This window comes from Henningerozyma blattae, chromosome 5, assembly GCF_000315915.1.
Source record: "Henningerozyma blattae CBS 6284 chromosome 5, complete genome".
NCBI lineage: Eukaryota > Fungi > Ascomycota > Saccharomycetes > Saccharomycetales > Saccharomycetaceae > Henningerozyma > Henningerozyma blattae.
The window spans coordinates 1-274,210 of record NC_020189.1 but is presented as its reverse complement, the minus strand read 5'-3'; the positions used below and the strand labels follow the sequence as shown (position 1 = coordinate 274,210).

Genomic DNA, 274,210 nt, shown 5'->3' with positions numbered 1-274,210 from the left:
TTTTTTTTTTAAATTTTCATTTTCTTTTTGCCATTTTTACCTATTCTTTCTTTGACTTATTCACAATTTTTTTTTCTTTTTTTTTCTTTTTTTAAATTCTTCTATTTATTTGTATTATGTAATTCTATGTACAATAACTCAGTTAATTCTCTAGTATTTTAAAAATCTTATTAAAATTTAGAATTTCATGATACTTTTATGAAATGTGAATATTTTTTCATGATTTACTGTCCGATGCTCAAAGCGATAGATAAATATGGTTAAAAATTTAGAAATCTATTAGGAATCTTATCAAAGTATATGCCAAAATCTATATACATATATATAAGTAGATAAACAAAAAAGCTAATAATGTCAGACTCCATTCATAAATGGAGAGATGCGTCACTTCTCATAACATCCCTAATAACCACTTCTTACACGGCCTACACAGTTTATGAAAAATATTATAAAAATTCTTCAAAATATAATGATATATTAGAAGATCCTCCAAAAATTAAATTAGGAGTAGACAAATTGATTGGTAACACGCCAATGGTTAGGATAAATTCATTATCAAAATCTACAAGTTGTCAAATATATGCAAAATTAGAATTAAATAATCCTGCGGGAAGTGCAAAAGATAGAGTAGCTTTAAACATTATTTTAACAGCTGAAAAAAATGGTCAATTAACCCGTGGTAATCCAGATTGGGTCTTTGAAGGTACTAGTGGTTCAACAGGAATTTCAATTGCTATGATTTGTAATGCATTGGGTTATAGATCACATATATCGTTGCCAGATGATACGTCCATTGAAAAATTATCTCTTTTAGAAAGTCTTGGTGCTGTTGTTAATAAGGTTAAACCTGCCAGCATTGTAGATCCTGATCAATATGTTAATGCTGCAAAGAAAGCTTGTGAAAAATTAAATAATGATACAACTACTAATTCAAAAGGTATTTTTGCAGACCAATTCGAAAATGAAGCTAATTGGAAAGTTCATTTTAATTCTACTGGACCTGAAATTTATAAGCAAATGAATGGTAAAATTGATGCATTTATTGCTGGTTGTGGGACTGGTGGTACAATTACAGGTGTGGCAAAATATCTTAAAGAAGTAAAAGGCCTTAATAATTGTCATGTTGTTTTGGCTGATCCACAAGGCTCTGGCTTCTTTAATAGGATTAATTATGGTGTTATGTATGATTCTCTTGAAAAGGAAGGTACTAGAAGAAGACACCAAGTAGATACTATTATTGAAGGTATTGGTTTAAATAGAATTACAAGGAATTTCAATCATGGAGAAGAAAATATTGATGAATCAATTCGAGTTACTGATGATCAAGCTATTAAAATGGCAAAATTCTTATCTGTAAATGATGGACTTTTTGTTGGTAGTAGTACAGCAATTAATGCTGTCGCAGCAATCAAATTAGCTAAGAAACTACCTAAAGATTCCAGAATTGTTATTATTGCCTGTGACAGTGGTAGTCGTCACTTAAGTAAATTTTGGAAAGAAGCAAGAGCTATAGATCGCAACATCACTTTAAAAGATATTTTAGGTAATTGATTTTACCTTGATAAAAGGTACTCGTCTACAAATATAATTGACTTATTTAATAAATAAAATAGAAATGCTATTTTTTTTTTAGTTAATTTTTTTTTATTTTATATTTTTTTTATTTTTATATTCTTTTTTTTTTAGTTAGTCAAAATCTCGATATTGTTTACTTTTTTTTACTTTCACTAAGTGAAACTTTTGCTTAGAGTTAAAGAACGGAAAAGATAAAATATACGAATCCTTTAAAGATTTGAAAAATTCTCATGAGGTTGACACTTTTTAATATTATTGCCTTTGGAACTATATGGTATGAGTGAAAATATCACATTTGTTTCTCCAAGGCTTTTCTTATCAAGAAACTATGATTGGAAAAGTTCAGTATGGAAGCCAGGCTTCATTCCTTTATTGACATCAGATGTGAACAAATTACAACATAATTTAGAATTAGTATTGCAGCGTAAGAGAAAACAATTAGATGCTCAAGAAGAATTAAAATTACGATTACAACTCACTGAAGAAATTAGCATAGGTGCAAATATTGAGAATATAAAAGGTAAGGTATTTGAGAAACCAGTAGAACATGATCTAGATAGATACCAGCCCCTAAAGCAATTCTTACCAATATCTGTTCAACAACAAATTTATACAGTTTGTGTAAAAAATGTACCAAATAGATTTGATAACAATAAAATTGAAAAATTATTGGATTTGATTTCTAAAACTGCAGCAGATATAATAAATGAAGTATATCAGACATCTCTTGAATCTAAAGGTATCATAGAATGTTGGACAACTGTTTCATCATCAAACTTAGAATTTCAAAATGTTATGCTCAGATTTAAACTTCAAGACATACACTCCAACTTCTGTGCCATCTGTATTATCTTACAAAACTTCCTAAAGTTATTTGAGAAAAGTAAGATACTAAATTTAGAATTGCATTATGGTGCTAATACTACAGCATTCATCAAAGACCATTCTATTGCCTTGGAATCAAGCGTAGAACTTGCTAAAAGAGATGAACTTTTTAAAACAAAGGCTAATGAATTTAGAAGTTCTTTTGAAAACCTTCTAGCTAGTCCGTCCAGCAAATTGGATAAGTTAAATGATCATTCCTCATTTGAATACCATATTGATATGAATACGTTAAGTGATCTTCCTCCAGACTCATTAGAGCAATTATCTAAAGATATAGTTGATTTTAGAACTCGTGTTTTTACCCTTGAAAAAGAAAAAAGAAGTAAAGAAGTTCTTGAGGAGAGCAGACGTAGAAGGCAACATGTAACTAGCGTATTGGATCAAATAAAGAAGACAAGGGAAACAGAAACAAATGAATTTGTCACATCCCATAATGATTATAGTGATTCAGATAGTGAAGATGGTAATGATAATGGTCTTGTAGATACTCCAGAAAACGATTTAGCTATTTGGAATCATAATTTACAAATGAAAAAAGAAGAATCAGACAGAAGATATGAAGACTTATTGAAATTATTACGAAACAAAATTGTACCAGATTTACAGTATTATCAAACTGAGATCGATAAAGCTAGAGATTACGAAAAAGCACTCGAACAAAACAGGGATTTAAATTTAAAAGATCTATTATATTCATCCACAGATATATATTATAATTATCATAGGGACTTTAAGGAAACGGAAATTGAACAAGATCGCATTGATAGAGAACTATACAAGGGTCGTTATCCAGAAAACAAATTAAACGATAACCAATTATCAGATGAAGATATTGACAATCACAATAAGAATACAAAAGAAGGAGAAATTACAAATGAGAACTTTAAAATTAAACTTACTTTTGGTAAAGAAAAACAACATCAGAAGAAAGCAGTAGAATCTAAGCCTACAGAAGAAGACAAACTTGGATCTTCAAAGGAAACTGAAACTCTTATTGAACCAGAATCAACTAATAACGCTAACAACAATATGCTATTCATTAATACAAATAATATATTGCCATTTGATGAAGATGATTTGGACGAACGTTTACAAAAATTAAGAAAATCTAATATTGTTGACGAGCTTGTTAAAGAATATCTAGGCGTATATGAATCCGAATTAGTTGACTATATTATCGATAATATTAAAGAGAATAAAGACAAAAATATCCTGTTAGATGAATTAAAACAAACATTTGATGAAGATGCGGTTATCATTGTAGATAAAATATGGAACAGAAAAGAATTTGAATGAACTATTAAAAATTCGAAGCAAATTTAGTTTAACATTTATTTTGCTACATCCTTTTCGGAAGGCGTATTTTCTAGCAGGATATCAAATCTGATTTTATCAGTCTTCTTTCTTTTGAATTTCCCAATTATTTGATATGATGTAAGAGATGTTTTATCTTTTATGATACATTGAATAATATTAGGAAATAAGGCTGAACTTTCTGTCAGGGAATATGAAATAGGTCCTATTTGACTTTCTACCATTTGAAATCTCTTTCTCGCTACTGTTGAAAAGACTAATGGATAACGAAATTCTAATTGAGATATAAATAAAGATGCCAAATATTCATTAATTTGATTAACAAAACTATGCAGCTCTAATTCTAATATTGATTCATGGATAAAGTTAACTGTAATTTCTACTTGAGGAACAAAATCAATTTTTGATGTAAGAGAGTTATTATTATACACTAATAATTCAGAAGGCTGCTCTATTAACGTTGCAATTTTTTCGGCAGTCCATATCTTACAGCCCAGTTTTAAGGTTATCTCATTACTATCAATTGCAATATTGAAAGTGTAAGATAATTGCTCTTCCCAAAATAATTTTCCGTTTTCAAAACAGCATTTGATGTTATATAGGAAATCATAGGATGACGGTAAATCATTTATATAGAATTTGAATTTTATCTAGCTTGGATTACAATTGACAGCCAAATACAATTGTTAATAAAAGTTTGAATATAATTTGCTTAGAAACATAAAGAAAAAGAAAAATGTATACTTACAATTAAAAATTTTGGATAAACTGGCGGTAAAATGAATATTTCACTATTTGTTATCTCTCCTTTACATCTAGTTCTCCATATAGATAAAAGAATTGATCCATTTTCTTTCGATTTTAAACACACAGGGTCAAACTCAATCATAAGGTATTATTTAATCGAATTATTTAGAAATTTTGTAGATATATTTAGCAATATCACAAACGAAGTTCCTCCCAAATTAGTGACTTATCGACTTTTTTTACACTATGAAAAGGAATTTTAATGATCGGCGCTTATATATATGAAAAACGGGAAGTGTAAAATACTTAATCTATGAAAATTACACCAAAAAAGATGCAAGAAAATTCCAATATATATATATTAGTTAGATCCAAATAGTTCTATAGCGTTATAAATCCTTTAGTAAATAATTTCTACATACCAAGATTTGCATGCTCTTTGTCATTTTCCAAACTCACATGATCTGCTGGGTTTGGTGCAGATTCATAAACCAGTGTTCCTGGAACTGTACTTCTAGCCTTCGAAATTCCTAAGAATTCACCTCTTATTTCCAAATAGTATAAGCGTAATAGTAAATCTTCGTCATCAGACCAGTTATTTTCCCAAAATATTGTCAATGAATTAGTATTTTGGAACTGATTCCGTGGTAGATAGTGCTCAACAAATGTATTCTCATCAGTATTTATTTCCAGATCATTCGCAGAAGTAGTGATTCCAATATTTTTGGGGCATTCGATTGAATAATCCTCTTTTGAATCAGTTATGGTATCAAAATGTAAAGTTTTATTAAAGTTTTTGAAGAGTCTGACCTTTTTTGGAGTACTTAAATCATTTGAAAGATTATCTGAATTATTTCTGATAATAATGGAATAAATTTTACAATTACCAATGAATGGTAAATGTATGATCAATTGACAATCTGAATCGGTTTCCAAATAAGTATTACAAACAAATTTATGGTCTTGATTTTTTAAAAATGTTGAAACAGATGGTGTAGCATTAGTTGGAATTGGTTTACCATTTAATATGCATATTTTAGCTGTGTCGATATATTGATATAAGGATTGCTGAGGGTTTGTCGGAATTGGGGGCTGATGAGAATGTGAATGGCCATGGCCATGGCTATTAGAATGGGAATGATGCTCATCTTCACAATGGTGCGACATTTTTGCAGATTGGATTTATTGTGTTTTGACTATATAATGGATAAATAGTAACTGATTTTATGTCTTTTAAAACATATCAGATAAATATGGCATTGTACCCCATCTTTAATTGATAACTATTTCGATAAAATTCTTTAGAATCTTTATAGAATTAAGCCAGTTGAGATTCGAACACGCACATATCATCCGATTTTTTAAAAATATTTTTTCTGGCAAATTACCTTTTTTTTGAAACTTTAATTTAATTTTTTTAGGGGAGAGTTATACTAAATACATTGTTATAAATGGTATATATTGCATTACTTATCATTTTGTATTTTTTTTTTTTTTGATGTTTTGCAATTTTCTTTTTATTTAGAACTGTTTGATTTTAATACGTGAAATTTAAGATTTCGTAGTTTTTGCTTTAATAAATTGTCGCTACTTAGCATTACAAACCGCTATTTAACAACTTAAAAACAAGATTTTATGGGTTCGTCGGTAAAAATATGGTACCGTTTATCTGATATTACTATTTATTGTATGCTACATAAGGCAATATAGTTTTATCTTTGAAATATCTTTCAAATACTCAGAAGAAAACAATACTTATAAATCTTATTTGTACAAACTATTGAAACTAATATTTTGAAATACTCTTGATAAAATATTTCTAGCTCGTCACTTTTAGTGTCTAATAGAGTAAAAAAAATAAACTCTACCGCATAATTGTAAATCTGGATATATTCTATTTAAAAATGTGAGGAAGTTTGCCTAAAAATTGTTTCAAGTTTAGTGGGATAAAAACAGTTTTGTAAATCAAGTCTTGAAATTTTTATAATAGCAGATATTAGTTTCTTCTTCATTTAAGTAAAAATATTGAGTTTTGTTTAAGCTAGCAAATGGCAAGTAATTCACTTTCAATTAGTTTTAATTCGGCCGAATAATTGCTTTCTTTATTAAATTTTTTGGAATAATCAGATGTCGGAGCCGAACAGTATTCGGCCGAGAAACTTGAATCTTTCTTCTATGTTACAAACTCATGACAGATTCTTCTTAAGCAAAGTAATCATGAATAAATATATATCAAATAATTTAAAAGAAATAAAAGTCATTTTTGGAGTATATACGCTGTATATTACACGTAAATTCACTTCAAATTATTTATATCAATTTGAAAGAGAAAATATACACGGTTATTATTAATGAATTATAAAGGGAAACTTAGATTAAAGTATATAGTCATTTATCCTTGACATTATCCAGAGTGTGGGAAGTCAAAGTAATAGTAACTATCAATATTAGAATTTCAGAAAGTTAATTCAAAGATTCTATAATAGTCTTTCTGTCTTATTTAAGATATCTTCCAGATCATTACTTTCATAGGTAATATAATACGATATAACGAATACTATTAACCTGTAGCTTAGATGATCCGATATTCTCGAAAGCAGTATACTATTCGGCCATCTAAAGCTTGTCGTTGAAGTACAACACATACAATTAAATATTGTATATTTAAGTATTCCTTTGCTACATGAGGAAACACAAATTGATCAAAATTATTGTAATAAAATTGATTTGAACATTTAAGTTTATTGTTAAATAAGTATAGTGTTAAAACCCTAGAGCAAACTATCTACTGCTTTTATTTCTAATAAGATAATAAAAGAACAATGTGGAATAATCATTACAATATATACTAACTCTTTTGATACACTCAACAGTATTCATCTCTTTCTTAATAAAAATATTCTATTGAAAATAATTGGATGAAATACATGACATAATTTGTAAGAATTATACCAGTAAGGCACGTCTCTTAAGCCCTGTCACGTGCCTGCATTGCATTAGGTCGGGTAACGGGCGTAGTCCCCTTTGAAAGCTCAGCACAAGTTGAACTTTCAAGTTTCGGAAAACGGGGAAATGAAGAGTTGTAATTCCAGTGGCGGCCGGAAAAGCTGGAAGTAAGCAAGGAAGCAAAGGTAATGAATGAAAATCTTTTCTCTTAAATAAAGGAAAAGAAATTGGCCATTGAGTATAATTGGTCGTTTATAATTGTTTGAATTAGAGTCTCTTATCATATATATGTATATATATATATATATTATTTTTTTTTGGTATAAGATTACAGAAAATCAAATAGTACTCAAATTGATATATATTCACTTATAATTGTAAAACAGCCATTCAGTAAAGAACGGAAAGAAAACAAGTTAAAGGGGGGATATTTAAGATTAAACTGAAATAAGATAAAATCAAATTAAAAGTAACTTTAAAGTTAGCAAATAAAATCAAATAAAATTAGAATTACGATAAAATAATGTCTACAGAAGCTCCAGTTGAAACTCATGTTGCTCCAGCTACAAAGAAATATATCCCAGATCCAGAAACCACAGTTTTTATTGGTAATCTGGATGCCAATGCAACTGTCGAAGAATTAAAAGCAGTTTTCGGTAAGGATGTTGAAGTCGAAATCCCAATTATCAATAAAAGAGATGGCAGATATATTCAAACAAGACATGCATTTGTAAAATATCCAAATAAGATTGATCCTTTAGAAATTAAAAAAAGATATGATGATGAAGTTATTAATGATAGACCTATTGTTATCAGAAGAGTTCTAACCCAAACCCAACTAGAAAACCGTCAACAATACAATTATAATAGCAATGGCTTCAGAGGCGGTAGAGGTGGCTTCAGAGGCGGCCGTGGTGGCTTCAGAGGCGGTCGTGGCGGTTCTTCATTTAGAGGCGGTAGAGGTTCGTTCAGAGGTGGTAGAGGTGGCAGATATATTCATGGACCTGCAATTCCAGCTCCACCAAAAAAGGATAAGATTCCATTAGATGAAATGGAGAGATCTACTGATACCATTTATGTTAATAATGTTGATTATAACACCACCAAAGAAGAACTAGCAGAATTTTTTGGTACAACACCAGAATTAGTTGTATTACCAATGAGAAGAATGAGAGACGTCAAAACCAAGAGATTCTTCTTTTCAAAGAGAATGAATAGAGGTATCGCTTTTGTTACCTTTGTTGAAGGTGTCGACATTAATGCCAAGGTAGAAGAATTCCAAGGTAAATCTTTCAAAGAAAGAGACTTAGCGTTAGATGTTGCTGCTAAGAAGCCAGTTTATGAAGAAAATGAACATGACGATGAAAATGAAGACTCTGATTCTGATTCCGATTCTGATTCCGATTCTGATGCTGAAGCTGAAGAATAAGTATATTTCACCTCCTCTTCCTCCATACTACATACTTATTCAACTTCCCATAACTCATTTACTTACCTAACTACAAATAACATAAAGAATTAAAATTTACTTACCTACGACTAATAATAAAATTTAGAAATAATTAGGATTAAAAATAAATTTAATTGATTTTTTATTTAAAAGAATAATTATTTACATTTGCAAATTAATACTTTTTTTCAAGTTTTACATTTTTAACGTTGTTAATATAGGAATTATATATATATATTTTTGTTTAACTAACCACTCACCGTCTATTTGTTTGTTTTTTGTTTGTTTCTATTAGAACACCATTATATCAGCACCATTCATTCGTCTTTTCTTTTCCAATGCAATAGTTCTCAAATACGATTATTTATTTTAGCTTTGATGTCCCTCTTTCTATATATATTTATAAGATACTAAGTTTGTTTGTTTTTTTACTGTGTAATTTTGTATACACTCATTTTACTTTGGTTCATCGTTGAACCTATAAAAGAACGTATTATAGAAATGGTTATACTTAGCACAATTTCTTCACATTTATTTTGCTATAAGTCCTTCATTTTAATAGTGTACATAATGTGACGTGGTCTTATTATATTATCATTGAAGTTTTTATTATTATACTTTGATATCATACAAATATTTTCGCGTAATATAAGTCCGGGTTACTAATATAGCCATTCGTTAAAGTAACTGGAAATTTCGATTCTGAATATAAGGCTATTTTTATTACAAGAGATGCCCACCCTTATTAGCAATGCAACCTTTAACTAGATAAAGAAGCCCGTTAACTGAGGCCATTAAAATTCCAAGTAGTTGTTCCCTGTTTGTAAAATGACGTTAGGTGCATCTAATTATTGGACAGCCTTGTTCTTCTCTGTATTGAGAAGAAAACCCAGAGATCTTGCCCTAACATTTCAAAACAATATGCCATATGTTAGATCAAATACATTAAGGGAATTAGATAAGAGGAAAGGTATTTATACCCGAAAACAGATTCCTCAAGATACCCTAACCTTATATAATAATATTGATAGACTTCATTTATCATCTCTCAGAGAATTACTGTATCTCGACATGAAGAAAGAACAGACAATTTGGAATTTTAGAGTATTAATGGGCATTAATGGTTATTTTAAAAAACCTAAGAAAAGGAACAAGCATTCAAGACCAGGATATGTTGCTCATTACAGACACTTTAAAGAATTATTCATGAATCCAATCGTTCGAAGTTATACATTGTTGGACATTGCAAAAGATTTCCCTGCAACTTCTCAAAATTCTCCTGTACCATTTGACGTTCCATTCAATTACAATAATACTGTAAAAGTAAAATTTACTAATCATGAGAAAAGAACAATACCAAATGTTTTATGGCCAAATAGAGTCTTTTCTAATGCATGCCGAGGTATTGGCGTTACTCCAGCTTTGTTTAAGTCATTAGAATTAAATGAACTCAAGAATGAAGACCTGCAATATGTTATGAATCCAATTATTGATGCAAAAATAAAAGTATACCAAGTTCCATTTGTACCGACTGGATATGATGCCATTGGCTTATTCCCCCAATATGATAATACTCACTATGACTTCTTTGCAAATGTGTTAAAATCACCATCTTCGTTACTTCCAACAAATATTATGAAATTCGATAATAATCCATATCAATTGATCTCAAAATCTATTGTTCCAATAAAACCGATGAAAGGTCAAGATTTTAGAGATTACGACACTTTCTTTCGAGTATTTGATAACTTTAAAAACCTCTGGAGTATTAGAAAATTATTTTATGAAACAAGAAATTTGGGCCAAAGCCCACTTCCAAACCTAGCGTATGTTGATAGAACCTGTCCTGGTGATATTGCTCGTAACGTTATTCTTTCTGGCAATTATCTTACTTCTCAAATTGTTCGTGAATTCTCAAAATATTATTTGTATTATAATGCTTTTGTTAGAATGGGGTTATTTATTTCAGATTATTATTCAATAATTTGTAGACATTTTAATCAAAATGAATCTCACGAACCCAGATTTCTTCAGGATACACTAACAAAAAAAATACAAGTTGTAAATCCAAAGAAAGCATACAAAGAATCCGATATTGACGCTTATGGTAGTTATATTAAAAAGGGTGCAAATGTTAATCAAAAAAATGTAGAGTACACTAGCGTCCCTCGAAATTCAAAAAAACAACATATCAAGGTAGATATGAAACCTATACCTTATTCACCAATTGATCTATACATGTTGGATCAATTAAATAAATTGGAAAGTATTCCAATGCCAGATACTAGTGAAGAAATTGGTGATATTAAAGTTCAATTTGATAAGCTTATATCAGATTTACAATTGTATGCTTCCTTAATAGTGTGTACTGCAAAAAAAAACTCATCACTTGGGCTAAACGATATTGAAAGAGCACCATTTTTATCGAACCAAATTCGAGTACTTAATTCAGTTTTTAAAGAATCTAAGTGGACCAAAATATTTTATCCAAATGTATTTAAATATATTGATCTAGCTTTACCTAAAGATCTTCAATCAATATATATCTTAGATGAGCCCAAAAACTTGAAAGATAGCCCTGAGAAACATCAACAATTACTTGATGAAGGTAAAATGTACTTCCAAATAATGGAGCATATTTTACTATTAGAACATGGTATATATAAAGACAAATTCGTAAGATGCAAGCCGATCACTATAAAACATAAAGAGATCTTCACAAATTGGAAAATTATTCTTGAACTAAAAGAAATAATAAACCCAGAAAATATATTCTTCATCAAATTCTGTACAAAATTTCCATTCACCATTACTCCAGATATATCTAATACTAAGGATACCGAAAAGTTCATATGTGTAGATAGAACAGTAATAAATGAAAAAATGACTGTCTATCTATACAAGAAATCCAATGAATATGTCCCTAGAAAAAGTACTGAAGTTATTAATGACGTTATCGAAAGGTTTCATAGAAGAAGTCCTCCAAATAAGAACCAATTCTATTAAAATTTTATCACAACTGTAAATAAATAAATAGCAGCATCTCGTTAAAAGGTATGTAGATCTATATATACAATTATGGTTATATTTATATAGTTTTGAAAGGAAATTGCTAACTAATGCTTTTGATTTTTCTGTAAGTTGTGTAGTATCTCCTTATATTTGGACTCTATACCTGCAAATCGGTCTGATACTGCTAATGATTTTACCAATAGGAGATTGCATTCCCTAATTAAATTAGGGAATTTTGTTAAATTCTGTGTGCATATATTTTCTTCAACGCTTCTAATATTTGTAGGAGTTTGACTACAATTCAAGAGCTCTAATTCTAAGAGTTCATTGTGACTGTTAGTTAGCTTGGTTAAATCACTTAGCATTAGATTTAGATCATTAATGCAATCATCCAAGATAAATTCATTAGGAATTTCGAGCTCTTTTGGTGTAGAGTGTGATAAACTACAATAATCATCATCTTGGATAACAGACCAATCATATTTTTCTGATGATGGTAATAACTCTGTTAGAACAGTTTGGATTTCATCAATTTTATTTTGAAATGAATAATTATTTTCGGAGTCATCTATTTTTCCCAAACTATTTTCAATACATTCCAATCGTTCTTCAAGAGAATCCAAGAAGATGGAAGTTGTTATCATTTAACATTCAACAGTATAATTGGTAATTAGTATGTGTGATAATTGGTTTAAAAAGCAATATTTGACTACAATTTTCGTGTCAAAATATATATATTTGTATTGCTAGATCCCAGCCATTAATAGTACAATGGAAAAGCAATGTACTGCATCGGTACACCACACACCTAACTGAATCACCGTTCTATAAGGAGGGTAACAGTAATATTGTTATAATTTAAGGCTAAACTTTGAATGTAAATTATAGTCAGTTTTATTTTTATACGATTGCATCATTTTATTCCATACTGGTTTTTAAAGTAAATCTATGTTGCAGTAATGTTTGGGGAAGCCTTTTTGAAAAAAAAAAAAATAAATAAATAAAGAGCTTATCTATTTTTCACCTTTTACCTTAGATATTGATATTTGATTATTTGAGGAATATTCTCTATACAATAATCAAATATATATATATTAATTTTGGAAGTTTATTTTTTTTTTAAAAGCACCCTTGCCAATTAAAGGTTTAAACCTCTTTTTATACCTTTTGAGAAAAAAATTAAATGTTAATATTATCTTCCAATATATTATCCTAGTACTACAAAAAAATTAGTAAATGTAATTTTACTTGGTAATTATGCAATAGATACATTTATTTTAAGTTTTGAATTACAATATTAAAAAATTAATATGTATCTATTATTGCTCTAATGGTATTATATTGACTTTATACATAACTTTTCTCCAGTATATTATAATTATCAGAGTTTTAAGAAAAACACCTTAAACTTTCCTAAATATCCCCACGGTAGTTAAATTGGGTTCTAAATGCTTGGCGTTTACCCATTATATCCTGGTTTTTTTAATGTGTTTTTTTATTTCATTTTTTATTGCTAAGATGCTATTCCTTCGAAATAATTAGCAATATTTATAATTAATTTTTATTGAAAGTTTTTTTTATCTTCTTCTGAAGAATTATTTTTGGAGATCAGATATTTACTCAATAAAAACCCTTTTAATAAACTCTACGATAATTAAAACACCTGAAGAAGATGATATTAAGGAGGAAATAAGAAAATTGAGCCTATATAAGAGTGTACTAGAAGATATTTTGGAAAAAATTAACTTTAATATTGCGGAGGTAGAACAAGAAATACCAAATTCCAGGATTATTAATCATGTTACACCAACTAAGATTGAATCTTATTTAAATAATTCTCCAAGCCATACATTGAATGGCTTTAAAACAAATAAAGAATTTGGAACTACAAGAAAATAACTTTTTTGTTGTATTGTAATACTTGCTATCTTAAAATTGATATTTTAGTGATAGAATAATTATTGTACTTTTCCAAGGAAATTTTAAGAATTGGGCTTAAGTAGATGGTATTCCTTATTGTATATTTCAATGAATATTTCAATAATTTTTTGTTAATAGGATTTTGTTAAATAAATTAGATACTTTATTCAACGAAGGAATAAAACCTATTCTTCCTTTGTTGTTGTTGTTTTTTGATTTTCTCAACTCATATAAAGGCATATCTTTTTGTTTGTTCATAGAAAAGACAGCTGATCTCAATACAATATTGACAAGTATACTCCTTTCAAAAAAATAAAAGCGCAAAACAATATTTTAAAAATTTGTTTCTTTCTTGTAAGGAAATATATTCGAAGACAAACTTGCTCATTATTATTTAATGTGGTTTATTTGAAAAATATTTTATAAAATTGGACACAATCAACAATCGATTGCATTAAGATAGAACCCATAATAATTTATGCAAAAGTTATACTTTAATGTAGTTCTTGTATATTCATTATGGGAAATATTACAAGTTTTATGCCCATAATTTAATCTATAAATAATTAAAGACATTTAGTGGTAGATATAAGGAAGTTTTGACTATTACCCTTTATATAAGCTCGAGCTTTTCAATTTATTTAATTTAACACCAAATTTATCACTTTCCTCCCCACAGTTACCCGCCCTTTTCCCTCATGCGAATTTGGGAAGTTCCCGAACTCAGTTTAGTTTGTTTGCCCCTTTCGAGGTTTCTTAGTGTTGCACAATTAATTATTAAAATTTGTTCAACTTTGGATAAATAACATTGAAAAACTATTAATAACTTGTTATTTAATATTTTTATTTCTCGTTTTTAAGGTCAATTATAATCTTTTTCGCTTTGTTTTTAATTTGTTTTAGTTTTCTTTTAAATTTTTTGCTCTAAAATAGAGAACTTAACAAGTTTAATAAACTTTATTGAAATAATATCTCACTTAAATAATAATTAAAAAATGTCTAGATCTGGGTATGTTTTAAGAATTCCAACTGCGAGTCAATTGTTGAAAGTATAATTGAAATGTTAATAATTCAATTGAGTTTTATTTAGCAATGTAAATGAATTTTTTTTTTTAAAACTTTATTTATACTAACAATAACTTTTTTGAATTGAATAAAAATAGGAAATCAGGGAGTATATACATATACTTTCCATTTCAATTTAAATGTTTCCTACAATTTATCAATTTCTAAATAACGTATTCTTTTTGTTTTCGATTAGTATTGCTGTTGCAGATGAATCTTTAAAAGCCTTCAACGATTTGAAATTAGGTAAGAAGTACAAGTTTGTTTTATACGCTTTAAATGATGCTAAGACTGAAATTATTGTTAAAGAAACTTCCAAGGATGAATCTTATGATACCTTTTTGGAAAAATTACCAGAAAATGATTGTTTATATGCTGTCTATGATTTCGAATACGAAATCAGTGGTACTGAAGGTAAGAGATCCAAGATCATCTTTTTCACCTGGGCACCAGACACTGCTCCAGTTAGATCCAAGATGGTTTACGCTTCCTCTAAGGATGCTTTGAGAAGAGCTTTAAACGGTGTTTCTTCTGATATTCAAGGTACTGATTTCTCTGAAGTTGCTTATGAAACTGTTTTAGAAAAGGTCAGCAGAGGTGCTGGTTCTCATTAATTTGATTCAAAAATAAAACCAAAATAAAAAAATAACATAATATAAAAAATTTAGAAAAAAAAAAAAAATTGATTTAATCTTGATTATATCTGTTTTGTTTTTTTTTGTTTTTTCTTTAACCACATTTATTCCTTTCTATAACTTATTTAAATAAATACATACTAATAATAATGATATGTTTTTAATGATTTTTAAAAATTAAAAAAAAATAAAAAAAAAAAAATACCTTTCATATGTAGAAGAAGCTTTGGTAATTAATTAAAAGATAATGTTGTTTTTAGTTACAGTTTTATCCTCAATGAAATAGGCTTCGTTATTAACTTTTCTTTGCCAAACTAAAGAATCTATAACAGCATCTGCCACAACGAATTGTCTAATACCCCACTCACCAATTCCATAAAGTTCAGGGATAGAATTTTTCAATTGTGGGAAATATTTGTTATAAAATGTCATTAATTCCATTACATCATCTTTTTCAATGATAATATTTTTTGAAATTGTTTCAAAAGTTTGAGGAATAAAATCAGGTAATTCAAAGGGTAATTTTTTCTTGTAATTATTTCTATTTGATATTCTAACTAACCATAACATTATAATGTCATTTAAACAATCCTTTTTAATGATATCATCATAATTTCTAACCCCTAGAGTTAATAAGATCGAATTTGCAAATAGTTGATCCAATTTTAAAATAGTTTTAAAAGACAATACGTTGAATAAAGTTGGATCTTTAGAACTGATTAATTTTTTTTGATATCTTTGAATGGATTCTGATTTCCCAATGAATAATTTTTTTTGAATATTAATATAATTCTTAATAATTTGGAAATGACATTGATCCGAATTTTTAGTCATGGGCAATTTAGAAAGTTTTGTAGTGATTTCAATCTTTTGTTGTAAAATATCAGTCAATTGATCAAGACCTTGCAATACAGATCTAAAATTCAAATTTTTTTCAGTGGTTAATTTATTCAAATAACCAAAAAGATTAATTAGTTGATCTCTTTCCAATTTATTTTTGTTATTGATTGTTTTAAATAATTTAAATTGAACTGTATCTTTATCATCACCTACTATAAAATTATCATTTAAACCCAATCCAAAATTTTTCAAATTTTGAATAATCGATTTATCTAATCGTAACGTTAGAGAAGCATAATCGAATGGGGTTTCCTCTTTTAAGATGAATCCGTATGACAATAGGAAATCCTCGGTAGATTTATTACCATAATTATTAAACAATTCTTGAGATTTCTCTATTGGATCAATTGTATTGAAACAAATGGAATTTTTATCATTAGGATTTAAGTTCCAAATAACATTTGAATTATTACTATGATTTAACAGATCCACAATGGGGAAAAGAAAGACTGAGTTTAAATCAACTTGGTTCAAAGAATCGTCTTCTTGTTCTTGTTCTTGTTCATGTAAGATTAATTCTGGGAATGCTCTTGAAAGGAAAATGCAATACGACCAAAGATATGCCAAAAAACTATTCCAAGGTGGTAAATTGGAATCCTTTTTATTTTTAAATTTCAAAAAAAATTCATTAATATAATCATTCAAATGATTATCAGCATGGATGGTCAAGATATCAGGATCGTATAGTGGGATATTTAATTGAGTTAACATTGTCTTCCATTCATTGATTAAGTTTCTTAGAGTATAATTAATTCTAATTAAAAGATCGGTACCTTTTAAATGTTGTAAATCATTATAATTCCAAAAAAATGGGAATTGGTAACTATCAGCAAAGGATAATAAATTTAAATATGGTTTAAAAAATTCTGATTCTTTAGGTGGATTTTTATTATTGAATTTCAAATTTGCCAAATATAATTGAGTCCAAGATGTATTACTTATATCATTGGAAGATGGGTTATTGAAATGAGTCAAAGCTAAATCTTTTGTAATTAATAATTGTTTGGGGATTTGAATCAAAGGGGATGATGAATCTGGGACGATCTTTTCAGTAGTGAACGCTGAAAACCCTGAAGATTCTGTGAGTTTGAATTCTATTTTGTCATCTATGATGGCACCATTGGATTTAGCCCAATTCAAACAATCTTCCAATAAAGATTGTTTTGCTGATGAAGTAGATGTCATTGCGTGGGGGTTGTGGGGGTGTAATGTGTTTGTTAGAAAAATGTATTGAATTATTCTTTTTTTAAAAAATATATATGTATGTATTATTTATAACAATATATAACTATATTATTTCCATCGAATAAATGAAAGAATGTTAAAGAAAGATGCGGGCTTAACCCTGAATCGCGCCAAGTGAAACCCTGGGGCAAAATATTTCGCGATCGCGTAAATGCTTTATTAATATGAATATGAATATGAATATCAAGATGAATACAAAAAAATATATATAAATGTACAAATAAATATTAGCCCAAGTTTAAGGATAGAAATGGGATACCCAAATCATCTACATCGGCTATTATACTATTATCGGATGTATGATGAGTGCTGGTATGGTATAAATAATGGTTATTATGCTTGATGATATTTCTTTCTGTAGGGTTATAGTCATAGGCATTATAGAAATAATCAAAAGTATCGGTATTGGAAGGTTTTATCTTGGAAAATTGTAAATCAGTATCGGAAAAATATTCAGAAATGAATGAAAGTCTTGGAGATAATTGATACTTGGTATGATGAGGCGTGTACTTATATTTTCTCAATTTCTTCTTGGGCAATTGTTTTTCTTCATGTTTGTCTTGCTTAGATTTTGAATCGAAACTAAGTCTTCTTGGAAGAAATTGGTTTGGTATTATTTTAAATAGCGTACTCATCTTGTGTGTGTGTGATTTGTGAATTATATTTTGTGTTTGGTTTTCCTTTTCTTTTCTTTTTCCTTTTTTTTCCCAATGTATTGTATAAATCTGCAATGCCTTATATATGTAAAACGCCCCCAGTGCACGTGTAATATAAACGAGAGGCTGAGTAAGCTGGGCATTGTGTAATAACCCCGGATCTACGGCCCCTGGTGATGCTCGTTCCACGGCTCGTTTGGGGGACATGGATGATGAGAAACTCCGTGGCTTGTTCGGAATCGTTCCGGGGTTATTGCCATAGCATTCCGCGGAACAAGACACGAGAAACGACCAGCAGGCAACGAAAGAAAAAATGGGTTGTGCATGTGAACGAACCCTTAAGGTGAACGAGTTCCTGAAGGTGAACGAGAATGCTAGGGTCTCGGGAAAATGGGTGTCGTACAAAGATATGAGAGGCTGTAATGATTCGATGTTATTCGATTCTATCCGATGTTATTAGATGTTATTAGATATTATGTATGTATGAAATTATGTATGAAATTATGAAAATGTTTATGTGGGTGTTTTTATGTAGGTCCGTATATGGCACATGGTCTATAGAACAGAGCTAGTAGAAGAACCAACAGACTTGTTCGTTTGGTCACGGCACTGTCTGTCGATCAAATCTTGTTTGGTAATAACCGTATGGTTATTCTCGTGGATACGAACCACGGTTTTCTTGAGTTTGTCAAACTTATTGAAAGGATTGATTATATGTAGGATCTTCATCATTAGAACATTAATAGGCAGTTTCATATATCGTTCATTGGCGATCTAAGGTAGACCCCTATTCCTGAGAAAGTAAGGTAAGGGCATCTAAATATATATATATATATGTGGAACCATATACAAATATCTGTACATACTTTCGAGCACATGCATTATTGGATCCGCGGAAGCGACCGGGTGTTGCACGGCTTTAACGTGTCACCGAAACTGTCCGACTAAACCCGAAAATGTTTGTTACCTCCGCGGACACAAGCATTCCGTGGAAGGGATTTACACGCTGTACCCGATATGGCAGGATGGTTTCCAACTGGTTTCAGGGCAGCACGCTTATGGAGTCACACAACAATGACGTATTGCTCGAGATCTAACTCGAGCTGTCATGCGATTCATATATATATACTCTTTGTATATACATACACCCATAAATATACGCATTATATATACACGCCATATATTTCTTGTATATTAGCTTCGAAACACGATACAAATAATCACGTCTGTTAATACCCTAATGGTGGCTTAGCCTCTAACACGTGTTATCACCCAGAATAATTGATGTTGGATATCGCCTTATCCTGATGAAGGACAAAAGTAAAACGTATATAAGCAAGAGCAATTTCTGTCGTGACAAAAGCCTGTGCCACCGCTACCGGTCTCCTGAACCGGCCAACACTCTCAAGATATGCTAAGCATTCGACCAATCAAATAGCAATTTAACGATCCCCCACAGATCGAGGAACCCCTATAGAGGAAATTCTGGCGACGGTTCCGGTTTTACCATAGATCCTCCGGAAAAAGTCGAGAATTCCGTAGGGTCCTGAAAGAGTCAAACGACTCACTATGAAGCGACTAACCAAGTCGGCGATAGCACTGCGATTATGACTTCTTCAGAAAAAAAAAACTCTCACGTGGATTTCGTCGAATATGATTCTGATTCTGGCAAAAGCCCAAAATAAAATCCCAAAGCAAAATCCCAAAGCAAAATCCTAAAGCAAAGCAAATTCTAAGACTCAATCAGTTTTGAAACAGCTCCATCATGTGGACACCGGATAAGCAGAACAAGCCTCATCACGCATCACGCATCACGCGTCACGCGTCACGCGTCACGCGTCATACTTCTCCATCTACCCGCCAATAGATTCCATTTCCTCTCCACAAGCATTGCACTGTGGCCACTCTTCGCCAATCATATCGACTCTTGGCTATCGCCAAGAAACTTCGATTCTACAAAATACAAACACCCCAGCATTCACGTGCCTTTCTAGGCGAATTTCTTATTACATATTCCAATGACTTTTACCATCCCGGCGTGCCGCTTATCTCGCAATTCCTTAATGGGGAAACCCATCAGATAGACTCTCCGTACGGGTGTTTCTCCGTGCAACCACAAGAACAGGCAATTCCTTCCCCGGTTCCTATGACGATATGCTAGCCCCACACAGACGCACCCCTAGTCCCATTGGGCCTCTGGGTTTCCCCTTTGGGTCTCGATGCCGAGCCATTCTTATCTCCAGTTTCCTCTTTGGGCCCACACACGTAGCGTTCTCGAGCCCGCATTGGTCCATGTGTTGCTACGACATCTTCATTGGCCACCACCCGGGACTCCATCTCCGTCTTGTGCGTGCTGCTCTGTGTGTGTGTGTGTGTGTGTGTGTATCTGTGTATGCACTCCTCCACGCCTGTCTGAGAAGCCACCCCTATTTGACAAGTGTCACAAATGACTGCCGCCGCGCAGAACAATTGCCGTGCCCTAAGAGATAGCCGCATACACACAGACATATCCGTACTGGCGGTCCCTGGAATTCGCCAGATTCCGCCCAGAAACGTACCTGCAACCCTATCTGATCGTGCCTCGTTCCATATCAGGTATTACTACTACAAACGGGAATTCCGTAAAACACTTAATAAAGTTGAAAAACCGTTAAGAAATCATTACTATTTTTATTATTATTAAAAAGTAAAAAAAAAGAAAAATATACACATAGTTTTCATCCACAGATCAACATCTTTTGTTAGACCTATCAATATTCGACATTCAATCATCGATTGTGGTATCAATTTGTAGGCTTTCTTTCTCTTTTTTTTTTTTTTTTTTTTTTTTTGCTTTTATCCATTATGATTAATATCGTATCGCCCTAGAGATTCACTATCATTGCTGATGTTGTTTTACCACCACTGTGTTACACTTTCACATAAACTAATTCACTCACGTCTTTTTTTTTTTCTCCTAATTTGCCATGAACTTTATTGTCTTATCTTATCTTCTTTTACCACAACTGTATAATTATTATCATAATTGGAATTCTTATTTTTGACACCGCTTTCTGATAATAACATATTAATCAATTATCTACAATATTACAATCATAGTAGCAATCACAATTTCAATTACACTTGCAATCGCATTTACAATAGCATTTGCAAGCACAGACAAAAGTGCCTAGGACACTTTCACTTGTTTTCTCCCCTTAGCTTGTTTTAAATTTATTATCTATATATATACATACATCACATAACTTCACTACTTGTCATTCTTATTGTAATCATAAATTATTATTCCTCTCTACTCATAAAAAGAGCATCACACTTCACCCTTCCCTCTCTCCTAAACATGTCTTTAGAAAAAGAATCCCCAGTTATAGATATAAACTATTCCCATTCACAACCCATGTATAGCTCACAAAACAATTTAAACGTCACCTATTCCCAAGAATACAACAATAATATCCTCATGAGTGATAATAAAGATGACAAGAATTATAATTTCATCACTGAAGATGAACCAAATTCTATTGCATCCACAATAATAGAAGGTAATTCCAATGAAGAAAATTATAATCGTTCCACTGATGATGATGATGATGAAGATTTCATCGAACCTACAGAAGAAGAAATGAGAACTTTAAAACGTGTAGGTGGTTATATCCCTGCAAGATGTTGGTTAATGGCAGTCATTGAATTATCCGAAAGATTCTCATACTATGGTCTTTCGGCTCCTTTCCAAAACTATATGCAAAATGGTCCTTACGATACTCCACCAGGTGCCCTTTCGTTAAATACTCAAGGTGCTACAGGTTTGTCATACTTCTTCCAATTTTGGTGTTATATTACACCTATTTTTGGTGGTTATATGGCCGATACTTATTGGGGTAAATATAACACCATTTGGGTTGGTGTCATAAGTTATATATGTGGTATTTTCATTCTTTTCATGACTTCATTACCTAAATTAACTTCTTACTCTGCTGCTATGGGTGGGTTTATTGTTTCAATTATTATCATTGGGTTAGGTACTGGTATGATTAAAGCAAACTTGTCTGTTATGATTGCTGAACAAGTTCCCAAACGGAAAAGAAGAATTATTACACGGAAAGATGGTACAAGAGTCATTGAAGATCCAGATATCACTTTGCAAAACGTTTTCATGGCTTTCTATTTCATGATTAATGTCGGTTCTCTATCGGTTATGGCTACTACAGAATTAGAAGCTCGTAAGGGGTTCTGGGCTGCTTATTTGTTACCATTTTGCTTCTTTTGGGTTGCCGTTGTTGTGTTGATGATTGGTAATAAAAGATTTATTAAAGTACCTATTGGTGATAAGACAATCTCTAAATCATTCAAAGTTGTTGGTATTTTAATCAAAAATAAATTCAATTATGAATCTGCCAAACCATCTATTCACCCAGAATGTAATTATCCTTGGACTGATAAATTTGTTGAAGAAATTAGAAGAGCCATTAAGGCTTGTAATGTGTTTTATTTCTATCCAATCTATTGGGTTTGTTATGGTCAGATGTTAAATAATTTCGTCACTCAAGGTGGTCAAATGGAATTACATGATTTACCAAACGATTTCTTACAAGTCATTGATTCTATTGCCTTGATTGTATTTATTCCAATTTGTGAAAGATTAATCTATCCATTTGTAAGAAGATTTACACCTTTGAGACCAATTACCAAGATCACCATTGGGTTTTTCTTTGGTTCATTCTCCATGGTTTGGGCTGCCGTCTTACAATGGTTTGTTTATCAAAAGCCACCATGTTATTATCACCCAACCAATTGTCCTAATGGACCAAATCATATCCATGTCTGCTGGCAAGTTCCTGCTTATTGTTTGATTGCTCTTTCTGAAATTTTTGCATCAATCACTGGTTTAGAATATGCTTATTCCAAAGCTCCTGCATCTATGAAATCATTTATCATGTCTATTTTCCTTTTCACAACAGCTATAGGTTCTGCCTTAGGTGCTGCATTATCACCAGTCTCCATCGACCCAAAATTCACATGGCAATACGTTGGTTTAGCCGTTTCATGTTTCATTGCAGGTATTGCATTCTGGTTGTGTTTCAGTAGATATAATGATGAAGAAGATGAATTAAATAATATTGATGATCAACCTGATGTTATTCAAATCTCATCTGAAAACGAAAATGACGATTTAGAAGCCAAGAATTCTATTAGATCAAGAGTCATTAGTACATATCCCTACGAAAGTGACTGAATACATTTTATTTCCTATTCTAGTTCCTACATATATATTTATATATATAATTATATAAATTTCCAATTAATAACCATTCAGTATAAATTAAATTAAAAAGATGTGTAGTTTAACATAAAGATAGTGTGATGATATATTAAATCCTCTCGTTATTCAATAGCATGGTAGTTTGGATTGATATAGAGAAATATTGAGTATTGCTACAAAATGTGAGAAATGATATGGATGACTAGTAGTGATGGGTCAATTGTAATTTGATATTTGATATTTGATAGGCTAGAAGGATAATCTGTCAATAGGTGTGATTATATTTTGCATTGAATTTTACGATCAACTTTTGCACATCATCTCTCGTATAAACATTAATCGCTATTACAAAAAAATATTCAATAAATGTAAATCAAAAGTGAAGAAAACTATTTAAAGTGAAGTAATTTAATATGGAAGCAACAACACCAAGTTGATTGAGTAGGTAATCTGTTATGTTAAATTATTTATATGATATAAAATAAAAAGGCAAAAAATAATGTTTTATTTAAAAAGAGAGAAAGAAAAAAAAAAAATAGAAGTAAAAGTACATAATAAAAAATAAAAATAAAAGAAGACGAAAGGAAATCAAATTGTTTCTGAATATTTACATTAAACCGCACAGCAGATAATGAAATTAAGCAATAATACAGAGAAAGGGTGAGGAAAAATAAATCTATAATACATTTGTTGTTTTAGAAAAAGAAGAAAAAAAAAAAAAAAATTTATTTTTTGGTTGTTTAAAAACAAAAAGAGGGGGAAAAAAAATAATAATAAAGGTTAAAGCATAAGCATAGCGAAGTGAAGTGGGGGGGGGGGGGGGGAGGGGGAATGCGACTTAGAGCGAAATTAAAAGCGAAAGAAATTCTCTTGTTTTAGGGCGGGGTAATAAGAATAGGAATAGTAGTAATATTATGTTGAATTTGTATTAAAATTATTGTAAATATGAATATCAATATTATCCTTTGTTAGGGGGGGGGGGACGCATATTAGCGGTTGCACTAATGCGTCATGAATTAGTTGATGTTGTTATAAAATTTTTTGTGTTGTTGCTGTTGTTGTTGTTGTTGTTGCTGTTATTGTTATAATTCTTGGAAGTATAATTCTTGTAATCATTTATAAATGCTTTATAATCGAATTTATTTGAAGGATTTGAAATGAATTTTCTAGTGTTTATTGATATAGATGTATTGTTGTTTAGGTTAGTTGGAGTTGGTAATTTTAATTTAGTAAATGAGTTTGTCTGAGGGTTGTTGTTTTGCAAAGGAGTGACAAACGGAGTAGGAGAAGGTGATAAAGTCGGGGACATGAATGGGTTTGGAGTGTTTGAAGGAGAAGGTGACAATTGAGGGAACAAGTTTGGAGAAGGAGAAGGAGAAAGAGAATGGTGATGGTTGAACGGGTTTGAAATCTGAGGGATTGGAGAAGAAGAGATTACTAAAGTATCGTTTGAATCATTTGAGTTTGAGTATGCAGAATAATTGTTATGTTTTGTGAAATTAGTAGTAGTGATTTTCTTTTTCAAATGAGGAGAAGTGGATGAGATGAATGAATCCGGTAGCAAAGGGGTATCTGTGATTATACTATGGAAATCATCATCGTCATCGTCATCACTTGACAATTGAGAAGTATCATCATTTGTTTCATTTATAATGGATTGATGGGAATGAAGATTTTTGGAAGTGAGAACGTGTAATGGATCATATCTGGGGATAAAAAGTGTGGAATGATCCTTTAAGAAGGAGGAATCTGCGGAAGAATAGGAAGAGGCACTTGAGGAGGAAGATGAGGTGCTGGAAGAAGAGGAGGAGGAGGAAGTGGAGGAAAGAGAAGAGAATGAAGGATGTTTTGCCGTTGGAGAACCATTGATAGAAGTGGAAATGTTTAGATCGGAATATCTATATTTCGAAGAGGTGCGAGGAGTAGTGGGGACCACGACGACTGGGGGAGGGGAGACAAGTTGGGGTTGGGGTTGGGGATGGGGTTGTGTTTGCACTTGCGCTTGTGTTTGCACTTGCTCTTGCTCTTGCTCTTGCTCTTGCTCTTGCTCTTGCTCTTGCTCTTGCTCTTGCTCTTGCTCTTGCTCTTGCTCTTGCTCTTGCACCACATTTTGTTGTTTCTTTTTCTTTCTAGAATCATTCTTCTTTTGAGAATCAAAATGGTACAAATGTTTCAAAGGCGAAGAATTGAAATAATCAGTATTATCATTAAACTTTCTAGCCGAAGTGTGAGCTGTTTTCACAGCAGGGAGCACGACAGGAGGTGGGGAAGGGGAAGGGACAGACGCAGATGGGTCCAGTGGTTTGGCCAATTTCTTAATTGTATGTGACGGTCTGTTGTAATGGAATTGTTTTTGAAAAGTGATTTTGATATTGTAATTGTTGTAATTATTATTATCATAAAAAGTTTCGTTCAAAACATCGTATTTCAAACAAAATTGGATATCTAGTAGATGGGTCTCTTGGCAGTTGTTGTTGTTCAATTGCAACTGGTTGTTGATGAGATATTTCAAGGAGTTCAAGTTTATTACGAATTTGAACTCGTCGATATTTTGTTGGATAGGTTTGTTGTAGAAAGCGGTGATGAAATTTATGGAATTCCAGTTGTTGAAAGTGTATTTAATTTGGACGAATTTTTCGAAATTCAAATTCTGTAGATATATAGAGCCCTCGATGGTGTTTGCATGAGGGTTGAAATCCAAGGAGTTTAATTTGATGTTGTTGTTTTTGGTTTGGTCTATAATGGAAGTAGAAGTGGGAGGGATGTTTGAGTATATAAGTTTTGTATTAATCAAATTGAAGGAGGAGGAATGAGGGTGTGGTTCGGGCAAGGAGGATTTGTCATCAGGAGCAACAAACTCACAATCATCGGAGAAGGAGGAGGAGGAATCGGAGGAATTATTTGTATCGTCATTCCAAAAGAAGATGTTTTTGTTGTGTTTGGGGGTATGTGATTGTGCAGTGGGGTGGTGGAAGAAGCGTTCCGAAGTTAACAACAACGAAGTATCGTCTAGTGCGAAGGAATCGTTGTAGAAAAAATCATCGTCGTCGTTGTCGTCGTCGTCGTCGTCGTCGTCGTTCAGAAGCAACAGCAGATTGCCCATGGAAGAGATGTGGTTGTTGAAGAGTATCGGAGATTGTTGTTCCGAGATATTGATTGGTTTATCGTTTTTATGGAAGGACTTGACCTTGCAGAGATCCGCGGCAAACCTCACCGACTTGTTGGAAGCGGTGCTCGAAGTGGTACTTGCGGAGTCGATGGAGGACGCGGAGGAAGTACGCAAGTGGGAGAGGGAGAGGGATTTGGAGTGTGTTTTGTTGGGCAAATCATGCAAATGAGAAGAGGCGTTTGGATTGGTCTTCAACTTCAACGACGATTTCAAGGAGTGCGAGGACCTGTGGGAGGGGGTGGACATGATCACGCCGTGGATATGTGTTTGATTTGTTCTGGTTTGCGATTTGCAATATTTTTATGTTTTATGTTTTATTCTTATTCTTATTTATTATTTATATCGATCTGATTGAATCAGGTTTTGTAGTTAATCACCGGGTGAGTTATTGAAATAAAAACTGTTGATAAAAGCGACCGAATCGGAAAGGAGTCGGGATGCACGGGCGGCGGGGGCAGAACGCTGGGGCAATGGGCTCGGGAAGAAACCAGGTGGTGTGGTTAGCGGAGGGGAGTGGAGTGGGGCTTGGCGTAGCGCGGAACTGAGAGAAGGGAGAGGAAAGACCGAAGAATGTATAGCAATGCCGGAATCACGCGACCTGAAACAGAGAGAAGTAGCACGAAGAAGTAGCACGGGAAAGTAGCACGAGTAAAGTAGCACGAGGAAAGTGACCAGACTAAGCGACCAGACAACACGACAGCCGAGCAAGCAAAAGCAAACAAACAAGCAAACAAGCAAACAAACAAACGACCAAGCGGCAGTCCTTTGTCTCGAAAACCCTCCAGCACCCGCTATATATACCCCGCCGACACGCCACGCTGCTTGCCACGCCACGCCCAAAGCGGCAGCGGCAGCGCCGAAACAACGGCCAAAGAACGACAAAAGCAACGGCGAATGCAAATACCAAACAAGACAGACACCAAAGCAAAAACCCAAAAGAAACGTGCGAGTCACCACGACTACCTGGAGATAAGGCCCAGATAATGCCACAGATAAGGCGCAGGCGCGCACTCCCACACAGACGGCGCACGCACGCTCGCGTCCGCGTTTCCCCATCCGCCACGCCCCGCCGCAAACGGAAAAACGCGAGATCTACCACGCCCCGCCTTTGTCGTTTGCGGCACTGTTGAGCAAATCCAGTCACCGAGTCGTTGGTCCACGTCGAGATGTTGGTGATCATGTCGGTGACGCTTTCGTGGGGCGCGTAGTGGGCAGCGTGGGGGGCTGCGCCTGTGGGGGTCTGTGCAGGGATTGCCAGTCCGAAGCCAGTCTGCACGGGCTGTCCGGATGACTGTGAGCCGGGCAGAGTCGCTGCCGCCGTGTCTCTGTGTTGCAGTTGCAATTGCAGCTGCATCTGCGCCTGCGCCTGTGCCTGAGCCTGAGCCTGCACCTGCAGATCTTTTGCCAGGCTCTCGGGCTCGAACATCTGCGTGTTGGCGGCAGCCAGTCCCGGCGTGCCCGCTGCAGGCAGTTCGCGGTTCAGCGTGCTCAGGTAGATCTGCAGGTTCTGCTGGGCCTGCTGTTGCTGGAGAAACGCCTGCTGCTGGAAAGTTTCCCAGTCGAAGAATTCCCGTGAGTTGGCGGGTTTTTTCACCACTTGCAAGGGAGCGGTGGCAGACAGGGTCGGGGTTGCTGATTCCGCGGGTGCCACGGCAGGCTGTGTGGAGCGTAGAGGGAGGTCGCCAGTGCCGGTGCTGCTGGGCGTGGAGACAGCGTGAGTCGTGGCAGGGTAGTCTTGGTCGCCGTTTGGCTGTGCTTGTGCTTGTGCTTGTGCCTCGGCCTCGGCCTCGGCCTGTGCCTCGGCCTCCTTCTTGTCTTCCTGGATCAACAGGTGTGAAAGCGACTTGGGGATCGGATTGCCCTCCAGCATGCGGTTGCGCTGTTGGCGGCCTGCATCGGTGTGGTGCTTGCCGTGGCGTTTCTTGGAGATGTATATCAACTCGCTGGAATCAGGCCCACATCTTTCGATCAGATTCCCGACCGTGGCGTTCATCAGTTGGTCAAAGGTGTCACGGAACAGTCTTGCAAACCCAGATCGTTCAGTCATCACATAGAGGCAGATGGAACATGCTCGAAGGTCGTCCAGGTTGCTGAATAGACTGCCGCTGACCAGAGGCCGGGTGTGTTTTGAAGAGTCGCCCAGCTTGCGTCTTCGCTTGTCGTCCTGGTTGCGACTCAGCCACATGCAATAGATAAGCGTGACTCCGGCTATGAAAACGGTGTGGACGGACGGGGTGGAATGTCCGTTTTTACTGCGCTGGTTCAAATTCTTGTATATCTGGCAGATCCGGCCGGCACTGCTTTGGCATTCGCGGAAGAGTTTGCTTTCTGTGTTGAGGACCTCCAAGTAAGGCTCGATGAGCAGGCGCACGCTTTGGTAGTAGTTCAACTTCAAGGCCTCGTTCTCGTACTTGTTCAACTCGTTCTTGATGGATTCTTCGTCCAGTTGCCATTGTTCAAGCTCTTTGTAGTAGCGCTCGACGATCTGCAACTCGTGCTTGGTCCTGCTCTCGTTGCTGCGGTGGATCTTGTTCTGGGGCAACAGTTTCAACTCGGTGACAAACCGACTCTCGATGCGGAACAGCCGGATGTTCTCGTTCAAAAATTTGTACCTGTGGGTATCGGTCATCAGTGCCACATTGACCTCGCGTTCTTGGATCGTGTATTCCTTCCCGACAGCAACGCAGATCATGCGTTCCAACAGATAGACACACCAAAAGACCCGTTTGTGTTCTTCGTCATACCCGCCTCGGTTCAGCCCTAGCACGTCTTTGACTATTGCCATGACATCGACGATGATCTCATACAGGACGATCGAGTCGCGGTCGGTCCGCAACAGATACAGCACGAGCAATGTCAGCAACTCGATCTTTTCCATGTTGCCCAGTTGGTCGCCGCATTTCGTGATGTGTCGTACTGCAGTGGAAAAATAGCGGACTGAGGGATACCCTTCGTGGGTTTCGCTGTTGGCAGCGCTGTTGCCATTGCCTTGCGGGCTGCACAAACAAGAACTAATACAATACACCATCCATACTCGGCCACAGTTGAAATGGAAGCTCTTTTCGGAATACCCGTATATGTCGTCTCGTATATAATTTTCATGGAACGCATATATCTCGGCCTCGTTCAAAAGCGGGTACTTGAACTGGATCTTGTTGAAGAAGATGTCCAGGAACGTCCGTGACAGCCGTTCGTTGAACTCAAACGCCGGGTCGTACATCATGAACTCCTTGAGATTGTACTTGCCAAAGATGCACTTGCTGAAATCGATGCTATCCAGCGAATCGCTCGCCAACATCGGTATGCTATATTTCACATTTTTCCGTCGTGTGTCACTGCCGCTGCCATGAGGCTCGATCGGCGGGATCGCCCCCAGGAATTGGGTGATTTTCTTGTAATTCTCCTTCTTCTTCTTGTACGTGACACCACTCGGGTTCAAATCAATCAGTTTCTCCAAATATTTCAACTTCCGCTCCAATAGCTTGGTGTAATCGTTTTTCTTGTCATCTTCATTTGGTTTCTGTACATGTCCGGGGTTTAATGGGGGCGATTTGCCAATGGGCATTCCACTAGGCATTCCACTAGGCACTCCACTAGGCATAGGCATGCCTCCCCCACTGATATCAATCGTCCCAGATCCCACCGGCGAATTGCTCAGATTCACACTCGGGGCTCGGTAGTTGGTCGGCTGGATACATTTCACAGCAGCTTTCAAACACGCAGTGCAACTCGGCAACTTGTGATCACATTTTTGTTTCCGCCTTCTGCATAGCAGGCACGACCTTGATCTCCCCCTCTTGTCCTGTATCAATTGTGAAGCATTGTTACCTGCTCGTTCCAATTCCAATTGAAACAATTCTAATTTTTTTTCACTAACATCTTTTTTTGGTCGTCCCATCGTGTTAACGTCGAGTGTGGGTTACTTTAATATGGTTTACTTTAATATGGTTTACTTTAATATGGTTTACTTTAATATGGTTTACTTTAATATGGTTCACTTAGATGTGTGTAGAAATTCCGCTCCAAGTCTTTGGTAGATATATATATATATATACCCAACCTCTCACACTCACTGGTTTATTACCCAAGATATTCCTTCTTTCTGACAAGCCCGTAATTGTTCCGGCTTTCGTCACTCCATCCACATCTCTCTCTATATATTTGATCTTCAATAAGGACGGATTAATCCCATTTTTTCTTTTTCTCTGAAAAACTTATCTTCTGGGTAAATGTCATTCCATTTTTTTTTCGTCTCTCGTTTCTTTTCCCATCGCATTCGGAGATACCTCTCTACGCACCCTTCTCAGATCCGTGCTTTGCAAAATCGCCACCCGTTGTCCAACCCTTCTACGGCATTCACTGCGCCTTGCTATGCAGGGCCAATGAATAACGAGATATTCCCAATCCGGAAACAATCTCCGGTTGCAAAGTCGCAACCGGGCATTGTCTATTTCGGGAACACCCCGTTTTACGTCCGTCCGTTTTACGTCCGTCCGTTTTACGTATCCGCTTCCGCATCCGCATCCGCATTTGCTTCCACTTCGCAGATCCCATCGAATCTCAATTGCATCTATATATAAAAATGCGGGGTCAATTCAGCCTCCCCCCCCCCCCCTTCCAGTATATATACGTTCCGCTACATATAAAAATGCTACACATCATCGTGTAGTTTTTGCCTTGCCGGTAGCATTCATCATCGTTTCAATCAACTTCTCCTCCTGTTCCAATTCCCGCTGTCTTTCCAACTCTCGATTCATCTTTGCTTGTTCATGTTTTTGACGACTCTTTTTCGCTTTACTCCTCTTGCTTTGTTGTTCCCATTCAACCAACGCATCTTGACGTCTTGTATCACCTTTCAATTCAGCCAATTTCAAAGCCAATTTCTCTCGGGCAATATCTCGATTACGTGCTCTGGAACGTGTTTCTTGACAGGTTATAATAACTCCACTAGGTAAATGTTTCAATTGCACTTTACTATTGGTCTTGTTGATTTTTTGACCTCCAGGGCCACGACCTCCATGTAAAAAAGTTTCTTCGATATCGTTTTCATCATCTGCACCCAATTTAGGTCGAGGTGGGAACTTGTTTTTTTTAATCAATACCTTGCCATTCTGTATGTTGAAGTTCCTACAGAGTGGCTTAGTTATTCGCACCACATTTAAATGACAAAACATATTTAGTTGTACTCGGTTGATTTTGATTGGTACAATTTTATATTAATAAATTAAACTTTATTGTAATTTTTCACCCTTTATCCCTTGCCCTTCGCCCTTGCCCTTCGCCTTTTTGCTCTTGGCCTCGCAATTTGTTGTTGAAAAAAGAAATATCCAATCATTGTTTCACATTCCTATTCGCAACAACACAAACGCCTCGTCATGTGGAAATTATCTCGACATCCAATCTTCAATAACCCCTTCCGTTTGGTAAGATCCAAATATATCCATCCATTACGTCTGTCACTTCCTTCACCTTTCACTTTCCCTAATTATCTTTCTACCAATGCAAATTCCACAGATGATGAAACTTCCGTAGAATTAATTGAAAAATTACCTATTGAAGTCTCCATGACAGGTCAAAACTTAAGACACACCACTGCTCAAAATCAACTCGATACTGCTAAATTCTATGATCTGTTAATTAAAGAAGGTGGCTTCACCCCTCGACAATCCCTATTAATCTTGCACCTCATAATGCAAATCTTGAACGAAAATTTCTATAACCATTACAATATCAAATTCTTGAGAAATATGGAATTGGAAAATGAAGAACATTTGTTCCATACTGCTGAAAATGAATTGAAATCCGCCGTACAAATATCAAGAGATACTCTTTTAAATGAACAACATTTACAATTGATTAAATTGATTCGTGATTTGGATTCATTACAAGATGAAATTAATGAAATGGTAATCAATTTATTACAAAATGAATCAAAAGTGGCCTTCCATAATCAAAAATCAGAAAACACTCTATTACAACAAAGAATCAAATTGGATCTATCCGATTGTAATAACAAGATCGGAACAGAAATTATGGGGAATTTAAGATCAGATATAGAAAATTTTAGATGGCAAACAACGCGAAGTGGCTTGATTGCTGTCTTGGCATTGGTTTTCTCCATAATGGCAGGGGTTAATATTTCCAAGCAAAGAGAGGCGCCGGGCAACCCCACAAGCAGCCCCCCCTCCCCACTGATAAGCAAAATGATTTAGATTTTATACCTGTATAAAATTTACATTACTTCCCTATATAGTTCTCACAAATTCACATCTTATTTGTTCTCTTTTTAGATTTCAATTCAACAAACCTTCTTGGTGGTTCTCCATCAACCCAATATTTCATAGCTTCATTCACTTCATTAGAATTCGCACTACTTAAAAGTTGTGCCGTAGTGTTTTGAATCAAATTTTTCATATTTGTTAAACTTGGTAAATATAATTTCTCAATTTTGTCTTTCAAATATTTAAGAACACACATATTAAACTCATTAACATCTTGTAAATTATAATTCTTGTTAATTATCTTTCCTTTCAAATCATCAAATGTAATTGGTTCACTAAACATTAATTTTTCAAAAGCTAAATTATTACCCAATTTTAATGGTAATGTTATACAAGTCCCACCTTCAGTGACAAGTCCTAAATTAGCAAAGGGACATAATAGAAACACTTTATCATTCATTGAATAAACAATATCACACAACGCTACCAATGCAGCAGAAAATCCAATTGCAGGCCCATTTAAACAACAGACAAGAATCTTGGAATGTTTGGCAAACTTATCTGTAACAAATGTATTTCGAGATAAAAAATTATCCAACCATAATAACAATGGTGGCTCATTTAATTCATTAGCCTTGGAGATACTACCAAAATCTGCTCCACTAGAAAAATATCTTCCAGTACTTTGTAATACTGTAAAATAAATTTCAGGGGTTTTTTCTGCTTTTTCTAATAACGTGGCCAAATATATATAATCAATTCCACCTAATGCATTTAAACTTCGAGGACAATTCAATTTGATAATGAATAAGGGACCATCAATAGAATATTGGATTTTATTTGAATTCAATTCTTTCATCATTATACGTATTCTGTTTGCTTTTTGCTTTTATTTTTAGTTAATTGTTAAATAATGGTTTATACCTTTTTTAGAATCCCCTATATATATATATGTGTATGTACGAGAATTTTTTTTACTCGGAGTTCTCTTTGATTTTATATGCGGGGTAATTATTAATTCTCTTCGGAGTTAAATTTGAATTCCCAGAGTATTGTTACAATATCAATATAAAAAATATAGTAGTAAATATATATATATATATATAAAATTTACAACAAAAAAAAAAAAAAAAAAAAAAAAAAGACTCCCTCACAATTTGTGTATTCTTTGTTTTGATATAATTTGTTCAAACCTTCTTTGAGGTTCACCAGCTACCCATTGTGGCAATGATCTATTAACACCATTAGCATTAGCTCTTGATAGTTTATCTTGTAATCCAGTTTGAGATTGAATCAATTGTTTCATTCCTAAACAACTTGGTAAATATAATGAAGCTGTTCTTTTCTTTAAATCTTTTAAAACTTGTTCATTAAATTTAATTGGATCATCCATATTATAATTCTTGGTAATTATATTATTTTTCAAAAGATCATATTTAATTGGTTCACTAAATATTAGTCTTTCCAAACTAATATTATTCCCAAGTTTTGCAGGTAATGAAACACTAGTACAGCCTTCTGTCAATAACCCCAAGTTAGAAAAGGGATATAAAAGGAAAACTTTTTCATTTATGGAATAAACAATATCGCAAAGTGCTACTAATGCTGCTGATAACCCAACTGCAGGACCATTTAAACAACAGATTAACACTTTTTTATGTTGATAAAATTGATCACAAGTATATAAATCTCTTGAAAGGTATTCTGAAACCCATGTTTTTAAAGCATCTTTGGATTTATATTGTAAAGATGTGATAGATGAAAAATCACCTCCACTGGAAAAATACCTTCCCGTTCCTTGAAGAACAGTGAAATATATTTGATCATTAGAATTCGCTTCATCTAATAAAGAACCAAGATACACGAAATCATCTCCAGTTAAGGCATTCAATTTCGATGGATTATTTAGTGTGATAATAAAGAACACCCCTTCTATTCTCTTTGTAATTCTCAAACAACTCTCTTCAAAACCTTCTTGAGTCGAGGCCATTTTTTTTTGGATTGTAAAGGTGTTTGTTGTTGTTGTTGTTGTTTTTATTTTTAAAAAAAGTTATTCTACTGTATCACCATCATTTATAAGTTATCCTTTTTATACTTTTTTTTCTTTCTCCATGATTATAGCAAGGCAAGATGAACCCTTTTTACCCCGAGAATTGTTAGTGAATCCGATCTTCCATTCTTTCATAACCGCTCATCATCGGGGTTAGTAACAAATAATTCCCGAGTTGTAATTTTCACGAATTTCCAAAATTCGATGAGCTTTCCATAACAGTGAAAAATATTGAAAGATTTAGAAATTTTAAAAACAAAAAAAAAAAAAAAAAAAAAAAAAAGGCAATAGCAAATAAAAAGAACTGAAAATAATCATAAAATTAAAACTCACACAATAATGTCTGATGTTGAATCTCTGACTGGAGGCGGACTTTTTGATGAACCTGAAAATTTCCTACCAGAAAAACCAAAAGCCCATTTTGCTAATTATAAAAGAGAAGTCATACCAAAGGAATCCACTTCCAAAAGAGAAGATATAAATTTACGTTTAATTGGTAACTCTCCTTTATGGGGCCATTTATTATGGAATGCTGGTATATATTCTGCAAAACATCTAGATAAATACCCAGAATTATGCAAAGATAAAACTGTACTGGAATTAGGAGCCGCCAGTGCTTTACCTTCTCTAGTTTGTTCATTAATTGGTGCCAAGAAAGTAGTATGTACTGATTATCCAGATATCGATTTAGTTCAGAATATTCAATATAATGTTGACCATGAATGTTATAATGGTGAACTTCTTTCTACTGATGAAACTGAAAAGACATTACAAGAACAAAAGAGAAATATTGTAGTTGAAGGTTATATTTGGGGTAATGATTATACTCCAATTACTAAACATGTTGATGGTAAATTTTCTTTGATTATATTGAGTGATTTAGTATTCAATCATACCGAACATCATAAATTATTACAAACTACAAAAGATCTATTAGCTAAAGATGGTAAAGCTTTAGTTGTATTTTCACCACATAGGCCTTGGTTATTGGATGCAGATTTGGGGTTCTTCGAAACTGCTAAAGAATATGATTTAGTACCACAACAAATTGAAATGGTTAATTGGAAACCAATGTTTGAAGAAGATCCTGGTGAAGCTGAAATCAGATCCCGTGTTTATGCATATTATTTAACTCATAAATAGTTATTCACAATTTTTTCATCTATATTTAATTTATAAAAATATTTTTTTTTGTATATTAATTATGTAATATAACAACTAAACGTTTAAACTCGGTAATTTAATTATAAAAATTTCTTTAAATTGGATAAAAGTCATCAATATATTTTTATAGATTATAAAAATAATATATATATATATATATATATATAATAATAATAATAAATAAAGCAATAAATGAATTTAAATTAGTATACAATGAAGTATATTAGTTTAATGTTAGAAAATAAAAAAGAGATGATATGAAACTAATAATGATAATGATAGCTAATGAGTGATAGCTTTTAAATTGAATTAAAGATTAAGAATAGTAGTTAGAGTAAAAAAAAAAGATTAACTTAATGAAATGTTTATATTGTTACAGCCAATGAGATATGGTAAAAAGTATTAATGAATGGACGAAAATATGCAATATTTTTCAAAGTTGTTTATAAGTATGCAATTACGAGTAGTGCTTAAAAGAAGTTATCTCTTAAACTGATAAAGTTACAACCTGTTGTGACAGTATCGTCTTGATCAAATGCATAACATGTAGTGCCAGCGGCACATTCCATTATTACCCATTCACCGTAATTACAAATGGCAAAGCTACCATCAGAAGAACATGCAATTGAACCATCAATACATGGTAATTCTTTACCATCAAATTGGCCTGCAGCATATCTAGCATTCATTTCTTGAGCAATAATATGGGCAACAGAACCTGGTTGTGTAGCACTTGGAGATGGGACTATGGTAGTAGTGGTACGTTCGGTTGGAACAGCAGTATTAGAAGCTTGAGTAGTAATAACTGGGGCTGATGTCACTTGAGAAGAGCCATCTAAAGTAGTTGTTTGATGTGGAGTGTTCGTTTGAGAAGCAGAAGTTGATGGATTAGCAGTAACAGTGGAAGTGGTTGTAGTCATTGGAGTAACTGTAGTAGTTTCAACTAAAACTGGAGCAGAAGTTGTAGCAGAGGATATAGTGGTAGAAGAAGTGGCAGTGCTGGATTCAATTGGAGAAGAAGTTATTACAATAGATTCCGCTGGAGAAGAAGTAGTAGCAGTAGATTGAACTTCAGTTGAAGTAGAAGGAGCAGCAGATGAAACAGTAGAAGAAACTAATGATCCAGAATTTGCATTATCATTTAAGATATTTTTCATTTCTTCCACGTAAGAAATACCATCAATTTTATTACTAAAAGCTTGAGAAGCATCCCATAAACTAATACCACCAAAATTTGAGGAGGTGGAAATACTTTCAACAACAGAAGCTAAACTAGACATATCAGAAACGTAACCGGAACCAGCTGCAGTTGCTGAACCTGGTAAACCTAAGTACAATTTAATATTTGGGTTTGGTGAAATATTAGCAGCAAAATCAGCCCAAGTATCCCAGTTAAATTGTTTATCAACATTACAATAATTGTTGTAGAATTGAATGAAAGCAAAATCAACATCAGAATTGGCTAACAAATCACCAACAGAGACATCAGGATATGGACATTGTGGAGCAGCAGAAATGTAGTAACGTTTAGAACCTTCTTCAAATAATGTTCTTAATTTAGAAACTAAAGCTGCGTAACCAATACCATTGTTATTTTCAATATCAAAATCGAACCCATCAACAATAGCATCATCAAATGGACGTTCAACAGAGGAATCATTACCTTCACCAAAAGTATTCCACAAAGTGGTAGCAAATTCTTCTGCTTGCGCATCACCAGAAAACCCATATGCACCAGAAGCACCACCCATGGATAATAAAACTTTCTTACCTAGGGATTGACATGTCTTAATATCTTGTGCAATTTCAGGACAATGCAACAAACCATCAGAAAAAGTATTTGTACAAGCATTTGCGAAATTTAAACCAAGGGAAGGGAATTCATAAATAAAAGATAAAAGGAATATATCAGCATCATTAGATAAACAGTAAGTTGCTAGGGATTCTTGATCACCGGCGGAGTTCTGACCCCAGTAAACAGCAACATTTTTATTAGAATCAGCATCGAAAGCAAAAACTAACGAGATTAAAAATGTAAATAAAAGAGCGAATGAGGAAATAGTTGAGTACATTTTTATTGGATGAAATAATAATCAATATTAATTAAAAGAGTGAATAATATATGTATTAGTTGGTTAAATTTTAAAGTAAATTAAAGTGAATGGAAGGATAGTATAATACTATGTTTAATTGAAAAGAGTGGAAGTGAGTGTAAGTTTTTTTTTTAAAAGAAAAATGAAGGAACGTATAATTAAGTATAATAACTCAATGTAGGTTTGCTTATTGAAATCAGTTGATTATTATTGAAGTTGATATGTCTTAGTTAATTTTTTGCTCTTTTTCAAAAAATTTATTTAAAAGAATGAGGTTGAAACAAAAAAAATAAATATTTCTATAAAGCGCTCATTTTTATATCTTTAAATTTTTAATTGTTTCAGGTTGAAATCCTGATCAATTGATCTGTTTTCTTGCTTTATCTGGAAAGCAAGCAACGTGAAAAAAAACAAACAAACAATAAAACTACTACTATACAAATGAGCTACGTAAATATCATCTATTTTAAAACAAACACAACAGATTCACAGGATTTTCACCCTGGTTTATTATTATTTTTGAATCTGAAAATAGTTTTTTTCTATAGAATACCATAATAGAATTTGATGTAAAAAAAAATAATTACATGTAAGTGTTCAATGAACCAGTTAACATGAACAATCTTCATAAATTTTGGCTCAAATGAACTCCTGTTCCAAGAATACACTTACCAAGCAAATGCTGGTCCATACCCCGGAATAAGATAAACTATAAATATCAGTAACCCAGGAGTTTGGCTTAGTTACTGTCATCGAGATTTTTTGCTGGCATTTGAAAACATGGCTGGCTTCGGCATTTTTCCGAATGTCTAAAAATTAGCGCAGCGAGAACGCACCAAATTAGGAAACGTCAACAAATGAAATTCTTGGTAAAAAATAAAGTAATAAGCCAAGACATGAGGAAAAAGATAAGCGATAAACATACTAAGCTCAGAAATTTTAGACATTTGGGCTTCCGAGGTTATATTGCCAGTGTACACATAACGTGACCTGTAGAAAGATATCTACAGTGTAAGAAAAATAGCTAACAGAGATCTGTGCCTTATAATGTGCCAGATACTATATGAAACACCAACTTTGGTTTAGCTCAGTAAATATTAGCCAGAATACAATCCTCGGTAGTTAGGCCAATATACGGTCATAACCGAGCTTCTTGTTCGAGAACGCTTGTAGTAGAACTCTTAGGATATGACCTTTGAGTAAAACGTTACAAATTAAAGCATGCTACTAACTTGCACAATAACCAATTTCTTCTTAAATGTTGCTACAAAATTTCCACCTTACAAACCAAGGCCTGTATATTTAGATGCAATTTTTCTTCTAGCTCAATTAAGTTGATGCTTTGATTTAACTTTTTTAAAAATTACAATGATTTTGCTTTAAGTTACATGAAGTATAAGACCTTTATATAATTTTTGTTCTTCAGTTCTTTGCTAGTTTATAGCAGCTCTATATCAATAAATTTAGTGTTTGTTTAAGCCTCATATGCCACTTTTCAAAACCTCATATGCCCTTCTTGTCCAAACCTCACAGGCCGGCCTTGTTTAAACCTCACAGGTTGACTATATCTAAACCTCACATACTGCTCTTTCTCAATTTTTACAAACCACCCCTGTGTAATTTCACAAGTTTCCTCTGTGCAAATTATAGGAAGTTCCTCTGTGCAAATTATAGGAAGTTCCTCTGTGCAAATTATAGGAAGTTCCTCTGTGCAAATTATAGGAAGTTCCTCTGTGCAAATTCCACAGGCTGCCTCTGCGTAAACCTCAAATTGCTCTCGCTGAAACCACACAATTAGCCATTGTCCGAACCTCACAAAATAGGCTCTTGGTATAACTCAGGATATATTTACTTCAAGATGTGCCTGCTAATACCGCTATTATATACATTACCTATTTATCCTGTCGTTATAGATATTTCTGAATAATACAGTCTCTAGGATCTAAACTCCCACAACATATATTAATTTTTTAAAAGTTGGTCTTCAATCTTGACCTTGTCAACCCAGTTATATTAACTTGCTCGGCTCGGATTGATTGAAAGGGGTGAAATTAGAAAAAGGAAACGGAAAAAACAGAATTTCAATTGCGAATATGAATTGCATGTGGTTAAATCAAATCTAGAACCATTTACCAACAATAATTCATTGAATAATAATTTAAGCTGAATTATAATACTAAATAACTGAATACATTTAGTAATAATTAGTTTTTATGGACAAGAGTAAGAAAGTTTGCTAAAAATAGGTATCAATTGTAAAGTGTTATTGAAGTGAAAACGAGAAGATTTCCGATATCCTTCTCAACAGATAAGATTTTTAGACACCATCACTGAACACAAACCAAGCCTGTGCGTAATACACTCAACTTTGATAAACCTTAAATAAAACACATAATTAATTATTGCTATTATTATTATATATGGGTTTACTAAATACAAACGACAAGGAAGTCATCAAAAGGTCATTACCTAAATCATCGAATAAAATCATCGATGTTGCTGTCGCAAGACTGTATATTGCATACCCAAATCCAAATGAATGGACTTATACTGGACTCTCCGGTGCAGTAGCACTGGTAGATGATTTAGTTGGTAATACATATTTTTTGAAACTGGTAGACATTCATAGCAATGGAGGAGTTGTGTGGGATCAAGAATTATATGTGAATTTTGAATATAATCAGGATAGAACTTTTTTCCATACTTTTGAACTTGAAGAATGTTATGCGGGTCTTTTATTTGAAGACATAAGCGAAGCCTCACACTTCTTAAAAAGAGTTCAAAAAAGAGAGAAATATGGCTCGAAAAAGACTATTAGCAATAAAAATGCAATCGCTTTAACAAATAAATTAAAGGCTGAAAATGCAAATAAAGTTGTACAAGGCCCTCGTGGGGAGTCTATGATCGATAATCAAAGAAGGCGATATGACTATAGTGCTGGTCCAACAGCTCCAATAACAAAAAACAAAGCCCCTCCCCCACCCCCACCGGGAGCTCTATCCAATGTTCCTGGTGGATTTGCCAATAATTCTTCAGAAGTTACCTCTAGTGATGAAGAGGAGACTAGTAAAAGTAATAGCCCGTCATCAAAACCTTTACGCCAACTCCCACCTTTGGATCCTAAATTCATGAATAACAACAGTGGAGCACCACCAGCACCTCCAGCACCTCCAACATCTCAAGGGTCTCCGGCAGTAACACCAACATCTCATGCACTACCACCAATCCAAGACCGCCCACCTGTAGTACATCCAACTGTAGCACGGGAATCATCAACTGCCTCCACTACACCTACTACACCTCTTCGTAGCTCGTTACCACCGACCCCTGGACAACAAGGTAATAATAAGAACGCATTACCCTTCCCAATTCCAGCTGGTGCTCAAGCTATTGCACCCCCACTGCCTGCTGGCCATCGCCCTACTCCAAAGCCACCTTCTCAACCTGGATATACTAATAATAATAATAATAATAATAATAATGATAACCGCAATAGTTACAATAACCGCAATAGCTATGATAATCGGAACAATTATGATAACCGTAATGATTACGATAACCATAACGACTATAACAACCGAAACAGCCACGATAATCGTAATGATAATTATAACAATAACAGTTATAATAGGCCAACTCCATCATTACCAGCTAGAAATAACAATGGCCCTCCTCCTCCTTCAAGAAATAACAATGCACCACTACCACCTGCTAGAAACAATGGACCTCCACCTCCCGCTAGAAATAATGGACCACCACCTCCTGCTCCGAGAAGAGGGCCTGCTCCACCCCCACCTCCAAAGAGGCATACTTCATCTTCACAACAAGATCAAATGGGTGGTTATGGTAATAATTCAAATAGACAGGGCTCACAAGGTCCTCAGAGAAGGGGTCCAGCCCCACCACCTCCACCTAGAAGTTCAAGACTTAATCAAAACTCATACCAAGAAATACCACCACCACAGCATAATTCATATCAGCCACTGCCACCTCCTCAACGTGAGGAACGTAATTCGACGCCTACTCCTCCTCCGACTACTTTTGGTCAAAGACCTTCTAATAATTATTATGCAGATAACAATTCCTCGATACCTCCCCCTCCTCCTACTTCGTTTGGTCAACGTCCCGAATCGAATGGGCCACCACCAATGCCATCCAGAAATTATGATCAGAGACAACAACCAGCACCACCAATGCCATCTAGGAATAACGATCAACACACGAATGGTTACGGATCTAATCCTCCTCCCCCAGCTCCTCCAATGGCGTCAAGACCAAATGATCTGCAAATGAATAACAATGGATCTGTGCCCCCACCTCCGCCTCCGGCGTTCTTACAACAGCCACAATCCAATGGTGGAGGCCCACCTCCGCCTCCTCCACCACCTCCTTCTATGTCTAGTGGTGATTCTGCGCCATCATTACCACCTAGCTCGGGGGATACCGGTAGAGATGCATTATTAGCATCAATCAGAAGTTCAGGTATAGGCAATTTACGTAAAGTTGACAAGAGTCAATTGGATAAGCCATCTGCATTACTACGTGAAGCTAAGGGTGAGCCATCACCAGCAAGTTCTCACACTACTGGAGGTGGTATGGCACCACCAGGTAGTGCTCCCGGCGGCTCATTAGCTGATGCATTGGCTGCTGCATTGAATAAAAGAAAAATAAGGTAGGAAATGACGATGATTATGATAACGGAGATGATTGGTAGTACTATGATAAAGTTGTATAACAGAGTAAAATTCATTCAAATAAGAGCAAGTCGCAATGTGCATTCTATCTTTATTTCTGCGTGTTAACTCTTTTTGCGTATTTATTATATATTTATAGGTAGATATGTATGTATATTTCTGTAACTATAAAACAATAAATTTTAATTTACAAACTCAATTAAAAACGAGGATCTATTAGTTTTTTTCAAAGTACTTGATTTCCCAAACATTAAGCCATTTATTTCTTTTTTCATCATTAGAATTTAAATTCTTAATTGCCTTGACCATTTTCTTTAAGTATTCATTTAGTTTTTCAATTTCCTCATTGAAATCTGTTTGGACGTCAATAAAAGTATCAGATGATAATATATCCGAAACTAAGATGTCTACCGATTCACTAATATTATCATGCAAAGCATTCAAAGAATCCAATATTTCACCTTGATTACTCGATGATTTAAATTTGGATGACTTTGTATTATTTTCCTTAATTGACTTGATAAATGATGAGAACAATAATTTAATCAATTTAATATTTTTCTGCCAATCTTTAACAAATGGGACCACAACTTTTAGGATTTCTTCATTATCATTAGAATCATCAATAGGGTTTAACTTGCTATCATCTTTATCTTCTTCATCAGAGGAATATTCATCTACAAGGAAATCTTCATTACCTAATGAAGGTTCCACTAACCAGTCATCAATTTCTTCCAATACGTCATTAAGTAATGTAGAGTTTTTCGTTATTAATTTTGATAGAACACCAGTGGGGCCAATTTCAGATAATTCTAATAAAGAATCACAAGAATTCCAAATTAAACCGATTGGAATTAATCTCTCTTCATTACGTTCTTCTTTTGCTTCGTTATCAATCGAGTCATCTGATAATAATTCAATTTCAATACATAATTTTGAAATATTCTCCATTAAATTAATAATTAATTTGTTTAAATCATTTAAAAAATATGATGGATAAACAGATGGGTTTTTATAAAATAATGGTAAAAGTGATAATAAGAAAAATATATGGTTTGAAAAGTTTTGTAATTCCTTATAGAAAATGGTATAATTCTTTTCCACAAATTTACCTGGATTTAATAATATACCTATTTTGGTAGCGATTGATCTGATTAGCTTGGTAAGTTTGGCTAACTCAAGGTTTTCATCTGAATTTTGTAATTTTGTTTTACTATTTATTGCTAGTAATGATTCATTTGTAGTGTATTTCTTTACAAATTCAACTTTCAAATTTGTAGTTAATTCTAAGATATTTTCCTTTGAGAAATCTTGTTCAACTTCTGACATGTTTCTTGCTCTAAATATTACTGGCTCTTATTTTGTTGAATTTCATCCATGTTTACAGTATTTTATAAAATTTTCAAGATGCTTATATAAATAACCGATGAGGTCAAAATGATATATACTTCTTAACAAAGTCAATACAGAAAAAGATACTTTTTTCTTCTTTGAGATCAGCCATTAGCAAATAATTGTATTGTAGGTTTTTTAAATGTTGTTTTAAGGAAATGATCAAAATTATATAAATGAAATATAGATAAAATATAAATATTAAGTATAGTTAAAATTTATAAATTAAGAGACTTAACCTTGGTTTGGAGATGGGTTCATCTTTCTCTTACCGTTAGTCAAGGTGACATTAACGAATCTTCTGTTGTACAACATTCTCTTGTAAGCTCTACCCTTTGGGTTTTTTGGCTTTTCAGTTTTTTCAACCTTTGGAGTTTGAGACTTAACTTTACCAGCACGAGCTAGAGAACCGTGAACTTTAGCCTATTAAAAAGTACATGTTAAAATCTTGAATAATCAAGATTATATTACACAATTGTTAGTAAAATCATTCAACATAATCAATTTTTCAATACATTTCAGCGCAGGATCATCCAAAGTAAATTAGTTTTATATGGTAAAACAAATTGACAGGTAAAAAGTAATGATCCTTCCTTGAAATAATCACCAATTAGAGGGCATTAACATACCATTTTTGCGTTTGTTTTATATGCTTATTTCAAATAATAATATAAACTTAAAACTAAATTGTAAGTACAATTTATATATAACTTTCTTAAAGCAATTCAGAAATATTTCTGTTCTACTGCCTCTCCTCTCAATAAGATTGATAATATTAAGAGAGGCATTGAATTAGCAAGTTGCAAAATTTCCAAGGCCAGTTTCTCTCTCTAGTCCTTAGAATATTCAAATTTCCGCACCGTATTTGGTGATAAAAATGTGAAAAATCGAAATGGTGCGAAGACGAAAAAAAACGTGGAAAAAAAACGACGCAATGCTGGTGTACGGTAGTAGCAGGAATTAAAAATATAGAACAAAATAATGCAAATTTCACATGTAAGGATGTGCGTTTAAACCAGAACAGGCTTGGCCAACTCATCGGCAGAGACAACGCCGCAGGCTTGAGGGTCGCCTAGTCGAGATACCAGCTGGGCGGCTACCTGCTGAGTAGTGAGTGGCGCTGGAATCATACCAAAGCAGTTGCCCAGCCCTACCACATTCGAGATAGCATAACGAGGGTTGTCAAGCAAGCCCTCTTCTTGGTCATACATAAACCCTGGTCTGAGAATCAAAGGACGGACATATTCAGGATCGGAGTGATGTAATATATGATGTTCAGCAGCTCTCTTGGAGTCAATGTATCCCTGTGGTATCAATGGAGAACCGTTATGTGCTGAGATATAAGAGAACGATATCGTTGATTTGGTATGCTTGGCAACCTCGCTAACTGTGTCGCATAATAGAGTAGCTGCACGAGTGTTAACGTTGTGATACGTTAATGGTTCAGTCTCAAACGGATTAGGTTGTTCAGGACCTTTACAGACCTCATCCCATATGACTCCCGGGAGGGAAGTGATAGGGGCATTTGCCAATTTCTTGTAACCAGCACCTTCAAATAGAATTCCCACGCTATGCACTACGTGGTCTGCACCCATTAGAACAGATTTGTAAGAATGAGGGTCAAACAAATCACCTTTTAACCAATTGACTTTATCTACCCATTCATTAGGCTTTGCAGGACTATTGAATGTTGGTGTTTTGCCGCTCCGAGTAATAGAATAAACTTTTAAACCACGGTTAACACTTTCTTGACAAATACGTTTACCTAAAAGTCCGTTACCACCAAATACAACTATTTTACTCATTCTTGTTTTCTTGATTAATTACCTTTCTATCTTAGCGCTGATCTTCACTTATAAAAAGGGATAACCATTCTCTTTTACCTACTTTTTAATTATTTAGTTTGAATGATCCTCTTACAAAAAAAAAAAAGTACGCTCGGAGTATGAAAACAGGAATGGGTTCAACTATTCCCAAATAGGTAATTTGTAAGAAGAATAGGCTTTTCGTATTAAATAATTGGCGTATTAAAATGTTATTACTATACAATTCAATTACTTATTATATATCATGCATTTAATGGATAATGATACTGTACCATTTACTCTTTATCTTCCAAATTAACATCGATCTGTTTATAATTATCCCATGCAACTCTATAAATAAAACTTGGTGCAAACCCACCGATATTTGTAATAAATATATCAATATTTTCAGGTGGTACATAATCACTAATAGGATTAATAGTGTCTAATCTATTCGAAGGATCCATCTTACTCATAATCTTATCACTGCCACCATATTCCATTAATTTGTTGACATCGTATGGATACAATGGTGACAATTTATATAGACCACTGACAGCAAACACCGGAGTTTTAAATTCATGAGCACACTCACAAACGGATGATACGCCACTACTTGATAAAATAGCACCACCATTAATGAATACACCTTTAGTACCAATAATAACTTTACCTACTCTTGACATCAAGGCAAATACAGCAGAGTCTGGTATAATTGTAGTGTCAATGTTGTAAGAAGCTAATTTCTTAGCAAATTCATGAGCCTTGGATGTATTATTTGGATAACCTTCTGTAACTAAAACGCTGAACTTTCTATTATTACGTTCACGAGCTTTAATTAAAAATTTCAAAACAGTTTTTGATTCTGGAGTCGGAGTTAAAAGAATTTCATGATCATGAATTAAATCAATAGCAATTTGATGAATACCATCATTGATGTTTGTAATTTCGTCAATTAGATCTTTAATCGATTGAATAGCAATTTGACGGAAATCAGTTTTACTTTTTGTATTATTTAATTTATTCAATATATTTTTAGATTCTTCTGGCTTTTGTAATAAGTTGAACATAGAAGAAATCATTGGTTCAGCAACAGTACTATTTGAAACATTAGAAGTTGTTGAAATCTCATCTCTTATTTCTTCTTCAATTTCATCTCGAAGAGATGCTAAAATTCTTCTAATTACATTACCACATGCAAAAGCAGTTGGTTGAGCTTTTTCAATCTTATTACCCAATTGTCTAATTATTGTGATTAATTCATTAATATTATTCCAACGAGCTATTGATAAAAATCTTTTTAAGAATTGTAGAGTTTCTAATGCAATAAAATATGAACCTTCAATTTCTCTTCTCTTTAATTTATCAATAAAAGAATTGACTATGGTATTTAAATCTTTATTGGAACCACCATGTATCGTAGAAACAGACGACATTTTATATGCATGAAATTTTGATGATGACAAATGGTTGTATTTTTTTAAAATTTTGAATAGATCACTTCTTAAAAACAATGATAAATTTTTGTCTTATAATATTTTTTCTATTACAAATTTTTATCGCATTCGGTATTTGAAATTTTTTAAATAAAAAATTAATAGTAATAGCAAATACTATCAAAATTAATTAAGATATATATATATTCTTATATGAAGATTACAGTTCCAATAATGAAGTACGCGAGACACGTATATTTATAGAACCATTAAAATCAAAATTATTGTGGAATGAATGAATATTTTATATTTTTTTTATTACGTTTTCCCTATTTTAGTGTGCTACATAGTGTTTATATAGCTGGTTTTCTTTTCTATTTTAGATATTTAAATGATAGGATGCTCTGAATGTTATTATATGGAATATATTATATATCACCATTATATTCTGCTAAAAGTGTAACACATTGTAACATTAGAGCATTCAACTTTGGGTTTTTTGGATCTAAAGACAATCCTCTTTCACATTCAATTCTTGCTAATTCCCATTGTTTCAATCTTAATAGAGCATCCGTTTTTCTTAAAAAGACATCAGCATGAATCATCCCAGTATTTAATAACATATCTAAATCCTGAATAGCATCCAAATATTTCAAAGTCACCAATTCCAGATCTACTTTTTGTCTTAACATGAATTGTAATTCTTGTAATTGTATAGCAAAAGCCTCCCATGGGTATCTTTTAGTTGTTGAGGTATCAATAGCCAATGAAATATTTTTCAAAGCTTCAGGTAATTTTTTCTGTTGGGCAATATTTTTCATACCAGTATCAAACAAGCCTTTAATAACTTTTGATAATTCAGCATTTGGTTCAGGAGTAAAATTTGGATTTGTTGTTTCAATTAACCCTTTGGTTAGTCTATTAATTTGATTAACGTTGATTTCTAGAGATTCGTAATCAGCAGAAGGTTCTGCTGCCAAATCTTTTGCAATTGATATAAGTTTTGAATTAGCGTTATAATCTATAGTGGCCATCTTGAGATGATTCAGGGTCTGGACGGATCTGGAAAGGAGTTATTCACTAACTTTTTTATGATTATTATTTTTTATTGTTATTTTTGTTTTTAAATAATTGAAAGTTTCAAAATATTTAAAAAGGAAAAAGTCGAATTTGTTGCTAACGTTTCGGAATTGTCAAATGGAAAATCTATGTGGGAAAATCCTATGAAATACAATACGTATGTATACTACAGGTTATACTTGAAACCATTGCATATATATAGAAATAAATGTATGAGAGAACATATGGATTCCCTTAAATGAATTTAATAAATAATATATAATTAATTATTTAATTTTATATCTTGATAATTTTTTTTTTGTTATATTTTTAAATATTCGTGGGAGAATGTAACGAGGAAGATATTTAAGATTAATAGAATTATGGAATTTTTCTTGAAAAGATAATAATAATTATAGTACTAATATAATAAAGGTCACTATACAGACCATTTGAATTTGAAAATTAAAAAATTTTTATTTTTTTTAATATGAGATAATTTATATTTCCTAATTTTTTTTCTGTTTTTATATATATAAAAAAAAACCAACTTAGAAATTTATCTATAAATCAGCATCATCTTCATCTGGTAATGGCAAAGCAGTAGCTTGTTCCATTTCTTGTTGATATTGTTGCATCAATTGTTCATCGACTTGAACTTCTGGTGGAGCCAAAGCTGGAGAAGCAACGAATTCCAATTGTGGGTTACCAGCCAATTTTCTAGCTAACCATAAGAAAGGTTTTTCAAAGTTGTAGTTAGATTTAGCAGAGATATCGTAGTATTGTAAGTTCTTCTTTCTGTGGAAAGTGATGGTCTTGGCCTTGACTTTTCTTTCTTTGACATCGACCTTGTTACCACATAAGACAATTGGAATGTTTTCACAAACTCTAACTAAATCTCTGTGCCAGTTTGGAACGTTCTTGTAAGTGATTCTGGAAGTGACATCAAACATGATAATACCACATTGAGCATTGATATAGTAACCATCTCTTAAACCACCGAATTTTTCTTGACCGGCAGTATCCCAACAATCGAATTTGATTTCACCAAAGTTGGTGTAGAAAGACAAAGGATGGACTTCAACACCGATGGTGGCAATATATTTCTTTTCGAATTCACCAGTCAAATGTCTCTTAACGAAAGTTGTCTTACCGGTACCACCATCACCGACTAAGACTAATTTGAAAGTTGGAACTTCACCACCTTGAGCTTGAGCTGGAGTAGACATTATGATATGTATGTTTGGGTTTAATCTAACTAAAAACTGAAAGAAAACTACAAAAAAAGTACAGATCAAAAAATCTTAATCTAAAATAGTTGTAATTAATAGTTAAAATGTTTTTTCTCTTCTAACAAAATAGACTAGCTAAATAGAATGAAAATATGTGAAACCAAATGATTTGAAAAAAAATAATTAAAATGTAATAGAGGGAAAAAAAAATCCAGATACAAAGTATTATGCAACCCAAACAGAACAAAACAGGAGATTGCGAATTTTGTGAGGGATGAGGTTGCTATCCTAAACAACCAGAGAAGTTACCGTATAGATAGATGTCAATGAAAATTTTCACACTTGGAAAAAGAAAAAAAAAGAAAACAAAAAGGAAAGAAAAATAAAAATTAAAAAAAATAAAAAAAAAAAAAAAATAAAAAAAATAGTTCGTCCTAAATGATAAAAGTACATCCCACGTGACTGCCGGGTAACGTTCACGTGATTTCGTAGCTTATGATTTGGTGGACGGTATGAAAATTTTCCTGATTCGATTCTGATCAATGGCTTCCTTTTAAGGAAAAACAAAAACATGGTGTTTGGCGTTTTGCTAAAAATTTGTCAACTCCAGAAGAGCCTTACGAGAGAACAATAATACAAGCATCCTTCAGTAGTGGAAATCTGCAAAGAGTTTTCTACATTCTAGCCCCAGGAACGTCGAGAAATAGTTTCAAAAGTTCAACTTACAATCTCGAAGTTCTAAACTTAGACTTAACTATGGGTAAGGAACATTTTGCAAGAACAGGGAGTCTGGGGCTCAGTGTAAACCTAACAGAACAGATCTTGCAGAGTTGATTCAACGTTACTTTCCTTGAAAGAGACTTTTGAAATACCTTGATAGTCATTTATACATATATATATTCGTATGATAAATTACTAATAGTATTGTGTTTATACAATTTCTTTCTTTAGAACTACAAAAGTATTTATAGATCTATAGCTGACGAACCATTATTGCTTCCTAAAGAATTATACGCTACATCACAACCTACACTTCACACGCTACACGATACTACATATTACACACCTAATACATAAGACGCTACGTTAAAGGCTACGTTAAAAAGCTAACATTAACCCCAAACAAAGAACTTTTTACTCCCCCCATTGTATTTTTAATTTTCGTATACCCTACATTATAGAGCATTTCCCTTTCCATTTCTAATTTTCATTTCTTTTAAATATATATCTTTATCACAGTAATATTCTAATAATCATAATACAATGACCGACATTCAAAAGCCATTACCAAAAATTCCTACCCATATAACAAATAACGTTCCCGTTACAGATAGCCCTATAACAACTAATGAGTTAGCATCAAATAACGATAATCAGCTAGATAATAGCGAAGAAGATGCTGAAGATGACGACGACGACGATGATGATGATGACGATGAAAAGATAGATGACGATGAAGAAGAAGAATTCGAGTTTTTCCATACTTTTGAAAGGGAAAAGGTGAAAGGTATAATACATTTGATCACATCTGAATTAAAGGATAAAGGTTTGAATGTAGAATATTTACTAATACCATTTCGTCCTGAACAAAATAACGAGAAGTTATTGAAATTCTTGAATATCTTATTCCCACAGGGTAATGGTCAACCCATTTCTGAATCTCATCAATTAAAACTACTAGCTAAAACAGATGTCTTCACTTTATTCCAAGCTTTGAAATATATTTGGTGTAGATTACCGAACAATCAAATTATTGGTTGGAAATCGTATTATAAATTTAAATATAAAGAAAAATCATTAAATTATCCTCAGAAATCATTTTTAGAAATTATGCCCAAATGTTTATCATCTGCAAATCATGCTTCAATAGTTTATGATTTTTTCGATTTGATTGTCACTTTAGCATCGAATTCACAAAAGAATAAAATGAGTGCAAGAAAAATATCTAAAATGTGTGCTATTTGGGCATTCAGTAATGAAGAGAAAGATGATAATGATACAATTGCAGCTCCAGATTTCGATTCAAATAACCCTTATTCACATTTACCAAGCAATTCTATTCAAGAAGGGATAGAGAAATGGTTACCTGCATCAGATGCAATGTTCCATCTATTGTTAGCATTTTTGAGATCTTTCGTTCCCAAAGATTTAGAATCTTCAAAACTTCCAAGAAATTTAAAATCATTATTGTTCAATAATGAATATCCACCAATTAATTCCAATGCATACGACTCAAAAACCATCTTGACAATCCCATTAGTTACTTTAAATACATCTACTTTCTCCAAAAAGCCTTGGCATCTATTAGAAAGATGTGGTGATCATTTAGATTTCAAAGATTATGACGCTTTCCAAGCAAGAGAAGATTATGCTCTATTAAAATCTTTATTTAGAAAAAATAAGTCTAAAAATGGTAGTAATATTAAAAGTATAAGTAAAAAAATGTCTCAAGAATCAAGAAGGTTATTAAAATTAATGACTACAAAGCATTCCACTTTTCAACCTGGTTGGAATAAAAGAAGTTGTCTGAAAAATGTTAATAAACTAGAAGATAATATTAAGGTTGATAGAATAGATATAGATGATTATTTCATTTGGACTTGGTTATCTTCATTATCAAATGAACAAACAAATGATAAGAAAAAATTATTTGGTAGATCATTAATTTTAGAATTTGAATTCGATGGGTTTAAAAAATGGGTTGTTTTCCAAGAATCCGATATAACTATTGATCATATGAAATATAGCAGGCAAAGAGAATTAGAGAATACAAAAAAAAACTTAAAGAAAATTCAACCAAAAAAGAGGAAATCTCCATCTGAAGATAAAAAAATAAAGATTACGAAACATTTAAGAATAATGCTGCTTTCGCCAAGACTGCGGATAAGAAAATTGTTAAAAATTACATCAGATAGAAAAATATCCAATGGTTCAGTATCCTCAAATGGTTCTTCTATGAGTGGGGGAGATGGCATAACGTATCATACAACAATAAGTAAAGAAGCATTAAAGGGAAATAATCATCATAGTCATCATCATCCTCATTTACATCATGGTATTAATAAATCGAATGGATTTGAAAAAATAACTAAAAAATGGAATACCCTGAAGAAAAAAAGTACAGATTCAACCAAATCTAATGAAAATGTAAACAGGAAACCCGTACCACCTCCTATACACTTACCAACGGAAGATAAACGTGCAGTATCAAGCCACAAGACATTAAATCCAGAAAACTATAAGTTACCAGAAATTGAATATGATGAAGATGAATTTAAATTAGATTTACCACAGTTGAATGATGACAACGATGATCTTCAAAATGATACGGATTATGAATATGCAAATGATGAAGATGGTGTTACAATTACAATGCAAAATAAGGACGATACTACATTAATTAAACAAAATAAATCAATTCCTAATCCCAAGCATCACGTTAGAAAATCAGCTAGTGATCAAATACAAGAATTGAATGGTATGATGGAAAAGATGATGTCGTTTGAAGATAAATTAGAAAATTCAAGTTCATCAGTTCTTTCCACTTTCGAAAAGCCGGGTAGAGTAAATTCTAATAATAATAGTCAAATATCTGAAATTTATGATTATAGTAATAACTCTAGCACTCAATCATTGAATGTTAATACTAAAAACAATCAATTTCCTTATAATTATGGTAATAATAATATATATAATAATGAAAGAAGTGAAAATACTCCTAATTCTTCAATGACTCAACCACAACAAAATTTTGAAAATGAAAACTTACCTACAAGATCGCCAGCCAGATTAAATAAACCATTACCACAATCTAATATATATAATGAAAAGCCAGTGCCATATAATCAACGAAAGAAGATGCAAGTTCAAACACAAAACCTTCAATCTTCTCCTAATAAATCTATGGATCCTCTAAATGTTTCACCTGATAGAAAAATGCAACCAATACAAGGCCTAAATTCTCCCAAGAGAAATAATTATCAACCACAATTTAACAATCAAGGTCCACCGTCACCTGGCAGAGGTAATACGAATCAAATAATGAATCAAGGACCTCCTTCACCTGGTAGAGGTAATCCAAACCAAATAATGAGCCAAGGCCCACCCTCACCGGGTAGAGGTAATCCGAACCAAATAATGAATCAGGGTCCACCTTCGCCTGGTAGAGGTAATCCAAATCAAATTATGAAACAGGGACCTTCATCACCTAGTAGAGGTCATTCAAGCCAAATAATGAACCAGGGCCCACCATCACCTGGTAGAAATCCACTAAACCAAATGATGAATCAACCTCCGATGAATCAAGGTCAAATAATGAACCAAAATCAAATGAATCAAGGTCCCTTATCACCTGGTAGAGGAAGCCCAATGATGAATCATGGACCTCAAATATCTCATCAAATGGCGCAGTACTCATCTAATGGGAATCCACAACAAGCCTATCAAGATGGATACAATAATCAAAACCAACCTAATAGACAATCACCACCATCAAATGCTAAAGATTTTACTTACAAGACTAACCAAGCTGCTACCCACGGGCCTGCTCATGATACAGTCATTCCTTCTGTAACATCTTCAAAATACAGTGATGATGATAGTGATGAAGCTGATGCAGGTACGTTACATCTTGGGCCAGATGATAATCCGTATCTACGAAACACACAAAGAAATAATAATAATCGGGTAGTGTCTAATGGCAAGAATAATAATGACAATTATAATGGCACTCCTTCAAATATGAAAAATTCGCCTAGTATGAATATGATTAATAGTTGCCCTCCATATAACGGGAATATAAATAGGGGACCAATGAATAATAACATGAATGTGAATATGAATATGAATAATAACATGAATATGAATATGAATATGAATATGAATAATAACATGAATACGAATAATATGAACAATAATATGAACAATAATATGAACAATAATATGAACATGAACAATAATATGAACATGAACAATAATATGAACATGAACAATAATATGAACATGAACAATAATATGAACAATAATATGAACAATAATATGAACATGATTAATAATAATAATAATATGAACATGAATCAACAAACAAGAATGAATATCCCACCAAAGGGGCCTAGGATGATGAAGATGAGATCCAATTCACCAATGATTCCACAACAGGAAATGATGAATCCCGGTATGCCAAATCCAATGCAAATGCAAATGCAAATGCAAATGCCTCAAGGTATTCCAAGTGGTAAAGCGAACAAGAGAGCTAGTCACCGTATGATGATGAATCCTAATATGAGTTCCGGAATGAACCCAAATATGAACTCAAATATGAACCCAAGCATGAGTCCTAAAATGAATATGAATATGAATATGAATTCGAAAATGAATATGAACATGAACATGAACACAAACCAAATTAATATTAACGGAGTACCATATAATACTGCGGGAAACAGTGCTGGTAATAAACTGCATGGTAAAGTGGGTGTAAAACAAAAAGGTCACAAGCAATTGTACAACGATATCCGTAACGGCAATTTTGGCATCTAGTTTCTACTATTTAATTTGTTTATCTTTATAACTATTTTAATTTTAATATTTTTAATTCAACACATTTTTACATTTACACAGAGCAAGAGCGTTATCACAACTGTTCTTAGCACTGTAGCGTGGTAAAAGTTGTCTCCGTAACTTAATTGCAGTAGTCTAAAGTCACGGTTCTATCTATCATTTATAGAGAAGATTGTCTCTTGGGCTAAAGGTTATACAAAAAGGCAACGTAACCACTATTTCTGTTGATTTATATTTCCTGTTTGCATCACCATCAGCTCAATGAATTCTTCAACACAACATAAAAATATAAACATTGAAAAAATATGTCATTGCCTCATCGTTTACTAACTCAACACTTTCAGAACCATTCTATTCGGAAACAAGTAAACAGACTAGCCAAACGACTAACAAACTAAACCGTAAACAAGCAATACAATCTAGAAACGATACCATTTCCTAATGACTCGAATGATTATTAAGCTCCAGCGTGTTCCTGAAACTGCAATTAGTTCTGAAACAGGTTACGCCCAAAGCAGCAACATATATAGAAGTTAGCTTACAACCAACTTAGCCATTCCCAATCAGGTCTTGACCAATTTGTTCACTATGCAAAGAATGTCTTCAAACAGCATTCGTCTTAGACTGGAACAATAAGACAATTTTCCGGTGCCTTTGTCGGAAAAACTTACCCTACATCCTATCTATCTTCGGCGCTTCGTGTCCCAAATTTCCATATACGACATTGTGTCCCAAATAGTGTTTACCAATATATTTTTATTTTCGCGTTCCCCGGAGGACGAGTTTCGTGTTATTACCCGCCACGGCTGAATACTTCCTATTTTGGATATCCGTTAAGGAATCTTCACCTAATATAGTAATTTATAGGCATTTCGCAATGCCTACCCTGGCAGAAATGACGTGGAGTCTTTCTTTCAATTTTTTTCACCGTCGTGGCCTGGGGGGTCAGCCATTGGAATTGTGGGGGGATACGTCTAATCTAAGATTCCTCAGAATCTAGGCAAGAGGCGGGTCAAGAATGGCCTACTACGAAATATTCTCAAGAGACATACGGAATTGGGAAGGCTGGAATGGCTGTGACTTCTTCTGTATACTCTACTATTTCGCAGTTGTTTATTTTTTTATCTGTATCACAGTGGGAAAAAAACATTCTAAGGTTTACTCATACACATCCTTCTACAGGCTCAATGGTAAATACCGACAGGCCCATGCTGTATCTGGAAGTGCGTGTTTATGTGTGTGTGTAAAAGCACGCCAATGATGCTGTTTCCAATATAAATGCTTGAGTGTGTGTAATCTATTTTTAACCAGCTGTGTAAAGCATTAAGTTGTAATATGTTTCGAATATGTCTCTTAAACCCTCTGCATTATTCATTCATACGTAATATTCGACGCTTGAAAAAGAGTTAATTGAGCATCGAGTAAATATTCTTGGTCGGATTGGGCATCTAGGGATCGTAAACTTCAAATAGTTTTTTGATATAAATACTAGGCATTTATTTCTATACCATATTTCTTTCTCTTGTTAATTTTTAAATGCAAGACAACTAACTAACTATCTTACAATCGCTTACGCAAATACAATCGCTTAAAGAACAATGGTTTCATTTTCTTCCATTGTCGTTTCCTTATGTTCACTAGCTTCCATGGCTATGGCTCAGCCAGTGCCAGCCAAAGGTGCTAACAACGTTCAATTGTTGACCGCCAAGAATAACAAAAGATATTACGAATATGACTCAAATACTCCAATTAGAGGTGTCAACATTGGTGGTTGGTTAGTTCTAGAACCTTACATCACTCCTTCTTTATTTGAAGCTTTTAGAACTAATGATTATAATGACGACGGTATTCCAGTCGATGAATACCATTTCTGTCAAACTTTGGGTCACACTGAAGCTCAAAACAGATTAATTGACCATTGGTCTACATTTTACACTGCACAAGATTTCCAAGATATTGCCGATATGGGTTTCAACATGGTTAGAATTCCTGTTGGTTACTGGGCTTTCAAAACTTTGGAAAATGATCCTTATGTTACTGGTTACCAAGAATTCTACTTAGATCAAGCTATCAGTTGGGCCAAAAAAGCTGGTTTGAAAGTTTGGGTTGATTTACATGGTGCTGCTGGTTCTCAAAACGGTTTCGACAATTCCGGTTTAAGAGATTCTATCAACTTTTTGGAAGATTCTAATTTGGAATTGACTACCGAAGTTTTGCAATACATTTTAAAGAAATATTCTCAATCTGTTTTCGAAGATACTGTTATTGGTATCGAATTGATTAATGAACCATTAGGTCCTGCTATTGATTTGGAAAAATTGAAGACTCAATATTACGAGCCAGCTTACAAATATTTAAGAGAAACTTTAGGTTCTAACCAAAACATTATTATCCACGATGCCTTCGAAGCTTACAATTACTGGGATTCCTTCTGGAATGAACAAGAAAATGGTAACTGGGGTATCACTGTTGATCATCATCATTATCAAGTCTTTTCTCCAGGTGAATGTCAAAGAGGTATTGATGAAAGAATCTCTGTTGCTTGTGCTTGGGGTACCGGTGTTTTAAGTGAACAGCATTGGACTGTTGCCGGTGAATTCTCTGCAGCTTTAACTGATTGTGCTAAATGGTTGAACGGTGTTGGTGTAGGTGCTCGTTTCGATGGTTCTTATGTTAAAGGCTCTGCTACTTCCTATTACATCGGTTCTTGTCAAAATAATGATGACATTGATTCTTGGTCTGAAGAAAGAAAACAAAACACCAGAAGATTTATCGAAGCTGAATTAGACGCCTTTGAAATGAAAGGTGGTTGGATCATGTGGTGCTGGAAGACCGAAAGTGCCCCAGAATGGGATGTCAAATTATTAGCTGGTGCTGGTGTTTGGCCACAACCATTGACTGATAGACAATATCCTGGTCAATGTTCCAACTAAGGGTAAGGGAAGTAAATTTTCAAATTTCAAATTCATTTATTTTAATTCAATATTGAAAAATATTCATCTGAACGATGAATTCAATAATTTCATCTTTAAGATTTTAAATTCTTAAAATTTTACGCATTTTTTGGCTGTATTATATCTTCGCTTCTCTTCGATTCCATTTTCTGTTTTATTAGAGAGGAATACCTTTCCTTATCATCGCAATTTTTTTTTATTTTTCTATCATACTTTATATAATCTGATAAATTTTGTCATGAATCTATATACCATCCACTATAAAACTTATACATTAATACTTGCCAAATTCCCTTTTATGTTGTGATAAGCATCCAATGTTCTTTTTCGTTAAGAATATTTTGGATCTTGAAATTTTCTTTAATCGGGTATGCAATTATTTATCCTCCATACGTGGTAGGAAAGAAAATATTCTCCTTTTAAATCCTATATTAATAATAGTATTTCTGAATAAGAAATAAGAGGATACTTATCACTATAAAAGTTTTGTATAGTAACTCTCACATATATAAAGCTAGCCAACATTAAAAATGCCATCAATTGCCAAAAGAGTTGCCTTCCAAGTAGGTAGTGATATTTTTGAAAGAACTTCTACTTTCAGTTCAGCCTCTAACAATGGTTACTATATTTCTTTAAGACCCCTAGTTAAACCAAGTAAAACTTCAGAAATTGAATTTCCATTAGAATGGGCTTTTTGTGGTACTCCAGATAATATTAAAATTACTCAAAAATCTGAAAATGTAACTACCCAAGATTTCAATTTCTGGTTAGATACTAATACTTATTTGAATGTTCCAAATACTCATAGAGGTGAAGTTAATACTACTTGGGAAACATGGGAATGTGGATCTTTGAAAGAATCAGGTTCTGTTTTCCCAAACGGCAAGTCTTCTCCAGGTGTGAATTTTATTGAATTGTGGCAACCAATGAGGATAGACAAATCCGAAGAAGTAGTTAATATAACCGGTGTAAACAATGGTAGATCTATTGTATTCAAGGTTGATGATTCAAACTACCAAGGTTTAGTTGTCGTTGTTGGCAAATGGGTTCAAGGCTATTTGAGTAAAAAAAATGATGGCACTATTAAAGGTTTAAACTTTATTAGATCTGTTCAACAAGCGGATGAATCATATGAAACTACTTTTAAATATGGTTCTGATATTAGTAAATTTCCAACCAACTTTACTAACTTGAAAGTTGGTGAAGATGTTACTGTTAATGGCTTGGCATGGACAGTTGTTGAATATGACGCTTAGAATATTTATCTTAAATTTCATGACGCTTATATAATACTTTCCATTAACTGTTTACATATTATTAAATACATAGGCTCTTTCCTTTACAGTTTATTTTAATAATATATATTATTTCCAAGTCTCAAAATTTTACTGCTTTTATAATTCATCCAAAGTGTGACTTTATTGCTCAAAAAGAATAATAATACAAGACATAAAGTCACACTGTTCATCTTCGTTATGTATTAGTAATAATGATTTTAATATAAATTAGTGCGGCTCTAGCCTATCATATTATAATATATAGTTCAAATAAAATACTATTCAACCCACCAAAGATGCAGTTACTATCCACATATAACAATAAACACTATAAAATTAATGAAAATAATAGTTTATTCCCTTAATAGATAACAGATGACAAAGAAGAAAATAAATTGTGTATTACCAACTATTCACCAATAAAGGTGAATGGTAATTAAGAAAATTAGCCAAACCATTGATATATGAAAGTTAGCGATGGTTGGTAAAATAATTATTGCCTTTCATTGCAAAAACTAATGAACTAAAAAAATTTCATATATCTGTAATACCAGCATTAGCAGGAATTCTTTCTTTTGCTTTTTTCTTTCTTTTTATCGTAGTTTAATCCTTAAAAAAAGGCACTGAATTGTAATGCCAGTTTTAGCATGCATTTTTTTATGATAGTTTAAACACTGGAAAAGGTACTAAAATAAAATTGCAACTTTAGTATGCATTTTTTGTCTTTAGATTCTTTTCTTTTATCTTAATTTATATCTTTAAGAAGGTATTAAAAGGTGAATAGGAGAGATATCACTTTTGTTTCACTATTGTCTTGTTATTTCAAAAGCCCATTTGCTAAAGAAGTAAGCAAGTTGGTATTCTAACTTTTCTGCCACCTGTAGCTGATATCTATTTGGTGGCTTCTGAGATAACTACCCTGTAAAATAAACTGGGTCGTTCTTCTTGAGCTTCTCAAGATTTCTCTTATCCAAAATCTTTGGAGCACATTGACACCTTTTGATGAGATAGTGACAATGTGAGTTTATTCTTGGAATACGTCTGTCGATATGATAGAACCAGTTTGTGTTGCTTTTGAATCAGGGCTGTCAATTCACATAATATAGTACCATAGTTTACAAATCTGTCATTGTTTAGCATTTATTTTCTTTTGTTTGGTTTTCAAAAACTTTTTGGCAGAAAATTCCTATAGTCAAATGAAAGTAATATTTAATTGAATTCTATTTTAGATAGTTGGTAAGCTGTCAATATGGAGTGATGGTAATAGAGTATTGTTTGGCCTGTGAATATACTCCTATCTTGCCAATATTGCATTCTGGCTGGGTAGCTATCAGTTTTTTGACTTTCAAGTTTATAAATTAGTAGATGACTTAGCAATGCCATAAAATAGAGAGTTTGTCCTAATATGAATCCTTTGAAAGAATAAAATCATTAGTATCCTAGTGGTTACGTTAAGAGAGTATACTCTTTGTGAATAAAAACACCAGGATTTTTTGGTATTACTTTGTTCTTTGCTTCTTTTTTTTTAGATTAAACTTTCCAACTGAAATACCAATCTAGATGTATATCAATATTATAGGTGGATACCATTTATTAGACCTTTGCATGTAGAATTACAATGATGATATCGAATAAATTTAATGGCATTACTATTGTTATCATGTTTGAATGGTTCAGCGATTGGACAATAATAGTGTTGAAAATGGATGTTAATAAACATAATAGGTCTTTATGCGTAAACAAGTAATAATTACTAGTTTAGGAATAATAGAAGAGTATGATGTACAAATAATAATACTAATAAATTCCCAATTAGGTAAGTCATGTGTCATAAGATTAACTATTGAAGTAAATGATGTGTCATAATATTATATATCTAATTATAATTATCCTGATACACTAAACAGGTAAGCTAAGTGAAAATATTTTCATTAGGTATAGAACATGAATTGGCTCTTCTCGTCCAAAATTGAAACGTATAAATAGCCTGCATAAATTCGTTTATAAGTTTGTATTTCCTATATTTATTTTTATATATTTTATTCCTACTCAGAAGGGTAGGAGGTTTCTTTAATATAACTTGACTATTAACAACAGAATTATTCCCTAAATAATGTCGGACTCTAATATTAATACAACTTATACTTCCGATAAAATATCTTGCCTAGTTCTGTTCTGGAATGTAACTAGAGTACTGTACTAACTATTTGAGGTAAAAAAGTAAGCTATGGTCAGTTGCTTAGAACAGGAAGAAATTTTTTGGACGAGAGCAGTGCGTTTTTTTTTAATATCTTTTGTATATCGTTCTTTCACAAAGATGTAGATATTATTTGTGTGAAGGCTATTGGTACAAAGGTGAAAAAATTAGAATATAATTCGAAGTAGGGGTATAAGTCTGAGAAACCTGAAATGAATAGGTTTTTCTACTCCATTTAGTCACCAAACTCTATATTTTAATGTTTATTAGCAGAGTGAAGCAATACAATTAAATTATCTGAAAAGATATAAAATTTAATAAACATAAAAATGTTAATAAACAAAAAAGTCTTCAACCTAGTATAGACCTAGGGTAATATCTGTTGAAAATTAATAAATATAGTGAGTCTTTAGAAGTTAAGAAGTAATAATTACTGAGTTAGGAATAAAAGAAGTGCTAGATATTTATGGTCTTTTGTACGACATTAGAATCCTTAATATTAGTATTGCGGTTAGTTATAATTAAGAGAATAATTCTTTTTTGTAGGTTATTTAAAGTATAGAAACCCCCTACCCTTTTGAGTAGGAATTAAAATTATATAAAATATAAAAAAATATAAAAAAATATAAAGATTAGATGTCGACTGAGATATTAGCAATTTATACATTATTTTTTGGACAAGAGAAATCAATTCATCATAGTCTATAAATGAAAAATTTTCACCTAATTAACCTCACAAGAATTAGGTGCCTCTCACGCTTAGTATATCCTGTAGAAGCTACATAATGTACTTTAATTAACGACAACGAATTTTCTAATTGAGGTTTTTATTAGATAATTCATAGTCACCAAATGGAGTACATCATGTGACTACTACAGGATATATTTGTTGAAGATTAATCTTATTAAATAGAACAGGTTTTTATACGTAAACAAGTAATAATTACGGGTTAAAGATAGAAGAAGAGTGTAATGTACAAACAATAATACTAATAGAATCCCATGGGTTATAAGATTACCTAATAAGATAATACGTAAGTCGTAAGATTTATTATTAAAGTAATTGATGTGCTATAATATTCGTTATCTTATTATAAATCTCATGATGCACTAAACAGGTAACTTAAGTGAAAAATTTTCCATCTTACCTTGGCTATGAATTAACTCTTCACCTCCCAAAATGAAACGTATAAATACCCTACATAAGTTTGTGTATTATTTTATTTATTTTTTACTTATTTTATTCGTGCTCAAGATGATAGGAGGTTTCTATTATATAATATGGCTATAAACAACAAGAATTATTCTCTAAAATACATCAGATTCTATCTAATATTAATACAACTTGTAAAACAGATTAAATTAGATCAAAAGTAAAACAGTTGGTATTAGCTTCTAGAGTAGTACTAAATGTGAGGAACCGGCCAAGACGTTTTGTAGGAAGAAAATTGTAATATAGACATAACAAGATACAAGAACATGGAGGGATTTACGAAGGTAAGAGTAAATTTAGTTTGCCTCTAAGTATTTACTGCTTCACAGTTCCTGTTGGATGGTTGCCGCTCATATAATATGCAATTCTGTATACCAATTACCCATTTTGCAACACAGGACTAACATATTGTACTCTGCAAATATCACTAAATAGATTCCAAAATGCCATAGTTGCTATGCATACAGATTCTTAAAGCAATATTGTGTAGAATATTTGGAACTGTGAAGCAAAGGGTGCATTTTGCCAAAATTTGCCTATTTTATACTTGTGAATCACATCATTAAGAAAACCGTTAAAATTGACTTTTTCTGAAAAATTCCGTAACAGGAAATGACATTTGTGAGACCCAGGACCAAAGCTTAACACTTGCGAGAAAAATGAAAATATTTTTTGACCCTCTTGAAATGGTTCAAATGGTGTATAAGTTGTTCAAAGGAGACCGAATTTGCAGTTAGAATCTTGATAGCTGTTGTAGATTAGTTGCAAAAACGGTTCTTATCTGGAAATACAATTTCTGGAAGCTTATTGACTTTTCACGACAACCCTGGGCGCTAGAAACAGATAAGTTACAGCAATCAATGGAGACATCTGGGAGCTACTGGGATATCACAAGTCCTGGTCAAATAAAGGTCAGATGATGGAGATAATATGTGTTATTTAAACCTGTTATTTTTCATCAGCTCAAATCAATATTGGAACTGAGTTTTTCGATTTACGTTTTTTCAATATACTACTCGGACTTTGGTAAGAATCTTCGGACTTTTGATAGAGACATCAGATATGTAAATACTAATAATATAATAGCTAAATCAGTAAGTAAATGCGACAACTATCAGAACAATACAAGCTTTTGAAAAGTATGTCTTCTCAATTGCTTATTAGTGGACTTGAATATTCGAGTTCACAAAATTCTAATTCAATAAAATTTAATGGTAATATATGTATTTTACTGCATGCAATACCTTAGTACCACAAAATCTAGAATCCTTATACTAACCCTAGGGATATCGGTAAACTAGGAATTGAATTTTCATCATGAGATCTATTGCTCGAACATTATGACTGGTCCCTCTTTAATCTAATCCATAAACAGCTATTGCTCTAGTAGGGATAATTTGCTTGGAATTGTATAAGCATAAGACTTATAAAATATTCTTATTTTTTAAAGTACCCACCAATTTTTACTCCTAAATCACCATTATTTCAATATTTAATTAGTTTCCGTACTTTAATTCCCCTTCTTGTAATTTTCTCAAGGTAGTATTTGTAGTATTGTCAAATACTTCAAAATTTCCCAGGGCCAGTACTGAATAAGAACTGCCAACTGACTGAGCCTGCTGTTGAAGTCACCTTAATGGGTATCAATTTCTCATGACTGAAAAGGCTCCTACTGATAGTTACTTACCATTAGTAGTACTCACCTCAATTGTAAAAGTGATATAATGACAATCAGTATGCTAGATGTATCAAAACAATCGAGTATTCTAACATTTAACCATGACACAATAATATATAAATTAACTTTTTTTTATCAATACAGCTTTTTTTATCGAGACATAAAAACAAAAGTTACTATAGTGTGTTGATTAGTAGAAACAATCAAAGTTTATCATGTTAATTTCTACACAGGGATACTTATAGCAATTATAATATTAATAAAGGAGTTCTGTAATTTATTTGTAAAATTATGAAAGTATTAGATTTATACTTGAGGTAATTACCGTTTTAGTGTATTGTGGTAATACCAGCTAACATTAATTTAAATCACTAATTTATTAATCGTTAAATAATGTGCATATATAAGAGTAGTAAAAATATAACCCTTTAATCAAACTAAGGCAGAAATACTTAATGAAACATAAGCAAGAGTTATCCTAATCAAAACTTGATACCATGTACGGGAAAAATTAAATTATTTATTATCTTATATTTTAAGACCTTTATTGTATAAGGCTAATAACGAATTAAGGAATTAAGAATTACTTATTATCGAGTTTATTGTGATTTTAAAAACTGTAAGATTCATAGTGAAACTAAAAGTTATGAGAGTATTTTTGTTGATAAAAGAGTATACTTCTTTAATAATTTTCTTTTTGAGAAATTTTTGAATTTTAATTGTGACACCTTGCATTATTGTCCAAAAAAATGAATTAATGGAAAAATAAGCAAATCATTAGACTATTTATTTATTAAGGGTTTAATATTTACAAGGAACTATGAATATACGTCTGGGAACTTCTATATATTATAAACCATTTCACTCATATAGCTACAGTCAGAATGCTAACAAGAATTTTGCCGTTCTATACTTGAAAACTTATAAGGTAAAAAAATTATGTAATACATAAATAACAAATAGCATATTTTTTTTGACCTGTAGAAAACGTACTAACCTTAAAAAATTATAACCTTCGGGTTAATTTAGACTAAAGATCTCAAAATGACTTGAGTCTAGTCATGCCTTATTATTTAAAAATCCACACCTTACTCCTAATAGAGAAAATCTAAAAATTAAGTTCTTCTTTCCTTTCCTCACAAAATGGATACTTCAAGTTATGGTGCTTCTGATTGTATAGATTCAAAGAGTACCAAATTACTTGTTAAATCTAACTGTTCAGATTTCTGGTATTATTAAAAATTTAGCCCTGTTAAGATATTTAGGACAAGGACAAATGAGAGACAAGTAACTACCTTACACGAGAATAAATGAATATTGCAGAAAAAATTAATCCCCCATCCTAGTCAAACAAATTTTGAAAATGGGGAAAAATTATTTATTAACAATTAAATAAATTCAGCAAAATCTATAGGGGAGAAATGAGTATTTTGCGATATTGTTTAGTCGTAACTGCTAACAGATTTAATGAAAATTCTTGTAAAATCTTGGTATATATATGCTATAATAGATCCTAGGTTTATAATTTAAAGAATTTAAAAATTTTAATAAAACAGCATATAGTATTAAAGAAGATTACAATTACCCATTCAAGACTGTATTATACAACAACATATCGTAATTGTAATTATCTCACCGAAGGAATATTAGAAGTGATGAAATATTATCCAAACCTAATTGATTAATGAAGGGTTTAAGAACAACCTTTTTACATTATGTGTTAATTTGTTAGGTAAAGAACAAAATTTGATACACTGTAAGTTTGAAAAAGCTGGTTTTTTCTCAAGCAATACTGAAAAGTTTATACGAGTGCCATTGCGACATTTTCCGGATTAGATTCTACATTCAATAACTGACAATTTTAAATAATAATTTACTGAGGTCTGTTATTTTTGTTTGCTTAGTTTGGCCAAAATCATTTCCTCAATTCTTACAAGGTATTCTATTTAATCTTTTCAAGTACTTTCGAAAAAGAAAATTGTTGAGAAAAATTTTTAACCTCAATTTATTTTTGAATATCAAAAAATATTCAGAACAATATATGATTAGTTATCAACCATTTTAAGACATCATTCTTTATAAATCTAATCAGTATTGTACGACATATAAATCTTTTGTAGAAATTTTGTTTCCTGTAGCAATTAAACAAGACATTAAATATGGTAACAAGCGAATTATTATTATGTGGGAAAAAGAATACAGCACCTTAATATAAAACGGGGCTTTAGATAATTTAGTTTTCTGAAAAATCAAACAAACTTGCAATAGCATTACTCTCTGAAGTATTTATCAACAAGAAGGGATACACAACTATACAGTATTTGAAAAATCTATTAAGATTAATCCAACCTTGAAATCTTATTTTTATATATAATTGAAACAGCTTGAATTAACAGTGAGAACTTGTAATGATATTACAAAACACTATTATTATAATACATGTAAAAAGATATATTTGTGAATAATACAATGATATTAACAGAGTAAAACTTAGTTATTTAATTAATTGTAAACTCCATATAGATTTGTACTATCCATTACCGATTGTTAATATTTTAGGTTATTCTTACTGACTCAGTAGAAGTTCATAGTCTACTCCAACTGCGAGGACTACAGGAGTTTATACAACAATAAGAAAAATACCAACTTTATCGGAGATCAATAAGGAAAAAGTTAAGTATGGAACATAGTATGATATAAAAATGAGGGTAAATTAAGAATGCTCTTGAATGCAGATTCGAGTTTTAGGAAGCAATTGAACAAAAGAATATTTGCCAAACGAATCTTCATGATATCATGAATCATCGGAAAAATTATAGTAGGAAAATATTAGAGTTCATTATTCGATAATACTTCCCAACTTATGTACATCTTTTACAACAAGCACTTTTATATAATGCATATTTAAGAAAACGAGCTCTAGAAGTTTAAAAAAATTACTGATAATTTCTTTCTATAGAGCTTTGGCTAGATGCTATTAACTTTTATATACAGTTTTAACTACAAAGTACACATCACCAGAATTCCTATCGTACTCTCTGTTATTTTATTATTTATTAGATAAAAATATTGCCCTGCATATTTCTGAGTTTAGTAAACAGAACACTTTTTTTTTCGTTTCAGCGTGATAACATGTGTGATTTCGGAATGAAAAATTTTCATCTCAGTTCGATGAAATTTTTTTTTCATTTTTTTTCCGATCGAGACGCATCGAGTCAAATTTTCATGAAAATCGAGGTGATGTGAAAAATTTTTTCTTGTTTTAATAACGTATAAATATCAAGAATATTTTAGTTGTCTAATTTATTGAAGTACTTGTTTTAACTTAGTCTCAAAACCTAAAAGAAAACCACAACACAAATTCATTGTATACAATGTCTCACAGAAAGTACGAAGCTCCACGTCACGGTCATTTAGGTTTCTTACCAAGAAAGAGAGCTGCCTCCATCAGAGGTAGAGTTAAGTCTTTCCCAAAGGATGATAAATCCAAGGCAGTCGCCTTAACTTCCTTCTTAGGTTACAAAGCTGGTATGACTACCATTGTCAGAGATTTAGACAGACCAGGTTCCAAATTCCACAAGAGAGAAGTCGTTGAAGCTGTTACAGTCGTTGATACTCCACCTGTTGTTGTCGTCGGTGTTGTTGGTTACGTTGAAACCCCAAGAGGTTTGAGATCTCTAACCACCGTCTGGGCCGAACATTTATCTGATGAAGTCAAGAGAAGATTCTACAAGAACTGGTACAAGTCTAAGAAGAAGGCTTTCACCAAGTACTCTGCTAAGTACGCTCAAGATCCAGCTTCTATTGAAAGAGAATTAGCTAGAATCACCAAGTATGCTTCTGTTGTCAGAGTTTTGGTTCACACTCAAATCAGAAAGACTCCATTATCTCAAAAGAAGGCTCACTTAGCTGAAGTTCAATTGAATGGTGGTTCCATTGCTGACAAGGTCCAATGGGCTAAGGAACACTTCGAAAAGACTGTTTCTGTTGACTCTGTCTTCGAACAAAACGAATTGATTGATGTTGTTGCTGTCACCAAGGGTCACGGTTTCGAAGGTGTTACCCACAGATGGGGTACCAAGAGATTACCAAGAAAGACTCATAGAGGTTTGAGAAAGGTTGCTTGTATTGGTCCATGGCATCCAGCCCACGTTATGTGGTCTGTTGCTAGAGCTGGTCAAAACGGTTACCACCACAGAACTTCTATTAACCACAAGGTTTACAGAGTCGGTAAGGCTGGTGATGAAGCTTCTGGTGCTACCAACTTCGACAGAACCAAGAAGACTGTTACCCCAATGGGTGGTTTCGTTCACTACGGTCACATTAACAATGATTTCATCATGTTGAAGGGTTCTATCCCAGGTAACAGAAAGAGAGTTGTTACTTTGAGAAAATCCTTATACACTCACACTTCCAGAAAGGCTTTGGAAGAAGTTACCTTGAAATGGATTGATACTGCTTCTAAATTTGGTAAGGGTAGATTCCAAACTCCTGCTGAAAAGCACGCTTTCATGGGTACTTTGAAGAAGGATTTATAAGTTATTTTAAATAATTCGGAATAATATATACTTTATTTTTATTGATTTAAATTAATCTCATACTCTTCTAATCCACTATTATACTCTTTATGTAGTACAGATATCAATTTGTATAGATGCGGCTATAAAGCAAAAATTTCCCACTAAGACTTTTGAAGACTTGGTCGGAAACGGAACTTTTTTAAACGTAATAGGAACTCCTCAATTACGTGAAAAAGATAAGCATATCCCAGTTATAGTGACTGTGTAACATTAAATATAGTAAGCTGAAGCCATTTAAATATTCATTAACTTCACTTAAAAATATAGTATCCAATTCAATATAGTGAAACCCTCTAACTAGCAATGAACTTTGATGGAGAAGACGCTTTGGCTGCTCCAGTTTGGGACGATTTGGCTCCTACAAATGACAAACCTTTAGAAGATATTACCAGGATTTCTAACTCAGTCGATCAGACAACTGATATTAATATATTTAATGATGACAATGCGATTAATAAGGAAATAGATGATATATCCTCTAATCAGCGATTAAATCACCAGGAAGAGCTAAGGGATTTCGAAAATCCCTTTGAAACCTCTGCGTTGCTTCATAATACTTCTCCGATATTTGATAATCAGACTTTTACCAATAAAGAATCAAATAATGGCAACACTATGGAGTCAGAAAATTCCATTTTAAATCAAGCAGAAATATCTGATCACCTTACCTCTCAAACTCAAAATGATTCGTTATTAGTAGGCTCTTCGCTTCTAGATTCTTTGGCCCCAGAGACTGACCTTGTAACTTCATTAAATCAGGACTCTACCAATATATTTAATCCTCAATCTTCTGATGAACCTTTATTTGCTTCTACTTTCAAGTCTCCACTGAATCTCTCTGAAGAGAATGAAGAAGAAACTACACACCAACAAAATAATATTATTACCTCAAATATTAATTCAAAACAAATACAATTATTGTTTAAAGCACCTAGAATACGCCGTCGACCTTTAAAGAGGGTCGCAAACACAACCAGCATTGATACTACTGCAACATCACAGCCAATCGAATCAGCATATGCAACTGTTAAGACACAAGAATCTATTAACAGCACTACTGTTTCCTCTACAGATAAAACTACAGATACTATGACAAATATCTCTGATCCATTATCTAAATTTGTAACAGAAAAACAGAAGATACTCCAAGGTTCCCAAACTAATAGTGCACAGGACTCTATAACTAAAGATTTCAAAAATGATATTGTTGAGCAGGCTACAAAACCGTTATTTGATTTAACTCTAGAGTCCCCTGAACTTAAAAAATCTCACGAGAATTCTAACGATGGAACGGAGCATTCTACTGATGCCATATTTTCTAAAGCTAGCGATAAATTTCAAAAGGAGAGTTCAGCAGACCCTACATCTGATACCCGTATCGATTCAGATACTCCACTCCATCCAGATGAGTTAGAAAATGTTGTACCAGTACTACTGGAAGAAGAGCCAGCAATGCCTCTAATGAAGTTTGAAATCGAAGTTATTGATCCGGTAACTGTTGGAGAAATGACATCTGCCCATGTTGAATACACTGTAATATCCAAATGTGATGGCTTAACCCCAAACTATTCACAAGTGAATAGACGTTATTCTGATTTTAGATGGCTATATCGACAATTACAGAATAATAACTGGGGTAAAATTATTCCTCCACCACCTGAAAAACAAATGATAGGGAAGTTTAAACAAGATTTTATAGAAAACAGACGATTACAAATGCAGAATATGCTGATAAGAATATCCTGTGATCCTATTTTACAAAATGACAACGATTTCCAACTGTTTTTACAAAGTTCAAATTTTACGTTTGATGCAAAAACTCGCGAATTTTATTCTGGTTCGAATGCTTCTAACGACAGTAACGATTTATCTGAAATCCAAATTAGTGAAATTAAATTATTAGGCCAAGAAGATGCCAATATTGTAATGAAAAGTGGTGGTTTAGCAGGTGACCAACGAAAAGGCTTTATGAGCATGTCTTTATCATTTTCGTCTTATCCAAAATATCAGGAACCTGACGAATTCTTTATTACTCAAGTAGAAAATTGTGAACTTATTGAAGAACAATTATCGAACCTATATAGAGCTCTAGAATCTGTTGATACTCAGCGAAATGATATGTCAAATTTAGTTCTAGAGTTTGCTGCCTCTATCGATGCCTTATCAAATCTAGAACCCACAAAAAAAACTGCTGAATTACTAACAGAATTCGCAAAAGTTCATAAAGCAATAAAGGAAACCCTTGATAGAAAATCTTTACAGGAGGCTTTGACGTTAGGATCTACCTTAGATGAATATATAAGATCAGTGGCAAGTGTAAAAGCAATATTTAATCAACGAGCTAGATTAGGTTACTATAAGGTAATCGTCGAAAATGACTACAACAAAAATAAGACCCAATTAGAAAAATTTGGACCATCTAATGGTAAAAATGCTAATAATGAAAAAAGAAAGAGGGCAGAATCAGATTTTAATGCGATCAGTATCAGGTTTAAAAAGGTAAATGATGCCTGGACCTCAGTTGGTGAAACAATTAAAAAAGAACTTTCACATTTTGAAACTGAAAAGATTCAGGAATTCCGCAACAGCATGGAAATTTTTTTAGAATCCTCAATAGAATCACAAAAGGAAACTATTGAATTATGGATGACCTTCTATCAGAATTATCTATGATGATATAGTAGCTATTGCATTGTTATAAAAGAGCAAACTTTATAAACCTCCTAAGACCCTCAGCAAAACCCATATTTCTCTGTAATGAACTATTTGAATTTGTTAAATCTATGATACATTATAATTCTATATATTAGAAGATTTTTTATTTATATAAATATAATATACTAAAGATAAAAGCTCAAATATATTAGTAGTATTATAAGTCGTTTATTCTATCGCTCGCTATTTTTTTCTTTCCCTTTTTGGCTTGTTTGTTTCCTTTCATAGCGATATCAGATAATATATCTTTAGAATCAAGACTCTTTTCAATATCTTCCATTGTTTGTTCTTCTATAAAAATTTTGTTTAGCATTGAGAAATACTTCTGTTGATCACCCAGTCTATCATATTTCACAATCAAGCCATCGAATGCAAAACAAAATTCGCTGGCTAACACTTCAATGTTGTTATCCAGGGATGGCACCTTAGGATATCTTTGAGAGAAATGGGTCAGAATCAATTTTTTAGCATTCATCTCATTAGAAACTTTAATAGCTTCATTGATGGTACAGTGCTGTTTTTTAATCGCATCCTTCAGAAGATTATTCTCTAAGGAAGCTTCATGTATTAATAGATCGGAATCTAATCCAATATGTTTTGAGAATTCTTCAACATTAGGTCTAGTATCACCAGAGTATGATATTTTGAAAGTTTGCTTATGAAACTCATCCATATGAAAGGTAATTGAATTGGAATATGCCCAATTGCAATGTATAGCTCGGCATGTTTGAAATTCTACTATATCTAATTCTTTAAACATGTCATAAATCCTCGAATAACTTATGCCTGATTTGACGTGGTCTCTTTCAACCAAACGTCGTTTGTTAGGATGATCATAATCACCATCATTGTTTGCTTTGGTATACTTCTTTGACAAGACATCTGAAGAAAAATTGTACAAAAGATCTTCACAATTAATATATACGACTCTGGAAAGCAATTCACGTCCCTCTAATGGTAAACATTCTTCAATGAATTTGTTATATTGCCAAGGAATGACAAGATATATTTTTTTGTTAGGATCTGATTTATTATATTTATACCAGTTAGTTAAAATAGAGATAATACCAAGATGATGGTCTGCATGTTGGTGACTTAAATATAATAGTTTGAGATTTTTAAAAATAACAGACAATTGTTGCTCGTCAAATAACCTTCTCATTGTACCGATTGTATTTTCTCCTGCATCTAACATGATGTATCTATCAATAATTTTACTATCAGACTGAGTATAGGGAATTTTGAGCAGTGATGACAGAACGTTTCTATACTTTGAAGGCAGAGCACTACCTGTTCCAAGAGTGACTACCTCTACATCTTTATTGGGCTTTTCATTAAAATGGTTTATATTTAATTCAGATTTTACAGTATTTTCAAATGAAGATGCTGAAATATTTAGGGGAACAACATGTTTATTATACGTAGTTTCCCAATCAAAGTGATCTAAATGTGATTTTAAACAGGTCACTTTTGGACTCGTGTTGGCAGAACAGGCATCTAGTTGAATAGAATTATTAACTTCCAAAATATGAACTTTATTTCCCGGAATAACTGATGATAACGAAGAGTTTAGCGGTGAGTTGTTAAATTTTACAAAGGAATTGTCTAAATTTTTATTAAAGCATTCATAGAATTCTTTTGCCAAATCGTCATTAATTCTTGGCAAATTATAGTTATGAACCTGTAGAGATTTTAACTTTAAAGTAGTGATTGTAGATCCCTTAAAAACCAAATGATCAGGACATAACCTTGGATGCGAAACAAAATGATCAACATTTGAACCAAATAATTCCATAAACTCTATTAAGCTAGAATTAATATGAACATTTTCTGTTAAAAAATAATATACCGCTCCAAGATCAGATGTATCATATTCCCTGAATCTTAGAAAAGCATTGTTGACAAAGTTATCATCTAGAAGATCCAATATCAATATTTTGCAAAACTTACGGTCCTCATCTAAGACTTGCTGTGGCTTAATCTCGGATCCATCCTCTAATTTGACCGTTTCACCCTTAGAGAGCCTTGCGAACAAAGGGCCCTTTGGAATACCTAATTCTAAAGCTTTTTTCAACTGAAAACGACCCCGTATAGGATTAAAGCATATTTCGTAACTTGTTGAATTCCTTTGGTCTTCCATGCACGGTAATGAAATGTTCAAGTAAGGATCAAAACCTGGAGTAAATCTTTTTTGAATAGGATTTTCAGGGAACATTTTGGATATAACATCATCCATGATTTCTTTATCTGGTACGCTACTTTTATAGCCAGACGAATTATATGGGGATATAACGAATGCTCTGACTGTTAAGTGCTTATCATGATAAATTTCATTATCTGAAAGGATGTTATATTTTAAGTTAACTTTTGGCCTATAAACAAAATATCTCCATGAAGCGATCATAAAATCCAATAATTGATTACCACTATGGAAAGTTATATCATTTCTCCCTTGATCTGCAGCAGTTAACAGCAAGCCTGGAAGGCCACCAATTCTATCCCACTGTAAAGTACCGGTTAAAAAAATATTTTTTAATTTTGATAATTTGACTTTACTTTCAATAAATGATCGTTGAGTGCCTTCTGGAATATTTCCAATTAAATATTTTTCACCATGATTTGTTTGAAGCAACAGTAAAGGATTTCTGGTGTCTGAACTAGGAACAACTACTGGCGTTATTGAAAACATTTATCTTTTCTCTGGATAAAACCAACGCTAATATGTATATTCTAAGATTAGATGTATACGCTCAAGTACCTTAAATATACAGAAAACGAAACTATTTAAAATTTTAGTCAAGATGAGTTAGTAGACGTTATTTTAATACTTCCTTTCCTTACTACATCTATTTTTTTTTTTCTATTTTTTATTTTTTTTTTCAAAACCGTGCTATAGATGTCTTTAGCGGAACCATTTAAAAATAGTTGAAACGACTAAAGGGGTTTTAAGACATCTTTTTGAAAAACTATTAATAATGAATATTTTAGCATCTTTGACTTTTAATGAGTACCAGGCTGCAGTTAAGCACTCCGTAATTTAACAACTATAATAGCATTGACATTTCAAATTTTACATATTAAGCAAATATAGAATCATTTATAATACAATAGGATAATCTGCATTCTTACGCTACCTTTTGCAATTAAAATAGAAAAAGAATTTCCATAAAATTATTTTGTAAACCTTTCTTCATCACATGTTGAAAATATTATAAGACCAAATATTGTATAATAGGTGCTATTATTTTTTTACCAGTATATAATTAACTTACTTGAGCCTGAAAGTTATCATGCTGTTAGTAACATATAGTGGCTATACTTTTCTTAGAAAATTAAGAGTTAGAATATCTAAGTTTTCAATAGAAAACCTTATAATAAAATACAAATCAATAGAATGTGTATAAAGATTGAAAAAAAAATATTTAAAAAAGATTAAAAAGAATAACAGAATAATGCATTAAGTGCTATTTATTTATTAGAAGATTAAAATATTAAAAACAAGTGTAGAGGATGCATAAACAAAAAGGAAGAGAGAAAAGGAGATTGTTAATAAATTTAGATGTCCGGTAAATGTTTTTTTCTCAATTACAACCAGTGAGAAGTTGCATCTTTATACAAAGATTGCCAGATATAAGCTTCACCAAGAAGCATTTCAATATCAGTTTCTGACCAGTCCTTAGTGGGAGGATTTTGCAAAAAAGTAATAATTGATTGGAAATCCATTCTAATTAATTTTTCACTCCATTTAATTAAAAAGGCAGCACATACAAAGACATGAAATTCGTTTAATGAGGTGTGTCTCTGTCTCTTCATATCAGTAGCTGTATTCCCAGAGGATGCTTTTCTTGCATTTGGAGAAGAGAAATCTACTGAAGGTGAACCTAGCGTTGGAGCCGATATTTGAGTAGGTGTATGTGGTGGAAAATCATTACTACCATTACCATTTAAGTTATTATTATTATTAATATTATTTGATGTGGTTAACGTTAAACTTGCTGATGTGTTTGTACTTGTATCAATTGAAGTTTCCGCGAGATAGGTATCCCACATCCGTATAACTGCTTTCATTTGAAATTCTCTCATTAATAGGCAATTCATCCATCTAAAAGCAAATTGAATAAATTCAACATGTTCGTTCTGGAAATGCTTATATAATTTTGAGTCAATTCTTTTCACTAATTGACTTAAATTTTTAACTTGTTTCAAGATACCTGGCTGGCCATGGATATAATTATCAGTAATTTGTTCTAAAACCTTTGTTAAACACCAAAATGTATCTGCTTCGAGATTATTAATCTGATCGGATGTCATATATGTTTCTGGATCTAGTTTTTCCACATCATCAATTTGTGAGACTGATAAATATTCTGTTAAAAAAGTTTGAAAAAAAGGAGTCACGATGTCATTAATCCCTTGAACATAACCACTCGCTGGGTGTCTAATCGCCCATAAATATAAAATTCTTTGTAAACTTTTCTGGACTGATTTAAATTGATATAGTGTTATATGAGGATTTGTCCTTGGAATATCGATTTCAATCTGATGCCAAGTCGGTTCATCTCTTGAATGATCATTGGAAAACGTATGCTTTAAACCATCTGAATATTCTTTACGTTTTCTATTCAATAAAGGTTGTTGTCTCCTTGTATTAACAGGCAAATAACCTACCAGTAATTTCCAAACAGTTGCTCTCTGAGGTTTAGGTACACCATTCCAACTAATCTCTCTTAGATCTTGGAGATTAATAATATGCTTATCCTTAATAATAGCATCAAATTTTGCCATTCTATTAACGATTGAATTTACTTTTTCAATATCACGCTCATTTTCAAGTTCTTTATGAGATTTTCTGTCTGCGGTAGTGGTTGTTACAAGTGAATGACTACTATTGAAATCTGGACCATTTAGCGCATGACCAAATTGGGGTAATTGTGGATATGTAAAATTTGTTACCGATCCTGATAGAGTTGGATGTATGCTGTTAGATAAAGTTCGTAAAGGAGTGCCTCCTGGCATATAATTTCCTACCGAGGAAGGCGTATTAGATAAGATCTCCTGATTGGTGACTTTTGGAGTTATAGGTATAGAGAAATCATTGTTTAAAGACGAAGTACTCGTACAGGTTCCGCTATCACCTACACCCGCGGCAATACCTCCATTTGCAATCATTGGAATTGGCATGTTATAATCGTCAATAACTGCACTCCAATCTTCGTCTAGATCCTGGAATACTTTATCTGTTCTTTTATGCGAAGAACTTCCGCCGGTGCTACCTTCAATATAATTACTATTAATAGAAGTATTATTATTAGAGCTATTATTAGGATTATAATGATGGTGATGATGTAGGTGCTTATGATGACTATGTTGATGGTGAGATCGAGAATGAAACATCGAAGGCTTTGGACTTTCAGACGTAGAGGAATATCTCAATGGACTTTGTGAAGTATGCCCCGTAGGAATTTGCTGTCTAATCATGGCATCGAAGTTCCCATTATTCTCAGTATCAGCCATGTCACTACTATTTATATGAGCGGGGGTTGACATATTTGAAGTCCTACCACCGGAGCTTCGAGCTTGAGAAGAGTGTGAAGAGGAAGAAGAAATTCTCCATGATTTCATCAATGAAGAAACTAGCCCACCAGAGCTTCCTCCACTATTTCCATTCCCACCCCCTTCGTTGCGGTCACGCTGTTGCATCTCTCTTGAACCCGATCTGACACCCATCGTCAATGATATTGTATATATTATCAGTATTGAAAGATATTAATAACGGTATCTGTAAGTAAAGATGAATTACTTTAAATGCTGGTTGTTTTTCCCTTTATAATTCAGAAATGTATTGATTTTTTGAGTAAAAATTCTTGAATAAGATTTTGAAATATTGCGGTTTACCTTCCCTTTGTCTTATTCGAAATAAAATAACCTCCCAAAAGACAATCTAATTCGTAGTTTTAAAGGAAAATGCTATCACTATTGGCCACCAAGCCCAATATTATCAAATGAAGATAGCCAGAATCTTCTTAGTGTTTTTTCAATATATAATTCTCAGGATTTCACTATTTTGTGGGGAGCTTTCTTATTTTCTGGATTTTACGATCCTCCGGAATTGATTTCGTTGAAATTGAACTGAAAAGAGATAATACTTAAATAATGCATATTCCATTCTCGAACATGAAAAAAAAGTTGACGTTATATCTGTTAGATTAAGTAATGTACATATATATTCAAATATAGAATTTTGTGAAATGGAAATGAGAATGTTATATAGAAGTGCTATGAACTTAATATTTTGGCTTCTTTGAAGCAGGCTCGTCATCAGCCCGATCTTGAATGTCATCTGCAGTGACAAAGTCTTCACCATATGTGTCGTCACCTTCTTCACTAGAGGCTAACTGATCAAAACGGGATTTCAAACCCTTCATCTTTCTTGTTTGCAAGTTGCCTAAATCTTGCTTGCCCATATGAATTCTACCAATCTTATCACCCATTAAGTCACGTTCAACATTCTTAACTGTTTTAGTTTCCAATTGTTTAGCTCTCTTATGAGCTTCTTTAACCATATCTGGAGTTGGCGTATGTATTCTACCAATTTTGAAATCTAAGCGTGGTCCAATTTCTTCTAATTCCACTCTTGGTAATTTGCTACCACCTTGATCACTACGATAAGTTTTCAATTTATAAACTCTGAATAAGACATTTGGTAAAGTTTCACCATCTTGAAAATCACCTGCAATAGTCAGTGAAATAACATGCTGTAAACCTGCAACATCTTGCAAAGTAGTAACCTCACCTCTAAAGAAGTCTAGAAAATACGATTTGATCTGTTTATAAACTGGATGATTATCAAAAGGTGCACCTTGAAAAGCAAACATGGGCTTCAAGCCGACATTAATGGTTTGCTTCTTAAAATCTTCAAATAATTTATAATTATCAGCGATCATTAATTCTACCATATCATATATTTTACTTCCAAAAGTTCTGACGAATGTCAAATTATTTTTCCGCTTTTTAGAGTTGGTTGCTAACACCAGTAAAGAAGTATCATTTTTTTCACTAAAAAATTCTAACTGAGAGGCATCTTCAAATGGTCTAATATTATTTTTACGTTCAAACCTCTTGATGTCTGGCTTTTTCAAAGCGCTTAAGTCAACCATGACATCATGTAAAGCCTTATTGGAAGTTTGACCTGGAACAAACAAGGCCTTTTTCACATTTTCAACTAATTTAGGTTCTTTCTTCTCAAGAGCCCTTTTGGCTCTATTATTTTTTGGCTTGCTGTATATTAATTAAATGACAAATTAAAAAAATGAAAAATAACATTTTTTTCTTGTTTTTGAGATATAGTTAGTAATTTAAGTTTACCTTTAAAAAAAGTTCGCATAATAAATCTATTATGATGAATGTAAAAATTTCAAACATACACTGTTCTAATCATTGCTTATTGTATTTTTAGGTTATAACTTATTAATGATAATGGAATTTATGCCATACAAATCTCATCACTTTTTTTTATTATTTTATTTTAAATTTCAATAGCGATGAGCTTCAAAAAAAATTTATCAGGCCGGGTAAACTTGTTTTTTCTATATTTCGTTAGATTTGCGATTTAGATATCTAATTAGAAAATAAAAATATTTGCAAAATTCAGATACTTAAATTTAGCAAAAAAAACGAGATCAAGAAGGGAGGAATAACAAAGGTAGCACGCACATTTTCAGTGATAAAGTCAATATAATTAAGTGTTTCTCAAACTTAACTACTCCTTCACTGGTCCCTCGCTTTATACCTCTTTTGTTATTTTATATTTACTTACTGATCTTTATTTCAATTTCACAATTTAATTCTACTTTATAACATGACAAGTACGAATTCAAAGCCTCTATTTAAGTTGAGAACAGATATAACTGGTATTGCAAAGTCACGAGCCAAGCCTTTGTCTGTTGAAGAAATACCTGAAAGAAATAACAATAATACACGCTCAGTAGTCAATGATGAGTCCCATCTATTCTTAGGATTTGATAACTCCAAGCTATTGACAGAAAACGAAAAATTTAGAATTAAGCAATTACCAACTGAATTATCATCATTTCAGAATAATACATCTCAACAGCAACTAACAGCTTACAGAGCTACAATAGACCCAACTTGTGGAAAGGCTTTTTTAAATGATAACAATGATTTATATATTTGGAACCTCAATTCTAATGAGAAAAATCCCAATTTTGCTAAAATCCCCCTAAACAATAATAATACCATTCAAGAAGTAAATGATAACTTCACACCTCCATTGTGTCTGTTTGTTTGTTCTGCTACAGCCGATGATAATTTCAATGCTAATTTTATAGATGGTTCATTAGGTACGAAACCTGCCAACTCTACAACCACAGGCATAGTATATTTTACCCAAGAGTCTCAAGTTGTATACTATGAAGATATTGAATCTGTGAACAATTTGTCTGCCGAATTATCAAGGACAAAAGCACATGTTTTAGATTTAAGATTGAAAGATAATGAAAAAATAGCGTCTGCCATTTCGGTTGAACCTGCAGGTACTATAATTTCTACAACATTAGGCCGTGTATGTTTCATTACTTTGCGCGACTCAATGGGAAAACCAAATTTAAGGATAGCTAAGCAATTAATGAATCCAACTCGTGGTCTTTTCAGTTCTTTTAATTTTTCGTTTAATACTGGTGGTAAAAAAACTAAGAATAATATCATTTCATTAAGAAGAGGTCCAATCTTGGGAAAAGGTGAAACTTTAGTCTACATCACAACATCCTCAGGTGATTTAGTTACTTGGCAAATATCATTAACTTCATCCAATTGTTTCAAAAGATCACATATAAATATTTATACAGATATCATGGATTCACTTTCAAGTTTGTATCCTTTTGCCACATCTTCTTTGCAGATCTTAGACTCACATCCGTTGTTTAAGGATGATTCATCAATACATCTAATACTATCTTCAATATCACATTACGATGATTTCGGTCATGAAATATTTTATTATATTCTGTCAACAGTTCAGATTAATGAAAAAGCCAATTCAGCTACTATATTCTCGACTTATAGATTAAATACTTATACATCTTCAGTATTGCCAACGAATCCAACGTTATACGTTTCTGCTTCACTACAGGAAGAACCTTCTTCCGTACTATCGATATTTGTTATATTTGATGATGTAATTGTGTTGTTACAAATGAATTCAAAAATAGATTCAAACTTCCACTTAAGAAGAAAATTCGAGGATATTATAAGATTTAGAAAAGATATCAGGATTATTGGGTCCGGCTTTGGCTCAGATACTTTATATTTAATTAATAATTATATGGGTGTGCTAAAAATCGAATTATTGCCATCATCCTCTCTAGGTATACAAAGTGAATCTTCAAGTAGCGATTTGGATCAAAATATTAGATTCGTTAAATCACATATCACTCAGTCCATTTATTTCTCCAAGAGGATGGACGATAATCCAGTTGACTTTAATTTACCGAATAACATTTCTCTGCTACCTGAAGAGATTGAAAATGATCTTTTTTTGGTGAGCGATGAGCTCTTTTATTCTACAGGAAAATATATTCCTCCCTTGATGAATTCATTACAACAACATTTAGCTGAAAGAATTAATTATTACGAAAATCTATTACTATTTATTAGATTTAATTTCAAATACAAGGTATCCCCTTCATCAATATTAAATTTAATTGAAAAATTTGAAATAATGAAATGCTGTCAAAGATTTATTAAAATTATTACAGAGCAGAATAACCAGTTTTTAAGTGTCTGGCAAAGAATTTTGAATTCGCACAGTATATCTGAAGAAGAACTAATTATTCATCAACTAAATAGATTTCCATCACTGTTTTCTAATTTTTTGAAGGAATTGATTATTGAGAACTTTTCAAACACTTCACTTGATCACAAGAATTCCTTGGTTGATTTAATAAATGATTGCATATTCCAGAACATCTTAGAAGACTGTGAGAAAAAATTAAGATATGATTTATTTGAGTTAGATAATAAAGAATTGGGTACATTATTACCATGGTTTATTAATGAAAATAATTGTCAGGCTATTAATAGACTATTATTTGATTATAAATTTTCACTGAATAAAACTAATACAAGCCCTGACAATGCAACAGTTGAGCATATTAATAAGCAATTTTTGTCATTAATTAAGATACTATATTATTTTTTTAATCAATCCAAATTATGGTTTGCGTTACATGATAAAGCAACTAGCAATAATGTTGATGGAAATCCTTTAAATGCGTTATATGAAGCAAACCATTTATTATGGAATGAAATTTTATGCGAACTTAATCTAAAAGATGAATCTTTACAAATTACTGAATTTTATGGTGACTTAGAATCACTGGTGCATACTTTAGACAAAATCGATAAAGAAATATCACAAGAAATTTATATTCATTATTTTGACAAATTTGGCTATCTATTTGCATCTACTTTATTCAAATATTATATTGATAATAATGGTGTGAATACTGGTAATACTGGCACAGCTAGTAATTTATCGGATCTTTTTTATAGGTTTCCTGACCAACAACAATTCAGGATTCAATTTTTTAATGACTACCCTCAATATGCCAATATTAAATGGATTCAACAAATTATGGATAATGAATATAGTGCAGCATCTAATACATTATATTCAATCACTACCAATGATATTGGTTCAAATCAAAATAAGATCACTAATGTTGAAGATCGTCAAATATATTTGAATATTAGTAAATTAAGTGCATTAGCTGACGTCAATATAGGAAATTCATCGGCCGTAACAAATAACCAAGTGATGGCATTGACAAAAATTCAAGAAAATTTAGATATAATTGATGGTCAACAATATCTATATGAAAATATTAAAATAGAGAATATTAGAATGAATGAAAAATACAAGGGAACAGAACTAAATGAATATTTCAACGATATCGTTGCAAATATCAAAACTCGAACTTCTATCACCGCTTCTAAATTGATTGAATTTTGTACAATGCTGAATGATTCTGATAGTTTCTTTTATGCATTAAAACTAATTGCATCTTGCAATTATTCTCTACCATTTGAAGTAAAATTATTTTTAGTTTCACTGGTATGGAGAAGGTGTATTCTTCTAAAATCTTTCGATGATACTATTATTAATGAGGATTCTGATGATGCAAAAATTATTAGCATGCCATTGTATAAAGTATTGCATCGTTACTTCGATGAAGAATTATATAATGCTGACGTCCAATTACCAGATTGCTATCTAATAGTTGATGAGTCACTTATGACCTCAGATTATTGTAAACACGTTTACACAACTGCAAAGACTGCTTCTGAATTATCTGGAATCCAGCATACTCTGAAATTAGAATATCAGTCTCTGAAAAATATTCCAAATCTTGAGTCTAAGATAAATGCTACATTAGGGCTTGCAAACAAAAATTCAGGTGACAAATGTGTCATTAATTATGAAAACTATATGCTTGTAACAAGACGTTAATAATTTTAGGTATTTTTTCTAAATAATGATCTATATAATAATTGTACTAATATTTATCAGGCTTGCATTAAAAATTATTCTCTTTTTAAAAGTTTAGTGCCATGAAGAAGCGAATGACTATATTTTCTGTTTGCAAATAAGGTGAAAAATAACGGTGACTTTATATCCAACCAGCATTCTTAAGCTTGTAAATATCGTTTTCCAAATGTTAAAAATATATCATCTTGTAGTTATAGACTTTCAAATAATTTTATTATTGGATCCATAAAACAACATTCCTAAATGAACAATTAAACTGATGAGATATATATATTTTTTCATTAATGCCCCAAATAATTCGGCTTGAAAATTTTTAGGTCAAGGGTAATATTTTTGTGTTTATTTTGGGCCATTATGTCAATAAAAAAAAGCGAGATTTACAATACGGAAATGTAAACAAACCCAAAACAAAAACAAGATCTGGAACTAAATTGTTTGCATATTGAAAACAACTAATATTTCGAAAATATATTTAATTGGTTAAGATACTTGAATATATATCATTCATTTAATAGGGTAGATATATGGAAATATGAGAGAGAAGAAGCAAATGTCTAGAATATACCGGAAGAATAATAGTGCTAGTAACAAAAACAAATCTCTCTCTTCTGGAACAAGCGAGCACTCTATATCTACTTCATATTCCAAGCAGCCATCGATACAGATACAGGATATACAAGACGTTATCGATCTTCAAGAACAGAAATTTAGACGATATAAAGATGAATATTCCCAACAAAATAACGAATTAGCTAAATCTAACTCGGCGCTTAAGTTAAAAATAAATAGTATGGAGAAAACCATAAACGAATTGATCCAAGAGAATGTGCTATTAAGATCGAATACCTCGCTTAAAGAGATGGCATCAAAAAAATATTTTAATGATCAACTAACTTTATTAGAGACTGGGGTAATTCAAAGATTCGAAGAAATTCAGCATATTATTAATTCTTTTAAAAAGCAATGCACTGATAGTCAATTAAAAATGGTCCACAATAATAAGCGTCCAAGAAGTCAGTCTACTTCTTCCTCCAGAGGTAGTATTCACTTTAACGAATCAGTTCAAATACGGCCAATTGAGCCACGAACTTTACAAAATGACTTACTATTAGGCGATAGGGATAATTCTAATATATCTACACCAATAGCTTCAGAGGAGGAAGACGCGACACAAATTAGGAAAAGAAAGAGGAGGAAAAGTAGTAGAAGAGATTCTATATTTATCCCCCAACCTCCATCGAATGAGAATACTGAATCTGAGCCAAACGGCATCGAAGATGAGCTTATCTCCACACCAATTAGCAATACTGAGACTAATTTAAAAACAAGTATACCAATAGTAGAAAGTATGCCTCCTACTGATGATCATGATATAATTGATAATCAAGCAAGTGAGCAGGTGTACTCAGCAGAGTCTTTAAACTTTGACAATAATATAAATAATGATAATTTTACATTTTCCAACTCTTTAATAGAAACTTCTATTCCAGAAGAAATAGACCATCTAAATAGCATTGCTACTAGTACTGAATTAAGTCCTATAACTAATATTCCAAATTCAAGTAAAAACTCTACCGGATTTAAACCAAAACTTCCCGTATTTAATGATAAGGATCCTATTGAAGAACCAAATAATAATAAGGAATTCCAGCTGGAAACACTATCTTCTCCTCCTACTTCTCTAATTCCTAATAAGATTAAACACTCAATGAAACAAAACACTTTGAGAAGAGGTAAAAACTCAAAGAGAATGGTAGATGAAGTTATGCCAACATCTGATGCTTCTATCGAGACTGATATCAGCACTTTTAATACCAGATCAAGAAGAACTAGGAGTAAGCCTGTTAATTACAAATTACCTTCATTAAGATCTAAAATGAGAAGGCCATCAATTCAGTTTGTTGATGCCACTTCAAGCGTTGACATTCATGAGCTAGAAGTATCAAAAAGGAGAGAAACAAAAAATGAATCTAAGGGCGTTTCTTCAATTAGAAAGGAAAAAAGAAAATCGATACGAAAGAAAAAAGTAGACGAACCTATTAAAATGATAGAAAGTAACGAAGAAACAACAAAACGTGAGGAGCCTTCCGGATCTCAATCAGGTACTGTAATACCTTCTGAATCAGATAACTCTCAAAAGTCACACATACCCAACTTGGTACAAAGCATGGTATATGTCGAAAATATTACTTGTAATTCGTCCTCGTCTGCTTATAATTCAAGTTCCATTATCGATGATACTATGACTGCCAGAGAGCAAATTCCCTCTTTAAAAGTTCACATTAAAACCAGCATTCTTGATTCCCAAAATAATTTAGACTTAAAAATGGCAGAAACTGAAACTCCGAAGAAAAATGTATTAACACCAAAACTTGCACTGCTTAAAAATACGGCAGTTTTAAAAGATATTACCAATATTAAGTCAAGCAGACCATCGAGTAGTAGTAGCAATATTGGTAACGGTAAAAGAAAACTGAATAAAAGACCCATTGATGGAGATATAATGGGGGATGGATCTGATGATGTATTTAATAAAAATAAGGATTATTTACAATGTCTTGATATGTTAGGAACGCCTATTAGTAAGCCAAAAACTTATAGAACACAAAAGAAAAAAAGTACTGAAAAATAATCAGACTTCCGCTTGTTAATAGCCAAATTAAGAACATAGATAGGCAATGAAGAATTTTTTTCTTTTCTATTTATTTATATCCGTTTATATATTGATCCATTAATTTATAGTTATTCACCTAAAAAAATATATCAATGATACTAACAAAAAGCATTCGTTTATAAATCCATTCATTAGTCATTTTTATACACTCATTTTCATTTGAATTTTGGCATGAGGATGATAATCTTCGATGACAAAATCTTCATATTTGAAGTCATCAAGATCTTTTACATCTCGTGTTATTCTTAACTTTGGAAATTTCTTTGGCTCTCTTGCTATTTGTTCTTCAAGAGCAGAAATGTGATCTTTATAAACATGAGCATCACCCATAGTATGTATAAATTCTCCAGCTTCCATATCACATACATGAGCCAGCATTTTGGTTAATAATGCATAAGAAGCAATATTAAATGGAACACCAAGGCCCATATCACATGAACGTTGGTATAATTGGCAAGATAAACGTGGCTTCTTTGAGTTGGTTGGAAAACTAACATAAAATTGAGCTAATACGTGACATGGCGGCAAAGCCATCTGAGGAAAATCTGGTGGATTCCATGCACTTAGAATGATACGGCGATCATAAGGTTTATTTTTAATCTTGTCGATGATTTCTGCCAATTGGTCAACACCTTTGTTGGAATAATCGTCGTCACATGTTTTATACTCAGCACCAAAATGACGCCATTGGAATCCATAAACAGGGCCTAGATCACCTTCACGACGATCAGTCAACCCTAGACTATCTAAATACTCACGAGATCCATTTCCTTCCCAAATTTTAACACCTTTATCAGATAATTTTTTACCATCCGTACAACCATTAATAAACCATAATAACTCTAATATAATACCTTTTGTAAAAACACGTTTAGTAGTCAGTAGAGGGAAAGTATCATTAGAAAGATCAAACCTGAGTTGAGGTGGGGCAAAAAGCGATAGAGTCCCAGTTCCTGTTCTATCTGGTCTTGATTCGCCTTCTTCGATAATCCTTCTACATAACTGTAGATATTGATCTTCTTCTGGGTTGGTACTAGTACTGGTCATCATTTTGTGTGGCCTATCTATATGTGATACTGATTATAAATGTATATGATATATGAACGTTTTATAGGAGTATTCCTGAATAACTCACTTCTCCTTCAAATCTTCAGATGAATTTTTCCATCTCTTATATTTATGCATTTTGTTTACGCGTTTCGCGTTTACCAATTTCAGAATAGAGTTACTGAGAGAGTCAAAATATAATTGGCTTGTCAAGACAAAGTATTTTGAAGAGAATTACCTCTCTAAGCTTGAGTAATGGCGTCGTATTCCAAGCTTACCAGAAGTTCATTAGATGCTATAGCAGTAAGTAATAGTGTTTAGGTACTTTTTTTTTGATAGTCTGTTCTTTCAATTGGTGAACCCGCCAATGAATTTTCCCACACTCAAGATAAAAAAAGTTGTAATAACAAATAATGAAGATCAATTTATTCAAAATATTTATGAATAAAGCTTATATCGTCTATTCTAGTGCCTTCGACCTGTCTAAAATATGGTGGTGTAGGTTTTCTTGGTTGCCGGGTAAATGGTATTGGCACTATTTTTTCGCTTGCTAAACAAAACAGTGAAAAAATGGAGATCTATAAAACAATTTAATAGGATACAAACTTTATCATAGCAAAACAGCATATTACTGCAGAAGTCTCTAATTGCCTCAGAAGCAGAAAGGTCTTAAACTTATAACACCAAGTTTAGTTTAGAAAATTGATCGAGGTTTACCCTGCATTTTTTTATATTCACCGTTACCAAAGAAGAACACATAAAAGAAGCATTTCGTGATCTACAAAAAATACAGAAATTATTCTTATTATAACATAATATTAGAAGAACAAAGAGTTAATCTAAGATTAATGTCAGGTATAGATTTCAAAACAGGTGACCTAGTGCTTTGTAAAGTTGCATCATATCCAAAATGGCCAGCAATTGTTTTCCCACAACGTCTGTTAGGTAAAGATGTTTATCGAGAACGAAAGCCAAATAAAATATGTGTCTGCTTCTTTAATGATCTAACTTATTCATGGGCATCTCCAAGCAGATTAGAACCATTGACAAAGAAAGATATAGAAGAGTTTTTAAATAATAATCATTTGAAAAAGACAAGTATTAATGAGACTTTAATAGAGGCTTATAGAGATGCAGATGAATTCAGAAATTTAAACAATTTCATTATTCAACGTTGCACTGAAGAAGATCGTTTAGAGGATTTAGAGAAGGAGGAAGGAAATGAGATAGAAAGTGGGGAAGATCCATTTATTGGGATAAATAGAAGAAGATTGATACAAAAAAAGGAAAAATTAACTCAAAAGAAATCTTCTACTAAAGATAAAAAAAATAAAATAAATGATAATGATTCACATAGCACCCATCCGGGTACAATAAAAGGGGTTGCAACCAAGAAAAGAAAACTTGAAAAATCTAATAAAACAGATGACGACAACAATGATGATGACGGTGCTGATGATGCCAAAAGTTCATCTACAGATGGAAATGTAGAAACGATGAATGGACTTTCTAAAAAGAAGAAATTAAAAACCCTTAGCACAAAATCTGAACGTTCTGATAGTGATCCCAATGATATGAGTCTTGCACCTCATATAATTACTGTTGACAAGCCCCAATCTGACGAGCATATAGCATCACCTTCAACTTCAATCTCAGATACAAGCTCCAAATCAAATTCAGTTTCAGTTTCAAACTCTACCGCAGCATCTAGTCCAGATACAGTATCAAGTTTAACTAATTCTAATATGGACACAACAGAAACTGAACATAATAATGGTAACATCCATTCAAAGAAAAAAGGAATGTTAGATAGCTCCAAAAAAATGGAAATAACTTTATTACTACGCAGCAAAATTCAAAAATTATTAGTTCAAAGAGAAGATAATCCAACTGATGATGACCTGAGAGAAGCACATACATTGTTTAAACGAATTAAAAAGAATTTAAACAATAATCCACCTGTTTTCGATATTGATTCCCTTAGAACGAGTAAATTGCATAAATTATTTAAAGTAATTGGAAATACAGAATCTTTGGCTGAGTTTCACCCAGACTGTAAAGAAATCCTGTTAGTATGGTCTAATATAATTAATCAATTAAAAATTGAGAAAAAGAAAAATTTAACCATTCAAAAGACATCAAAAGTAGAGCAGGCTTAAATTGGCCGTCTATCAATATTTATTAGCGTAGAATTTATTGCTGATTTTTTTAAAAAATTGGGTTAAAGTTCTACATGTTCGCATCTGCATCATTTGACTCTATTCAATTCAATATTATTTTATCATGGTATTTTTTTCGGTTTTATTCATTTCTTTAGTCCTTTATTATTACTCATTTACTTTAGCCTATTATTTTACGTCATTATTTCATTTCCTTTTAACCTTTTTTAAATTCAATTTAATTCAATTCAATTTACATCGTTACTATTGCCACCATTCTGTCATTGCCACTTTTTTACGAACGGTTGTCTTTTTGTCTTTCAGTTATTATACATTTGTGTTTCAGATTTGTTATAAATATATTCTCATTGCATATTTATAAAAATTCAATAATTCAATAATTCAAGCCAAACAAATTTTCTAAAAAATGAAAAATAATTATCATTTTATTAATTCCTTTTTGGAGTATATAATTAATTTTATAATACTTAATACCATAAAATAATTAAGACTTTCTTATTTTATATCGTTTTCTTTTAAGTAGCTATACTATGTTGTGTTGTTGTATGGCAAAAGATTTCTAGAACTAAATATTGAATAATATATTATGAATGTTCAGCTGCACATGAAGCAATGTCTTGGAGTTAAGATTACTACGCCCAAATAAGGATAAAAAATCTTTAAAAAAAAATACATATATGCAAAAATACTTATATTTATTTATAGGCAAAATATAATAATATTATCATGTCGTAAAGAGAGAAGAGAGCATGTCTTGCCCAATTAATTACCTTCCTGTCCAAAATCCTTTGTAAACTCTTCTTGTTTACGTAAGTCTTCTTCATTCACAGTGGGTCTTGATCTTTTGATTGCTTTTAAAAAGTCTTTAATCGTCAAATCTGGTTCTTGTAATTCATCTGCTTCAATTTCCGTCCAACTCATTTCAATGGCATTCTTATCACCTGGTGAACAGGGTGTTAGTCGGCGTTTATCAGAATCATCGGACAAATCTTTGAAATGTGTAGCACTCTGAATTTTTCTAACCGGTTCCATTAATGCATCTTTGACAGCAACAGCGATATCACTACCTGAATAACCTTCAGTCATTTGGCCTAACATTCTATAATCTTCTTTCGAAAGAGTGCAGGGAGTATCACTTACATTAATCTCAAACATTGTTGTCCTTGCTGACAGATCAGGTAATGGGATATAAATTCTTTTTTCAAATCTTCTTCTAATAGCACTATCTAATTGCCATGGGATATTAGTGGCACCTAGAATCAGAACACCTTGTGAATCATTACCTACCCCATTCATTTGAACTAGTAATTCTGTTTTAATTCTTCTGGATGCTTCACTTTCACCTTCACCTCTCTGGCCCGTCAATGCATCAACTTCATCAATAAATATAATTGAAGGTTTATTTTCACGAGCCATATTGAATAGATTCTTAACTAATCTTTCAGATTCACCCATCCATTTAGAGACTAAATCGGATGAACTAATACTGAAAAAGGTAGAATTTGCCTCAGTTGCAACCGCCTTTGCCAAGTAAGATTTACCTGTCCCTGGAGGCCCATATAATAGAATACCAGTTGTAGGTTTCCGATTGCCCTTAAACAAATGGGGGAATTTTACCGGCAATATTACAGCCTCTTTCAAAGCTTCCTTTGCACTATCTAGACCTGCTACATCTTCCCATCTAACATTCGGTTTTTCAGTCAAAATTGCAGCAGATAATGCTCCCTTTAACTTCTTTGTATCTTCAGTATCATCATCGTTAGAAACTTTTTTAGCATTAGCGGAATCCTTATTTGAGGCATTTTGCACTCCATTGGCTGTTTCGTTATCTAAATGCTTTTTTAATTGTTCAGCTCTGTTTAAATATTCGGTGACTTTAGCCCTTATAAGATCTTTTGATTTTGGATTTTTTTCATATTTTAAAGCTAGCATCAAATAATCTAAGCCATTGTAATAGGCCGTATACGCTTGTTCATATTCAGAAGCAGTATCAAGATCAATGGCTTTTTGAATTAATTCGATTCCCTTAGTTAAAAAATCACCCGTACTCATGAATATTAGTTTATATGTATAGCAGTTTACTTATCTATATGTTTTTTTTGAAGTTTTTTGAAAAATTTGAGTACGCGATTATTTAATTTTTATCCTAATAGTTGATATTATGATACAAATATATTACAATGCTATTAATACTAAAAAAAAAAAAATTGATCATACAATATGCAAGATATTTAATTAAAAGCTAATTTTGGAATAACTATACGGGTAAGACTAGCTTATTTTTAGATTATTAAAGGGTTCATTGGGTAACTTACTATTTTGCAAAAAAAATTCGATTTTTCACAAATTCTTGAAATCTCGAAGAATGGAAAAAGGCCTCCTCCTTTCCCGGTAGCGCTAGTAGCCGGGTAAAAAAAATTTATTAGATAGAATGCAATTAATGAGAAGAATACTTGGAAATATCAACTGCGACAGGGGACAAAGATATATCTTCACCGGAGTCATTGTCATTGGATGGTATTGTTTCTTGTATTTGTAATTTGTTTAATTGTTCAGTTTCAGGTAATTTACGGTATTTATCATAAAGATAAGGTGTTTTGGGTTCACCAATGTAATTAAAAGGGTTAGAGTCATAAGTGCCAGGTTTATTCATGGGACTAGAAGTATACTTGGGATTAGGAATCCTTACTGGTGAGTATATTAGTTCTTCTTTTGGTTTCACATTTTGCTTTTCTAAATTTTTAATCTGTCTACGCGATATTAGGTAGCCATTATCTAGTTTTGCATCGTCTAGCAAGTCTTCTCTTAATTGATTTTTTTCATTGGCAAACTTTAACTGTATTCTAATCTTTTCTAATTCAGAATCTTTATTTTCTAATTCGGATGCTAATTTTTTGATTTTCCTCTTTAATTGATTAACTTCATCAAAATATTTATTATTTAATGTTAAATTATCTTCGTTATATGGAATGGTAGTATTATGGGTTTTTTTAGAAATTGGAGGGTTTCTTAATAATCGTGCGCTATCTATATTTATTGGAAGTCTTTTACGTAGCCTTTTAGGCTGTTGTTTCGAAGAAGTACGATCCTTTTTTTTGAATTCCTGGATCTTATTTCTAAATGCTTGGCTTCTACCTATTCTATCCCTAATAAGCTTATCATTGCTTGTTGATATATCCGGTGACTCTATTAGAGGTTTGCTAGTGTTTCTTATTGATTTCAGATCATGAGCATCATTGGAAAATATCTGGAGAATAAATTCCCAAATTGAATATAAACTTGATTTTTTCAAAAAATAATTATGCAACTTCCTTGTTTTTAATTGTTTTCTTTTTAATGTTGGTATTTTATCATGGTTATGTGTTAAAAGGTTTCTATGTTTATCAGTTACATAATTTTTGGAGTTTTTGTTGGATGACCTTTTTATTGATTTTGAACGAGAATCATTTTGAAAATCTTCGAATTTAACTCTATCAATTCTGTTTGGTATTGTATTATTCCTAGTATTACTGATATTATTGGAACTTGGTCTATGGCTCGATTTGGGAAAATATCGGCTTCTTGCTTTAATATCATTTAAGTTTCCATAATCAACTTTTCTTGGATCTCTTCTATGTTTACGTTCATAATTGTCTCCTGAATTAAACAAATCAGTAACCAATTTTTGAACAGAATCAAACATATTAAGCCTTTTTTTCTTCAGTAGTAATTGTATCCTTACTGAATATGAAATACCTTGAGAAAGAAATTATCAATCTGTGGAGATTATTTATTTACTATTTAATGATTTATAGTTTTAAATTTCGAATTTCAGATGAGGTTTCAAAAATTACGCGTTTCGATTCCCGCGTTGTGCATTTTACAATGAAAAGTGATAAAGTTTATTTAAAATATATTAGAAAGTAACGATAATCAAGAGGGATAAATGTTTGTGATGCTAAAGCTTAAGTTTTCATTAGCATTTTTTTTTCAGTATGTTACCAAGTTTCAAAGTTTTATCTCATTACAACTTGAAAACTTATTCTAATCTGGTAACTATTTGAATATTATAATTTGCAAATGAACGAGATCACCTGGTTGTAGTGTATAGATTTCAATTTTAATTTGGTTAAATTAGAACAACTAAATGTCATAAGACTCTCTTAAAGGACGTGATTATTTTAATTGATGGAATAATCTAGTAGAAAAATAAACAATAAGGAAAATAAAATAAAACAAATACTGGTACGCGTCTAAGTTTCCTTTTTCTAGTGTTATTTTTGAAGTTTATTTACTGTTAAAGCTTGAATGGAAAAAGGGATATGAAAATAGGCACGGAAAATCCTTAGGAAATAAAAAAAATCTTATATAAATTAGCACTAAGATCTTGAGATAAGTTTTCTGTTCCTCAAAATAATCGAGCCATTCTAAAGTGCTTTGGTGAGCTTTACTGTAGAATTTCTAACTAAAAATTGCCAAAATTAGATAATTTTTTTCTTTAGTCAGTAACTTTTATGCTCAATTATGAAGAAACTAATAAAACTAACCAACATAAACATTGGTTTTTCTCTAAAAAATGCCATTGTCACGATTGTGAAGAAAAGAGTATCTTACTTTTTTTTGTTTCTCAATTGTTAAAGCAATACTAGAAATGCAGTATCTCTTTTTAAAAATATATTGAAAAGAAAAAAAATAAAAAAAGATAATGGCATCTTTTTGGAGATCACCAATATAATGGTTTGAAAAAGTAATGTTTTTTTATTCTCTATTGTGATTTAAAAAAAAATTATTAATGTCAGCTTATGTGCAGAGAAGATTACGAATGGTTTGAATACTTGTAAACATGCAATTGCACTTGATATTTAGTAAGATTTCTTGTAATACCTTGTGTATAAAATATGTAATAATAAAAAAAATATATAACTTGTTTCTTAAAAACGAATATGTATGATATATTTATTTTATAAATGAGTGTGAATGAGGAAAAGGGGGCGAGGTGGTGTAGAGGATGTTGGTAAATGCGAGAATTAATAGGAGACCAAGATGTAGACACCTAAACAAATTACAAATATGAGAAGTAAATAAGTCATATGGAACATCCAATGACTTAGTTTATCCCAGAATTTTAATTGATCGTCTAAATTATGAGAGAATTTTTCGAAATGAGGTTTGAATCTCCTATTGAGTTTAACAAATTCTTTCATATCATTTAATGCATAATCCATCATTGACTCTAAAAATTCATTGGAATATTTGTTTTTATTATTCAATATTGATTTTCCATGAGGGATCAATTTACTTCTTGTGAAGAATTCACTTATACCGGGGCCATAGCCATCCATTAGTCTATTATTTAAAGTGACTGAAATCAAAATCTGTTGTAAATTATAAATATTATAATTCATAATAAAAGTTTCCCAAAAATATATAAAATCATCAAAATAAAAATGATCTTTCCTTTGCGTGTTATTTTTACTTATGAAATCTTCAAAAAAAGTATGATTATCTGCAATTGTCTTATCTATCACAAAACTAATGTTTTTATCTTTATAATTACCATATAAAAAGGTTAAATCTTTTACAATTGGATTTCTTTTAAAATGTTGGTCTATACTTATCGTCATACTTTTCGTCCTGTTATATTTGAATTTATTAAAATCTATATAGTTATAAATTTCCTTCTCATTCTTCAATAAGAATACATAGAAATAATTGATTGGTAATTCACTCTTTTCATAAATCTCATTAAAATCATTAATTGGTTCTAAACTTTTAAAACTAAATTTCAACCCAGGGGCTTGCATCTTTGATATGTGGAGGTGTAGAAAAAGAGAAAAAAAAGGAATAATGTAGTACTTATAAATATGTGTGTCTATACTGCTTTTATTTTATTGTATTTTGTTTGTTGTAGTTATTTAGTAATATTTGTTTCAATTTTTGAATGGTAATCCTATAGGTTCCTTCTTGTACTACCAACTTTTTTATTTATTTTTTTTATTATTATTGATTTATTATTGATTTATTTATTATATGTCATTATTTGAAAATATATAGATAAATGCAAATAGCTTAGTTATTTATTTATTCCAGGCTCTCATAATTAATAATTTATATGTTGGGCCCTAATTCCCGTTTGCGATTCCGTTTTTAGCCGGAGCAATAATCTGTGAGCCGAAAAAATAAGTGTCGCATACCTAATTAAGAAAAAATGCTGGAAAGGTGCCAGAAAAATATAGTCAGTGACAGCTCAACATTTTCATAGGCAAAAAATAAAATAAAATAAAATAAAAAAGAATAAAATTTACTATGAGGTGCAAGGGCGATACTGAAAAAAGAAAGTGAGCGGTATTCTTGCCGAATTTGGATATTATTAGGGGGTCATTAGGGTTTTGTGAGGATCGTGAGGGTTGTAACCCTGGGCGGGAATATGAAATACTATAAAACAGAGAGAGAAAGACAAAAAAAAAGATTAAAAAAAGAAAGCATCAGTGAATAATTAGGACTAGTATGTGTAATGATAATACAAATCAACGTATGAAAAATGCATAGACAAACAGTCCTGCAACGAATAACGCTGCGAGGTATGTGGTTGGTACGAAAAACTTGTCAATTTTCTTCATGAATATTAAGGTATCGGTCATGAAATCAATATGTCTATCACATAATAGCATCAAACGTTTGGTAATGGAATCGTATTCAACCATATCTTCAGTAATGAACAGTATAGTGGATTCGAAAATGTCATCATCTTCCTTCCCAAACACAGATTTCTCATAGGGGAGTTTGTATTTCTCATAGAAGATGCTAATGCCGTTGATGTAATCCTTTAACAGATAATTGTCCCAAGAGAGTATTTTAATCATGTTTTTGAAGTTATGTATATGGTAGTTAATTATAAACGTATCCCAAAAATATACGAAATTTAGGAAATAAATATGATCTTTTCTTTGCTTGTTAATTTTCTGAAGAAATTCACGGAAGAACTTCTTATCTGTTGATAAATACTTGTCAACAATAAATCCAACATTCTTTGGGCCTTGGCGATTGATTGTACCGTATAAAAAACTAATATCTCTCACATGTAATGTATGAAGATCTTTTTCATCGATATTCATAGCTATACTCTTAATTTCTTTGAAACTGCCAGTGCCACAGGTATAACGTACCAATTCACTGATATCAGAGACAAAAAAAATATAAAAATGTTCAATTGGTAAATCACATTTTTCCTGTATTGCATTAAAGTCATTGATATATTCAAGACTTTTAAAACAGAATTTGAACCCGGGTATAGTGGTCTTGCTATTGGACATCGTATAGCTAGTCTTACTATTATAATAGATAAATATGGAAAGATTTTTATTATGTGTATTTATACTTTTGAAATGTCTAATTGTAAAGAAAAATTTTATACTTGATTATAAATTTATTTTTTTTTATTCTATTTTGTTATATTTTTATTTTAAGTCAATACAATTACCCCACTTTTTAGATACCATTTTTCGCTTGACTTCTATTTATCAAAAACCCTTGAAAATACCAAAATGCGATAGCCCGGATCTTCTATTGTAAGGCTGTCAGAAATGCCGCTAGAGCGGGGAAGGAAAAGTTACTTTTTGTGGAAGGAAATACGTGACCTGCTGTTTTCTTGTGAGGCTGAAGCACACGCTGGCATCACTGCGCACGGAACTGTAGGTAGATCATTTTGCACGGCAGCTAAAGGAGTGTATCAATTGAAAGTTCAAGAAAAATAATGCAATATAAAGTAATATTTCAATGGATACTGCTTACTGAATACATTACTAATTGGTAAAAATAAACTAAATAGTAAAATATTTATTATCAACTATTCTATTATATATATTATTACGCGAAGTTGCAAAACGCGTAAATCTCATCAAATCTAAAAAGTGAAAAAATTAAAAAATAATAAAAAAAAAAAGAGAAAGTAAGAAAGAAAAAAGATATAGAGAAGTGATAGACACACAATTAAAGAGGGTTCTTTTAACGCATGGTATTGATGCCTATTTAAAGCAATATTTAAATCTGTTAGAATTTTTTTTTTTTATTTTTCCCTTTCCTTTTGTATAAACCTCTAAATGTTTAATTCAAGTACCGTTTTGCCAGCAAAAGTACCACCAAATTTGGTTAGGCCACTAGCTTATAGAATTCTATCAAAAAAGCATGGTTTAAATATTAAATCCAATGGTCTTAATGAGTTAAGCAAAAATATTGGTATCTATTTCGGAATGGATTGGAAACGAAATCCCAAAATGTTCGAATTCTTGGAAATATTTGCTCAAGTTTGGAAAGAACAAGAAAGGGGGTTATTTGTAGACGATGTTGGTGTTAAAGGTGTCATAACAGAAATGAAAGAAAGAGAAAAAGTAGAATTGAATAGATTAGATGTTCAAAAAAATTCTAGACAAAAAAATGTGCTAAACATGTTAGATTTAGGTCCAAGAGGCAATGATATGGATATAGATCAAGATGACAATGAAATGCCCTTACAAAATACATCTTTACCTTCACTCCCAATAGATATGGATTCACAAGATACAATAAACATTACTCAAGAGCCTCAAGAATCCCAAGAATCTAGAGAGCCTATACAATCGTTGGAAGATCAAGCCACTGAGTTAGATTGGCAAGATTATTTTAAGCTAATTGGTGCTTGGGATCAACAAAAGTTCACTTATGACCCAATAAAATCTCAATTTAGATATTCACAATCACAAAAAAAGAAAATCCTACCCAATATTGAAGATAAATTAAATCTATTCAAGACAAGATATAACCTAACAAAAGATAGAGTGTTGAGAAATGAAGATTTCCAAAATGTAGATACTTTTAATCCTTTAAGTTCAATAGTGGCAATGAATAATGAATTAAATCAACAGAGTACAAATGCAATAGATAATAATGTCAGTATAACTCCAATTAAGAATTTAATTGGTCAAGATGGAAGGAATTTCTTAATCATGGGTATGATTTATAAATCACCAAGGGGTAGATGGTGTATGGAAGATGCATCTGGTAGTATAGAAATAAATATATCTCAAACAATTCCTACTGATGGGACTTATTATGTCCCTGGGTGTATTGTAATAGCTGAGGGGATTTATTTTAGTGCAGGTGATACATTCCATGTTACTTCAATGACACAACCTCCGGGAGAAAAAAGATTAAATACATTGGAAGCCATTGGTAATTTAGATTTATTAGGGGTTCATGGACAATCAAATGTAAATTATATCAGTAGATTAGATAATGAATTGAAAATCCGGTTACATTATTTAGAAAGAGAATTGACCGATAATATTTTTGTTATACTTGGTGGAGATTTGTTTCTTGATGAATTAAAGACTTTTGATGCGTTGAAAAAAATTTTTGAAAAATTAAATGAAGATCCACCAATTGTGTTAATCTTATTAGGTTCATTCTCTCAAAAACCGATTTTTGCTACTATGAATAATCATAGAATAAGTTCTAGTGAACAATATAAAAATAATTTTGATACTTTAGCCACATTATTAACTCAATTTGAAAATTTAATTGCAACTACAACCTTTATATTTATTCCAGGTGTCAATGATCCTTGGGGTTCTAGTGTTTCATTGGGATCATCTACTACTTTACCACAAAGGAATATACCAGAGGAATACCAATCAAAGATTAATAGGATTTGTAAAAAAACATATTGGGGGACTAATCCCATGCGATTAGCATATTTATCACAAGAAATCATCATAATGAGGGATGATCTTAGGGATAGATTCAAAAGACACAATATTGAATTTCCTATTGTAGTGGAGAAACAAATAAAGGAACAGGAATTGAGTATTGATAAAAGTGATGATGATATTCCGATAGATAAATTACCTTCACATTTAAAAGAATCACGTAAGATAGTGAAAACGCTACTTGATCAAGGCCATCTTTCACCATTCTTAATGAATATTAGACCTATTGTATGGGATTTGGATTTTTGTTTAAATATGTATCCAATTCCATCATTATTAATATTAAGTGACTCATCTTGTGATAAGTTTGATGTCACATATAACGGTTGTAAAGTAATTAATAGTGGCACTTTTATCAATAACAGACGAGCCAGGTATATTGAATACAGCCCTTCATTACGTCGTAGTATAGAACAAGAAATCAATTTTTAAAATGTTTAAGTATACAATAATAGCATGCAGTTTATAGATGTTGTATATAATGAGTAAAATATACGATAATATATTAATATTAGTTTGAAAATGCAAGAAAAAAGAGTGGAAGGGACAAGTGAAAAAAAATCATAATTTACATGTGACAGAAGGTGGTAAACAATACTTAGGGTCAATTGGCATCAAATCTTGTTTTCCTACTAAACTTAATCCAGCTAATGAGAAAATTGTATGGAAAACATCAGTTTCATTCCCAGGTCTATCGCTAAACCCACCTCTTTCCTCATCTTGACACTTTAATAGAAATTTTTCTAAATCATCACCATTAATCCAATCGATTTTGCCAAGTATAGCTAGAGAAGCACCTACCCACCATGAATAACAAGCATCAGGTAACTTGGAAGGTCTACCATTAAATCCACCTTCATTGACTTGTCTTTCACATAACCACCAAGCAGTTTGTTCTTGCTCGTCTTTGGTCAATATAGTATCAAGTTTACCGGTTAATGCTAAGGCGCCTAAACAAGTGAAAACTTGAGCTGAATGAGATTCTGCACCAATGCATAATCCATAACCCCCATCAAAATTTCTACAACGTTTAATATAATCTACTGCTGAATCTACGATATTATCAGTGAGACGGCCTAACAATTTCAAAGTGGCTAAACCATTATAGATAAATCTTGTATCAACTTCACCAAATTGATCACCTTGGAAAGACCCGTCCTCCAATTGGTTGGTGACAACAAACTTAACTATGCTCTCAATCTGTTCATTTGTCAAAGAGTCTATACTATCATAGATAGCTAGTATTTGTACACCACTGAGAGTGGCTAACATATGACCATCGTGTCCCGGGTATGGTGCAAAAGTACCAGAATTTTCATCAAAGCACGACAATACAAACTTTATAATTTCGTCCCTGGGAAGTGCGTCAATTCTATCTAGTAATGTCAGAGCTGTAATACCCCAATAAATCCCATTTAGTCGTAAATGTTCTGTTAGCCAATGCTCCAAGTGGTCTGGCTGAGTATTCAACTGTTGAATATATTTAACATGTAATTCTTTATGGATAATGGACATTTTGTGATATCGTAACAATTGAATTGATTGTTTATAATATTTTTTTTGTTTTGAGTTTTTTTATTATTCTTTATTTTTTCTAATAAAAAGAAAAAAAAGTTTTTAAGACTACAATTATTAAGAGTAAAGGAAACCCTATTATATTATTAGTAGATACAGTATAGACTTCCCCTATGACAGTAACAATAATAGGAAAGCTAGACAATAAACGATAGAATTCAAAGTAGTCTAACTATGAGGTGTCCTGTTTCCCAATTAAACAACAACTTTTTATGAAGAAACGTAATACTTTTCTTGTGTGTGTATCTGAATCAAACCTTTTTTCTTTTTCTATTAATAACATACTTGTCCAAAAGACGTATGCCGAGAAATCCCAGTGAATCACTCGGTACGGAAAATAGTCCGTGAAATATCAGATGGATTGTTTGAGATCTCAACATCAAATTCTTCATTACAATAACGGGAAACCTTTGTTTAACACAGATATTTTGACTAACTGTAGAACCATCTATAGTATGCCTGATACCAGTATTGACAGAGTAGCAAAGATGGCCACTATTATTGTGTACTTCCATATTGGTAAATCTGCAGGTTTATGGGGATCTAGAATTCATGTTTAGTGTGAATGCTGGAATTCACACCATCCTTTTCTTCAGACGCTTTAGGTTAAAGTAGCCAGAGTGTCGTCATTGAATTCAGGACACACTAAGTTTGAAATGTTAAAAGCGGTTGCTCCAGTGATAGAAAGTTTCAGGTTCCAAGACCCCATCCTTTTTCTACTGGGGCCTTCCACGGAGTGTCCCGATACAGATATTGTCACATTCTTTCGATACCATTGATACCAGATAAAGTTCTATCAATGAAAGTATCAAATGCAATATAGGTATACGCTAGCAGAGCTGTGACAGTCAACTAGTAAAAATTGAGCCATTAGGAGATTAAGTATTACTGAAAAGAATCAGTGATAACTGAGTCTGTAGAAGTGCCAAAAATAATTTGTTTTACTATTAATATGATTGAGTCTTTTTTGCACGTTGTTAAAGAGCTACAGCCAAATTCCAATTACAGACGCGACCTTATTGTCCGTAGGTAATGTTTCCTATTATGTGTACCTGGTGAGCCTCACACTGGATAAGTCTTTACCGCCATCTTAAAAATTCCCTTACTGAAACATTCTTATACACTTGATTCAGTAACTTCTAACTTGTAAACCTATCGGCTTGTTTTCCTAGAATATCCAAATGTGCACTCTTCGAACTTTCTTGCCAAAAGCATGTTAGAATGTGTGTAATAGATCTTGCACACCTGTCACAAAAGTCATTAGAGCCTGTAAGAAACTTGTGTTTTTATGAATTAGTCTAGTACTCGACCTAACAGTTAACAGATAGGAGTTTGTAAAATTGAATCTCAACTAAAATTAGAAATGAAGTCAAAAAAATCTAAGTATATAAATGGCTAACTAATTTCATTAATCAATAATTTCCACTTCTTTCCATTCAATCTTAAATTACAAATAACTATCCAACAAGAAAAACATTTATTTTTCTTTTACTCTCGCTTAATAAAACTTAATTAGAAATGAAGGTCTCTTCCACTGTATTTTTGGCAGCAGCTGCATCTACTGCATTCGCTGAAGTCGTTACCAACTCGACTTCTTCCGTTACAGCTTCTTCTCAGTTGAGCTCTGTTGCTCCACCTGCTGTTTGGAAGCCTTCGGATGAGTCTTCTAAATCTTCAGATGAATCATCTGCTGCTGTACCTCCTGCATCTTCGAACGGACCTTCTTCTGCATCTGCTGCTGTATCCACTCCTGCTTCCCCTGCTGTTTCGGCTCCTGCTTCTTCTGGTATACCTCCTGCATCTTCGAACGGACCTTCTTCTCCATCTGCTGCTGTATCCACTCCTGCTTCCCCTGCTGTTTCGGCTCCTGCTGCTTCTGGTGTACCTGCATCTGTTGTTTCCAATGAGCCATCTGCTTCGGATAGTAGTGCTTCTGCTACCCCTTTCCATAAGTCTTCTGCTAAGCCCACCCCTACTCCTTCTCGTAAACCTTCTCAATCAGCACCTACACCTGGTAAGCCAACTCCTACTCCTTCTCGTAAACCTTCTCAATCAGCACCTACACCTGGTAAGCCAACTCCTACTCCTTCTCGTAAACCTTCTCAATCAGCACCTACACCTGGTAAGCCAACTCCTACTCCTTCTCGTAAACCTTCTGCTGGTCCTTCCAAAAAACCTTCAGTTGGTCCAACTCATAAGCCATCTGTAGGTACTTCCCAGACTTCAGAAGCTCCTACTTGGAGTTCTTCCTATACATCATCAGAAACTCCTTCATGGAATCCTTCCTTCACATCTTCGGATGGTTCATGGAGTCCTTCCTATACCTCCTCTCCTAAAACTTCGGATGAAACTTCTTGGGATCCTTCATATAAGCCTTCAGGTGAACCTTCTTGGACACCATCTCCTTCTTCGTTGGAACCTTCTGTTGGTCCATCCCACAAGCCTTCCGTTGGTCCATCCCACAAGCCTTCTGTTGGTCCATCCCACAAGCCTTCTGTTGGTCCATCCCACAAGCCTTCTGTTGGTCCATCTCACAAGCCTTCTGTTGGTCCATCCCACAAGCCTTCTGTTGGTCCATCCCACAAGCCTTCTGTTGGTCCATCTCACAAGCCTTCTGTTGGTCCATCCCACAAGCCTTCTGTCACCCCATCCCACAAGCCTTCTGTCACTCCATCCCACAAGCCTTCTGTCACTCCATCCCACAAGCCTTCTGTTACTGACACCAATACTGTTACTACTACCAAGACTTATGAAACTACAGCAACTGCTACTGAAACCAAGGAAACTACTGTTACTGCTACTGAAACTATTTGTGACGGTAATGGTCATTGTACAACCGCTACCACCACCAAGACTTTGGAAACGACTGCCACCGAAACTGAAACATTAGAAACTACTGCTACTGAAACCTTGGAAACTACTGCTACCGAAACCTTGGAAACTACTGTTACTGCTACTGAAACTATTTGTGACGATAATGGTCATTGTACAACCGCTACCACCACCAAGACTTTGGAAACGACTGCTACTGCTACTGAAACATTAGAAACTACTGCTACTGAAACCAAGGAAACTACTGTTACTGCTACTGAAACTATTTGTGATGACAATGGTCATTGTACAACTGCCACTTCTACTCAGACCTTGGATACCACTGTTATTATCACTCAACCTACCTGTGATGGTGATTGTAATACTGTTTCAATTACTGATGTTTCAACTTCTACTCCTTTCACCAAAACTTTCGATAGTACTGAATACACAGTTATTACAGAATATACCACTTACTGTCCAGAACCAACGACTTTCACTACTGGTGGTAAGACTTACACTGTTACTGAACCAGGTGTTGTAACTATTACCGAATGTGACTCTTGTGAAGGCCCTGCTACCACCGTTACTCAAGAGAATGTTACTAAGACTACCACGCATGATCAAACTGTTTACACTACTTACTGTCCAGAACCAACTATTTTCACCACTGGTGGTAAGACTTACACTGTTACTGAAGCAACTACTTTGACTATAACCAACTGTGACTCTTGTGAAGGTCCTGCTACCACCGTTACAGGCGATAATGTTACCAAGACTACTACCCATGATCAAACTGTTTACACTACCTACTGTCCAGAACCAACTACAATTACTACTGGCGGTAAGACTTACACTGTTACTGAACCAACTACTTTGACTATAACCAACTGTGACTCTTGTGAAGGTCCTGCTACCACTGTTACAGGCGATAATGTTACCAAGACTACTACCCATGATCAAACTGTTTACACTACCTACTGTCCAGAACCAACCACATTTACTACTGGTAGTAAGACTTACACTGTTACTGAACCAGGTGTTGTTACTATTACCGAATGTGACTCTTGTGAAGAAACTGCTAAACCAGAAACTCCAAAGACTGAAACTGCTAACCCAGAATCTCCAAAGACTGAATCTTCTATGCGTGACCAAACTGTTTACACTACCTACTGTCCAGAACCAACTACATTTACCACTGGTGGTAAGACTTACACTGCTTCTGAACCAGGTGTTGTTACTATTACCCAATGTGACTCTTGTGAAGAAACTGCTAACCCAGAATCTCCAAAGACTGAAACTGCTAACCCAGAATCTCCAAAGACTCAAACTGCTAACCCAGAATCTCCAAAGACTCAAACTGCTAAACAAGAACCTCCAAAGAGTGAAGCTGCTCCAGCTACTGTTCAAACTGTTGCCACTACCCATGACTTCACTACCGTTGTTTCTCAACCAACTACTTTTACCACTGGTGGTAAGACTTTTACTGCTTCTTCTGGTACATTAGTTGGCTCCGTCACAAATGTTCAAACTAAGAATATCGAAGCTTCTCCAGTTGTTTCTGGTTCTTCTCCAGCTGAAAATCCTTCAACTCATTCTATCTTAGTTGCAACTAATGCTGCTAACTTTGTCATTCCATCTTTCTTGGGTTTGGCTGGTGCAGCTTTTATGTTGATCTAAGCTAGTTCATTTATTATGATATTCTAATTCTGTTCTTTTAAATTATTCAAGCAGTGATCACATTTATGATTGATCACAAGGAACTAACTTGTTCGTTCATCCTTTTTACTTCTTCTGTCAGTGCTTTGTTTTGACACTTATTATTCTGTTTTTATTTCTTTCTCAATTGTAACGCAAAATTTAATACCACTTATCTAGGATTTACATAATTATCGACTTTATATAATCTAATATTTTATAAAACAAATGTAATTTTTCTACCGTAGTAGTGTCTCTGCTCCTTGAGAGTAATATCAAAATGTTTTTTGTGTTGCTAGAAGTAGTTATAGGATTTACTCCAGTTGGTGACTATAAATTATCTAATTGGGGTTTTTATTAGCGACGTGTGTTCATGTTATAATCTCTTTTATCCTAAAACAATATATCTACTGTTGTTTAAAGACCATAAATAACTAACAGTTATTAGTTGTTGCACAAAGCCACAGTTATGACAATATTCAGTCTTTAGTAGCCATTAGTATAAAGCTACAGCTCTAACAGATTTCTAACAATTATGTATATTCTACCTTTCAGATATATTTGTAGTGTTTATATTTTTGTTAAGAAACTAACAATTCGTTTTGGGTCAAAAAATATAAAAAAAAATATTTCTTATAAAAGTAAATAGTGACCAAAATGGTAGGAATATTTCTATGTAAATACTGTATAACTTGCCAAGCTTGAAATATCACGTACCAAGTGATATTTTTATACAACCTGCATTTCTCGGAATATAAAGAGAGCTTGTTCTTATATACTACTGTAGTTTTATATACGTATTTAGCTGAAGGAGGACAATAATAAGTACAAAAGATACCATAAAGATTTGATATATTTTGAGCATAAAAATTTACATACTAAATAATGTTTTTTTTAATATAACCTGGGTTTCTTGGAACTTATATAGAGTTCTTTTTTATCAATTTCTATAGTTTTACATACGTTATTCGGTTAAAGAAGGGCCTGTAAAAGAGCAAATCCTACTATTAAGTTCTAACGGAATAGTCTGTGTACTTAGATATCCGATTGTGGGATTCAACTGGCCAAAATCGGAGTTTCTTAGTGAGACCTATTCCACACCTTCTTACCTATATATATTTTTAATAATCTCTAGACCTAACTCAACTGTTTAACTGCAATAAGTCGATACCGTACCATTACAATAATACTCCAACATAGTCTTACATCATATGACTCCTTCATTTTACGAGCTTCGCATAGGTGCTGCATCATCTCTATTTAACGTATATAAAAAGGACCCGACTCTCTCTGCTACTAGCTCTCCAGAGTGCCTCCTCTTACTCCAGACACTATTTTTTCCGTAGCTCTTTCTACTTCTACAATCCTTCTTCTTTATTAACAACATAATTTAACAACACTTTTGTAAACTAACTTAGGAATAAAATACAAAATAATAACGGCTGGGGAATGAGACTTTAAACTTAAACAAACCCAACTTTAACCAAGTTAAATAACCTTCGAACTTCCGAAAATATGCTTGTCTCCTTAAACTATGTAATAATTATTAAACGAAATATAATTTTATTGCTATAGGTTGAGAAGCTAGTACTTTGTAAGATAGAACAGCTACTTTCAATTACTTAATTAGTTTACTATTGTAATTGCTTCAATAAGTAGTCATATACAATAATGGAAACTAATTACTGGTTACTATGATTTATAAATTAATACTTAGCATACTGGTATGCAATTGAATTCTAGTGCCTAAATCGATATGATACCTTGTAAACCGTTATAACTTAATAACGTCTACATCAAACAGCTGTTGTAAAACCTTCTAAGCGCCATCGCTTTTCGCGTAGTACTTACAGAAACTCGGTACAAGAGAAGTATCGAGAGAGGACAGATCAGCTGACCACAACTGAGAAACAGCTATTAAGTAGGTGGAAACACCAACTGTAACTACCGAATCTGCACCCACTTTTGGTCCACCACAGACGCCTATTAGTAAGAATGACACCCAGGTTTCAGTGTGTACAATCTGAAAACACCTGATCCCTGTACCAAGTGTACACTGAGGAATTATCCTACTCTTGTCAAGCAAGTATTACAAAGGCAACAGTGTTGACCTATAAAGTCAGCAAAGAAATTATATTGGATTAAATAAAAGAAATTGAGCAATAGTAACAGCAGTAAGTGAATATACTGGAATTGTCAATAATGAGCATAAATTGAAGACGAGGTGACACAAACAAAATAAAAATGAAAACTTTAGACAGAGTAGATAATATAAACTATAGGAAGGAAGTTTTGCTGTTTGTTTGGTGATTTCTTTTTTCTTCCTAAAAGAACCCAAAGTGAAGTTTCGCAATGAGAAAGAGAAATCTTGTCCCTTTATATATAATTTATTGGTGTAAAGGCGCTTGATTTTTGTAATTGGTTATTAACAATAGATAAATTAATAATTAATTAGTTCTATTAGTCACGAGAGTAATGCTCTTAAATTGGCATTAATGGCTCATTAATTTATCTCATAGGTGGCTTTAATTACATATGTTGATATGTTTGCTATTGTTTATGATTTATAGTAACGATATCGGTGATCGATAGGGCTCAATAAGTGGGCATAAGTGCTTGTGTATTGTAATTGGATTAGTGACGTTGGATCCAAGAAGTTAATTATTGGTTTATATCAACATCATGTTGTAAACCAACTTAGAACTACGATAAACTTAAATAGTAACCAACAGAAACTTAACTTAACAACCAATTAACTTAACACCATTTAATACTTCGAACTGACGAATATAATTGTTGTTCTTTGTAAACTAAATAACTATATAAAAGAACTATAAATTTATGTCTTAAGTCTGAAAAGCTGGCCTTTAAATACTTTTCAAAGGTCAACGCCAGCTTTTCCATTTTACTTTAGTTGGACTGTTTGTAAGCTTACTTACAAGGGTAGGAGTGCACAGTTTGAGTAATGCTGGCTAACTAGTAGAGATTATGCATTGAACAAATATTCACAGGTATGCAACTAGCAGTTGCTCAGTATTATCTATACTTTCTAGTTAGAAACTTGTAGATGAGTATAAAGTCGATCTCGTCTACAACACATTGTGACATAGTGATACTGTCAGTACACTGTGTCAAGGGTTAGGAGCTTACAAGCCCTAACTAAATCAGAGACGTTCGCGTCAACATGTTGCGACGCGTAAACTCGCTTGTATATAAAGCGATGCCCATGAGGCATCTATATAGAATTACACAGAATAAGATAAGTAAGTTATAGTTATAAGAATAATCAGGGTTATAGTCATCTATAAACTACTAGTCAGATCACTATATAATACTCATCAACAGAAGTAAAGCGCAAGTGGTTTAGTGGTAAAATCCAACGTTGCCATCGTTGGGCCCCCGGTTCGATTCCGGGCTTGCGCAATTTAATAAATTTGACCTAGCAACAATTTGTAAATTTTTTTGCTTTGCTACTCCCAGTAATATATCTTTTTGGCTGCTAGTTTTATACCAACTGTTTATTAAACTATACAACTATATACCTGGGACTATGTAAGTTAAATATTATTATTATTACGTTCCGATTTGTTCACTATATACTTCCATCTTTTGTATCTCGTCCTTTTTGTTTTTTGGTCCTTACTTCTTTGTTCTATTTTAACCCTCTAGTTTATTCTTTTAGCTTTAGATTCTTAAATAGAATTTATGTTCATGATTCATTCACTTGTTAATCTACATGTTCATTTCGTTATTACGTGACCTCAACTTATACACGCGACTAGTGTAACTCACACTACGTGACAAATGTTATAAATTTTTTATTAATAAATACAAATAATGCTGGAATATGATTATATCATTTTCTATCAAGTGGTAAAAGACTTTTTATCACGTGACTTCTTATTTAAAATATGTTTTTCTGTTTATATCGAAAAACACTATTTAAGAAATATATTCATTTTAGTTATAGTATCTACTATATATTTCAAAATAGGATAATCGTCTTTACATCTTAAACACTGTATAACAATGTCTAACTCTCTTGAATCCCAGTAAATAAACCTAACTAAATTGATAGAAAATATTTCTATAGTTCTGTAGTTTACAATATGATACTTAATAATATAAATAACGGTATAAAAGAGTAACTCAATCATAATAAAATAACTTTTATTATTTCTTTCGGTACTTAGTTTGTATATCTGCTATCCTTTGCTTTTCTTATTATGTTAACTCTTTTTCTTAACATCTCTTTTCCGATTCTTTTCATTTAACATTATTCTTATTTTCTTGCTCATCGAAAAATATAACTCTATGTTAAAATTTTCACTGGCAGCAAAAGCCAGCTACACAACACTTGTTGATAGAGACCAGTTTCGGTTGAATTAGAATAGATTAACAAATGTAATATTATATCTGATGAAAGTTATCAATCTTATTAGTTATGGTCTTTACCATTTACTTTTATACAATTTTGACTAAGTACATTGCTAAAAGCTAATATCACAGACACATTAATTTAGCCAAGTATTTATAAAAAAAATAAAAGGGATAAATATGTGTATGTATACATACAAGTGTATGAAGAGACAGATGTTTAACATAGTATCACTAAATATGTCAGACCAGAGGCTATATTGATATATCATAAATCAGGCTGCCACGATATATTTGTCCGGGTGACTATTGTAAATATCTACCAATTTTTCCAATAAAGGTCCTATACTCGTAATAAAGCCTTCACATGATCTTGATGAAATCATAAGACTTGCGGAATGACTAACTACAAGATGAAGTTCCTTCTCGAGGTAACAATATGAACTCTTTTTGATGTTCAAGTGGAATAGACTTATGACGAACAACAGCAGATTATATATTTTCATACTTATATACTTGACATAAGATGTCTACTAATTGTAATATTCTAAGAAAAAACTCTTGGACTAATCAAAATTCCCCTCATAATGAGGCATATGCCTGTAGAGCACCTTATATTTCAAAGCAATTTAAAATTTCCTGTGAACAATATATTCAAAAAATTGTCAAAAATCATTAAAATATTATGTTAAATGTTAAGTTTAACAATTTAAATTCTACAGTAGTATCTCTTATTATTCTGTAATAAGAACATATCATATCCTATTTTAGATGGAATGAATCACGCAACGGTTTCCTATTTAATCATTCTCGCTTAATGGTGTCGGAGTTTACTCCCTTCGAAAATTTCATTGCTTATCAATAAAAAAGAGTGAACTAAAGGATGTAGTTTAATTTAGAGAAAATCAATTTCGAGAGAAAAATAAAAAAACTAACAAAAAATACAGGAGAGACCCTTTTATTGGTTACTATTTTCAAATAATACAGACAAACAGAGTGAAATAGAATGCAAATTTATGCCTAGTTAGACATTCTTAACATTCTCTATAACGATTTCTATTAAAGTGTTAGTGAAATCAAAATATCGTTTGTTTTCATTGTTAACCTCTTTTTTTAAAATAAAAATATCTAAAATATAAACAGTCAAGATGAATCGAATCTTATTCGCAGGATTTTCTTTTTTTTTACTATTAAATTGTATATTGGCAAAACCACAATGTGCAATGTATGGAAATTGTGGTAAAAAATCATTATTTGGGAAAGAATTACCATGCGCAATTGATCCGACTAATTCTTCATTTACTACAGAGCCAATAACAACTGAAGTCCGTGAATTAATTATCGAAGTTTGTGGTGAAGAATGGTCCGATGTAGACTCATTGTGCTGCTCAAAAGATCAGATATTAGCTCTACAAAAGAACCTAAAAAAGGCTGGATCTTTTATTTCATCATGTCCTGCGTGTGCTAAAAATTTTAATAATTTATTCTGCGATTTTACATGTTCTCCAACGCAATCTGATTACATGAATATTACAAAGACTGCTATTTCTAAATCGCAACTACCAGTTGTTGATGAGCTGGACTTTTTTATTAATTCAACATTAGCTTCAATATTTTACGACTCATGTAAAGATGTTAGACTATCTTCTACAAATGGCCATGCGATGGATTTTATTGGTGGTGGTGCAAAAAATTACACTCAATTTTTAAAATTTTTAGGAGATAAGCATCCATTAATTGGTGGTTCACCTTTTCAAATAAATTATAGATATCCCACCATTGATAATGTTCCTGAAACCTTCCGTATATTCAATAATTCAGTATATGCTTGTAATGATCCACAATATAAATGTGATTGCAATGATTGTGAAGCTTCTTGCTCAAACTTAAAAACACTAGACGAAAATGATATTACAATTGGTAGATGGCATTTAACTTCGTTCATTTTGATTGTTATCTATACGTTAGTAACCATACTTGTATTATTATCAGTGTCGGTATCTTATATTAAGAATAAAAGGAAAAATATTAGATTAAGAATTCTCTCAGAAGATCTAGATAATCATTTCACTTCATCAGATATTCATGCTAATGATAGCTTATTCCAACAATATTCAATTGTAACAAACCCTTTGAATAACAAAATTGAACAATATTCTCAAAAGGTCACTCATTATGCTGCTAAAAACCCATATTCCATAATTTACTCAACGTGCTTTATAGTGATGCTATGTGGTATTTTATTATTGCGTTTCGATAGATTAGAAACTGACCCTATAAATTTATGGGTAAATAAAAATTCACAAATGTTTAAAGAGAAACAATATTTTGAAGAGACGTTTGGTCTACTTCATAGAACTGAGCAAATCTTTGTTGTTAACGAAACAGGTCCAATATTTTCATCATATGAAACTATTAAATGGTGGTTTAATGTAGAAAAGAGAATTACTGAAGAATCATTCAAGAATCAATCGTTTACTTATCAAGATATTTGTATGAGATCAAGTCCTAACTCAAGTTGTATTATAGAATCTTTTACTCAATATTTTTCTGGTGAGATACCTGATAAATATGTTTGGAAATCCGAAATAAAATCATGTTCTTCATCACCAGAAAAATGCTCTCCAAATTCGTATCAGCCATTAGTGAAGAATATTTTGTTTAGTGATGTTGACAATGTATTAAATTCACAGGCATTTGTAGTAACATTATTATTAGATAATCATACTCAATCAGCAATTGAATGGGAACAAGAATTAGAAAATTATTTATTAAGTACGGGTGTACCTTCAGGTGTAAGGATCAGCTTTAACACGGAACTTTCATTCCAAAAGGAAACAAGCTATCCTAGTAACATAAGCTTTTTCTTTTTGTCTTATTTATCAATGTTTATTTACTCGTTATGGGCACTAAAAAGGAAATCAGGTGAAACTAGAGTTATATTAGGACTGGCAGGAGTACTTATCGTTGCTGCATCAACAACTTGTGCTTCATCGCTATTAACTATTCTTGGTATAAGGTCTAATACGATTATTACTAATGTTTTAACATGCTTAATGCTAGCCATTGGCTTCGATAATATTATTTTAATTACTCGTGAATACGATCGTTTATCCGAACAATATTCCTCTATGGACTTATACCAGCGTATAGAAAAATCAACTGAAAGAATATCCCCATCTATCATACTATCATTTCTTTGCCAATGCAGTTGTTTCTTAATTGCCTTGTTTATTCCTATACCTGCGCTTCGTAGTTTTGCACTTTATTCTGTTACTTCATTTTCAATTAATTTAATTCTCCAATTTACAACTTTCATATCTGTGCTAACATTATATGAAATTAAATGGTCTACTATTAAATTGAATGTTAGTGAACATCCAGAGCCTATTAAAATGTTTAAATTATCAAGTATATTACCTTGGAAGCATTATATCATGACATTCTTCGGTGGGTGGTTTTTGTTTTCATTGCTATTTATTCCTGAAATTCAAATAGGTCTCGACAAAGCTTCTATTTTGCCTCACAAATCTCATTTGTTAAATTATTTTGAGGACACATATAATTACTTTAAAGCTGCCCCCCCTGTTTACTTTATTGTCAAAGACTTAGACTTAACTCAGAGAAAGAATCAAAAGAAAGTATGCGCAGAATTTTCGACCTGTGATTCTGATTCTTTGGGTAATATTCTAAAGGCCGAAACCAACAAATCAATTATAATTGGTCCAGTAGCAAATTGGCTTGACGATTTCATGATGTTTTTGAATCCTGATTTAGAAGAGTGTTGCCAGGTGGAGAAAGGAACTCAAAACAAATGCCCATTGCCTAGCCAAAGTCAAGATTGCGAAGTATGCTATAAAGATAGAAAATGGAGTTATAATATGGACGGGTTCCCCGAAGGCTCAGATTTTATTAGATATTTAAATATATGGTTAAACACATCAAATATTCCCTGTAAACTCGGAGGTAAGGATTTGTATTCAAAATTTATTCATAAAGATGATAATCAAGTGATATCTTCTGTTTTTAAAACTTCACACGCTCCAGTTAGTTCCTACAAAGGATATCTCACATCATATTTTGATGTAATTAGAATTCCAGATTTTTTTAAGGATCTAGATATATTTGCGTTTTCTCCATCCTATATCTACTTTTCTCAATATAACAATATTATTAAGTCAACTCTAGCGTTATTAATTACAGAGTTATTACTATGCACAGCAATGATTGCTGTGCTTTTGAAATCACTTCGAACTTCTATATTATTATCCATTTCTATTATGATGACCTTAGTTGATCTTGGTGCATTCATGAGGTTTTTCGGTATTATGTTAAATTCTGTTAGTGCAATGAACTTAGTCATCTGCGAGGGGTTTGTAGCTGGATTTTGCATACATATCGCGAGAGCGTTCACCAATATTCCAAGAGGAATGAAAAATGATAGATTAGGCAGGACAATATTTTCACTTGACACTGTTGGTTATTCTGTTATACTAGGCATTGTTTTAACTAAAATTGTTGGTATTTGTGTTCTTGCATTCACAAATTCCAAAATGCTTGATCTATTCTTTTTCAAAATGTGGCTATTTTTTATTATCATTGCTGCCTTCCATTCTTTGATATTATTCCCCACACTTCTCTCAGTATTTGGCGGAAAAAGCTTTGTAGATGAATCTATGAATTATGATACTTATGTTCCACTTAATATTTAATACCATTATTCATATTAGTAAAACTTATTGAAATTGGCTATATGTAGTTTTTTTCGCCTTATAGTTTTCTAAATTTTTAAATCTATATTCTTTGAATCGTATCAATTTCTATAAAAAGTATATATTTTCTATTTTCTATTACATTTAACAAAATATATTTTTTTGATAGTTAACGTGGATATAAGTAGAGAGGCTTATTCTATTATAGGAAAATGTACTTTCTTCAACTAGAATAAAATAGCAACATAAAGAAATTATCTAATATTCACACCATTTCCGAATAGATCTATCCCAACCACCACTAATTATTATCTCACCGTGAGCATCAAGGGTTGACGCTTTCCCAGTGTGACCTGACATGGAATTTATGACTTTCCAGGTATCAGCATTTATAATTCCAATTTTTCCATCGTATCCTGAAGATATCAAATACCTACCATACATATTCTCCCAACGGAGGTCAGATATGACACCTTTATGCAAATATATAGACGATAATTCCTTTCCCTTAGCACGTATATCCCAAATTTTAATTACACCATCAACTCCAGCAGTAGCTATTTCAGAACCATTCGGCGACCAACAGCCATTATATAATTGACCTACATGACCTCTAATATTCAATATTCTATTACCGGATCGTAAATCCCAGAGTACACAATTCCCATCACCACCAACACTGGATAAAAGTGAGCCATCAGGATGAAAATCTAAATTAAAAATTTCAGTTGAATGACCACCTTCTTGTAGATATAATTCAGTCATCTTGGCGAGATCCCATAATTTCCAGGTTGAATCAAATGAACTCGTTGCTAGGAGTGAAGCGCAGCCATGATATTTTACCGCAGTTATTCTAGCTTCATGGGCCTCGATACTATTAGATTCCTGAATTTTTTCGTTCTCAAAAGAAAATAATTTCACAATACCATCCTCCCCTCCTGATGCAAATGACTTACCATCCACGTTCCAATCTAATCCTGTTATTTTGCCACGATGTATCGAGTTTAATTGGTCTTTCACTTGCATTTGTTCATAGTCTAGTAATTTTACATCCCCATCCCAAGTAGAGAAAATAGCGTTGTGTTGTTGTTGATCATTAGAAGAAGGACAAATTCGTATTTTGGCAATAGGTCTAGTTGATACAATTTCAGAGGTGAACAGATCTAGCTTTGACAACTTCTCCGATAAATATCTACGTGATTGAATATTTTTTTTTATTCGATCGGTTTGTGGCAATATCTCCAGACTATTCTTAAAATTTAATAAGCGTTTCTTTGATTTATTTAGTGAATATTCTAAAATAGATTTTCTAGCCAATATAGCGTCATGAGAAGCTGGCGTATAAAATTCGTCATCATCCCCTTCATCATCAATCATTGTGTGCTCTGTAGACAGCTTACTTTCAACTGACATATAATGAATATTCTTCTTTTTATATACTACTATAGTCTGTTTAGATTCAGTACCTACCTATTAATAACAGGTGACGTATTATTATTAAAATGCTTTTTGTATTTCCTTCAATTTTTTTGCAAATTATACTTCTAAAAGCATTTTTCATAGACTTTTTCAAGAAGCTCATCAACATAAAATAACCCTATACACTAAATAATAATATCAATTTATAAGAAACATGAAGAGAAAAAGAGAACAGCAGGAAATACCTTAATATAAGTTAACTTTATTACTTTTAAGGTAGTTTGTCCAATACATTTTTATTTTTGTCTCTATAAAGCTACATCTGTTACAGTATAAATATATAATTGATAAGAGAGAAAAAAAAATCTTGAAAATGAATAATGTAATGTCCAGCTTAACAAACATTACGTCAGATATAAATTTAACTTATATGGATATAATAATAAACTTCAACTGATTTATTAGTGAAGAATTAACATGTATTTTTTTTTGGGCATTTGGATGGTTATTTGTTTTAAATCAACTTTAGTCAGAATATTTGCGATATGATTAGCACGTGATATACACGTGTATTAAGTACTACCTATAATACTTCTTTAGATTAGGGACTAGCTCTTTTATCACCCATGTATCCTCATTATCATAATAATCAAACTTCAAATCATTGTTCTCCCGAATGTCTAGCACTTCTAAGCGTTCATTTGGTATTACTTCAATTATCTTTACAAACGCATCTAGCCCACAATCCCTCAACACCAGTTCCTCTAACTGTGGAAAATTTTCATTACTTAGGCATCTCTTGATTTGTCTGGGACACTTTTGCTGTAGTTCTTCCACTATAAAATGCTCAATATGTAACACCTTCAATTTATTCGGTACCAATAGTTCCATAGGGAATCGAACCCGCACATTTTCCCGGCCACACACTTTTAGTCTCTTTAAATTTGCGGGGAATATAAATTCTTTTTCCACAAGATCAAGATTGCCAATTTCTAATGATTGCAAACCTTCATATGGGAATGGATTACATCTATCGAGCTTTAGTTGATAATTATCTTTCATACTTAAATTTCGTAATGCTTCTCCAATGATTTGTTCTTCAATTTTTTTCAATCCATTATTATCAATCTCCAATATTCGAATTTTTGGTAAATAATTGATATTCTTTATTGTTTCAATCCTATTATTATTCAAATATACCTCTTCCAAATGAGGAAGTTTCCACTGTTGGAAATCAATGGTACCTTGCAATTTATTATTACTCAATTCTAATCTTTCTAAATATTTCATTCTTTCGTTTAATTTTATTTGACCTTGAAAAGTTTTACAACTCTTAATACAATTATTTTTTAATTCTATTTCTCTTAAATGAAGCATACCATTTAATACTTTGTATAAGATATCATCATCTATTTTATTATTATTTAATCCAATCATTTCTACATCATAAAATTTACATTTCATAAATTTCTCCAAATTCTCTATAATGTTACAATCATTCATTATTAATCTAAAAACTCGTCTTGGTAGCCCCTCTAGAACATCTTCTAGAGAATCTACTCCATTTAATACAATCTCATCCACATGAGGGAATAATAATCGTAAATATTTCAACTTATCACCTTGTCTCTTTACAATATCATTTGATAGAGCTAATCCATGACCATATTCCAATTCATATAAACATAATTCCTCACGGAGCGGTGCAATCTCTTTCTCAAGAATCTCCAATAAATTATCTTTGTCTTCGTTCTTTGCTTCTCTTTTCAAATTTAAATTGTTCATGCCATTTTCTTCATTAGTTAATGTAGAGCCAGTAGTTAAAGGTGTTATAGCATTATTTTTCCTTTGTGGCTGAAAATCTTCCAAAAGTACAGGTGAATCAATCATACTACTATCATGCATTTTCCAATCTATACGTTGTTCGGTGGTATTATTACTAGGCCTATTTCTTAAATTACTTGACTTACTTCGTATGCTACTCATCTTAGAATCTTTAAAGCTTGGCTTAAACTCCCCATCTGTCATTACCTGGCTATTTATGAGATTATTTGATTCGTTCATATATAAGGGATATTTGTTATTCCACTGTTGGCCAGGTGGCATACTATTCATTTTCGAATCTGGCAAATTGAGTTTATGCATCTCATCAGGTAGAATTTGACTCCCTACTGGCAGTCCATTAGACTCATCGAAATTATTTTGGTATTTGGTATTGCCAATATTTTCACTCACTTCAGTCATATCATCATCATTCGAAACAGATATAGAATTATCTTTAGTCATTCCATTTGGATTATTATTAATAATAGGCCCTAAGATTACATTTCTCTTACTATGACGGTTGAAAGTATCTTCCATTGAATTGGGTTCTTGTATGTCGCCAGAGATATCATGCAATTCATCTCGAACAGATCCTTGTGTTTGACGGTTTCGATTCGCCCAAGGTTTATCATCAGTTCGTTCATCAGGTCGATGGATAACACTGTTTTGATCCGTTACAATACTATTTTGGTTTCTAATACTGGTCTGACTAGATTTAGTGCTAGATTGCATAAAGGAACTATCCTCGAAATCATTAGTTTCCGGCTTACTGCTCTTAATAACATTACTATATTGTCGATCATCATCCATGATATTCATCTTAGGAGGTATACTATTAGACCTTAGTGATGCCATACCTAAGGGATTAATATTCTCATTGTTATTTTCATTCATTTTTTTTTTAATACTCAATTCTCTAAATTGTTCAACTAATTTATCTATATCAATACCAGTACCAGTGTTGATCCTTATCTCCGCATTATTACCCTCCATAGACACTAATTAGCTTACTTTCCTTCTTCCCTTCTTCTCATCTTGCTTAGATCATCATTAATTAATCTAAACCATTGTATCTTTAGAATGTTATACACAAAGATTTGGGAACGCAAACGCGAATTCAAACGCGAACGCGAAAATATAAACACACGAAATCCCTGAATGTGCACGTGCAAAGTTTTTACCGATTTTGGAATCCAGACATTTTTCGCGTCTTCTATCTTGAATCTTTTTTTTTATTATTAATTTTTTTGTTTATTTCTAAACACTTGTGGCTTGTTTATTCAAAAATTAATAAGTTCTAACCTCAACTCTAAATCCCACTTATTATCCTTGAATTGTTCAACTTTATTCCTTTGAATTTTGTTTATTCTAGGGTTGTGATCATATTTCGGCGGAAAATCCTTAATGAAAACAAATCGTATTCCAACCAATTCCGATGGATAGACTTGTTTGCCTTATGCACTATTGTTTTCTTATCCATTTTATATCCTGAGTTCATACTTTGTAAATAAACGTTTGAATTTGTTATACATTATTTCAAGATCAAACAAACAAAAGACACATTTCGAAAAAAAAAGAAAAATACACTTGCAAATCAAAAGCAAAACATATTCTATCAAAAATCAACTATTCTATCAAAAGCAAACATTTATATCACATTTTGAATTGGTCTAAAAGTATTCAATTCATAAGTTAAATCTTATTTAGTTTCGATTCTCGAAAATATATCGTATTGTTCTAAAATAAGACTCATACTTTAACTATTTTTATCGATCCAAGCATCTTCCTTTATCAACACTCGTTACTATCGTTCCTTATTCCATATTCATATACATATATTAATACAAATTTTCTCTCTTGTTTTTTTTTTTTTTTTTTTTTTTTATTTTATTTAAAAAAGACACATAAAGTACATTAACGAATTTCTAGATTTTATTATATTTTAACTTTTAACTTAAATTATTCTTTTTGTTTTTTTTCTTAATCCAATACAAAACACTAAAAATGGAAAAAACATCAACTATTTTAACAGAAAATGATAATACAAATCCCATTCAAAATATCGATCCACAGAATCAACTCCAAAATGTACTAGATCCAAACCAATCCCCAACCGATGCAGCCTTCTTTAAAGTTTTATCTGAGAATTTGAAATACACTTTTAATAGTCCATTACCAACGACCACTCAATTCCCCACCCCATATTCATCTAATCAAATCAATCAATTCCAACAATTTAATAATAACTCTACCACAAATAATAATACTCATAATAATCATCAAGGCAATATGAATAACAACAACCATAACAACAACAATAATAATAATAATATTCCCATGCGTACCAACAATATAGGTCAAGTATCAATGGAAAATGATTCTTCACTTGTAGAAAATAGTATGCTACCTGGCGTTTCTATGGGAGTTCCAGTGCTTCAAATAGATCAACAATTAAATGATATGGATTTACAACCTTCATCCGTTTTACAGTTCATCAATAATTCTAATATTCAAAGTCAACAAACAAATACAAATAATAATGGATTAAATTATCATAATATAAATTTCAATTCCATAAATACACATACCAATACCAATAATAATTTTTCCAATGAATTTTTTTTAGCATCTCCAGAACAATTCAAAGATTTCTTATTAGATTCACCAGCAGCAATGAATCTTTTCCATAAGACACCTGCAAAGACTCCATTGAGGTTTTACACTGATAATACTGCAACTAATTCAAATAATAATAATTCCAGTAATCTTTTAAATCTAAATAATAGTAATATTAACATAAGCACTTCGGGATTATTAGGAACCGATGGGTCTAATAATTTATTTGGTACAAATTTAAACAAAAATAATAGTAATAATAATAGTAGTAGTAGTAATAATAATAATACAACAACGACAACAAATAACAATGAAAAAAGTTTGAAAAACATGAATTTCACACCATTAAGAAATATTGATTTAAATTTAATGTTTAATTCTTCGAATCAATTGAATGGTATGATGACATCTTCACCTTCCAAACGATTGTTATCATTGACACCATACGGTAGAAAGATTTTAAATGAATTAGGTACACCATTTGCCAAGCAGAGTGGCACTACATCAAATAGTGCATTAATTGATTTTCAAAATTTAAAGAAAGAACAACAAAATAATCTTGCAAATAATTTCAAATATTCTCCAAGCATTAATACTAGTATCAAGAAATTAATAAAAACACCCAATAAGAATTTAACTGATAATAAATTATCCCTAGGAAATAAAGATGATTTACTTTCATTACCTCATCCCTCAACAATAGATAATGAACCAGACATCTACGGATCGTCTCCTACAACTATTCAATTGAATTCATCAGCTACAAAATCTACCACCAAACTAGATATTAATAAAGTTCCAAATTTGACCAATAAATTGAAAAGAAGCGGATTCCCTCACCATGACAAACCGGATGGTATCATTACTCATACTTCGATCTTAGACACATCTCATCTTTCTTTATCACCTACACCCAAACCCAATATGAATAATCACCATCACACTCATAATAACTCCAATCATAATATCACTACTACCAATAATTCCGGTCCCTTATTAAAAATACCTGAACTACCGAAGATGGGATCATTTACTAGTGAACAAACACCTGTGGTGTTAAAATCAAAACCTTTAACGATAAATAAAAACATAAGTTTAAATACAAATAAAAATACCAAAAAGATTACCAAGAAGAATGTCAAGACTAAATTCCAAATCATTGTTTCTAATACAAAGAAATTCACAAATAATACAACATCAACGTCAACATCATCATCAACAACAACATCAACTTCTACCAATACAAATCCTCAAAACACGAAGAAAAAAGACACAAGTAATGTCAATCGTCGCAGTAGTAGCGGGAACTTGGCCAACTCAAACAAGATGAAAAACAAGAAACAATTAGTCAGAACACAATCATTGATTGAAAATTACATTGGCTCTAATAATAACATGAATAATGGTAAAGAAAACAAGAACCCATCGGAAAACACTTTGATAAACAATCGAAGCAAGTCGTTCCTAGAGATGAATGATTCATAACTATAACAATCAACCACGTTGCCGGGGACATGCCCATGTCTTACCGCACATAAACATATTCACGTAAAATTAAACCCTTTTCCTATACGTACCTCAAACACATTCCATAATAAAAACCTTTTTTTACACAAACCTTTTTTTTTCCTACATATATATATATATATATACATACGTTATACGTTTATATATACAAGAATATATTCTTGTTGACTTTAAAACGGCTCGGAGCTTAGTTTCGGGCTATACCCGAAAGGCACGTGAAACTGGGAAATCTATTTCCTTATCGGATATTCATCTTTCCCAGCTAGGGAGTTACCAGATCCGGATACATCTGTCCGAGATTCGCCACGATCTCCCCAGACAACCTCACAGAAACCCTGTGCCTGACCCGGCCACAGAAAAAACGCGCAGACCCTGACTAGGACAACCGACGGCCGGAATTCTGGAGGAAGTTCCTGCCACGTGAGATCTGTTCCGATTAGATGTATTTTTCTTTTTCTTTTTCTATTTTTTTTTTAACTATTTTCTTTTTTCTTTCACAATTTTACATTGTTTCCATTATTTGTACTAATTTTATTGTCTTGGTTCCTTGACCTTGCGATTCCAATGGCCTTATTAGTAGAGGTTTTAGGGCAATGCCCGCTATAATGGATATTATATAAGATCTTGGATGGTGTGCCTTATGGAAACCCGGCGTGATTACAGTGAAGATGTTAATATCTACACACTAAAAGCATGAATGCGTATATATAAATTATCGTCGGATTTTACATAAATGTGATGCTTGAGATGTAATGTAGTTTTGAGAACCAAAGATTTCTCTAGTATGGCCTGTATGCTACTGTAAATCGCAGTACTATCTACGGAAACACATATAAGCATATGTATATATATATATATATATATTTATATATATATACATTGAGAAAGTGTTAAACTGCCGTTGGTCACACCTTCTGTGAGTTTACGTGGCCATATATCTTTAATTTTATCAGGACACGTTTTGGTTCACATTCTTCTTCTGTACAGGGCGCTATCACTGCCGGAGACAAACGGAAGTTTTACAACTACCATTTTTAGTCCTAATAAAAAATATCAGTTTCAAGTTGAATCTCATTGAGAATTTCACATAGGCGTAGCGGAAAAAAAGAAAAAGTTTAAAAATTCTTTATCTTATAATTAAATTTACTCTTTTGGCAAAAAATGATGAAAGGACTTTTTTTAAATCGATTAGCACATTCAGAAGATTATCATAAGAAGCAGAATACTAAAAATCAACCCAATCAGAATAATTATAATTATAATAATAACAGTAGTCTCGGTCGTGCTACCGATTTCTATAGATCTAAGAAAGATACACCAAACTCGAAGCTAATAAAGACTCATCTATTAAACCTAGACTTGCAGATTAGGCAGAATAGATTGGATCGTAAGCAACAGGAAGATATTGAGAAGAATAAAATGGCTTCTATAAAAACTACGGAAGATGATTCAATCATTAAAGCTGGGTTTTCACCTCCATCTTATATGACAAATTATTTTTCTGTATTCGATGACCCAAATCATTATTCCATTGCTACTAGGAAAAAATTACAATTAGAAACTGAATATTGGTTGAAAAAATATTATGATACGAAACTTGTCTCAGATCCAACCCAAACTACAACACCGCAACAACCTTTTTCAGCAGAAGATATTATAGCGTCTAGAACTTCTAATGGGAATGGGATTGATCAACAGATCCCTACCACAAAGGATTCTTCTTTATCAAGTTGTGATGCAAAGCTCCATAATGGTTTGGAATTTTCTAAATGTTCCAGTTATTTAGATGACTTTACTACGTCAAATATAGATAACTTGGGTAAAGTGGATGCCTTAACTTCAAAGGCACTAACTACATATTCTAGCTATTATGGCAATTTATTAGCTGCCACTCCATTATTAGATGATGCATCTTTGAAGAGCCATACAATGTGGTTACCTACAGTTCGTAGAAATTTTAGACAATTCTTAATCGATGCTAAGGAACCAGAATCAAATTATTATAGCGATAAGACAACTGCCATCTTTAATCAAGCTTCATCTGTAATACCACAAAGATATGATTCATTTTCAGGTGGTACTTCAATACCATCCATGTTTGGTAAAGAGAAATTACCAGCCTTATCTTATCATTGCACTGTTTCCATGGATGATAATATTTTCATTTTAGGTGGGCTAATGGCATTCCATAGATATGATGAAGAAATCCCTAATTTGGATGATTTCATTGTTAACGGATTAGAAAATCTACCACCTCCATTCTTACCAGAAATTATCAATAACCCATGCATGGTATCTAATCCTTTTCTTTTTGTCAAATCAATTACTTATTGTAGTGTGAAGAGACAAGAAGTCACAGGCACAATCCCACCTCCTTTATTAGGTTTAAAAGGTACAAGATTAACTCCTCGTTATATTTTCTTTTACGGTGGTATGGAAATTATAACTGAAACTACCATTAATTCACAGGGGAAATATATTATTAATCATTCTTCTATTTTAAATAACAATGGTTATATTTTAGATACCATGTTATTTAAATTTTCAAAAATTGAATTAGTGGCAAACCCAGCTACTCCCGTGTATTCCAATTATTCCACATTATTCCCAAGACTTGGTCATGTTTTAGTCTCTGTAGGTAATAAAAATGAAGATTCAAACAATACTATTAATTCTAATTCTAATTCTAATAATAAATCAACAGGACAAACTAGCAACAGTGCTAATAGTTTTGCACATTTCGATCAAGTGAGCACAACTACTTCTTCATTCTCCTTAACAAGTTCTAATTCAGCTTCTTCCAAAAATTCATCTACAACATCATCAACTAATAATTCTGATAGATCTAAAAAATCTTCAAACTCACAGCAACAATCTATCCCACAATTGACTCCTCAACAACTTTCACATCAACAACAAATTTTCAACTATAATTTAAACCTAAGGAATAGTATCAAACAAAATGCATCAATTTCAAATAAATCAACCATCAATTGTATTTATATATTTGGTGGTTACTGTCAATTAGATGTAGATAGATATGAAGCTATGAATGATCTTTGGAGAATAGAAATACCAATATTGAATAGAGGTAAACGTGGTTATTATGAATTCCCAACAAATGCTACTGCAACTCCTCTAGCTTTAAATTCTCAAACTATTACTGATTCTGAAAATATTCCAAATTCAACTCCAGATTCTCGTATAACTCCTACAATTATTGAAAGTGAAAATGATTGGCCATCTGCAAGAGGATTTTGTGCATTTTATGTTCCTAATGAAGGTATATCTCCCGGTAGATCTATAGAGACCGAAGTATTATCTAAATTAGAATCTGATTTTTCATTGGAATCTGCATCAGTGGCTGCCATCGGTACAACAAGACCTTTATACAACCATCATTGTCCAAATTTAAATACCACCAGTAGACGTAGTACTAGTCATCATAATCATCATCGGCATCATCATTCAAAGCATTCTAAACAGAAACGTAATAGTACTTCAAAATCTCATAAACGCTCCAGTACTCCTAATAGTGCTAATAATACTCCACCTCATAGTAGTAGCAATACACCAACAAGTTCATATCAATCAATGACAACATTAAGCACCTTATCGATGATGGAACAGAAGCAAAATTTATGTAATAATCCAAGTAAAATTAATTTAAATATGATGTTAAAATCACCCAATTTTAAATCATATAATAATTTTGATGATTTTACTAAAAAAGGTAATATTAATAGTAATAGCGGGTCACCCGTGGATGATAGATTAGCAGGAATGTTTATTATTCATGGGGGCTCGAATCATTTAGATATTAAAGGCGATATGTGGTGGTATGATGTTGATAACCATAAATGGAACAGAGTCCAGACATTTGCATCCATTAAAGATCCCAAAGAAGGGTATAAAAAGGAAATTGGTGATCTAAATGATAAACATTATGTCAACAGAATTAGAAATAAAAAAGAATCAATGATACCATTGGATGTGAAATTAGTTGGTCATTCTATGGCAAGCATTGGTCATATGGCCGTATGTGTTGGTGGCTTAATTCCTAAGGATATTGATATGCTATATAAAAATATTAATTTTGAAAATTATGAATATGAACTTCAATATGATGGAGTTATGGAAACAGATGTCTATGGTAAACAATATGGTGACGAAAAAAGATATGGTATTCCATTAGGTAGTGGCCAACTGAATATTTTCAATATTGTTACTGGTGTTTATCAAGACGGTGTATTACTTGATAGTATTGTATTTGCCAATGATCATGACAATAAAGGAGATCAAATGAAAAAGAAAAAGAAAGTTAGAAGTAATAGCATGAGTAGTGATAGCAGTAACAGTAGCAATAGTAGTGATGAAAGTGTTATAAGTAATGATGATAGTGATGATATTAGTGATGAAGATGGTGGTGATATCTATAAAAAATAAAGAATCTTCGAATTACCGATACAAGTAATATTCGAGTGGAAACTGAATGTACTACTCATAAAATGATTAATATTGCATGTTCAATGGCTCAATCAGATGGGATATTATTGATGATTGGTGGGCTAACAGCTTTACGTGAAAATCCCAAAAAATTCTATTTGAGAGGTGCAATCATGGAAAGTGTATTACCGTCAGTTAATTCAGTTTGTTAAACGAAAAAATAAAATAAAATAACAACAACTCAAGATTAGACGTTTTTTGTTTTTATGTAGATATACTTCCTTTTCTTTTGCATTGCATAACGGTTCAAATAAAAAAAAATGAATCCATATAATAATAATAATAATAATCATAATCATAATCATAAAAATAACAAATAATAATGACAAAAAATATTTTTTAAAAAAAAAAAAAAAAAATAAATATCAAGAGGAATAGATATAATACTATTCTACCATTTTTGATTATAAGTACTTTACGAACTTTTTTAATGTGTGTTTCCTCCTTTAATAATCTAATTTTTCATAAGAATTTTTCAACTTCAATAAATTTGAAGAACTTATTTTCTTTTCTATATTTTCTCGATTTTTAAATATAATAATAATAATAATAATAAAAATAAAACTATTGTAGTATATGTAAAATTTTTGTATAATAAATTATAATTTTTATTTAATCTTTACAAAAGAGATTTTGAATTGTAGTGGTTAATATTTTAAGAGAACTCCTGATTTGGTGGGGTAATAAAATTACACGAAATTATTTTTTTTGGTCTTTTGAAATTATACATGTGTTATTTATGAGAGAAATAGAAATATAAACAGTTTAAATAAGAAGAATGAATAAAAAAAAGTTGGAAAATAAAAAATTTCGAATGGTGAAACTATTAACACAACTGTTTGGAAAACTAAGAAGAATCAAGTTGAAACGATATAAAAAAATAAAATGAGATAATGCAGAGGGGGTGAAAGTGGGTAATGAAAAAAAAAAAAGTAAGCAAAGGTATTCATAATATGTGTAATGGGTCATAAAAAAACAACAGATAAACTATTTATAATTATAATTATTAATTAATTATAATTTGACAGATTCGATCAAATGCTTTACTACACCTGGGTTAGATAAAGTGGAAATATCACCTAATTGATCGGATTCACCGGCCAAAATCTTTCTTAAGATACGTCTCATAATCTTACCAGATCTTGTCTTTGGCAAATCATCTACCAAGACGATTAATTTTGGAGCAGCAAATGGACCAATATCTTTACGAACAGTTAAAATCAAATGCTTCTTAATGTCTAATAATTCTGAATCACTTGCAGAAGACCAATTTTCTTTATTTTTCAAAACAACAAATGCAGCAACAGCTTGACCAGTTAAATCATCATTAAATCCAACAACAGCACATTCAGCCACTAAGGAATCTTGAATGATGGCAGCTTCAATTTCAGCAGTAGATAATCTGTGACCTGAAACATTAACAACATCATCGACACGACCCAAGATCCAAATGTAACCATCCTTATCTCTGGCAGCACCATCACCTGTGAAGTAATAACCTTTGTAAGGATTCAAATAGGTATCTAAGTATCTATCATGGTTTTTCCAAATGGTTCTTGCAAATGAAGGCCAAGCTTGTTTTACCGCTAGAACACCTTCAGCATGGTTTTCATTGATTTCTTGACCAGTAGTTGGATCTAAAATAACAGCGTCAATACCGAAGAATGGATAAGATGCAGAACCTGGTTTCATTGGAGTGACACCACCTGCCAATGGAGTGACTAAGTGAGAACCAGATTCAGTTTGCCAATAAGTATCGACAATAGGAATTTCATTCTTACCAATATTTTCAGAATACCATTCCCAAACTTCAGCAGCAATTGGTTCACCGACAGAACCTAAACATCTCAAAGATTTCAAAGAATACCCATCGATATAAGAAGTTCCGGCTCTCTTTAATAGACGTAAAGCAGTTGGAGCTACATAAAATTGAGTGACCTTATGAGTATCAACAATATCCCAATATCTGGAGAAATTTGGATAAGCTGGAGTACCTTCGAAGACGACAGTAGTACAACCGTATAACAATGGACCATAAACGACATAAGTATGACCAGTAATCCAACCAATATCACCTGCAGTAAAGAAAACATCTTCTCTATGAGTGTCAAAAGTGTAACGCATAGTCAAAGAGGCACCTAATAAATAACCAGCGGTGGAATGTTGAACACCTTTTGGAGCACCAGTGGAACCAGAAGTATATAATAAAAACAATGGATGTTCTGAATCGACAGGTTCACATGGACAATAAGTCTTGTATTTTTTCATTTCTTCACTCCAAATCAAATCTCTACCATTTTGATAAGAAACTTTTGGATTATTGGTACGCTTATAGACTAAAACGTTTCTCACGTTTGGAGTTTCCTTCAAAGCATCGTCGACGATTTTTTTAGTTTCAATGATCTTACTACCTCTTAAGGATTCATCAGCAGTAATGACTACTTTAGAATTAGCATCGTTAATTCTATCTCTTAAAGAGTTAGAAGAAAACCCAGCAAAAACAACAGAATGGACAGCACCAATTCTTGTAATGGCCAATAAGGTAATCAAAGCTTGTGGAATCATAGGCATATAAACAGCAACAGTATCACCCTTTTGTACACCCATGGAAATTTTCAAAACTTGAGCCAATTTACAGACTTGTTCCAATAATTCTTTATAAGTTAAACTATAACCTTGACCTGGTTCATCAGCTTCGTAAATGATGGCTACTTTATCTGGTGTTTCTAATGCATGTCTATCGACACAATTATAACAAGCATTGATTTGACCGTTTAAGAACCAAGAATTATTTTCAAAAGATGGCAAATCAGTCTTTGGATCTGGCATATAAACTTCATCAAATGGTTTTGACCAATTCAAAAATTGTTTGGCTCTTGTACCAAAGAATTCTCTTGGATTGTTAATGGATTGTGCATACAATCTCTTGTATTCATTGAAATCTTGAACATGAGGATTGTAATGGTTGACCAAACTTGGTTGAAGTCTATCCAAGACAGGTTTCTGAGGAACAATACCTACATTAGTCAAATGTTCATAATCATGAGATGATTTTGGCCTTTCAGCAGAAGAAGAAGAAGCTGGTTTGTCTTGTTGCTTGTTTAACGAGGAAATCTCGTTATTCAATTGAGCTTTCAAGTCACAGACTTTGGAAGTTGGAGACGTTGGTGTGTCTTTAACAACAGCGGGCATAATTTGATCTTTCGTTTTTTGTTTAGTGATAGCGTTATTTAATGTTTCTGAATAAAAAAACTCAAAAGAGTGGTGGTGGTTTTTTTATTTTATTTTTAATTGTTATTTTTTATATATCTAAAAGAATTAGAACTTAATCCTAAATCCCAAACATCGAAACTCCAGACCCTTTTATATATAATCCAGGTCCCTATTCCATTTGCCACCAAGGGATCTCCAACAGTTGGTCTCCACGCCAATATCTGCGCCAACGAGATTTCCCCACAGGCATTTTATCTTATCTATGCATATGTAAGCTTCTCTGCGTCTGTATGTAAGAGTCAGGCCTAGAACAGCCAGGTACCCCTAATTCTGCACTTCCTGTTGGAGATTAAGTCCAGTTCCCAACATTCCGGAAATACCGTGCATGGCAAATAACAATATAAAAGTACCCCGCATTCTAGCGCGGTACGGAAAGACGGCGTGATGCCGTACTAGCCGCGGAGTGAGATGCCCAAAATGGTCTACCCACGCGAAAGTCAACTCCGGTGGTCCGAGTCCGGCCAAATGGCGTTAGTGGGAGAGTTTCTGCGGGGTCGGTCATGCATTTGCCGCGGGTGGTGTCCCAAAGGGGATACGGCCGTATGACGTGCAGCGTGACGTCTGGCCGTGCAATGTGATATTGGTCCGTGAAAGGTGGTCGGGGTAACGAAGTTTTCCACGTGCTATGGTGATTGGCTCCATGCTTTATGTTTGTATGCTTAATTTTTAACATTTAATTAGGTTTCCGTATTGGGATACTCAAGGGAAAAAGAAATGGACGGGGCAGAGGCTGTGGGGATACTGTTGGGGAAATCGGATGTGAATATGGGAGAACAATGAGAGAATTAGGGGAGAGTAAATTTTAAGGGACAATGCATGTCTCTGTGGGGAACGGAGCTTCTTGCACGTGACGTGAAACGCACAATATATGCATGATATATACATAGGCACATATATGTATATGTATATGTATATATTGTTTGGGTCATGAGGAATGATTACCAAAGTGGGCATTGTGATTGTTATGGGGGAATGATTGAGAAGGATCTGATGCCTTTTTTTGAAGGAGGTGGGAATTGCCATTTCTTAATACTTGATTGGGTATTAATGGCGGACAATGCCTTTTCAGTATTGTAGTTTAAAAAGCGTTATTATTATATTTAAAGGGCTGGACATGTGCTGAACAATAATTAAAGCACATTTGATTAAGCATAAAGAGGTGCAATTGCATATATAAAAATTAAATAATGTGGGTTCGTACTCAATTGGGCAACAATAAATTAACTCCAAAAGAAAAAATAAAATAAAACAAATAAAAAACTTGCAATAGTAGCAGTACGATGAAGTCAAAAGCATTATATTTCAATAATGGATCAAGTAGATCAAACTCAAACTCGAGTTTGAGTTTGAATACTCTAGAATTGAAAAATAAATGTCATAACCAACAAATCATCATTGACATTCAAAACAATGTCATCAATGATTGGAAAGATAAGTTTTCTAAACAAAACATTCAATTGTTTGATTTGAAAGATCATTTAACTAATATTAATAAACAATTGAATCAATTGAAAACCGATTGGGTGAATGAACATCTTACCCATAGAAATGAAGTATATCACACACAGTACAAAAAGAAACGTGACGCCTCGCTTTTAAAATTCCAAGATTATTATACTGAAGATAGTTGTGTTAGTTCTTCCGAGAATGACCCGACAAATAGTTTGATAGATTCGTTAGATGAAAGTAATGAAAATTCCATCCAACAGACAAATGAATTGTTTATAAACGATTTATTTGATGGGTTGAGTCTTGAGGAAAAAAAATATCAAACCACACCTCTTCAAGATAATAACAATTGGCTTTCTCAAGAATGGCAAAAATTTAATGATATATCTTGGTTGGGACCTCTTTACAAATTGAAAAAAAAAATAATAATCACCAAGTGAGAGACAATACCATTTCTCCTACTCAGTTTGAGTTTCAACAAGATATGATGGATTGTGGGAATAGTTCTTCTAATTCCTCCATTGAACATTACAGTTTGTAATAACATACATAATATATACACTTACAAATCCCTATATATTATCTATTTTGCCACTCCGTCGGACTTATGTCGGCAGTAACATCATTATCGCCGAAATTGAGAAATTTCTCGCTAATTTTACCCTTTCTAATCATCCCACATCTATTTTTTATTTTTCCGACTTTAATTGTTAAATTCAAAACTGGACAAAAATGCCAGTATCCCGGATATATATATATATATATATTTTTTTTTTTTCAATAATATCTTTTTATTATATTTTTTTTTGTCCTGGGGTGATGATGATCTCTTTTAAAATTTAGAATTTCTTACTAAAAAAACAACGAAATTTAAATCTTTTTTTAGCGCTTAAAATTTCTTGGTTAAAGCATTCGATTAAACACATATCGCATTTACGCATCTAAATATTGACGCATTACGCATTACGCATTACGCATTACGCATTTGATTTAAGCTTTTCTTTTTTTTGTTTTTGTTTTTCTTTAGATATTTTAAACTCTTAAATTTATATACCCTATTGTATATTATTACATTTTGTACATCAACCGCCTAAGCAAACAAAAAAATGGATTAAGAACCACACACTCTTTTACAGTTTTTTTTTACATTATCCAATCAAACCATCCTATTTTGCAATCCTCATTTTAACTATGGAACAAACAGTTTCTCTCCCCACAAATAATAATCACACTAATAATAATATTCATAAAATTATTGAACCCAATAATAATGCCTCCGTCTCGACTACTCCCCCACCAATACTCTTGGAAAATAATAAATCTTCTACGATTCAATCAAATCCCACAATCACCTCACCAATAACTTCTCCAGGACATATAACTAAAAAAAGAAATAGAATATCGTTTGTTTGTCAAAGTTGTAGAAAATCTAAAACAAAATGTAACAAAGATAAACCTTCCTGTTCAAGATGTAAAAAATTAGGTATCTTTTGTGTTTATGATGTGGAAACTCAACCTCCACCAAAAAATTTAAATAAATTACAAACGATTCAAAGATTAAATGAAGAATTGATTTATTGGAAAAATAGAGCATTATCTAATGAAAATAATAATAACAGTAATATTATCAAAAACAATAATACTACCAATTCAATGATGAATGAAAACCAAACTGATTCTTCTTTTAATTTCCCCCCAATATCTGATTATTATTTATTAACTACTCAACAATTACAATCGATTACTTATCCAATTAAACTATATAAAGATCATCCAAAATTAATATTGAATAAAATCGCTAAAAGAGATGTGAAACCATTAACAGAAAATTATATCCTATTAGAAGATAAATTCATTTCTACTTTAATCTGTTCAATCTTTATCGAATCTTCCACTTCCAACACAACAATATTACCTGCCATTACGTCAAATCTATCTGTTTCAAGAATCCAGCCAGGAATACGACGAACAGTCAACAAATTGAAATTGATTTTATTAGATCAATCTCATTCATCAACACAACGAAGAAGAATTGAAGCATTTATTGATCGTCTATTACAAGCATCTTCAAATTCAGGTTCAAATCCCAATGATGAATCTGTAACAACATCATCAACGACAACTGCAGTGACAACTGCAACAACATCAGCATCAACATCAACATCAGCATCAGCATCATCTCCAAATACCTCTCCGCCTACATCTCCAATTTCATCATCAACTAAAACCAAGAAAAAATCAGGAATTACTACTTCCATGGAAGATATTTTTTCTTTGTTTTTTTCAAACCAAAAATATCAATATTTAGAAGATCATTGTCCACCAAATGGTGATTATTCACCACTTTTAAAAAGTTATATTAAAAGTTTTGAAGAATTTTTCCCACCAATGAATATTATAAATGCTTATAAAAATCATTTTTATGAAAATATTTATAAAAATTTACCATTTTTAGATAAAGATATGTTTGAAGAAGCACTTGCATCAATCTTATATAAAGAGAGCGATGACAATATCAATACCAACAACAATAATATTAATAATCCAGTTAATGAAAAAGTTAAAATCCATTTAGGTCATGCCGGGTTAAGATCCAAGGTGGAAAATTTAGCAATCTTAGCAGTCATTTTAAAATTAGCTTACATTTCTTTAAGATTTGTTGAGGAAGGTGAAGAAGATACAGAAAATCCAATTTTTGTTAATAAAGAAATATTGGATAAATATCCAATTGAAAATGATGCAATTATATTAGCTGAGAAATGTATTGCAAGTGAAAATTTATTTGCCTGTGCAAATGAAAATATTGTTACTTGTTTATTATACATTTGGGCCTTTTTCGTATTTTCACCAGAAGAAGGTGATTTTTTTATTGAACATCCGACTGATATCATATCTGGATTGGTTGTCATGCTATCGAATTCCATTGGACTTCATCGTGATCCATCAGTTTATTCTAATTTGAGAAGTTGTGTAATAACAGATAAAAGATTATTAAATCATAGAAGGTTATTATGGTTGGCTGTAGTAACATCTGCTTGTTTTGAATCTACTTTAAAGGGAAGATACTCTTGCACTAATGTTATCTCACAAGATTTATTTATTGAAAATATACGAGATCCAGAAGCCTTAAATGAATATATGAATAGAGTCAAAGCTGACATGGGAACAGATTATAGAAATCAACAATTGCTATCACTACATGAACTATGTTTCAAGAGAATGCAATTATCAATTATGTTATGCGATTTAGATAGTATTGTAATGGATCATTCAAGCTATCATCCCTTAAGTTCCTTTGATATATTGATGAATAAAATAGATGCTTTTTTAAATCAAAATTTCGATTCATCAGATATTCATACCCCTACAAACACAAAATTTGATTCTTACTCTACAAAAAGACACCCTTTTGCTAGTGACAATACGAGTAATGATTCTTCTACTTCACCCATACCTGTAGTACAAACAAATACAATTAATGGAAATAATGAATTTTCTTCTGATGCAACAAATAACTGGTATAATCAATTAAATCATAATACCATTGATTACTCTATAGGGTTGCATTCAAGGATTATGTGCGATTTAATGCTGTTAAGAACTTCGACAGCTTTGTTTTTGCATTTTGAAAAACTATTGGCTACAAAGACATTATCTTTAGAACAAGGTTTATCAATTTATTATACTTATTTTGAAAAATGTTGTAAGATATCTTTAAAATTGGTGAACTATTTCAAAAATTTCTTTGGTGTTGGCTATGGAATATGCGCTCCATTATCAAATTATATGGTTACTAAAATGGCTCAATTATCTTTAATGACTGTCTTATTCTCTTTAATTGGAATTATTATGCGATTAGAATTGGCCTGCATTTCGTTAAATTCAATGATTACCTCACATTCACAGAATAATAATACTGAAAAAATATCCGAGTTATTAATTAAACAGAATATATTGAAAAATTTACAAAAAACTATGGAAGATGCTGTAATTAACATTCATTATTTGGCTTCCAAATATTTGAGATTTACATATTATTCTGTTTTCAAAATGCTAGCAATATGTGACATTATAATTATTCATTTGAGGAAAGGTGAATTATGGTCTACTTTAATCAAGATCAGAGATATTTCCAACACTAAACCAACTCTTGCAAAAGGTTTAGCAATCTCATTAAATGTTAATTTGTCTGATATTGGTACCATTTTTAATGATTTTAAGAGTAAAAATTTTTTGATTGAGATAGGCAATGATGAATTAAAAAATCTCTCTGATCAAGTTTCGTTTATTAATAGTCAATATAAAGTAAACATGACTGATTCAGCGACATCTAAATCTAATCAAGCTACTTCTACAGATAATAATACTACTGCCCCTGAAACTACAACATCGAATACAACCGTAACCCAATCCACAACTAATTCGACTTCTATCGTAGGGTTTAATAACACCGAATTAGAGACCATGAAGGATGGAAATGTTTCCACTAATGCAAACAATGATGTTCTTTCGGCAACTAATATCCAAAATATTATAAAAAATAATCAGGCAGTACCGATATTAAACAATGATAATTTCAATCAAATAACAGGACAAGTTACGCCAACAACACAAAGATCATCTGTTGAGTCAACGTTAACTGGGTTAGAAAAACTTTCGTCAGTAGCTAATGTTCTCTTTGCTAATAATTCAAATGAACTCAATACCGTTGAGAGTTCTACTACGCCATTTGGTGCATCAACCATTTCAAACTCAGTTTCAAACCCAGTACCTAATAATGCAATCATTAATTCGAACATAAAGCTTAATAATAGTGACAATGAATTTTACGATTCTACTACGTCGAACAATCTTATGGACTCAACTTCAAATAATAATATTCCTACTTCTCAAGAAAATAACACGATGAATGGTGATGAAAATAGTGCTGCAATCTTTAATGCAGATACATTTGAATTTACTGGTGGGTTTGGTAGATTGGATTTATTTAATTATGATTTTCTATTTGGAAATTAAACTATAATTATTGTCTTGCATATTTAGATATTTGAAAATGTTAATAATAAGTTATGTAGTTAATATTTCCGGTATTACTATCATTCGGTACGAATATACTTACCGAAGAAATATCCGAAAGGGAAAAGGTGGCAAACCAGGGAAATGTAAGTAAGTTAAGAATCTTAAATATTAAAAAAATCATTAATAGTTAAAAGAATGATAATGATTTAGAGAATATACCTAGTATATTTCAATAAAACAATAAAAGACTTCAATCGTTATAATTGACTCAAGAATTAGTTGTATAGGGGTAATATTGGATCTGTAATAATTATATTGATATTATTAATACTATTAAAAAAATTAAAGAAATATGACTTCAATTGGTACTGGTTACGATTTATCAAATAGTGTTTTTTCACCAGATGGTAGAAATTTTCAAGTTGAATATGCTGTTAAAGCAGTTGAGAATGGTGCTACTTCAGTAGGTATCAAATGTGATGATGGGGTTGTATTTGCCGTAGAAAAGATTATTAGCTCCAAACTTTTGGTACCAAAGAGAAATGTTAAGATTCAAACAATTGACCGTCATATTGGTTGTGTCTATTCTGGGTTGATTCCAGATGGTAGATACTTAGTGAATAGAGGTCGTGAAGAAGCTTCGAATTTCAAGAAATTATACACTAAGCCAATTCCAGTTTCTGCTTTAGCCGATCGTATTAGTCAATATGTTCAAGCCTATACTTTATACAATAGTGTTAGACCATTTGGTATCTCTGCTATTATTGGTGGTATTGATGAAGATGGCTCTCATTTATATATGGTAGAACCAAGTGGTACCTGTTGGGGTTATAAGGGTGCGGCCACCGGTAAAGGTAGACAAGCTGCAAAAGCTGAATTAGAAAAATTATTTGATAGAAGCACTGATGGTTTATCTGTAAAGGATGCAATTAAGGAAGCTGCTAGAGTCATTTATATTGCACACGAAGATAATAAAGAAAAAGATTTCGAATTAGAAATAAGTTGGTGCTCTGCCACTGAAACCAATGGATTACACAAGTTTGTTCCAGAAAACTTACTGGAGGAAGCTATTGAATATGCTAAGGAGCAATTAGAAGGCTACGAAGAAGGTGATAGCGATGATGAAGCTGCTTCAAGTGACGAAGAACCTGCCACTGGTGATGCTGATGGTGACGTTGCAATGGAGTAAGCTTTTGTAACATGAATTTATTTCCTTAATTAACAACATTAACTAATATTACTCATTGACGAAGATGCATTTTTTAATATCTTCTACCTCTTCATCCTTCTAGCTATAACAAGTCCATATTGATGGTATAAAAGTTCAGAATTCCCCTTTTTTTATCAGAAAGTGACGATAGAATCCTTTTTTTCTGATAAACTTTGTCAATATACGCATATATTAGTGACATAATATTTTTAAATAGGCATTTATAGCAGATATATAACATAAAAAATCTTTATTTACATTATTTTTGTTTTATTTAATTTAAAGAGAATTTTAAGACCTGAAATTTAAATTAGAATTGCAGGTCAAGTTTTTACTTAGTAGAAAAAAAACATAAGCTTAAAAATCTAATATGATTTATTAGCAGTTATTTAATTGTAACAGTTCAACTTATGCCGGAAAGTTTCGGAATATATATATGTTGGTTTCCGATTTTTCCCTGGTAGAAGTTTTAGAAAAAGGAAAAATTCTAAAGTGAAAAATTTTTGTTAAAAAAAATTATTTCGTTATAAAACAAAAAAAACAAATATTTATTAAATTTCAATATTCTTTAAACAAAATATAGAGAGAAGATAATTAAAAAACTGAAGGCATAACATCGAAATGACTAGTGCTGTTGAAGGTATTAAACTTGAAGATATCAATGTTGATGACATTGATTTTTCTGATTTAGAAAAACAATATGGTTATGAAGACAAGTTTAGTATTGATCAGTATGTTGTTGTAACTGGTATTCCAATTATTCCAGAAGCTAAAGTTCCAGTCTTAAAAAAGGCTTTAACTGGGTTATTCTCTAAAGCTGGTAAGGTTGTTGACATGGAATTTCCATTAGATGAAGAAACCAAGAAAACTAAAGGCTTTTTATTTGTCGAATGTGGCTCTCCAGTTGATGGTAACAAAATCATTAAAACTTTCCACACAAAGAGATTAGATTTAAAACATAGATTATATTTATACTCTATGAAGGATGTTGAAAAATTCAATGGTGAAGGATTTGATCCAGAATTTAAAGAACCAGAAATTCCACCATTTGTTAGTTCAAGTTTCTTAAAATCATGGTTGTTAGATGAAATGGGTAGAGATCAATATGTTGTTCAAAATGCCAACTTGACATCTGTATTTTGGAATGACAAATCTTCAAATGACATTCAACCTGTTGAATCTAGACAAAAATGGTCATCCAATTACATTAAATTCTCTTCTAAAGGTACTTTGATGTTTTCTTATCATACTCAAGGTGTTGTCGCATGGGGTGGTGAAACTTTTGAACGTTTAAGAAGATTTTATCATCCAAATGTTAGAACCTGTTCAATTTCTCCAAATGAAAAGTTTTTAGTCACATTTTCCTCTGATTTAATTGTTGTTGATGCAGATGATGAGGAATGCCCATTTACTAAGAAAAATGAAGGTCATCAGCTATGTATTTGGGATATTTCTACCGGTTTATTATTAAACACCTTCCCAGTTGTTAAGAGCCCATTTTTACAATGGCCATTAGTTAGATGGTCATATGATGATAAATATTGTGCCCGTATGGTTGGTGATACATTAGTTGTCCATGATAGTAACAAGAGTTTTGCTGCAATGGAAGGTAAAGCTTTGAGAGTCAAAGGTATTAGAGATTTTTCCTTTGCTCCAGCTGGTGTTAAGTTAGCACCATTTAGAAATGGTTCTGACCCATCAGTTTTATTAGCTTATTGGACACCTGAAACTAATAATATGTCCTGTAAGGCTACTATTGTTGAAGTTCCAAGAGGGAGAGTATTAAAGACAGTTAATTTAGTTCAAGTTTCTAATGTTTCCATTCATTGGCAAAACAATGCTGAATATTTATGTTTCAACGTTGAACGTCACACAAAATCTAAAAAGACTTCATTCAGTAACTTAGAAATCTGTAAATTAACTGAAAAAGATATTCCGGTGGATAAAATTGAATTAAAGAACAGTGTTAATTCTTTTGAATTTGAACCTAATGGAGATAGATTTGTCACCATCGAAACTGAAGATACTGGTGATGACAATCCAGCTGTTCCAAGAAACATTGCATCATTCTATGCATTCCCTAAGAGTGAAAGTAAAGGTCCTATTAAGAACAATTTGACATTAAAATGGAAAATGTTTTATCAAACAGAAAAGAAATTTTCCAACATTATTAGTTGGTCTCCAGCTGGTAGATTTGTTGTTGTTGGTACCATTGCTACTCCAAGTGCACCAAATCGTAAAGCTGAATTAATCTTTTATGATTTCGATTTTGCTGGTGACAAACCTTTAAATAAGATTGTTGAAGTCAATAGTAATTTGAAAGAATTATCTAAACCATCCATTCAAACATGTACTAATTTGTCATGGGATCCATCTGGTAGATACTTAACCGCATGGTCATCATCCTTGAAATTGAAATCTGGTAGTGGATTTAAGATATTCAACGTTGTTGGTGATACTATTAAAGAAGATCCAGTTCCACAATTGAAGAATTTCACATGGAGACCAAGACCTGAACTTTCCTTAAGTTCTTCTGAAAAGAAGAAGGTTAAGAAGAATTTGAGAGAATATTCCGCTCAATTTGAAGAACAAGATGCTATGGAAGCTGATAGTGCTATGAGAGATTTGATCTTGAGACAACGTGAATTATTGAAAGAATGGAATGAATATAGAAGTAGTATCAACGAAGAATTGGAAAGTTCTGGCATCAAGAATGACACCGTGGATGATAAAGATGAAGATGATTACACTACTATTACTGAGATTAAAGAAGAAATTATTAAAGAAAAGGAAGAAATTGTTAATGAATAGTTGAATATATAAATATACGCAGATATATGTATATAGATTGTATGTAATTTTTATTTTCTTACTCTTCAGTATGATTTTTCAAATAGTTTTCATATTGTTCTAATTCCAATAAATCCTTAGAAACTAAATCTTTTTCATCATCAATCTTTATCTTTGCAATCCAACCAGAACCCATTGGATCGATATTAATCAATTGTGGATTTTCAATTAAATTTTCATTAACTTCTACCACGGTCCCTTTAATAGGGAAATAAATCTCGGAAGCGGATTTTACAGATTCTACAGAAGAGATGGAATCCCCAGCTTCAACTTCAGTATCAATTTCGGGTAATTCGATGTAAGTGGCATCACCCAAGGCATCGGCTGCATATTTGGTGATCCCTAAGAAGGTGGTTTTATCAGAATGTGTAGCTAACCATTCGTGTTGAGTGGTATATTTGATAGAAGCAGGACCTGTTGGACTATAAGCGAATGGTAATTGAGTCTTTGTAAGAGCATTTGTAGATTGAGCTCTCAAGAATAGACGAAAACTGGATCTTGATAGAATTGTGGAAGATTTGGCAATTGAAGAAAACATTACGCTTTTTATTTATCCGCTTTTACTTTTATTCTCTTTAGTTTTTATTTTTGAACTATTTGTATTATATTTAAAATGGGGTGTGACCAAGAAATACTTTGTTTGAAAATAGTCAGCTTTCTTTATATTTGCTTTGACGAGTCGTCTTTTCGGATTTGACTCCCCAAAGGAGTCAAATTCAGTACTATTTAGATAACGAAAAATTGATAAAATTTGGGACCAAGCCAAAATTTCAAATTCGCGACCGTCACGTGCTGCACGAAACGAAAATGAAAAACTAAAATTAAAAAATAAATAAAAATTAAAAAAAATATAAAAAATTTAGAAATCAAAAATTGATCCTCGCGAGAATCGAAGGCGGGGTTAGGCGGTGTTATAATTGGAAAATAAAATTGAAAAACAAATAAAAAACAAACAAGCATTCAAGAAAATAAACATGGAGCTATAATCAGCATGGAGATATCATCTGGAATACGAGCTCTAAAGTGCGATTATCTAACCTTTGATACCCATTATGAGCAAGCCTTCCTCCAGGCAACACGGAAAAAAAGAAGAAGAAAAAAGGAAGTACCGTGCCAAGCAAACACTTCCAGTTAAAGTAAACCCCATCATCTGCAGTATGTTCGTGCATCTAATTAATTGTATCACCAGAGGCAATGCCAAGTAATTGAATAGCTAATTTCCTTATATAGTATGCAACGAGAAACTCCTGTAGAAAACACCGTCCTTTAAACTTTGACACCGCCCATAAAGTATCTCCGTATATCACTTACACGTGTTACGTAATAGTAACGGTATCCCTCGGTAAGCTTCCCGATAGGGTCAGATATGGCTAGATCTGGAGATATCCCCCTCGGCACGGCTACCCACGGTGTTATCATGCACAGAACTGCCTGTAACGTACGACAGCTGCGGCTGAAAATAAAAATAGTCGAATTCGGCTAGTAGCCTGTCAGCCGAGAATGCCGTAGCGGTCTTAGCAGCCCTGAACATAGAGGAAGTCATACCCTTTAACACGTGACTTTGGGACTAAGAAATTGACGTAGCTCTTATTGTATAAGTCCGTGTCCTCCTTGTATTTCTCTGTTTGAGCTAGTCACCCGAATCTCGCGGAAGATTAGGGTTATGCTTCCGTTGCCCAAGACCCTGATGGGCCAAGTTCCTTAGATAAGGGGATGAGGTCATTTGTATTCTGATTACCTGGTAACGTTATTAACGTTCAGTATATTGTGCTATTAATATTATTATTGCTATAATTATTTTTAGGATAATGAACGTTGACATGGTTAGAGACGGCGGTGTTATAATGTTTATACATGTTTATAGTTTCAAGAGATGAGCTGTGTTATTGCCGCTAGAGTATTCTTATGATACGATATAATATGATTGAGATTGTGAATTTGACAAGTATATAAAGTAGTTGTATGGATGAGTGTTTTGTTCTTTTTTTTGATGCAAATTGTATAATGTCTTTGTAAAAGCAAACAATCATAATCACAATAACAAACATACAATCACAAACACATACACTCATATTTACAATTACAATTTAAAATGGTCAAATTAGTTGAAAACTACGAAGCTGTTCCATTAAAAGATACTGCTATCTTTAAACCAACTAAAGTTGGTGTTACCAACTTACAACATAGAATAGTCATGCCAGCCTTGACTAGAATGAGAGCATCTGCCCCCTTCAATGTCTTGGACAGTGAATGGGCTGCTGAATATTATGATCAAAGATCCAAGACTCCAGGTTCTATGATTATCACTGAAGGTGCTTTCATTTTCCCACAAGCTGGTGGATATGATAATGCACCAGGTATTTACTGTGACGAGCATGTCCATGCTTGGTCCAAGATATTTAAGAAGATCCATAACAACAAGTCCTTTGTTTGGTTACAATTATGGGCTTTAGGTAGACAAGCTCCACCTTCCTGTATGGCTAGAGATGGATTAAGATTAGATGCTCCCTCTGGTGATCTTTATTTGAATGAAGAATTTAAAAAATCAGCTCAAGAAGTTGGTATTAAACAACATGAAATGACTGAAGCTGATATTGAACAATACGTTGAAGATTATATTACAGCAGCCAAATTATCCATTGAAGCTGGTGCAGATGGTGTAGAAATCCATTGTGCTAACGGTTATTTATTAAACCAATTCCTAGATCCAAGCTCAAACCAAAGAACAGATAGATATGGTGGATCCATTGAAAATAGAGCTAGATTCCCATTGGAAGTTGTAGATAGAGTTATTGAAGCCATTGGTGCTCATCGTGTAGGTATTAGATTTTCTCCATATGGTACTTATGGATCAATGTCAGGGGGTGAAAATCCAAACATCTTGGCTCAATACGCTTACATTATTGGTCAATTAGAAAAAAGAGCAGAATTACAGAATAATAGAATTGCATACATTCATTTAGTTGAACCTTCTACAACAGATTTCACATTAGAAGAAGGATTAGGTGAATTTAAAGATGGGAGTAACGATTTTGCTTATTCTATTTGGAAAGGTCCAATCATTAGAACTGGTAGTTTAGCTTTGAATCCAAAATTAGTCAAAGAATTATGTGAAAAAGATGATAGAACTTTGGTAGCATTTGGTAGATATTTTATTTCTAATCCGGATATTGTTCAAAGAATGGCAAAGGGTCTACCATTGACACAATACGATATAAGTACATTCTACACTCCAGGTAAAGAAGGATATATCGATTATCCAAATTATGAAGATTTATAATTATAAATTATTTAAATTTTTTTTTTTACTTATTTGTTCTTTATTTTCTATATATATTGATGTGCTTTATGTATATACATACTTTTAATTATTCCACTTAATATTTAAGCTTTATTATAAGGAAAGAACAAAAAATATTGCCAAAAAAAAAAAGATTTAGTCCAAGCAATTTGTTTTTTCTTTCTTTTGTGTGTGTTTATGAGAAAAACTTGTTTAATAAAGTATCACATTGTTCTAGCACTGTTTGATCTTCAGTTTTCAAATCTATCAAATATTGTTGGATAATTGATTTACAATTAGGTCTAAACATGATCAAGAATTTTAAAGTTTGAAACCCAAGGTTTGATCTTGCCGGGTCTAAACATATGGATTTGATTGTCTTTATATGTTCCATTTCTAACCTTGGCAATTCACTCATCAATCGAATAAAGATTCTACGATGTTTATTTTCCAAAAATGGTACCAATTGGTTTAAAATTCGAAGTGACCATTTATTATAATTAATGAAAATTTCGTTATCATTAGAAGATCTTGTCATTGATTCAAAAAACCATTCTTCATTTAACCAATCCAATACCATTGCGATTCTAGTATTAAAATCTTCAAAAAAATATGTCAATAAACTTTCTCGAATTAATTCACTCAATCGTTGGTTATGTGAAACACCACGAGTGGCTAATCTTGTTAATATGATTATCCAAGTATCATGAGAATTCCAATTGATCAGATGGATCTTGTTCAAATCATTTGTTTGAGATTTGTCATTAGTGGTATTATTTTTCAAATCTTTTTCATTCAATTCAATAGTTCTTTTAATGATTCTTTTCAAATTTGCGAATTTTTCATCCAATGTAAATTTTTCTGGTTTTGGTGGTTGGAAATTTGAATAAATATCATCGAATTCATTTTCTTCATCGATATCATCATTTTCCTTTTTCAATTGAATATCATTTGAAATTTTTTTTGGACTTTGTAATTTCAATTTTTTATTACTATTAGATTTAGTATCAACACGATTGGAAGGTCTTTTCAAATCATTTTCCCCAGAAGAAGAAGAGGGAGAAGGAGAAGATGAAGTTGAAGATGAAGAGTGAGAGGAAGATGCAGTGGGTTGTGATTGTTTCTTACTCATCAAAGCAGTATATCTGGAGGCTACGATGGAAAGACCCGAGATCAAGTTATTTGTATCAATCTTGAAAAGAGTATCTGAACATAGTTTAATCAAGATATCATTGGGGAACAAGGACATGTCTATGTTTGAGTTGTTACTATTCATCAAAGAATATAGAGAAGAATATGTAGAATTGATGGCTACTGGAGAATTATTGAAGAAATTATTTATGTTTGATTTGGTCATTGTATAAGATTGTAAATCTTTCAATAAATCTATAATTTTTGGATCTGTATTTGCGTTTGCGTTTGCGTTTGCGCTTGCGTTTGCAGTTGCGTTTGCAGTTGCAGTTGCAGTTGCGTTTGCATTGGCATTGGCATTTGCATTGGCATTTGCAGTTGGTTGAGGAGAGAGTGATGGTGTAGATGAAGAAGATTGTGGAGGAATTAAATTGGGTTGTTTCGATTTGGATCTTCTATAATTGATAATTTTCATTCTTTCTGTATCATTAATTTTCTTGTTGAATTTATTTTCATCGAAATTCAGGATCCCTTTACTTTTCGTTTCTTCACCAATGATATGAAGAGTTTGTGCGATTTTATTTAATTTGTTATAAAAGGGCAAGATGTTTTGATTGTTCTTGTTGATATATTTATTCTTAACCCCCCATTGAACGAAATTCTTGTAAGCTCTTTCGACAAATCTCTTGGATAATCTATATTCGAGGATGGATTGATCATCGAATTGGTATTTATTGTCGATGTTGAATTTCAACAGGGCAGATAGAATACGGATGGTTGTATGTGGTCTTGAGGCGATGATGAAGGAAAGAACGTTTAAGATTGCGATGAAGACGGATGAGACCATCATTGGTTCATCTATTAGATAATTCAATAGCCAATCCAATAATTTTTTCGCTTGTTGTTCCAAAGCGGGTTTGTCGTTGATTACAGGATGATTATTTGGTACTGAATTCAATGAGATTGAGTTGATTGAAGAGGGGTCTAGAGTAGAGATTGTAGCGGCGGGTGCGGCGGGTGCGGCGGCGGCGGCAGCGGCAGCGGCAGAGGAGGATGCGGAAGACGCGGAAGACGCGGAGGACGCAGAGGAGGAGGAGGAGGAAGAGGAGGAAGATAAGGAGGAAGCAGATGGATCGATGGGGGTTTGTAAGATGATTAGCATGGAAATGAATTTGACAGTGGCTAACTTGGAGTCTATCGAGACATTATCGAATCTCAATTGAAGCAAGTCTTCATTGGGGTTTGCATAAGGGTGGGTAGTATTCCAACGAGTCAAGATTAGTTTTCTAATGTTCTGTAAGATGGAATATAGGTTGGAATCGGATGTCTTTGCGACATGATCGAATACGATTGGGTATATGTGGGAAGCTAAGGAGACGGCCAATTGATAGATCCTGGGCGTTGTGGAGGATAGTGCGAGGATGTCGTTTACGAGTTTCAGATGGTTGATGATGACGAAGGGTTTTTCCAAGTTGGGGATGGTGGAGTTGCTTGGTTTTATGGTGTTGATGAAATTGGTGCAAAAGACTTCGATGTCATGGAAATGGGCTTTGTTGTTGAGATCTTTGTTGTAGAGGACGGACGCGGATTTGTCTAGCAGATCAGCCATGTCTGGTGTGTGTGTGTGTGTGTGTGTGCGGGTGTGTTTGCGTTTATGCATCTGCATATATAGTATGTATATATGTGAGTATGTATGGATGTATTTAAAATTAATTTTCAAGTAGTGGAATTACCCGGGGAAGGCGAAAGAAAGCGAAAGAAAAGCAAAGCAAGGCGAAGCAAGGCAAGGCGAAGCAAGGCAAGGCGAAGCGAAAGGCCGGCAGTGATGCTCATGTATGAATGATCATTTGGCATTGTTTTATGGTGTTCAGGTCTCTGAGACCCATGGTTGTTTGTATCTCGGCCAAGATTAAGGGTTGGATAGACAAGCAAGAGTCAGAAGCAGAGATAAGCTAGGTCGATTGTGTGTGACCTGCTGAATCCCAGGGAATTGCAATGGCAGTGGCAGTTGCAGTTGCAGTGGCAGTGGCAGTGGCAATGGCAACAGCACATCAGTTTCCACAGACCAACTTATATAAGCACGATATGGAAGCCATGCTGAACCACAAAAGGAGGACACAGCATATAGTATGTGTAGCAGGTGTAGCAGGTGTAGCAGGTATAGTATAGAACAGTATAGAATAGATAGCATAGATATGTAATGGTGGTGTCGTATAGAGACTCGCAGTGTGGCTCTCGTTCTCGGCTCGTTCTCGGCTCGTTCACGGCTCATCTCGGCTCATCCGGCTCATCCGGCTCATCCGGCTCATCTCGGCACAATGTCTATCAAGAAGTCAAACATCTCCGACTGCAGCAAAGCTGCCTGGACATCGGCCCGTTGCAGAGTGCGCCGGCCTTGTCTCGAGGCCTCGGCGGCTGCACGCAGCGCAACGTCCGACACGAAAAGTTCGCACGCGTGCGCGAAAAGTAGTGGTGCCTCGGCTGCAACCATCCGCGGCTGTTCCGCCGCCGTCTTCATGACACGCCGGATCCGTGCCAGCGGCAACGGCGGGGGCTGTTCCGCGGAACGGGCCGGGTCCTGCCATGCAGCCAGCTGGGCGGCCCAGTAGCGGGCCAGACTGGGCGGTGCATGTGGCGGCACCAACGCCTGTGGTTGCTGCTGTGGAGGTTGTGCCGTGAGCGAGGCGTGGGAGTGTGTGTGTGACAGTGCAGTCACGTGGGAGGTGGCGGCCGGGTCAGGTGACGAGGGGTGGTCCATTGGGGTGTGTGTGGGGCGTGGGTGGGGCGTGGGTGGAGGTTTGGGGCTTGGCAAGATACTCCACAATGTGCGGCATGCACAGCACATTTATATACACGCCGGCATGCCGGGCTCGAATCCCGATCGGGGCATCTTATCGCGCGGTCACGTGGTACCCGGGAGGTTATCACGTGGGTGTGTGGTGTGCGGGTGGTGCGTGGTGCACGGGCGGTGGTGGGCTGGGCGGCTAGCCTCTGGGTGGAGCAATATGGTGGCAGGGTGTTGCTGTGTCGTTGTTTACACTCGGTTGTCAAAGGAGTACTGAGTCTCATAATGCCTCTTCTGATTCTATTGCTCGGGTTGTTTACCCACCTAAAACCCGACAATGCAATGCAATGCAATGCAATGCACTTCACTACACTCTGTTAAGTTATGCGCCCCGCCCCTTGTTCGCAGCACGTGCTTGCTTCGCTCGCTTCGCTCGCTCGCTCGCACGGCTTCACTCACCAATATAAAACCGCTATCTAAAAAACACACACTGTACAAGTAGAAAAAACATGTACCCGCTCGCCATGCGAACTTTCCAAGCCTTCAGCACCACAGAAAGCACACAACTACCTCCTGCCCATAAATCCAATTCCACCACAGCATACTCCCAGCCAGAAGACTTTCTCGAAATCGAAGTATGCAGCCCAGTCACACATTTGGCCGATAATAGAGACTCCTCCATGTACACGGATTACGAAGTCGTGACAAAGACAAACCTGCCAAGTTTTTCACGCCGCATCTCTCGCATTCGAAGACGATACAGCGATTTCGAATTGTTCCGTAAACTGTTGTTGAAAGAACTAGAATTATCCGATGGCCCAATCTCCAAAGTAACCATTCCTTCACTCCCCGGCAAGATCTTGCTTAACAACCGCTTCAATGCAGACGTCATCGAAGAACGTAGACGAGGTCTGGACAAGTGGCTGAAAAATGTCGCTGGCCATCCCTTGCTACAATTGGGTTCAAGAGTACTGGTCCGTTTTATCGAAAAGGATCATTTTTCGTGAGCAAAAATATGACCCGTTTCAATTCGTTTTCCTTCACAAATAAATAAATATATATATTTATATTTATATTTATTAACCATTCTAAATACTACCAACATATAATATGCCTACGGATTACCATTCTCAGCCGCATTGCACACAGCAAGCTTTCCCCATTTTTTTTATTTCATTTCATTTCCAAAAGGCAAAGGGGCGGGGTAAACCTAATGGCACTATGTCCAGTTTGTCCTGGTGCCTGTAGAATACTTGTCATCTATTTCCGGGGTAAACATTGACACTTTACAATTGCAACTGCAACTGCAACTGCAACTGCAACTGCAACTGCAACTGCAACTGCAACTGCAACTGCAACTACAACTGCAAAAGCAACTGCAACTGCCAGACCGAAATATTACCACTTACCCTAAACTTAATTGCTACATATACATTTTCCACTACGCAACCATTTCCCGTTCCTGTACCCCGCGCGAAATTAAACAACATATCATCATACTAAAATAAAAATAAGCTATACCTCCCTGCCTATTCCAGAAATTTAAAACATTTTTCAAGGCAATCCGAACATTCCCGATTCCGGCGTATCTCGCTCAAGTTTCGCTCCGAATTGGCTCTGATAATTTCCTCTTCAGGCACGAATCCTCCTATTTTCCTGAACCAGAAGGGAAAAAGAAATTAAAAAAAAAGTTTCCATTGAAACTTATTGTTGATCATTTTTTCAAATTCTTAACGGCAACGGCTTAGAAATTCCATGGCTCGGAATTTCCCATTCATCCATTCATATACATACTCTAACCCGACCAGAAAAAAAAATTCGATTATTATAAGAAATATATTACTTCTATTATTATACTAATTTAAAATAAAACTTAATTGTCGGATTAACTCTCGAGTGCTTGTGTTTATCTTGGCTTTGTTTATTTATCCAACAAAAACAACATCCTAAACTGTTGTATATAAAATATCTTCGATATCTTTTTTTTTTATTTTTTTTTTTATCATCATTCTCTCTATCTTGGTTTGATATATCGAAAGTACTAACAAAAAAATAATTCAAACTTGAATACATTGCTATCCACTATTGCTATCCAGCATTGCTATCCAATATTGCTATCCACTATTGCTGTCCACTATTGCTGTCCACTATTGCTGTCCACTATTGCTCCCCCCTCCCCTTAGCATAATCACTTTATGTCGGATTATTTCACTCTAACTCACGATCCTCAAGTGTCTGCTCCCGTAGAAGCTTCTCAAAGAGAATCCTCCAATAATGCTACCATAATAGACCAAGTCAAAAATGAAACTGTTGTGGAAAACTCCGATAGTTTATCTACTGGCTCCTTAGAAAAAGTTCAAACCAAAAACACTACAATCACTCTGGGAACCAGCACCACAGCCACAACAAGTACCACTGCAGCTACTAACAACAACAACAACAACAACAACAAATTATCTGCCACACAAACTGAATCATTTGTGGCCAATTTCGCAAACACAAATGGGCTACAACAACTTGCATTCTCCAAAGAATCAGATTTCCATTCTCCATTATGCACAACTATTCCAATCCCCAATCAAATCCCCAATACTGCATCTGATACAAACGATTTATACGATGGGAAATACGTTGCTGAATACCCCACCATCATCTTAGCTGATAGATTCCATAAATGGAAGAAAATTTTGAAATCTTTGATCGCCTATTTAAGAGAAGTAGCTTTTGCTCAAGAACAATTTGCAAGAATTAATAACCAATTACGTTCCAGTGTGAAATTTCCCTTCTTGACTGATTTGGATGATACAACAAATCAAATTATCGATCCCTTTGGTAAAGATGATCAACATCCAACTGCCTTTGCTGCATCAGGTTTCATGAATTTCGGTGAAGGTTCCATTCAAGATATTCAAGTTGTTTTGAAAAAATATCATTGTTCCATGGCAAATCAACAATACAAGATTGCCAAAGAAATTACTACTGCTTTGATCCCCAAATTAGAAGTCGTTAAAAAGGATTTGACCAACAAGATTAAAGAAGTGAAACTGTTACATAATGATTTTAGAACAAATTTGGAATCACATTTAAAAATTACCAACAATTTATTATCCAAATATACTTCATCAGTACGTTTCATGAATAAATCACATCTAACAAATGGTAACCATTTACATTATCAAAATAATTTTAAACCAAAACATGACCCTTATTTGTTGAAATTACAATTGGATTTACAATTGAAAAGACAATTGGCAGAAGAAAATTATTTACAAGAAGCTTATATAAATTTACAATCAGCAGGGATGCAATTAGAAAAAATCATCTATTCAAGAATCCAATACATTTTACAACGTTTCTCCGGTCTAATGGATTCAGAAGCTCGTCTCATGATTAAAAACTTGTGTCATGAATTACAACATGGTATTTGTTCAAAACCTCCTGCAATTGAATGGGATCAATTCGTAAGTTATCATCCAACTTGTCTAATGAATTGGAAATCCACTGATCCAATCCCAAGAAAGAGAAATCTAGCTGATATTGTTTATCCTGAAATGAAATCAAAGATGTCTAAATGTATTAGAGCAGGTTATTTAAATGAAATGTCTTCTTTTAGAAAACAATCCAAACCACAAAAAAATTTCTTTGTTTTAACTGCAAATTATCTTCATAAATTTGAAAGTAAAAATTTCTTCTCCACAAACAATACTACCGTCACACCTAATCCTTCATCCAATCCTTCTTATTCTAATACAACTTCCACTAATACTACTACTTCTATTTCTACTGCTACTTCTACTGCTACTGCTACTGCTACTGCTACTCCTACTCCTACTCCTACTCCTACTCCTACTCCTCATCATAAATCTTCTATCGTTCCTCTATTAAGTATATCGTTAAATGATTCAACTTTAACTGATTTTACCGATACTTCCTTTGTCTTGGAGGGGAAACCTATAGTTAACCTGGATGAATCTAAAACACCTTCATCTCTCTCCCATAAGGCAAGTTCTACAAATATGGTAACTCCAAATAAATTGATTACAACTCATTCTTCCAATAGTAATTTACAACAACAAATTACTGCAACAACTAATGAAGCTCAAAAAATTATTGGTAAATCCAAGATTCATAAATTTTTGAAAAGTTCCTCCAATTCTTCAAAAAATCAAAATGTCATCTCTAAAAGTAACACCGAATTAACCAAATTCTATGCTTCACAACAACATGAATATTCAGAAGTTGTTAGATGGACTTTTTCATTACCATCAGATGCTACTGAAGAAGAACGCAAATTATTTAAAAAATGGATTCAAGATTTAAAAACATTGACCTCTTATAACTCTACAAAGGAAAGATTGAAATACATTGAAGAAAAATATTTGAAACATCATCATAATACCCACAATCAACAACAACAAACTTCTCATCATCATAATACTAATAATAACGGAGAAAGACCTACATTTATTCAAATTGCTCCAACTCAACCATTTTTGGATCCAAACGGGTCTTTCCAAAGAGCAAATATTAATACCCCAGCTATTGATGATAAAGGTAATCTGATAACCATGGCAGGTAGAATGACCTATAATCATTCCAAGACTTCTCCTCTTTATTCACTAGGCACAACAAATAATATGATGACAGGAGCTACTTCTAAAAAGGCATCACCAAGTTTAAGTCAAGTTGGATTTAGTTCTCAGAATCAAAACTTAAATATAGGAGGTTCCAAACAAAATCCAGTATATCCAACACCAGGAATTGTATCTCCAAACATAATACTAAGCTCTTCTAAAGGTGAAGAATCAGATCAAAGTAATGGTGGTTATTTTGCAATTCCAGTAGGTCATACATCCACTTCATATACCGGTGTTCCAAGTTCATCTTCATCTACTCCAAATTATCAAGACTTAATGCAACAAGTTTCACGTACTACAACTAAATCTGGAGGTAAATCTCAATCTAATGTCACTACTCCTGGTTTGATGGTAACACCTTCTGAACATCTTATTGTAGCTCCTGCATTAATTAGATCCAATTCTGATACTGCCGGTACAAACTTACAATCTTTAGCAAGAACTCAAAGTGCATCAAGCGCATCAACTTCACCACAACCACCATTGTCTCCAAAATTGAATGGTGAAGGTAAATTGGGGGATGCTATGTATAAAACTAAAAGTAATAGTGCACACAACTTGAGTTCTCCAAGAGTTCAACCAATTAGAAAACACAAGAAAAATGTCTCATTCGGTTCTTTAAATAGTTTAATGTTTTCAAAAAAAGGTGCCGCTTCATATGGTAATGGTATTTTGATGACCGATGGTATTCAAGAGACAGATGATGATAATATTAATCCACCATCTATTAAATTAAACAAATCAATTTATAAAAAACCTACTTCTACATGATATATTAATTTATAAAATAAAACTTAATTCTACATGATAAATCGAATTTTTTGAATATTTTATAAACTAATAAATGTTCGAAAGCTCCCCTTGTTAATAATAATGATAATATAAATAATAAAAAATAATAAAGTATTTACGTAAAATAAAAGACTAAATAAAAAAAAAAATAAAAATAAATATATAAATAAATATAAATATAAATATAAATATAAATATAAATATAAATATAAATATAAAAATAATAATTCTACATATTCTATCTATTCCAAAAAACTCTCTAACCAATTATTATGATTTAAATATATCCGTGTTTTAAAAATTCGTAAAATTAAGATTAATTGGCTTATATAATGATTTTTTTTCTCTTTTAGTTCAGTTAAATTTAAGCTTTTGTTTAATTAATTTTAAATCACTGTTTTAGCACACACACACACACACACACACACACACTATTTTCTTCATTTTATATAATTTTGACGCTGTACGAAACGACCAAAAAAATTAGAAATATATTTTTAGAAAGTTGATAAAGAAAAAGGGAAACAAAACAATAAATATTGTCCAAACATACCTAATTATATTAAATAATGAGGATTACGCAAAGTTTTAAGAAAAATATTTCAAATCCATTTAAATTTAAAGATTCTGTTCGTCTTTCTCCATTATTAACACATTTTGAAAGATGGTCTCGTAAGAAAAAGAAGCTCTTGTTACCTACTAAAGATTTCAATATTGATGATAACGATAAACGATTAGTGAAACCAAGCTTACCAAATTTCGACCTTCAAAATAATCCCATTGCAAATCTCCTTTCCTCTCCAATACGACGTGATAGGATATCAAAAGCTCATTTACCAAAGGAATTGTTAATGCAAGCAAAATATCTACCAGTAGATATGAGTATGAATAAGTTGCAACTAGTCTTTCCCATTTTTCAAAATAAAAAGGGGAGAAACTCTTATTTGGCTAACAGTGAGGCTGTATTATTAAAACAGATCAAGGGAAAATATCAATGGGTCCCCCCTTCAATAATTCACTCATCTGTTAGAAAATATAATTTAAGCGATATATCCATAGAAAAGGACGCTATTGAAATATATAAAAATAAATTGGTTAGCTTTATCGAACAAAAATTAGTTATTGCATCAAAAAAAGATTATAAGCGTAATATTCTTAAGCCATTTAGAGTTACATTCAAAACTGAGATTAGTCCTTCTATTATGATAAGGCGTGAGCAAGATCCTTTGACAAGTAAATTGATCCAAATAAATTTGGATCCCTTGAAATATTTATGGGTTGAAAAGCTTCAATTGGAGAATGATGAGCTTATTCTAAATATTCAAGATGATTATGAATTAATTTATTCATTATTTAAATTAATATATTTTACTGAATCCTAAGTACAACTCAATACATATATTTTCTTTTTTTTTTTTTTTTTTTTCACTTTTCTCATTAAAATTAGTTAATTTTCAAAAATCGGACTGGAATTTCAATCTCATCTCTACATTTGAAGCGAAAATTAGATACATGTAATAAGTTTAAGAAAGCTTTAATTAAGCCTTATAGATAAATCATGAATTAAAAGCATTGACACTAAACTTAAGTATTTATTATAATTAATTGGCATTTTTTTTATTATGAAAAATAAAGACAATAATACTATTAATGAAGCTATAACAACAATATTAAAAAAAGGTTCTCAGTTAAGCTTACCAGAAATTTTATCTCTCTTAAAGAATTATCTACCAGTATATCCTTCACTTCGAAATTCTACCAAATCAATCATATTAGACTTTTTCTCTTCAAATCTTATTGGATTTTCACAACTGATTAATTTTACAATTATTTTAACAAAAGATTCACCCAAGGAATCAAGAATTTACAAAAATATCATCGTGGAATTATTAAATGAAAGGTTTGATTGTCTTTTAAATTTTATTCAAAATAATACCTTTAAATTGACAATTGAATTACGAAATTTAAAGTCATTATTTTTTGGTAGTAAAATTTTTAATTTAATTCATGAAGATATTGATATTATTTCATATTTGAAACTATTATGCAAACAATGGGAAGTCGTATTTAACGTTGAAGAAATACACGATCTATCAATAATTTCAGATCTACTAGTATCAATGTTATCGCTCCATCCTGTGTATTCCCCTATACAATTATTTGAAGGATTTTTTTTAATAAATGAATCTCGATTTCAAGCTTTTATTGAAATGATTAAAAAAGCTTCATCCATCAATAAGAACAGAATTATTAACCAATATTTATTGTCGTATTTAGATAATAAGGTCTCTAAGGGAAACATGGAAGAGATATTTAAAATACTAAAGAATTTACCCATAACAAATTGTTTTGATTTAAACTGCTTCAATAAATTTAAATCATTAATATTCCAAGAATGTGTACTTAAGTCTATTTCCCAATCTATAATGCCTAGCATAATGATTTCATTATTAAACAGGTTTAAAGAAATTGATCCCATGAAGGATGAAAATATCTGCCAACTATTGGTGATCATTCTCAATGATTTAATGGATAATAAGCATCGAGAAAAGATATCATGTAATTCTATTTTCTTGGAATCTGTTACTAAAAGATTAGCAAGTGAAGATAAAGATATACGTGAACGAACCATGTTTATAGCTAAGATTGTTACTAATGGAGATTTATCATATGAAAGTGATTATACTATTACAATTCCTAGTTTGAATTTGCAAGGCATAGATACAAATATAAAAAATATTGATTTCGTTAAACTTCAAGAAGAGACTCAATCAATTGCAAATAATACTGAAAAAGAACTTATCCCAGCTATCAACATTTTATCTCTAGATGACACGGCAGATAGTGACGATGAAAATGATGACGATGGAAGAGATATAGTATTTTTGAAAGATTTAGTAAAAGAATTTCAATTGTTGAATGAGAATAGGGGTAAAAGTAAACTGAGGCTGTTAAAGCTGACTATCAAACTAATTAGACAAAAGAAAGATTTCGGAACAGAAGTGAAGTATTATAGCTCTACATTATTCGCCATGATTGCCAGCTTAAACAATGATATCGACGAGAAGAATTTTGAACAATGGAGAATGAATACGCTGGAAACCATCGTATCCTCTGTCCCTGAAGAAACGGTAAACTTTATCAAATTTTTGTTCACTACTGAGCTTTCTTTACAACAAAGATTTTCTATACTCAGTTCTTTGGGATTAGCCGCTAGAGAATTGCGTGGAATAGATGATAAAATGGTATTGAAACCAAGCTATGATTTTCCTACGAACAGGTTACCGTGGGATAAGGGAAATGAAAGTCAATTGTTGGAAACAAAGAGTAATAATAGAATTGAAGAGATTTCTGAAGGTAGGATCACTTGGAAATCGAAGAAATTACAAAATGCTCCACAGACAAAATTAAACCGTTTCAAACCATACGCTAGATTATTCTTCTACCCGTTGGCTCATGGATGGTTGAATGGTATTAACCAGGGAACGTACGATAAATTCTTCAAAACACATTATTTCTCCACTCTTCGTATGATCTACGAATGTGCAGACCCTGTACATGATTACCAGACCATGACAGACATGATGCAGCAGATTATTGCAGATGCTATTGAGCAAGACATACCTATAGATAAGTAAAATTTTCAATGTTCATATTGTATTCACATTTATTTCCCGGGAGATATCATATATTATTACATCTTGGCTATATTTAATTATAACACACATACTCCCATAATTGACTGCATCTAATTTATAAATCTCAAACTCTGTAAATCTATAAATCTATGGACTTATAAATCTATAAATTTATATTAATATATGTGACTCGATCGCTTTCAAGATCTTTTGCGACGCGAGATCTCGCGTAGATTTGCAGACGCTCGAGAAAGCCTATGTGTCAGGAAAACTGTCACAGAGAGGTAACGTATTCCGTAAACATCCAGGGTAACCAATTCCACCGTTTTTTTCATTGTGATTCTATATACAAAGGAGTGACTGTCTTTGACGGTCATTTAAGCAATCAGTTAGTTGTTCAATTAAGTCCAAAGAATTTCATATCTGTAATTGTAAATATTTATTTGTTCAGACCACGCCAGTCTGGGTTAGGTTTATTTATGGAGTGAAATTGGCTTATAGAAGGAGAAAATACTACGTGCACACATACCGATACACATTCCTACAAGAAGTATACCAGACAGATAGTTTTTCGATCAACTATATATTATATTCTACTTATAATTAATACATTTTCAAAAGACATGTCGTTTTTAGGGAACTTACAACAGAAAGTTCCATTTTTTGATAGGATTGCAGAAAGCTTCACCCCTGCATTGACTAGAGATGAACGTTTCAAATTACAATATAGACTTCCCCCTGATGAGAAAATTCTAGATGACACGAACGCAGACATATCATTCGTTGGAGCTTTTAGCAAAGCTCATGCAAGGAAAGAATCTGGTCAAACGATGGCCTATGTATATTCAGGGAAATTATATTTGACACCTCATTTTTTGGTCTTTAAAGACACGTTTGATGAGAATTCCTGTGATATGACTCTTAATATATCCACTGTGAAAAGAGTGGAGAGAGCTCCCGAAACTTCATATGTATTTGCATTAAATGTTACATTGTATAATGGTACAAAGATATTAATACAATTCTTGGGGTTGCGTTATAGATCAGAACAGTTTTGTAATCTATTGAAAGATAAATTAAAAGAAAATATCCCTGTAGCAAAGAAATTACCATCATTTTTAGATACTTGTTACTCTGAATTTCTAATTAATAAAAATGTTTTGAAATTGACAGATATTAATACTCCAAAGGCTGGATTAGGCCAGAAATATAAATATCCAGGGAATCCTCAATTGTCTCAAGAAAAGATGAAATTACGACTATGGTTTGATTATTTTAAGGAAAATGGGTTGAATTTAGCGATAGTGAAAAATCATATATTTCAAAAATTAATTAGAGTCGGTGTACCAAATAGAATGAGAGGGGAGATATGGGAGTTATGTTCAGGTGCTTTATATTTACGTTATGCTAACTCTGATGAATATCAAAATATTTTAGAGGAAAATCAGGGCAAAAAATCCAGGGCTATCGATGAGATTGAAAAAGATCTGAATAGATCTTTACCAGAGTATACAGCATATCAAAAGGAGGAAGGGATCTCAAGATTAAGAAACGTGCTAACTGCATATTCTTGGAAAAATCCAGATGTTGGTTATTGTCAAGCTATGAATATTGTGGCAGCTGGGTTATTAATATTTATGACAGAAGAGCAAGCTTTTTGGTGTTTAACTACTCTATGTGAAAATTTTGTCCCTGGTTATTATTCAAAGACAATGTATGGTACCTTATTGGATCAAAAGGTTTTTGAAACTCTTGTTTCAGAAAGATTACCTGAATTATGGGATCATATCGAAGCAAATGATATCCAGTTATCTGTAGTATCCTTACCGTGGTTTTTATCATTATTTTTCACTTCAATGCCGCTAGAATTTGCCTTTAGAATCATGGATATATTCTTCATGAATGGCTATAGAACATTATTCCAGGTATCTTTAGCTATTTTAAAAGTTAATTCAGAAGATTTATTACAAGCTGAAGAAGATGGTATGTTTATTGCTATCTTGAAAAATTATTTCAGAACTTTAGATGAGAGTGCACATCCAGATTCAGATGATCCTAAATTTAAACATATCACTAAGTTTCAAGAATTATTAGTTACTGCATTTAAGGAATTTAATATTATTACAGATGAAATGGTGTCGCAAGAAAGAAATAAGCATAGAAAGAGGGTGTTTGAAAATATTGAAATATTTGTTAAGAAAACTCAAGTTCGTCAAATGCCTAAGACTTTCCACTTAAAGGAATCAGATTTATCAAATATTTATGAAATATTTTATCAGAGTGTGGAAACATATAAAATTAGTTTAGGTACAGGATCAGCAAATATGAATTTTGAAATATTTTCTCAATTTTTAGGTAAATTTTGTGATTGGTGTAAACCAACAAGTAATGATACTGATCCAATCTTCATTCAACAAAAGAATGATTTCTTACATAAACTATTCAACGATTGGGATGTAAATGAAGCAGGTGAATTGACGTTGAATAATGTTATTTCAGGTTTAGATAAATTAGTTACTAAGGATTTGATGGAGTTATTAACTTATTTTTTTTCATTATTTGATGGAGACAAAGATGGAGAATTAAAACGTGAAGAAGTTTTACAAATGTCAGAGGCGTTATTATTCTTAACTACTCCTTGGAAATCTGGAATCTATGTTGATGATTTAACTTTGAAAACTATAGAAATGGATATTGCTGACAACATCATTAAAGAAAATGGTGATTCATTAAATTCTATGGAAGATTTAACGTTGCCAACGGGTGTAACAATCAATGAAGAAAAATATAAAAATGAGCAAATTGAACGCTACTTAAAAGCTGCAAGTAATTTCTTAAAGAGATCTTTTGAATACGCAAAAAGTTTAGAACTGCCGGAAGATTTTAATTTAATTGATTTATCTGATAATGAAGAAGATGATATTAAAAAGAAGAAATTTGAATCCATTAAGCATAATGCTGCTTTGGATCCTGCTCATCCAAAGGCAATCGATGTGGCCACTTTTAGAATGATTATCTTAGCTGATGAAACATATGAAATATTCTTTGGTCGTACTTTAAGAGAATCTATACATGTAGATGAGCCTTGCGATGCAGATCCATCTAAGAATAGAGCTTTAAGAGGCATGTTTGATGGTATAATAGCAGATGGTAGAAGAGTAGCAGCCCAAGTTCGTCGTCGTGTTGATTCAGTCGCTACTACCAAGAGTGCAGCCGCATCAATTCATACTACAGGTCATTCAGAAACTACTAGTAATTTTGCCAATACATCCAGGGATGATAGATTCGAAGACTTGGATGACTTCAGTTCTGAGCTGCAGGAAGAACATGAAGATTTACTAGATAGTCCATGGGTAGAAATGACAATGGAAAAGGAAGATAGCGAAGGTCCTGAAAGAAAGTTGTTAAATATTCCTACAAAGAAAGAGAATATTGAACAGCCAGATGAATCTCATAATCTTTTGGAGTTTGAAGCTTGAGAATATTTGATGATATTACTTCTTCCTGGAACTACCTTGGACGTTCAATTTTTAATTTTCTTATTCTACTCTTCTAACAATTATACCAAAATTCAATTAGTACTAACTAACTATATTTACCAAGAATAATCCACTTTTCGACTTTAACGTCATTATTTATTTATTTTCATATCATATACCTCACATATCACACATCAAAATATTAAAAAAAAAAAAATAATTAATCATATATCCTTATAGTAACATGAAAAAAAATAAAAAATAAAATTCAATAGAATATAAAAAAATAGGATTGTGCATCTTTTTTTTTCTATAAATATTTAAATATATTATACCTCTTGCATATTTATATATATATATAAATAAAACAGCACCAATATACCATTATCCCTTTAAATATAACATAAATTTGTTTCACATTTCTCAACATTAACAGTCTAAGTGTCCGAAATTTAGCATAACGCGATCTTAAAGAAATATCGGTATTAATAAGATTCGTGATAGGGCTGCTAAATATAAAGGGAAAAGTCTACAAAAAATAAACGTCTCTGTCTGTAAATATTAACTGATGCTCAATAGATTGCCAGGACTTGGGTTTACTCCAATTAATGCCACTCTTAGAACCCTTCATTTTATTGGAGGGAAATCTCAATCTAGAATTTTAAACTACAGAAGCAAGACATCTTTACATATTTTTCCAACGCCAAAAGATAAAAGAAGCACAAAAATTGGTAGTCAAATTTCTATTATTAATCAAGTTAATACTATTAAAATCTTATCAAAGAACAAGCTACTACAGCATATTAAATTTTGTAGAAATTTTGGTCATGGTTTTAATGATAGATACATTAGACTAAATCGTTTCCAACAATTCCAAAGAACCTCTATGAATTCTAATTCTAACTCTATTGGGAAAATTACAATATTGGGTCTAGGTCTAATGATAGGTATATATTTTGGTTCCCCCTTCTTGTTTAACAATGTGCCCCCCTTCACTTACTTCAGAACTAGGCCACGTGAATTGGTATATACATTATTGGGTATAAATTGTGCTATCTTTGGGTTATGGCACGTACCAAGGTGCTGGAAATTTTTACAAAAGTATATGTTGTTGCAAAAGACAAATATTCAAAGCAAATGGTCTATTATCGGTAGTTCATTTTCTCATCAAGAATTTTGGCATTTAGGTTTCAATATGCTAGCATTATGGTCATTTGGTATCTCATTAGCAAACATGTTGGGTGTTTCTAACTTCTTTTCGCTATATATGAATAGTGCTATTGCTGGCTCGTTATTTTCTTTATGGTACCCAAGGATAGCCCGTTTAGCTCTGATGGGACCAAGCCTTGGTGCAAGTGGTGCTCTTTTTGGTGTATTAGGTTGTTTCTCTTATCTGTTTCCGAGTGCAAAGATTCTACTGTTCGTCTTTCCAATTCCAGGTGGTGCTTGGGTCGCCTTTCTGGCATCTATGGTTTGGAATGCAGCTGGATGTGGTTTAAGATGGGGTTCTTTAGACTACGCTGCACATTTAGGTGGCTCATTGATTGGTATTGCTTATGGTTGGTCTATTAGCAAAACAATGAAAAAGCAGCGTGCAGAAAGGATCGAAAGGTATTCAAGATGGTTTTAATTATAATTAGCCTAATTATTATAACATTAATATAAGAATTTACGTAAACATATAAAAAACTGACGTAGCCTCACCATATAATATTTATTTCTATACACCAAAATACCAGAATATTCTACAATATAGTTCACTTAACATAATATCTGTATATTATATTATAAGGGTACCATGGTAATACTTAGGGATATTTGTAATTCCAGTTTATTAACAAATTTATTTGTATTATAATTTTTTTTTTTCGATTTATTTTGCGACGTCAACTATTCCGAGAAAATTTTTCGAAATCCGATGAGATGAGGTGAAAAAAAAATATTTTAAATAATATAGATGAAAAATTACAAATAAGTGCTAGAATTCTCAAATTAAAATATATTTTTTATAGTATTTAAATTATTATAGTAATAACACTGTCTATTTAGCTACTATTATACCAACAATGAGAATTAAGAAGAAGAACACAAGAGGTAACGCTAAGAATTTCATAACAAGAACGCAAGCTGTTAGAAAACTACAAGTTTCCCTTGCTGATTTTAGAAGGCTATGTATTTTCAAAGGTATTTACCCAAGGGAGCCTCGTAATAAGAAGAAGGCTAATAAAGGTTCTACAGCTCCCACCACTTTTTATTTTTCAAAAGATATCCAATATTTAATGCATGAACCAGTTTTGGCAAAATTCAGAGAACATAAAACATTTGCTAAGAAATTAACCAGGGCCTTAGGTAGGGGTGAAGTCTCTTCTGCTAAGAGATTAGAAGAAAATAGAAGTACTTATAAGTTAGATCATATTATTAAAGAAAGATATCCAAGTTTCCCGGATGCAATCAGAGATATGGATGATGCCTTAAATATGCTATTCTTGTTTGCTAATTTACCTGCTACTGATCAGGTTTCGGCTAAGCTAACCAATGAAGCCCAAGTTCTTTGTAACCAGTGGCTAGCATATGTTGCTAAAGAACGTTTAATTCGCAAAGTTTTTGTGTCTATCAAAGGTATCTATTATCAGGCTAATATTAGAGGTGAACAAGTTAGATGGGTTGTACCATTTAAATTTCCAGAGAATATTCCATCTGATGTTGATTTTAGAATTATGCTAACTTTCTTAGAATTTTATTCCACCTTTTTGCATTTCGTTTTATTCAAATTATATACCGACAATGGTCTAGTTTATCCACCAAGATTAGATGTTAAGAAAAGTAAAATAATAAGTGGGTTGTCATCTTATATCTTGGAATCCAATGAAGAACCTAATCCCTTACGTGGAACTCAAAACAATGAATCTAGTACATCTACTGAAGAGGCTACCACAATTGACTCAGACACTTTAAAATCAGCATTAAAGGCTGATAAAAAAGAAAGGGGTGATGAAAATGCTAAAGATACCGAGGAGGATGTTAATGTTGAAACTGTTAATTTAGACACTTTTGAAGACAATAATAAAAACAAAGGTGATATTTTAGAACAGCCAAGTGAGCATGAATCATCCTCACTATTTTCTGATTTTATATTTTACGTCGGTAGAGAAGTACCAATCGATATTGCTGAGTTTTTGATCTTATCATGTGGTGGTAAAGTAATTAGTGAAGCTGCATTAGATCAAATTGAAAAAAGTAATGAAATTGATTTAAGTAATGTCACTCATCATATTGTTGATAGACCAGTCTTAAAGAATAAAATTGCTGGAAGAACATATGTTCAACCACAATGGATTTTCGATTGTATTAATAAAGGTGAGCTAGTTCCAGCCAATGCTTATTTACCTGGTGAAACATTACCACCACATTTGAGTCCATGGGGTGACAAAGTCGGCTATAATCCAGAGGCTGCTGACGATGAAAACAGCGAAAGTGAAAGTGAAAGTGACTCTGAGATTGAAGATAAAGAAGATTCTGAAGATGTTGAAATTGATGCAACTAATGAAGAAGATGATGAAGCTTTGAGAGCTCAAAAAGAGTTAGAATTGGAAGCTCAAGGTATCACATACACAGAAGCTAAAGAAACTAATAAAGAACCAAGTACACCAAAGAATAAGAAGAGGAAGTCTAAATCTACTGATAAAGATGAAGAAAAGAAATTAAAGATGATTATGATGAGTAATAAGCAGCGTAAATTATATAAAAAGATGGAGTATTCAAATGATAAGAAGGAAGAGAAGATTGAAAATTTGAAAAAGAAGAAGAAGCAAATTGCCAAAACTAAGAAAAAGTTAGAAAAATTGAATAAGAAGTAAGTATAATAATTTTTTCTTTTAAATGTATTTATTTATATAAATTCTATGATTATCTCATATATCTTTGCACTTTTTGGATGTAATCTAACTTTACATTTGCCTGTATACTATAAAATAAACATTATCTAAAAAAGTAAATTTCAATTCTAATTATTGTAAAGAAAGCATATTAGTTCTATTATTGTTGTATCTTTTTGTGGGTTATATATGGTAAATATATAAGGTACTTAAAGTACTTAAAAGAAAACTATAATATTGAATAGCAAGATGTAAAAGAAAAGAAGAAAAAAATAATTAAATATGTAAAATGAAAAAAAGGTATTGTAATGCTAAATAGATTGGCGGGAAGTAGTCTTATAAATTGGAAATAGACGATCTCAATTGAACCGTAATTTTCTCTTGTAAATTAATTAGTCTTTTTCAAGTCATCAACTTTTCTTTCTAAAGCACCATAACTGATCTCTAAGCTGGAAATCCATTGAAGAGCAATGACCAAGACGAAAAGCAATAAACCAGAAACCATTAGACACATCAAAAGACCTTCCGTCCAGAATTCACTCAATATATCTTCATCAGTGTCATGTTTCTTCTTGTTATCATTTTCTGGGGAAGAATCTTCATCAACTCTGTTTTCAATAGCCTCTTTAATTGATTTAGCAATAGTGCCTTTAGAAATATGGGATGATGAATTGGCATTATGTAAAACTAAGTTGTAATTTTCGAAAGATTCCTTCACAAATAGCAAGGCAGATTCGATGAATTCATCCAATAAGGAAAAATCATAATCCACATTATTCAAATTAATTAAAATGTTTTTCTTGTTATCCAACTCATAGTTATAGAAAAGTTCAGACGCACTGCTTGAGATATCAGAAACAGAAAAGATAGCATTTGATTGTTCATTTTCATTCAGCTCAATTGATGAGTCAGTCTTGTAAACCCTACCAATGCCATGAGAGAAGAACCCTTTGAAGAAACGATGGTTGTCATTGTGAAGATTAGCGATGTTTTGCATAAAATCGTAATTATTGAATTGAAATATAACAGCTGGTTCTTCATTGGTAGAATGCTCAACCAGCTCATCTAAAGTGGCATATTTGTTATTTGTAGCTTCTGAGCCAAAGGAAGCATAAGAAATGCCTTCAGCCAAAGAAAAAGCAGATTGGTAAAGTAAAAAATAACAAGTAAAAAAAAATCCTTTCATGGTTGTCAGCACAATATTAATAATTGGTGTGACAGCAAAATGTGTATTAGAATTAGTATTGTTGTTGTTGTTTATTGAGCTTCGAGTTATTAAAAATACGAATTATATTCATTTACATATTGAAATTATAGTAATGTCTGTAATATAGCCTGAAATTGACGTATTTTCTTGCATTGTCCAAGAAACGAAAACGAAAGCGAAAAGGTCAAGGACATGCGAAATTTCAGGCACGTGAAAACTTATGTAAATATAAGACAAGAATAATGTAGTAGAAGAAAACAATTTGTAATTACGTTGTATATAAAAGTAAAATGATATTCATATTTATATAAGGGATTGGTTTTTTTTAGCCAATTAATTATGAGAAGTTAGCGACACAATAAGGAGATAATTACCAAGGAATAAATAATGCAGATTGTTGGTTAGGCATTGAATTGAAGTTAATAATACTAAAATATTAATACTCACGAAATTATCACGTACTCAATACATTTTTTGAGCCCATTATCGTTTTCTTAAGACACTCATTTTACTGAGACTTCTTTGATAATTTATTCTCCGAGTGAAAAATTTAAGAAAAATACAAAATGATCTAAAAATTTTCGATGACTAGCAAATTCTTGATTTTGTCACTTTATAATTAACGGTCTTGCATTAATTGAATAAAAGTACTGATAATAGCTCAGCAGAGTCCATTAACGATAATAAACAGAAAGAAATAGGGAAAATGAGTTTAGAGGCCATCAGATTTAACAGAATTAACCCTAAAAAAATTTCTGTGGAAGTATTAGATCAATTGCTACTACCATATGTTACGAAATACTTACCTATTTATAACATTTCAGACGGTTATGCTGTGATTAAATCTATGCAAGTTAGAGGTGCTCCCGCTATTGCAATTGTTGGTGCTTTGTCAGTTTTGTTAGAAACCCAACATTTATTAAATACACAGGATAAATTGGAAACATCAATTTATGGGTCCGATTTACAAAACTGGGGTGCTATAAAGTTTAAGTTATTTACAAGATTAGATTTCCTGCTGAGTAGTAGACCAACTGCAGTTAATTTGTCCAATGCGTTAAAGGATATTAGATTGATTGCATTAGACCCTAAAATCACTAGCTTAGAATCATTTAACCAATTTTTATTCACTTTTGTTTGCAAGTTGGTTGATGATGATTTAAGTAATAATATAAAAATGGGTAATAATGGTGCCAAGTTTTTATTGGATTCCTTAAAAGCTGAAAATTTTAATGAAGATTTTGCTGTTTTAACTATTTGTAACACTGGTTCATTGGCAACTTCAGGTTATGGGACTGCATTAGGTGTTATTCGTTCTTTATGGAATGATTCTCAATCAAAAGTAGGGTTATTGCCATCAGAACAAGCTCTTTCGGATTCTAAAGCAAAACTAACTCATGTCTATCCTCTGGAAACAAGACCTTACAATCAAGGTAGTAGATTAACAGCATATGAGTTGATTCACGATAAGATTCCTACTACTTTAATCACAGATAGTTCAATTGCATATCGTATAAAAACATCAAAAATCCCCATTAAGGCTGCATTTGTTGGTGCAGATAGAATTGTTCGAAACGGTGATACAGCTAATAAAATCGGTACATTCCAATTAGCAATAATTTGTAAACAATTTGGTATTAAATTCTTTGTGGTAGCTCCAAAGACTACCATTGATAATGTCACTGAGACCGGTGATGGTATCATTGTTGAAGAACGTAAGCCAAATGAAATGAAACTGGTCACTGGTACATCAATGCATCCTGAAACTGAAGAAGTTTTAATTGATGAAAAATCAGGCAGCATTATGACTCATAAAGTTGGTATTGCTCCACCAGATGTCGATGTTTGGAATCCATCATTTGATGTTACACCATATAATTTTATCACTGGTATTGTAACAGAAGAAGGTGTCTTCACTAGAAACCCCAAAACTGATAAGTTTGAACTAGACGAATTATTTTAATATCTTAATATACAAGCATATATATTTTAATTAGCCAACATGAAATTTTGAGTAGAAATGAAGCTATGATAACCTCTTGCGGCTTTGTTGTCTAGATTCTGATATATTTTTAAAATGGAAAATACCTACTACCTAATCTAACCTCCCTAGAGTTCTATTACTTAATGAAAGTTTTCATAACTGTGAGAAATTTTCAATAGCTTAAAGGTTAAATTAGACAACGGGGAAAAAAAACGAAGCTTAGGAAAAGATATTTCAATTCTGAACTAAACCTTCTCAACTATAAGGTGTTATCTATACTTGGCCACTTTATAAACATTTTTTATTCAATAGTTGAACTTCTGTATAAAATAATCTCTTCAAGATGAGAAATATATAAATTAAGTAATAGCATCAGTACATATATTGAGAATTCCCAATAGAATTGGTTTATACTGGGACACTTCAAATTGAATAATTACTTAAATTCAGATACTGAAAGATTAATCAATTTTCTACCAAATTGCATTAATGAAAAATTTAAAATAATGACTAATATTTTCAAAATCAAAAATTAAATAATTATTCATCTAGTTCTGTTATAAGAAGGTCAACTGCTTATTGTAATATATTATAGCCTACTTGCTTACTTTTTGATTATAAAAAAACTAATTTAATTCACAATATTTCAATATTTGAATAAGAACAATAAAAACTTTTTGTTGTCAAGCTTCTCTTTATTGACAAAGTTTATTATTTTTTTCAGTGTTTAGTTCATTTATTCTGTTGATATTATATTTTCTAATGTGTATTTGTCAAACTTTCAAATTCTGTTTCCATACATTTTGTTTTGTTTCTTATATGGTAGTACGTTGAAAAATTCAATTTTGACCTATAAAAATTTCTTATTGGGACTATATCATACCTAGATCAATAGCCGCTTATATCACGTGATAATAAAAATTTTATTGTAGGGTATTTTCCGTGGATAGCACGTGTCTCTAGGGAATTCTGAGTTACCCGGTGACACTTGTTAGAGGATGTAAAGGTCAATAACTACTTATTGATCTGATATGAAAAATATAAGTATCAATCTAAATCTAACTAACTGTTATCTGTAGATATTCTTGCTCTAATGAGTCTTGACTTCCTGTACATCAAGAAGTCCTAGCATCGACCAAAGGTCGCCTCTTTGTATATTCATCATTTCTCGTTAGTGACTTACCAACACATCCCGAACCGGTCAGCCGCCAGTCCTCACTTGTCATCACAAGTCACACCTTTACTAATCCTACATCACGTTTTCAACCGTATGGACTACTATGGCTAGTAGTCCATGTGGGTCATGACTCCCTCGTGACTATTTGAGCTAGTCACGCTTGCTAATACGTCATGGTTAGTCACGCCATTACCACGTGATCACTCCAGGATCATGTGACAATCAGATGACCACTCCAGGATCCTTACATTTATCAAAAAAGAACTCCTCATAGGGGGCTCGAACCCCTGACATTTCGGTATCCTTGCTTAAGAAATTTCTTAAAAGCCGAACGCTCTACCAACTGAGCTAACAAGGATGAGTTCTTCAAAAATTTTCGTAAACTAACTTAGAAGTACGATACATTTAAATAGTAACTACCAAAACCTAACTTAACAATCTTATTAACTTAACGCCAGTTAATCCTTCGAACTTACGAATATAATTGTTGTTCTTCTTAAACTAAATAACTATATGAAAGAACTATAAATTTATGTCTTAAGTCTGAAAAGCTGGCCTTTAAATACTTTTCAAAGGTCAACGCCAGCTTTTCCATTTTACTTTAATTGGTCTGTTTATAAACTTACTTGCAAGGGTTGGAGTACACAGTTTGAGTAATGCTGGCTAACTAATAAAGATTATGCATCGAACAGATATTCACAGGGATGCAACTAGCAGCTGCTCAGTGTTGTGTACAATTTCTAGTTAGCACCTTGTAGATGAGTATAAAGTCGATCTCGTCTACAACAGAAATTTTCCCAATCAGGGCAATACTCTTGGGCAATAGCCAATTAATCATTGTATGGTTTATTAGAGTTAATGATAGGTAATAAAAGGTTTAAAATTAGATAATGATAAATTGAGTACGAAATGTCAACTTACATTTTTTCATATATAACTGTATGTGCTGGAATATGATTATATCATTTTCTATTAAGTGGTAAAAGACTTTTATCACGTGACTTATTGTTTAAAATTTGTTTTTCTTTTTATATCGAAAAACACTGTTTAAGAAATATATTCGTTTTAGTTATAGTATTTACTATATATGTCTAAATAAAGTAATCGTGTTTACATCTTAAACACTGTATAACAATGTTTAACTATCTTGAATCCCAGTAGTATGTATTAAATTGACTAGCTTTTGTCCATATATATTGTAAACGATAGGATTAAAGAAAGTTGAAATTTGAAAATCTATCTACAATTTTTTTTACATTAGTTGGCATAACACCTCTAACACCTCCTGATAAAAACTCTTCATTTTATATCTTAATGGCTTTTTAAGATGTCAAAAATGTTCATTGGAAGGACCACAATTGAGTAAAAGTATACCTATGGTCTCTGGTAAGAGCAGTAGAAGTAAACATGAATTATTTTCATGTTTCCTTCTTTATTATTTACTTTCTTCCCTTGGTGCTTTTCTTCGTATGAGAATATATTACATTGGGGTAAATATTGACTTCTAAAGTAAGATTGGCTGTAGCTGATTAATCTTTACAAAAAGTTTTCATTCATTCAAATAAAAAAATAAAGTGGTATATCTGATCTTATATGTAGTATTGTTCGTAAAGTTAATATTTCTAACAGTTCAAAAAAACAGTATAACCTCTATTTCTACCTCCTTAGTAGCTAAACGATATATAAATGTTGTGACATCAAAAGTTAGTTAGTAGTGTATCAGACACTATCTGTAGATCTTGTTGAATAAGTAATATAGTATTTTTTGGTTTATTAGTTTTATAACTCTTCTTGGTCCATTTTAAATAATTGTTTGGAGCACAGATAACTTGGAATATCCAATTTAATAAATTATTAAGAAATCTGCTGTTGTGAGTCTTAAGAAATGATTATAGATCATTTAAAAGGTTTTTTGTGTTATAAATATATATCCTTTGGAGGTTAAAGTAGAGATGGTGTAAACATGCTGGGTAAATAGAATGAAAATTAATAATAACTTTTAGATAATATTTCTATATCATCGAGTTTTTAGATCCATTTAAGCACAAATTGATTTCATTTTCTTGATATCTTAATTTTTGTTTAAGTTTTCTTGTAAATATTAGACAATTTTTTTACATCTTCGAATTTTTGGTTTTTAGAGGCTGACCAAAATATTAACAATTAATTTCTTGAAAAAAATTACATTTCTTCCAAAACAATAAATTAAAAATTAAAAATTAAAAAATTAAATAAAATTAAATGAAATTAAATTCCAAAACTGAAACATAATATTTAATCGTTTTTATCGGTAGGTTTTATATAAGTATAAAACTCTTATATTCTGAAATTTTCAAGCATGAAGCTATTTTTAAAAAAATGCCCTAATACGGAAATTTTTACATATGAAATCAAAACAACAACAAAAGCGTAACTCCGAAAAAAAAAGAAACGCGAGAGTATCTGGCATAAAATCCGAGAACTTTCAAAATGCCTTCGTACGAAAAAGAAAAAAGACTTTGGCGGCAAAACTGAGGATTTACATTTGCTGTCATAAGAAATGAAAAAGATGTTTAAGAATATTCTTGCCTTCTTAAATCATGAAAACACATTTTTTGAAATATATCTTAAATACACAAAACTACAGAGAGTGTACTTTCATCTATACTTTAGTGCAAAATTTATTATCCAATAATATTGAAAAAAAAACTCTCTCTGTCTAGTAATTTTGAGTTTGCTTATGCGAATGTGTATCCAGAAAGTCAACAAATAATTATGTGTATTATTTGTTAAACGAGCTTCACAACGCGTTAACAAGGAGCCATGTGTGTTTTGATTACATAATTATTCGCTATGGTGAGTGAACGAACTGATAAAATATCGGATTACTTATTTTGTTTTTCGAACATTACGTTAGAGCTTTATGAATATTCTAAAAAAAAAAATCCCCGCACCTACTTCTCCAAAGTTGTTATAAACACGACAGGTTTATTCCTAATTGAATTTTAGAATTCAAGGTAACTACATTTTAAGAATAATAGTAAGACCGCGTTTACAAAATGATACAGACACAAAGCATTTATACCCCAAAATAGAAACAGTCAGAAACAAAAAAGAGAATACCAAGACTTAATATAGCCACATAAAGGAAATTAGAATGCACTAGACATGATTCTATTAATAGAAGGAAAGACCAGGAATAGCATAAGGTAGATCACCTTCCAACGAAAAAAGACAGGTGGAGATTGAAGATCCAAGCTCTTTTATCCAAAAAAAGAAGGAACCTCACGGACACCAAAGAGCTTCACTATAAACTATCTATATTGAGGTTAAATAACAAAGGATAACATCTAACAAAATAAAGAAAATAACAAGATATATGATTAACAAACGCTATGAAAAAAACAACAACAAACAAACAAAAACAAAACAAAACAGATTGAACCGCTTTATGTAATCTGGTTATGTTACGCCTCAAAATCAATCGGATATTGCCCTTACAAATATCACATACCGTAAAATACCCTGATCTTCCGTCTTCATACAAAGGCTATTCCAATCATATTTGACGCTCTTTTAGGAATCCTCTACCGCCCTGATGTTATCCTTTTACAGCGTGCAAATTCCAATATAATCCTTCACAGATCCCAACAGGTCAAATTTCGTGCTGGAAGGCGATGTAACTGTACTAATAGGGTGAGGTCATGCCCTGGAAAGGAAACATTCAGCTCTCATTCTTGCAAAACAACCCTACATGATACACAAATTAGTATAATGGTATTGTCAAAAGAAGATGTTTTCAAATTTTTCATGTGGGGTCTTTTCGCGAAACCACCGGAAAAAATTCGAGAATCGCCAGATCGGGAACCTTTCACCCTAATTAGATACATATCAGTTTTGGGACAAGGTAAACAAAAGAAAGGATTGTAAGGGAAATTAGGTAAACAAGATGCATCCCAAAAAGGAAGTTACTAGATGGAATTTCATATAAAGTACACAAAAACAGAAAGAGTTTTAATACCAAACAAGTCTTCTCCAAGAGTTGTTCGAGAGCTTTGTATGAGAGTAATATGAAGATTACGATTAAAAGTACTAAGAAGACTTCTTCGAGGAGTTTTAATAGGAATACCGTTCTTAATATTGATCCTAGGCTCAAGTCAAGAATATTTTAATTGTTATAAGGTTTTGGGTAATTTGTTGTTTGCAATTGTTTAAAAATTTACGAATTTAAACCTTTTTGTGGTAATCACAAACAAACAAACAATATCTAGTTGAGGAAAACAGGCTTTGTATTCAAACATTTCCCGCGGTGAGGTAAAAAGAAGTTTGTTATACATTATATTGTTTGGCCCTACATTAGGCTGCTAACTAATGCTATTGATACCTATTCTTTGTTATCAAATTTTCGATCAATTTATTCTTTTTAGGCTCTCCCCTGGGTTATCTTCTTTTCATTTTCATTTTGTATAGCATACTTTTGTATTACTTGTCTTATTCCAAGCATTATTTTTATTTTATTTTACGACTTGTATGTACTAACCTCTCCAGGAACAGTAGTGTTGATTTTGTCCCATTAGAGGAATTTCTTTTGTTTAGCTGTCAATTAATTGAATCCTAATTGGTTTGACATTTATTTTCAAAAAGTAAATCTAGTGTGGTTTTCATTCAAACATTCAATTTCAATAAGTTGATTTAAATATAAACCTAAAAATTCAGCTTCCGAAAATCACTGCCTTATAATTTTTTCTTTCATTTATTAAAAGCATTTTTTTTTCGTTATATTCTTATAACTTTGAACATCTGATATACTATAAGCTACTAAGATTGAGTCTAGTTCCATTCATTAGAGTGATTTCATAAATCCAGATAAAAATCATTTGATTCATTTCATCGTTATTGTAATTCTTCATCTTTATTACATTCATTCATTTTATTTTATCTCATTAATTTTCATTTTTTTTTCTAATTGATAACGATTTATATATATTTTTCAAGATCAAAACACTTACATTCACTTCCCCCTTTCTCTTAATAACAAAAATATCCATTTGATTTTCTCTCTCTCATTCATTACTTAATCTTTTCATTACTGCATTCATTATAGCATATTTGTTTCATCATTTTAATCTAATTTTTTTTATCATAAATTTACTCCATCCTACCCATTTTCCCCAAGATCAAAAAAATCAACGAATTAAACCATATTAAATTGAAATCTAGACTATAATGGAAAATATTGACCCAAACAGCGATCTTAACAACTCTACCGTACAAAGGGCAGCCTTATACAATGTTACAAACACAGTTCTGTCTCAAGATTCAAATTCCCTAGGTGATTCCCATATCAGAAACACTTTAAAACCTTCCTTATCACTAGCAAAAAAAGAAGGAAGTAGAATTCCTCAATTTGATAAATCGAGATTATTAACTACTACAAAATTTATCGATAATGAAAATACAGAATTACGCCACATCACAAGAAGATTAACTAATTCCAATAATACAAATTCCACAACCACACATGACTCCAATGATAAAGAAAATCAATCAATCAATAATTCATTCACTAATATTTCCAAAACTCAAGATATTGCAACTGGATCAAGTGCTTCGAATGGTATTCCACATATTACAAAAACCTTATCTATTATTAGAGAGGAAGATCTACCACATTCACACCAAATACAAATTCAACCTTCACAACAACATACATTGGAACAACCCAACTTAAATCCAGACTCGAACTCTAATAATACCATGCTTCAATCCACCAAATTGTTAAATAATTCTAGCTCGAACATTAAAATTCCAGGCGAAAATAACAATAATAACAATAATGATAATACAGGTGATACATGTGATGAGGATTTGAATGCAAATTCTAATGGCGAAATATCTGATCCAAATACAATATCCGATAAAGAAAATATTCCTCCAACTGATATTAACAAAAAAAGACCAATATCTGCCATTGTAGAACAACAATTACCTAAAAAGTTCAAATCGTGTGCTGCGAATGGCAAAGAAGAATATATTTGGGAAGATTTAGATGCTGAAGATGGTAATGACCCTTTTATGGTTAGTGAATATGTTCATGATATATTTGAATATTTAAGTAGATTAGAAGTGTTAACCTTACCACATAAAGAAGATCTTTATAAGCATAAAAATATCAGACAGAATAGAGATATTCTAGTTAATTGGCTAGTTAAAATTCATAATAAGTTTGGATTATTACCAGAAACACTATATTTAACAATAAATTTATTAGATCGTTTCCTAGCAAAAGAATTGGTCCAATTAGATAGATTACAACTGGTGGGAACTTCGTGCTTGTTTATTGCATCAAAATATGAAGAAGTATATTCTCCAAGTATTAAACATTTTGCTTCTGAAACTGATGGAGCTTGCACAGAAGAAGAAATTAAAGAAGGTGAAAAATTTATTTTAAAAACTTTAGAATTTAACTTAAATTACCCAAATCCAATGAATTTCCTGAGAAGAATCTCAAAAGCAGACGATTACGATATACAATCACGAACACTTGCAAAATTTCTACTGGAAATTTCATTGGTAGATTTTAGATTTATTGGTATTTTACCTTCACTATGTGCTGCTGCCTCTATGTTTTTATCAAGAAAAATGTTAGGTAAAGGTACTTGGGATGGTAATTTAATTCATTATAGTGGTGGTTATACTAAAGAACAATTAGAACCAGTTTGCAATATGATAATGGATTATTTGGTCAGCCCAATCGTTCATGATGAATTCCATAAGAAATATCAATCAAGGAGATTTATGAAAGCCTCAATAATATCTGTCCAATGGGCTTTGAAAGTAAGAAAAAATGGATATAATATTATGACATTACATGAATAAATTAGCAAAGCTCAAACATAATGACAATTCTAAATAATATATTGCGACGATATAATAGTTTCACTTCAATTGACACCCATGACAATATTTTATTTCATTTCTTTCCAGTTTTAGTTTTATTTCTTTGTCATTCTTTATTTTGTTTGATTATAAATAAAAAAGAGTATTATTTCTTCTTTAAGACACTTTTAATTTGCTGAAACTTAATGTACTATAAACAATTTTTAATTTCTATATTCAGGTTCAAATATTTTTTATTTCTCAATTCAATTCAGTATTTTTTTTTTTACTTCATTTCAATTCTTTTTTAATTAATATTGCAAAACTCATTCATTTCATTTGCTTTTTCAAACAATCTTTTTGAATTTATTACTCATTTAATTTCAATTTTAATCTCAATCCCAACATCCCTTTTTATCGCACTTTGGAAATAATTTCTCATCACGATTCCATAGCTATTTATAATACCCATATAGTTCATAAAAAATTATAAAATTATAAAAAAATTATAAATTAATAAAAATAATTATTAACTCGAATAACCATAAAAACCATATTAGGTCGTATCTATTTAATTCTCGCATTATTGGATTAGCTGGTTAAAGTAAATAATGGTCGGTTAATTTTTTGTAAATCATTTTAGCGGATAAATGTTAATTAATAATACAAAATGTAAGTAAAATACAAATCTATCTATATTTTATATATGGTATTTTATTTTTGATATCTCTTTGAATGATGATAGACCAACTGTGCAATAGTTAACAGTAAGCAAACATCAAAAATAAAATTACATGCGAATATAATAAAATAATGTAGCAAATGATGAGTGAATTGAAATATGAATGTGAAAATTGTCTTTAATTTAAAAAAGAAATTTTATTTTATTTTATTTTATTTTTTCTTTTCTTGAATATGTTTAAAGTTTCAAAAAATGTAACTTACCTAGTGAATGAAGGAATAAAAGAATAAATGAATGAATGAATGAAGTAACGAATGAACTTTTGATGAGGAGCACTACGGGGCATATGAGATAATTTGACTATAGTGTATATTTATTATTATTTTAAAGAATGAATATAACAATTTTAAGGATTTAGTAAATTTTCATAATTTGTTTCCACTTGATCTTTACACCAATGAAATATATCTGGATAAATATTTCCTAATGCCTTAGATTTAAATTTCAGAATCAAAGATTCTAATTTAGTTGATGGGAATGCGATATCTTTGATTAATAATTTACAGTTTTTAACGAAAGTTGGGTTATTCAATGGATCTATACCGCCACTATAATGCTTAAATGTATTATCCCAAACAATATTATTTCTATCAGTGATTCTTCTTGATATAAACATTGCCATTGCAGCCAAGTAAGAAGGTTTTAGACCAATAAATAGATTTGTACAAATGGAATATTCTAAAATAAATTTGGCAAAATTTCTTGTTTGATAATCATATTCATCAGCTTTTGAAATTCTTCTCAAAAAATTAATTGGATTTGGCCAAGCTAACTCAAATTTTAAAGAAGTTAGCATATACATTTCAGCGTCTTTGATATCTTTCTCAGTTGCAGCGCCATCTGTAATATATGAATATTCTTCTAATTTCGGAAGATTAATTTCTTCGAATTTAGCTGCAATAAATAATGATGTAACTGCCAATAATTGTAATTTATTTAAAGTGACCTTATTTGAAGAAAGAAATCTATCCATTAAATTAATTGCTAAGAATAAAGTTTCAGTATAACAATTGAATTTTTCATGAACTTCTACTAACCAATCCACTAATATAGCTCTCATTGTTGGCTTTATGAAAAATGATGAATTCGTATCTGTGGTATAATTATTTTTAGGTATAGTTTCTAATTCTCTTTTATATAAATACTCAAATATATCATTTGAATATTCAACAACCATACAAGTATCATTGATTTCTGGAGTATCTAAATCTTTCCAATCTTGTTGAGTTTCTGTTAAAGATGATTTTTGTGTACCTTTTTCGAAATCATTAGTATCAAATGATATATTAGCATCTGATGGAGAATGATCTAATATTTGTTTATCTATTTTTGATTTTTTATTTGAATCTTCACTTGAAATTGAATCATTATATATACGTCTTTTCCTTATAATTGGCCTATAAGTTAATTCACTAACATCTCTACGGACTGGTAATAATTTACCAATTACACCAATAGGTCTTCTTAAATCTTTTGTAGATTTTGTATCAATATTATTATCCGAAGGTAAATTTGTTTCAATATCATCATTAATGGTTAAGATATCTGGATGAGTATTTGTTGAAGTTATTGAAATAGGACTTGAAGATAAATTATCGGTTGTGGATACAGGAATATTTTCAATATCTTTTAAATCTGAATTAATAACAGTATTAGTTTCCAAATCCATATCATTATCACTTTGATTGCCATGACTATGATTATCTTTATCAACATCACTATTATCAATATCTTCATTTTTATTTTCCTTGTCACTACCACCATTTTCATCATCAGTTAATAAAACGGGGGTTTTGGCTCTTTTGATAAATGAAATGAAATCTTGAGTAGAGGTATTGTCCAATGTAGTTAGGCTGGATGAGTCTCTGCAGAGACTGAACATGGTCGAATCATTGTTATAGGATACTGAACTATTAATATTCTGATCTTTCTCCTTTTGACCCATTATAGCAGTGTTCATGAGTGGATAATTTGCCAATTTAACAGTAGTATTAGGCCCAGCTTCAAGGATAGTCCCTAATGGTTTTCTCGATAACGATTGATTTTGGTTCAGACTTTTCACTTGATCCCTAGAACCCACTTTGCTCAATGACTTGGTACCAGTATTGGTTTTAGGTTGACTTTTAGCGGTTGAAGTGTTTATGATATGATTTTCGTTTGAATGTGAAACCACGGCCATAGTTTCGATCGGTATGTATTAAGTTCTTGAATAACCAATTGATCTCTCTCTTTAACGGCCTGATTGACTATGTACGACACTCAAATCTTTATATCACAGTATTGAAACTCTGAAACTTTTCAATTTTCACTTTTCAACCTTAAAATCTTCTAATATTCTGAACTTCCCAATATTTGAATTCTTTAAATCTAACAATCTTGAATTTCTATCTTGCTCTTTTGTAGGTTGACCTCCCCACTCGACACCAACTGAGTAAAATCTGTTCAAACCTAATACAAAAATTCACAAAGCTAGTTCTTTGCTTGTTTGTCTGCTGGAAATGGTGTTTCTTACAGTATGCTTTTGTGACGTTATCCCTGCTGTTTACGCATTTCTTCAGTTTACGCGTTTTGCCCTGTACCATTTTTTTATTTAATTTTTTATTTTTCTCAGGGAACGCGCAACGCGTTGCGTCACAAAAAGTTTGTGCCGGAAAAAAACCGAAAATAAAAATTAAACATTGCTGACGTGTATTCACAGTTAAAGGTTTATTATTATTATTATACAAATAAATTCCAACTATATAGGAGTATTTATAAATTTTTTATGTAGAGACTAAGTAGGGCTTCACCGTTCTTATTCCTCATTGTCGCTTTGGCTTTCACCTTCGCTTTCGCTTTCATCTTCAGATTCTGATTGGTCTTTCTTGATTTCACCTAATTCATTAGTAACACCATCAGCATGTTGTTTCTTCCATAGTTCAACCCATGATACAATTCTATCTACATTTGAAGTCATTTCTTCAGTGTTATTGCTTTGCAACTCAATAACAATTTCTTGGGCATAGGAGTCAATGGCATCTTGTAAGACAACTCCCATTATCTCAGCATCCAAATTTTCTTGGACTTTTGCATCGTGATACTTTCTATTTTGTAATCTATCATATAAGACAGAATTATCTGCTCTAAGAATGACCACCAAGTCAATTAATCTTTCAGGAAACACATCATTGACATGCCAATCGACAATATTATGTCCTTCTCTAAGTATTGGTTCTAATTCATCCAATAACTTATCTTCATCAACAATATGCGACTTACGACCTTTATCAAACCCATCATAACAATTGAATTCCTTGGCAAAATCAGATATATTGATATATTTATAATCTTCTAATTCACGCTTTAGTAGCTCACAGGTGCTAGATTTCCCAGTACCCGGAGTACCACTAATCAACAAGTTTGGAAGGTATCTTCTTGATTTCATCTTTCAACGAGCTGTATTTATCTTATTCACTTGGGTATCTCTCATCTCATCTCTTCCATTTAATTCATTAATTTTTAACGTTTTTTGGAATTTTTTTCATTTCACATACATTTCCTGTCTATTTTCTTTTAAGATTGTACCGAAATGTTTCCCCGAATTTTATTAACTATGAAAAATAAAAATACAAAAAAAAGAAGAGGAAAATGAAAATTTAAGATCTGGTCTCTAAAAAGAAATTTAACATTTTTAAATATAATTTGTAGTTCTAATAAAACCTTTAATTTTTTTTTCACTATTTTTATACGCATAAATCCATACCTTTTATTTATTTAAATTCAATAGGGTATATTATAATTGTGCTTATTCCTCATTCACCATTTGCTTTTTTTCCATCACTCCCATAATAATTAGTGACTAAATCACAACAACTTTACTGTACATAGATATCTCATTTGAAATAACTAGTTTTATAATATAATAATGGATAGATTCGGTTTAAAAGCTTTAGTTCCCCTAATAAGGTTGGATGAATTACAAGGGACTAATAACACGAATAATAATGATACTACAGAAAAAATAAAAACAAACACAGATGAGAACATTGAGAAAGATACAGAAAATAGTGGTGAAAATAACGTAGAAGATCAGGGCAAAGGTGATAAAGATGAGACTAAGAAAGATAGTGATGGACAGGATGCATCTAAGGATAAACAAGAGGAACCAGAAAGTAAAGAAGAAGATAATTCGAAAAAAGAGACTACAACTTCAAAAGATTCAAGTTCCACTAAAAAAGATGATAAATTGGATACAAGTATAACGACTACGATCTCTTCTACAATTGACCATTCCCTAACAATAGGTGCGGATTTATCGTCCATGCTGCATTCTCTAGGTCTACCAAGAGATAATAAGAGACATAGAATTCTAGATACATTTCAAAGTCCATGGGCTGAAACTTCAAGAAGTGAAGTTCAACCAAGGTTTTTTATACCATCATCTTTTTCAAATATATCAAATGTTTTACAATGTAATACCACTCCCCCAACTTTTAATAATATTGAATTAGATCAACAAAGAGTAGCATTATTTCAAGATGAAACGTTATTTTATTTATTTTACAAACATCCAGGTACCGTAATTCAAGAATTAACTTATCTAGAATTACGTAAACGTAATTGGAGATTCCATAAAATATTAAAAACTTGGTTAACAAAAGATCCTATGATGGAACCAATTGTTGCAGCCGACGGGTTTAGCGAAAGAGGATCATATGTATTTTTTGATCCTCAACGTTGGGAAAAATGTCAAAGAGAATTCATATTATTCTATAATGCTATTATGTAAATCTAACCCTTACGAAATTAAAAAATAACAATAAAAAAAATAAAGGATCCATAGAAGCACTATTTGTGTATTATATTATACAAATCATAAATTAATCATTCAAAAATATATAATTTACATATTCAACTTTTATTATATATTTCTCTATTTCGCAATTTAATTTTTCATGAATATTTCTATTGTAACTGACGCTAATTCTATTTAAAATACATGCAACCTAATGAAAAAAAAGATAATTAGTAATAATATATGAGTATATATATATGCATATATAATAAGTTGATTAATAGTTCGAAATAGTTCTTATTTTAATCGTCTTCTTCTGAATGCAACTATATTTATATACATGTCTTTATATTTACATGGTATGCTCTGATAATAGCAATTTACTTACTTTGATTAGAATATAATGATGATAAGTAGATTTGTTAGAAGAGTAAGGTAAATTGATAAATAAAAAAATAAAGGAAAAAGAGATGAGAATAAAAAACAAATAGGTAGTAATAATTACGCACTTGCTAGAATAAAGGAAGTTAAATGGAAAAATAAAAAAACAACAGCCAAATTAAATAAAAACTTTATTTTAAGAATTCCTTTGGACGACTAATTTTTCTGTTTGTGTTTATGATTTACCAGTTTCAGTAGCATGGTAACGCTTACCACGATAACCTGCAATATACATATTAAATTGATAGACTTCTTGTGGGTTTGAATCATTTAATTCCCATTTAGTGGAACCAAAGACATTCTTCACTGGTTTCATCAAAATATCCATATCTTTACTGAAATTCTTATTCAATACACTGATATCGGCGGTAATATCTTTTTCATGGAACCCTGTCATGAAAATTGGACATTTTGAATCTAGTAAGCCTTGCATAGTTTCATTTAACCAAGTTTCCTTTGTTGCAGCTAACCCTGGATGGAACATGAAGAAAATATCAAAGTAAGGATCGTAAGGGTAAAAATCTTGAGCCTTGTGATAGACATGGAAATAATCAGTATGATAAACTAAAGACATTGAATCATCAATACGTTTAGTTATAGGGGTGGTCGAAGTAACGTAATGCGATTTATCTTTACTTAGTAAACTTTCAGGACCAATGAAATGAATTTCAAAATTACTGTTGGGGAATAAATATTGTAATTGTTTCCAAACATGAGGAGGTAATTGAGCTTCAGCACGAGCTCCTAAGATGAAAATTCTCATTGGTCTATTCTTAGAAGTGGCTGTAATTGTTGTACTATCTGAATTACCACTACTAGTGTCTGAGAGAGAATTATTATTTAAAGTATAACGTAAAGCAGCCAAGGATTTTAACCCTTCTAAAGTGACAGGACCCTTTGGAGTTAAAGAATATGGAGAAAATTGATGTAGTACTGATGCTATAGTCATTGGATAACTTAACATTTTTGTTACAGCTGCTAATTGGAATTCAGTATCCATTGAGAAGAAATTTCTTGTATAAAAATATAAATCCCAATTAATCAAATTGATTACTGTATCATATTCTTGCTCTCTGGGGAAATCGAATTCCGGGAATGGTCTACCTGATCTTAAATCATGCTCATAAATATTAACTTTTTTCAATATATCTGCGATATGATTTTTATGATAATTTGTATCCATTTCCCATTCCTTTCTCGAATGGTGAGTTGGGATACCAGATATAGGACAGGTGTAATTGATATCTAGATTTGATACTGGACATTTTGCCATTGTTTTAATTCTTGCGGCTCTTTCTCTCAAATCATCACAGGGGGAAGTTTCCCAAGGATGGAATCTATTTTCTGGAGTTGGATCGTTTGGAGAAGGGGGAGGGTCCAACCCTAATGTAGACCTCACAAATCCCATTAGATTTCTCTTGGAATAGTTTGAGCATGCTATTATATTTTTAGATAAGATTGGTTTCGTCGTATTATACAATAATGTCATTTTTTTTGTTCTATTATAATATAAAGTAAAAAAGGAACAAACGGGACAATAATCGACAATATTGGAATGGGATAATTTTTGGATACTTATACGTTGTAGGATGAATAATGATCCAAGAAATAACAACCAATGTCTATATTAGTAGACAACTGTTCAAGAATGCAGTTTCCTTATTTATTAACATCGAATTAAAGATTTAAATGTTCTTTTCGCCCTTTTTTATAATTAATGTATAAAATCACGAAATACGGATTGTAGGCGGGAAAAATTTATAACGAGGTGCACGTGAGTGGTAAAGAAAAAAAGGGTATAATTAAAGAATAGAATATTGTGCAAGATTTAAGGTTATGACTAAAACTCAAAACTGTTTTTTATTGTTACATTACAAATTCATATTTTTATTTTTAAGTTTTACCTTACGTTCTTTGTATTATACACACATATATATATATGTATATTTTAGCAAAACAAATACAGAGTCTTAAAAATAATTTTAACGGCCAAGTTTTATAATATATGCCCACACCATATCAAAAACAGCGTACTGAATATATAGTTATGTACCCATTACCAGCCATAACCCTCTATTCTAATAGTGTATTGTTAACACAACTTTAGATATCACATCGGACGAACCGGTTTCCTCTTTTAATTTCTATAAGAAGCCGTCCGATCTAAACAAATTAAAGACTCTCAACAAATATATATACAATTGTAAATCAATTAAGTCTTAATACACAGTGGATCTATTATCACCATAAGCAAATATTATTTACGGGTAGCCACGCTCACCAATGTTTAAAGCAGGTCTTCCACGCTTCCACAATCCGACCAGTCATGGTATACGATGGGTGGTACCTTTTTTCAAGCACACCCCCACTATTACCAATCGTTCATATTCCATAGTTCCATCCCATAACACAATTTCGTCTTCATCATACCAGACAACCTTATGCCAGGCACACTTATTCCAGAATACGCTTCGAACTACTTCGTTTCTAGGGGTCAACCCATCTACTAAACATGCTACCCTAACCTTCCCTGAAACCTTGACACCCAATGCGGTCCTAGCGAACCCTAACATTACATTTCAACCAGTTCCAATCACTGACTCCCAAGAACCCCTACAAAACGTTACCATGCACCTGGATAGTGTGATGCGTAAAAGACGTAAGAAGATGAAGAAACACAAGCTACGTAAGCGTCGTCGTAAGGAAAAGGCTGAGCGTAGAAAGTTGGGTCAAGGTCGTTAAGCGCCAACCCTCGATGCATCGTTTCTCATACGTACCGTGTACCTGTATATATGTGTATTAATATTATTATATTTAAGATTATTGCTATAGCTATTCTTATCACTACTATGAGATGGTCCTCGTCACGTGACTGTCCCGGGTAATTTTCTGGCTTCCTGAGTGCCCCTCGGCCCCTTCGAAATCTCGGCTCTTCATCAGATTCAGGAACACGGCTAGTGGCAAGAAATGTAGGCTGAAAAGGTGTAGGGATTAAAGACTAAAAGCTTGCTATTTATTTATACAATTCTTGTAAATCGCTTATTTGTTTATTTATTTATTTGTACAATTGTTTGTACAATTGTTTGCACAATTATTTACTCAGTTATTTGCTCAGTGATTTGCACATTTTTTCACACATTTATTTGAACATTTTTTAGCACATTTTTTGCTAATTTATCTATCTATCGAAAAATTTGGCCTTTAGATTACGGAAGGTTTTTTTTATTGTCCAAGTATTTAGGTAACAATAAAATATTCTCCATTGCTACGTTGATCTTACCAATTAATAGCAAACAATCATAAAAAAAAATTATTATACTTGTTCTTATCAAGCTATAATTAAACTACATTACCATACCTAACCTGCAGAATTATCCTCTTATTCTTTTTTTTTTTGCTTACAAATATTGAGAATTAAAACCAAGAATACAATTTAACAATGTCGAAACAATTCTTACGTTCCACCAAAAATATGGTGAAAGGTTACTCCTCCACTCAAATCTTGGTGAGGGATGCCACAGCTAATGACGAAAACACACCATCTATCGACATTCTTGATGATATTGCCGAAAAGACTTATGATTCAGTGGATTTTTTCGAAATTATGGATATGTTGGATAAAAGATTGAATGACAAGGGTAAATATTGGAAACATGTGGCTAAGTCGTTGACTGTTTTGGATTATTTGATTAGATTCGGTAGTGAGAATTGTGTGTTTTGGTGTAAAGAAAATTTATATTTGATCAAGACTTTGAAGGAATTTAGAGTAGATGATGCCATTGATTACAATACAGGCTATGACCAGGGTCAAATAGTTAGAGTTAGAGCTACAGAATTAACAAGTTTATTGATGGATGATGAAAGATTAAGAGAAGAAAGAAGCTTACATAGCCGTGGCGGTAGACGTAGTGCACCACCTCCTCGTATGGCCCCACAAAGAAGAAACACTTCAAGATCTGATTTCAATAGACAAAGAGCTGACGATCATTATGATGATGACTTACAAAAAGCTATAGAAGAAAGCAAAAGAACTGCTGAAGAAGATGAAAGAAGGAGAAGAAATAGAGAAGGTGATCAAGAAGATGATTTTGAAACAGCTTTGCAATTGAGTAAAGAAGAAGAAGAATTGAAAAAATTACAAGAATTACATGCTCAACAAATAGCTTTACAAAATCAACAAAACGCTACACCAACTACACAAAACGTGGCAAATGTTTATACAGATATCTTTGGTAACCCAATCTCCTATGAAGAATGGTTACAATATCAACAACAACAACAACAGCAACAATTACAACAACAACAAGCTCAACAGGCCCTCCTGGAACAACAACGATTGGCTGAACAACAAGCTCTTTGGGCCCAACAACAACAACAACAAGCCGCATTGGCTCACCAACAAGCCGAAGCAGCTTTCTATCAACAACAAGCTCAAGCTGCTTTGGAACAACAACAACTATTACAACAACAACAAGCTCAAGCTCAGGCTCAAGCTCAAGCTCAACAAGCTGCCTTAGCCGAGCAACAACGTTTAGCTGAACAACAACGTTTAGCTGAACAACAACGTCTAGCAGAACAACAAGCACAACAACAACAAGCCGCCCTATTGGCTCAACAACAAACAGCTTTAAACCAACAACCAATGGTTACTGGTACCAACAATCCTTTCTCCTTATCAAATATAAACAACCCTCAACAACAACAACCTCCTTTAATGTCAAGCTCAAGTACAACTCTACCCGATTTATCCTCTTTCAAACAATCTACTTCGGTTCCACCAGCAACTCAATCAAGTTATACAACAAAAACAAATGCTTCTTCATTACCACCACAACCAATCCCACAAATGCGTACTGGTAACCAAGAAATTTCAGATAAATATAATAATTTGAATACTCTTTTGGCCACGGGTACCGGTATCGATACTTTTGGTAACACAGGTGACATGCGTATTCCTGCTCAACATACCGCAACAGGCACTTTCATTAATTCACAAGGTACAGGTTATAAACAGTATATAAATGATCCAAAGAATAATCCTTTCATGTCAAATCAATATACTGGTTTACCAAGTACAAATGTAGTTCCAAGTTACACTGGTTATGGTTTTGGTAACCAACCACAACCACAAACTACTGCAAGTCAACCAAACACTCAACAATATCAACAACCAAATCAACAACATGCTCAACAACAACAAAATTCGAATGCTCAAGGGTTTAGTTTAATTGATTTATGATCCCATAATACAACTTAATGATTATTATTCAATCGTTCATTTCCTTAAAAGTTTTAGATATACTTGATACTTTAAACGTTCCTTTAATTAAAATTAAAAAAATAATCATTCATATTGTATCATCAATAACCCAACAATTTTTGTATGTGTTTTTATCTATAGCATTCAACAATCTCATCTGAACTTAACTATTTCTTTATTTCTTTATTTCTTTATTTGTTTACTTGTTTTTTAACCTCTCTCCTTACAATCAAATTCCATTTTATTTTAGTCCTTTTTTCAATTCAACCTACTAAAGACACATTATTTTATATAACTTCTTATTTTTTTTTCACTAAAATAACTTTTACCTATTACTATCACTTTCTTCCTTTCTCTTTTTTTATTTTTTCCTATCTTCCCTTTAACATTAACTTTATATTACAAATTCTCTATTTATTTTTGTTTTAGAAACCGTTGCTTACCATGTTTTAACTACAATTTCATGATATGGAAATTGTACTGACTTTTCGGATCATAATTACAAGAACTATACAATATTTACGGATCATCCTACACTTTTGCTATTATTCTCTAATCATGCACATTCAAAAGAGATTTAAAGATAACAATGCTCGAAATATTTTTTTTCCAATTTTGTTTTTGATTTCAACAGTTATTTTTATCTCCTAATTATTCATAATCCAATAATACTTAAATCTATTTAAAAATAAATCATATACTATTGAATATTTTATTCTCTTTTGAAAAATGAACAATTATAATACTTCCTTCTCACGATTACTTACACAATTTAGAGCAAATGAATTTTGATAAACTTTTTTTTTCTATTGAGTCATGTCTTTGATTTCAATCGATGTGAATAATAATTTCTACTGTTCTTCCATTTCACTTCTACCATAATTGTCTTTTTATTACTTATATATAGATTTTTATTACGCAAGTCTTCTAATATGACTGTTTATATTATATATAATCTTATGAATTTGTATCCATACTAGATCGCACATGACAGTTGTCATTAATTCATTAAAGAACAACGACCCAATTTACATATCTAGGAGTAATAGTCCTGTAATGGCTTCTAATGCTTCATGTGAAAGTTCAATATCATTATCGTTTAATTTATTGTTATCATTAAAGATCTTAGTATCTTCCAGTCCCGGTTCATTTTTCACAGCCGACTTTTCATTAGATATCTGCTCTTCTTTATTCTCCAAGGACCTTAAAGCCGCTTCTCTAATGAATAATTCCATATATTTTTGTAATTTAGTCACTGTATTTTTAGTAATCCTTGTATTCTCATCTACAAATGAACTTGTTTGAAGTATTCTGGCTATTGTATTTTCTGGTAACTTAACATCTGTTTCAGTTGTATTTTTATTTGAACTATTTGACATTGCTAGCTTATCAACTTTTCAGCTTGGTTTTTTGACTACTAAATTTTGTTTTCTTTTTTATTCAGGCTTCTAAAGCTTTAATTTCAAGATCGCGTCTTTTATTGTATTAACATTTATAATGTTTCTAGTAGTAGGAACAAATTTAGTATCAATATTAGTACTGGTAAATGCAGATAAATAATGTCATAATCTATGTACCTATGTAGATGAAATATCTAACTATCTATAAATACATATTGATAAAACAAAAAAAAAGAAAACACAAATAAAATCATATGTATGAATTTAATTTAAGATCACAATTGCTGACATACATCATATCGTTATGTTTCATTCCTTATTAGACTAATATATTAATAAAATAAGAATAAGTCAATTTTGTTTCGTTATTTTAAGCATCACTTTCTTGAATTAAAGCCATAATCATTCTGTATAAATAGAAGAAAAACAATAGCATATAGGCGCATAATTTCAATAAGGCAGCTCTTTTAAATTTTCCTAAATTTCTAAAAATTTCTGTAGCATCTAATAATTGTGTTTTCTTATGGAATTTATCACCGTTATAAATTAGAATTGGTAAGTTTAATAAAAACACAAACCAATACCCATTAAGTAAAAATAAAAGGGATAAAAAGGAATGTATAACAGCCTCTGGGACAATTAGTTTATTAATTTTAGAGCATAATTCGATTGGATTAATATAATCTGCTTCTAAATCAGCATATAAAATTGTGAAATGAACTTGTGCAAATAAGTTTAAACAATTTAATGCAACTGCAGTAATAAATAACCAAGCAGACATGTTATAATGTTATAATACAATGGAAATTAAAAGGAATAGTAATATCTGCTGCGATAATCAAGTGATTCAAATGGAGATTTTGAAAAAGGGAAATGCCTTTTTTCTTAAACTAAAAAAGGTATTATCTTTTCTCGTTAGTATCTTAAACATTCAAAATTTCGCTATCCTTACTTAATTGATCGAAATTCATTATTTGAAAAATTCCGTCATTTTTGACGACATTCTGTCAAATATTGAATAGTTTTGGGAAAACAGAAAACTTTTATAAACATATTAATTCATACAATTTATAATTTATGTTCTTCATAATTTGTATTTGTCCTAGATTTTAAACCATAATTTAGATAATTGATCCAGAATTTTATATTTCTTTGAATTTGATAAACAAGAACTTTCGAGAATGTTTTACCAGTAATTGGGATAGCATACTGTATTATCTATATATTTATGTATATTCTTTTGGGAAAGTGTTTGCATACTAACTGTTTTTCAAAGAAATACCAAACACTATGCTTTTATTTTAAATATATGCCATTTTGAATTCTATTCGTATTAATTTGGAATAAGTTCTTCAAGTGTAACATAACAACAAAATAAAATGTCTATTTTAAACGTTTTCTAATAAAATAAAAAATGTATTTAAGAAATTTTCAATACTGACCACAAATCTTTTTAAAGAGTTGGAATATACGATATTAACTTTAAAAGGATCAACAATTAAGTTGCCGCGCAAAACTCCGAAGTTACCATTCTCTCCGAATACCTGTATTATATAATCTTTAGGTATAATTGGGTATAATAGACTATAATTAAATTAACGTAGATTCAATGATATAATTTTTGTGATCTTATTTATTGACCCACAACATGATCTGTGACTGAATCTAAGAATAACCTTTTCTTTGTTGGAATTTGTGAAAAGAATAAAATATTATTATTACAATAACTTTCTATACAAGAATGTGGAAATGCCACACAACTAAGGTTACTGTACATTTCTAAAAATCAATATGAATAGATGACCTTTGATACTATTATACATAGTCAAACAATATATATTTATAACCATAACATTTCTTTGCAATATTAGGGAGCTCTTAGTAAAAAAAACACGACTAAAACGGTTAAAACTTGACTTCTATAGTAGTAGTAGATGGATCCGTACATATCAATAATTAACCTGGTATTAGATTATATTACATCTTTTGCGAGGCTTTGATATAATACACAATGTTAATTATGAATATGCTTTCAAATGCCGGGTAACCTGAATCCGGGTTTCCCTAAACATTCTTAACAGCTTTTTGATGATTATAATAATTGCTTTAATTAAATAGGGTCATTTTAGGTAATTTGGAAAATAGTTTGGAATAGAACTAGTTAAAAAAAGAAAAAAATTACCTGTCAATTGCTTAATCTCATATACCTGCTAGATAAAAACTAACAACAGGGCCATTTTTTTATTTTTTATCATACCAAGGAAAAATAATAGCTATGTCCTTCTTAGCAAGCTCAAAAAGTGTCTTAAAGACAAACTCTAGGTGTTTTTTATTAAATCCAAATTCTATTTTATTGAGTAAACATATTAAGAATAATGGAATCCGTACTTATTACTCTGTTTCAAATGACGTAAAAAAATCTGATCACTTAGAACCTTTATTATACGGCAAGGATTCCGCTCAATATAGAATATTAGAAGATGCTGTTCAAAATTCAGTACCAACTTTTGGGTTCACTGAAAGAGCTATTATTAATTCAATTAATAAATTAGGCTATAATTCATCTATGATTTCAGTTCTTGGTTCTTCAAACACTCATAACATATTACATTCTTCTCCTGCGGTATTGGAATTATTAAAGTTCAATTTGGTTTCTAAAAGGTTAAAATTATCTGAAGGAATTGATCCAGAGACAAAAGATTTACCATCCTTAGAATACTTATTATTAAAGAGATTACAAATGGATAAAGCTATCCAATCAAGACTAAATGAAATGATAACGAAATTATCGATTCCAGGCACATTTTTAGCTGAAACATCTATCCCTGAGTTATTTAGACTATCTGATGATATGATTTATTTTTCAAATGAAAAAGATCATCATGATATGGCTTGGTACTCTAAAAGATTAGCTGTTTCTACTACATATATAGCCTCTCAAATATTCATGGCTCAAGATACTTCTGTTGATTGCTATAAGACTTTAGAATTTGCCCAAGATAAATTAAATAAGGTAATGAATTTAGGTGAATATTATAACAATACAGAAGAATTTTTATGGTTCACTTTAATGACAAGTGTTAACATTGTTAAATCACAGCTTGCTAGAAGTTGATCTGATTACTACGTCATTTTCTACTAAAATTTTTTTTCTGTAAATAAAACTAAAAATAAAAAAAAAGAAAATATTTTCAAATAACTAAATATCAACCATTATATAAACATTGAAATTCATACAGTCATACATGACTATGTGTGCTCAATTCTTTTAAAGTTTATGACATTAAATTTTATATAGATATATAAAACTATAAATATATTATATGAATTAAATATTATACATGATGGAAAATCATCAATATTATATTATCTATTTTGCAGATGCAGGTGTTGGGGCTGGAGCAGTAGCCATCAATTCTGATCTTATTTTTTCCATCTCAGCTTGCTTTGCTTTAATATTTTTTTCACAACGGTCAATTTCAGTTTGAATGAATTCTAATCTTTTATCAATATTACTACGTGCTTCGTCTTGTTCAATTGGTAATAACACATTGCCAGTTAATTTGAAAACTTTTGTTTCCTCTTTAAGTTTCTCAAATTCATCATTAACAATTTTATTTTCTTGTAACTGAGTTTCTAATTTTTGTCTTGTTACTATAAATCCTTCTAATTCATTTTGGAAAGTTTGGTATTTAGTTGCTAATTCATTGGACGACATCTTAAAAATGGGATAAATTTGATAGTTATGTGCTTCCTATTCTGGTATTGTGTTTTGTTTTTTATAAATATATATTTTTCATCACAAATTTCAACTTCATATAATTTGGAATTTACAACGATCTACAAAAATCAAAGGTAACCGAAAAGGTCAATATATCAAATATTATAAAGATGAATACAAACAATACACATATTTTTTGCTAATGAAGTGATATTCTAATTTTATTTTAAAATATAATTTCTGCATTGTTATTATTGAATATACAAAAATTTTGAACTGCAACTTTATTTAGTTTCTAATTATAACCTTCAAGCACATATTGGATTTCAATAAGCATTTCAAGATTTCTTTATTTTCTTTACCTAGTGTCTTTATGAATATAGTGAGTTTCTTTTTTTTAAATTGATGAAATTCATCCTAAATTTTCTCTACATACCAGCAATTTTTGCTTATTTATTTTTTAAGTCTGGAAGTATGTAAAGCTTTTTTCACATAGATGACTATTTTCGCTAGTTCATCGATTTTTTTACACCCACAATAATAAAAATTATTACGTGAATTTCTGGAGAAGTAAAAGGTTACATAGGCATACGACCTATTTAAAACACATCCAAATAGCATTACTCGTATTTTATCTTTCTAATAATTTACCTACACAAATTTGCTAATATAATATCTCTAAATTTGTTGCCATGACTATTGATAATGATGAATACACAGCTTATACTAAACGTATTTATAAGCAACATGAAATAAATAAAGCACATCTGGAATCGTTAACTCATCCAGGCTCAAAAGTTACTTTCCCAATAAATCCAACTTATCACCCAGTTCCAGATCCTGACATGAAAGTTTTTTTTTTCGATATTGATAATTGCCTATACAAAAGATCACTAAATATCCATGATTTAATGTATGAGTTAATTCTAGATTATTTTCAGCATCATCTTGAACTAAGTAGGGAAGATGCAAGAGATTTAAATGCTAACTACTATAAAAATTATGGATTAGCTATTAGAGGCTTAGTTAAGCATCATAACATTAATGCGATTGATTATAATGATATGGTTGATGATGCATTACCATTACAAGATATTATAAAGCCTAACTTAAAATTAAGACAACTATTGATCAAGCTAAGAGAGAGTAAAAGATTTGACAAGCTCTGGCTTTTTACTAATGCTTATAAAAACCATGCACTAAGATGCGTTAGATTACTCGGTATTGCTGATATGTTTGACGGGATTACATATTGTAATTATGAGAACTACGATGCAATTATTTGCAAGCCTGATTCACAAGCTTTTGAAATCGCAAAATTACAATCTGGGCTGGGTGATTACCGTAATTGCTGGTTCATTGATGATTCAGGCAATAATATCAAGACTGGGATTTCATTAGGGATGTCAAAATGTATTCATCTAGTAGAGGATACACCAGACGAAATCTTAGGTGAAACACCTAAGGGTTCTATAGTAATTCGAGACATTCTTGATTTGGAATCTGTGTTAGATTCGAAAATTTAAACTCAAAATCCTTACCGAATATCAACCTTCTGCATCTAAAGTCTGTCAAATATATCATTGACTTTTTTCAAGCTATATCCAATTTTTTTGTAATATTATGCATTACAAACTTATCGTCATTAAATATATCTTGATATAGACTTATAAATTTATATACATCAATACATATATATACTGAGAAACATTAAAGCATCTTTATTTTTATTAGTTCTAACTAAAAATATCTATTAAATTCTATAATGATGAATAGTGTTATAAGGTTATGCACGCCACTAGTAAAAGTTCGTATCATATAGTAAATGCCAATCTAATTTGATACCGATAATTTCAACCATAATCATCTTTTATGTTATACAAAACAGCATTAATAAGATCCAATTAATTCGATTGGCTAACTATTTCTTTTAGAACTAGCCGAGCAATATTCGTGAAGAAGTACCAATGTGAATAAGCATGCTATAATCTTCTATCTAATTTATCTTATGCCATGAGGGTTCGAAACTACTTCAGCTGATGGTCATTTTACAAGAGTGTCGTTTATTTCTTTTGAAATTTAGCAGTTATATTATCATTATCATTTCTCTTCCGATAATATTAATCTTAAATGCAAAAGTTAATGATATTAGCTCAATACTTTTTCGAATAATTTTAAAATATTTCGAACTAATGTTAGTTCAACTTCATTCGAATTTTCATCACTAATATCATTAATACAACTTTGAAAATAATCAACATATTTGTTTGAACCAAAGGGAACTAAATTTGAGCCCGAAAGTACTAATATAAAATATAACAAATTTTTATAATTCTTTTCGTCAATTAAATAATTAAACATTTCGATTACTGGATTTTTCTCAACATCTTTTACTTCAACAGAAGTACTAAAAATTAAAGAGATAATTAAATTTTTTGAACTTGGTATAATCCTAATTAATCTATAATGAAGGAAAAAATCGGTTTTATTTACAACTTTAAAATAATTTTTGAAAAATATCTTTGGAGTTATTTTATTGTAAAAGGAAGTACACCAATCATCATCAATTGATAATGACTCATAAAAATTTCTATCTAACAGTAAAGATGGAAAAAATTTTTTAAAATTGATTGGATCAATAATGAAATAATGTCCAATAATAACTTTCATGGTATCAATAGGTTGTAAAATTGATAGAGTATCGTATTTATATTTTAAATCTGAAATATTATAATCTTGGTATAGATATTTAATATTCGTACCAAAGCAGACTAAGAGTTTTTTGAAATCACCGTATTTCAACATAATTTCTTTAGAAGAAAAATTTTCAATATCTTCGAGGATATCTTCATTGAATCTAGAATTTTCAGTAAAAAAGAACCAATCTTTATATTTTCCTGATAAGGTCTCATTAGCTACCATTTCTAAATAGTTATTTGAAATTTCTTTATATTTAATTTGCTTCTTCAATAGGGCTATATTATTCGAATCTGTTCGATATTCATAATCCAAGGCCCTTTTTTTCAAAGTGGTTATATCATCTGAAATATCTCGAAATCTTTTCATTTTCTTACCTAATTCTTCATCAAAATCATCTCCTAAATCTGATTGCTTAATTTCAACTTTACTATCTTTAATAGAAGGCTCATTTTTAATATTATTTCCACCATTTTTATCTAAATCTAAATTCGTGCTTTGTTTATGCTGTGTTATAAGAGAGAAGATTGCATCGCCAGCTAGTGATTCATCAAGAAATTGATTATTATCATGTTCATCATCAGTTGAATCTAATAATGATTCGTATGGGTTTTCCTTAAAATCATTCAGAATAATCAAAGAGTCATCATCATTATCGTCAGTTTGAGAGTCTCTAATAATTTCCATATCACTACCATCTCCACTATCTATCTCAATAATCTCTATCATTCTTGATATAGAACCATGTCTGTATGAAATTTAATTTGAATATTTCTGTTAATTGGGACTGTATCGAACCTGAGATATATTTTTTATTTTTATTATTTTTAACTTATTTTTTTTTTTTATATAACGGAAGCTAGAATATTAGAAATTAAGTAAATACTTGGGCGCGTAAGTAAGCATATATAGGATTTGCCATATTGATTATAATTGTAAATACAGTATTGACTAATTAAAAGTTGTAGTTTTAATTGTGAATGTTAATTATATAAAAAAATTAAATAGTTATGAAGGATAATGTAAAGCAACAACTAACTATTTTGGAGCTGTATTTTTTCTCATTTTCTTTTGCTTAGCAACGGCATAAACAATACCAGATAAGAAACCTAAGAAGATTGAAGAAATAGATAAGAAGTTTCTTGGGGCATCGAAGAAAACTAGACCAGATAATGCGATTGGTAATTTATTCAAAGCACCAACCATCGAGTAAGTGGTTGAAGAAGTAACTCTAACACACCAACCTGAACAGTAAGAGATACCAACTGAAGCTAGACCTGAAATAACCATGGCAGTTAAAGAATCACCACTCAAATTAGTGGCAACGTTAGAAGATGACCAATCTTCAACACAGAAAGAAGATAATAACAAAATTGGTAATGCCAAGACGTTGTTGTAAAACATGGTATCGAAATCTTTGAAGTTAGTTAACTTAATTCTCTTTCTCATGATTAAGACGAATAAAGCAGAAGAGATACAGTTGGTGAACATCCAAATATAACCCATGTTAAAGAAAGATCCTGATTCAGTTAAAGTTTCAGCAGCTTTGGCAGCGATAGCTTGTTGATCACCCCAGGTGGCCACAACAGAAGAGAAAACCATTAATAGGAAAGATGATAATTCCATAGTGGAAACGGAACCACCAAAGAATAAGACTTCACCATAAGCGATCAAAATGATGGTTAGATTCTTAAAGATAGTATAGATTGGGACAGCTAAGAATTGTAAAGCTTTGGAAGAGGTGTAAATCATTAAAACCAATAAGAAAGAAATTGGTAACCAATTCTTAGCATCGGTTTTATTGAAAGGTCTGAATTTAGCATAACCTAAGGATTTCAAAATGATTAATGCTACGGTACAAACCAAAGATTGGACAAATAACATGACGAAATTCATATTGAAATTTTCTAAATTGACGACGAATTTGTTTGTGACAGTCATCAAAATTGATGAGAAACAATATGACAGGATTGAGATTGGACCTGAGTTTGCAATCCCAGTCAAGGCACCAGCATGTTCAGCATGTTTTAATTCGGACATTCTTAACGAAGAGAGATATCTGGTTTGTTATAGGGTATGGGAGGATAAACTAAACAATCGTTGAATAGATCTAATCTCTGTCAAAGAAGTAGGAAAACAGAAAGAAATTCAATACAAAAATATATTAACTTATAAAAATAAAAGGAAATAAGAATTATAAAAAAATAAAGAAAAGAATAGTAATCAAATTTGAATCAAACCAATATATGTCAAAAAAATAATAGAATTAAATCAAGCGTAAAAATAAATTCAAATATAAAAATAAAAACAAAAATACTACGAAAAATACTACGAAAAATACTACGAAAAATACTACGAAAAATACTATGAAAAAAAAAGGAAAGAACAATGAAGGAAATAAAATGGAGTTGAGTAGAGGTAGAATCACCAATAATAGACCCTGCGCTAAGAATGGGAATACATTTATTATATTTATATGGCGAACAGATACCTCTGTATCGAATGAAAAAATAAATAATTGACAGAAAACGACAACGAAAACAACGGCCACCAAGACAGACTGGCTAAGAATTCTAAGCATAGAAAGAACAATTGGAAAGTTACAATCCAACCAATATTAGCCAAGCAACTAAAAGTGAAAGGTTAGGTAACTGATAGTTTTTGAGACTTAGCCAATAGGATATTGAAGATACAAAGAAGTGAAAAAAAAATGGGACGATGGTAACTTAGAGTACGAAACAAAATTGGTGGGTGTTACCCGGCATTTATCACGTGCACGAAATTATGGCGTCGGCACTATTTTGGGTGTACGGATGGCGATAATGGAGGTACGGATGTGTGTTCAGGTTTGTGGATTGTTAGAAGCAAAATAAGCAGAACAAACAATTCAGACTATGGTAGGATGGACGAGTCACTATTGTAGGACTTTGGTTGTGTAAGCAGGACATTATGGCGTGCTGAGTAGCTCAGGTATGTATGATTCATTATTCATTAACAATATACCACTATTAACTCTACACAATGAATGCTGTTTGGATGTTCTGTTGGTATAGATTACTGTGTGATATTACTATTCGATAGAATACTCTCTCATCGCAGGAATCCTTAATTTTTCAATTGAGGAAATACCTTAGTGAAACATAGAGACAGGATCTAGTAAAGAAAGATACAAAAATACATTGATCGCAAGGCGGAAGACACCACAAGAAAGTCGCTAAGTTACATATACTGTATATTCAAATTACACACCACTCCTTTAATTTTTTGACATATCGAGACACCTGCATACAGTTCCTCACTGCTTTCATAGACTTTATATTATTACAATGAGTAGTCTGCGAGATACTACTGTTGGTGATTCATGTAGTTCCAGTAGCAGCAATAGTGACAATGCAAATGATTCTTCTGCTCCTTCAAAGATTGATCTGACAAAATCGGATGAAGATTCTACAAGGAAGTCGTTGACTCATATCCCAATTTTCCAATATAATATCACCAAAGACAAAAATAAAGATGTAAAAGAAAAAGACGAAATGCTTAAACCGAAAGAAACTCAAAAACAACATTCCAAACCCAAAGATCTGTTTATGAATATGCAAACATTTGACTCAGGTTTGGAGGCATTACCTGCAGATTTCGATTTCACTTCTTTACCAGATTTCAAACAATCAGATTTAAAAGATAGGCATACTAATCCTCTAAGTTTTGATCATGAATTTAATCAGCAGAATGGTGAAATTGCCAATTTTTGGAATTTTACAATCGATGATATTCCAGATGACTTAGATCCTTCTTTATTTACACCGACGAATGATATAAATCAAAAATTTAAAGAATATACAAAAGAAACTACAATAGAAAGCTCTAACCTTGACATGATAGATCAAACACAATCAAAAGAAGTGACAAAGTCAATTAGTTCTACTTCAATTAAGAAAAGTTCAACTAGCTTATCGGAAAGAAAATCAACCACACTTTTTGAAGATAAATCTTCAAGATCAGTTACAGTTGAACCAGAAATTAAAAAATTGAAAAAATCAAGTCCTAAAGTTGATGAAGAAAAAATAGATAAAAAAAATGAAGAAGCAGAGGAAGAAGATACTGCAACTAAACCACCTATTCAATGTGAAAATTGTAAAACAGTCACTACTCCTCTTTGGAGAAGAGATCCAAGAGGGAAAACATTATGTAACGCATGTGGTTTATTTCAAAAATTGCACGGCTCAATGAGACCCATATCTTTGAGATCAGATGTCATTAAAAGGAGAAATGCCAAGAAAAGAGTTAAAAAGGACACAAACAACAACAACAACAACAACAATAATAATAATGACTTAAATAATATAACGTCATTAAGGAAACAATCAGGTATTAAATCCAACATGATTCCTAAAAATACTGGAAATAATATTCAATCTAATACTACAAATTTTTCCTTAACAACAAACCCAAACCCAAATTTAATAAATGAGGATGATTTGAATTATTTATCTAATCCAAATTTAAATTTAAATCATTCAATCATCAATCCATTGGCGTCAGAATCAGTTAACATGAATATGAATATTGGAAATTCTTCTAGCTCATTGTTTACAGGTAATAATAATTTAAGGTTAGATTTACCAAATTCAAATGGAAGTAATAATACAAACCCAAATGACTTCCATAATTATAGACAATTTTTACAAAATGATTCAACCTCAGGCTCATATTCTAGTATTCCAATGTCAACTTCCACTACAACGTCTTTAACTGGTAATATCAATCAGATTAGACCAAATATGTTCGGTTATGACATCAGGAGTAATTCTTTTAATAACCAAAATAACACAAGTAGCGATATTAATTTGACTGATTCATCATTACTAGAAACTTCAAGTCTTACAAGAAATGACACTTATACAAAAGATAATTCAAGAATTCCGCATTATTCAAGTACTTCTAATTTACAGCGAGCAAGATATCCATCTCAACATGACCTTCAAAACCAAAATCAAAATCAGCATCCATTTCCAAACCAAAATTCAAATTCAACTTCAAATCAATACAATATGAATATCCAAAATCACTTGCCACAAAGTAATTATCAAAATTCCTATCCAAATACCTTTCAAAACTCTCAGCAACAAAATTTTCAACAGAATTCATATCAGAGTTCTTATCAAAATTCTTATCCAAACTCAAACCAAAATTCATATCAACAAACAAACTATCAAAATTGTCATCAAAATACACAATATCAACAATCAAATGAAATTCAACAATCGTCTTATTACAACGGAAGTGGCCCCAAATATAACCAAATGAATAGTCCTTCTAATAATGGAATACCTCCTAATAATGGCCATTTCCAGAATAATTATGCACCAACTCCAAGTAATTACAGTTATTACAACAATAATTATAATTATAATAATAACAATTTCAATAGTAACAATAACATCATTGATCATAATAGAAATAGTCATAATCATCCCAATCATAACAATATTAACAATATTACCAATATTACCAATATTAACAATAATAATCTTAATAATAACAATAATATTACTAATAATAGTAATAATGCATATATTCCACAACCTAATTATAATTTAGTACGATCAAACAATCATCCTCACCAGAATAATAATAATATTAATAATAATAACAACAACAACAACAATAATAATAATAGTAATAATAACAGTGCCCATATTAATAACAATAATCATACACATGATATTTCAGATATTCATGGAAATAAAGCCAGTTTTGATCTTTTTGATAACGGTCAAGTGGATACACAAAATTCAACTCCTAATTTTATAAACGCTATATCGAATCAAAATCCAAACTATAATGAAATTCCAAGTAATCGACTATCTCAAAGTAATAAAGGCTCGAATAATGTCAATAATAATCTTACTGATAAAAATGGGAACGACAATATTCCCAACAATAGCAACCTTTATCAACCGATGGTGAATAATACTTCTACGACATCTCAAATAGCAGTATCTCCAAACTCTTCTGATCAACGATTTGTTCGTGATGGATCCTTTGATAATGGTAGAGCAGCCTCTACAATAAAGGATTCACCATCTGTTGACTTAGGAGCTAATGGTCTTTCAAGAACAGGGTTATCTTCTAGCACACAAAGTATGCTCTCTGAATCACATAAGGACTCATATAACAAAGAGCCACCTCAACAAACTACAGAGAATTTTGATTGGCTAAACTTTGGTCTTTAGACTGCCCACCTTATTTTTCCATATTCACATTGATATCCATGATGCCTCTCTTCCTAAGCCACCTTGATAAAATTTTTTTTCTGTATGAAAAAATCAAACAAACAAAAGGCATAGTCTTTAAAATATTCATTTCAAACTACTCTACGTCATTTACCTAATATCTAATGTCAAACCATATACATATTTCAGGTTGTAATTTCTACTTTATCAGCATAAATAATTTCTATATAACAATAACTAAACATTCAATCTTCATTTATATCACCTGTAGGTGAGAACCTGAGATTATTCTATCCAAACTTACCTATTAATAAGCATTCTAGAAGAGCTTGCTAATTTATTTCTCTAGTTTCCTATTTCTATGCTTTTACCCAAAATATAATGCCTGCTTATTATAACAATTGGCTGTAAAAATGTCTTTAATAATGGCTTAATTTCAAGAATGACACCTTAAAAATTCTCCAAAGCTGCGGATTTACTAATAAGGAAATTACCGACAGTTTAGGAAACCTGGAAAAGTTTCAAAATTTGATGAGAATACAAAATCATTTCAACACTATTGATAGGACGTCTCAAGAAGTGTCCAGGATTACTGAATCAACAAGTGTATTATTGCCCTTAGGTATTCTAGGAACTGGCTGTAAAAAAACTAAGGGAAAACTGCTGAAAGTAGTAAGGCGATGTTAGGGGCAATGCAGTTGTCAGCGAAATTTTTCACTTAGATTTGATCGGTACTTTCTGCTTATAAAAATTTTTTCAGTTTTATAAAAGATCTGGAATGTGGACAATTTCTAAACTATAAAAGCAACTTAGTTTCTCTGCCATTTAAACTTAATCTTAATAACTTATACTACAGTCTACACACTAAATCAAAACCACAACCTATTATAAACCATTGAAAAATGTCTGAAACTCAAGGTAAGCCAATTAAATGTTTAGCTGCTGTTGCATACAAGGCAGCAGAACCATTAACTGTTGAAGAAATTATCGTGGAACCTCCAGAAGCTCACGAAGTTCGTATTAAAATTACTCACACCGCTGTTTGCCATACTGATGCATACACTTTATCTGGGGTTGATCCAGAAGGTGCTTTCCCATGTGTGCTGGGTCATGAAGGTTCTGGGATTGTAGAATCAGTAGGTGAAGGCGTTTCATCGGTTAAAGTTGGTGACCATGTAATTGCCCTATACACTGCTGAATGTGGTGTTTGTAAGTTCTGTAAGTCTGGCAAAACAAATTTATGTGGCTCTGTTAGAGAAACCCAAGGTAAAGGTGTTATGCCAGATGGTACTTCAAGATTCAAGAATTTAAAAGGCGAATCTCTATTACATTTTATGGGTTGTTCAACTTTCTCTCAGTATACTGTTGTTGCAGATGTTTCTGTTGTGGCAATCAATAAAACTGCACCATTACAATCTGTTTGTTTACTAGGTTGCGGTGTTACTACAGGATATGGTGCTGCTATTAAAACGGCCAATGTTCAGAAAAATGATACTGTAGCAGTCTTTGGCGCAGGAACTGTTGGACTAAGTGTTGTCCAAGGTGCTCAAGCCCGTGGCGCTTCTAAAATCATTATGGTTGACGTTAATTCTAAGAAAGAAACATATAGTAGACAATTTGGTGCTACTGATTTTATAAATCCTATGACTGATTTAAAACCAGGTGAAACAATTGTCAGCAAACTAGTTGAAATGACCGATGGTGGTCTTGATCATACTTTCGATTGTACAGGTAACGTTAAAGTCATGCGTGATGCTCTTGAATGCTGTCATAAAGGTTGGGGCCAATCCATTATTATTGGTGTAGCTGCAGCAGGTCAAGAAATTTCAACTAGACCTTTCCAATTAGTCACTGGGAGAGTATGGAAAGGGTCTGCCTTTGGTGGTGTTAAAGGTCGTTCTGAAATGGGTGGGTTGATTGAATCTTACCAAAAAGGTGACTTAAAAGTTGATCAATTTATTACCAATAAAAGACCATTTACTGAAATCAATGCTGCCTTCGAAGATTTACATCATGGTGACTGCTTACGTACCGTTTTAGATTTAGAAAAATAAAAAGAAAAAAATTGTAAAGAATTTAAGCACCAAACACAATAAATTTGAACTAGCCTAATTTCCATTTTAATTTAAAGTAAAAGCTTCATTGTTTTGTTTTTTTTTTTTTTTTGAATTTTTTTCTTTACCTTTTTATTTTTTTTTAAATATATTTATATATTCCTTACCTTTTATTTAATTAATTTAATAGTATATTGAAATTTCAAGCCATACTATTCATAAATCTATGCGTAAAGCGTAATATTCTTTTTCCTTTACGATGATATATATTTATCCCAGAAACAGTTCATCTTAATTATATGATTTATTTAATATCGTTGTCCCTTATTTGAGAATTACGCGCTTCGGGATTTTGATACTCACTGATTTCGCTTAAACGCATTTACGAAGTAGAAAAAGAACAAGCTATTTTATAAATTGTAGTAAATTTTTCAACATTATTTACTAATAAATAATTTAATTACGGTGTGAATCATACCATTAATACACAAGTTAATATTACCATCATTATTATAAAACAATGGGTTACGAACAATTATTTGTATGTACGGTCTACAGTTCCCAATTCTATGGCTACAATTTCAAGAACTACTAAAAATTGCAGTTTTACTAACAATGTATCTCATCAATTCCAAATTGCTTTAAACATTCCTTTCTACAGAGAGAATATTCTCAATCTACACCTATTTCTCCATCATATAAATTAGAATCACAACCAACCTATGCTATAATAGCTTGTATTTTGGCAGTATTATTTATTTCATTAGGTTTAACTATTTCTAGTTCTAAATCAAACTTTGCTGTAAAACTCATCCTTTATACAACTGTTTCTGCTCTGGGCAGTTTATTTTGTGGCTTAAGTGCCGTGTTTGCTTCTAATTCATTCGGTGTATACGTGTGATAACATCCCTTTTATTTTATACCAGAATAATTTATTAAATTTAATTAGGTTTGAGAAGCTCGCATATTTCAGATATTCTCTTTATTAATGGAAGCTAATACTATTTAAGTTTTCTTTCTACATACCTACTTTTTATATGCCATTCTATTATTAATTTCCCTAGTACGTACATCCTATATAGAAATGCCTAATTCTAAAATAAAAAAAAAGATAAAATTTCGTTACTCATTAAACTTTAAGTGTATTCTTATGTAATTATTAAAATGTTTTCTATATTATTGCCCAATTCACATACTGGACAACATTTATGGGATTAACGAAATTGCATGTACTATTACTAAGTATATATAAATTTCTTTATGTGAACCCTTTACAAAAGAGTGATTCGAGTGAGATGAAAAACAAACAAACATTGAGCATATATAATTAAGGACCTTACAATAAAAAACATTTTTCGAATAAACATTTTTTAATGCGTCGTCAGCTCAATATATCTTCATCTAAATTTAATAATTTGAAATATTTGTTTTTACTTGTATTTGAATAATCAACATTTTGTAATGTCAATATCATACCACGAGTATAATCTACAAGATCCCCCAAAACACAAGAGTTCACTCTATGCAAATATTGTAAAATACTTTCGTTTATCATTCTAAATAATCTATCATGTAGATACTCTGATGACAAATATATCGTAACTTCCTCTGGAGCTTCTGTGAGAGGATTTTCGTAGGCTAATAAAGAAGATATATTAATCAGCTCCTTTTGAAATTTATTTCTATATTTTTCCTTCACAGTTTTATTATGGACAAATTCTTGTGTTAGAACTTGCCCCTCATTGATCACTTGATTGATAGTAAACTTTTTCTCTGGAATACCTTTGATCATCATAATATATTCTGCCTTTCTCAGTTCAAAATACAAATCAATATTTTTGATTAATAACTGGGGGAGATTTTTATTAATGCATTCAATACATTTCGAAATATTTTTCTCATTAATTAACCTTCTCAATTCTTGTCTGATCCTTAAATTATTCTCTTCAGCAATGATTTGTCTCTCATTATGGTTAATAGCCTCCAATTCTTTTCTATTATCTTCTAAATCTAAGGCTTCTTTCTTCAAATCCGTCAAAAACCCTTTGGCAACGTCAATTAAACCCTCATGGATTAAATAATCATTGATCATAGTATTTAGTGTCCCCAATAAAGATCCATCACCAGCTTGTAAGTTATTGATCTTATCCGTGTTAGGCTTTCTTAAAATGTTCGACTCCTCATCATATCTAAACTCCTTAACAACAAATTCATTTTCGTTTAAAGTATTTGAAATATTAACATTATTTGATAATCTATTACTTGAATAAGTAGAATCATTACCATTTGAAATTTGTCCATTAGAAGTAATATCTTCATCATCACTACTTATCATATTTTGATCAACATTCCTTTCATCATTATTATCATCATCAGCCTCATCACTAGTATCCATAAAATCATCAACACTTCTAATCGTATCATTATTATTGTCAGGATTAACTGAGTCATCCTCCTCTTCCCCCTCGTCTTCTGTGGAATGCTTTCTTCTTGTATTGGCACCTTTTTGTTTCTTTTTATTTTTTGGTAGATCATTTTTTGTAGCATACTCATTTAAAATATCAGGGGTATCGACAGTTTGAAAAATATGTTTATAGCAAATTGCTTTCCATTCATCTTGATAACCATCAATATCAAAAGCAAATTCTTCAAACATACCAAAGTTAGTTTTGACTGAGGAGCCTGACTTTAAAGCAATATACGGGATAAAATTACAGTCATGGCAATCATCGAAAGCAGTTCCTAACATAACACCATTTCTGGTAAAAAACAAGGTACCATTGACATAGTTTATACCGCAACCAATAATATCGTGACAGCCATAAGGTTTAGAATAATCTTTTGATTCAGAGCCTGCTACTAGCTTACCATCGATTCCACAATATCCCATAAAATCTTCATCCAACTCTTTAGTGGAAGTCTCATCGCTATGTTCTATATAATTGTTTGGAATTTCCATAGTAGCTTCTACTTCCAAGAAAGAGCTTCTTCTTACACTTTGTGGAGTTGAGATGATATGACCTGTACGATTTGACATTTGGTTGATATTTGTTGATTGTCCACGAATATTCGATGATCGTATAGAGCCTGCACCTATTATTCCTTCATTATTAAATGCAGTACCTTCAATAGAATAAATTTCAGAAGAATTTATTGAGCCAATTGGAGCGCCAGATAAGTCATCTGAGTTTATGCTTGTTTTATCAGACCAATATTTATATCCTACTATGATATTACTAGCAGGATTATTTGGTTTATTTGTATTTAATACCTCGATTTCATAATAATAGATACCCAATTTATTGGAAGGAATAAAGTGGTTTGCCCAAGTGACAGAGTATTCATCCTTTTTATTGGCATTATGCATTGAGGATCTTAGTCTGTTTAATGAGGAATGATTAGAATTGCTACTACTGCCATTATCATGTACTGGATCGAAATTAGAATTAGGACTAACGTTCATTCCAGACAACGAAGAAGTATTTTCTGATATCGAAGAATTTGAATATGGCTGAACATTGATATTAGATGGATCATTAGTTGAGTGATTTGAAAATTTTGATTCGACTGTCAGTTTAGAAAAACCATCATCTGACAATTTTAATCTGTCATAGAATGGAGATACCCATTTATATGGTAAGAAATATCCAATTTTTTGATAAAAATGGTGCGGATAGGGATTTTCCTTTTGTTTTTTCATAGTTTCATTAATAGTTAACTCTACATCTTCACTATTATTTGACCCGCTAAAATTTGATCGATTAGAAATAGAATTCAAAGATTTATTTACTTGTGAATTTTCGAAGTTTGTTGAAGTTGAAATTCTTCCTTTTTTAAATTGACGAGAAAGATTCGAACTTTCATCAGTTGTATGAGAGTGAGAATATGAATTAGAAGCTACAGATTCTGCAACATTATTATCATTATCTCCATTTAGAGTTATTTGAGTTTGATTTGTGCTTTCTGTTTCCATTTCTATATCATTCTCAGAATTTTCAATTTGTAATTGTTCAATATCATCATTAACGCTAGTATCAATTTCTACTTGGATATTACCTACATCATCTTCACTCATACTACTGTTCTCTGAACCTTCACTGTCCTCTTCTTCATCAACATCAATATCCTCCTCCTCCTCCTCATCATCATCATCATCATCATCATCATCCATAATTTGTTCATCATCATCTTCATCGCCTTCCGTATTATTATTATGTCTTCTTTGATATTCTGTTAATATATCTATTTCTGATTTAACCTTTTGAGACATATCAATATCATCTTTTAAATCATCAGTGATTAAATTATTTGATAGGTTAAAGCTTAAATTCATATTCCCGGGATAAAAATATTTATAAACTTCAATTAGATAATTATCATTTATCGAATCAAAAGAAAGTGTGCCAATAACATTCAATTGATTTAATCTTCTCCATAATTTTTTTTTCAATTCTGTATTCAATTTGCCATTAAAATTTTGAAAATTCTTATTATTATTATAAAGAAAGTTATTATTAGACAGATTATTAGTTTCATGAAGCTTTTTCATCGTTATTAAATCATTTTGGTTTAAATTATTGATTGATGAAGTTATGTATGATAAATCATCATTCAACAATGAAGTATCTGAAAGGTCTAAATTATTTTTAAACAATGATCTATTATCCAAATATATCATCCATAAATAATAAGATACTGGTTGGCTTAATAGATATTTAGGGAATAATAATTCCATAAATTTATGATCAATATTATCAATTGGAGCAGAAGTCATTTTAAAATGTATTTTTTAGATGTATATTTTATGTGTTTTTTATTTTTATTTTTTTGGAGTTTGAAAATATAAATAGATCGATGGATATTAGATAAGTAGTATGTGTTACTGATATTTGATATGCAACTATAAATGCTTAATAACAATTGGTAATGCAGTTAATATAAGTCAAAACCTGGAAAATGCCTTATAATTAATGTAAAAAAAGAGGGGAGACAAAAAGAGAAAACCGAAAACGAATGCAATATCAGATGTAATAAATTCTTTATCTCTGTTGTTATTTCTCTTTTCTATTCTAGTATTAGTTCTCTTAATAAGTAAAAGGATATGAAATAAGTTTCCTATACCTGTAACTTTAAAAGGTTAATTATATTTTAAAATATTTAACAAAATTTCTGCAATTATATAATAAGAGGTATTAGCAAGTCAATCAATTAATCCGGTAATTTTCTAATCTTGACTAGAAAATTCGCTCCCCTTATTTTTTAACTGTGATCAGATGGCACGTGATGTTTCGTAGTAAATGATAAGTTATGATGTAAATCATGATAATAAAAAAAATAACAATAAAATTTAGAACCGTTGAAGATTTTATTAGAACTAATATATATATATATGAGATCATTATATACAGTCATGTAAAGGAGTGGGTCGGAGTATTCTATTAAAAGTTAAAGAAGCACAACAAAACCTCCTAAAATATGCAGAGTGTAAATAAACTATTACAAAAACATGCAATTCAAAAATATGCTATCTTTAAGTCAATAGCATATGAAAAATAACATACGTTGTAATGTTGATGTTATGGATTAAGAATTTCAATATTATTGTTTATTTTTAATGCGTAATAACCGTTGAGTGTATATTACGACTTTTATTAGATTAAGAATCTTGAATTAAAGAAAAAAAGGATAAAATATAAACGAACTTTTTTTTTAAAATTCTCTAATATCTGTAGTGGTCAGCCTTGAATGGACCTTCTTCTGGGATACCTAAGTATTCAGATTGAACAGGGGTCAATTTAGTTAATTGAACACCTAATTTTTCCAAATGGAACTTGGCGACAGCTTCATCTAAGATCTTTGGTAAGACATGAACACCAACAGAGAATGGACCAGTCTTTTCGAATTCAACAAAGTTCTTTCTGAATTCTTTATCATCGGCTTTGAATAAAGCAATTTGAGCCAAGACTTGGTTGGAGAAAGAACAAGACATGACAAAAGAAGAGTGACCAGTGGCACAACCCAAGTTGACTAATCTACCGTTAGCCAACAAGATGACGTGTCTACCAGAAGACAACAAGTAACGGTCGACTTGTGGTTTGATGTTGATACATTCTTTGGCGTTAGCCTTTAACCAAGCAACATCGATTTCGATATCGAAATGACCAATGTTACAGACAATAGCATCTTCTGGCATGTTTAAGAAATGCTTACCGTTGATGATATCTCTACAACCGGTAGTGGTGACAAAGACCTGACCAACAGTGGAGGCTTCATCCATGGTGGAGACTTGGTAACCTTCCATAGCGGCTTGTAAAGCATTGATTGGATCGATTTCAGTGACGATAACACGAGCACCCATACCTCTCAAAGCAGCAGCACAACCCTTACCGACATCACCGTAACCGGCAACAACAGCAACTTTACCGGCCAACATGACATCGGTGGCTCTCTTGATACCATCGACCAAAGATTCTCTACAACCGTATAAGTTGTCGAATTTAGATTTGGTGACAGAGTCGTTAACGTTGATGGCTGGAACCTTTAATTTGTTTTCCTTCATCATTCTGTATAAGTGGTGGACACCAGTGGTGGTTTCTTCAGATAAACCGAAACAACCTTCCAACATTTCTGGGTGTTTTTCATGGACTAAAGAGGTCAAATCACCACCATCATCCAAGATCAAATTCAATTTCTTACCATCCTTGAAAGCGAATAGTTGTTGTTCAATGCACCACAAGTATTCTTCTTCAGTTTCACCTTTCCAGGCAAAGACTGGAACACCAGAGGCAGCAATGGCAGCAGCAGCGTGGTCTTGAGTAGAGTAAATGTTACAAGAAGTCCAAGTAACTTCAGCACCCAAAGCAACCAAAGTTTCGATCAAAACAGCGGTTTGAATGGTCATGTGCAAACAACCGGCAATTCTGGCACCTTTTAATGGTTGAACACCAGCATAAGCCCTTCTAATTGCCATCAACCCTGGCATTTCATGTTCGGCTAATTCAATTTCCTTTCTACCAAAGGCAGCCAAGGAGATATCAGCAATCTTATAGTTTTGAGCTGGAGCAGACATTATTGTTGGTTAATATTGATGAGGTAATGTTAAAGAACAAGACAAAGAAAATACCAAGACAAGATAGAAAGTTTTACACAAGCCGGCAGGAATGGAAGTAACATAGAAACGAGTGCTAGCTCTTTGCTTTATATAGTCCTGAGACTGGACTGGAGTACCTCAATATACGAGACATGAAGGAACCTTGGAAATACCTCAGATCTCATCGAACCAAATGGAATAGAGTGAATGAACAAATTTACCAAATTGAATAAAATTGAATAAAATTGAAACAATATGAAAATTGAACTGAAATTACTACTTGAAAAAAGTATGGTTATTGTGAACGTAATTAAGCTTGTGAAAATTTTAACAAATGTTCCTGTGTGGTGTACTGAAGTCAGCTGCTTTTCTTCTTTTACGGTGTCCGTTCAGGTAATTAGTCTTCGGCCGATTGCACGGCTCTTTTCCGAGCCACCACACGGCATCGCGCGGCACAAAAAAGAAAAGAGAAGAAAAGAAAAACCCGAAGCTGTGGTGGAAAAAAAATAGACAAAACGCGTTTGGATATTCGGACAAATCGGGAAAAGGTACAGGGTTATCGGGAATTTATAGCAGGGTTTGTGGGGTTGGTTTAGCCAAATATGGTAACTCCGGATTCATTATGTATATATTCACGTGTATATATTCAGGGTTACAAAGGGTTGTTAATAGTAAAAGGGCAAGTGCATATTAAGGTGGAATGCATATGGAAAAGGTCAAATGCAAATATATATATATATATATATATATATATATATATATATATATAATCATGATAAGTGATGGGCTCTTGTAACGATAAGAGGTATAAATAACTAAGTAGGATTCTCATACTCCTGAGGATCCTCTTCTATCTCATTTTCAATTTCGTCAATTTCAGGTTGCTCAATTGCAATGGTCTCCTTCGTTGTTTCATCTAGTTCAGGTGATTCTATTGTTAAAGTTTCCTCTAACGTTTCTTCTTGCATTTTTGGTTCTTCTTGTGTAATGGTACTTTCGATCTCGTCTACCATCTCGTTTTGTATCTTGGATTCCTCCTGTCTAATGGAATCTTCTATTTCTTGCTGTTTTCTTTCTTGAACTTCACGTTCATATCTCTCCAATTCTTGTCTTTCGCTACTTATACGATTTTCTTCCGATATGGCTTCTTCTTGTTTCTTGGCAATGCTTTCTAATCTTTCCTTTTCCAGTCTTTCGGATTCTTTAGAATTTAAACTCAATTGTTCTTGTAATTCACTTTGTTGAAATTCACTTTGCTTTTTTTCAGACTGAATTCGTTGATTCTCTATGATTTGATCTATAGTATTTTCTTGTTCTTCTAGCATTTTAGAGCGTTGAGATTCATACTCTCTTTGTTTAGATAATTCTCTTTCACGTTCGACTTTCTCTTTTTCTAATTTCAATCTCATTAATCTTTCTTCCAATTCTTTATTTTCTTTTTCAATCTTGGCCATTTCTCTCATCTTTTCTTCTCTTTCACGTAATTCAAAGGATACATTACTTCTTGCTCTTAAGATATGTAAATATTCCTTGGTTTCATAAACAATCAAATCAATTTCATTTTGATATGATTTTAAAAATTCTTCGATAATTTCTATATCTGGTTCATATCTAACTAGATCGTCACGATGCTTGATTAATTCCTTTTTAACTTTTACAAATTTACTCCAATTATTATGGAAAAAATCTTTGTCATTTTCAATTTCAATATCGTCAATAGAACTATCTTCAATATACAATTCGTCATCATCATCATTGACTTGAGCCGGATCGTGGATATTTAAGTTGGAACTAATGATATCAAAATATGCCATTCTCTTGGACCATTCAGTAATCATAATATCACCCCATTCTTCAAACATATCAACATAGTCTTCATGCATATCGAACACTTCTTTTTGAACCTCTTTAATTAAATCCAATAATGTGTCATTAATTTCATCAATTTTATTCTTTATAAGTATCTTTGTAGTATCAAATATTGAGGCAATCTTTTGTCTTGTAATATATTGAGCCAATTGAGTCTTGCCAGTTCTATCGAAATATATGATTTCACCACTAGAATTATTAACCTCACAGGTACAATTAATGTCCTGGATAGTCTTTACAATCTTAGAAAATTCTATCTGTGATAATGCTGTTAAATTTTCCATTAAATAAATCAATTCAGGATCAACTGTTTCAATTTTTAATTTCATCATTTCATCCACATCCTTATTAAATATTTTTAAAATATTCTCGGATTTTCTATTAATTGAATTATACCATAGTTCGAATTCTTGTTGAATAGATTCTTGATCAGGTAAGTTAACAGTTAACCCTACCGGTTTATCATAATTATGATTATTTAAGTTGATCACATCATTCGCGAGTAAATGGGTTTCCACATTTATATTTTTATTATTTTTATCTTCATCATTATCAAGAATAATTTCGATTTCTTTATCATTTATATTAATTGTTGATGTAACAAATGTGTCCAGAGAAGTACCTGTCGATAATAAAGATAAAGAAGCAGAAGGTTGAGTTAATAATAAAGAAGCAGTTGTGGAAGAAGACAGGTTTTCTCTTATGGAAGAATACATTTCAGTGGCAATTAAATAATCTTGTTGAATAAATTGAATTTTTTCTTTTAAAAAAAAATAAATCTTAAAACAAAGATATTTAATACTAAATATTAGTTCTTCCAAAAATTGAATTAACCATTTTTCATTTGCTTTAGAGGAATTACAATTTAATCCTGTCTTACTTAATAGGTCCTTTACAAACATTTCATGTTGTAACCAGAAATTTACGCACTTAATTTGGATTGGGATTATATTTAAATTGTAATATAATTTTAGTTTAATTTGAATTTGATAATAAATCTCATGAAGCTTATCCCAATCTATATGATTGGATATCTTTTGTAAAATTGGTTTAATTGGAAGGATAATATGTTCATAGGACCAATCCCTTATTTGGACTAGGACTACCTTATCAACTTCAGTTGACATGCCATCTTCTCCAAGAAAAGTATTGTTATTAGGGAATTGGAATGCGGGGGAGATTTCTCTTCGATAAATAGAAGAATGTCTCTCAAAATATTGATGCCAAGACGAGACTGACGAAATATCACAAAGTAAACTAGTATTATCTACTCCACCTTTGTGATCTGAAGCTGGACATTTATAATTTTGCCAATATAAGGCCCATAGTGTGAACAACAGTGTTAATTTGTAAAAAGCTCTCATTAGTAGGTATATTTTCGTTAATGTTTGTAATGCTTTATAAATAAACAGTTAATTGTCTATGCTACAATTCCTTTTTTCGTGGCTACTTATTTAATTTTTTTCCTGTTTTTTTTTATATTACTTTTCCTCTCACAAATCCTGTTTCCTTTGAGATATCTTACTTATCAAAAAATACTAAAATCTTGTTCTTAATACGTAGGGGTCTCCTTCTCCAAATGGCAATCTCTAAAAATATTTTGCGGAAAATTACAGGATCGTCACGTGCTCAATTTTATAGAATTCCATCCCGTGATAGACGTCCGAGTTATTCCGAGATTTGCAACCATTGTGTTTTTACCAGGTTCATTTTTTTTATTTTTTTAATTTTCCATGGCACTAAGAAAAGCGAAAATTGCCCATTACCTTTTGGAGATTAACGACAACGACAGAAACAGAATTGCGCAAAATTGTTAATAAGATAAACGTAATTTTAAAACAAGACAGTGTAGGTTATTTAAAACAGGTCAAGTTTACATACTGGAACTATTATAAGCGTATTTACAGAGAAACAACCGTAAAAAAATAGATTAAGGTGTGTGCGTGTGTTTTTTGTATCTGTCTTCTACGGTGTTTGTTCCAAGATAGTTATCTACTATTGTATTATTGTATTGAAGATTATTACAATTGATTTTCGTATAAGTATTTTAGTAATTGGAATTTTCCTCTGTTTTATTGTATTAAAGCATAAAATAGTCTAAAAAAAGTATAATATTAGTTTTCACACGCTTAAAACCATTATTATTCCTTTTTTTTGTAATATATTATGTCCAACTTCTGGCCATTTGGGCAACCATGGAATAATGGTAATAATACCAATATTAATAACATTAATAGATTGTTAGACGAGTATCATCAATTGGTGAATGATTTAGAGATTCAAGGTAAACTGCAAGGTTTGATGCTGAAGAACTCGAATAAGAAATATAAGGAAAATCATAACGATGAGAACGATAATAATATAAATGAAATTAGTAATGAGATTAGTAACTCATCGAGTGATAGTTTGATTATATCCAAAGAAAAAGATAATATAGCATCACAAGGTGTTACTAATGAAACTAACACAGTTATAAATAATAATAGAGAAATTATTGATAATACTAATAATAATAACAATCGTGATAATGTTGCTGATAATGGTAATATCAGCAATGACAACAGTAATAATAATAATAATAGTAATAATGCTTTTAATGAAAATAACGATACTACTACTACAACCAATGATAATAATGATAACGATAACAACGACACCAACGATACTAATGACATATCAACAATAGAGATAACTCATATAGATTCTATTGTTAATTTGCAACAGCTTGATCATTCGTTTATAGATAATGTACTTAACGAACCGGAATTATTGAATGAATTAAATAGACAAAACAATCTACTATTGGATTTCATTTGTTTGGGTTTTTTTTATGATGAAACCTCTAAAACTATGATAAATAATATAGATTATTTGCTAACAGAATTATTAGTATCAATTAAAAATATCTCAGCAGATCAAAATAATGATAGTGGTATAACTAATAATCGTAACAATAAATCTGCAAATGATGATCCATCCCTTGATGGTGATAATATAACTGATAGCAAGGAAAAGGATAGCACCCATGCTTCAGTTGACTTAACCGCCAATTCTTTGCAAGACGATGAAATAATCAATTCTTCCAAAATAAATCCTAATGATAACAATTATAGTAATTCAGATTTAAAATTATCAGATTTAGAACCAAATTCTATATCAAATTCGAATGATAATAATGCAACCTATGAGAATGATGATATTACAACTAATAATAGCAATACTATTTCACCTTCTGTTTCTTCTTCTATCTCGTCATTAATTGAAGAGCCACCATATCCTAAATATTTAAATAGAGCTACCATAATATCGGAGATTTTTTCTTTAAATATTTGGCTAATAACTGATAGTGTGGTAAAAAATAGTCAATATTTAGCAAAAGTTTGGTCAATTTTAAATTTTATTAATATTAATAATAATAAAAACAATTCTCCACTAATTTCTATCTTTTTAAAGATTAATCAAAATTTGTTGTTTACCAATCAAGAATTTTACCTCAATTTTATTAAGCTAAATTTAAACTTTACAAATATTTTGTTGAAATTTATTAAAATTTCTCCATTAATAGATTTTTTCATTAAATGTATCTCCACTGATAAAGTTGAAACCCCAACAGGTATTATTGATCTATTATATAATCAGAATTTTATACCAAAATGTTTGAAATTTTTTGATAATAAAAAGTTTTCGGCTGATATTCAAAACTCAATTGGTGATCTTCTTAAGGCACTAATTACTATATCATCAAACACTCCCTTGGATGATATGTCTATTGGTCCGAATATTTTAACAAGACAAATGGTTTTGCCAAATACTATAGATAAATTTATTAATATCATCCTATATTATAAAGGAAATTCTTTAAACGTTATTATTTCTATTGTAATTGAATTGATTAGAAAAAATAATTCGGATTATGATCAAATTAATCTTTTGAATACAACTATAAAATCATATCCTCCAACAAATAGGGATCCAATTTACTTAGGCTTTTTGTTAAAGAAATTTTCTCTTATTTTACCAGAATTAACATCATTAATCAGAAATGATAACATAGACAGTGTCACAAAATCTACTATTATTTTAAAGAATCAATTGAATGAAGATTATAAACCTCTGGGATTTGAAAAATTTAAAATTATTGAATTGATCGCTGAACTATTACATTGTTCAAATATGGGACTGATGAATTCGAAGAAAGTTGAAAAAATTATTAAAGTAAGACATATTATCCGGAAAAAGATATTAAAGCAGATACGATTGGATTATAATAAAGTTCATTGTACTAATACAGATGATTTACTTCTAGCAATTAATAACTTATCATTAGATGATATAAGGGATGGAGATGGTATGATTAAGTCAACTTCTAAGCTAAATATAACTACATTTGATGAAGGCTTACAACAAATGGTAAGCAATACTTCAAGAGATGAATACACCTGTGCATCTGACGTCGACAATACTAAACTTAATTCACTTAATGATAATGAATCTTCTAATGATATTAATGATAATATGACACCTAATACTAATGATGATGGCAGTGCACAAAACTTTAGTTTAGATGATGATGGAATAAGTGGCATTAGTGATTTAGACGAAGAGCAGCTTAAAAATATTGAAAATATCGATGAGGATTTGATAAAAGATGATGATATTGATGAAAGCTTTGAAATTCCATACATCAATGATAACCAGAATTCAAAATTAAGGAAAAATTCAACTATTGGGGATTTATTTAAAATCAGTTTATATGATTCTAGGTTTATTATCATATCTATTAAATCATTTCTAACAAATCCTTGGAATAATTTTTGGCACAATGTAATATTCGATATTATACATCAAATTTTCAATGGTAGAATGGACTTCACTTATAATTCATTCCTAGTATATTCCTTATTTGATTTGAATGGCTCATTTAAATTTATTCCTAATGTTAATGAAAATAGCAATTCTGTAAAATCTGAAGTCCCAAATAATACATTGAGTGAAGAATGTAATTTTTCGATTATTAATGATTTTATATTAAAAGGCTATAAAGACTCCTATCAATTTTTCAAAAAAACGAATATGAATTTGGGTTATATGGGACACTTAGTTTTAATTGCTGAAGAGGTTGTGAAATTTTCAAAGTTATATAAAGTGGAACTAATTTCTCCGACTATTAACGATATATTACAAGAAGAAATCTGGCAATCATACACGGACAATATTTTAAATGAAACAAGGATAATGTATTCAAAGATATTAGGTGGAGGCACCTTTATTGACGATGGAAATGGTAATATCATACCACAGATGGTCGATCCTAATACAGACTCTTCACAACCAGATGACGATGGTAATAATAACATACTTGGCAATAATTTGAATGATCAAACTCAAGAGAAGGAATTATCATTTTCAACAGAATTAAATTTACATAAAATGATTGGTAACAAACTACTGCATGAAACTCAATTGTAATCTTAATATGCATTTTTTTTTTTTGACTTTATAAATTGATCTCACTATTACTATTCTTAACTATTCACTACAAAGTTTTTTTTTATGACGGCTTTTTCTTTCATTTAAAATCTCCTCCCCCTTACACATTAAGGAAAATTTTAAAATAATATAATGACATTTTTGTTTTAAGATATAACGATTTTCAACGAACTATATTTTTTCCCCCTTATTCATCTTGTAGCCTTTTATGTGCATAGACACTAACTGCAAATAGCTTTTATTAGCAACTTTTCTATTCTTATTTCATTCATTCCAAATTTCACTCACTTTGGAAATTTTCTTAAAACAAAGATAGATTTATTTTGTACTTTTATTTTTATTACTCTTTTATTCATATAATTATAGATTTTCTTTATAATGATTATTGATTTGTAAATAATATATATATATTAATTAATTTTTTTAATCTAATGATTTACCTGCCATATATTATAATAGTATTATATATATATCCTTCAATCAATCTTTTCCTTTAAATTAAAAAAATGATAGATTATGGTAAATATATGTATATCTATATGTATCGTCTAGATTTTGCTATTAGACTAAACTTTATGGTCTTTGTTTTTTTTCGTTTTGTTTTGTATTATTTTTTTGGAATTAAGGGCGGCAAATTTAATATAATGAAGCAAAAGAAATTAGGGAAGAAAGGGGAAATAATCTTAAATAAGAAGCTTTACCCTTAAAATTTGTTAATAATTACCAGAAAATGAAAAAAAATAAAACTAGAGGTATTGAAGCAATCATGTATTAGTATAAAACGTATTGTATATTTTGTACTGAAAATGATAATAAAGTAATAATTTTAACTGTACAAAAGTGGTAAAAGGTCACATTCGTGAATTTAATTAAAATGTCTAATCAGAACCAAGAGATTCAAAGCAATGAAAATTCGAACTATATTGTTTCACATTCGCAAGTCCTAGTTAATCCTAGCATGCGTACACCGTGGCTAAACTACAGTAGCGATTTATATGATTCTGATTTTGATAAAAATCAAGTTTTAGAGAAAAATATGGTTAACGTTAAGACTAAATGTGCAATTGAGTGGAAAGAATTATTTAGAGATAATAGGTCAGATATATCTGAGTATGATTTTCCTGAACATAATACAAAATGGGAAAAGACCGCTGCAGCAATTGATCATATTATCAGAAGTACAAGTATGAAAATAATCTTAACAATTTTATTGTCAATGAATATTGCTCAGTTATTCCTTTATTTAGTATTTGGTTTTGTGGTTATTCCTCAATATACCCAGGAAACGTTGAATAGCTATACTAGAAAAAATTATTTAGATATATTACCGGATGATTGGGTCCCTTACGAGTACTTTTCAGATTTACTTTCACTATAAATTCACCGTTCATAATTGTTATATAGCACATTGGTCATAATTTTATCTTCATCTTTATTATTTCCATTTTGTTAACCTATATAGTTTGAAAGGAATCTAATGCTTAGTAAATATTTTGGTTATTACCTTAGTTATTATTATTGTCTATGTAATTTGTGACGCTTTAGTACTTTTTATCATTCCGTTTTGCCTCTTTTCGAGAACGCTTGAAAAATCAAAGTTAAATTAAATCTTAATAAAAAACCTTAATAACAATATTAATAATAGTTAAGTCATATTTCAGAAAAAATATTAGCACATGATGACTTCCAAACCTCAACAATGGGCTGTGGACCTTACAGATGAAAAATATATTTCACAATTAAAAATAAATACAAGTACGAATTTGCCTTCTCCTCCAGGCTTTAAAGAGATTCCAAGAAATAATAGGAGTTTGAAAAGTGGACAAAAGGATAATAGTAAGGCTAGTGAGGAAGATATCTCTTCTTTATTGGTATCAAAAGCTTGGCAGATTGCTCTTCAACCTGCAAAAAGTATTCCAATGAATGCTATTATGTCCTATATGTCTGGTACATCACTACAAATAATTCCAATCATGACTGCTCTAATGCTTCTCTCAGGGCCTATTAAAGCAATTTTTGGTATTAGAAATGCATTTAAACCAGTTTTAGGTGTTGACAATATTCAGAGTCAGGTAATTGCACCAATAGGGTTATATATTCTATTCCAAATTGTTCTAATGTTTATTGGTATCCACAAATTAAACTCTATGGGATTAATTCCTAATACCAAGAGTGATTGGTTATTATGGGAAGCTCCTGCGAATTTCAGTAAGATAACTGCATATGCATTTTAATTGTAATTATACCGACTTTGTTAAGTGAAAAAAAAAAAAAAAAGAAAATAATAATAATTGATACATATATATATATATATTACAGAATGTTTTATATAGCTTTAAATTGATTATTTTTTTTATTTTTTTGATATGAATAGTTTATAGAGAGTCAGTATATAATTGATTCACTGGCGTCCTGGTATTACTACTTTTATACAATGCGATAACTTCATTATAGGGATTAGTTCTCATAAATTTGATCTATTTAAAAAGAAATAATCTGGGGATCATTCTTTTGTGGCAGATCTCATGTTCTCTTTTTCATTTTCTTCAGCGTTCTTCTTAAATTTTGCTTCAAAAATTTGTTGAATGTTATATTTTTTATACTTTTTTAGATAATCACCGTCTACAACTGACACACCAATGTTACTCTTGAAACATTCCACAAGAATTAGTTTATCATAGTTTTTAAGATCAACAGTATGGTTATGATTTTCTGACTTACTAACTTGACTGACAACTTGATTAATCATATCGATCTTTTCCATTGTGTTAAAATTACGCCTAGTAACTTCAACAGCAAACTTGTAATCTTGATGAACATCTTTTGAATGAAAATGAGGTTCTAATACTATTTCAAGTAATTTAATAAATTGGTCCATAGAAGCATTGCAAGAATTTGTAATGGGTGTTAATTTTTGAATATATCTAGTACGCTTTTCCATATTTGAGGGATCAGCTAATTCTTCAATGATTCTTTTTACGAACTTTTCAGGAATAATTGGTCTTCTTGTTTTACAGAAGACAACACATTCACAATTTAAATCAATAAATTGTAAAATTTCTTTCTTTTGTCTACCATTATTATCGAAGGTTTTAGTTTTTGAGTTACTCCTCTTAATTTCAGATAACTCTTGTTTAATTTGCTCCTCAATAGATAATTCCGCAGGTTCTTCTTCATCAAGATCAGAAGCTATTTTACCTTCCTTGGCAAGATCAGTCAATTCTTTTTCATAGTATTCCTGCAATTTTTCCTCAAATAATAAGCCCAACTCTTGAACTGCAAACCGTTCTTTTTTTCTAGCACAAGTAGCATATATTCCGGAAGTCCCAGGATCTATCATACCAGTAGCAAGTCTATATTTCATCCTTTTATTTTTTCCCCCATCATTTTTGGGATTTGCTCTCTTTTCACCCATAATATTTCAATGATACAAATATATGATATCATTTTATGCTGTACAAAAATGTTGAATATGTTTTCTTTTTTGTGTTTTTTGTATAACTGAAATTTTTAAAGCTCATCGATTAACAACATTAGTGCGAACGAATTCTACAATAAAAATTATACCGGATAAAGAGAAATAAAATAGTGTCACAATATAAATTTAAGAAATCTCAATGGGTTGTATAAAATTCTATTATTCATTAAAATTCATTAAATAATATTATATAAAAATGTCAACCGATAAGACCTAAATAAGGAACTATTTCCTGTTAAAGAAATTTGCAATAGCTTTATTATTAGAGGACATGTCAAATATGCTCTGATTTTCATCAGGCGTCCTAGATGCAGAATTTATTGACTCTGAAGGAGTATTAGAGCCAGAATGTAGTATTTCACTTCTTCTCACTTTGTTAATTAAGGAGCTAGCATACTCTTGTTTTACACGAGGATATTTTCTCATTCTCATTTGTGGATCTCTATAATCCAGCGGGTTACTTGATTTTAACAATGATATACATTGGTCTAGTTCTATAAATGTTGATTCCAAAGATTTAATGTTATTAATCATACGTGATTGATCTTCTTCAGTGTTATTCACGGTATTTGCACCTGGGAATACTCTAGGAATAATTGACTTTAAAAATTGAATGTCTACTTCAAAATTTAAAACACTTTCTTCAGAAATTTGATCGGGTGTTTCATATAGAAGCATATGTAAAAATTGACTTGATAAAGAATCAAATTCTCTGAAAATTAATAAAGTTTGAACACTGTAGGGTAAATTCACTAAGGTAGATGCAAACATCATCTCTAAAAACTGAGCGACATCCACAATTGAAAAATCTGGAGAATTTCTAATCTCAGAGGTTTCCCAATCTAATGAAACAGTTTCTAAAATATCAGAAATCTTTGTGTCGATTAATTTAATTAAATTATCTTCTGCATATTCTCTAGAAGTTGTGAAATTTTTAATAGCGGATAATCTAATTTCAATATCCGGATTTTGCATTATATTATCCTTTGTCATGATATTGCTAAACTCAGTTGATGCTATTATGAAATAATCTAAATTTATTAAAATTTGTGCAAGTTCCTCTCTTGAAGTAGTATCTAATTTTGATCTGATTTGTTTATTAACTGTATCATTTAAAATAGAATCAATGGTCTTTACCAATATATTATTAACTTTATGTAATTCATGACGATATGCATTATCGACAAAAGATATCAATTTAGTATATGTTTTTCTCAATAATGTACAAGTCATTGGATATAATGGTGAAAACGGGAAATTGATCATCAACTGACCATCTTCTTGATTCCCATTTAATTGTTCATCTTCTTCTTTCATCCAACAGATTCTTTTAATTTTTTGATATAATTTTTTATCATTGATTGTAAGAGGCATAAAATCATCATCTTTCAGTAGATTTATAAATTCTTTTCCAAATGATTTTATAGTTAATACACAATAATTTTCGAATATTTTTAATAATAATGAATATAATAAATCTGTTGATAATTTAAAGTTTTCTAAAATGGCAATATACATTGAAAAAAAATCCTTAAATTCCTCTATTTCTGATTCTTTCTTTATAATATTATAACATAAATGCTTCAAATACGGTTGTAATCTGCTCACTATCCCTAGCCAGAAATCATTTGTGGTAGAATAATTATTGTTAACCAATGAAAAATTTGTTGATTGATTTAAATTGATATCATATAATAAGAAACCTAGGATCTTCCAAAGATAATCTTTTAGGAATTCCATGTTTAATTTCTGTGTAAACGAATCATTTAGTATATCGCCTGGATTAATATTTTGTGATGATGACTGTGATTTTTTCCAAATCAACGGATGAATAATTTTATCTTTTCTAAATTTATATTCATTTGAAAATTCATTCAAAAGAGTATCCATTCCATTCAAGCTTTCAAAAATTAAAATCGAATCATGAAATTCATCTAAATTAAAAAATTTATCCAATTGCAATTTTGATAATGTATCCTGATTTCTTAAAGAAATTTCTACTGGTGAATTAAACATAAAATTATGTAATTTCATAGATTCTTTTGTCGATTTCCATTCGTTAAATAATTCTTTATCATAAATATTAAAGATTGTTTTACCAACTTCCGGTAAATTTTTTCCTAAATTTGAATTGAATGAATTTCTAATTATATTGATACATTCATTTCTAATAGTTAATTTTAAAAATGGAATTGTATCATAAATTTGTTTTAAAATGTCGAAATCATAGCTTCTAAATTCTTGTAAATAAATTTTTTCTAAATTATCTAAATTTTGTAATGCTTTAAAAAATTTCCCATCTTCTATCAATTCTTGGCATTTATTGGACAATTCTAAGATTTTTAGAATCTTATTAATAAGAATAGAAGCTTCTGAAATCTTCAATGAACTTTTCTTATTATTAACAAAAATTTGTTTTTTTATGATTGTTTCTGTCGTAGATTTTGATAATTGGGATTGAATTCCTGTGATCTCTGAAGTTAGAGTATTTGTGATCATATCTTGAACGTTTGAAATTTCTCTAATAGAAGATTTTAGTTTATCATTAATATGAGATTCTTGAATGATTTGTGTTTCTAATCCTTGGAAATTCTCATCAATAGAAGTATATAGATCATCAATTAAAGTCGGTAATTGTTCATTTTCTATAGCTGTTCTTAAAAAGGGTACCCATTTATCAAATAATTGAGAATCTAAATCAAAAATTTCATCGCCAAGATATTCAGCCTTCTCTGAGATATTATGTGAATCTTTATTTTTGATCTTCTTTTCGTTCTCCACCAATGCATTCACAGTAGTTGGTGCAGATAATAATAGTACTTTTTGCAAATTTTGAGATAATTTATATTGGGTTTCTTGATCCATCTCTGTTTATATATTTTTTAATGATTCTTGTTTAAAGTAAATGTATAAATAAGAACTTAAATTTTTGTTTAACTGAAATTTCAAAATTCTTAAACCCTTTTTCCTAACAACACAATTTGTTATCCGAGGAGGTTTTTTCAGACGATCTCAGTAAGTGTTGTTATGGAGAAAACAACGTAATACATCTAAAGATAACAGTAATAACCATACTATTCTCAGGGCATCTACCAATAGAAATGAGCAATTTAAATACAGAAATTTAACGCTGGATTTTTAAATACATGAGTGTGTTTAATAGAGTATATATATATATATATATATATATATACATGTATTATTATTTTTGGAACACCTTTTCACAATATTTAGGCCTTTCAGTATCTAGGATACGAGTAAAAATGTATATATTAAAATGTAAGTAGATAATACAAGTTAATAGTCCACTGAATAAAAGAATAGTTTAGATAAAAATCTCGTCCAAAGACATTTCTGGGAAACTCTTGAAAAATATTAATGTCAAAGAAAGAATGAAGAAATTCGAATGGAGTATGGAACAATCTATTCCATTTATACTCCTTTTTAAATGAAAAAGGAGGAAAGATTTTATAATTGTCTGTACATTTAAAGAAATTAATAGAAAACTGAGTTGAATACATAAACTATGGTTATTTACTTAAGTTGATATAACACTTTTTAGTCTTGTGAAATTAATATTAATTTATAATAGTATAAAGGTTTAACTTCAAGGTAAAACGGTAATAAGCAAAAAACATAAATATATATAGGTAGAAATTCAGACAATAAACAAGGTTGTAGAAATTAAAGCATACGCTTGATTTAATATAAATTTGATATTTTCCCTATATTAGCATTCTGGGAATAAATAATTAACTATTGTAAAAATAATATAAGTATTAAGGTCATATATATCTATGGTATAGATGTGTTATGGAAATTGGGAAATTTTAAGTATGTAAATTAAGATTCAAAAGCAAGATTCATTTTTGAAACAGTTTGGCGTTTTTCATTGTATATTTCTACGGAAGCGTGTTTCTTAGAGGTAAAAATTAAACCAAGGGAGTATAACGAATATTAATAGCAAGTAGTCAAACAAACGACAATGCTCCCAACTAGCGCTACATCAAGGGTATGATATCAGTACTCCCTGAATTTAACTATGAATTTTTTTTTTGACTTTTAACTAACTAAATCTTGCAATTGATATTGCTATATATTTTATGAAATCTTCAGAACACAGATCCAGTTTCCACTCAAGTTGTTGCTGGAACTGTAGCCGCACTCGTGCAAACAACATTACTATATCCTTTTGAATTTTTTAAATCAGTATTTCAACTTCAAAGAAATGTTAAGGATTGTCCCAAATATATTCAAGGGGGTTCACATCAGTTTAAGACTTATTTTGCTGGTTGTTTATCGGTAAATGTGGGAATTCTATTGAAAACAGGAACACGATTTTATGTGTTTGATAAAGTTAATGAAATGTTGGAAGGAGAAAATATCTTGGGAAGTCGAGTTGTTGTTGCTGGTGGTATTACAGGATTTATGGAAAGTTTGTGTATAGTTCCATTTGAAAACGTTAAAATGTTGATGATGGAAAATGCATTAATTCAATCTTATAGAAGAGAGCATCCTAATGAAAAGCTTGCCCTTACAGAAATAAAATCTAAACATGCTCATAAAAAAACATTTCATAAGAAAGCAAACTTATCACAGAATGAGATTTCATTTCTACAATATGAAAAATCGCCATCGAATGGTTTATTTGGAGGGATCAGAGAGTTATATTCCACAAAAGGAATCAGAGGATTTTATCAAGGGTGTGGTTTAACGATTTTTAGACAAGTAGGGAACTCTGTGACTTTGTTTACTAGTTTTACAATATTGAGTCAATTGTTGAGCAATCAAAATACAGGCCGTATGGATAGTTATACAACTGTAGCGGTAAGTCTTTTATCGGCTAGTTCAGTGGTTGCCATTACTCAACCTATTGATGTGATGAAGACAAGAATGCAAAGTAAGTATGCATGGAAATATTACACGAATTCTTTGAATTGTGCTTACCGTTTGGCTGTAGAGGAAGGGATTGGTAAGTTTTGGAAAGGATGGGCACCTAGGTTGATGAAAATTGGATTATCTAGTACAGTTTCTATATCTATGTATACGTATGTGTCCAATGTACTTAATACTATGAGGCACGATGGTGTATTAAAATAAATAAATTAATGTATATAGTTGAATAAAGGACTTGAATATAATGAAATTACTGATATTCCACCATATAATGGTTAACAAGAGGTGTACCATATTAGCTTTCCCCTCTTATAGAAAAAAATAAAAAATAAAGACTACCAAAAGTAGCATTTATTGATATCGGTGTCTAAAAAAAATTCCACGCTCTGTAACTCTGTCTTATTCATGGTAACTTTTCATAAAAGTAATGTATTTTCTTAATCGGACTTATATTTTACTATTTGAAGAATAAACTTTCACCATCTCTTTTCGTTACATGTTGGACCTATTCTGTCCAAATAGTTCAATAATTATGAACTATGAAACTAAAATATTCCAGTTTTTCTTTTCTCTCTTGTTTCCTATTGCTTAACTATAGCCTTATCTTAAGAAAGTTAGATTAGACAAACTTTATTTTTTATCAGTAAAAAAATATTTCCAGTATTGTATTGGAAACAAAGAACAATTTTCCAAATCCAAGTGTATTACTAGAACTATTATAATTCAAGGAAATTTTTCATATATACTATATTATATGGTAAATCATTATTCTTGGGAATGTGTTTACTAAGTTATCCGTACACTAGTTCTCGGTCCTACTTGAGTAAAACCAAAAATGATTTGTTGATTCGAAATCTCATTCTATTTATAAAGTTCAGACTTTTTATTTTTCGTATATCTTTGCTGTTCCCTTTGAATTAAAGAATTATTATACAGAAAAGTATCCCGGCAAAGCTTTGTTTATTCTCTGGGTTATGAGAGGAATGATCAGAAGTGTCAATCCAGCTACCGTGAATGTTATGTACGACATTAGAATCTTTGTATTCGTATTATTTAGAGAATTGTACAACATTAGAATCTTTGTATTCGTATTATTTAGAGAATTGTACAACATTAGAATCTTTGTATTCGTATTATTTAGAGAATTGTACAACATTAGAATCTTTGTATTCGTATTATTTAGAGAATTGTACAACATTAGAATCCTTAATATTAGTATTGCTGTTAGTCATAATTTAGAGAATAATTTTTATCTTATTGATTGTTTTATAGTATAGAAACCTCCTACCGTCTTGAGTAGGAATAAAAATTATAGAAAATATTTAAAATACAAAGATTAGATGTCGAATGAAATGTTGGCAATTTATACAAGAAAAGTCAATTTATCATTGTTTATAGGTTATACTCTCTTTTATCCATATATATCTAAAAAAGAAAGAAAAAAATATTAGTTCATATCTATAAAGAATAATCAAATAAATGTGTATTTATAAAAGAGAGGTATGTAATACGAATACAAAGAAAAATAATAATAATAATAATAATAATAAAATACAATTACAAAAAGAAAATTAGTATAAATCAATAGCATTTCTAACCACACAACCTGGTTCGTTCGATGGTTTCTTTTGTAATTGACCAATCTTGTAAACGGTTTCACCCGCACTTTCCAGAAGCGATGTCACTTTGGCAACATTTTCTTGTTTTAGTATAACAACCATACCGATCCCCATATTGAAAGTCTTTAAGATATCATCTATTGGAACGTTACCAGCTTTACCGAACCATTTAAACACTTCAGGTAATTTCCAAGCGTTCATATCAACAACAGCTTGTAATTCATCTGGTAAGGCACGAGGAATGTTTTCCACAAGACCACCACCTGTGATATGTGCTAAACCTAAAACTAATTGTTGATTGATGACTGGTAATAATTGTTTCACATAAATACGTGTTGGTGTTAGGATGGCTTCACCAAAGGTGTTTTTGTTGTCCCAAGGACATGGATCAGACCAATTGACATTTGCATGTTGTACAATCTTACGTACTAAAGAAAATCCATTAGAATGGACACCATCTGAAGCAAGACCCAATAGAACATCACCTTCAGACATTTGTAATTTTTTAGGTAAGATATTTTTCTTTAAAACAGCACCTACTGCAGTACCGTTTGTATCGTAATGACCTGGTGGATACATTCCTGGCATTTCCGAAGTTTCACCCCCAACAAGAGAACAACCACTTTGAATACAACCATCAGCTACACCAGAGACGAAGTCCACTGCAATGGGGAGTTCTAAATTACCTGTTGCGAAATAATCTAGGAAAAACAAAGGTTCTGCACCTTGAACGACAAGATCGTTTACATTCATGGCGACCAAATCGACCCCAACTGTGTTATGAATCCCAGTTTCTTGAGCGATTATAAGTTTAGTACCAACACCATCAGTGGCGGCAACGAGGAGAGATTCTGATGCATTGGGGAAACCTGCAGCATGTAAATCGAAAACACCACCAAACCCACCAATATCGGCATCTGAACCTGGTCTTGTTGTGGATTTAACTTTGGCTTTGATTTGTTGCACAAGAGCATTCCCGTTATCTACAGAAACACCAGAATCAGCATAAGTAATTTGAGCTGGAGATGTGGTATCATTTTCCAAAGCATTATGAGCAATATCCTTACGGTAATAACAACGTGAAAAATTTACAAGTTTCACTGCCTTGTAAGCGTTATCTACCGATTGTTTAATAGAATCGGCCATGGAAGAGATGGCCAGAACACGACCACCTGAAGTGATTAGTTCATTATTGTCGGATAAAGAAACACCTGCATAGAATAATTGAGTGTTGGTCAATTGGTAGAATGCTGGATCCACTGTAATGACATCTCCACGTTGATAATTACTTTCTGGATAACCATGGGAAGACATGACAATAGCAGTGGAGAATTTATCTTGTAAAATTCTCAAAGGCACAGAATCCAAACAATTGGTGGCAGCAGCCAACAATAGGCGAGCAAAGTCAGTCTCGCGAGAAACAAGAGGCAATACAGCTTGAGTCTCTGGATCACCCATACGAGTGTTATATTCTAATACACGAGGCCCCTTTTCAGTCAAGATTAAACCCGTGAACAAGACACCAACAAAGGGACGAGCATCACGACGCATACCCGCAATAGTAGGAGCAATGATGGTGGAATCGATTTCAGACATCAATTGTGGAGTGGCCACTGGGGCAGGGGCATAAGCACCCATACCACCAGTATTCAACCCGGTATCACCATCACCAATTCTCTTGTGATCCTGAGCAGGAGGCAGATTGACATGGGTGAAACCATCGGTGATTGTGAGGACAGACAATTCTTGGCCGACCAAGAACTGTTCAATGACAACAGAATCACCGGCTTGACCAAACCTACGTTCCACCATTATAGTTTTAACAGCTTGTTCGGCTTCACCCAACGTCATGGCAATTAAAACGCCTTTCCCGGCGGCTACACCGTCGGCTTTTACCACTACGGGGAATTCCGAAAGCGAACGGATATATTGTAGAGCTTTTTCACAGCTAGTGAAATTTGCATAAGATGCAGTTGGAATATTCCAACGATCCATGAAGTCCTTGGCAAACGTCTTGGAAGCCTCTAATTGAGCAGCTTCACGAGATGGACCAAAAACAGCAATCCCTGAATGACGGAAGGCATCTGCTACACCATCGATCAAAGGTTGTTCTGGACCTGGAATGACAAGATCCACATTATGACTAGACGCAAACGATACCAAAGCAGGGAAATGTTCCGGAGTGGTGCCAAACTGTGGCAGCGCCACGAGTTCAGCCTGAGAGCCAGTATTGTTATCACGAGGAATCATACCTGGATTCCCCGGAGCCACATAAATCGTGGTGACAACACTGGATTGAGCTAGACGCCATAAAAGAGCATGTTCACGGCCGCCAGAGCCAAGGACGAGAAGTGTGAGGGTTTTAGCAGAAGACGACATAGGGTATGGTGATAGGGTATGGTGATAGGGTAGTGGTGAGTTAGCAATGAGCAGTGAGCAGTGAGCAGTGAGCAGTGAGCTAAGAGCGAACAGTGAAGAGCAATGAGTTAGGGTTCAGGGTAATGCAGTAGGGTTGGCTCATTAGGGCTGGCCTGGTCTTGTTAAAGTCTCATCGCGTTGGCGCGTATTTATACTGTGTGTGACCTGTGCATCGCATGCGTCATAGCCTGCAGCCTAAATTGATACCACACGCACCAAAGATTTCACACCGACTCGGCCAGACTCTGGTCCGACTCTGTCCAGGGCCGAGTCGGTGTTTTGCAGATATTAGGCAGGCTGCCGTATATATAGCGAAAGCACAGTGGGAAAAAGCTCACAGCGCCTTGGCAACCAGCCGTGCCACGCGACGGCAGAGAACAGCACTAGCTAGAGAACAGACCCACTGCACTGTGCTTTACAAGGAACCGCCACTGCCATTGTTGCTTTGCTATAGATTCTGTCGCTAGTGTTTAGTCTCTAGTGTTTAGTCTCTAGTCTCTAGTGTTTAGTCTCTAGTCTCTACTCTCTAGTCTCTACTCTCTACTCTCAAACCTCTACTCTCAAACCTCCACTCCCGACTCTCTAACCTCTAACCTCTAACCCCTAACCTCCAATGTCCCACGACGCCTTCCTGCTGGACCAGCTCAGACTGGCCGCCTTTGCCCCCCCAGCTTTCGCATACCCCCCATCCATCCCCCCTCACGTTTCGTCGCACGTGCCCTCTCACGTGCCCTCGCACATGGTGGGCCAAGCGCCACCCCCTCATGTCTCGGGGAATGCTTCCTCTATGACCCATTCTCTTTCACAAGTGTCCTCGCAATCCACTGTTCAGGCTTCACAGGCGTCGCAGCCTGCCCAAACAGCCGCTCAGCCTGGAACTGGGTCCCCTCAGGTGTCAGGCTCGACTTCTGCCCCAGCTCATCCTCTATATGTCAATGCTCGTCAATACCATCGTATTTTGAAAAGACGTCGAGCAAGATTGTTACTAGAAAATCGGTTGAGGACTCTTCGTGCGCAGGCTCGTACTGAGATTCCAATACCGGGTGATAAGAAACCTTATTTGCATGAGTCTCGTCACAAACACGCCATGCGTAGACCACGTGGTGAAGGGGGACGGTTCTTGACTCATAAGGAATTGGAATTGCTGAAGCAGAAGCAAAATGGATTGCCATAATTATGGCTATGAATACACATGGGAACAACAAATACATACATTTTAGATACATATATAGATACACATACATTATATACATTACATCTTATATCATGCTTAGTGCTTGCTGCTGGGTGTTGATGGCGGATGTTTGTGATAGGCGGTGGGTGCACGGATGCGAATGTATAGTAGGTTGCATCTAGCGCAAGTAACCCCCGGTAATATCCTCGATCTTGGTCCTCTCTCTTACTTCCACCACTCCTTCACTCACTCTGGGTGCAAAGACTTTTATACTTCTGATATGCGTATCTTTCCCATTTTCATGGTTCAATGGGAATACAATCTTTATAAATTGGCATTTAATCGGATTCCCCGCCTGTATGTCACCATTGATCATCCTTAATGATACCCATCCATTAATTTGATCCACTACAAGATTCTTGTATAATATATAATCGTTTTCATGGAAGCCAACATACACTTTGATGATCTTGGGTGTATAGGATTCATCCACTATAGTCGATAGAAATATCGAGATTTGTTTCAATTGAATAGTCTTGTTGAAAAAAATCTTAATGAAATGCGGTTGATTATCGTCACTTTGCCAATATCGATCGAACGAATCCTTGCTATTGTTTTCGTGCCAAAGATTCTCAATCCCATATCCTTCTTTAAAACTACTCACTTTCCAATATCCAAAACTATTCACATTATTGATCTGTGTATCATTTTCAAAAGTTTGATATCCTTCGTGATATCGTCTTTTAATCTCATCACTGTCAATTTCTTCATCTTCTTGTGCGAATCCATTTTCATAGATTATCCAATTCGAATCTTCTCGATCACAACTATCGTCTATATGGATTGTTTTTCGTTTTAATATTTCATTATTACTGATATTTACCTCTTTTAATAATTCAATGGGTGCTAGTTTGTTTAATATGCTATTATGATTATTATTATTTCTTCTACTAGTGCTGCTGCCACTACTATCATTCATTGTGTTTGCTCTAATACATACTATGTACATTAAATCATCCTATATATATGTAGCACCATATATATACATATGGTGCTACCACAGATTTACTATACAAAAAGGGAAAGCTAGCCGAATTGAAAGCAAAAACAAATGCAAAAAGGGAAACAAACACGAGAGCGAAATGTATTTAGATCCACACACAAGATTATGCATATACTACTATTACTGTTATATTTTTGCATTCTACATTATATATATGTATGCATATTTATAATAGATCTTGTTTTAGTTCATGAATTGCGTAATACAAAGATTCATTGTGAAACATGGTGTATCGTGAATCAACATGGTGTATCGTGAATCAACATGGCGTACTGTGAAACAATGTGGTGTATTGCAAATGAATATGGTATCACTGTGGAGTGTTTGAATAGCATAGATGATTTTTGAGTTATTAAAATCTAAAATTTTGAAACTATAATACTTAATTATTAGGCTTATTGTGGGAAGATGTTTTATGAAATATTTCAGCGTCTAACTTGGGGTAATATGGTGGGCGTATTGCGTAACGTGTACGGTACTACTATTTTTTTTTTTCATTAGGCCATTATATCGTATCTATCATGGATATGAGTCATATGTTCAAGGTAGATCAATGTTGTACTTCACGATGTATTATTTATACCAACAATAAATCTATTTGACTCAAAATATTACCTTTTCATAAATTTAATTTGTGAATATGATGTAAGATATCCTGTGCTCTACATAAAGATATGTTTCCAAGTGAGTCAATATGATATCAAGGTGGAGGAATGATAAGGTAAACACCTCAAGTACTGTCATTCCAAAGATAAAATAATAAGATGGTTTGTTACACAGTATGCCAAGGGAGAAGATTTATGGTAGAATTGTATTCTATTGGGTATTTTGTGAAAATGATGTAGATTATAGAATGTTATAATGTTAATCAATAGAACTATACCAGTAGGTGGGTCATCTATCGTAAAGATATATTGTAATATGTGGCTTAATTTGTTTCAAATAATCATATTGAAATTTTGTCAAGAAACATATCAATCTAAAATATCATGATTCCAAATAAGTCAATATGGGATGTGATATGATATAGATTCTCATTATTATCATATTTTATCAAATGATTATTATATTTGAGTGTTTTTTTTTCTAAAATGATATTTTTGGTAAAAATTAAAATGATCCTATTAATATAGATTAATTTACAAAGTTATCATGAAACGATTTGGTATTGTATTTTGGTGGATGTGAAACGATATTAAATTTTTTATCTAATTATACTATCATGATAATAAATGGACATTGATTTATCAAAATCATATTGTGTACTGTGAATTATTAGGAAGTTAAAGTCAGACAATAATTATTTTGTAAGGCAATATGGTATATTGTGAAACATTGTGATGTTTAGTAAAATAACATTATGTTTAGTAAAACAACATTATGTTTAGTAAAACAACATTATGTTTAGTAAAACAATATAGTATATTGTGAAGCATTAAGGTGCTATCATGGAGCAATACGGTATTGGAGCGGAATAATATGATGTTTGCAAAACAAATTTTGATTCTGGCATCATATTAGAATGTTTTGTGGGAACATGACGTTTATTGTACCATTGTAGTATTTGGTGAACCCTTAAGGTACAAAACGTAGAGTAATACGCTGTAATGCAACTATTGTGAAACGATGACGTACAGCGTGAAGATATAAGATCAGAATTAGTTTTTAGTGCATCATTCACATACTTGTACTGTGAAACTATATTTTTGATATTTTGGAACAATTTAGTGTTGTATGAAGCAAGATTAGTGTTGATGCATAAGGAACATCCTAAAACTATATAGTTCATTGCGACGCATTTTGTTGTTGTTGTTTTTATTTTATTTTATTTTCCAACAGAATAACCCTTCATAGAACAGTTTGAATTGAGATGTAGATGAAATGAAATTCAGGGTAGTTTTCATCGCAATATATTATAATATAATTCATTATATTATTTTGTATATTACTATGACGTGTTGAGAGAGAGGTATCTTCATTCTCTCTTAATCTATATGGTGTTTCAAGAAACACTGTGTCATGATTAGCAAGAAATAATACAATTTTATGATAATTAATATAATTTTAAATAATTTAATACGACTTATCGTCTAAAATAATATAAATTGTTGAAGTAGAGAAGCATACTGTTAAATAAAATAACTTCCATGTATATGATTAGCCAACGTTGTTAATTATTATATTGTATAACGAATAACAATATGGCGATAATATCTAGCGTGAAATAAAATACAATGTATAGTACATTACCGTCATACACTATAAAATGCGAATCATGAATCAATATGCATTAAAACCAAGGAGAATTATTGTACTAACTGAACTGAAAATATACTGCCAATGTCATTGTTATAGCTTTAGTAATATTACAAAAACCATATGCTAGAAATGTTTGATACTACCATAAAGTACTATAGTATATTATGTAGCAATATTTGAATGGCAAAACATCACACTCTGTTATCCAACAAATAATATGAATAGATTTATTGGAATAAACAGGGTGAATTATTGATATTAGATATGATTAATCGTTTTTTAATTGTTTTTTTTTTAATATAATATCAAGTGAAACTATAGATAGATATGGTTAGCAATAAATTAGCTAGTGATATCAACCAAGATATCATTTGGAGTAAAATACCCATTTAGTTTAGTTGCTCCACCCTTAGATAGTTTTGGTACCACTTCAAGTACTAATCCAAATACCATAATGACCAACCATAACGAACATGACACCGTATTGCCTCACTCTGGTGCCATATTATTTTCTCTAGTATCATTTTAATATATATCAAAGCGTATCAAACGTATAAATAATTACGTATATACAAAATATTCGCTCATAGAATAATATTAATGTATTTTAAAATGTAGTGAATATATATATATATATATATATATATATAATAAACCTCTTACAGTGTATTTATTTGAGATACATTAATAGATCAATTCATTGCCATTAGTTATACAAGACATTCACTTAAAATACGTTTCTCATCCTCTGATAATGTTGTATAAATTTTATCAAAATCACTAACATTCTTCGATGCATTCTCCTTCAAGATTCGAATTAACAACTCTTTGACGTCTATCTCAATATCCATAGTCCCCAAAATATCATCTTCATCTTCTCCAAAATGAAGCTCATCATCTTCATCATCTACATACTCTTGTAACTTCTCATAATCTAGTACATCTTCCACATCTTCCCAATCATCATCAGCAGCAGCAGCATTACCATCACCAATTGTCTCTACAGTTTCCTCAATTTTCAAATTATGTTCAGGTTGTTTCATTTGTTCGCTTAACTCTTGAATAAATAATTTAATAATCTTACTATACACAGGTATTTGTGTATATCTATCTGGCATTTCTTTGGCCATTGATCTTGTGATAATACGATCACCATCATATGGAATTAATTCATCATCTACCATTATATGTTTGATATTAGAATTATTCAAACAGTATAACTTATTTAATGCTAAGATATTTTGTTTAATTCGTCTTTCACCTCGAATAATTTCGAAATTGGATATCCATTTATTTAATACCAATTTTAAGATATCCCCTTCAGTTCCAAGTCTTGAAAGTAAATTAATAGTATCCTCAGTATTAGAACATATTAAATAACAAATTACAGATATTAGATTCTGGATAGTAGATATATTTTTAGCTTGTATTAATCTCTTTGTTGTGCCGCTTAAAATTTGTTTCATATATGGTTTAATCTCATTTTCAAAATGTGTAAAGACAGTAACAACTAATGATCCAGCATTCATAGCAGCACTATCTGTTACGTCAAGAGATAATAATCGATCCATTACTTCTAATATTCCTGGCAAAGATTCAACCATTACTATTGGGTCTGTATTGTAGATCAAATAACTAAACGCATCGGAACTTAATTGTAAAGTCTCATCTTCATTAGATACCAATAATACATCTTTTAAAGGATTGAAAATAAATTTGCATATTTCTAGTGGTAAATAACCATCATTTGGTTTTTTTTTCATAAAAATTGTAATAAATTCTAATGCCAATGAAAGTAAGGCAGAATATTTATATTGTGTTACAGAACTTCCAATTAGAACTTTAACCATAGATGGGAAACACATTTCAATATAATGTGAATATTCAAACGTATTCAATCCTTCTAATAATTTTTTCAAACATTCTTGTGATTCCACAGTCATTTGAACATTCGAGGGATCTCTTGATGTGATTGACAAGATTAGATTGAATTCTTGCTGTGGAATTTCACCCAATTTATCATTTGGCAAATTACAATCTATCAAATTATTAATCACTTCCATAATCATACCATATGTGTCATCTTCAGAGTCATCCAATATTTGTAAAATAATCTTTAATGTTATTTGTTGGACCTCTTGGCAAGTTTTGTCCCCAAGAACTGTTAATAATTCAGCAAATGAACAATAACTATTAACCATTAGCAAACATGAGGATTTAATTAAAGCATTATAATTATCCAATCCAATTGCCAAACTTTGTTTCAAAAATTCACAGGTAATCAATTTAATATTTTCAATATCATCCATAAATTTTTCTAAAATTTTTGGTATTAATAAAATTAATCTTGAAAATAATATCGTATTTGTAATGTAATGATGGAAATTTTTGGCTAATGAAGATAATAAATTTTCGATGTTTAAATTTGCAACATTCAATATATCTTCATCATTAATTAGTAATGATTGGAAAATATATAACATAGATTCTAGTTGTCTCCAGTCTTCAATAATTAAACAATTGTTCAAATTGGTAATAAATTCTTTAAATATTATATTGAAGTTATTGGATGATAAAGATATTAAGAAGTCACTAATTTGATCTCTCAATGAATATGAAGCCATTAATCCAAATTCTTTGGAAACAAATTCATTGAAATTTGAGTTCCATGTTTCTACAATCAGGTTATCCAAACAGCATAATTTATAGATCGACTCCAATATTAATATTAATTCTTCACGTTCATAATTAGCTCTTGATATGTTAGATAGATATTCGAAAATATGAATAATATATTTGTTTAACGCATTAAATGCAATATTGTCCCCTGATATCATATTTATGTATAGAGTAGATGCTGGAGTGAGATCTTGTAATGAGCATTTTCTAAAAACATTTAAAAAATTCATTGGTAAGATTTTTTTAGAAAAATTAGAATGAACAAATGCTAATCCTTCATATATTGAGCCTCTGAATTTCCATTCTAATATTGCCTCTTCAGGCGAGATTAGTAGTGCATCTTCTAATGGGAATTGTAATATCTGTTCCCATTTGGATATGATTTCTTTTAGAGAATCAATAACTAGATTCATTCGTTTTAATGATGAAGTTGGGCTAACCACCGACATTTGCATTAAGCAAGGATAGAATAATTTTGCTGCAGCAATTTTTGTTTCAACAGGAGCTGTCTTATCATCGAGTATATTGAAGATAACTCTCATTGTCTCTAAACCAATACCTTCTTCAAAAAACATTTCTTCTGAAATAATGTCATCATAAATTTCATTTAATATAGATAACGCTTCTAATGAATGGGTTTCTAATATAGATTTATAAAGTGTCACCAAAAGTTCTGGCCATAAATCTGGGAAATCGACAGCTGATACTTGTACGATACAGTAAGATCCACTCTTTCTAATTTTTGAATCTTGATTTTTATCTAATGCTAGCTGTAAAATAGTGTGTCTAACATGTGCTTTCACAGTCTCATTTAGATTAGAGGTCAGGTGATAGGATTCGAATCCAGGACTCCAATACATGGTAATTAATTTACGTAAAGCTAATAATGAATATTGGCGTGATGATAAAATTTCAGTATTATTTGCAGCAACATTTGCTAGGGCTGCAAATGCACTGCATGCATCGTGTTCACACCATTCTAATAAGCTATTTTCAGCATGTTCTCGGAGAGATGTTTCTGGAGATTGAGCTTGTTTGATCAAAGAATCAATATCAATATTCATTGGGGAATATTTGTATAAATAATAATATATGAGGTAATTCGATCAAGTGTAAATGTTTTGATATTCAACTTATTACCCTTAATCCGATATTAGTATTCAAGTGTAAATCTCATATTTCTTTTTTCGTTTATTAGAAATTCCTATCTCATCCATTTTATTTTTTTATACTCACGAATATATATTTCATAGCTAATAAAGGAAAAAAACACTAAAAAAAGTGAAAAAAAAATAAAAAAATTAAGAAATGAAGCATCTCATAGGAGAGTTGGGTGGTTTCATACTTTCTGAATGTTTTAACCTTTGATTGAGCTTCAAAGGTAATAATTACTTGTCAATATAACTGTTATTGTCCTAGTATTTATTTAAGGATTAAAAAATATTTGATACATTGAAAAGATGCAAGTAAACTCACAATAATCAGCTAAAATATGTATATATTATATAATGTCATCATTAAAAGTAGAGATCCATCCATCTTGTGAGAGACATTTCCGTATCCTATTCCTAGTTTCAATGCGGTCAGTTTGAAATCGTTTAAATGTTAAATAGGAATATTGCTCAAATTCAGGCATAATATTTTTAAATATATTCCATTGAAACGTTCTACTCACTATTGTCATTGCATTTTTAGATAATGGCTTCGATTTCTTAGTATATGCACCCATTTTTACCCCGTTTACTATTGACTGCTCTAGTCCAAATTTGTCATTACTATTAAATATTTTAACGACACTAGTGAAACTAGGCTCCTGAAGGTCATTGGTCTTTCCATCTTGAAATTGTATCGAGCTGGGAATAAAAGATAATGGATGGTACCTATATGATGATGATACTTCTAATTTAATATTTTCTATCCTATTAAAACTTTTCTTAAGTAAAATTAAGTTTTGGGGTTTAATATCTGGACATACTAAGTACTTAATATATATTGGACTTTCAAGTAATTCAGTATTTAAACTGTTCAGTAGGGATAGAACTTGTTTGATGCATATTTTGTCGGAACAAGATTTAGAAAAAGTAATTTCAGAATCAATTCTGCCAGGTTTTGTTCTCACACAACCCGATTTATTATAATTAATCCTACCTCTTAAAATTGTTCTTATAGTTGGATCTACATATTGAGTAAGATCGTTTTCTTGAAACTGTATTAATGAATTACTTTCAAGAGAGTTTTCTTCTTCCATGCTCGAGTCACCACAAGGTAGCTTTGATATGTAAAGGCCTAAATCATACTCATCGTTCCAAGAATATTTTTTGCATTTAGAATTTTCCACTTTATAAATCAAATCACAGCTATTTGTATCATCAATTTCTTTGTTTTCTATTTCCCTTAGTAATGTTGTGTTAAATCCTCTAATTGCAAGTATTTCTGCATGACAATCATGAACTATAGAGCCCTGACTTCTTTTCAATTCAGAATCTGGTGTAGCTTTCACACCGGTAGCTAATGATATGACTTTAATTATGTTTGTATCTTTATTACTAACGGCTACTATTCCAGATATAATTGTCCATTCTTTTATTCCGTTAGATTTTTTAATAGGTTTGTTCGATTTCTTTAATTTATTGTACTCTCTAAACAACAAAGCTGCAATCTTATCACCCAACTCTCTTTTGTCCATTCGTTTCTCTTGTTGCTCCATGGGTCTGAATCTAATTTTCGTTTAGTTGTTTTTGAAGTTTCCAAAAATATATATATATATTCAATACAATTATCGCATGTTGAAAGTTATAGAAAAATAAACTAATTTTAATTTGGAAATAAACTCTTAAAAACAAAATTTTTTCTCATGGCTAATTACTTGATGTCAAATAATTACAAATCTTGCAATTATGTGATAATATATACAATTTTTATTGTTATAATATCAATGCCAGGGAATTCTTTCAGTATCTTTACTTTTCATGAAATGAAATGAATGAAAAAAATAAAAAAAACTTTTTAGCTCTGTTCTATCATAATTTTTACTTAATTATTGGCTACACATTTCAAGTTATAAATATTTCTCCACAAAAAAAAGTTGAACTTTAAAGTAAAATATTTATTAAACTATTTTTTAAAATATTTAGTGAATATTTTTATAGCAAATTAATATCAGAAAACAGTTACCACTGTTGCTTATTTTTTTTAAAAAAAATCTTGTCACGGCCAACTAGCCGCTATTAGTAATTCTTCCAACTTTTCAAGTAAGAATTTTTTTTATTAATTTTAGAATTTATTAAAAATACTGTAAAGTTTTTTCAATTATAAAATTATATAATCCATACAACTATTCAGGAGATTGTGGGGAGGTCACTAAGTAAAGAATCTGTCATTCTGGGCTAGAAAAAATTTTTGTTGCAGTGCAATAGCATCTGAAAACTTTGATGTTTAAGATGGTTAATTCTGTCTTTGGTAAAAAAAATATTAATTAAAATAAATTGTTTGATGCTTTTAATTGACTAGATTTTTTGTATAAAAGAAAAAAAAAAAAAATAACAGTAGTTCTTAGTGTTACATATAATTCAGAGTTATTTCATTTTATATTTAAATCATTGCATTATATATCGAAATCAAATTTGAAATTTAAACTACCAACCATTTTTTCTAAACCTCCTAAACACTTAAACTCAGCTAATAATTGTTCTTTTTCAGATTGAGCTTTGGCTTCAGCATCCTCTTCTAATTGCTTTTTATGAGCTAGCTCTTGAGCCTTTTCATTTTCTTCTTTTTGAATCTCTTGGTAATAAATTTTAGTTCTTGTTTTTAATCTACTAAATGGATCAGCTTTAGCATCAAATCCAGCTAATTCAACCTTTTTATGTTCAACATTTCTAGCCTTATCCATATTCAGCTTTCTATTTCTAGAAGTTAACTGACCCAATTTCTTGGCACCTGTTTGATCATTTTCATGATGCTTTTCATAAAGTGATAATCTCTTTTCCAAATTTCTTAATTGAGCAGAATATTTTGTGACATCTCTTTCATTTCCAGTCTCCTTTGCAAATTGTAATTTCCCTCTTAGGACGGTCTTTTCTAAAACAGCATTAGTTCCTGATAATTTCTTATTAAAACGCATTCTATTACGTACTATTTGATCCGTCAATTTATCAGTTAAAGGTTCAGTAGTAAAAGCAGTGATTTCCTTAAATTTGTTATTAATAGCATACACTGAAGGTCTAGTGATATGGTCATGTTCCAACGTCCTTATATACCTGTCAAATTCTGCATGAGTAATAGGACTATCACTAAAATATTTCATTGAATAAACTTTACGATTATTCCCCTGAGTAACACCAAAACATTGATTTGTGAAAAATTTACCCATATCATGAGGGCGTTTGTCTAAAAATACTTTTTCAATCTTAACCATACGATATACTGGTTTATGTCTATCATCACTTACATTGACTTTGGCATAGCAATTTTTGACTATATCATTAAAATCAGGATAGAAGCAAAATTTAAAGGCAAATGAACGACCAATTTTAATTTTGTTAAAATCCTGGACATTAGATTCACGATCAATATCCTCTGCCCATTTCACATCATCATCATCGTCTTCTTCAGACCCACGATGATTGTATTTTGTCTTGGATCCGTACAAGTCATAATCATCTTCTTCTTCTTCAGCAGCTTCATTTTCATCATAATCACTACCGCTCGATTTATATTCTTGTTCTAAATCATCTTCGTATTCATCTTCGTATTCATCTTCATCACTATAGTTGCTTTGGCCCTTATTTCTTCTTTCTCTTTGTCTTTTTAATTGAGATAATTTTGAGGATTTTGCATCAGACAACCCTGTGGTATGAGTTACTCTTGTAGATGTTCTAGTCTTTTGTCCAGTGAGATTACTGTTGTTATTTAGTGACATCTGTTTCCTACTACGTTCTCTAAACATCTTACGTTCTTGGTATTTTTGCATGATCTGAGATCTTTCAAATAGCAACGTTTCACGTTCCATTTCTGGCATTGACTCAATCTTTTCACGGTCATCTTCATCTTTATATTTGCCCTCTAGAGGAAACGGATTTGGCTCTTCCCTTTCTCCATCCATGGTATTATATGTGGATTGATTATTGTCTTCATTAAAGACAGGATTATAATCATCCTCTTCTTCTTCATCTTCATTATCAACTTCTATTTTTCTTCTCTTTGAAGAGGAATCATTGTTTCTTGCTCTTTTCTTTGAAGATACCATTAAGGTATCTTCCTCTTCTTCTTCATCAGCACCAGCCAAAGCTAATAAATCTTCATCAATATCAGACATTAGTAAATGTAATTTTTTTTATACTGAGTTAATTCCAGTTCTTTACCTTCTTAAAAGTGATTTGATGTGTATCACTATTATAGATAAGTACAATGTTTCAACTACTGCTTTTGAATGAACTGTTTTTTTTACTATCAATTTTATTTCAGGCATATTAAAAATCAAACCTACAAAATAATATATGCAAGCACGTGATTTATTTAAAGTAGTAGTAGAGGAATAAGAATTAGTAGCACTGAGCATTTAAGCATTTAGTAGAAGTAATGATATCATTCGAAGCATTTTTTTTAGACTTACTATTAACGGTTGATATCCATATAATATAAATTTAATTTTAAATTTATTTTATTTTTTTTTACTGTCAATTATTTTTTTTTTAAATGTTTTTTCTTTACATTGGTTTCTACTTTTTAAAGGGATTACCTCTCTGTTTCAGACAGTTACCCTTAAAAAACTTTACTTACTAATTATTCTTATGGACATTCAAAGTACTATCTAATGTATTTAACTTGTTTTTATTCAAGCAATCATATTCTTTAAGTTCGAAATCTTCTTTCTACCTTTAACAGAAGTACTGATACACGTGATTTGGCAATGGTGGTGATCTACTAGAAACCGTGTTAAATTCCAATTACTTGATAGGACTTACACAAAAGAAATGTGTTTTAATATGAAAAAAAGAATAAGCGTAAAAGCACTTGTAACTGTTTTGTAAAATAACAAGTAATTTTAATTCAAACCATTAGCTAATTATTAATTTTTGACTTCCATATTACGTTTAATTCTTTCCTCCGTATTTAAGGAAACAATAATATATAGAGAAAAGTATAAGCCATACTGTAGTGTTTTATTTTTATTAAGTTTGTTAATTATACACATATTTTGATAACAACTTTCAATAAATGAAGGAAGAATGGATTACTTAAAGCCGTCTAAGAAGACAGAGAAGATTGAGCAAAAAAAACCCTTATCCAAGAGATCGCCATCTATTTTAGTAACTGATTATAGGTCTAATAGAACTAGGAAAAGTGCACCGTTCGCTGGCCATGCAGCTGACTCGAACTCGAATTTAGAACAAGTAAGGAAGAATCTTTCATCATATTCGGGAGGATATAAAAGTACATGGAACCGGAATCTTTCAAATAATAGTAGTGCCGCTAATGGTAATGTTTTTGGAAATAAACCTTTTAAAAAAAGCTTTGCCAGCGTTAATAATGGTCGTAAAAGTAGAAGAGGCTCTCAAGGGCGTTTTAGTGATATTTCAATCGACAATATCCTTCAAGATACCTCAGAAATTCCATCTGCTAGAAGAGAGGAAAGATCCTCGGGTTCTTCTTATGAAAGATTCTCAATGTTTGATGATCACCTGAGATCATCGTATTACAATTTTTCAAAGACAATTACTCCATTGCCCCCTAGAACATCAAAGACATCTCAAAAATTAGTATTGATACCCGAAGAGCCGGACTCAAGGTCGAATTCATTAGGAAGACCACGGTCTACTTCATCACTAAGAGCATATCCAAGAGGAGATCGAAGTAGATATGGTATTAAAGCCAAAGCAAGACTACCGAGACTTACGGCTTACCATTTATCTGAAGGTTTGAATTTAAAGTTAATGAGTAAATTCTTAAAAAAATATCATGAAGTCTCTCCGAGATTATACGATGAATGTCTCTATGTCGCTTATACTCTACCTCTATTACCTGGTAAAGATGGTTATAGAATTAAATCTAATATATCTAAAAAAGTAATTGGTGGTAAAACATTAATTGATAAAATGATCGATGCAAGTGAACAGCGTGATCATCATTATGAATATTATTCAGGTGTTGAAGTATTAGAAGATGCCAATAATAATTATGAGTTATCAACAAATCCAGTCCAGGCTGATACTGATATAAATAATATACCTGATCATCTACCGAATACTATGGCAAATACAGATAATTTTAATCCAAGTGAACCACAATATTTTGCTGAAGAGACACCCAGTGAGCAAAAACTACGTGAGCAAGAAGAACAATTGGGCTTGATTGCAAATTCTACAATAACTACTAGTTCATCCAGTGAATTGATAACTGGGAAAAGTCAGCATGCAGAGATATTTATTTTTAGATATGGGGTAATAGTATTTTGGAATTTCACTGAAGCACAAGAAAAAAATATTTTGGGAGATATAGCATTCGCCGATTATAAAGATTTAGTTATTAGGCCATTAGATGAACAGGATATAGAAACCGAAGAATTTCATTTTGAATATGATGCAGATACTGAGAGACCAAGAATTTTCAATGACGTCATAACTCTGCGCTCTGGGGATCATATCATCAAACTCACACTATCCCATTCAATAGCTCAATCATCAAAATTATCCAGATTTGAATCACGTTTAGAGCCTCTCTTGAATTCAGTAACAAAATTACCCAAGAGGCTAGCCTTATATGGTACACTAGGGCTGACTAGACAACAGCTTTTAAAAAAATCTGGTAAATTATTTAAGTTAAGAGTAGATGTTAATCTTTCCTCTAGTGTATTGGACACTCCGGAATTTTTCTGGACATTTGAACCAAGTTTACATCCTCTATATGTTGCGATGAGGGAATATTTGGAAATAGATGAAAGGGTTCAGGTTGTTAATGACCGTTGTATGGTTTTATTAGAATTTTTTAATATATGTGTCGATTCAGTAGCGGAACGTAACATTGCTCGTGTTACTTGGTGGTTTATTATTGTATTAATTTTAGGCGTTTTGTTTTCTTTGACAGAAATATTAATTAGGTATCTAATTATTCAACGACATCAATAATTCATTCTTTCATATTAACTATTTCTAAGCAGAGTTTTTGTTTTTCTTTCACAAATACAAACGCTATGTAATTTATAGAAATATTTTCTCACTAGTACACTAGGAGAAACTGCCAGATTTATCCTACATAAATATCTAAAGCACATGAGAGTAGTTTTATTTAAATTCACTATATTCTATAATGTATAAATATGTTGAAAATTGTCACATATTCATCAGAAATTTTATAGTACTATGTATTTCTAATAAATTGTCCGAAAAGCATCCTTATTCCTCTCTAGCAATCCACCTTCTCAGAATGTCTCAATATATTAATATTACTTAACAATGGCAGAACTGTTTTCTTATTAAGAAATTGCCAGACTGAACCTATTTTAAGAATGAATTATAGAGATGTTACAACTACTACTGTATTTGAAGAGGGGTTTTATAATAGCCAAATTTACTGGCAATTCTTATTGACAACTTATTCTTAAATGTCGAACTTCCTGTGACCTATAGTTTTACACAAGAAACTCTGTTATGATTAATATATGGTGATAGTTAAAAAACAGGTATATAGAGAGAATAATGTTTATAACATAAATATTCAAGAGAAGATGGTAACAATATTTTTGAACGACATTTGGATCCTTAATATTAATATTGCTGTTAGTCATAATTAAGAGAATAATTCTTTTTTTAGTAAGTATTTTATAGTATAGAAACCTCCAACCCTTTTGAGTAGGAATTAAAATTATAGAAAATATAAAAATATAAATGTTAGATGTCGACTAAAACATTGGCAATTTATACATTTTTTTTGGACAAGAGAAGTCAATTCATCGTCGTCTATAAGTGAAAAATTTTCACCTAATTAACCTCACAAGAGTTATTTATCTCTCCTGCTTAGTGTACCCTGTAGAACTTACATGATGTACTTTTATTAACGGCAACGAATTTTCTAATTGGGGTTTTGACCAGCGGTCGAACTGTTCAAAATATTGTTGCTCATAGTTTAATTCTTAGTTAAGTAATCTGTTTGAATAATTATTATATTATTATTATAAAAAATCTCCTTGCTTCTTTCAAAAGGTAATATATAATGTATACGGGATATACAATGAACAGTTGTAAACGTTTGGGATATTTTCGTGGTAATTTATACTCCAAAAAGTGGACAGATCCACCATCAACGAATTGATGGTCTGATATTAAAATAGAACCTATCACATGCTAATACCTTCTTAATATCACTACTTGGGTATTTTTAGTAGTGAGGCCACGTATGCTTAATGCATGTTGGATTATTAATTATATTAAGTTGTTATTAGTTGTTGTATAAAGCCACAATTACGACTAAATTCATACTTTATTAGCTGTTAACACAAACCCACGATTTATGACACATAATGCCACAGCTCTGACAAAGTATTATTGCTCTATTTCAGGATTAAAAAGTTAAGATGTTCTGAATTTGAAGATTCAAAAATAGGAGTATATAATGTATATTTAATCACATCTTTAACCTTCTGTGCTTATGTATCTTAGTGGTAGCTGTACACGTTTAATACAAGGCTCGTTTCTATTATCTTATTCAAGTGAGCTCTGAAATTAATACCTGATGCTTAATTCTCCGTAAATATTAGTACATTATTTTGTCATTCAAGGATGTTTTTCTGTATTTTTTTTAATTTTTTACTTATTTTTGAAATTATATAATTAGTTGTGTTTTGTTTACAATAAACCAATTATTGAGAAAAAAATTTAAAAATCAAAAATAGTCAACTCAATGAAGAAAAATTTATAAACTAACAAAAAATCTTGAACTTTAAAAATTGTAAATGCTGCTAGATATTCATGGTCTTCATACATACAACAGTAGATTTACTGGTTTAGGATAAAAGATAGTATAACGTGAATTCACGTTGCTAATGAAAATGTGACTAGTGGTCGAACTGTTACAAAATATTGTTGCTCTCATAGTTTAATTCTTAGTTAAGTAATCTGTTTGAATAATTATTATATTATTATTATAAAAAAATCTCCTTGCTTCTTTCAAAAGGTAATATATAATGTATACGGGATATACAATGAACAGTTGTAAACGTTTGGGATATTTTCGTGGTAATTTATACTCCAAAAAATGGACAGATCCACCATCAACGAATTGATGGTCTGATATTAAAATAGAACCTATCACATGCTAATACCTTCTTAATATCACTACTTGTGTATTTTTAGTAGTGATGCCACGTATGCTTAATGCATGTTGGATTATTTATTATATTAAGTTGTTATTAGTTGTTGTATAAAGCCACAATTACGACTAAATTCATACTTTATTAGCTGTTAACACAAACTCACGATTTATGACACATAATGCCACAGCTCTGACAGGTTTTTATTAGTAACGTATATTCACGTTATACTATCTTTTATCCTAAAGCAGTATATCTACTGTTGTATGTATAAAGACCATGAATATCTAGCAAGCAATACTAATATTAAGGATTCAAATGTGGTACAGTAATTATATTTTGTTTTTTATATTTATTATATAAATTTAAAAATCAACAATATTCCTAACTAAACATAAAAAAATAGAAATGTGGTCAACTGCTTCAAAGAAGAAATCAATGGGAAGCTAAATAATATTAAGTTCATTATTCATAAAGATAAAAATTAAAAATTAAAATATAAATACATAAAAACTAAAATATATTTATACTTTTACTTATCTATTTCTTAGCACCGTATTTGTTAACAGCCTTACCATCTGGAATGGTAAAGAAGACATATGGGTTACCATTTTTAGGTAAGGAATCTAATCTATAGTATCCCTTTCTTTCAAATTGGATAAAATCACCAATTTTCATGTCTTTGACGTTTAAGTCAGCAATAGCAGAAGTATGGAATTCCGTTTTTTCAGTTAAGAAATCTTCAAAGCTCTCACCTTCTTCAATTCTATCCTTGTTTAGTAAATGATCGAAATCTACTAAATCTACTGAAACAACATCCTTAGTATCAGCCAACCAAGTAATTTTGTGCTTAGTTTTTTTGAAATCACCTTCCAAATGTAGTTTAGCAGTGATAGAGTTTGCATCTTTCTTAGTAATAATAGCATTACCCCAATCCATTAAAGTAAATTCTTCACCTTCTTCTAAGACATCAGCATCTTCCTTGTCGATAATGATGTTTTTAGAGAAGACAACTTTCTTTTCACCGACATCTGGATTTTTCTTATGCTTTGGCTTCATTTCAATTTTATCAGTTTGTGGAACTTCTGAACCTTCCAAATGAACTTTAAAAGGATTAACAACAGCAGTATGTCTTGGAGCGGTTGGATCAATGACTTTTTTATTAAAAGCCCAAATTAGATTCCATTCTAAATTAATCACATTTCTGGATGGACCTTGAGATAAGACGAAATTTCTTAAACCTTCGATACTCATACCTCTTCTTCTAACACCTCTTACAGTTGGGAATCTTGGATCATCCCAATTACTAACTAATCCCTTGTCAACCATCCATTGCAATTTTCTCTTCGATAACAAAGTTCTAACAAAATTAACACGTGCAAAATCCCAAATATGAACATGTCTTAATTTTAGTGCGTCTAACATCCATTCGTATTGAGCATTACGGTCTCTGTATTCAATGGTACGTAAAGCATGAGTAACACCTTCCAAAGAGTCAACAATTGGAACACAGAAATCATAAGTTGGATAGACTTTCCATTTATCACCTGTAATATGATGTGGGGTTAAGTTACATCTGTAAATAACAGGATCTCTCAAAGTTTTATTCAAAGCTTTGTAATCAATCTTGGCACGAACACAGTTCTTTAAACCTTCTTCAGTACCATTAGTCATATCTTCGGTGAAAATTTTTAAATTTTCTTCAACTGAACGGTTTCTTCTAGCAGAAGGTTCCCCTTCCATACGTTCTTCTCTCATCTTTTCTGTTGGAGTGTCGTCACAGTAAGCCTTACCTTCTTTGATCATTTGAATACAGTAATCATACATTTCTTGAAAGTAGTCACTGGAGTGTGTAACTCTATCACCTTTAATACCTAAAAGAGCTAAATCTTCAATGATAGATTCTTCAAATTCTTCCTTTTCCTTGGAAGGGTTGGTATCATCGAATCTAATGATCAATTTACCCTTATAAGCTTGGGCAAAATATTGGTTTAAAATAGCAGCTTTAGCATGACCGATATGTAGGTATCCAGATGGTTCAGGAGGAAATCTAGTCACTACTTCTCCCATTTTAGCATCTTGTAAATCAATTTCGAAGTTTGCTTTGTGACTTTCTTTCTTCTTACCAGCATTAGCGGCTTTTTTCAATTCTTGTAAAGATTTAGTTAAAAATTCATGAGATTCACCAAAAGCAGGTTCTAATTCTAAGAAAGAATACCAACGAGAAACATTAACATAAACTTTATTTTTTATGATAGAACCGACCATACCATTAGATCTTAAAGCACCCCAGACAGCAACATCTGCAGCTGAGAAATTCAACCCGCCTAAAACAAAGGATCTTAAATTTAATTGGGCATCTAGGATCTCTAGAGTTTGAGCCAATTGTTGGAAATTCTTAACAACTAATTTTTCCTGGGCTAATTTTGTCCAATGAGCAACATCTTCCTTTGAAGCAGAAGCAAATGAAGATGGAGATAAAGCAACAATTTTAGCTAAAACATCATCAGAAGAGCCATCCAAAGTAGCTGGAGCAGCCTTTTTATCTTCTACAAAGCTAATATCAACAGCATTTGCGGAAGAATTGTTGACAATACGAGCGGCGATCAATTCACCATAAGCCACAGCTTGGGCTTTACCAGATAAAATTAATTTAGTAGACATGGTTGAATAGTACGAGCTTAATTGTAAAATCAATTGAAACTACGAAATGATTTAATATCTGTACTTGTAAATTGAAGCTCGAAATGTGTCTGTTAAATATATGGTAAAAAAAGCATCCAAAGGAAAAATTTCATATTCTAGTTGAGTTTCCGAAAATTTATGATCGAAAATAAAAAATACTTTCTTTTTGACATTTGCAATGAAAATTTTTATTAATGTTTTAACATATTATTTAGTATAAATTTCTAAAAAATATCTGAGTAAGGTCCATTGTAGGATTTCAACATGAAGCAAACTGCCAATTTATTTGTGAAACAGCGCTCACAAACAACAACTTTAAAACAACCTAAAGAAATCACATGTTATTCAAGAAATCGTGAAGAGGAGTATTTACCTAAAGACGATTGTAATCTACACTATTATTATTTCCCCGATTCTTATTTAGATAACAATGTGGATCTGAGTGGTGGTGCTGCAAAATTCAAAGATTTCCAGAAAAATTTTAAAGATAGATGTAGTTTAAAAGGCCTGCTTGCATCTTTACAACAATATGAAATGAATAAAAATACTAAAATAAAGGCTGATATCATTACATTTAGAGGTATTATAAGAAAATTAATCTCTGCAGCTTTTGATTCTGAACAATTTAATCACGTAGACTTAAGAGTTTTAGTTTTTGATGGCCAGATCTTTATTAAAGAAATTCCTCAAGACGAACCGGAACTCGTAGGTAAAGCAAAATTAAATGCATATAGTGGATACAAATTCGAGACTTTGGCAACTATCCCTCAACCTCTGCCGTTTGTAAGTAGAGAACTTTTGGAAAAGAGACCTAAAAAAATTGTTACTACTGGAGATGAGTATGTCTCTGTTGTTAAGACAGGTATTAGTAACTGCAGGTTAGTTCTTGGTGCAGAAGTTGACTGTATATTTGACTTTAAAGAATCTAGTAAAACTAATAATATATACCATTATGCTGAATTAAAATGTACACAACAGATATGCACAGCTCAGCAGGCTCGTGGTTTTGATAAAAAAATATTTAGAACTTGGCTGCAATGCTTTCTAGTTGGCATACCCAGAATTATATATGGGTTCCGAGATGATAATATGGTACTAAAATCTGTCGAAGAGTTTTCTACTGAAGAAATTCCTATATTACTTAAGGATGATCCAGCTTGGGCTAATGCCTGTTTGGATGCAATTAAATGGTATGGGGCATTAACTCAGTGGTTATTAGATACTATTCCTAGAAATGACGATAAAAAATGTTACAAACTCGTATTTGAAAATAATCATTTAAGATTGAGTGAATTCGAAGAATCAGACCAAGAATATGACGGAATAGTCAACGGAGATGTGATTATAAGTAAAGAGTTCCGTGAATGGAGAACACAGCTAAAATCCCAAAAAGACAAATGATTATTTTAAAGTTTCCCTGAATAAGTTATACGTTTATATAATATTGCAAATTTTATAAATATCATATATTACTGAACAATGATGCATTTGAACAACTTAAGGTATTTTTTCACATATAATATCTACTACTATGCTTTTGAATTGTAGTAGTATACTCTATATGAACCAAATGCCAAATTTGATACTGTGATAATGGTACCAACGGTCATCAATATGAATATTAGTGATCTTATACTAATTGGGTCCACAAATGCATTTATCATTTCAGCAACAGTTTCAGCCCAAAGTTTACTTGATAAATGACGGTGATTATAATCTGGAGAGTTAGATTTAGCTATACATCTAGCCCAGTCCATACATACTGATTGAAGGGCTGGAACAACATTATTCGAGCCGCAATCATTGAGATTATAATTTTCTTTACAATTTTCAAAATAATCCTTTTGTTGATCTAGCACTTGTAGTAGCTTATTATCAACGTCTTTTTTTATCAGAAAGACTAATTTACCCAAAAAAAATACGAGAATCACCATAAAAAATGTATTAAATGCCAAATGTATCCATTCAGAGACAAGAGAAGGCTTAATTCCCTTCTGTATGGGGCTATAATTCGAGTTCTGAGTTGCGGTTTCACTCTTCTCATCATAGTTGTCTTCTTTAAGAGTATCTCGTGTATTTTGCTTAACTATATTTTTGCCATAATTTCTCTGAATCAAAGTTGAAGGTTCCATAATATATTCAATGAATGAATCATACTAGGAGACAACTAGTTTTTATCTGAGTTATACTAGTAGTACTGATAATATTTAAAATTTTTTGTTTCAAAATTTATACAAGTCCGACCGTCTATATCACAATTCGGTAAATTCTCGATGAGCCATTATTTAATAAAAATCAAGTAAATTGTATAAAACAAACAAACAAACTATTACTAGACCTTGCTGAACTTTGTGACATTAAATAACAGCAACAGATATTATTATTAGTGGCTCTATAGAAAATTAATTACCTTATTATGCAATTTTAGATAGTTTCTATATTGGTCTGAATTCTGTTTCCAAAATTAAAACGCTAGTAGTCCGAACATATGCTTCTAATTGTTTCTAACTGTCTCAAACTATAAATCAATTAAACAAATAAAGCTATATATAAGAGAAGAAGGTTGAGAAAAAGGAATAATATACAGAGAAAAATCAACAACAGAATATTAATGTGGAAGTAAAATACAGATTTAATTAAATATGGCAACGTCAAATGAAATGAATAAATTAGTCTCTGCATTAGGATTGTCATAATTGCTATAAAATGTCTAAAAATTAAAGTGAAAAAGTAAAGCCCTTCAATGCCATCGAAAACCTTGTCTTTTTTATACCTTTTTCGGCTGCAAGTGTTTTAATCTCATCCAAAATCTTTAGTCTCGGATCTATTTCTGAGTATGACATTTTTACATGCATAATAACAACATCTAAATCCAAGTCAGGTGGTTCACTTAAATTCCATCTTTGTTTATAAAGGTTAACAAAATTTTTCAATTCATTTATCAAAAATATAGGGGACATATGGCCATATAAATGGGATTTATTAACGTCCATAGAACTTGAACATTCGATGAATATTCCCTTTAAATTTATTAAAGGGACATTTTCTACCACATATTCCCAAGCTTTTTGCAAATAATCAATAGTGACTTGTCCATTTTTTATCTTATTGGTATATGAGACATTATTGTTGTCAGCCTCTTCATGATTGGGGCCATTATTAGAATCGAGATTATCACTTTGCATATCGCCACCTATTAAGATACAATCATTAGTTGCTAAATTTTTAAATAAATAAAGTGTGCTGAAGACAATTTGATTTGGTGGGTTGACAGCTTTACCATGACAAACTGGTAGAGGGATAATTTCAAAATTTTCGAATATCTTTGAGTGCTGAGGAACATATGCATGGAGTTCGTTCAATATAATGCCTCCTTTATTACCCATTGTTAAATCAGGCCATATTTCATCATTAAATATGTTTCTCTTTAGTGACTGTATTGTTGAATTTAAACCAAATATCGATTTTCTTGATGGGAAATGTTTTTCAAATGCTGAAGGGGAGTTAGTAACCATTCCACAAATATGGTCTAAATGTGAATGTGTAATATAATATTCATTAATTCCTTGGAACACTGCAAGACCTTCTTTTTGAATTTGTCCTAAATTTTTGGATAATAATATATCTCTCATTTCCTGCGGGAAACCAAACCCAATGGGTGAATCTGGATTAAAAAATTTCCATGCAGGCTCATAGTCGTTGTTGTAAAAACTTGAGATTGATTTTAATTTAAATAATTCAGAATCTTGATATTTGTATTTCTTGCAATCTGCCAATATGTGTATTATCGAAGTTAAACCGGCCCCTGCATCTAAACATATGGAACCTAAACCCTGGTAACCATAAGGTCTAACCATTAAACACTGGGTGTCGCCTTCTTGTGGACCACCTAAGGCCCCAATAATTGTCACATCGAAACTAGGCATGGTACCAGATAAATGTAAAATTAGGGTTGCAACGATATTCACTTGCGAGAACGAACAGAATTAATGCCAATGATATACAATAGTAAGTATTGACTATTATTTAAATTATGAAATTATTTCCACTGGATATATGTGCCAGGATAGTTCGCGTAATATATTTGTTCCATTTTTTCAACCTATTACTTTCTCTATATGAAATATCTCATCGTTCAGACCATTTCTTTAACTCCCGGAAAGGCTTTAATCCCGTTTCTAATTTCTCCGAGATTGTTCTGCCCATTGTGCACACAACGCATTTAAGAGTTAAAAAAGATGAAAAATAAATAGTTTATTTTTTTGAATTAAAGTATCTTGGAATAGATTATATAAGCAGAGCTATATGCAGTATATATGAGATGATAGATTTGAGATGATAAGAGAGAAAAGAGAGTGTTTGAGAGGTAGAGATCGATATTAAAAGAAATAGGGCGTAACTCGTAGATTTTTGAGAATGATAGGTAGGAAGAAGTCCTTTATATCATGGTGCATGCTAAATTAGAAAAAAACCAAATATAAGGTTACTAATTTTCCAATGATAGCAATTACTTCATTCATTCCTACTAATTTTTAAGGGAATTTTATTTTTTATACCTTTTGAGTACCATAGCCCTTAATATCCTTGGCAAAGCCCCAAACCATATTATCCACCTCAATGCCATGTTCTAAACTAACACCAGTTTCACAATCTATTACAGCAAGAGAATAACTCTTGGCAGAGCGAGCATCTCTATAGTATAAGACTTTCATACAGTTTTTAATTGTTTCTACAGCAGCTTCTCTTGTAGTATTAGCAACATCCTCTTCACGGTCAACAACACGTCTCATTAAAGGATTGGCTAAATGAGCACCAAAACCTGTGGCTAGAGTTGGTGACGTATATGTGACACCCAATAAGTTAACGTATCTCATGAACGGAGCTCCATTTTCAACACCAGCAACAATTATAGCATTCCAAAGAGGATTCATCTTAGATCTACGGGAATACATAACAGCTGATAGATACTTGAACACATAACTTGGCTGCAACTGTTCAAAGCTTTCAGAGTATGTATTGTCATAATTATTATCTGTTTCAATTTCTTCTAGTAATCGCTCGATATGTTGCATATCAGACACATCTCCAGATACACCAACAACAGTATTTTGACCCACCTTGATTAATCTTTCGATACCATTGAATCTTAACAAGGAACCGTATGATGCCAAATTATCTGCTGCAATAACAACACCACCTTTATATTTCATTGCTAAAACAGATGTACCAGTGACAATCGGTTGGGTAGTATTTGTAGTAGGCTGATTGGATGCATACGCAATTTTTTCATTATATCTGCCATAGGTAGCATCATCTGGTCTGCCCCAAGCAAATGGATCGTGATTCATTTTGATTAATTGTTTTTAATGATGTTAAAAGTTGTATCAGTATCAATAAAGTACCTGTTTTTCTCTTCTAAAATTTTTGAGTAGAATACAAAAAAGAGAAAATATATTGGCTGATGATATTTTTCTACTTAATTACCACTTTGCTATTAACTTTACAGCTTTGTAACTATTTCTTTTGCATATAGATCTATTCTTATTTTTAGCGCATATATAGTCAATTATTCCTTAACCTTTGCAGGGTGGCAATTGTCGCTTTTCCGAGATTTCTGTGGCACCGGGTAACATAAGAAAATCTTATAGAATGGGTAGTTAACTAGACAAGAATAATCAATATATATATTTTTAATGAAAATATGGTTTATTATAATATATATCTTTATATCTAGTTACAAGGTGCTATATATACCTAGATGGTTGCTTAATACGTTAATACTAATACGGATTACACTTAGTTGAATAGTAGTGCCTAATATGTGCATGTTACATTATCTTTCCCTAAAAATTGTATCATTTCTTTTCGGTCTATTCACTCCCTTCGATAAATGTTCATGCTCTTGTAAGATATTATCTATAAAATAGAGTATTCTTCACCTCTTAAAGTTGTAATAACATCAAATGGTAAGTCTACGCCTTCTTCTTGACTATTTGACACACTTTCCACAGACACACCAGTTACTGAATCATTACCTTGAGAAGTATGTTTGAAATTAACATTGATTGGGAACAATGAATCTTCTATACCACTTTCAATAGAGAAACCAAAGACACCGGATGTTCCAGGACTTAAATCATCTACTTTAATAACAATACCTTCTTCGTCATCAATTCTTTCAATAGAAGCATTGCTATCATTATTATCAGCATTAATTGAGATATTTTCTGTATATAGAGGAATTTGGAATTTAATATCGTTCAATTCTTTATTGAAATTTTCATTAATTTCATATTCCATGGTAACTTCAAATAAACCATCCGTATCTTCTGAGGCAGAAACCCATGTAGTGACTTCCAATGGTAATATGCTTTTATCATCAGCTCCACAAACTTTACGCCATCTCAAAACACCTAAACTATGGTCATTTGATGGAAATGCTTTATCCTTATTCTTTAGGCCCAATATATTGGATGAATTAAATAAGTTTTTATCAATATTTGGATGTGTTTTGAAATGCAAATTTCTATCCTTTGGATCAATTGATTTATCTAGAATAATTTTAGAATGAGCTAGTTCAGTTTTGTTGACACGATATTCGAGAACACCTTTCAATTCTGATGCTGTAATAGTACCATCTCTTGTAATTTGTGCGCTTGCTGTTTCCTTAATACAAATCAATATACCGTTATTTTCTGGCTTTGGTTCATCATCTATTCTAGTGGTGCTAACATGGCGGGCACTTGAAGAAATATTACTGATAGAAGTATTACCAATTCTTGGTTTACCGGCAGATAATTTCATACCACCTCCATTAGAGCTGGCCATCATATCATTAATACCTGACATACTTGATGGTTGAGGTTGACTGATAGAATTATGTTGAGATTGCAAATAGGATTGTTGAGCAGCTTTGGAGGCATGACTATAATAAGAATTGTAGGCATTAGCCATGTTTGGATCATTAGCACCATGAAATCTGGCAGAATCTGCTGCATATGAATCTAAGTTTGGAACACCCATTTTTCTGTCATGCTCTCTTTTAGCAATTTCTTTAGCACGACGCTTTCTTTCAGCAGTAGCTTCTGACTCTTTATTCCGCTCGATAATTTCTTGAATTCTCTCTTCATGAGATTCCATTGTCAAATAAGTTTCAACTTGAGCCATTGTTAAATTCTCCTTATAGCCCATAACAATAATTTCGTCAAAGGAGCTTAAAATTTCAAAGGCATTTTCAAAAATATCAGTTTCGTCGAAACTAGCCAAGTATGTGTTCATAGTTTGAGAGAAAAGACTTAATGTCGACAAATCTTGAATGATATTTGATTGACGATTAGTAATGATAATTAGATAATAATCATCGAATGGCTTATATAAATAACGGACATGCTCATCTTCAACATAGGTATGCTCTGAAGAACCTTTAGCAACCAAACCTTGAAAATTTGATAGCAATTCCATAACACGATCTTTTGTAACATCAGTGAATTGTCGAGATAGTAATGGTTTACCATTACGTGTGGTAATTGAAGCAGCTAAAACAACCATTATAACTTATATTTATTTGTGAATGATATTCTTTTGTTTAGAGACTGTGTAGTAAACTTTCAATTCTTTCAAAGGGGTAAAGATTCAAAAAAAAGCTTCAAAAATTTGGTTTAATCAGGTATGAGAGATAATAAATATGGCTGAAAGTATCCGAGAAACTAATGGGGATTACTAGCGTAAAGATTCTTCCTTTTTTTCTGATTTAAAGAATTATTTATGTTTTATTGTATTTTTACATTTCATGTTATTTTCATTGATCAATTCGCCTCAGCTTCCGTTTCCGTTTGTTGGCCAAAAATCTCGTTGTAAGTGACATGAACTTAATAGGAAATTCAATTGAAAAACCTTATAATAATACAAATGTTATATAGTTTGACTGACATCAGTTTATATTTTTAAACATTAACTTGGATTATAGAATTTACTGATAAAATTTATGAAAATTATAAACCATACGAACAGAAAATTTAAGGATGAATTTCTATGGCAATGTATCATAAGAGCCCCTTCCAGAGGAGTAAAAAAATATTCTTCGCCAAATATATTTCTACTACTACCTTTCATTCATTGGATGCTTAAAAAGGAAATTATAACTTGAAATAGTAATATATACATTATAGTGTCTCTTCAATTTCAATATCTCCATCATCATCAGTTCTAGACATATTATCGTCTTCCTGGCGTTGGTCATTGTTAGATACAATTATTTCACCAGAAGGCAAGCCTGCATAACTCTGAGGCAGTAACTTATCACCGTAGTCCTTGGAGGTACTAGTTTTGTTTTCAATTTCATCTACATATACATCATCATATTGAGTCTGATCCTTTTGTTCAGTGTTTTTATTGGCTTCGATAATATCATTTTCTTCGTCGTCATCCAAATTCACATAAACAACCTCTTTTGGTTTCGAAGGATTTACTGAATTATCATTATCTTCCAATAACACTGGATGTTCCTCATCGTTAGTGAATGGCACTACGTTTGCTAAGGTTGCAGAATTCTGGGTTAACTCTACAAGTGTGTTATAACGACTAACAAATCTCTCTCTAGTTTTAACAGTTGCTTGTAAAACAGATGGAGCATTTTTATTTCCTTCTTTAATAGAGTTCTCTCGAAGAATATCAAATATCATTCCAATATCCTTAAAGGTGACGTAAGAATTATAAATATTATCTTCACACAATGTAAGATTCAAAACTTCAAAGTCTAAAAGAATTTCGCTCGTAAGAAATGCCAACTTTCCATAGAAAACTTCTAGAAACTGTCGAATGTTCTTCATTGAATCCGTACATGTTTTGAGCAAAAGTGTCACATCTTCAAATATCACCGGGAAGTCGTTTGCCTCTACTTCTTGCCCATTATTTCCTGTATATTTGTTATCATCATCATCATCATCGTCATCATCATTATATTGGTTATCATCGTAATCGAAGAGCAAAAAGGTATCATTCTTATAATTTAATTGTATCTTAGGAATTTTTGACACTGCATTGGATTCACCATCCGCATTTGTGCTACGGGTTACGAGTGTTCCACGTAATAGTTGCTCAGCGGCTTCTTTGGCAGATTCTTGAAGATCTTCTAGTTGAACTGTGTCAGTAACAGTGTCTCTTTGATAAGATGAGCTATCTTCAGAGCTGCTATTATTTAACTGTTCATCTAATACTACCTGCAGATCACCCGAATCTTCATTCATTATAGAAACAAATATATGAAACAAAAATATTAATCAGAAACCTCACTGAAAGAGGAAATATTAACATTTCTGCTCCGCTTAGATCTATATTTATGGAGATGTAAATGATGTTCATTTTCTAAATATATTTAATATCCGAAATCTAATTTTCGGATTGAAAAGGAAAGAAACTAAAATAGCGAGCTGCTTTCCTGAGATTTACCTTATTCTGACTAGTATAAGAAAGTGACAGTTATTAAAATTTGTAAAATAGATAGCACATTAAAGCGGCAGAACAAACATAATTATGTATCCAAGATCTACAAAATTTGATAAGCTTGGAATATCAGTTGAGAGAAATACTCTTCAAAAAAGAAGAAATTCTCAACCTTTCCTGAAGAGCAATTATAAGAGAAAAAGTACTTTAGCAGCATTGAGACAGGAAAAACTTTTTTCCGTCCTCAATCGACATACCCTTATATTAATTCGTTGTACTTTAACTCAAACTTATTACTAACATTTTTAATAATATTGGTTTGAACTTTTTATAATTTAATACCATATTGTCATTCTCCCTTTTTTATATTTAGCATATCGAAATACCCGCCCATTAAAATATAACTCCGGAATAAGTTATAATAAAATTTTAGATAATGAAGGAGAGGAGTTATCTGCTAGTGAATCCAGAAATGGATATTTGGATGAGGAATCATCCAGTTCGAAATTACTTTATCACAATGAAACTTCGACTTCCATGGATGATCGGCATGACCATATATTTGATGACAACTATTTAGAAAATTTTGAAGAACTGTCAGAAGGATATTCTTTGCCACGGAAAACAGTTAAAATTAGAAGAAAGCTAGACAACTCAACATTACCCAATAACAGATCACTTTTAAATACTAATATATTACCTGATTCATTTCGTAAAACATTCTCCTTTGATTATTTTAATAGAATGCAATCTGAAGCATTTGGCGATGTTTACGGCTCTGACAAAAATTGTATTATATCTGCACCTACTGGTTCTGGGAAAACAGTATTATTTGAGTTAGCTATAATGAGACTAGTAAAAAATTCAGATTACAAAATGGACAATATAAAGATATTATACATTGCACCAACAAAATCTTTATGCTATGAAAAATATAATTCCTGGGGGAAACTATTTTTAAATCTATCAGTGGGAATTCTTACAGGTGATTCTTCTGTCTCTGAATCTGAAAAGGTCAAAAAATGTAATATAATAATTACAACACCTGAAAAATGGGATGTATTAACCAGGAAATGGTGGGATTACATTAAGTTATTCGAATTAGTGAAACTAATTCTGGTGGATGAAATTCATACACTAAAGGAAAAAAGAGGGGCCACTTTGGAAGTTGTTTTAACGAGAATGAATTGTATGTGTCAAGATATAAGAATTATTGGAGTAAGTGCTACAATTCCAAATTTAAATGATATCGCACTGTGGTTAAGAAATTCTGAAACATATAACAAACAGACAGCTGCAAAAGCTCTTAATTTTGATGATTCATATAGACAAGTATCTTTAAAAAAATACGTCCAAGGTTATAATTTTTCAACAAAAAATGAATTTCAGCGGGATAATATATATAATACGAAATTACCAACAATAATTAGAGATTTCTCGAAAGGCAAACCAATACTAATATTTTGTCCGACTAGATCATCAACTGTTGTTACAGCAAAATATTTAGCTCAAAATACGTGTTTTCAAAATGACAAGAGCCATAGAAGCTCATTTACAGCGAATATTTCTGATAGAACTTTACTTGAATGTATAGGACAAAATATCGCATACCATCATGCAGGGCTATCACTGGATGAAAGAAAATTGGTTGAGGAATCATTTAAAAATGGAAATATTAAAATTTTGTGTTGTACTTCTACGCTAGCAGTTGGGGTAAATCTCCCTGCCTTTTTGGTGATTATAAAAGGCACTAAATTCTGGTCAACATCAACCTCAGAAGAGTATTCACAACTTGATATCTTACAGATGGTAGGTAGAGCTGGAAGACCTCAGTTTGAAAAAGAGGGTTGTGCAGTAATTATGACGGATATGTGTATGAAACAGTACTATGAAAATTTGATCAATGGGACTGACGAGTTAGAAAGCTCTTTACATTTAGAACTTTTAGAACATCTATCAGCTGAAATTTCGATTGGAACAATAACTAATGTAACTACAGCTCTTGAATGGTTAAAAAATACTTTTTTCTACATACGATACAAAAAAAATCCTTCCTCATATTATTCAGTGAATCATTATTCGAAAATAAATGGTTTTCAAGATTCCAAGCTACTCCAATTTATTCAGGCATTACTAGAAAGACTAGAGAAGGCTGAAATTATCGAATTAAATTTGGAAGCAGGAGACAAATATAATTCTAAAATAAACTGTACTGCCTACGGCCAGGCTATGACAAGACATTACATTTTATTTAATTCTATGACAAGTTTTATTTCTATCAAATATTCACAATCAGTTGCAAATATTCTAAATACCGTTTCAAACGCAGAAGAATATAGTACTATTAGGGTAAGACAAAATGAAAAAAAGCTATATCGAGAAATCAATATGTCACCATTAATCAAATACCCTTATCTGACGAAAAATCAACAAAGTCAAATTATTGATAATCGAAGCCAGAAAGTCTCTCTCATTATTCAATATGAATTAGGGGGATTGGAATTTCCATCATATCAAGGTGCTTCTAAACTGCATCAATCTTTCTTACAGGACAAACATTTCATTTTCAAACATTGTCTTAGAATTCTTAAATGCATGATTGACGTATTCATATTTAAAAAAGATGGGGTTTCGTTAAAAAATACATTATTTTTACTAAGATGTGCCACAGGAAATTGTTGGGAAGATACACCAATGGTTCTTAGACAACTAAAAAATATAGGTTTGGTTTCTGTAAGAAAATTTGTGAACCATAATATTCTTAACTTGGAAGAAGTATCCAAGTTATCCGAATCCCAACTTGAGTATTTCTTATGTTTAAAAATTGGAAATGGAATTAAGATAAAGAGAGACATAGAATCACTACCTAGTATTCAACTCCGAGTAAAATTAGAAAATTGTTCAATTCAAGGCAAACAATTATTGGTAAGATTTGGAGTAGAGATTAGTTCAAAGTTTAAATCTACTATGTGGCATGGAACTCATTTGTCAGTTAATATTGTAACCATGAAAAGCATTGGCGAATTAATTGATTTTAGGAGAGTTAACTTATCTCATTTACGTGCACCAAAATCATTTACCGTGGAGACTATTATTTCCTCTAAACAAATAGATATTGAATTTGAGGCTAATTTTCAAGAAATTGCAGATATTAAGGATTCTAAAATTTTTACATCAAAAGACTTACATCCACAATACTTTAATATTCTACGAGAAACTGAAAGTTTTGATGCTTTAAATAGATGTCTTTTTGTCCCAGAAGATGGTAACACTGAAAGCTTAGATAGTATGTCATCTGATGATTCTATTTTACGGTATTTTGATGTGGATACTTCCGCAAAGGATTCTCAGTCTTCAAAACAGGCCATACCTAGCAACCAATGTCCTGAGCTCAAGAAGATTACTGACAGAAAACGATATGAAAATGGGAATTATTCATGTAATCACAAATGCCATAATAAGGAAAACTGTAGACATCTTTGTTGCAAAGAAGGCATCCCTGAAACGTTTTTAAAGCTCCCCAAAAATCAAATATCAGGGAACACTATTCAAGAGTCAGAACAAAACATTAACAAAAAAAAAATACATAAAAATAAAGAAATATCAATACTCCTTTCAAATTCATTTTCAAATTCACACATTAATAAAGAGAGTAGTTTAACAGAACATTTATTCCAAAGTAAAAATATCCCCGAAAAAATCATTACCCAAAAGGATTATCATCCTGAGTGGAAATTAAGAAGTTTTGATCTGCCAGTCAATATACCAATATTAAATCTTGAAAGTTCTGAATATGAGGAAGAAGTTCCAATTGATAATATACCAGTAGATTTCACTCGACAAATCAATGAAACTTCTAATATATTAATTGATAATAAAATATCAACAGGATTGCGTAGTGGCTTAGAGAGTGATACAAAAAGTATAATACCAGATAAAAATTTTAATTTAAACAAAGATGATATTATTAAAGTTGATAATTTATCAACCAGCTCTTCGAGCTCTGAAATAGAAATATGTGACAATGAAGCTGGCAGTATTGGAACCCTGTCATTTCTTGGCTCGGATGTCATTTTACTGTAGATCGACTTTTGATTTATCAGATAATTTACATTTGCTATAGACTTAGATTTAGTAGAAATTCTATTCTGTTACGTAAATGCCTATATCAGTATATATTTTATCAGGATATAAAAAACAAATATAATAAAGTTAAATCGGAAAAAAAAAGTTAAATCATAATCATAACTCATAATTTGAGGAGGGGAGGAGGTATCGAAAGTTGAAAAAACAGGGGATAACTAAAATTTGTCTATCAACTATCAAATGACAATTGTTTAAGATCGAAAAAGATAATTTTTTATTTTCCTTAAATGGTACCAACAGTCTTACCGGCAGCCAATCTCTTTTGAGTTAATGCAGCAATAATAGCAGCACCAGCTCCTGAACCATCTTCAGCTGGAACAATTTTAATTGGATGTTCTTCCATTGGCATAGTCCAGTCATATATTGAAGCCAAACCTTCAGCAGCTCTTTGCTTGAAATCTGGGTACAAATTGTAGACAGAACCATCAGCAGCAATATGACCAGTTTCATAGCCTCTTTTTTGACAGATGGCAGCAATACCACAGACGGCCAATCTAGCAGCTCTAGTACCAATTAATTCAGAAACACGTCTAATTAACTTTCTTTCAACAGTGCTTGTTTCAATACCTAAATCAGCTTGGAATAATTCATCAGTATTTTCCAAGTTTTCGAATGGATCGTCTTCAATTCTAGATGGATAAGAAGTATCCATGATGTATGGGGTATTTAATTTGCTGACATCTTGGTTCTTAAAAATGAAACCTTGTTCATGTAATTCAACCAAAACTAAACGTAATAATTCCCCTAAATAGTAACCAGAAGACATTTTTTCGAAAGCTTGTTGGTTTGGTCTTGGTGATTGTTCATCAATAATAACATCGTATTTAGTTCTTGGTAAAATTGCATGTTCACTGTCGAAAGAACCATATTCACAGTTGATAGCCATTGGAGAAGAAGCTGGAATGTCGTCAGCCAACTTACCATCTAATTTTTCAATATCTTTAACAACTTCGTAATAAGCACCATTAACACCGGTACCGAAAATGACACCCATCTTAGTTTCTGAATCGGAATATAAGGAAGCAACTAAAGTACCAGTAGTATCATTGATTAAAGCAACAACATTAATTGGGATTTTTCTCTTTTCCAATTGTTCTTGTAATAATGGAATAACATCATGACCTTCAACATTTGGAATATCGAAACCTTTAGTCCATGTTTGTAAGACACCTTCGTTAATTTTATTTTGAGAAGCTGGGAAAGAGAAGGTGAAACCCAATGGGATTGGGGAAGAGACCCCTTCTGGGAATTGTTCATCAACAAAACTCTTTAGGGAATCAGCAATGAAAGCAAATAACTCATCTCTGTTTTTTGTGACTCTCATTGGGCCTGGTAACTTATATTTAGATTGAGTTGTATCAAAAGTACGATCACCACCCAATTTAACTAAAACAACCCTCAAATTAGTACCACCCAAATCAATAGCTAAGAAATCACCAGATTCTTTACCAGTTGGATAATCCATAACCCAACCTGGAATCATTGGAATAGTACCGCCGGTCTTTGATAAACCTTTATCTAATTCGCCAATGAAATGCTTGGTAACTGCCTTTAATTTGGCATCGGAAACGGTAAAGATGGTTTCTAAGGCATGTATTTGATCTTTCAAATTTTGAGGGACATCAGCCATGGAGCCCTTTCTGTGTTGTGGTTTCTTTGGACCTAAATGAACCATTTTAATTAACGCAATTGATTTTGTTTGGTATTACATCTTCTTAAAATTAAAAACTGAAGAGTAATTAAAATAAAAGCTTAAAAGTAACATAAAATAAAATTAAATAAAAATGCTAATTCGCTCCAAATACAAAAATTTTCAAGTGTAAATACAATTTAGCAATTGATATTTATACTTTTTAACAAATACTAATTACGAATTCTCATCTTACTGGAATTAGGATAATTGCCAATTGAGAACATTGGCAAAACAGTAAACGGTAAGACGAATGCAATATGAGCCTTATCGCCAATAGTGCTGCTTTATTATCTATGGTTTCCTTTTCGCAAATTTTCTGGAGGGATTGGGGAAAAGGATAGTGTTAAGGATGTCCAGGTAACATTAGTTGGAAATTTGAATGCTTTGAAAAATTTCGAAAAATTTGTCTTAGCATCCACTTTCTCGTGTCTGGATCTGTGTATACCGGTGCAGTCGTTTCTCTGAGGTAGCAAAATGCCTGCAGAAAGAAATGGCTGCACCAATAAGGTGATTACAAAATTCTTCTAATATTAAAACAGTTGTTGAACAGGAACAAGTTAGAAGAACCGTACTTTAAACTCTGTGATGAGCATCGCTCGTAATTTATTTTTTTCCATTGAACTGCATTTGTCTTACCGAATTAGGCGGAAAATTTCACTCATTTGTTTTTCGAACCAAAATCCAGGCATCCCGGAAAAACTAAGAAACTTCGTAGTGCCGGAGCATCGCGCGGAATATCTCTTTGGTCCTGCGGTTTTTCTTAAAGCGTCGGAACAAACCTTCCGACACCACGTAAATATTGAAGAGATATCTTGTCTGAAAGAGTAAAGATCCCACCGTTTCCTGTGAATTAATATCTTTGCAGGCTTGATAGACGTCATTGATACTGTTTTCTATCAGCTCTAAAGCATCAAGTATTCGACTTACGGGATGCAATACCTTATTGTCGAAAATTTTTGGAAGCATTTGACCCAATTTTATTTCTTTTTATCAGTTTATTATAGAAGTAAGAGTGAAACACGGTAAAAAGAGGAAAGAGTTGCTGAAAAGAAAAACGGAATTACTTGAAAGAATCTGGGGTATGAGATTTTTACTTGATAGTATCGTTGCTTTTTTTTATCATAAGAAATGATTCTAAAGAATGAGTTGTCCCCGCATTAATTATGCAGTAAAGTAATTATTATTCGGTTAGTATGCTTCTTTATTTGGCAAATATGATTATAATTTTCTTTTTATTGCATATTCCAACTTATTTATTTTATGAATTGAAGAAGTGCCCAGAGAATTAAAGAAAAACCATATGTAATTTGTTGTAAGAAAAAATAAAAAAAGAATTTTGTTTTTTTCGTGTTTGTAAGCGAATATTGCTAAGATAATAATGATTAAATCGACAATTTGGCTGAAATCGTGTGCCTATTCTATTTGAGAATTTTTTTTCCTAAATTGCCTTTGTGAAAAGTTTTTCGATTTTATTTGACACATTCTAATCTAGTTGATATCTTGAAGGTATTAGGCCCATAAATTTAGGTTACGAAATTATGCATTCAATATTTTTAGATATTTCTTGTCAAGATTTTAATATTGAATTCAACAACAATTTCTTGGCAGTGGCGTATATACAGGCAAAGAATTTGTAGTTATCCATCGATATGTTATTATTATCTGAGTGATTACTTCGAACGATTTGCATTTTGTTTTCTTAATACATGAAAATTACTCAATTATGATTTTATGAGTTGAAATTCATTTCAAATGAAAGGAAAATATTTTAGGAACATGAACTTAGATATAAAATTGGGTAAATGAATTTATTATTAATAAGCATTAATGAAAAGCTAAAACAGATATATATTTTCATTGCTTCAAATTAATATTTTCTATACTATAAGTATATTATCGTAAAACATGAATATTTGTCCAAATGAGAAGTATCTAGTGCACACTAAATGATATACCGGGCTCAGTATCAGGAAGTTGGCGGATTAATTTTCCCATAGTGCATTCAGTGAATCATTTCCAGTTTATAATGTTTCATTTTGGCCAAAATCTGTGTAGAACTGGGTTGAGAATTGAATAACAAATGGAGTAAGAAGAGTCTTACAGACGAACCTGATACTTGTGCGTATATAGGATTCAAGCTTTAATTTTTACTTCTAGTGAATTGATTTTGAAAGTGTCTTAAAAAATCATTAGCTTTTAGCAAGCCGAATCCATAACTATTAATAATATATAATACTAAATCCATGAACTAATAAGCTGGTCTAATGATCACCAAGAGGCCAAAGCAAATAAATATGATATTTTATATTTATTCTCAAAATGAAGACAACTAAAGCAGATCATCAAATATAACTAATATTAAAAATACTCTAAATAAACTTTTTAGTACTCGAAGTAAAATGGCTAAGTAAATAGTCAACTCTTATCTCATATAAATTGATTCGAGTATTTCTATAATCTAAGTTTTTTATATTCTCTGTCTTTGTTTCAAGATTTGCTATTTTCGATATTTCTGTTCTTTTGGAATTCGGAGTTTTCAAACCTTTTATTTTTTTTCGGTAATAAAACACGATATAACAAAATTCTGTGATATTTTAAAGTCTAAAAGTGTTTCACAAAATGACGCCACAAAAGAATATTTCTACTAATATTATAAATCAGTTTATAGTTGTTACGGTTTTAAATTACATAAGAAAAATTCCAGGAAGACTTTGTTTTGTGACAACTTCTTTAGAACTGACGTTATCCCTAATATTAGCGGCTAATGTAAAATATAAAAGGCTTCAAATTAACAAATAAAAGAACACATAATAAGCAATGAATTACTCAGCTGTAAAGCAGAAGAATAGAATTGATATATTTTTGTCAACTCCTTTTTTTGAAAGTGGAAATTTAAATCGTTTTTGTGGCAAGTATTATCCTTAATTCATGAGGTGGGGACTTTTAATCCCTAGTTTAACACTAGGATTTCCTAAAAAAGAAGAGTAATATGCAATAACAATGCATAAGTGGGGTTAATTAAGCTAAGAATGGTAAAATACATTCTTTAGCATGTGCTAAGGGTTTTTTGAATAGATTAACTCTTATTATTTATTCCATAACTTTTCCACTTAGAGTAATTTTAGAACAAATATAATAGATAGAACAATCCTTTAAACTAGACACTTTCTTTTTAAAAATACATTAATTCTATTTGATTGATTATAATAAAAAAGGGTATATGGAAGTGTATAAATTGAACGACTAATTCTACAATAATCCAAATTGTATCCATTCCAAAATGCTAAAGAAAATTAACTCTAGTACACTAGCTAACAAAGATCACTACTATTATAACATAAAATGGCTGGTATTGCATTTGAAGACTTGGAAGAGTGTATTACAACATACAGCTCAAGTAGAAATAATAACAGCTCCTTAACATGGGTAAATCTAATGTTAACCTCACAAATAGTCCCAAAAGATTCGTATAAATATTTAAAAGCTATCTCAACGAATGGTAAAATAAAATTTCCTACCTGTAAGGAAAATGGACATGATATTACTTATTTTGATGAATATTTTGCATGCAAGGGATATTGGGACCCTTACCGTGGTTCTTCCAAAACTGTTTCTGAGCCAACAATGAATGACTCTAAACTAGTATTCACAAGGGCAATGCAGCTTCTTTCCCAAAATCGTTACAGAAAGGGACTAACAACTGCTAAAATCAAAGATTTGCTAATTAAAAAGTATCCCAAAGATTATAGAGGAAACAAGCAATTGACTAATACTGTATCGTCATTGTTCCGTTCCTACTGCAATAAATTGATAAAAGGTGATGTAAAACTCTTGTTTGCTATTGATTGGGGAAAAAATAGGCTTAATAAAGAAGTGAATTAAAACAATGGGTACAAAATATGTCACAAGGTAATATTTGCGACGATAAACTAAAGCCAATTGAAGATAAAGAAATGCTAAAAAATCTTAAATTAACCAATAATTACAATAATAAAGGATTACTATCTTCAAAAAAAAATGTCAAGGGAAAAGTTATCAAATGTAGACCAAAGAAGAGGAATATTGCTGCTAAGGTAGTTAAAAACTTTTCAAGAATAGAAGACGATATAAGAATTACAGGTATGGATCCAACAAATAATTCAATGAAGGTGTTTGATGAAGAATTTAATAAGTTGATAGGTGATTGTGGTATTGATTGGATTCAAGAGGAGTTTTCTTGTCTTGAAGATACAATTACAGAGGAAATACCAGTAGTGGGCCCTATATCTATGTGTGATGATACTTTTGGCGAACTATTCTTCGGTAATACTGAAAGGGATCTTTGTAAAGACTCTGATGAGCTTTCAGGTAATTTGAGAGATATTAATGATATTAATGAATCATTTGAGACGATAGATAGTAGTTTGCTATTCGAAAACCATGCTGATATCATTAGAGATACTTTAGATATTACAAGCGAAGACTTGACAATACAAGAACAACAAAATGTGTTGGAATCAAAACAATCACCAGATATTACTACCGTGTCACAAAATTGTTTCATAAATGATATGATTTCAAATAATGTTTCACAGAGTGATGCATTCTTTATTTTTGATGTTTTAGTTTGATATAGTATCTTTGTACTGAATTATTTAATCTAGTTATTTTATATAGTGATTATTTACTTTGCCAGTTTATATAGTGTGCTATTTTAATATTATTCTCCTATTTAATTTATCTCCTTTTGGTTATAGTGAAACCTGTTGTGGTACTAATATTCTAATACTCCCCTTATTTGTTTCAGTTTTTGCAGATATCCAAAATATAGCGTCTCATGGATAGGTATAATGAATTGATATCCTTTGAAATATATGATACTACTAATTAAAGTTATTTAAGATAACATGTCTTTATATGTTAACTAAATAATAACTCATAGTTTAGGAATAATAGAGGAGTATAGTGTACTTGCAATATAACTAATAAGGTCCCAATTAAGCAATTTATGTACCAATTGATTTGCTAACAGAGTAATACACATTACAAAAGATTAACTAATAAGATAGTAAGATTTAATATTAAAGTAGTGATGCTTCACAGTATTTTATGCTTCAATATAAACTTCATAATATATTAATCAGCTAAACTAAATAGAAAAATTTCATCTGGCATTGGTCATGAGTTAACTCTTTATATTTGAAAATAAAACCTAAAAATAGCCTACATTACTTCTATTTATAAGTTCGTATCTTTATATTTATTTTTACATATTTTATTGTCAAATATTGATGATACTATAGATTAGTCCTTTATACGTAGAACAAGTAATATTTACCTAGTTACAACAGTATGAGAGTATATAATGCAGCCAATATAACTAATAAAAATCTCAGTTAGGTAATTTATGGGTTATAGGATATATATAATGAAGTAATCTGATGGGTAATAAGTTTCTATAATCCATCATGGACTCGCTGATATTCTAATCAGGAAACCTAGGCATTAAGTCACTAAAAGGTAAACGATCATGAATTGGCTCTTCATGTTGTGAAAATAAAAAGTATAAATAGACAGCCCAATATCGATTATATGTTAGTACTTTTGTATTCATTTATATACTTGTTATTCCTGGTGAGAAGAGTAAGAGCTCTCTATACTAAAAACATATTATTTGTACGGCATTAGAATCCTTAATATTAATATTGGTGTTAGTCAAGATTTAGAGAATAACTCTTTTTTTGTAGATTGTTTTATAGTATAGAAACCTCCTACCCTTCTGAGTAGGAATTAAAATTATAGAATATATATAAAAAGATAAATGTTAGATGTCGACTAAACTGCTGGCAATTTATACATTAATTTTTGGACAAGAGAAGTCAATTCATCGTCGTCTATACCTGAAAATTTTTTCACCTAATTAACCTCACAAGAGTTATGTGCCTCTCATGCTTAGTTTATCCTGTGGAAGCTACATGATGTACTTTAATTAACGACAACAAATTTTCTATTTGGGGTTTTTATTAGCAACGTATATCCACGTTATACTATATTTTATCCCAAACTAGTATATCTACTGTTGTATGTATAAAGACCATAAATATCTAACATGAGTAATAGGCATTTCCAATTTTTTTTTATTTTTAAACATATATAATTTGGTTCGGTTTATTCACAATTAACAGAATATTAGGTGAAGTAGATATAAAAGTTTAACAATTAGTAAACAAAAAGATCAAATAGATAAAAATGAAAACTATTTAGAATTTTACTTCAACCGCCAGAAAGTTACTCAAATATGTGAGTAAAGAATTTATAGTCTATAAAGATAATTGACGGAACTCATAGAACTTATAATTCATCATAAGTAAAACTATTCTACATTTATCAATTTTCCCCGGGCCATTGTTTTGTATAATATTTTGTGGAGAATTAATTTACAGTTAATTGCATGCTAATTGGTTAAAAATTGCCTCTGGCAGCTTTATTTTTATTAAAAAAAGAAAAAATCAATTGCGAACTTAATTTAAGTAAGCCTAAATCTTTTTCCTAAGATGATCATAATTAGGGGAATAAATATTTCCTTTAGCTACCGAATTATTAAAAAATTTCAACAGATCTAAGCTCTAGAATAGTTTTTACATGGATATCTGATATAGTAATTAAGTATTTATTTGGGAAAACTGTACTTCAGAATTCTGAAGAAATAGTACATAATTTTTCAAATTAAATTATTAAGGCTGCTCATTACAAGTTAAAAAATAAAAAACCTGCTTTTAAGCATTTTAAAAATCATAACAAGTTATTAAAAATATCATAGTGAATACTATGTTAAAAATATTTATACAAATGGCCAATACTTATTCAACTACTATTTTATATATTTTTGTTTTTTGCATCTTCAGCGTTTTTGATATCAGATGAAAAATTAATAAATACCATTACACTATCCAGTACAATACTCACCATAGTGAAGTATACAGCCACAAATTATAGAAACAATATAATTCAGGCAGACTTATTCATTGATATATCAATTCCCTCAATTCTGTTGAATAATGGATATCTCTAGTGGAATTTTACTATACAATCTTTTGAAGACTCACTGAACCTAAAGATCAACAGATAGACACGGAAATTTTATCTGAGTTTGAAAGAAGTAATGGATCGAAACAGTAGGTACATATTACTGAAGTAGCCCCTAAAAGCACAAATAAAAGACTAATTAGCTCCAAACAAGTTTTTAAATATTTACACAACCATATCACAGAAGGCTAGCTTAAACGCAGATTAGCACGATTTTTAATTATAAAAGGTCCAAACAATCAGAAGTTCCAAATAAGATTACAAAAATCGTTTAATCGACCATTCCAAAAAAAAGTTAAAGAGAAGGTGTTGCTTTTGGGATCTTGAAAGGGTTATTACATACATGCAGTATAAAGACCGTATACCGAAAACACTTATTAAATATTCTAACACGCTTTATAGTAGTAGATAAAGTGCAAAATCTTTCTTGTTTGTGTTGAATCATACTATGAACAGGGGACATAGCTAGGTTAGGGCAAATAACCGGAGTAATAGAATTAGAAGAAGTATTATTAGATTCAGTACTCATTTGACAATAAAGTGTAAATTTTAATCCGTAAGGTTTTAAATTATAAAATATAAAATAATATACAATAAAGTAAATCAAAAGTTCAGGCAAATATTTAATAAGATTTTTTTTATACGCCTTTGAGTTAATAAAAATTTTTACGAAGTTCTTTATTCTATTTGATTTGCGAAGGTACACTCTTGATAAAGTTGCGTCCTTTTACAAACACAAATAGAAGAGAAATTCATGAATTTAATAAAAAAACTCCGGAGCTTCTGATATTAGTAGGAATGAAATAGCTTGATGCTATTATCTTACTTATATTAGTCGCACAAGGCGGCTAAAATAAGTGACACGGATAATAAGATACGAACAGTAAGCAACGACATTGTAACAGTGTAAAACAATACCTTAAGTAGAAGTATAACTTAGCTTATATTTCAACAGTTTGAATTTTTTTCAATCATTTTATAAATTGTAAGACGGAAGAATCATACATATTGCTCATTATAAGTAACAATCCCACATGAGAAAGTGGTTATTTATCTGTAATTGGGAGATATTATTGCATATGCTAGATTAACATGAAATATATAATCTGTTACTATTTCTATATAGTTGATGAATGGAAAACTTAAAGAAAATATAAAATTAACCTTTTGACTCAAGAAAAATAGTTACAAGACAAAAATATTTTTTTATGTCAGATTAAGTGGAATAGAGAGTGGAAATTTAAAAGAAAAATAATATACCCATTAAATTAATAGTATAAAATTAATTAATATATTTGAATCATATGATAATTTATTTTTGATAAAAACACAAATAGTTGGCGCAATGTAACTCGAGCTCAGAAGTATAGGGATCACAATGCTAGTTAGTAAACAAAATGTAGTGTATAGTGTTACAATATAAGCTATACTCTAACTTAATACGTGCTTATACACTGTTACTATGCCGCTATTTATTGGTTTTATCTTATTATCCGTTTATCTTAATTTAAGCGCCTTGCACGATTAATATAAGCGAGGCGCTCATTAGAAATGATAGTATCAAGCAATTTTATCCCGGCTAACATCAGAAGCCTCAAAGTTTTCTTTGAATTCATGAATTCTGCTTCAATCTGTGTTTGCAAAAGGATATAAATTTTCAGGTGTGTACCCACGCTAATCAAATATAATGCAGAAGTTCGTGAAAAATTTTACTAAATCAATAGTATATAAAAGATTGTCTTTACTGTTGATTTATTTTATTGTATATTCTTTTATATTTTATATTTTAAAACATTATGGATTAAAATTTAGATTTGATTAACAAATTAATACTGATCTTATGATCCAATAGTAGTCAACTGCTTAGTTTCCGAAATGTGTTGTAAACCAACTTAGGAGTACGATACACTTAAATAGTAACTACCAAAAACTTAACTTAACAATCTTATTAACTTAACACCAGTTAATCCTTCGAACTTACGAATATAATTGTTGTTTTTCTTAAACTAAATAACTATATAAAAGAACTATAAATTTATGTCTTAAGTCTGGAAAAGCTGGCCTTTAAATACTTTTCAAAGGTCAACGCCAGCTTTTCCATTTTACTTTAATTGGTCTGTTTATAAACTTATTTACAAGGGTAGGAGTGCAAAGTTTGAGTAATGCTGGCTAACTAATAAAGATTATGCATCGAACCGATATTCACAGGGATGCAACTAGCAGCTGCTCAGTGTTGTGTACAATTGCAACTTGTAGATGAGTATAAAGTCGATCTCGTCTACAACAGAATCCAAGTTCCTCTCGGTAGCCAAGTTGGTTTAAGGCGCAAGACTGTAATTTGAAATAAAAAGGAAATCTTGAGATCGGGCGTTCGACTCGCCCCCGGGAGATTTTTGGCAATTTTTTGGTGTATCTGTCGCGTAGCTATCACTAATTTTGTGGTTCCAATTCTATGTATCTTGTAAATTCTTCCTCCTTCTTCTATTGCAGCAAGTCGGAGTTCTAACTATATTATACT

At 31.8% G+C, this 274,210-nt stretch overlaps 111 protein-coding genes and 3 non-coding genes across 114 annotated transcripts; 55 read left to right on the top strand and 59 right to left on the bottom strand.

Moving 5' to 3' along the window:
* Positions 1–351: 351 nt before the first annotated feature.
* On the top strand, positions 352–1,551 carry MCY1 (putative cysteine synthase; the record flags this gene model as incomplete). Its single annotated transcript, XM_004180654.1, has 1 exon — positions 352–1,551. The coding sequence occupies one exon, from the start codon at positions 352–354 to the stop codon at positions 1,549–1,551; it is 1,200 nt and encodes a 399-aa protein (XP_004180702.1).
* Positions 1,552–1,851: 300 nt separating this feature from the next.
* Positions 1,852–3,756, top strand: SNU71 (Snu71p; the record flags this gene model as incomplete). The annotated part of the gene is made up of 1 exon (XM_004180653.1): positions 1,852–3,756. The coding sequence occupies one exon, from the start codon at positions 1,852–1,854 to the stop codon at positions 3,754–3,756; it is 1,905 nt and encodes a 634-aa protein (XP_004180701.1).
* A 35-nt stretch (positions 3,757–3,791) lies between these two features.
* REC102 (Rec102p) lies at positions 3,792–4,663 on the bottom strand (the record flags this gene model as incomplete). The annotated part of the gene is made up of 2 exons (XM_004180652.1): positions 3,792–4,424; positions 4,523–4,663. 2 exons carry the CDS (start codon positions 4,661–4,663, stop codon positions 3,792–3,794), a joined length of 774 nt encoding a protein of 257 aa, XP_004180700.1.
* A 272-nt stretch (positions 4,664–4,935) lies between these two features.
* On the bottom strand, positions 4,936–5,688 carry TBLA0E01205 (PITH domain-containing protein; the record flags this gene model as incomplete). Its single annotated transcript, XM_004180651.1, has 1 exon — positions 4,936–5,688. The coding sequence occupies one exon, from the start codon at positions 5,686–5,688 to the stop codon at positions 4,936–4,938; it is 753 nt and encodes a 250-aa protein (XP_004180699.1).
* Positions 5,689–7,990: 2,302 nt separating this feature from the next.
* On the top strand, positions 7,991–8,896 carry TBLA0E01200 (RNA-binding family protein; the record flags this gene model as incomplete). The annotated part of the gene is made up of 1 exon (XM_004180650.1): positions 7,991–8,896. The coding sequence occupies one exon, from the start codon at positions 7,991–7,993 to the stop codon at positions 8,894–8,896; it is 906 nt and encodes a 301-aa protein (XP_004180698.1).
* Positions 8,897–9,745: 849 nt separating this feature from the next.
* On the top strand, positions 9,746–11,923 carry CBP2 (Cbp2p; the record flags this gene model as incomplete). The annotated part of the gene is made up of 1 exon (XM_004180649.1): positions 9,746–11,923. The coding sequence occupies one exon, from the start codon at positions 9,746–9,748 to the stop codon at positions 11,921–11,923; it is 2,178 nt and encodes a 725-aa protein (XP_004180697.1).
* Positions 11,924–12,033: 110 nt separating this feature from the next.
* On the bottom strand, positions 12,034–12,573 carry LDB18 (Ldb18p; the record flags this gene model as incomplete). Its single annotated transcript, XM_004180648.1, has 1 exon — positions 12,034–12,573. One exon carries the CDS (start codon positions 12,571–12,573, stop codon positions 12,034–12,036), a length of 540 nt encoding a protein of 179 aa, XP_004180696.1.
* Positions 12,574–14,844: 2,271 nt separating this feature from the next.
* COF1 (cofilin) lies at positions 14,845–15,528 on the top strand (the record flags this gene model as incomplete). Its single annotated transcript, XM_004180647.1, has 2 exons — positions 14,845–14,858; positions 15,111–15,528. The coding sequence occupies 2 exons, from the start codon at positions 14,845–14,847 to the stop codon at positions 15,526–15,528; spliced, it is 432 nt and encodes a 143-aa protein (XP_004180695.1).
* A 258-nt stretch (positions 15,529–15,786) lies between these two features.
* EFM1 (protein-lysine N-methyltransferase) lies at positions 15,787–17,634 on the bottom strand (the record flags this gene model as incomplete). The annotated part of the gene is made up of 1 exon (XM_004180646.1): positions 15,787–17,634. One exon carries the CDS (start codon positions 17,632–17,634, stop codon positions 15,787–15,789), a length of 1,848 nt encoding a protein of 615 aa, XP_004180694.1.
* Positions 17,635–17,921: 287 nt separating this feature from the next.
* TBLA0E01150 (uncharacterized protein) lies at positions 17,922–18,557 on the bottom strand (the record flags this gene model as incomplete). The annotated part of the gene is made up of 1 exon (XM_004180645.1): positions 17,922–18,557. The coding sequence occupies one exon, from the start codon at positions 18,555–18,557 to the stop codon at positions 17,922–17,924; it is 636 nt and encodes a 211-aa protein (XP_004180693.1).
* Positions 18,558–21,747: 3,190 nt separating this feature from the next.
* TBLA0E01140 (uncharacterized protein) lies at positions 21,748–23,583 on the top strand (the record flags this gene model as incomplete). Its single annotated transcript, XM_004180644.1, has 1 exon — positions 21,748–23,583. The coding sequence occupies one exon, from the start codon at positions 21,748–21,750 to the stop codon at positions 23,581–23,583; it is 1,836 nt and encodes a 611-aa protein (XP_004180692.1).
* Positions 23,584–24,619: 1,036 nt separating this feature from the next.
* Positions 24,620–27,025, bottom strand: TBLA0E01130 (uncharacterized protein; the record flags this gene model as incomplete). Its single annotated transcript, XM_004180643.1, has 1 exon — positions 24,620–27,025. The coding sequence occupies one exon, from the start codon at positions 27,023–27,025 to the stop codon at positions 24,620–24,622; it is 2,406 nt and encodes an 801-aa protein (XP_004180691.1).
* Positions 27,026–27,455: 430 nt separating this feature from the next.
* Positions 27,456–30,677, bottom strand: TBLA0E01110 (uncharacterized protein; the record flags this gene model as incomplete). The annotated part of the gene is made up of 1 exon (XM_004180642.1): positions 27,456–30,677. The coding sequence occupies one exon, from the start codon at positions 30,675–30,677 to the stop codon at positions 27,456–27,458; it is 3,222 nt and encodes a 1,073-aa protein (XP_004180690.1).
* Positions 30,678–31,437: 760 nt separating this feature from the next.
* RSO55 (Rso55p) lies at positions 31,438–31,953 on the bottom strand (the record flags this gene model as incomplete). The annotated part of the gene is made up of 1 exon (XM_004180641.1): positions 31,438–31,953. One exon carries the CDS (start codon positions 31,951–31,953, stop codon positions 31,438–31,440), a length of 516 nt encoding a protein of 171 aa, XP_004180689.1.
* A 201-nt stretch (positions 31,954–32,154) lies between these two features.
* Positions 32,155–32,991, top strand: PUT7 (Put7p; the record flags this gene model as incomplete). Its single annotated transcript, XM_004180640.1, has 1 exon — positions 32,155–32,991. One exon carries the CDS (start codon positions 32,155–32,157, stop codon positions 32,989–32,991), a length of 837 nt encoding a protein of 278 aa, XP_004180688.1.
* Positions 32,992–33,043: 52 nt separating this feature from the next.
* TBLA0E01080 (enoyl-CoA hydratase/isomerase family protein) lies at positions 33,044–33,862 on the bottom strand (the record flags this gene model as incomplete). Its single annotated transcript, XM_004180639.1, has 1 exon — positions 33,044–33,862. One exon carries the CDS (start codon positions 33,860–33,862, stop codon positions 33,044–33,046), a length of 819 nt encoding a protein of 272 aa, XP_004180687.1.
* Positions 33,863–34,150: 288 nt separating this feature from the next.
* On the bottom strand, positions 34,151–34,990 carry TBLA0E01070 (enoyl-CoA hydratase/isomerase family protein; the record flags this gene model as incomplete). The annotated part of the gene is made up of 1 exon (XM_004180638.1): positions 34,151–34,990. The coding sequence occupies one exon, from the start codon at positions 34,988–34,990 to the stop codon at positions 34,151–34,153; it is 840 nt and encodes a 279-aa protein (XP_004180686.1).
* Positions 34,991–35,389: 399 nt separating this feature from the next.
* On the top strand, positions 35,390–36,193 carry NNT1 (S-adenosylmethionine-dependent methyltransferase; the record flags this gene model as incomplete). The annotated part of the gene is made up of 1 exon (XM_004180637.1): positions 35,390–36,193. One exon carries the CDS (start codon positions 35,390–35,392, stop codon positions 36,191–36,193), a length of 804 nt encoding a protein of 267 aa, XP_004180685.1.
* Positions 36,194–36,684: 491 nt separating this feature from the next.
* Positions 36,685–38,286, bottom strand: CTS1 (chitinase; the record flags this gene model as incomplete). The annotated part of the gene is made up of 1 exon (XM_004180636.1): positions 36,685–38,286. One exon carries the CDS (start codon positions 38,284–38,286, stop codon positions 36,685–36,687), a length of 1,602 nt encoding a protein of 533 aa, XP_004180684.1.
* A 2,441-nt stretch (positions 38,287–40,727) lies between these two features.
* Positions 40,728–42,983, top strand: LAS17 (actin-binding protein LAS17; the record flags this gene model as incomplete). Its single annotated transcript, XM_004180635.1, has 1 exon — positions 40,728–42,983. The coding sequence occupies one exon, from the start codon at positions 40,728–40,730 to the stop codon at positions 42,981–42,983; it is 2,256 nt and encodes a 751-aa protein (XP_004180683.1).
* A 234-nt stretch (positions 42,984–43,217) lies between these two features.
* Positions 43,218–44,330, bottom strand: TBLA0E01030 (uncharacterized protein; the record flags this gene model as incomplete). The annotated part of the gene is made up of 1 exon (XM_004180634.1): positions 43,218–44,330. One exon carries the CDS (start codon positions 44,328–44,330, stop codon positions 43,218–43,220), a length of 1,113 nt encoding a protein of 370 aa, XP_004180682.1.
* A 297-nt stretch (positions 44,331–44,627) lies between these two features.
* RPS30A (40S ribosomal protein eS30) lies at positions 44,628–45,025 on the bottom strand (the record flags this gene model as incomplete). The annotated part of the gene is made up of 2 exons (XM_004180633.1): positions 44,628–44,816; positions 45,023–45,025. The coding sequence occupies 2 exons, from the start codon at positions 45,023–45,025 to the stop codon at positions 44,628–44,630; spliced, it is 192 nt and encodes a 63-aa protein (XP_004180681.1).
* Positions 45,026–45,403: 378 nt separating this feature from the next.
* On the bottom strand, positions 45,404–46,198 carry COQ11 (ubiquinone biosynthesis protein COQ11; the record flags this gene model as incomplete). Its single annotated transcript, XM_004180632.1, has 1 exon — positions 45,404–46,198. One exon carries the CDS (start codon positions 46,196–46,198, stop codon positions 45,404–45,406), a length of 795 nt encoding a protein of 264 aa, XP_004180680.1.
* Positions 46,199–46,494: 296 nt separating this feature from the next.
* GCD7 (translation initiation factor eIF2B subunit beta) lies at positions 46,495–47,634 on the bottom strand (the record flags this gene model as incomplete). The annotated part of the gene is made up of 1 exon (XM_004180631.1): positions 46,495–47,634. One exon carries the CDS (start codon positions 47,632–47,634, stop codon positions 46,495–46,497), a length of 1,140 nt encoding a protein of 379 aa, XP_004180679.1.
* A 428-nt stretch (positions 47,635–48,062) lies between these two features.
* SEC72 (Sec63 complex subunit SEC72) lies at positions 48,063–48,668 on the bottom strand (the record flags this gene model as incomplete). The annotated part of the gene is made up of 1 exon (XM_004180630.1): positions 48,063–48,668. The coding sequence occupies one exon, from the start codon at positions 48,666–48,668 to the stop codon at positions 48,063–48,065; it is 606 nt and encodes a 201-aa protein (XP_004180678.1).
* Positions 48,669–49,256: 588 nt separating this feature from the next.
* On the bottom strand, positions 49,257–49,922 carry GSP1 (Ran GTPase GSP1; the record flags this gene model as incomplete). Its single annotated transcript, XM_004180629.1, has 1 exon — positions 49,257–49,922. The coding sequence occupies one exon, from the start codon at positions 49,920–49,922 to the stop codon at positions 49,257–49,259; it is 666 nt and encodes a 221-aa protein (XP_004180677.1).
* Positions 49,923–51,188: 1,266 nt separating this feature from the next.
* On the top strand, positions 51,189–55,463 carry TBLA0E00970 (uncharacterized protein; the record flags this gene model as incomplete). The annotated part of the gene is made up of 1 exon (XM_004180628.1): positions 51,189–55,463. One exon carries the CDS (start codon positions 51,189–51,191, stop codon positions 55,461–55,463), a length of 4,275 nt encoding a protein of 1,424 aa, XP_004180676.1.
* Positions 55,464–57,082: 1,619 nt separating this feature from the next.
* On the top strand, positions 57,083–58,417 carry EXG1 (glucan 1,3-beta-glucosidase; the record flags this gene model as incomplete). The annotated part of the gene is made up of 1 exon (XM_004180627.1): positions 57,083–58,417. The coding sequence occupies one exon, from the start codon at positions 57,083–57,085 to the stop codon at positions 58,415–58,417; it is 1,335 nt and encodes a 444-aa protein (XP_004180675.1).
* A 551-nt stretch (positions 58,418–58,968) lies between these two features.
* On the top strand, positions 58,969–59,694 carry HRI1 (Hri1p; the record flags this gene model as incomplete). The annotated part of the gene is made up of 1 exon (XM_004180626.1): positions 58,969–59,694. One exon carries the CDS (start codon positions 58,969–58,971, stop codon positions 59,692–59,694), a length of 726 nt encoding a protein of 241 aa, XP_004180674.1.
* Positions 59,695–68,177: 8,483 nt separating this feature from the next.
* Positions 68,178–69,341, top strand: RPL3 (60S ribosomal protein uL3; the record flags this gene model as incomplete). Its single annotated transcript, XM_004180625.1, has 1 exon — positions 68,178–69,341. The coding sequence occupies one exon, from the start codon at positions 68,178–68,180 to the stop codon at positions 69,339–69,341; it is 1,164 nt and encodes a 387-aa protein (XP_004180673.1).
* Positions 69,342–69,686: 345 nt separating this feature from the next.
* TBLA0E00920 (uncharacterized protein) lies at positions 69,687–72,056 on the top strand (the record flags this gene model as incomplete). Its single annotated transcript, XM_004180624.1, has 1 exon — positions 69,687–72,056. One exon carries the CDS (start codon positions 69,687–69,689, stop codon positions 72,054–72,056), a length of 2,370 nt encoding a protein of 789 aa, XP_004180672.1.
* Positions 72,057–72,255: 199 nt separating this feature from the next.
* Positions 72,256–74,787, bottom strand: TBLA0E00910 (uncharacterized protein; the record flags this gene model as incomplete). Its single annotated transcript, XM_004180623.1, has 1 exon — positions 72,256–74,787. One exon carries the CDS (start codon positions 74,785–74,787, stop codon positions 72,256–72,258), a length of 2,532 nt encoding a protein of 843 aa, XP_004180671.1.
* Positions 74,788–75,683: 896 nt separating this feature from the next.
* GYP1 (GTPase-activating protein GYP1) lies at positions 75,684–77,825 on the bottom strand (the record flags this gene model as incomplete). Its single annotated transcript, XM_004180622.1, has 1 exon — positions 75,684–77,825. One exon carries the CDS (start codon positions 77,823–77,825, stop codon positions 75,684–75,686), a length of 2,142 nt encoding a protein of 713 aa, XP_004180670.1.
* Positions 77,826–78,382: 557 nt separating this feature from the next.
* Positions 78,383–79,536, bottom strand: RPF2 (rRNA-binding ribosome biosynthesis protein RPF2; the record flags this gene model as incomplete). Its single annotated transcript, XM_004180621.1, has 2 exons — positions 78,383–79,376; positions 79,523–79,536. The coding sequence occupies 2 exons, from the start codon at positions 79,534–79,536 to the stop codon at positions 78,383–78,385; spliced, it is 1,008 nt and encodes a 335-aa protein (XP_004180669.1).
* A 420-nt stretch (positions 79,537–79,956) lies between these two features.
* NUP133 (Nup133p) lies at positions 79,957–83,625 on the top strand (the record flags this gene model as incomplete). Its single annotated transcript, XM_004180620.1, has 1 exon — positions 79,957–83,625. The coding sequence occupies one exon, from the start codon at positions 79,957–79,959 to the stop codon at positions 83,623–83,625; it is 3,669 nt and encodes a 1,222-aa protein (XP_004180668.1).
* Positions 83,626–84,196: 571 nt separating this feature from the next.
* On the top strand, positions 84,197–86,296 carry SGO1 (Sgo1p; the record flags this gene model as incomplete). The annotated part of the gene is made up of 1 exon (XM_004180619.1): positions 84,197–86,296. One exon carries the CDS (start codon positions 84,197–84,199, stop codon positions 86,294–86,296), a length of 2,100 nt encoding a protein of 699 aa, XP_004180667.1.
* Positions 86,297–86,479: 183 nt separating this feature from the next.
* On the bottom strand, positions 86,480–87,385 carry CDC21 (thymidylate synthase; the record flags this gene model as incomplete). Its single annotated transcript, XM_004180618.1, has 1 exon — positions 86,480–87,385. One exon carries the CDS (start codon positions 87,383–87,385, stop codon positions 86,480–86,482), a length of 906 nt encoding a protein of 301 aa, XP_004180666.1.
* An 848-nt stretch (positions 87,386–88,233) lies between these two features.
* TBLA0E00850 (uncharacterized protein) lies at positions 88,234–89,544 on the top strand (the record flags this gene model as incomplete). Its single annotated transcript, XM_004180617.1, has 1 exon — positions 88,234–89,544. One exon carries the CDS (start codon positions 88,234–88,236, stop codon positions 89,542–89,544), a length of 1,311 nt encoding a protein of 436 aa, XP_004180665.1.
* Positions 89,545–90,327: 783 nt separating this feature from the next.
* VPS4 (AAA family ATPase VPS4) lies at positions 90,328–91,617 on the bottom strand (the record flags this gene model as incomplete). The annotated part of the gene is made up of 1 exon (XM_004180616.1): positions 90,328–91,617. One exon carries the CDS (start codon positions 91,615–91,617, stop codon positions 90,328–90,330), a length of 1,290 nt encoding a protein of 429 aa, XP_004180664.1.
* A 385-nt stretch (positions 91,618–92,002) lies between these two features.
* Positions 92,003–93,247, bottom strand: CSA1 (Csa1p; the record flags this gene model as incomplete). The annotated part of the gene is made up of 1 exon (XM_004180615.1): positions 92,003–93,247. The coding sequence occupies one exon, from the start codon at positions 93,245–93,247 to the stop codon at positions 92,003–92,005; it is 1,245 nt and encodes a 414-aa protein (XP_004180663.1).
* Positions 93,248–94,571: 1,324 nt separating this feature from the next.
* TBLA0E00820 (uncharacterized protein) lies at positions 94,572–95,348 on the bottom strand (the record flags this gene model as incomplete). The annotated part of the gene is made up of 1 exon (XM_004180614.1): positions 94,572–95,348. One exon carries the CDS (start codon positions 95,346–95,348, stop codon positions 94,572–94,574), a length of 777 nt encoding a protein of 258 aa, XP_004180662.1.
* Positions 95,349–96,071: 723 nt separating this feature from the next.
* On the bottom strand, positions 96,072–96,857 carry TBLA0E00810 (uncharacterized protein; the record flags this gene model as incomplete). The annotated part of the gene is made up of 1 exon (XM_004180613.1): positions 96,072–96,857. One exon carries the CDS (start codon positions 96,855–96,857, stop codon positions 96,072–96,074), a length of 786 nt encoding a protein of 261 aa, XP_004180661.1.
* A 786-nt stretch (positions 96,858–97,643) lies between these two features.
* DPB2 (DNA polymerase epsilon noncatalytic subunit) lies at positions 97,644–99,719 on the top strand (the record flags this gene model as incomplete). Its single annotated transcript, XM_004180612.1, has 1 exon — positions 97,644–99,719. One exon carries the CDS (start codon positions 97,644–97,646, stop codon positions 99,717–99,719), a length of 2,076 nt encoding a protein of 691 aa, XP_004180660.1.
* A 129-nt stretch (positions 99,720–99,848) lies between these two features.
* BET2 (Rab geranylgeranyltransferase BET2) lies at positions 99,849–100,802 on the bottom strand (the record flags this gene model as incomplete). The annotated part of the gene is made up of 1 exon (XM_004180611.1): positions 99,849–100,802. The coding sequence occupies one exon, from the start codon at positions 100,800–100,802 to the stop codon at positions 99,849–99,851; it is 954 nt and encodes a 317-aa protein (XP_004180659.1).
* Positions 100,803–102,380: 1,578 nt separating this feature from the next.
* On the top strand, positions 102,381–105,353 carry TBLA0E00780 (uncharacterized protein; the record flags this gene model as incomplete). Its single annotated transcript, XM_004180610.1, has 1 exon — positions 102,381–105,353. One exon carries the CDS (start codon positions 102,381–102,383, stop codon positions 105,351–105,353), a length of 2,973 nt encoding a protein of 990 aa, XP_004180658.1.
* Positions 105,354–108,723: 3,370 nt separating this feature from the next.
* Positions 108,724–108,794, top strand: TBLA0Etrna5G. Its single transcript has one exon. It is a non-coding gene; the product is annotated as a tRNA-Gly (tRNA).
* Positions 108,795–110,896: 2,102 nt separating this feature from the next.
* On the top strand, positions 110,897–114,460 carry NCR1 (sphingolipid transporter; the record flags this gene model as incomplete). Its single annotated transcript, XM_004180609.1, has 1 exon — positions 110,897–114,460. One exon carries the CDS (start codon positions 110,897–110,899, stop codon positions 114,458–114,460), a length of 3,564 nt encoding a protein of 1,187 aa, XP_004180657.1.
* Positions 114,461–114,718: 258 nt separating this feature from the next.
* PRP4 (U4/U6-U5 snRNP complex subunit PRP4) lies at positions 114,719–115,873 on the bottom strand (the record flags this gene model as incomplete). The annotated part of the gene is made up of 1 exon (XM_004180608.1): positions 114,719–115,873. The coding sequence occupies one exon, from the start codon at positions 115,871–115,873 to the stop codon at positions 114,719–114,721; it is 1,155 nt and encodes a 384-aa protein (XP_004180656.1).
* Positions 115,874–116,458: 585 nt separating this feature from the next.
* Positions 116,459–118,696, bottom strand: NUD1 (Nud1p; the record flags this gene model as incomplete). The annotated part of the gene is made up of 1 exon (XM_004180607.1): positions 116,459–118,696. One exon carries the CDS (start codon positions 118,694–118,696, stop codon positions 116,459–116,461), a length of 2,238 nt encoding a protein of 745 aa, XP_004180655.1.
* A 1,011-nt stretch (positions 118,697–119,707) lies between these two features.
* On the top strand, positions 119,708–121,804 carry NDD1 (Ndd1p; the record flags this gene model as incomplete). The annotated part of the gene is made up of 1 exon (XM_004180606.1): positions 119,708–121,804. One exon carries the CDS (start codon positions 119,708–119,710, stop codon positions 121,802–121,804), a length of 2,097 nt encoding a protein of 698 aa, XP_004180654.1.
* A 1,203-nt stretch (positions 121,805–123,007) lies between these two features.
* On the top strand, positions 123,008–126,292 carry TBLA0E00730 (uncharacterized protein; the record flags this gene model as incomplete). Its single annotated transcript, XM_004180605.1, has 1 exon — positions 123,008–126,292. The coding sequence occupies one exon, from the start codon at positions 123,008–123,010 to the stop codon at positions 126,290–126,292; it is 3,285 nt and encodes a 1,094-aa protein (XP_004180653.1).
* A 1,074-nt stretch (positions 126,293–127,366) lies between these two features.
* On the bottom strand, positions 127,367–129,544 carry ACS1 (acetate--CoA ligase 1; the record flags this gene model as incomplete). Its single annotated transcript, XM_004180604.1, has 1 exon — positions 127,367–129,544. The coding sequence occupies one exon, from the start codon at positions 129,542–129,544 to the stop codon at positions 127,367–127,369; it is 2,178 nt and encodes a 725-aa protein (XP_004180652.1).
* A 1,361-nt stretch (positions 129,545–130,905) lies between these two features.
* TBLA0E00710 (uncharacterized protein) lies at positions 130,906–131,514 on the top strand (the record flags this gene model as incomplete). Its single annotated transcript, XM_004180603.1, has 1 exon — positions 130,906–131,514. The coding sequence occupies one exon, from the start codon at positions 130,906–130,908 to the stop codon at positions 131,512–131,514; it is 609 nt and encodes a 202-aa protein (XP_004180651.1).
* A 751-nt stretch (positions 131,515–132,265) lies between these two features.
* PIP2 (oleate-activated transcription factor PIP2) lies at positions 132,266–136,090 on the top strand (the record flags this gene model as incomplete). Its single annotated transcript, XM_004180602.1, has 1 exon — positions 132,266–136,090. One exon carries the CDS (start codon positions 132,266–132,268, stop codon positions 136,088–136,090), a length of 3,825 nt encoding a protein of 1,274 aa, XP_004180650.1.
* A 355-nt stretch (positions 136,091–136,445) lies between these two features.
* PRE10 (proteasome core particle subunit alpha 7) lies at positions 136,446–137,282 on the top strand (the record flags this gene model as incomplete). The annotated part of the gene is made up of 1 exon (XM_004180601.1): positions 136,446–137,282. One exon carries the CDS (start codon positions 136,446–136,448, stop codon positions 137,280–137,282), a length of 837 nt encoding a protein of 278 aa, XP_004180649.1.
* Positions 137,283–137,924: 642 nt separating this feature from the next.
* Positions 137,925–140,114, top strand: PRT1 (translation initiation factor eIF3 core subunit b; the record flags this gene model as incomplete). The annotated part of the gene is made up of 1 exon (XM_004180600.1): positions 137,925–140,114. One exon carries the CDS (start codon positions 137,925–137,927, stop codon positions 140,112–140,114), a length of 2,190 nt encoding a protein of 729 aa, XP_004180648.1.
* Positions 140,115–140,172: 58 nt separating this feature from the next.
* On the bottom strand, positions 140,173–140,691 carry GCV3 (glycine decarboxylase subunit H; the record flags this gene model as incomplete). Its single annotated transcript, XM_004180599.1, has 1 exon — positions 140,173–140,691. One exon carries the CDS (start codon positions 140,689–140,691, stop codon positions 140,173–140,175), a length of 519 nt encoding a protein of 172 aa, XP_004180647.1.
* Positions 140,692–142,245: 1,554 nt separating this feature from the next.
* TBLA0E00660 (alkene reductase) lies at positions 142,246–143,433 on the top strand (the record flags this gene model as incomplete). The annotated part of the gene is made up of 1 exon (XM_004180598.1): positions 142,246–143,433. One exon carries the CDS (start codon positions 142,246–142,248, stop codon positions 143,431–143,433), a length of 1,188 nt encoding a protein of 395 aa, XP_004180646.1.
* A 196-nt stretch (positions 143,434–143,629) lies between these two features.
* PTA1 (RNA-processing protein PTA1) lies at positions 143,630–146,230 on the bottom strand (the record flags this gene model as incomplete). The annotated part of the gene is made up of 1 exon (XM_004180597.1): positions 143,630–146,230. The coding sequence occupies one exon, from the start codon at positions 146,228–146,230 to the stop codon at positions 143,630–143,632; it is 2,601 nt and encodes an 866-aa protein (XP_004180645.1).
* Positions 146,231–146,869: 639 nt separating this feature from the next.
* HAP5 (Hap5p) lies at positions 146,870–147,409 on the bottom strand (the record flags this gene model as incomplete). The annotated part of the gene is made up of 1 exon (XM_004180596.1): positions 146,870–147,409. One exon carries the CDS (start codon positions 147,407–147,409, stop codon positions 146,870–146,872), a length of 540 nt encoding a protein of 179 aa, XP_004180644.1.
* Positions 147,410–147,873: 464 nt separating this feature from the next.
* Positions 147,874–148,356, top strand: SNX3 (Snx3p; the record flags this gene model as incomplete). Its single annotated transcript, XM_004180595.1, has 1 exon — positions 147,874–148,356. The coding sequence occupies one exon, from the start codon at positions 147,874–147,876 to the stop codon at positions 148,354–148,356; it is 483 nt and encodes a 160-aa protein (XP_004180643.1).
* Positions 148,357–149,544: 1,188 nt separating this feature from the next.
* Positions 149,545–152,757, top strand: TBLA0E00620 (uncharacterized protein; the record flags this gene model as incomplete). Its single annotated transcript, XM_004180594.1, has 1 exon — positions 149,545–152,757. One exon carries the CDS (start codon positions 149,545–149,547, stop codon positions 152,755–152,757), a length of 3,213 nt encoding a protein of 1,070 aa, XP_004180642.1.
* Positions 152,758–153,347: 590 nt separating this feature from the next.
* Positions 153,348–154,160, top strand: RRG8 (Rrg8p; the record flags this gene model as incomplete). The annotated part of the gene is made up of 1 exon (XM_004180593.1): positions 153,348–154,160. The coding sequence occupies one exon, from the start codon at positions 153,348–153,350 to the stop codon at positions 154,158–154,160; it is 813 nt and encodes a 270-aa protein (XP_004180641.1).
* Positions 154,161–154,400: 240 nt separating this feature from the next.
* On the top strand, positions 154,401–156,416 carry TEL2 (Tel2p; the record flags this gene model as incomplete). The annotated part of the gene is made up of 1 exon (XM_004180592.1): positions 154,401–156,416. One exon carries the CDS (start codon positions 154,401–154,403, stop codon positions 156,414–156,416), a length of 2,016 nt encoding a protein of 671 aa, XP_004180640.1.
* Positions 156,417–157,039: 623 nt separating this feature from the next.
* MDR1 (GTPase-activating protein MDR1) lies at positions 157,040–159,895 on the top strand (the record flags this gene model as incomplete). The annotated part of the gene is made up of 1 exon (XM_004180591.1): positions 157,040–159,895. One exon carries the CDS (start codon positions 157,040–157,042, stop codon positions 159,893–159,895), a length of 2,856 nt encoding a protein of 951 aa, XP_004180639.1.
* A 568-nt stretch (positions 159,896–160,463) lies between these two features.
* On the top strand, positions 160,464–161,525 carry PCP1 (rhomboid protease PCP1; the record flags this gene model as incomplete). Its single annotated transcript, XM_004180590.1, has 1 exon — positions 160,464–161,525. One exon carries the CDS (start codon positions 160,464–160,466, stop codon positions 161,523–161,525), a length of 1,062 nt encoding a protein of 353 aa, XP_004180638.1.
* Positions 161,526–161,961: 436 nt separating this feature from the next.
* NOP7 (mRNA-binding ribosome synthesis protein NOP7) lies at positions 161,962–163,752 on the top strand (the record flags this gene model as incomplete). The annotated part of the gene is made up of 1 exon (XM_004180589.1): positions 161,962–163,752. One exon carries the CDS (start codon positions 161,962–161,964, stop codon positions 163,750–163,752), a length of 1,791 nt encoding a protein of 596 aa, XP_004180637.1.
* A 406-nt stretch (positions 163,753–164,158) lies between these two features.
* On the bottom strand, positions 164,159–164,956 carry VOA1 (Voa1p; the record flags this gene model as incomplete). The annotated part of the gene is made up of 1 exon (XM_004180588.1): positions 164,159–164,956. One exon carries the CDS (start codon positions 164,954–164,956, stop codon positions 164,159–164,161), a length of 798 nt encoding a protein of 265 aa, XP_004180636.1.
* Positions 164,957–165,683: 727 nt separating this feature from the next.
* MRI1 (S-methyl-5-thioribose-1-phosphate isomerase MRI1) lies at positions 165,684–166,940 on the top strand (the record flags this gene model as incomplete). The annotated part of the gene is made up of 1 exon (XM_004180587.1): positions 165,684–166,940. One exon carries the CDS (start codon positions 165,684–165,686, stop codon positions 166,938–166,940), a length of 1,257 nt encoding a protein of 418 aa, XP_004180635.1.
* A 1,462-nt stretch (positions 166,941–168,402) lies between these two features.
* TBLA0Etrna10K lies at positions 168,403–168,496 on the bottom strand. The gene is given in 2 exon segments: positions 168,403–168,439; positions 168,459–168,496. It is a non-coding gene; the product is annotated as a tRNA-Lys (tRNA).
* Positions 168,497–173,343: 4,847 nt separating this feature from the next.
* On the top strand, positions 173,344–174,996 carry TBLA0E00540 (cyclin family protein; the record flags this gene model as incomplete). The annotated part of the gene is made up of 1 exon (XM_004180586.1): positions 173,344–174,996. One exon carries the CDS (start codon positions 173,344–173,346, stop codon positions 174,994–174,996), a length of 1,653 nt encoding a protein of 550 aa, XP_004180634.1.
* A 1,088-nt stretch (positions 174,997–176,084) lies between these two features.
* TBLA0E00530 (cyclin family protein) lies at positions 176,085–177,917 on the bottom strand (the record flags this gene model as incomplete). Its single annotated transcript, XM_004180585.1, has 1 exon — positions 176,085–177,917. The coding sequence occupies one exon, from the start codon at positions 177,915–177,917 to the stop codon at positions 176,085–176,087; it is 1,833 nt and encodes a 610-aa protein (XP_004180633.1).
* Positions 177,918–178,532: 615 nt separating this feature from the next.
* FAP7 (nucleoside-triphosphatase) lies at positions 178,533–179,162 on the bottom strand (the record flags this gene model as incomplete). The annotated part of the gene is made up of 1 exon (XM_004180584.1): positions 178,533–179,162. One exon carries the CDS (start codon positions 179,160–179,162, stop codon positions 178,533–178,535), a length of 630 nt encoding a protein of 209 aa, XP_004180632.1.
* A 480-nt stretch (positions 179,163–179,642) lies between these two features.
* On the top strand, positions 179,643–180,506 carry CDC36 (CCR4-NOT core subunit CDC36; the record flags this gene model as incomplete). The annotated part of the gene is made up of 1 exon (XM_004180583.1): positions 179,643–180,506. One exon carries the CDS (start codon positions 179,643–179,645, stop codon positions 180,504–180,506), a length of 864 nt encoding a protein of 287 aa, XP_004180631.1.
* A 622-nt stretch (positions 180,507–181,128) lies between these two features.
* On the bottom strand, positions 181,129–182,442 carry MSS51 (Mss51p; the record flags this gene model as incomplete). Its single annotated transcript, XM_004180582.1, has 1 exon — positions 181,129–182,442. The coding sequence occupies one exon, from the start codon at positions 182,440–182,442 to the stop codon at positions 181,129–181,131; it is 1,314 nt and encodes a 437-aa protein (XP_004180630.1).
* A 794-nt stretch (positions 182,443–183,236) lies between these two features.
* QRI5 (mitochondrial 37S ribosomal protein mS38) lies at positions 183,237–183,695 on the top strand (the record flags this gene model as incomplete). The annotated part of the gene is made up of 1 exon (XM_004180581.1): positions 183,237–183,695. One exon carries the CDS (start codon positions 183,237–183,239, stop codon positions 183,693–183,695), a length of 459 nt encoding a protein of 152 aa, XP_004180629.1.
* Positions 183,696–184,392: 697 nt separating this feature from the next.
* TBLA0E00480 (ENTH domain-containing protein) lies at positions 184,393–186,192 on the top strand (the record flags this gene model as incomplete). Its single annotated transcript, XM_004180580.1, has 1 exon — positions 184,393–186,192. The coding sequence occupies one exon, from the start codon at positions 184,393–184,395 to the stop codon at positions 186,190–186,192; it is 1,800 nt and encodes a 599-aa protein (XP_004180628.1).
* Positions 186,193–187,241: 1,049 nt separating this feature from the next.
* On the bottom strand, positions 187,242–187,592 carry MHF2 (Mhf2p; the record flags this gene model as incomplete). The annotated part of the gene is made up of 1 exon (XM_004180579.1): positions 187,242–187,592. The coding sequence occupies one exon, from the start codon at positions 187,590–187,592 to the stop codon at positions 187,242–187,244; it is 351 nt and encodes a 116-aa protein (XP_004180627.1).
* Positions 187,593–187,983: 391 nt separating this feature from the next.
* Positions 187,984–188,394, bottom strand: TBLA0E00460 (cornichon family protein; the record flags this gene model as incomplete). The annotated part of the gene is made up of 1 exon (XM_004180578.1): positions 187,984–188,394. The coding sequence occupies one exon, from the start codon at positions 188,392–188,394 to the stop codon at positions 187,984–187,986; it is 411 nt and encodes a 136-aa protein (XP_004180626.1).
* A 1,494-nt stretch (positions 188,395–189,888) lies between these two features.
* Positions 189,889–190,728, top strand: COQ9 (ubiquinone biosynthesis protein COQ9; the record flags this gene model as incomplete). Its single annotated transcript, XM_004180577.1, has 1 exon — positions 189,889–190,728. The coding sequence occupies one exon, from the start codon at positions 189,889–189,891 to the stop codon at positions 190,726–190,728; it is 840 nt and encodes a 279-aa protein (XP_004180625.1).
* Positions 190,729–190,983: 255 nt separating this feature from the next.
* On the bottom strand, positions 190,984–191,331 carry YKE2 (tubulin-binding prefolding complex subunit YKE2; the record flags this gene model as incomplete). Its single annotated transcript, XM_004180576.1, has 1 exon — positions 190,984–191,331. One exon carries the CDS (start codon positions 191,329–191,331, stop codon positions 190,984–190,986), a length of 348 nt encoding a protein of 115 aa, XP_004180624.1.
* Positions 191,332–192,026: 695 nt separating this feature from the next.
* On the top strand, positions 192,027–192,860 carry SDT1 (nucleotidase; the record flags this gene model as incomplete). The annotated part of the gene is made up of 1 exon (XM_004180575.1): positions 192,027–192,860. The coding sequence occupies one exon, from the start codon at positions 192,027–192,029 to the stop codon at positions 192,858–192,860; it is 834 nt and encodes a 277-aa protein (XP_004180623.1).
* Positions 192,861–193,482: 622 nt separating this feature from the next.
* On the bottom strand, positions 193,483–194,760 carry KRE29 (Smc5-Smc6 complex subunit KRE29; the record flags this gene model as incomplete). The annotated part of the gene is made up of 1 exon (XM_004180574.1): positions 193,483–194,760. One exon carries the CDS (start codon positions 194,758–194,760, stop codon positions 193,483–193,485), a length of 1,278 nt encoding a protein of 425 aa, XP_004180622.1.
* A 309-nt stretch (positions 194,761–195,069) lies between these two features.
* VRG4 (GDP-mannose transporter) lies at positions 195,070–196,071 on the bottom strand (the record flags this gene model as incomplete). The annotated part of the gene is made up of 1 exon (XM_004180573.1): positions 195,070–196,071. One exon carries the CDS (start codon positions 196,069–196,071, stop codon positions 195,070–195,072), a length of 1,002 nt encoding a protein of 333 aa, XP_004180621.1.
* A 1,286-nt stretch (positions 196,072–197,357) lies between these two features.
* On the top strand, positions 197,358–200,267 carry TBLA0E00400 (GATA-type transcription factor; the record flags this gene model as incomplete). Its single annotated transcript, XM_004180572.1, has 1 exon — positions 197,358–200,267. The coding sequence occupies one exon, from the start codon at positions 197,358–197,360 to the stop codon at positions 200,265–200,267; it is 2,910 nt and encodes a 969-aa protein (XP_004180620.1).
* A 902-nt stretch (positions 200,268–201,169) lies between these two features.
* SFA1 (bifunctional alcohol dehydrogenase/S-(hydroxymethyl)glutathione dehydrogenase) lies at positions 201,170–202,321 on the top strand (the record flags this gene model as incomplete). Its single annotated transcript, XM_004180571.1, has 1 exon — positions 201,170–202,321. The coding sequence occupies one exon, from the start codon at positions 201,170–201,172 to the stop codon at positions 202,319–202,321; it is 1,152 nt and encodes a 383-aa protein (XP_004180619.1).
* A 520-nt stretch (positions 202,322–202,841) lies between these two features.
* On the top strand, positions 202,842–203,222 carry OST5 (dolichyl-diphosphooligosaccharide--protein glycotransferase subunit; the record flags this gene model as incomplete). The annotated part of the gene is made up of 2 exons (XM_004180570.1): positions 202,842–202,862; positions 202,983–203,222. 2 exons carry the CDS (start codon positions 202,842–202,844, stop codon positions 203,220–203,222), a joined length of 261 nt encoding a protein of 86 aa, XP_004180618.1.
* A 480-nt stretch (positions 203,223–203,702) lies between these two features.
* Positions 203,703–207,095, bottom strand: VID30 (glucose-induced degradation complex subunit VID30; the record flags this gene model as incomplete). The annotated part of the gene is made up of 1 exon (XM_004180569.1): positions 203,703–207,095. The coding sequence occupies one exon, from the start codon at positions 207,093–207,095 to the stop codon at positions 203,703–203,705; it is 3,393 nt and encodes a 1,130-aa protein (XP_004180617.1).
* Positions 207,096–208,040: 945 nt separating this feature from the next.
* SAH1 (adenosylhomocysteinase) lies at positions 208,041–209,390 on the bottom strand (the record flags this gene model as incomplete). The annotated part of the gene is made up of 1 exon (XM_004180568.1): positions 208,041–209,390. One exon carries the CDS (start codon positions 209,388–209,390, stop codon positions 208,041–208,043), a length of 1,350 nt encoding a protein of 449 aa, XP_004180616.1.
* An 836-nt stretch (positions 209,391–210,226) lies between these two features.
* TBLA0E00350 (uncharacterized protein) lies at positions 210,227–212,644 on the bottom strand (the record flags this gene model as incomplete). The annotated part of the gene is made up of 1 exon (XM_004180567.1): positions 210,227–212,644. The coding sequence occupies one exon, from the start codon at positions 212,642–212,644 to the stop codon at positions 210,227–210,229; it is 2,418 nt and encodes an 805-aa protein (XP_004180615.1).
* Positions 212,645–213,446: 802 nt separating this feature from the next.
* On the top strand, positions 213,447–216,749 carry SAP4 (Sap4p; the record flags this gene model as incomplete). The annotated part of the gene is made up of 1 exon (XM_004180566.1): positions 213,447–216,749. One exon carries the CDS (start codon positions 213,447–213,449, stop codon positions 216,747–216,749), a length of 3,303 nt encoding a protein of 1,100 aa, XP_004180614.1.
* An 895-nt stretch (positions 216,750–217,644) lies between these two features.
* TBLA0E00330 (uncharacterized protein) lies at positions 217,645–218,148 on the top strand (the record flags this gene model as incomplete). The annotated part of the gene is made up of 1 exon (XM_004180565.1): positions 217,645–218,148. The coding sequence occupies one exon, from the start codon at positions 217,645–217,647 to the stop codon at positions 218,146–218,148; it is 504 nt and encodes a 167-aa protein (XP_004180613.1).
* Positions 218,149–218,446: 298 nt separating this feature from the next.
* On the top strand, positions 218,447–219,004 carry EMC4 (chaperone EMC4; the record flags this gene model as incomplete). The annotated part of the gene is made up of 1 exon (XM_004180564.1): positions 218,447–219,004. The coding sequence occupies one exon, from the start codon at positions 218,447–218,449 to the stop codon at positions 219,002–219,004; it is 558 nt and encodes a 185-aa protein (XP_004180612.1).
* A 269-nt stretch (positions 219,005–219,273) lies between these two features.
* On the bottom strand, positions 219,274–220,185 carry TAN1 (putative tRNA acetyltransferase; the record flags this gene model as incomplete). The annotated part of the gene is made up of 1 exon (XM_004180563.1): positions 219,274–220,185. One exon carries the CDS (start codon positions 220,183–220,185, stop codon positions 219,274–219,276), a length of 912 nt encoding a protein of 303 aa, XP_004180611.1.
* Positions 220,186–220,473: 288 nt separating this feature from the next.
* On the bottom strand, positions 220,474–223,113 carry SEC15 (Rab GTPase-binding exocyst subunit SEC15; the record flags this gene model as incomplete). The annotated part of the gene is made up of 1 exon (XM_004180562.1): positions 220,474–223,113. The coding sequence occupies one exon, from the start codon at positions 223,111–223,113 to the stop codon at positions 220,474–220,476; it is 2,640 nt and encodes an 879-aa protein (XP_004180610.1).
* Positions 223,114–224,054: 941 nt separating this feature from the next.
* On the top strand, positions 224,055–225,348 carry MRX20 (Mrx20p; the record flags this gene model as incomplete). Its single annotated transcript, XM_004180561.1, has 2 exons — positions 224,055–224,082; positions 224,378–225,348. 2 exons carry the CDS (start codon positions 224,055–224,057, stop codon positions 225,346–225,348), a joined length of 999 nt encoding a protein of 332 aa, XP_004180609.1.
* A 1,367-nt stretch (positions 225,349–226,715) lies between these two features.
* Positions 226,716–229,142, bottom strand: ADE57 (bifunctional aminoimidazole ribotide synthase/glycinamide ribotide synthase; the record flags this gene model as incomplete). Its single annotated transcript, XM_004180560.1, has 1 exon — positions 226,716–229,142. One exon carries the CDS (start codon positions 229,140–229,142, stop codon positions 226,716–226,718), a length of 2,427 nt encoding a protein of 808 aa, XP_004180608.1.
* A 652-nt stretch (positions 229,143–229,794) lies between these two features.
* HAP2 (transcription activator HAP2) lies at positions 229,795–230,355 on the top strand (the record flags this gene model as incomplete). Its single annotated transcript, XM_004180559.1, has 1 exon — positions 229,795–230,355. One exon carries the CDS (start codon positions 229,795–229,797, stop codon positions 230,353–230,355), a length of 561 nt encoding a protein of 186 aa, XP_004180607.1.
* Positions 230,356–230,533: 178 nt separating this feature from the next.
* On the bottom strand, positions 230,534–231,334 carry DOC1 (anaphase promoting complex subunit DOC1; the record flags this gene model as incomplete). The annotated part of the gene is made up of 1 exon (XM_004180558.1): positions 230,534–231,334. One exon carries the CDS (start codon positions 231,332–231,334, stop codon positions 230,534–230,536), a length of 801 nt encoding a protein of 266 aa, XP_004180606.1.
* A 3,053-nt stretch (positions 231,335–234,387) lies between these two features.
* Positions 234,388–237,420, bottom strand: KAP114 (karyopherin KAP114; the record flags this gene model as incomplete). Its single annotated transcript, XM_004180557.1, has 1 exon — positions 234,388–237,420. One exon carries the CDS (start codon positions 237,418–237,420, stop codon positions 234,388–234,390), a length of 3,033 nt encoding a protein of 1,010 aa, XP_004180605.1.
* A 437-nt stretch (positions 237,421–237,857) lies between these two features.
* On the bottom strand, positions 237,858–239,042 carry TAD1 (tRNA-specific adenosine deaminase; the record flags this gene model as incomplete). Its single annotated transcript, XM_004180556.1, has 1 exon — positions 237,858–239,042. The coding sequence occupies one exon, from the start codon at positions 239,040–239,042 to the stop codon at positions 237,858–237,860; it is 1,185 nt and encodes a 394-aa protein (XP_004180604.1).
* Positions 239,043–239,960: 918 nt separating this feature from the next.
* RTF1 (RNA polymerase-associated protein) lies at positions 239,961–241,673 on the bottom strand (the record flags this gene model as incomplete). Its single annotated transcript, XM_004180555.1, has 1 exon — positions 239,961–241,673. One exon carries the CDS (start codon positions 241,671–241,673, stop codon positions 239,961–239,963), a length of 1,713 nt encoding a protein of 570 aa, XP_004180603.1.
* A 913-nt stretch (positions 241,674–242,586) lies between these two features.
* Positions 242,587–244,482, top strand: RMD8 (Rmd8p; the record flags this gene model as incomplete). The annotated part of the gene is made up of 1 exon (XM_004180554.1): positions 242,587–244,482. The coding sequence occupies one exon, from the start codon at positions 242,587–242,589 to the stop codon at positions 244,480–244,482; it is 1,896 nt and encodes a 631-aa protein (XP_004180602.1).
* A 2,720-nt stretch (positions 244,483–247,202) lies between these two features.
* On the bottom strand, positions 247,203–249,326 carry GUS1 (glutamate--tRNA ligase GUS1; the record flags this gene model as incomplete). The annotated part of the gene is made up of 1 exon (XM_004180553.1): positions 247,203–249,326. One exon carries the CDS (start codon positions 249,324–249,326, stop codon positions 247,203–247,205), a length of 2,124 nt encoding a protein of 707 aa, XP_004180601.1.
* Positions 249,327–249,611: 285 nt separating this feature from the next.
* On the top strand, positions 249,612–250,748 carry RAI1 (decapping nuclease; the record flags this gene model as incomplete). The annotated part of the gene is made up of 1 exon (XM_004180552.1): positions 249,612–250,748. One exon carries the CDS (start codon positions 249,612–249,614, stop codon positions 250,746–250,748), a length of 1,137 nt encoding a protein of 378 aa, XP_004180600.1.
* A 128-nt stretch (positions 250,749–250,876) lies between these two features.
* On the bottom strand, positions 250,877–251,479 carry BRR6 (Brr6p; the record flags this gene model as incomplete). The annotated part of the gene is made up of 1 exon (XM_004180551.1): positions 250,877–251,479. The coding sequence occupies one exon, from the start codon at positions 251,477–251,479 to the stop codon at positions 250,877–250,879; it is 603 nt and encodes a 200-aa protein (XP_004180599.1).
* A 585-nt stretch (positions 251,480–252,064) lies between these two features.
* Positions 252,065–253,273, bottom strand: PDE1 (3',5'-cyclic-nucleotide phosphodiesterase PDE1; the record flags this gene model as incomplete). Its single annotated transcript, XM_004180550.1, has 1 exon — positions 252,065–253,273. The coding sequence occupies one exon, from the start codon at positions 253,271–253,273 to the stop codon at positions 252,065–252,067; it is 1,209 nt and encodes a 402-aa protein (XP_004180598.1).
* A 624-nt stretch (positions 253,274–253,897) lies between these two features.
* PRE4 (proteasome core particle subunit beta 7) lies at positions 253,898–254,695 on the bottom strand (the record flags this gene model as incomplete). Its single annotated transcript, XM_004180549.1, has 1 exon — positions 253,898–254,695. One exon carries the CDS (start codon positions 254,693–254,695, stop codon positions 253,898–253,900), a length of 798 nt encoding a protein of 265 aa, XP_004180597.1.
* A 568-nt stretch (positions 254,696–255,263) lies between these two features.
* Positions 255,264–256,895, bottom strand: RET2 (coatomer subunit delta; the record flags this gene model as incomplete). Its single annotated transcript, XM_004180548.1, has 1 exon — positions 255,264–256,895. One exon carries the CDS (start codon positions 256,893–256,895, stop codon positions 255,264–255,266), a length of 1,632 nt encoding a protein of 543 aa, XP_004180596.1.
* Positions 256,896–257,509: 614 nt separating this feature from the next.
* Positions 257,510–258,592, bottom strand: RMR1 (Rmr1p; the record flags this gene model as incomplete). Its single annotated transcript, XM_004180547.1, has 1 exon — positions 257,510–258,592. The coding sequence occupies one exon, from the start codon at positions 258,590–258,592 to the stop codon at positions 257,510–257,512; it is 1,083 nt and encodes a 360-aa protein (XP_004180595.1).
* A 286-nt stretch (positions 258,593–258,878) lies between these two features.
* Positions 258,879–262,871, top strand: HFM1 (DNA helicase; the record flags this gene model as incomplete). The annotated part of the gene is made up of 2 exons (XM_004180546.1): positions 258,879–259,062; positions 259,162–262,871. 2 exons carry the CDS (start codon positions 258,879–258,881, stop codon positions 262,869–262,871), a joined length of 3,894 nt encoding a protein of 1,297 aa, XP_004180594.1.
* A 286-nt stretch (positions 262,872–263,157) lies between these two features.
* TBLA0E00110 (uncharacterized protein) lies at positions 263,158–264,609 on the bottom strand (the record flags this gene model as incomplete). The annotated part of the gene is made up of 1 exon (XM_004180545.1): positions 263,158–264,609. One exon carries the CDS (start codon positions 264,607–264,609, stop codon positions 263,158–263,160), a length of 1,452 nt encoding a protein of 483 aa, XP_004180593.1.
* A 3,917-nt stretch (positions 264,610–268,526) lies between these two features.
* On the top strand, positions 268,527–269,237 carry TBLA0E00100 (uncharacterized protein; the record flags this gene model as incomplete). The annotated part of the gene is made up of 1 exon (XM_004180544.1): positions 268,527–269,237. One exon carries the CDS (start codon positions 268,527–268,529, stop codon positions 269,235–269,237), a length of 711 nt encoding a protein of 236 aa, XP_004180592.1.
* Positions 269,238–273,990: 4,753 nt separating this feature from the next.
* On the top strand, positions 273,991–274,082 carry TBLA0Etrna5Y. The gene is given in 2 exon segments: positions 273,991–274,030; positions 274,046–274,082. It is a non-coding gene; the product is annotated as a tRNA-Tyr (tRNA).
* Positions 274,083–274,210: the final 128 nt, after the last annotated feature.